This window comes from Trematomus bernacchii, unplaced genomic scaffold, assembly GCF_902827165.1.
Source record: "Trematomus bernacchii unplaced genomic scaffold, fTreBer1.1, whole genome shotgun sequence".
Taxonomy (NCBI): Eukaryota; Metazoa; Chordata; class Actinopteri; order Perciformes; family Nototheniidae; genus Trematomus; species Trematomus bernacchii.
Window position 1 is genome coordinate 1,804,087 of NW_022987905.1, and position 288,358 is coordinate 2,092,444.

The 288,358-nt window shown below is 40.9% G+C and overlaps 14 protein-coding genes across 24 annotated transcripts; 7 read left to right on the forward strand and 7 right to left on the reverse strand.

Annotated features, from left to right (window-relative positions):
• The first annotated feature begins 7,365 nt into the window (after positions 1-7,365).
• On the forward strand, positions 7,366-22,311 carry LOC117470205 (lebercilin-like protein). The gene is made up of 10 exons (XM_034114872.1): positions 7,366-7,431; positions 16,774-16,963; positions 17,449-17,714; positions 18,856-19,098; positions 19,795-19,932; positions 20,012-20,081; positions 20,171-20,262; positions 20,456-20,567; positions 21,412-21,477; positions 21,808-22,311. Exons 2-10 carry the CDS (start codon positions 16,795-16,797, stop codon positions 22,170-22,172), a joined length of 1,521 nt encoding a protein of 506 aa, XP_033970763.1. The 5' UTR covers positions 7,366-7,431; positions 16,774-16,794; the 3' UTR covers positions 22,173-22,311.
• A 120-nt stretch (positions 22,312-22,431) lies between these two features.
• get1 (guided entry of tail-anchored proteins factor 1) lies at positions 22,432-28,406 on the reverse strand. Its single transcript, XM_034114833.1, has 5 exons — positions 28,280-28,406; positions 26,157-26,322; positions 23,817-23,884; positions 23,565-23,679; positions 22,432-22,754 (listed from the first exon to the last, which is right to left on the reverse strand). Exons 1-5 carry the CDS (start codon positions 28,367-28,369, stop codon positions 22,681-22,683), a joined length of 513 nt encoding a protein of 170 aa, XP_033970724.1. The 5' UTR covers positions 28,370-28,406; the 3' UTR covers positions 22,432-22,680.
• A 517-nt stretch (positions 28,407-28,923) lies between these two features.
• Positions 28,924-32,360, forward strand: LOC117470181 (glutamic acid-rich protein-like). The gene is made up of 5 exons (XM_034114835.1): positions 28,924-29,102; positions 30,206-30,229; positions 31,057-31,140; positions 31,241-31,387; positions 31,474-32,360. The coding sequence occupies exons 1-5, from the start codon at positions 29,079-29,081 to the stop codon at positions 31,576-31,578; spliced, it is 384 nt and encodes a 127-aa protein (XP_033970726.1). The 5' UTR covers positions 28,924-29,078; the 3' UTR covers positions 31,579-32,360.
• A 2,631-nt stretch (positions 32,361-34,991) lies between these two features.
• brwd1 (bromodomain and WD repeat domain containing 1) lies at positions 34,992-67,409 on the forward strand. Of its 4 annotated transcripts, none has more exons than XM_034114767.1 (44): positions 34,992-35,438; positions 35,537-35,595; positions 35,704-35,733; positions 36,442-36,501; positions 37,665-37,815; positions 38,508-38,606; positions 38,773-38,933; positions 39,773-39,994; positions 40,564-40,664; positions 41,883-41,953; positions 42,294-42,394; positions 42,704-42,744; positions 42,849-42,950; positions 43,690-43,843; positions 43,936-44,070; positions 44,414-44,542; positions 44,676-44,824; positions 44,976-45,052; positions 45,178-45,417; positions 49,440-49,623; positions 49,944-50,034; positions 52,343-52,453; positions 52,719-52,789; positions 54,076-54,316; positions 54,541-54,657; positions 54,758-54,865; positions 54,957-55,081; positions 56,586-56,668; positions 56,781-56,892; positions 57,606-57,667; positions 57,767-57,922; positions 58,374-58,494; positions 58,633-58,758; positions 58,861-58,927; positions 59,139-59,189; positions 60,854-60,979; positions 61,058-61,210; positions 61,783-61,937; positions 62,055-62,206; positions 62,811-62,936; positions 63,093-63,272; positions 63,392-63,718; positions 64,704-64,871; positions 64,969-67,409. In XM_034114767.1, exons 1-44 carry the CDS (start codon positions 35,402-35,404, stop codon positions 66,321-66,323), a joined length of 6,687 nt encoding a protein of 2,228 aa, XP_033970658.1. In that variant the 5' UTR covers positions 34,992-35,401; the 3' UTR covers positions 66,324-67,409. The 4 variants fall into 4 exon arrangements, with proteins under 4 accessions (XP_033970658.1, XP_033970659.1, XP_033970660.1 ...); XM_034114768.1 differs by having other exon boundaries at positions 34,994-35,438; positions 45,178-45,411; XM_034114769.1 differs by having other exon boundaries at positions 34,995-35,438; positions 52,343-52,441.
• A 1,601-nt stretch (positions 67,410-69,010) lies between these two features.
• On the forward strand, positions 69,011-102,088 carry LOC117470208 (mitochondrial intermediate peptidase-like). Its single transcript, XM_034114877.1, has 19 exons — positions 69,011-69,563; positions 70,102-70,275; positions 71,293-71,381; positions 71,509-71,595; positions 71,732-71,795; positions 72,098-72,280; positions 73,494-73,650; positions 73,839-73,887; positions 75,133-75,193; positions 75,586-75,638; positions 77,965-78,118; positions 78,717-78,794; positions 79,968-80,175; positions 80,704-80,813; positions 81,679-81,753; positions 82,659-82,775; positions 87,174-87,295; positions 88,304-88,377; positions 101,202-102,088. The coding sequence occupies exons 1-19, from the start codon at positions 69,417-69,419 to the stop codon at positions 101,300-101,302; spliced, it is 2,103 nt and encodes a 700-aa protein (XP_033970768.1). The 5' UTR covers positions 69,011-69,416; the 3' UTR covers positions 101,303-102,088.
• Positions 102,089-103,568: 1,480 nt separating this feature from the next.
• Positions 103,569-129,885, reverse strand: tnfrsf19 (tumor necrosis factor receptor superfamily, member 19). Its single transcript, XM_034114694.1, has 10 exons — positions 129,575-129,885; positions 126,994-127,085; positions 125,001-125,114; positions 116,616-116,794; positions 115,912-115,997; positions 109,708-109,872; positions 106,771-106,899; positions 106,143-106,245; positions 104,638-104,855; positions 103,569-103,917 (listed from the first exon to the last, which is right to left on the reverse strand). Exons 2-10 carry the CDS (start codon positions 127,057-127,059, stop codon positions 103,913-103,915), a joined length of 1,065 nt encoding a protein of 354 aa, XP_033970585.1. The 5' UTR covers positions 127,060-127,085; positions 129,575-129,885; the 3' UTR covers positions 103,569-103,912.
• A 10,606-nt stretch (positions 129,886-140,491) lies between these two features.
• Positions 140,492-158,982, forward strand: sacs (sacsin molecular chaperone). The gene is made up of 7 exons (XM_034114848.1): positions 140,492-140,582; positions 140,659-140,744; positions 141,138-141,249; positions 142,961-143,107; positions 143,422-144,895; positions 145,185-145,276; positions 147,099-158,982. Exons 3-7 carry the CDS (start codon positions 141,234-141,236, stop codon positions 158,642-158,644), a joined length of 13,275 nt encoding a protein of 4,424 aa, XP_033970739.1. The 5' UTR covers positions 140,492-140,582; positions 140,659-140,744; positions 141,138-141,233; the 3' UTR covers positions 158,645-158,982.
• A 2,064-nt stretch (positions 158,983-161,046) lies between these two features.
• On the reverse strand, positions 161,047-180,790 carry sgcg (sarcoglycan, gamma). Of its 3 annotated transcripts, none has more exons than XM_034114852.1 (9): positions 180,581-180,790; positions 179,376-179,613; positions 173,547-173,748; positions 172,139-172,243; positions 169,252-169,339; positions 167,734-167,853; positions 165,184-165,256; positions 163,715-163,838; positions 161,047-162,684 (listed from the first exon to the last, which is right to left on the reverse strand). In XM_034114852.1, the coding sequence occupies exons 3-9, from the start codon at positions 173,739-173,741 to the stop codon at positions 162,517-162,519; spliced, it is 873 nt and encodes a 290-aa protein (XP_033970743.1). In that variant the 5' UTR covers positions 173,742-173,748; positions 179,376-179,613; positions 180,581-180,790; the 3' UTR covers positions 161,047-162,516. The 3 variants fall into 3 exon arrangements, with proteins under 3 accessions (XP_033970743.1, XP_033970742.1, XP_033970740.1); XM_034114851.1 differs by having other exon boundaries at positions 179,376-179,585; positions 180,469-180,790; XM_034114849.1 differs by having other exon boundaries at positions 180,469-180,790.
• A 1,932-nt stretch (positions 180,791-182,722) lies between these two features.
• rps25 (ribosomal protein S25) lies at positions 182,723-185,454 on the reverse strand. Of its 2 annotated transcripts, none has more exons than XM_034114874.1 (5): positions 185,381-185,454; positions 184,702-184,791; positions 184,179-184,362; positions 182,893-183,062; positions 182,723-182,785 (listed from the first exon to the last, which is right to left on the reverse strand). In XM_034114874.1, the coding sequence occupies exons 1-4, from the start codon at positions 185,381-185,383 to the stop codon at positions 182,893-182,895; spliced, it is 447 nt and encodes a 148-aa protein (XP_033970765.1). In that variant the 5' UTR covers positions 185,384-185,454; the 3' UTR covers positions 182,723-182,785. The 2 variants fall into 2 exon arrangements, with proteins under 2 accessions (XP_033970765.1, XP_033970767.1); XM_034114876.1 differs by having other exon boundaries at positions 182,889-183,062.
• Positions 185,455-185,675: 221 nt separating this feature from the next.
• trappc4 (trafficking protein particle complex 4) lies at positions 185,676-189,225 on the forward strand. Its single transcript, XM_034114846.1, has 5 exons — positions 185,676-185,867; positions 187,147-187,321; positions 188,015-188,118; positions 188,534-188,660; positions 188,751-189,225. The coding sequence occupies exons 1-5, from the start codon at positions 185,693-185,695 to the stop codon at positions 188,827-188,829; spliced, it is 660 nt and encodes a 219-aa protein (XP_033970737.1). The 5' UTR covers positions 185,676-185,692; the 3' UTR covers positions 188,830-189,225.
• slc37a4a (solute carrier family 37 member 4a) lies at positions 189,225-196,048 on the reverse strand. Of its 2 annotated transcripts, none has more exons than XM_034114845.1 (9): positions 195,720-196,048; positions 195,387-195,545; positions 193,434-193,666; positions 192,664-192,907; positions 190,860-191,018; positions 190,692-190,777; positions 190,370-190,483; positions 190,153-190,291; positions 189,225-189,861 (listed from the first exon to the last, which is right to left on the reverse strand). In XM_034114845.1, exons 2-9 carry the CDS (start codon positions 195,415-195,417, stop codon positions 189,692-189,694), a joined length of 1,176 nt encoding a protein of 391 aa, XP_033970736.1. In that variant the 5' UTR covers positions 195,418-195,545; positions 195,720-196,048; the 3' UTR covers positions 189,225-189,691. The 2 variants fall into 2 exon arrangements, with proteins under 2 accessions (XP_033970736.1, XP_033970735.1); XM_034114844.1 differs by having other exon boundaries at positions 194,926-195,545.
• A 268-nt stretch (positions 196,049-196,316) lies between these two features.
• On the forward strand, positions 196,317-205,308 carry cfap45 (cilia and flagella associated protein 45). Its single transcript, XM_034114728.1, has 12 exons — positions 196,317-196,484; positions 197,011-197,121; positions 197,463-197,572; positions 197,881-198,025; positions 198,111-198,281; positions 198,596-198,774; positions 199,544-199,673; positions 200,666-200,812; positions 200,957-201,070; positions 201,577-201,770; positions 202,728-202,952; positions 203,704-205,308. The coding sequence occupies exons 1-12, from the start codon at positions 196,482-196,484 to the stop codon at positions 203,768-203,770; spliced, it is 1,596 nt and encodes a 531-aa protein (XP_033970619.1). The 5' UTR covers positions 196,317-196,481; the 3' UTR covers positions 203,771-205,308.
• A 34-nt stretch (positions 205,309-205,342) lies between these two features.
• LOC117470149 (clathrin heavy chain 1) lies at positions 205,343-240,471 on the reverse strand. Of its 2 annotated transcripts, XM_034114729.1 has the most exons (33): positions 240,131-240,471; positions 236,281-236,488; positions 235,889-235,891; positions 233,075-233,343; positions 231,115-231,276; positions 230,851-230,964; positions 230,435-230,608; positions 228,220-228,417; positions 227,491-227,691; positions 226,870-227,022; positions 226,276-226,398; positions 222,373-222,510; positions 222,018-222,182; positions 221,751-221,931; positions 221,495-221,658; positions 220,738-220,863; positions 220,404-220,546; positions 219,928-220,162; positions 219,124-219,246; positions 218,861-219,006; positions 218,549-218,732; positions 218,144-218,336; positions 217,687-217,844; positions 217,433-217,597; positions 217,042-217,149; positions 216,182-216,349; positions 214,771-214,920; positions 214,513-214,644; positions 214,282-214,392; positions 213,956-214,126; positions 212,976-213,197; positions 206,481-206,556; positions 205,343-205,529 (listed from the first exon to the last, which is right to left on the reverse strand). In XM_034114729.1, the coding sequence occupies exons 1-33, from the start codon at positions 240,170-240,172 to the stop codon at positions 205,396-205,398; spliced, it is 5,040 nt and encodes a 1,679-aa protein (XP_033970620.1). In that variant the 5' UTR covers positions 240,173-240,471; the 3' UTR covers positions 205,343-205,395. The 2 variants fall into 2 exon arrangements, with proteins under 2 accessions (XP_033970620.1, XP_033970621.1); XM_034114730.1 differs by lacking the exon at positions 235,889-235,891.
• A 1,348-nt stretch (positions 240,472-241,819) lies between these two features.
• vaspb (vasodilator stimulated phosphoprotein b) lies at positions 241,820-274,766 on the reverse strand. 3 transcript variants are annotated; one of them, XM_034114719.1, is made up of 15 exons: positions 274,315-274,765; positions 257,315-257,486; positions 252,765-252,945; positions 251,848-251,880; positions 251,630-251,693; positions 248,327-248,424; positions 247,605-247,933; positions 246,500-246,636; positions 246,294-246,345; positions 246,111-246,138; positions 245,823-245,862; positions 245,595-245,651; positions 244,378-244,450; positions 243,428-243,485; positions 241,820-243,332 (listed from the first exon to the last, which is right to left on the reverse strand). In XM_034114719.1, exons 1-15 carry the CDS (start codon positions 274,317-274,319, stop codon positions 243,298-243,300), a joined length of 1,362 nt encoding a protein of 453 aa, XP_033970610.1. In that variant the 5' UTR covers positions 274,320-274,765; the 3' UTR covers positions 241,820-243,297. The 3 variants fall into 3 exon arrangements, with proteins under 3 accessions (XP_033970610.1, XP_033970612.1, XP_033970611.1); XM_034114721.1 differs by lacking the exon at positions 245,595-245,651 and having other exon boundaries at positions 274,315-274,766; XM_034114720.1 differs by lacking the exon at positions 251,848-251,880.
• Between the last annotated feature and the right edge of the window lie 13,592 nt (positions 274,767-288,358).

Genomic DNA, 288,358 nt, shown 5'->3' on the forward strand with positions numbered 1-288,358 from the left:
TAAATAGGAACCATTCAGATTCTTTACACATCCATGGCTTAAACATACCACAACACTAGAATGGGCCTTTAAAGTATGTTGTTACACATATAGACGTCCTCTTTTATAGAGCTGTAACTAAGCCCAGTATTATCTCTGTTCTTATTATCTGTGTTCTTAGAGTAGCTGAGGATGCAGACACTCGGTAGAAGCCTCCTATTCTCCTCCTTTTCAACGTGACACTCAAGCCCGTAGCAACAAGGTCAGCGATATCCATGACCTGTCAGCCACTTATTGACTGACATGTATCTCCTCCCTCTGAAAAGTTCTTCCTATGTTGATAATCTATTGAACTGCCAAGATGGATTGCCTTTGTCGACAGTGAGACAGTGTGTGACTTTATCTCTACTTCAAGGATGCACACAAAAGGTACGAAAAATACTGGCAAGTGGGTTAAAAGAGTGGAAATAATACTCTGAGTAAATGCACATGAACGCGCCATGGAGGATAATGCAATTACAGGCATCAGCTTGTTGAGGATTGGGCTGCAGACTGCTTGCTGAATTAAACACAGCATCCATATTAAGCAAGATCACATTTTTAAGGCCTGATCACTTTTCACCACTTTCTGTTTAACGCCTCTATGCCTTTTGTTCCACATGACTAGCCATGTGTGAAGACACTGTCATAAGCCCTGGCATGCCCACGCACACACACCTATCAATACAGGCTGTGTGTTGTGCTACTGCTTGGACCATCAGGAAACTCAAAACGGTTATTTTAATTGCCTCAGAAAATATATATTTTTTAAACATTGTCTGTTTTTTTGCCTATTTAGGTCACATCAGTGGTGTTGCAAATCATCTAAAAGCATGATGTGTCACAATCGTGGATTAACACGGACACTTACACATTAATTAGCCCCAATTCGAAAGTGATAAATATGTTATCACACAGATAGGACATGTTTTGCTCTAAGCGAGCTTTTTAGACTAATTAATAGCAAATCTCATTTTGCTCTTGGTCTTTCTCTGTAATCTGCTAAAGTAAATACTCGCAGATTGCCACACAAGGCCTTCAGAATTGAAGTCCGTGATATAATTGCACCCCCTGGTGTTGATTGTGGATAACTCTGGTGTTATCTGTGACGCGTAGGCTCTTAATGAGATGAGAGAAATCATAAATCACACATCATACACCATCAGCTGAGATTAGTTCTTTGGAAATCTCATATATAAATGAAAAGGGGAGCTTCTGGCAAATTTGGTAACATGACAGTCTAATTTCAGGAGCTGAGCCATGTTGGTAAATCCCTTTTTTAATCTAAATGTGTGAGGCCTGCACAACGTTTTCCTCTTTTGTTTTTATCTTATCACTAATCACCAGATCCCATTTCCACACAACTGTAACCCAATTTAACCAGGATTTATTTACGGTTCAAGATTCTAATTAGGAGATAAGTAATAAAGGAAGTTATCCCTTCATAGCCACTGCAAGTTTTCCTTCTTAACTCGAAGAAAGAACATAACTGTAGTAATTTTAGTGGGTACAGTGGCTTTGATTAAAGCTCCCTCTGGTGGACTCTTTAATGTGCACCACCATACACAGAGGAGTAGGAGTGCAGCATTAGAGTAGACTAATGTTACTGTTTTCATTTTAATAAAACACCTTAAATCCATGGGTTTTATTAATCCGAAAGCAAATACCCTACAGCCGTAAAAAGAGTGAAATATTTTAGCTCACCACCGATGGTATTAAATTGACTTCCTTTATTGTCGGTCTGTTTGAATAACACTGTCTCACCAGTGCTTTGTGTGTATTTGCTCTGATTATCTCTGGATTATGAAAATTGCACTGTGACCCACATCTACTGCACAGTTCACTCTCTGACAACTACACTAATTATAGGGCTGCCATCATTTCAGATAGAGAGGTTAATAGCATGCTATTTTTGACACTCATCACTGCTCCTGCTTTTCCACTTTAAATACTCAAGTTTACTTTGCATATAGATAGATTAAGGAGAAATTAACCATTAATGGAGACTACATTGTAAATCAACGCTTACTGTGTGACAGGCTTAATTATGATTAATTCAAATGTGACATCTCTGAAAAATGTGAGCATTAATTTACATTGCTATTGTCTGACCATTAAAGTTTAGCGAAACTATGTTAATGCAGAGCTTCTCATTTACGAAGAATCACATTTGTTGGTGCTGTGTCCAAAAATGTCTGCACGCTAGCTTCACAAGCTTACAATAGTCTCAATATTTAATCGTTAAAGAATTAGATTGTCCTTGTTAAAGCGAGGAAGCAAGATGCATGACTATCAATTCAGTAAACTAGAATCTTAATTCTCAAAGCTATTAGTCCATCTAATTGAAAAATTAGGCAATAAATGATAGATTATCTTTGAATAGAGCAAGCAAGTCAAATTAACTGCAGGCTAAATTAGACAAAGGAGATCCATAATGTTATGCTCTAAAGAGGAGAAGCACTCAGCTGTGGATTTCACCTTCAGACTCTCAGACTTCAGACATGTGTTATTTCTCCCAAACTTACAGTTAGAGCAGTAAGCGATTTAAGGGGCGATGCCTCAAAATGCATGCCCTTTGCTAACCCCCTCTTCATTATTCAGGAGCACCGAGAGAGTGCAGGGGCAGAGGATTTGTTGGAATATGTTAGTTTATTGCCTGACTCATTGATCCTCCATCTGGGATTTGTGCAAGTTAGAATCTATGGCCCCGACCTGAGCTGTGAAAGATCAGTCTAACTGTGCAGTGTATTGATAAATCCATGGCGTTGCCCGTGGTGCTGAACTAGCAGACATATTTGTAATTGTGAGTTTGTCTCTGAGGCCCGTCTTGGATCTATAATATTCTCTAAACCATGGAGATGAACCATCAATACAGAACCAGACAAGATCGTGGGGCTCCGAATGAAAAGAGCCAGGATGGTCCTCTCTGTTAAAAAATGAACAAATAGCATACTGATAAGGGGGACTTCAGTTTGCATGATATCAAGATCCATTTTCAACATCACAAATGGACTGTGGACACATCAGTGTTTATTGGAAGAATCTGAAGGGCTCACAGGCCATCAAAAGGTTGCTGCCTTAAATACAGAAAAACCTATAAGTACAGGCAGAGCTAAGGAACAGCTTTAATTATATTTATGTAAGCAACATTTTAGTTAAACTAATATTGTTGGTTTTATGTCATACACAATAAGACCTATATAATTTAACATGTACGCTACTGTAACTACACGCAAAATGCTACCCTATATTGCTTCGATAAAATTATACAAATTTAAACACAAATTCTCGAACACCTGCATAGGCTACAGATTTTCCGGTACCACTTTACAATAAGACTAGTAAAGAATAGTTTGTAATTCATTTATTAATTAGGTTGTGAACACTTTATAAATCATTAATAAGCTTTTATAAAACATGAGATAAACAGAGCAACTGTGACCGGTTGCTTGCCAAATAGTGAGCCCACATTTATCTGTACCGCTCATAGACTGTATATATAAAGGTACCGCTAAGGAAGCCTTATTATATTGGCTACTTAGCTTACTTCATCTTCTTCATCAGCCAGCATCCTTGGTATCCAACACAGTCTCACGGCATTTCGTGTTATAGTCACGAAATTAATCTATTGATTCGTGTTCACCAACACGATTTCGTCATTTTTTTCGTGTCACACAGAACGATTTTAAAAGCAATGTAAATAATAACAAATTAGAAGGAAAAAGACATTAAAAAAAATACAGATTTAAGTATTCTGACACAGAACGATTTTAGAAGCAATGTATTTATATTGGTAGTATGTTTCGTGCCTGCACCAAATAATAACAAATTAGAAGGAAAAAAAGATGACATAAAATACAGATTTCAGTATTCTGAGGCTCTGAGCCATTTCTTTTCCTCACTGACGGCAAAAAAACTCAGACATTATACAATTTAAAATAAAAGGGATAGGGTTAGGCTTAGGGTAAGATATTGAGTAAGAACATGTTTTTATGAACCACACAGCTTCTGGTCTTCCAAGACCCGACCGGACAAAAAGACGTGTTGCAGGCACGAAACATACTACCAATAGAAATACATTGCATTTAAAATCGTGTTGGTGAACACGAATCAATAGATTAAATTAATTTCTGTTGTTCACTGAGTTGATTCTCGCTAAGTAGCCAATATGAGGCTTAGTCATCTTGCCAAATAGTGAGCCTGTGTTGATGTATGAAAACTATGTTAGAACTGGTTTATAAATGGTTCTTAATGATTAATAAAGGGTAGTCTTATTGTAAAGTGGTACCGATTTTCCTAATAATTTATTTTCAAAGTGCATGTTCTTAAGGAAAACACAATTTTGACACATGAGGACTTATCATTGAATGAGCATTTAAATGTCTTGTCTGACATATGGGACATTTAAAACTGTGCTGCTGGTGCTTAAGAAGTTTAAGCAGAATAAGTATAACTATATTCAGGCAAAGAACACACCTTCTTAGACAGTCTTAATCTGTACTTTGCAATCTTGAATAGTCAAGTGTTTTATGTGCTTTAAATTGACCTTATAAATAAGTCAGTCAGTTTTTAAATAGGAGGTAAACTGTGTTCAAATGCTCTTTATTTTAAGGTATTGTATGTGTGCATCCCATTTTTCTGATAGACAAAGAGGACGACGTTCATAAACATTATTCGTGTAGCTCGTGAGGCACAAAGTCAGTGAAATAACATTAAAGCGCCCATGTCATGCTTTTCCGGTTATTACCCGTCCCCTTGTGTGTTATGAAGGTTTTTATGCATGTAAACGGTGTGCAGAGTCAAAACCCTCAAAGTACACCCTGTAGCGAGTAAAACTCTAACACAGAAAATACCTCCCCAAAACGCCTCGTTGGAGATACGTCACTGCCCATTTGAGTCTTCCATTTAGTTCCGGGTACGCCATGATGTCATGCGGTACCCGGAACGAAATGGACCAATCCCGAAGAGCTATGGCCACACCCAGCGGCGCTGGCCGCACCCTCTGCCAGCCTAACATTTACTGTTGGAAGCTCTGGTTCAGTTCACAATCGATCCAGTCATGCCACTGCCAAGGACCTGTTTCCTGAAATGTGAGGAGAAATCTGAGCTGTTTGTCCTACCGACGGAAGAACCACGACGAAGTCAGTGGTTGAAATGTCTTTTTAACACTGTTCCTTCAGAGGTTCGAAGAACCGGCATTTCACAGACGAAAGCTTCCAAAACATTGCCCAGTTTGAAGCCGGATATGCACAGCTTGTTTGGACCGTTTGGAGCAGGGGAAGATTCGGGTACACAACCTGTAAGTTTGCATTGTTATTTGTGTATTTATCAAACAAGACTGTTTAAATGTGTAAACTGTGTTGGACTGCTAAGCCATTGACACAGTGCTAACTGTGCTAACTAAGTTGCTAGCGTTTCCATATATCAACTCTAATATCAGCAGATGGCCTTGCATACATGTATCTCATAGCAGGAGAATGTCTGCATTCACACACAAAATACCTATTGACAGTATACTTGCCGTGCGGTCAGTCGCGAAACGTAATTACATTATAGCTGGCGTAGCGTATATGCTACCGATCTAACCGACGGAGCTAGACCTTAGTTTGGTCGGAAAAACATTTTTGTTATGCTACGTTGCTAGCGTTTAAATATATCAACTACAATGTCAGCAAATGGCCTTACATGTTTGTCATGGCAGGAGAATGTCTGCAGTCACACACACGGAATACTCATACAGTATACTCCGGGTGATTTACCGTACATTGTGACAGTACATGTACATACTGCATGTATAGCTAACGAGGCTAGCTGTATGCTAGCGCAAAACAATGTATTCATGCAAGTTACAATGTGTGACCGAACGTAGCAGAATACCCGTATACGATTGCAATTATAAACACGTTAGTGCTAGCCTAATATGAACCACTAGCTTTTGTTCATAGTAGTTTTATTACACTACATTATAGTTGCCGTTCCTCCGAGCTAGCGTTCATATCGTGTTAGCTACCAAAGTAAACAATAAAGCTAGGTTAGCATATTAGCTGGCAAGCTGTTCATTAGATAGATCCACACTCCTACCACAACTACTACTAACGAATCTAAAACAACTAAGTTTCTCTAATATTTTGTGATTTGCATTTGATTTCGTCCAGCCAGATCCTGGCGGACAATACATGACGGGGACGGGACTACTACTACTGAGGCGTCGTCCTAAAAGGCACCGGCTGCGCCCAGGCAAGATGCGGGGAGGAATGGATGATATACCGTGTGTATATATGTATATTTATGTTCATTTTGTACATTTCTAAAAATAAAGTTTAATGGAAATACTTAGTAGGCCTATCCTTTCTTCCCTGAATTATTTGCTCCTATAACATATCATTCATATATAGCAAACCATGATTTGATTTCTCATCAAACAGTAGTAGTTTATTACAGGTAAAAATAACTTACTCTTTGTTATGACCGGCTCGTAGGCCACAACGGAAAGACAAGGAGACATACACGAGTTTACAAAACCACGGCACATTTATTGTGGTAAATGCAGAGATAGGTGGTCGAGGGGAGAGAATCGCCGAGCCGCTGGGCCGCTGGGCTTAATAGCACCTCGGCTACGGAGGTGTCCGTGATCGCGCTGATTAGCCTCTTCAGCTCCACCCCACCGTAAGACCTGCAACACACCTGCACAAAGGCCCTGGGGCCGTCACACTCTTCTATAACAACAGTTGTAGGTATAGTTCGGTTAGTTAGCGTATAAAATATACGGCTGTACCGACGCCATTATAACACTGATGTTCCCCGAAAAAAGCGGGCGGAGCCTCTCTGGTGGTTGACTAATCATAACAGAGTGGCCGAGCTGACCAATCGGAGCACACTAGGCTCACAGGGAGGGGGGGGGCAAGAGCTCCAACGAGTCGTTTAGTGGAGAGAGTGAATACTGCTGAATACACATGCTTGACAGAGATGCTGTATGCGAAACCAATGTGAGTTTGGAAAATTGCATAGTATAAATCTATTTTAGTATACCTCAACAATGTAATTATGATCAGTGGAAATGGCCATGACATGGGCCCTTTAACACTCAGCTGGAAGCCTCGCGAGGACACCAGCAGGTCCCCAGACCTCACTTTGAACACCTAGCATTTCAAATAGCAGATACAAACACGCTCCTCTTGCAGTATATAACAGTTTGACCTCCAGTAAGTCGTGTCCCCGCTCAGAGAACTTCCAGATAGCAAGTTTTGACATTATTAAAAGTGCGCAAACCGGTACAGGCGACATGGCCTTTGGGGCTTTTTTCCCTCAGTTCAGGCTGGAGGTGCCACCGGACAACACCGGAGCAGCGTCGCCTTCCGGTATGGACACCTGTAATGTGGGAAGTTATTCCTGTAGTGACAGAAGACCACACAGGTAAGGTTTGTTTACACCCGTGGGGTTGATGTGACAAAGTGTGAATACGAAATGCGATTATTGTGGGTTAAAAGGATTAAAGGTTGGAGTCTAGGGGGACATTCATTTAAAAATAAACCACAATATTCCCCTTGGAGAGTATTTAAAAAATATGCTATGATATAAACCAACTAAACTACAAGACAGGTAAACAGAGAAAGTTAGCAGTTAGCTTGGAAATATGCAAGCATTAATACCAATATATGTTTTCTAAGGAATTGCTGTAAAAGCAAACAGAGCTAAAAAGATTAGATTGCACTCAAAGTAGTACTATTGCTGCTTTGTGTGTGTTAGTTGTGTCCTAGCTAGGGGAATCTTTGTGAAATTGGTTGTTTAGTTAAGTGTCAGCTAGTTTAGGCTAATTTTGCCTTTCAAACTTGCCTTGTTTGCTAGCTAAAGATGTCAAAGTACAAGCATTTTAACACAAATCCTTTGTTTTATCATCCATTACAGACTGTACAATGACTGTAAACAGTAATAGGCCTACTGTAAACTCAATGATGCATTTTTAGCATGAAGTCAGATTGTAGTCGTTTAATTATACAAAAACACATGAGAAAACAGTTACTGGTGCACTGCAGTGCAAACAATAATTAAATGAATGTAACACTTGTGTAGGCTGCACCAGTGCAAATTGTTAATTGTTTTTGGTAAAGTAGTCCCTTTCAGTGTGGATAACTGATACAGTATGTTTCTCGAAAGGCAGCTACAGCTTTTCTTTCTTACCAGCTGTTTCAAATTGTCTTGATTACAGTTTCACTGATTGCAATGTGGGAGTGTAACATAGCGTATAGAGCTTTTTCACAGCAGACATTTTTGGATGTCATAGCATGAAAAGTGCTTGTGTAATTGCTCTTGTAAACAACTGCTTTCAATTTAGTTAAGCTAGTTCCAGGCTCATTGGGACTTCTGGTGTTACTAAGACATCCGTAAGCAAATTTATTTCGCCTGTGTTTTTCTTCTGACGAGGCAAAAGGTTCTGTTGTAGAAAAAGGTCTCTAGTGAGTTCTTTAATTTGCCACATAGCAGAAACGGAAACTACAGAGGGTTTTATTTCAGACCACTAATGCCAGTTCATGTATGACATATCCTATATGTCATTATTGTCATATTGCTAATGTAAACTAAAGGCTAGAGATACAAACAGACTGCAGTAAATAGCTTTCATTTTCTAGGAGTGTGATGTAATACCCTGGTTTTACACTTCATATACTATAGTTGTACTAATTCTGTGTACAACACAAGTCAAATGCAAGCGTAGACATTCTCATTAATTCTTCATTAATCCTAGGGGGATTTATAAAGGTTCATCTTCATCTTCTTCAATGTGATTTTTGTTAGTGTCAATTATATTAATTGACGGTTAAGTGTAAAAGAAAGTTCTTGCAAATATTGTGCTCAGTATTCTAACTTTTCCATGTTAGTGTTTGTGTGTGTCTACTAAATAATAGCCTTTTATATACTAAGAATCAAACTAATTTGTTTCACAATATTATTATATATTGTCAGTGTGGTTGTGGGCCTGCAAGAGGCTGACAGATAGTTTTATGAAACTTTAGCTCACAGTAAGTTAAGGTTTATAGAACTATATTGCAAGATGCTAACATGACTGTGGTGTGAGAGATTGCTGTGAAACCGCAGACATCCCAGCCTTGTTGCTATGGGAGCCGTCACCTGGGACAGTTAGGATCTAATTGGGGCTGTGTCTAATATGAAACCTGGCTGTTAGGAGCCACAGCGGTGCGGTGATTAGGCATCTATCTTTTCTTCTGTTCAACAGTTTGCAGCTTTTCCGACGTCATGAATCTATCTTGTGATTCTCTGGGTAGAAATAATGCTGCATGCCAACTGTGTCAGAGCCCGATTACACAGCTCAGTGAGAGCGTTAGAGCGCTAAGGGGCAGCCGTCTAATGATGGGGCTTGTGAAGAGAGCTTCTGGGCTCTTAATAGTTTGTTCTGTAATGTGATCAGATTAAATCAAAAGTGTTGGAATATGCCAAATCTCTTACGACATACGCTCACTCTGGGCTGGATTTCTCTATGGTGCTTTCTGGCCTAAGGAGCTGCTTCAGTGTTGTTGCTATAATCACACAGGAATCATGTTAACAGGGAAATCAATTTAATATTGTTCTCTGCGTGTGTTTGAGTGTGTGTCCTATTCGACTGTTGCTTGAAAACAGAACATCATTTTTTGCTAAAAACAATCACTCATCATCATCCTTAGTGCTTTGTGTGTCTTCACACTGGCAAGAGTGTTTTTCATCTTTGATCTGTTTGAGCTTACAGAGACTGTTTGGCTCTATTGAGTACCAAGTATTTGTCAATGTTCAGGTGCACCAGCTTTTCAGGGGTGAATTTAAATTGAGGTTTTAAATAATTGAGGTGCCAGCCCCTCTAGATTTCTCTGTTGCAGTGAAACACTGCAGAAATGTCACTGATGTCCTGTCAGTTTGTTAGACTAAATTGTTTCTGTTTCTTGCTTTTGGCTATTTATAAATCTAGGACATTATTCACTGATTTTCTTTTTTTGCATTGCGCTCAAATATGCTTGCTGCCTTGACAAAATGATAGGATCAGAATGTCTACAAAAGAGGACAGTCATTGTGACGTCACCCATGTTTTGGAAAGACGTAGGAGCTATAGAGCAAGGTCGCAAAGTTAGCTTACGTAAGCATTAGCTTTCTAGCTACTTTAGGTTGAAAACGGTATTTGTAATTTACGTTAGTTCTTATAGTAATTGAGAAGCTGATTTTAGCAAAAATTATGCTTTAAACTTTACTAAGTGTGAAGAAATTAAAAGCTAACATCTTAGTGTCTTTTGTTACCAGGATGCTGAACAATGATGGGTTAATGACGCCCTACAGCATACTCCGCTTTATTCATCTATTTTAGTCTAATGGAATCATAATTTAGACTTGAAGAGACAAGCGATTAAAACGATAAATTAATTAAAACATGTTTACTGAGGTAATAACTCAGTGAGAAGTAGGGTCATTTTCTAATAGATTTCCACTCAATCTGACTTATTTTACTTAGAAAACGTGTGAAGTGGCCATTAGTAAGAATTGAAGTTTCCCATTGTATGGTGTTCACATGCTGAGCGATAATGATACAACTTACAAGACTCATGCTATGTACGTTTGTGTCAGCTCAACTTCATCCATGGATGTAATTCAGCAAACCCCTGACTCCTGCCCTGCTCTTTTGGTGCATACTGTAGAGGTTTGGTCAGCAGGAATTTAACTGCCAGTTGATTAAACTGCTCTTAGGGAAGCACTTATAAAGAATTCATCTGGTCCAGCACATAACACTTCCTCTGGGCTGGCATCACCCCAAATACAAGAGAATAGATGTTTCCTTTACTTCACCTATACTCACTACCAATCAGCAGAATTAACAGCCACTGCTGCAACCTATGATGTTACACAGTACCTGTTTGAGATGCTAAGGACAAGGATAGAAAGAGAGGATTCATTCAACAGCAACATATCATATGGTGTACGTTTCACTTATAAGGAAAATGATACATGTTTTAAGAGAGTTCTGTTAATCCCTTTTCAAATATATTGCCTTAATCAACTTTGAGAATGTTTTTTTGTCCAATTGTGTCAGAGTTGTATTCATGTATAATTAAGGGCATTAAGAGAAGTATGTTTTGGAATCACACCCCGACCTGTATTATATACAGTATTATTATAACCAGGGGTATCACTATCCAGGAAGCTTGTGTCACAATGTCCAGTGATGGTGACATGGTTAGAAATCTTCCTGTTGTCATTACTGTCAGCACCTCTTCCACTGAGCTTGTCACAGCTCATTAGGAGCACATACTTCTTTTGTTACCATGACATTAAGTGAGCTCTCAGGTAGCACATGGCTCATGCTGATGGCAGTGAACCTGTCTGAGGTGAGGGGACACAGTCAGAGGAGCCCCACACTGTCAGGGATTTACTGGCGCTTTTCTTTACACTGCAGTGAGAATATAAAATCTAGTGAGGCTGAAAAGGCTGGTGGAAGATCTGCTGAGACCTGAGCCAGAAATAGTTTCTTCATGAGTTTACAAACAGTTTTGTGGATGGTTAATTGGAGGAAGAGTGACAGTGGACACATTAGCACACATGCACAATGAATGGATGCAGAAAGTGTGAGGTTAACCAAGTGTGGAGGAAATTCTTAAGAGAAACTTTGTCTTTTGTTATATTTAATAAAGTAATAAAGAAAGTCAATATATAAGTAAAATTGATCCCAAATGTAGGAACAGAGCTACTTCATCCTCAGAGGATAGAGAAGTTCTACAGAACACAGCTTACAGTTACACTATATAGTAGAGAATAGCCAACTGGTCCCACCCTTAAATTCCCTGGCATCATCTAAACATCCCCACCATTAAACCATAACACCCCCTCGTCCTTAACCATTTGCATATCCCCCTTTTACACTTCCTTTTGCCCTCCAGAAATGTAAATCCTTAAAGGTCCCATGACATGCTTTTCTGGTTATTACCCGTCCCCTTGTGTGTTATGTAACTTTTTATGCATGTAAACGGTCTGCAAAGTCACAAACCCTCAAAGTACACCCTGTAGCGAGTAAAACTCTAACACAGAAAAGACCTGTCTATGCTGCCCCAGAACGCCACGTTGGAGATTTCTCTTTTTCAATTTTTTTCTTCCTGGTCATAGTGACGTAACGGTCATAGTGACGTCACGGCTCCGCGGATTGGTCCACACACACACACTCACTCAGCCTTATCTTTTCTCAGCCGCGGCTCCGGATTTCCAGCCTGGCTGTGAGTGTGTGTGTGCTCAGGCTGAGTTTTGCGGTGTCTCGCTGTCTCGCAGACCCCACGCAGCAACCAGGAAACGACACCAGTAATCCAGCTCACACTGTCCGCTCCTCGAGCCTCAAAGGGCGGAGCAGCGAGCCCCGCAACACGGCATCCAGACCCCACGCAGCATTCTCATCTGTTTGTCATTACTGGTGTCATTTTCTGGTTGCTAACAAACGCCATTGTAACACATAATCACTGATGTTCCGCTGTAATTGTGGTGGACTCATCAGAACAGAGTGGGCTCATAGGGAGGGGGGGGCAGGAGCTCCAACAAGGCGTGTAGGACAGAGAGTGAATACACATACTATACAGAGATGCTGTAGATAGATCGTACTTTATTGATCCCAAATTGGGAAATTGTTTTTGTTACAGCAGCATAAAAGGCATTTTACAATAAAACAAAATATACAAGAATAGAAATAAAATAAAATAAAATATAAAATATAAAATATACATGTCGAAATAGAAAATATACATGCAGATATTATATATATATATATATACAAATATATATATTCAAAATATATGGAATTATGGAGTATTAAATATGAAATGTATGAGTAAAATGTACAACGTGGTTTTATTTCTAGAGAAACTATGGAGCAGAGAGTTCTCTTCCAGCCAGAGGTGATTTATTGTACAGAGTTATTGCAGTGGGCAGGAATGTTTTCCAGTATCTGTCCTTGTGACAGGGGAGCTGCAGCAGTCTGTTGGAGAAGAAGCTCCGTTGACTGTCCAGCTGCAGGTGGAGAGGATGGGTGGGGTTATCCATGATGGACAACAGCCTGTTCAGTGTCCTCCTCTCCACCACAGCTTCAAAGGGGTCCAGCTTGATGCCGATGACTGACCCAGCTTTCCTGATCAGTTTATTGATCCTGCTGGTGTCACCGGCTCTGATGCTGCCCCCCCAGCAGACCGCAGCAAAGAAGAGTGCACTAGCCACAACAGACTGATAGAAGATCTCCAGCATCTTACTGCATACGTTGAAGGATCTCAGCTTCCTCAGAAAATAGAGTCGGCTCATCCCCTTCTTGTACACAGCGTCAGTGTTGATCCTCCAGTTCAGCCCATTGTCTAAGTGCACTCCCAGGTACTTGTAGACCTCCACAACTGCCACATCCTCTCCTAGAATGCACAGGGGCAGAGGAGGAGATGTCCTCTTCCTCCTGAAATCAATGACCATCTCTCTGGTCTTGGCCACATTCAAAAGCAGATGATTTCTTCCAGTCCACTCAACAAAATCAATATGAGAAACCAATGTGATTTTGGAACATTGAACAATGTAAATCTATTCTAGTAGACCTCAACAATGGAATTATGATCAGTAGAAATGGCCATGTCATGGGACCTTTAACATATGTCTCTGTTAAACACATACAAGACTAAAAATACAATTTAACAGTGTAAAAGGCAATCGGAGTATAAAGGCCCAGACACACCAGGCCGAAATCGGCCGTCTTCGTTAGTCGGATGACGAAGCGTGCCCTGTCGCCCAAACTCAATTTGATGTGTCCCGAACCGTCGGCCGTGACACGCCTTATTTGGCCTTTCACGGCCGACGCATGGCCGATTCAACATGTTGAATCGGCCGTGCGTCGGACACAAGCAGTCGGACCAAGAAATCACTCTGATTCAGCTAGCGAAGCAGTGCATGAGAAGCGAAACGGTTGCTTGAGAATGTCTTCCACAAGCAACACTCCAATGGCTGATAGCTCCACTACCGCACGAAACATGTTTTCGATGGACGAGAGTGAAAATGGAACGCACACGCTATTTGTTGTTTGTTTAGATCACGCAGTCTGTTCTTGTTCTCTGTCTTCCGGTTGTTGCCTCTTTTGAATGACGAATACACACTACCGCCGCCAGCTGGTAAGGAGAGTTATTGCCACTCACGCATGCGCAGTTCGTACGTGCTCGGCTGAAGTCTTTGCGGTGTGTTCCAGTGCGACACATGGCCAAGACGCAGGAGAACACGGCGACGCAACAGTCGGCGTCGGCGAGTTCTCTGGTGACTGCTTGGTGTGTCAGGGCCTTAAGACTATATGTTTTAAATGATTATATGATAATTTGACACGACACCAAGTACCAAGTTTGTAATACACTATTCATTTGTACATCTGTTTTATAATCTTTATATCCAAACATGTAGGCCTATATATTATTACATTATTACATATTATTATATATTATACAATATTTATTATAATGGGCAAGTCATCATTAAAACCCCTTTTAAACTCTACAATATATAATTTACGTTCTCTATTATCCTATTCTTTGTTCTATGTATATATATTTTTGATGTCCTTTCTTCACTTTTTTTTTTTAAATATATTGTGTACTGCACTGATTTGTAGTCAATAGGCGCTTTCAAACCGGAGTACTTTTCCCAGGAATAATTCCGATAGTTTCTGGGATTTTGCGTTCACACCAAAAAGATCTGGAACTAGAACTTTTTTTTGCAAACCTTTTCACCCCTTTTTAGTCCCTGCTAGAGAGCAGGGACTTTCCTGGGGAGAAAATGTCTGATTGGCTGGGCAAATTGCAAACCACGCCCCGTAACACTCACAAATGGAGAGAGACTAACTTATGGCCGGGGACTTCGGGTGGCAGTATACGCCGTGAAGTTGTTTGCGGCCTGCCAGTAAACCCAAAGCAGAAGAAGAAGTGACGTCAGCAGCTCCCTCAGGGATTTATTCCGGTGTGAACGCGATTTACTAGATAGTTCCAGGATTTAAAAGTTCCGGGGAAAAGTTCCGGGAACTATTCCTGGGAAAAGTACTTGGTGTGAAAGCGTACTTTTCCAAGGAATAGTTCCCCGGAAATCTTTAGTTCCGGAACTATATCTAGTAGATCGCGTTCACACCGGAATAAATCCCTGAGGGAGGATTACGCAAATGATGATCCCGCTGACGTCACTTCTTCTTCTTCTGCTTTGGGTTTACTGGCAGGATTCAATGACGTAGCATCCTTGAAATAGTGTCTCTGAAGGATCCTTCCTCGACATTGAGAAACGCCCTTGCTGTGAAAGCGCCTAATGGTTCACTTGGCATGGAAGCTATTGAAAACATTAAGACTTTTTGAATAGGAAAAATGCTCAATTTCAATAAATTATTCATATAACTAGAGAAAAAAAACACTAAAATCCCCAAAAGAATGTATGACAATAAATGAAAAATAACGTAGGCTACACACAGTCCTGGATGTGCATTCGGCTGCAGGTAGAAGCTGCAGCTCTGTGGACGGTGTGTATCGGCTTGTTTTGATATAAATTAGGTTGAACCTCCCTGTCTTCCTTATGGTTGTTAAGAGACTTTTTTGTGTTTTGATATCGTTTGTGTTGGAGTTATTGAGCCGTCAAATTCGAATCCTAATTTAAACAAACTAGGAAAGCCCTCACTCCACCGTCTTTTACACTGCGTTATCGGCTCTGAGAGGACATTTAAACCTGACTCTACGGCCTCTCGCTTGTATTTTCCGTCGATATCTTAAAACCTTTATCTATCAAGTGTCTTTTCGGATCGCTCAAAATATCCTTTGACCGTTTTATAATTGAAAAACCAAAAAAGCATTGCAGTCGTTTTTCTAGTTTACGAAACAAGATGTTTTGTTATTATTTAGTAGGCCTATTTGTCTTTGTTTACAATTTTACAGTATTTATTTTTAATTTTCACCGCGGGTTACCAAGACAACCGCTCTAGTAACGGCGCTAATATAATTCGGCGCTAATCTGCTATTAACTTAATCTAGCTCATTGTTTACAATTTGTTAGCTAGTAGCTATAGGTTAGTGTGCAGCAGGTGCTCGTGGTGGACCAGGACAGAAAATAAAAGGTATGGACCTGGTTTATTTTTAGGTTAAATCGGTACAAAGAAATTGTGAAAAACAGATACGTTTGTTAACCCCTGTTTTGTATATTGGTTGAATTAGTGGTGGAAGAAGTATTCAGATATTGTGGTATCTTGGCATGGAAGTAGAAGTAGAAATACCAAAGTGTAGGAATAATCTGTTACAAGAAAAGGTCCTTTATTCACAATGTAAAAGTTCAAAAGTATTGGCTTCAAATGAAACTTAAAGTAACAAAAGTAAAAATACTCATTATGTTGATAGGCTCATTCCAAAATAATATTGTATAGGCTATGTTTGGATTATATTATTGATTTATTATTGTAACTAAACTAATTTGAATAATTGTATTTACTGCTGGGTAGCTTGAAGTGAATGTATTCCAGGTGTAACTATTTACTTAAGTAGAGTAACCCAAAAGTCAAAATGACATGATGTACCTTCTGAAGTGTAATGGTGTACAAGTGTAAAGTGTTATAGAATGCAAAAACTAAACTCCAGTGCAAGTACGTCAACATTTATTATATTAACTTTGATACCTTCCTTGACTGCATGCTAAATGATCTCCTACTTAATTTTCCCTTTGTGAAAGACCCCTCTATCTTCCTCACTGTTCCTCTTCTCTCAGTGTGTATGAGCAGATGAGCAGATGATGTGTGTGCGGCAGCAGAGCCTGATGCAGCAGGTCCTCCTCGCTCTCAGGGAGGAGGGCGATGGAGACGCTCTGAGCTGCAGCACTGACTGTGAAGAGAAGGCTGACTCGCTTACGTACAAAAGCCAGGAAGTCAACACATCAAATGAACGCCGAAGACAAAAAGGTATTTCTTTTGACATTACGTTTTAAATCACATTTAAGCAAGGTAACCAAAACAGCTTTCTTCCATCTTAGAAATATGCTGCATAAATGCTAAAAGGTTGAAGTGACCTGAATTGAATTTCTTTTTTCTGTGTAACTTGTGTGTGCCATATTGTTAGGGCACATTTTGCTGCACAATGTGTAAGAAAAAGTGCCATAAAGCTTTATTATTATTATTATATATATATTTTTGTATTATTATTTTATTTTACTTTTAAAAATTAGATTATTATTTATGAAAAATTATGTTATTATTTATTAAAAATATATATATTTTATTGTTTGTATTATTATTATTATTATTATTATTATTATTATTATTATTATTATTATTATTATTATTATTATTATTATTATTATTATTATTATTATTATTATTATTATTATAACCTGTGTAGTAAGACTGTATTGAATTGAAATCTCACTATTATAAATGTTTCTCTTCAGGTAACAAAGAGCCCCAGAAGCAGAAGACCAATCAGAATGCAAACCGCCACGTCCTGAAGCTGCCCCCGATCAAGACCCCCCAGGTTTTGCAACCGAGGATCCAGTCTGCCAGCTCCACCTGCATCAGGGACCTGAAGAGCCGCGTGGTGGATCTGCAGCAGCAGCTGAGCGCAGCCCGGACGGAGACCCGGCTGCTGAAGAACCTCCAGCACCGCCACACGGTGGCGCTGCAGCACTTCCAGGAGTCTGAGAGCAGCGTCTCACAGGTGGGGTGGTTTTTGTCCATTTTGGCATTGAATTTGTTTTAACCAACTTCTTATTCAACTTTCCAGTCATCTCAACAAGATGTCACAAACATATAGATACATATTATATTAGTGTAAATACAGAAAGAGGACATTAGCGACACCCATCCTGCCTTTCCACACAAATTGTAGATGTTGTTTGTTTTCAATTAGGAGTTCATCTCTTCACACAAATGTAATATAACAATTAACTATCCAAACTTGTTTTGATATATCCTTTCATCTTTGTACACTTAATTAGGTGGAAGTAGATCTTATAATGAAGTAAAAGTAATAATATGTCTGTGTGAAAATACTCTGTTACAAGTAAAACTCCTGCATTCAAAATGTTACAAATCTCCAATTAATGTAATGTTCTCTAGGGTTTCTCCTTTAGCATTGTTTACAGAGGGGATACAAGGTTCTGATATAAGTTGGAAGATATCCATTTTTTATAAATATAGTATGTGAGTGTTCCCATCTTGTGATGAGGATTTATTTTTGGAAGCAGTTTAGCCAGCGAAAACATGGTATCTGAATTTAGAGAAGAATCAGCAACATGGTATCTGACTCCAAATACATTTTTTATTTAAGCAGGAGAAGTCTCATTGAGATCTCTTATGCAAGAGAGTCCTGGCCTAGATACAAGAACCTTAACAAGAACAAAGAACATATCATGATCAGAAACGCCGTCATACATCATCTACAGACAGTCATCTGCGGTCACTAAGAAGAGCTTTAAATCTGTTTAGAGGGACCAGCTCCCTGAGTTTCAGCTCATATTGCAGCTGGTTCAGAGCAAATGAAACAACGTAACTGAATGCCCTTTTTCCAGCTCAGTGTGGACTTCATGGACAGTTAGTAAAAACAAGTTCTCTGAGTGAAGCCGATGAATACCTGTACATTTCAGCAGCAAGAATAGCCTTTTCAATAACATGATATCAGATACTATGTCAATCACTTGTCTCCAGAACTGTTTAACTGCAGTATATATTACCAAAAAAAGCATGTCTACCTATGTACCAATAGTCTTTTGATTACACAGAAGGATTATTGATCAGATTTGAATAATGAAAAACATGTGACCAAAACGTCTTATCCGTCCTCTTGGTGACATCCCCAGATCCTCGCCAAGCACAGCAACGAGGCCCGGGTCCTGCAGCAGCTGCTCAGTGAGACCCGCGCCTGCCGGGACAGTCTGGCCCGGCAGCTCCAGAGCACAGAGATCAATCTGCACAGCACCAAGGCCAGTCTGCAGCACCTGCAGCTGCTCAGCCAGGACCACAGCCTGCTGCCCAGAGAGGAGCTCTCCCTCAGGCTGGACAGGGCCTCTGCTCAGCTGGAGAGCAAGGACCGGAGGATACAGGTACAGGGAGGGGCAGGGGGGGGGGAGACAGATCAGAGGTCAGAACTGTAGTCCAGGGTCACTGCAGAGCTCCTGACAGCACCCATGATCACAGCCTGCAACTGTGGATTATATTTGAATACCTGGGAATGTAAATGGGAATCTATATGATTATGCTGCAGCTGAAAGACACTCTTCTCGCAAGTTAAAACCGTTTTTAATCCTTGTACTTTTTATTTATTGACTTTGTAAGTACAACAAAGAGACAGGCCTTATCATATGACTTGAATCCAAGGGCAAAAGGAAAATAATGTATGCACATCATGCAAGTAAATCTTGTTCATTTTAACACTGTGAGTCCTGCACCATTCCCTGTATATTTTTGCACATGTTCTGTTTACCTCCACCTTGCTTTAAATCTGCAAAGCTCTCAACATTCATTCTAGTGTTTGTGTAAATATTTCAATTTTGTATTTGTTTTAATAGTTTTTATAATTTCTTTGCTCTTTCCTACAACATATTCCTCTCTTACTGTGTTAATGTATGCATTACTATACACCAGAACAAATCTCTCGTATGTTTAAACCTACTTTGCAATAAACCTGATTCTGAAATAAATAAATAATCGAAAATCCTTTAATACAATGGATATGTCATTGTGACATTTAAAAAAACAAACAATCATTCTTGTCATGCCCTGGTTTTTGTTGTTTTCAGGACTTGGAGAAGAATCTTGAGTTGAGCCAGGCCTCATTTAACCGCCAAATATTCGCCGAACAAAGAAAGATCAACGAGGCGAAGAAGATTACCGGCTACCTGCAAGAGCAAATATATCACCTGAACAAAGAGATCCAGGTAAGTGAAAAACAGCTGTTTCAGCATTTTAGACGTGTCCTACTGACTCCTACAGATATCATTTGTTCCCTCTTTGCAGGATAGAGAGAGAGAACTGGAAACACACAATATTTACTCCCAAAGATTCCTGAAAGGATCTCCCAAAAAAGGTAAACAAACCCAACAAGCTGCTCTGACTGGTATTTACTTTGTTTAAGTTTAGACGTTTTTTCTCTAAGAGTCTTTTCTTTTTTTACAGGCAGCAAAAGTAAGATGGTTCAGACGGATCCATTAGTCTGTCTCTCCTCTGAAGCTGGGACTCTTTTGGAGTTAAAATATACAGAGAAGCAGGTACGACTCAAATCATGTATTTTCTAGATTTCTTTCACAACATTTGACTCGTTTTCCTACATCTGCTAGAGTTCACTTGTTCATATAAGCTGAATGTAGTTGTGACCTTTCAAGATGTTTCCTTACTTCTGAGACTTATGTAATTTATTAATTTATTTTACTATCTTACATATAGATTCTGTATACCTTTCAGGGTCCTTACAATCCAGTAGAAGAGTCTTTGGCTGTAGACAATCCAGAGACAGGTCTTTCTGCAGATCTCACGTTAGAAGAGAATCACCCAGAGGAAACTGAGACCTGTGCACGTGAGCAATTCATTAATGTTGAATATGCATCACAACAAACAATGCAAACATGCACATTTGTCCATCCATCTTCTACCGCTTATCTGGGGTCGGGTCACTGAGGAAGTAGTTCCAGCAGAGGGCGCCAAACTTCCCTTTCCCTGCCCACATCAACCAGCTCTGGTTCCAGGGTGCTCCCAGGCCAGCGTGGAGATAAAATCCCTCCACCTGGTCCTGGGTCTGCCCCTCTGTCTCCTCCCTGTGCCTGGAAGATCTCTCTAGGGAGGCTGCCATGTGGCCTCCTTGCTAAATACCCAAACCACCTCAACTGGCTCCTTTCTACGAGAAGGAGCAGCCGCTCTGCTCCGAGCCCTCCCAAGTCTCACCTTCCCCCTAAGGGAAGATGCCAGCCGGCCTCCGTAGTTAACCCATTACAGCCGCTTTGATCCGCAGTCTTTTAGTCATGACCATAGGTCAGGGTAGGAACAAATATGGACCGGTAGATTGAGAGCTTTGCTTTTTGGGTCAGCTGTTGGCGGTAAAGCTCCAACTGCTGTGATTCTCCGGCCCATCTCAAGCTCCATTGTCCCCTCACTCAAGACACAAGACCCTGAGATACTTGAATTCCTTCACCTGGGGCAAGGACTCATTCCATACTCGGCGTGGACAGTCCATCGGTTTCCTGTTGATAACCCTTGACAGAAAAACATAGTGGTACTACCTCACAATCCACACTAAACAGCATTTTGTTATCTTTCATTATAGAACAGTATTTTACCATTTAGTTTTTCTACTTTTACTTAAGTAAAAAAGTACTTCTTCCATCTCTGGCCTAACAACACTTTTTTGTTATCTTTGATCATAGAAAATCAAAAGTCAAAGTGTTCTGCAAATCTCACATTAGAGGAGAATCAACCAGAAGAATGTGCAGGTGAGTACTTAATGTTAGCCAATAACCAATCAGAGCAGACTGAGCTCTGGTTTCAGACAGAGGGTCACAAGACGTGCTGCAGCACTCATTGAATCATGGGGGTTTTATTCAAATGTGCAGCATCTGTGGTCTTTTTCTAAATCTATTGAAAACTTGTGGTAAAAGTTGGGATTAGGTAGTCTTAAAAAGTGTTACAGATTTAGGTGATTTATATATTGTATGCTTTATAAATAGACAAACCCGGAGGACAACAGTTGCTTAGTTGACAAGACAACAGAAAGGTCATTCAGTATTAATGAAAAATAAGTATAAAACCTATTTGTTTTTCAGATGAGCAGAGTAGTGCAGATGAGGGCACAGCATATCTATCGGAGGGAGACTATGCTGAAGAAGAGGAGGCACCCGAGGCATCAGCAGAGGAGCGGAAAACAGAGGAGACATCCTACATTCTGGGAAAATCTCTGAATGCTAATGGAGCTGACAGACAAGGATACACGCTCCCCAAAATCAGAAGCAGCTACACTTTTAAACAAACTATTGAGAACATGCACATTGGAAAACCGGCCTACAGCATCTTCAGTGCCTATCAGAGCCCGATGAAGATGGAGACCCTCAGCGGCGAGGGGGGTCCTGAACTCTGTCTACCTGCTGGGAAATCCAGGAAGGGTGTAGCAGGCAGCCCTCAGGGCAAGTAGAGGGCAGTTTGAAACACAAAGATCAGGCTCATCAGGAGCACTTCAGTCCAGGCTAAGCCACTGATTCTGGGATTCAAAAATGTAAGAACCACTTAAACTGTACAGCTGAGAGTTTCCTCTATTGTGACAGCAGATTTTCTTAGACTGAAGTATTTCTCTGAATAAACGATTGTTTGACTCAAACAGTTCATTGTGATAGATCTGACCTGATTTGTTTTGCTTTGGTGTCTCTAATTACTAGAAATAACAGTACAATGAATACAAGCTTTTCGTGTTTTATTTTTCTTAAAAAGGCATTAACAAATAATTGTTTTTAAATAATACAGTCCAAACATCATCCAAAGGTCAAAATTCACCAAAATAATATTGAGCAATATAAACCAGCCAGAACTTAAATGCACTGCATTTTTAAATATTGACCTGGAGCAGCGGACAAAATAAAAGACGAAATACAGAGGCTCTCTTCATCTACATCTTGAACGATATGTTAGGATGCCAGTGTTGTCACTCAGCTGACGGCGTGCAGACCCAGAGACACCACCTTGTTGCAGACCACCAGCCAGCAGGTGATCCCCACTCCACCTGGGGAGAGAGAAGAGCTCTGTCAGTCTATGGATAGAGTGTTGGAATAAAGAAATGCATGATAAACTTGAAAGAGAAATCAGAGTTGTTTTTTTAACTTTATTAATACATGATTTCTGAATGATTGGCGTGATGTCTGACAGTTTTCCGACTCTTAACTTAAGCGTGGACAAAGCCTCTGTGATTGCCCTCTGTATAATGTGCGCTACACATGGCATATTATCTCTGCTGCTATCAGCCCTATCTGTTCCTACAGTGGAGACCCTGTCCACTATCTCACACTCCTGTGACACTTCAACAAACTGGAGCATGGTTCAGCTAAAAGCCTTTCCTCTGTTTTCACCACACCTAAAAAACTAATGCATTGTGGGAGATATGGTTGAGATAGTGATGGTTATACTGATGTCCAGTGGTCTCCAGTCAGTGTAACACACGTCTCTTAAGCGTATTCCTTCCCTTTTTTGTCTTGTCACTGCCATGTGATTCATGATCAAAATCAGCGCTTGTAGTACGGGAGCAACTTTGGGTCAAACTTGCTATTGTGATTAATTTGAGTCTTTTGTTTTGCTATTAACACGTTAAGGTCTCCAGATGTATTGCGAGCGCTAACACATACACATCAGCACTGTGTTTGCATAAATGCATAAAGAATCCATCTAAAAAAGAAGAATGGGGTTTTCTACCTATGGATTTCCACATTTCTGGTGTATTATTTGTGTATTTTATATAGTTAGAAATGTGTTGACCTGCATGTTTCTTTTTGAATAAATGATCTTTTATTAAATGAAGTATGGAAAATAGATTGATTACCTGCCACTCCTGTTGGAAAGGCCACCAGGCGCTCCACAGGGGCGATCCATTTACTGGGGACCACCGTCACTGGGTCAGCGTAATACTTCCATATCAAGGAGACCATCAGGGCAGCCTGGGAAATAAAGACGGTAAATACGTAATGCATTTTCTATTTGATTTATGATAGAAAAAAGATACCTTATATATCAAAGATTGACAGATTCGTCACAGTAAATACAAATGTTTTGGATTAAATATTTAATGTCCTACCTGCAGTATGTAGAAGACGATGTTCACAACCCATTTCATTTTGGCTTGCCCTGCCGTTCTTGATTTCACTGCAAAATAATAAAATACACAACTGTTAGACTCAATGTAATTTAATTTCAAAACATATCTAATACCATCATTTATATTTCATTTTTTTAAGGGTGGTTTTACAATAATCTGTCCAGAGACTACAGATAAAAAATTGCCTCTTGACAAACTGACGCATTTACGAAAATGTTGATGCATGTGCACAGTCTTTCTCTGTTCAATACATTAACACAATAAATTAAAAGTTTTTTGTGGCGGTCAGCTTAATATAGGTATACTACATGAGTAAATATGTTGTTCAAACAGTGGAGAGTTCTCTTGATGAACACAACTGCAATGACAATGAGCCAGCTGTTTTGTTTCTACAGTAAAACTAGTATAAATTAGTGATTGTTCTGGTATATATATATATATATATATATATATTAGTATCTCGTATTGGCTACAGCTTGATCAAGGGATATTTAAAACTGTCAGTCGAGAGAAAGAACATATAGAAACAGATACAATTTAAAACTGCCTTAGCGCTTCTGTACATGCGTTTCATACTGACGCTCTGATAAGGCACTTCCTGTCTGTGCACAAGATAATCCTGAGGGAGAACATCAGCCGGCTGCAGCTGTCGCCACTGATCTCTTCTGTCACTTATTTAAAACCTTTAACAATTTCCTGTGGCTGTGTGGATCTGATTTCCTAGGCTTAATAGGGAAGTCAAAATACGGTTTACTAATAAAATATGTGGATCATCAATATAAAAAGGGGGTATAAATTCAAATTTGTTCAAGGGTATTTTGCATTTTAGTCGCCCATTTCACGTAAATGTTTTTTAAAAACTGTATCTGTTGTCTTCGGGTCAAATCTGACCGATTTACTACTTTCATCAATCATAACTTTTTTGTTTGACATTCGATTGCATTAAGGCTTTATGATATCCTTCACAGCAGACATTTGAACATATACAATTGCTGATCACCACTTTCATTGAATTTTGGATGATTTAGTCAACTTTGTAACACCCATGGTGTTCTCGGACATAAAGAAAAGGAATTAGTAACCATCCGGCACACACACACACACACACACACACACACACACACACACACACACACACACACACACACACACACACACACACACACACACACACACACACACACACACACACACACACACACACACACACACACACACACACACACACACACCACACACACACACACACACACACACACACACACACACACACACACCACACACACACACACCACACACACACACACACACACACACACACACACACACACACACACACACACACACACACACACACACACACACACACACACACACACACACACACACTCCCCCCCATGTGAATCACACCTGGCGCACACACACACACAGAACAATTTGACGCATTTCCCGCTCTTATGAGCCACATGGATCACACCTGGCACACGCAATACATGTTCAGTGTCTGTTCTTTGTATATTTACTGCAGTTTTTCATGAATACCAGTAGTCTGATACAATATGTACAGTTTGAAAGGGTGTTAAATTAAATTTGGTGATGATTAATGGTTTTTGTGTTAATGTAATAGCAGTTAAAACAGGACCGGTTAAATTTGACCGCGAACACCAAAGTAAGGGCGGGAAACGAAGACAATTTAAGATAATTTTCTAAAAACATCCAAAAATATTTTAAATAAATTACAAATTTGTAAAACTGTTGGGGATTTTTAATTTTGTTACATTTAAATGAGTTTTGAAATAGTACCATGTAATTGAAACGCCTATAAATATGGGAGAAATGTGAGAAAACGACATTTGTGAATGAAACATTTTGCCAATATAATCAGATTTCCCAATTCTTTTTTCTCTGTTTGGTTATTATAAGTTGGCCAATACTGGAAAAAAGGTTTGAATTATGCTTTAAGAAAAGAAGAGATGTTCTAGTGTTTCAATATCTGCATGACAAAAGGTACATGTTTTTAAATCTCAATTAAATCCTTGGTGATTAATAATTAAAAGGGTACATCTCTAAAATGTATCCCTTTAAAATTGACTTCTTTGACTTTTGGAGAGGAGAGGTAACTGGTTCTAATCTTTATTGAATAGTTATTTGTATATTTCCCCTTTAGTGGCGGGGTTTCCACATTTTTTTAAGTCAGCGTTTTTAGTGTGTTTTTAATTGTAAAAAAAAATGAATACTACTTTATTATTTTTTATTTTGGGGCTCATGTCAAACTGTGTATTCTATGCATGTCACTCATAACTATGTATTTTCTCTCACCATGTGTTTTCAGCTTGTCGGTCATCTTGTTGATTTTGCGCTCCAATCTGGCATATCTGGCAAACTCATCCATCATGCTTATTGAGAGCTGCTCCTTCTTCATCTCCTGCACCTCAGACCTCATCTCACTCTCCTGCTCGGCATCTTTTTGCACCAGTCTCGAGAACTTTAAAGAAAGACACAGAAAGACAAGACTTTAAATGTAATGTTTATATGTGTAGGGGCTCAATACCACAGTTAATGCATGTCCCTGCTTGCATTGGTGTAAAGCAGGGCTATTCAATTGGCGGCCCGCGGGCCAAATCCGGCCCAGGGGTGATATTTACAGGCCCTTTGAGTATAATGTTAAAAAGTAATCAATTTTTTTTTTTTAAGATTTTTTTTTTTTTTTTTTTTTTTGTGCCATAGTGCCTTTATTCCAGAGAGGGTGTTACATTGAGAGATAGAGGGGTAGACAATGCCTGAAAACTTCGACGGGCTCGGGTTTCGAACCCACCTACTATACTGTAGTGACAACTCCTGTCATTGATTGCATCTCTGCGTGAATGATTAGATCATTTCACCTAAATGAAATCAAATTAAACATGTAGGCCTACTGAGTTCTGAACTTGCCATTTAGATCTATAAAGGCCTTGGGGCTATGTTGTTTGATTGAATTAAACACAATATATGCACTCCACTATGCTGTTGTAGTATTTACTGTATCTGAAGCTCTTAAATATGATTGCTCATATTTCAAGCCATCTTTTTCCCGGCCCCTTGCTTTGGATCATTTTCATCAACCGGCCCCCATTCCAAACTAATTGAATAGCCCTGGTGTAAAGCAACAAAGTAGATTTACTCAAGAACTGTTTCTTAAGTAGAATTTTGAGGTACTTGTACTTTACTTGAGTATTTCAATTTCAGGCTACTTTGTACTTCTACTCCACTACAATGCAGAGGTAAATATTGTACTTTAACTGCACTACATTTCTGTAGTAGTACCTTTAGTTACTTTGCAGATATGAATTAATGATACAAAAAATATGATCAACACTTAAATAAAACTTAAAAACCTGGAGTAAAATGCTCAAGCTACCCTGCAGCAGACAAAGTAATTAAAACTAGCTGCACATTTACCAGCTTGATAACACATTAATGTATCAACATTTATAATCAAAACATATAATATATATGATTCGGAAATCTGCATAATGAGTTCTTATTGTTTTTGTACTTTATCTATATTTTTCATGCTAATACATTTGTACTTTTACTTAAGCACAATTTTGCATGACGAACTTTTACTTGTGCTTTGACACTGTAGTATTGCTACTTTTACTAAAGTAAATCACCAGAATACTTATTCCACCTCTGCCTGCTTGACATTAAAGGCTGTATCACTGACCCAGTGCTTTTTTGTAAGCTATCTCTTTAGCAGTTACACATTGCCTAGCGTTACAATAGGCTATTTACATTTGAACAATGATGCAGAACAAAATGTTCTCCCCTATAGGCACTAAATAGCGGGATCTCAGAGAAGACCCCACCCTCTAACTGTAGCAGAGCATTTACGTTTTTTTTTTTAAAACTAGCTATACATCAAGCCTCCAGGAAGTGAGCCAGCCACTGAAGCAGATTTGTATGAATCGTCTTAGTGGCCAAATGGTGGTACTACAGCATCCGTTACGTATTCGTCCGAAAAACTATTTTCCCCCAGTGACTTACATTGGGAAAGAGACGTCTGTATAAATGAACTCCGCAACACTAACAATTGTATAAACCTTATTTAAATCATTCGAGTCGTAAAGTTGTCAGCTAAAAGCTGAATCGAGAGTTATGTTCTCCCTCCATTCATTTGACTAAACAATGATGGAGATGGAGATCTCCAGTGCGCATGCTCTGTGGGCAAAAGTACCCGGATGATCAGCCATATTTTGGGCTTCATGCGCCACTGAGCGACTTACATAAGAATGAATGGTTTCCACTTCTCTTTAAACAGCCATGTAGCAAAAAGCGTAGAGTAGGCTAAGCTAGTCAACAACAGTCTGCACATTTCACCCACATCATACATAACCTAGACATATTATGTAACTTCACAGCACGCACGCCATATTTTTTAACACAAAGACCCGTATACTTACGAAAGAGGATATGGACGGAAGGAGTGTTTTCATGAGGTTGACCAGAAAAACCGAGCCCAGCACAAGCAACCACGCATAGCTGGCCGCCATGTTTGTTTCTCCTCCTTGTTGCAGCTACAGAGGAGTTACATAACAGGCTAATTAGGTCATAATAATTAGCCCATACATGTTTTTCTTGTTTTGTTTTAGCCTAAACACTTTCAAAATCATTTGTGTTTATCATGAGAATTTCAGTATATTATTTCGTTTGTTATCTTTAGGCTGCAGCTGTTATACACTTCATTGTATAAGGGTTTGTCAGTATGCATGTGAATACTTGGCGTGATTGGGTGATAGCTTATTATGCATGATCCTTTCTATCTTGTAGCTCATAACATGTTCATGTTTGTCGTGCATTTTTCCAAGTAATAAACACACACACACACAGACAGACAATCTGGGAGCAGGCTGTGATTAAAAAGTGAGAGTTGGCTAGGGCAGAATGATTGGCACACGGTCCTGCCCACACAGGTAAGATGTTTTGGTTCAAATGTGTGTTTCCTCGACCTCAAAGCCAATCACTGGAAGCCAGGGGCGGGTGGTTACCCTCCCTGCTAGGTTGGTAGGATAAGGGATAAAATATACAAAGAGGAGGATCCAATCCGGTTCGAGCTAGTTCTAGTACTGGCCGGACGCATATGTTAAGTTACAGACTGATCCGGAGGTGTAAGCAGCAGAGGTGTACCCACATTCATTTAGTTTCCTCCACTGTGAAAGGCTGTGTTTTTCTTCTGTCTCTGCCGCACCACTTAAAGCAACAATGGGAAGAAGGAGCGCCACCAAAGTAAGTGAAAATGTGAAATAATGATAAAAACACTCGGACTTTTTTTTTTTTAAAGTAACATTTTTTTAAACGATTTATTTACATTTCGCTACAATATATGTGTGTTACCATGGCATATGCTTTATAAATGTTCGCTACAGTGTGACCATGTGGCTGCATGAGGTCCACCGTTGCTGTGCTCAAGTCTGTCGTGTCTCCGCTGTTGATACAGGGAAGTGGCGCCTTTTTACTTAGTGCAGTGAAGTGTAACACACTTTTCTCATCGAACACTGTTGCAAATATGCACGGCTTTCCTTAATACTGCTACTTTGTGGATGCTTTGTTAAAATGCACAGCTCATCCGACCGTGGTTTAATATTATTTAGTCCTACCGTGTGCTGGGATCAAACAAAGGGGTGTAACCACTGTCGATGAACAGGTTGCCTTTTGGAAGACATTTATTGCGCAATTGCCTCGGGATACTTGAACTGATCGGGGATTGCATGCATTACTATTTATGTAGGTATTTGCACCGAGTAAATATCGAGTTGTTATTTGCAACACACGGTGACCTCTGCCTGCGCCTTACTGTAACACTGATCATCCTGATCGTCATCATGTGGCCGGAGGTGTAAAAATCGTTTCTTTGGAGGTGTCATGGCAGCTGATATACGTTTGGAAAGACGGCGACACATGTTATGGTAGCCCGTAAACCCTGTCGACGGTTTTTTTTTTTACCGATTTGCCACAATAGAGGGGTATAAAGAGGATCATTGTGATTGATGAGCGTTTTTAGGAGCGCATCGTGAGGTGGGGGTCCCCTCTTCTTCCCCTTCCCGCTTTTCTCGGTTAAAAAGTAGCCACAGCACCATGCTTACTCAACAACAAACATGCCTGTCTCGTGAATGATAAACAACAGTGTTCGGCGGGAAGAAACTAGAACTGGATGAACCTCTTTAACTCAGAAACTTCCCCACTTCTACGTTGCATAATTTCTTTGTGACTTGAGGGGAGGGAGAGTTGCCCATCCCCCTCTTTGCGCTACACACCCACTTTAGCTCAGTCATGAATGGCTCTTGTTTCTTTTGCATTTTTTAATTTATTTCTCCCTCTTCCCTCCACAGAAATCCGCAGAAGCAGCCACAGAGGTTAGTATGCACGTGTTTACCCATTTATTGCACCATACTGTCCTCGACACCCCAACTTTAACTGAAATGAACATTTTGTTCTATTTTTGATCAAGACAAAGAAAATGTCTATTGGTTCAGACTGACTTTGAACATCATTTAGTGCATCCCAGTTATACTACTGCCAGTAAAAAACAAATCTTCTAGGGATGAAATATTGAATTAAATGGCTAAAATGTTGATATGATCCAATCCTGCTCTGCCCATTGCATTGATCAGCCACAAGGGGGTGCTGTTTAACATTCACCCCAAATCGTGTTTCTTCTTTGGTAATTTGAATTTCCCTGTTTAAAAAAAAAAAAGTTATATTTTATACTATAAGGGATGTCGTAGCATATTCTTTCTGGACTGAAATGTATGTTTGGGCCATTTCACAACTATATTTTGCTTCAAATTGCACTATGCCTCACATTTGGCCATTTAAATTAAGTAAAATTAGCGTTTGCGGTCTTCAACATCTGAATTTGGTAATCAATAGAGTTCCCCGTTGAGTGCCTATTATCAACGTTTATTTTAAAAATATTTAGCAAGTAATAGGGTGTTTGCAGAAGCAGTTCATTGTGAGTTTTATTGAAGCTTATTTGCATATAACAATATTTTGATTAGCTTAAAATGTGCATGTTTAATATATACTTTTTCACTCTCACAAAGAATGGAAAAGGCACTTATTACTCCGTTAGGGCTCATAGCATTTTTCTAATGGGTTACATTTATTTGTGGCATTATGTGTATCAATTACTTTCGAATTACCAAATAACATCTTGTTTTTTGCCTTTTTTATATTTTAGCAGCCACTGAGAAAGTCTCAACGGTTGTCGGTGAAGGATACACCAGAAGAGAAACCAGAGAAGGCAGAAAAGCCAGAAAAGAAGGTAATTACGAGACAAATCAAAAAGCACTGTCTCCATTAAAAATGCACCGATTCTCTATTGCATTCATTTCATGTTCCTTGATTGTTTTTTGTCATGGTAGGCACCTCCCAAGAACAAAAAGGCGGCCAAACCAGTAAAGGCCAAGCCAGAGGAGAAGAAGAAGAAGGAGGAAGAAGAAGAAGAGGAGGAGGAGGAGGAGGAGGAAGAGGCCACTCCTGCAGAAAACGGAGAGGCCAAAGCTGAGAAGGTATGACAGACTTGTGAAATTGGGAAATATAAGCAACATTCAAAGAAACTCGATAATAATGCATGTTTTTCTTCTCCATCCTCCAGCCCGCTGCAGCAGAAGACGCAGAGGAAGCGGACGAAGCAGATGAGGCAGAGGAGAAGGACGACAAAGCTGAGGAAGCCGAGGAGGAAGACAAAGACGCCGAGTAGCCGTGACACACCTAGACTAACTTGCCAGAGCCCCCCTGTACCTCGTTTCTTGTACAATGCAGAGACTATTTTTATCTACTATTTTCATAAGACAGTAATGTTTTTAGGCACGTGATTGCAGAAATGCATTTTTAAAGAAACAACTACAAATTTCATTCAGTTTCTTCTCAGTCGTTTTATTTTATTTTTCGTTCCATTGTTTGTACTCTCTGGCTTCTTACTTTGCCTTTTTGTTAGGTTTGTAGTTTTCCTGCATGACACGAATTCGTGCCTATATCAGGAATTTGATGTTCGGCTCCGGGAGAGTTTACCTGAGACATTCCCGAGGCGCTTTGAGGGATTTTTGTAACCTGTACTGTTTTTGGATTTAATACATCATCAAGTGTTGGTATGATTGAAGAGTTGTGCTAAGTCAGTCTTGTTCATAATATTCACTTTAATCATGTTCACTAGTACTGGATTTTTATTTTTTCAAATGCTGTCAGAGAAGGTACATGTGAGGATGGTTGGACACATCCATGCTCTCCGCTGTGCTCAATTCAAGAAGCATTACAAAGCTAATCGTGCGTGTTTTAGTTCATCCGGTTAGGATTACTGTATTCACACCTCAGTCAACAAGATATATTCACCACCTCTCAGTGGATATATTCTTTGTGTTTTTTTTGGGATTTATCTACCAATGTACAGTTTCCTCGTTTTTTAAAAAAAATTAAAAAAACAAAAATACATTTTCTTTGTTATGAATGGTATGAAATGCCAAATAAAGTGGGAATTCCTGTAAACTGTTTCAACTATTTTGTATGTTGGATTACATCATATGATCGGTGATTGTTGCCTGTTTCAGATGTTCACCATGTCTAACCTAAAATTACTTTTTGAATTCACCACCAGGGAGAAGTATATTTGAGACCAATACTCAATGATAAACTGACAGATTTGGTCATTACCAAAATTGTGAATATTCACATCTTATACATTCATATAGATTTTATTTAACTAATTTACTGTTGAAATTCATAAGTAAACTTAAGTAAAAGTCATACATTCTGACAACATGTACTTAAAGTGAAAGTACAAACTATTTAACCCATATGTCAATACAGCATCATGCAACTCTGAATATACTGCAGCTGCACTATCTACACTGCATTATTGTACTATGTTCAATGACAAATCTAAAATATAATATTCAGTCATTCTGCATATTGAGTACTTTATATTTATACTGTAAGTGTGTATATATAGCAGCTATGTACTTCTAAAGTAGCATTGTGCATTCAGGACTTTTCACTTGTAATTGAGTATTCAGACCCTCTAATTATACTCAAGAAAAGGATGAGTACTTTGTGCACCTCTGATGTGAAGACTACAAACTAAAGTTTATGTATCAATCAAGAGCTAATTTATTCTGGAGGGAACATTGGGATTTTAGCCTTTGTGGACCATTTACATGCATCAAAACCTATAGAACACACTACATGAAAAGGATAACCACAAAGAGCTTAATAGGGCCCCTTAAAAATGTACTTGACTTAACAGGAGTCAGTGACACAGGTCCCCTCTCTAAAAAGGATCATGAGTTAATGCAGTAAACCAGTCAGTATTTTCCTTAAGTTTATGGGGCAAATTCCCAAACAAATGTGCATGTAATCAAATTACCCAAGGGCAACATGACACGAGGTGAATCTAGAGCCTTCGGGCCATAAGGCTCTGCCATGTTGACCTAGCTTGGGAATGTATGTCATATCCTTCAGGATATCTCTAATACATGATATATGATTACAAAGATAAAACATACAGAGAACCATAGATGGAAGAAGTATTTTGACGTAAAAATAGCAATACCACAGTGTAAAAAGTAGAAGTCTTAATTAGAAAATGGTTTGTTGCCAAGTAAATTCACACATATGAGGAATTTGCCTTGTTGTACATGGTGCATACATAAACACAAAACTTTTTTTTTTTAATTCATAACATTAAAATGTAGAGAGATATCTACATAAAATATAGATACCAAAACAACTACGTACAGTATGATATATGACTACCTGTACTTGGCATTGTTTATTAATATTCCTTTTCAGAGTTTTGTGTAGCCTATTTCATTTTTATATCATGCGTTATTTAATACTTGTGGAGCTAAAAGATCCAAAATACACATTAAGGTGTTGGTTTTAATTGCTACTCTTTATACATTTGCGTCCACTAAATTCCCCAAAAGTCAGCACTATGGTGCCTCATTTACATATTTAAACATAACATTTCATACAACTTAAAAAAAGAAAAGTCTTAATGTAAGTAGCAGACTAAGTAGATAATTATATTGTATTCACTATTTATATATTTTTTAAATTATTCACTATTTATAAATTATATTCCTGATTTCTCAAGGTCTTTACAAAGGGGTTTTATTATACATCATTCATAGCCAGGTTTAGCATATACAACTTGTATTCCTAAGAACGTGGGGGGAAACTTGTTTTTGTTACGGCTTTTGATCATACGGTCTACAACTGTTGACATTAGTGCAGATTTATGGAGGGATACCAAGAGATATCAAATTAACCTAGGTAAAAAAAACAAAAACATTTGACTCTAACAAGTCAACAAAATAAAACAAAATGTAAGAATATTAACATTGTTATACCTGGCTTCTATCCCGGTAGTGTAAGCTACTTATAATTTCTTAAAGAAGATGCCTCATTTGTAATTGTATACATAATACAGTATTTCAGACTTGTACTACAATACATTTGTACTTATTCACGTGTAGTCTCTCCCCCAAACATGACGTTTTGAGATATATATTTTTTTACAATAAAAAAAGAGCTGGTTTGATCATTTATATGATGCAAATATATCGTCAAGAGCAAATTGGCAACCGTTACTATGACGTCATGTACAGAATTCACGAGCTCGGTGAGAAAAAACAAGTGGGCGGCCGTTTGTAATATATATTTGTTGTTATTTCTTTAATATGTTATTTTTTTTAACACGTGGATTTGGATTTCGAGACAATACGTGACTCACATAAAATAGTACCGATGTTGCTAACGGACGAGCTAACGCACACTTTAGTCTTTTGTAGAAAGTGTTCTTCGCTTCCCAACCCCCTTTTTCCTGTGCTACTCATGGATGTATAAAGAGAACTGGATACAGCGCCGGAAGCGGAGATCCGTTCATTCATACGATAGCCGCTCAGTGGCGCATGAAGCCCAGAATAGAGCGACTGTAGATTCAGAAAGTACCCGGATCATCCGCACTGAGCATGCGCACTTGAGTTCCCCTTAAGCCCCGCCTCCGATCTGCCGCTCTCGGCTCAGCCAAATGAATGGTGGGGAGATTGGTGGTGGATTCAGCTTTCAGCTCTTTTTACAACTTTTACAACCTAATGATTTAAATAAAGGCTATACAAGTGTACGTACTGGGTAGATTATATATCTAAAAAAAAATTATGCGCTGATTTACCGACGTCTCTTTTCCAATGTAAGTCAATGCGGAAAAGTCTTTATGGGCCTAAATTACGTCACTGGAGCTGTAGTGCCACCGTTTGACCACTACGAGCGTTCCAAAACTCGGCTTCAACGGCCGGCTCACTTCCTGGCGGCTTGGTGTTACTCCGCTGTGGCGGAAGTAAGTCGTATCGCGCTGGGGCCCTCATCCTTCCAATGGCGACTGCAAACAGGCTGAATAGAAAGCGGGAGCAACCGTGGAGGGGGGTCAGAGCTGTGTAACCGAAATTAAATAAATATATCCTCGTCTGTGTAGTCCTAAAGTTAGCCTTAACATTTGTTTCACCTCTCCAAATCACGGCCGAATCACAATGGCCAAACATCGGAACATTTCGCTCCTTGAGTCGGGTAAGCCGCAAAAAGTAAACCCAATGATAGCTTAATTTACAACGTGAACGCTCCTGCTAATTGATATCATTTATTTTCTCTAATCTGTTTCATTTCAGAGCTCTATTACCTGATTTCTCGTTTCCTAACAACGGGTCCATGTCGGAGAGCAGCTGAGGTGAGCTGCTGTGCTTTGACTAGAATAGTGTGTGTAGTATTTCCAAAATAGTTGCCTTAGCTAGTTTTGTAATAGAGGCAATCTAATGTGTGTTTTGATCCCTTGCAGGTCCTGGCGAGTGAACTGGAGGAACATCAGGTGTGTATGTCCCTGCTGCAGAGGCTGCTTGTTATCTGCTAGCTGCTGTCTGTCGGTGCTGAACAGTGGTGTAAATTAACTAAGTATATTTACTCAAGTACTGTGCTTAAATACAATTTTGAGGTACTTGTACATGAGTATTTACATTTTTTGCTGCTTTGTACTTCTACCCCATTACACTTCAGAGGTGAATGGTGTACATTTACTTAAACCTTTAGTTACTTTGCACATTTTGATTAATTATGTGAAATATAATCAACACTTAAATAAGACTTTAGTTACACCTACACAAGCTACCCTGCAGTATACAAAGTAATTCAAACTAGCTGCACCTTTAGCAGCTTTGATAGACCTTTAATGCATTAATAATTATAATCAACACACATGATCTATATTATTCTGAAAATGGGGCAATCTGCATAATTAGTACTTATATTTGAATGCCAATACCTTATACTTTACTTGAATACCATTTTGAATTCAGGACTTTTACTTGTATTGCTATACTGTGGTGCTGCTACTCTTACTTTAGTACAAGATCTCTGTACTTTTCCCACCTCTGCTTCTGACTGATTCTGGACCTCAAACTTGTCCCACTTTTTTTTTTGTAATACCTCTCCATCACTTTGATCACCGGCTCTTTTTGTACTATCATAATGTGTAGCTGCTGGTGTTCGTGGTCGCTTTAACAAACTCTGTTTTCGACAGCTATTACCCGGTAGATTGGACTGGCTTGGAAACGAGCACCCGAGAACATACGAAGACGTGGTGAGTTTTAACTTAATATCTGTTTTTATTTCTTTGTTATTGTGTTGTGACAGGGCTCTGTGTCCATGCGCTGTGCTTGTTTACGCTCTTTGTTCTATTTCCTGCTTAACTACTGTGGGATTTTCTCGAGTCGGAATGATTGACAAGGTCACAAGTCGTTCCCGCTGACTTAATTTGTTGGATTGAACGGCATTTTGGCTCCGAAAACTGTATTTTGATAGATGGTTTTATGATATTTAGCCCCGACTGTTGTACTGCAGAAAGGGTTGGTTGTTCGGCTTCTTTGCTACGCCGAGGCGGCTCAACTGGCCAATCAGAGGCCGAGATGCACTGTCTCTGCGTTGTTTTGCATGTGACCTGCGCTGTGATTGGTCTATAAAAGGAGAAGGTTCTGCATAATAAGCCCCGCCTCTCAGAATATGAGTGGAGAAGCACATGAAACCACCAACTACGGCTGTCAGTCAGACATTTCTACATTTCAAGTCGACAACGTTCTTAGAGCAGCCATATTATTTACAACACTTTATCACAAATGCATTCAAATTCACCTTTTATATATACTCTCAGACCAAGAATCCACCAACAAATGTGTTTTATGCTTGCTATTTGTATGAGGAAAACTTTCAATTACTTGACAATACCTCTGTTTTTCATTATATCCTTTAAAACCCGATTAAGGGGCAGTTTAAAACGAATTTCATGTCTTGATTAATTATTTAAAAAATATCAGAAAACATTTAAATATGTTTAATTTGACACTAAATACAACACAACTCTGAACTCTAAACCCTGACATACTGGACATGTAATATTCAGAGTAATTTGTCATATCTTTATTTCTTTAAAAAAAAATTAAATGTATATTTACTGTAAATATTTTCTCCTTATTTTAAATTATATAATAGTTCTATTTTTGCTCCTTCTTTACCGCTTAATTTTTCTTACTGTATTTATGTAAGCAACATTTTGCACTAACACAAATTCATTGTCTGTGTAAACCTACTTAACTTTTCTGATTTACAAGAGAGCAGCAAATCCTTAAATTGAAGAACGTTGTCTGGCGTTTACATTTCATACTCTATTATCTAAACTGAGGTTGATTTGACCAATTCTTTAAGCAGTGATTATTCACGTCACTATTCTGTCTTTGTTTGCCCTGACAGGTTGCAGCAAACAGACATATTGCACCAAACCATTTGCTACAAATATGCAAGCAGATCGGACCAATTCTTGACAAAGATGTGCCATCATGTGTCCCAGGAGTTCACTCCCTCCTGGGGTCCGGGAAGCAGTCAATGCTCAGGACGGCAAAAGGTAAACAGTCTTAATGGAAACTATAGTGTGGATGTTACTGAGCTTCTACATGCATCTTACCAGGGTTGGGAGGGTTACTTCAACAATGATTTCAGTTACAATTACTAGTTACCTCTACAAAAAGAAAATGTCATCAGTAACCTAATCTGAGTATCACAATACAAAAATATTATCTGATTACCTAAGTGTATTATGTTAGACAACAGAACCTTATAAAAGAAGAAACCAAGATATTTAGGATCAAAAATGATTTTATTTATAGGAAAATCTGCCTTTCATTAAGCATATTCAGGCAGTAGCCTATACACCAACAATGAACACATGAGCACATACTACAGTTTGAAAAAGCAGAAATAAGATCTGATCCTTTTACAACAAACGCAATATGCTCTTTTCAGGTTTTTACTAACATGTTGCTAATAATCCACCATTTTTAGAAATGTAACAGTAATCTGATTATTTTCATGTAACTGTACGGCATACGGTTACCCTTTTCCTGATTACGTAATCATGTGTAACATGTAATCCGTTTCTCCCCAAGCCTTCCTTTTACACTGATAATATTCACATTGACATTATATAAAGATATGAATAGTTTCTTGGCTTGTGCAGATGGCAGAAATGATCATATCCTCTCCCACACACAGCTGGTAGATCCACTGAATCATTCTGATCTGTTTTGTGTTTCTCAGACTGCGACAGTGTGCGGTTCAAAGCTTCATCATATGCAGCCCTTCACCGGGGCAGACCACCAGAGAGGCCTTTCAACTGCAAAAAACCTCCACACCTCGGTAAGTCCGACCTTCCTCAATATTTCTCTATTATTCTTAAATGAAATGGATCAATGGGAATTGGAACATTTACTTGGAACTGCTTGGCTTTTTTTAATGCCTCTCCTTGTCGCAGCCATTTAATTGTATTACTGTATTCTGATGGTTGGCATCTTGTCACCTGCAGTGGAGATCCATCGAGGCAGAGAGCTGACAGGAGTGCAGCGCTTCAGCTCCATCAACCCCGTCAGCAACTATGAGCGCATGCGGCTGCACCGGCGGATCCTGGGCCATCTGTCTGCAGTGTACTGTATCGCCTTCGATCGCACCGGTCTCAGGATCTTCACAGTAAGATTTCACCTGGGAGCACATCCCAATCTCTCTGACCATATACCTCAATATCAATATTGTAGTGTTGACTGTTAATGCTTTCACACAACATGTTAACAATACAAGTAAATCATAGGCAAATTATATATATTTGAAACAATCTGCTGGATTACGAAAATTACATCACTTATTGTACTGCAGCATTTACCACTGGATAAGACGGCACCTACTATATTATATTTAGATGTAAGAGGATTATCCTGCCCTTGCAGTGCGTATTCCTTGGCAAAGCTAGACAGCTAGCTAACCTGCACAAGTTTTCCAAAAAAGAGACAAGGCTTGTCTTTTCTTGAAATTTGGAACTTGAAAACTGTACTGTATAAAATAAACACAAGATTTGTACTACTACTGCAGATACAGTGACATTTCACAAACAGAGCTAGCTAACATACTGCTAGCTTAAATACCACATGTTTAGCTTAACACATGCTAACACATAAACACATAAAATACAGCAACACTCATCACTGTCTCCACTCCACAGTGACTCCGTACAACGATCTGCGGGATCTTTGTACGGAGTCACATCGTCACTCACTCTGTGCCAAGAAAAATGGCCCAACGAATGGACTACTGATCCACCTCAAAGGCAGCACAATGATATCTAGTCTCGTAAAACAATATCAATCTTAAATTGACATATTGCCATGCCTTATTTGGGACTGCACCTACATATGATGTTGTTATGATCTAAGTTGCTCCAGTCATAGGGGGATTTTAATCGGTAGGTCGCCACTATCTTTTAATGCATACTAGAATAGATTATTAACCAAGAAATTGGTATGTTTTTTCGTCAGGGCTCAGACGACTGTTTGGTGAAGATTTGGTCTTCGTTCGATGGAAGGCTTCATTCCACGCTGCGAGGACACTCCGCAGAGATCACAGACCTGGCGGTTAATTATGAGAACACGCTCATCGCCGCAGGAAGCTGTGACAAGACCATCCGTGTGTGGTGCCTTCGTACCTGTGCCCCCGTGGCTGTGCTGCAGGGGCACAGCGGATCCATTACCTCCCTACAGGTAAACACATCTCTGGCATGATGATGTACATTTTATTTTCCAATAACCAGTCTTTAAACCCTGCCAGAGCCCATACATTGTTCCCGTCATTATTTACTTCCTCTCTGTCTTCTGTTGTTCGCGTTAGTGTTTACTTCCTGTCCGTCGTCATCTGTTGATTTCTCTGACGTCCAGTTTAGCCATCATGAATCCAAAGTTTATTTCTATCCACAAATATATAAAAACAAATATTCACAGTAGTATTCCACACTAATACATTAATTCATACATTTCATACTTTAACAAAACATTGGGGGGCAGTATATGCTTTTGCTGCATTGACACTGCCTTAAAATAAATCAGGAGGAGGGGCGGTAGCAGCTCTGGCAAAGTCTTGTTTTCTACTAACAATATGTCCCCATCAGCCATCATTGCATCATCGCTTTATTGCAATGACATCTTGCCTCGGCTAAGTGTAAAAACACGTTTGCACAGGATTCTGTGAGGACGCTTCATGACGAATGCATGTCTTGATTTTAATATAAATTGAGTGATTGAGATGTCTGATCTGTGGATTTGTTGTTTTTCAGTTCTCACCGTTTGCTAAGGGCTCAAAGCGCTACATGCTCTCCACTGGAACTGATGCTACCGTCTGCTTCTGGCAGTGGGACGTCAACAACATCAACTTTAGGTGAGTGCTGCTTTTAAACAGAAAATGTTAATCAGGCTTTATTATGCTTGTTGCGGTTTTCCCTCTCCTGTAGTGTGTTTTATAGGTAGCGGCGGCTGGGGGGTGGGTGTGTGTGTGTGTGTGTGTCTACAGAAGGTCCAGTTGTGATAGACACGCTTCGCCACTGCTATATCGATATTTCGGGCATTGATTTTGAAACATGTATTGCAATTAAATCACTGCAAAATGTGTTTATTTTGGGTTCATACGGCTGTGATAAATAAGATCAATTCAGCTGACTTGTGACTTGCTGTCTGAATTAAGCTCCTGTCTTAGCTAAGCTCCTGTCTTAGCTATGTTTGTCCCTGGGTGATGTGATGAACCCAGAGACCACGGTGTTTGGCTTCTTTACGTATCTGTGACTACCACACAATATACAAGGCAGCAAAAGTGGTGATTTTGACCATGGCTGATTAATCGATGTTAGTATCTACATGGCGATAAGCCGGCACGTCTAGTTTGAGTGACACAAGTAAACACAAATAATGACGTGGCACAATTGATGCCCATTTTCCCGTTGTGTCTGGTGTGAACGTAAGCTTATAAAGAAGCAAGGATTGAGATCAGTGTGTTATTGATTGAAAGGAAAATTAACTGTTATTTTAACATTGTTTATCAGTTGAACTGACGAGGCTAAAAGCAAACATGCTAAACTATGGGCTGTTATGTAAACGTTTACTGCAGCAAACACCTCAAGGCTTCACAGTCTTGTTTCTGTACAAGCTACTATATTGGTTATAAATATAGCTGCATTCAAAGGGCCTGCTTTACTGTGACTCACAAGCATGTAGTTGTAAAGGCAAGCAAATACTTAAAAAGATAAAACGGTAAGATATCAGCAGAGCAATTCTTTACATTACAAAGATATGTATATCACCTGACTATAAAGCCTTTCTGTCATGCAGTTGAAATGCCGGTTGGATGAGGTTAAACTCTGATAGATTTGAAGGATAGACCATTAAATAAACACAGATGAAAAGGTCAGCACTGGTTCTGCATGTTGAACATCTGCTAATGGAAAGTCTCTTAAAGGATTCAGAGATCTTTTATTGTTTTTCTGCCAAATATTGTGTGTTTTTACTTTGTATTTTAGTTTTTGTGTTACATTCAATGCATTTTTGCAGTAAAAAATATCCTATTCTGTATAAAAACTGTAACATTTTCTCTCCTGTCCTACAGCGATCGGCCACACAAGTTTACAGAGCGTCCGAGGCCAGGAGTCCAGACGGTGTGCTCCTCATTCAGCCCGGGTAATTTTTCACATTCATTTTAGGTAGACTTGTTATTTGAAATGTTAGTATCTGTTGTATTGAAAAGGCCTGAATGTATTCTCTTCATGTGATAAGGCATTTAAAAAAAAAACTTGTATTAATTTACTTGATCTGTCCACAGATGCTTTCCGTTCAGAATAAAAATTCATGTTTTTAAAAATATAATAGAAACAGGCTATGTCGTATGCCTTTTATTCTAAGAGAAAAATAATAAGTACAATTATTATTATTATTATTATTATTATTATTATATATATTATTATGAGCATATCTTTATTACCGACATTAAAGTTAACTTGTTACCTTTTTATATTTTCAGGTGGGATGTTCTTAGTAACAGGAAGTACTGACGATGTCATCCGAATATACTACCTTGGAGGCGGGAGTCCAGAGAAGATATCCGAGCTGCACGAGCACACGGTGAGAAACGATGCAACACACAGATACCATTTAACATGGTGGCTGTGGTGTAGTGGGTTAGTACGTTGGTGTTCGGATCAAGGGAGCACAGGTTCAAACCCCACTGCAGTCAGCATGTCGTTGTGTCCCTGGGCAAGACACTTCACCCCAAATTGCTCCTGTGGGGATTGCCCACAGTATTGAGTATGTAAGTCGCTTTGGATAAAAGCGTCTAACAAGTGACGTGTCATGTAATGTAACATATTAAACATTCAGCAGTTACATTACAAATGACTCATGATCACTCTCCATGTCTCCGCTCTCTTTTAGGACAAAGTTGATAGCATCCAATTTTGCCACTCAGGGGAAAGGTATAGTACAATCACTTTACTTACTCATCATTGATTTTCTGTCATACTGAATTAAATACAGATGTGTACACAGTGGTGTGATGTGTGGTGTTGTCCTGTCTCAGGTTTGTGAGTGGGAGTCGAGATGGAACCGCCCGGATCTGGAAGCTCCACCTGCGGCAGCAGTGGAGGAGCCTCCTGCTCAACATGGCCGCCACTCTGCCGGGGTAAGGAGCTCTTTAATGTTCAGCAGTGAGGATTCCTTAGGGCGTGTGTCCACATAGCGTCTGTGTTCAGGCAGTAAGGCGCTGGGCAGAGCCTACTCTATGCATTTCATCAAAAAACACGATATCTCGACGTATCGTTGCTGTTCTATGAAAGACCAGCGTTTCCCCCTTGGATTTTATTATCTGTTTACGCTACTATATATGTGTGTGACATGTTTCTTCGCTATTACAATCAACCGGAAGATGCTTACTCTGAAACTCTGCATGGATGAGCTTCACTGCTCAGTCTAACAGCCGTATAGCGAGGGAGGAGGACGATAAAAGTCACACACTAACCGTCAGGGTCCGCCCAGCAGATCTGCTCTTTGTCATGACAGTTTCCATTCGGACACTGTCAGAAACAAGAGGCTGGCCTATTTTCTTTTTGGAGGCGGATGCATGTGACGGCATGTTCTCATTGGGATCAATTGAAAACAGACGCTCAGAAAACATGCTATGTGGAGACGGCCCTAGATGTGTCCTCTTTATTTGTGTTCATCTGAAGAAGACATAGAGAGAACTAGAGAAAGATGTTTTAGCAACAGGAAATTCAGGAAAATACATCATCAGATACAAGCTGACAATTTGTATTCTCGTTTGTGTTCAGATATAATGAAACTCTACCACTATAAGATCATATATAATGAGGTGTACCTTTACAGAGTGTTTTTTTTTCTGATTTGTTGTGTTTTTTTCTCAGCGTTGAACCAATGAGTGAAGAGGAGAGCCACTTCAAACCCAAAGTCACCATGGTAGCGTGGGACCGCCACGACAACACAGTCATTACGGCCGTTAACAACCATCTCCTCAAAGTGTGGAACTCCTACACAGGACAGCTGCTACATATCCTTAAAGTAATCATGATTCTGTTACTACAACACAGAGCTAACCCCCTCATTACCCCCCCCCCCCCCCACACATGGACTAACAGGAGCTGTGTTTTCAGGGCCACGAGGCCGAGGTGTTCGTCCTGGAGCCGCACCCGTTCGACCCTCGGATCATCCTGTCTGCCGGCCACGACGGGAACGTCTTCATATGGGATCTGCTGCGAGGAACCAACACACAGCACTACTTCAACATGGTACAGTGACACTATGAGAACATGACATTACATAATGGTAAACAAAACCATTCTGTGACACGATAAACAAACAATACTAGGGATGCACATTTTTAAATAAGCAGGCATTCGCCCTATTTACTGCCATAGGCAAAAAACGGTGACATTCGCCCATGGCAGTAGCCGAGGTTTACATATCTTGCTGGGCCAGGTGACCAGGGAGAAGAAGGTCATTTTAAAGGATTAAAACACTGACTGAGGAGATGTGCTGTAACTTTGAAGTCTTTTCACGGTGTAGTTCTCTGCTGCTTCACGATCTACATAATGACTTTTGTCCTGTTGTGATTTTGTGTTTCTCTCACAGATTGAGGGCCAGGGACATGGGGCCGTTTTTGACTGCAAGTTCACCCCAGATGGTCATCGCTTCGCCTGCACGGACTCTCATGGCCATCTGCTCATCTTTGGTTTCGGCAGCTCCAAGCCGTATGAAAAGGTAAGGAAACGTGTCACATGCACATTTTTACAAAAACTATTTAGCTATTTATGAAAGCTTATATTTGTATTCACTTGAGAGTGACCAAAGCTTCAGGGTGTCTTACACTTCCTCTCTCCTGGTCTCCTCACAGCTTCCAGACCAGGTGTTCTTCCACACAGACTACCGGCCGCTGATCCGGGACACCAACGGCTTCGTGCTGGACGAGCAGACGCAGCAGGCCCCCCATCTCATGCCCCCACCCTTCCTGGTGGACGTGGACGGAAACCCCCATCCACCAAAGTAGACATCCAATCTTTATTTATACCTGCGGCTCATGTTTTTGAATGTTAGGTCCATGCAATAAAATAATAAAAACTAAATATTGGTTCAAGCTGTGTTCAACATCAAATATGTCTTAATTTGTTCAGTAATGTCTTTACTTGATTTTCAGGTACCAGCGTCTCGTCCCAGGCCGGGAGAACATTGCTGCAGAACACCTGGTTCCTCAGCTGGGATACGTCGCCACCAGTAAGAATTGAACCAACCACACAATTGTATTTTTTTTATATCCATTTCACAGTTTTAGTCAGGACTTTTAAGTTCTGTGAACCTGTGCTTTCATCTCACTTCCCGTTTCATGACTTTGCCTCCAGGTGACGGCGAGGTGGTGGAGCAGGTGATCAGCCAGCAGACCTCAGAGCACGACGAGGCTGCGATCAGACGCAGCAACCTGTTGGACGAGGCCATCCGAAACCTGCAGCTCCAGCAGGACCAGCAGGGCCAGCCCGGGGAGGGGGAGGCCGCTCCGGGGGCCGCAGCAGCACCGGAGGGGCAAGCTGAGGCTCAGGGACTATTCTTGGTACCGGCACCAAGCACCCCACGCAGAGGTATAAGTGAGGACTATAAAAACCTATCTTTTAGTCACAGTAGTCACTTGAATCAAAAGGAAATCACAATCTGTTTTACAATCTAGTGTTGTTGATTAATTGACTTCATAAAAACATGCTATATGTCAGATTATAGCTGAAAGCTTATTTCCGTCTGCAGTCCCTAGGCAGGAAAACACATAATCAAAGTGGCCTAGATTGATGAATTTAACTTTAACATTTTCAAAATTGGGGTGAAACATCATTGTTTATACAGACAACAAAACAACATAACCTTGTTAGTTACATGCTACAACTTTTTTCACACTGTTACTCTCAATTACACACGTATATAAAATAATGAAACAAGCAAATGACTATATTAATCTTGGAGAAATATCCTTTATAATGAAATAACAACATTGTAAGGCTACACTTACAGCTTCCATTTACTGAAGGTTAATGTTTGTTTGTTTGTAGCCTTTATTTAACCAGGTTAAAAAATCCCATTGAGATCAACGATCTCTTTTTCAAGGGAGACCTGCGGTACATTAGTTACACATAAAAACAACAGAAAACAAAAGGACATCACAACATAATTACAGGGGTATACATTAGCAACCTATTTACAGTGACAGGTATCCAATAACATTTCATCCAGCCGTGCTTTAAAACGATGCAAGGGAATCAAAATGCTCAGTTTCAATGTTTTTTGCATAGTGTTCCAAGCTAGAGGAGCAGCGCACATAAAAGCTTTAGTACCTAAAACAGTCCTAGCACTTGGCACATGTAATAAGAACACATCCTGGGATCTCAGGCAATAGCTACTTGCCACTCTCCGTGAGATCAAAGAGCATATATAAGTCGGTAGTTTACCCAGCATGGCTTTATATATGAATATGTACCAATGACTGAGCCTCCGAACAGTAAGTGAAGGCAGACCTGCCTTGGCATACAGGTTACAGTGATGAGTAAGTACTTTACAGTTAGTAACAAATCTCAGTGCACTGTGATAGGCGGCATCTAACCTTTCCAGGCAATGGGCAGGTGCATTCATATAGATCAAATCACCATAGTCTAGCACAGGTAAAAAGGTCACAGTGACTAGCCTTTTCCTGGCTTCAAAAGAGAAACAGGACTTGTTTCTGAAAAAGAAACCTAGTCTAACCCTCAGCTTTTTAAGCAGATTAGTGACCTGAAGTTTAAAAGTAAGACAATCATCAAGCCAGATACCAAGGTATTTATAACAGCTAACCACTTGGAGTATTTGTCCTTGCATAGTAACAATATCCAAAGCAGTCTCTGGAGTCTTTTTAGCTTTAGAAAAGAGCATTACCTTGGTTTTCTCAACATTTAAAAGAAGCTTTAGTTCAGAGAGCTGAGTCTGAATAATGTTAAAAACAGCCTGTAATTTAACAACCGCCTCCTTAATGGAGGGACGTGCACAGTACATCACGGTATCATCCGCATAAAAATGTAAAGTAGCTTCATCCACATTTTCACCTAAACTATTGATGTAGATGGAGAATAAAAGTGGACCTAAAACAGAACCTTGAGGAACACCATTAGCAATGTTCAACCACTCAGAAGACAGCCCATCAAAGTGAACACATTGGGACCTTTCAGAGAGGTAGTTCACAAACCACCCCACTGCATGGCTGGATAAGCCAATACTGAGTAGCCTCTGCTTTAAGATGCGATGATCGACGGTGTCAAACGCTTTGGAAAGGTCAATAAATAGAGCTGCATAACTCTGCTTTTTATCTAAAATACTCGCCACATTATTCACCACTTTCATTGTGGCAGTGATGGTGCTATGTTGCTTTCTGAAGCCTGACTGATGTTTAGACAGGATATTATTTTTACATAAAAACTCCTTTACCTGTTCACTCACTAGGCGTTCAAGAACCTTAGCCAGAACTGATAATTTAGAGATTGGCCTATAGTTATTTAAAATAGTTGCCTCCCCTCCTTTTAGTAGTGGCAGGACATACGCTGACTTCCATACTTTTGGAATTGTGTTTGTGCTGAGGGAGAGGTTAAAAAGAGTAGTGAGAGGTGGAGCAATAAAATCTGCAGCTATCTTTAAAAAGAAAGGTTCCACGTTGTCCGGGCCGGCCGGTTTCTTAGGATCTAACTTGGTTAAAGCTTCATGAACAACATTTACAGTAAAAGCAGTACAACTGAAAAGGTTTTCCAGACCACATTGTTCAGAGTCACCGACTGTGGTGTTCACAGAAGCAGAGTTAGTCACAGAATCAAACATAGAACCGCAGGACACAAAATGCTCATTAAAACAATTTAACATAGTAGCCCTGTCCGATATAGAGCCAGATGCTGTGGTAATGCACGGAGGTAGCTCATTTCGGATCTCACCGGTGGATATCGATTTTATGGCTTTCCAAAATTTCCTAGGATTATTTAGGTTTTCTGTGGTAACTGACAAATAGTACTTCGACTTAGCACTTTTGACATGTGAAGTGAAGCTATTTCTTAGCTGCCTAAAACGCAGCCATTCTACCTCTGAGCCTGATTTCCTAGCCTTTGCCCAGGCCTTGTTTCTCTCATGTAGGAGACTGGACAGTTCAGCAGAAAACCAAGGATTGTCTCGTCCCTTCACTCTAAAAGTACGTAGGGGTGCATGTCTATCAATGATCTCCATAAAACCAAGATAAAAATAAGACCATGCAGTTTCTACATCAGCACACAGATCGATTTTTCCCCAATCAAACCCAAACAGATCATGAACAAAACCCTGCTCCACAAAATGTTTTATGTCCCTCTTAATGATAATACGAGATTTAACCTTTTGGACCTTAGTGTCCCTAATTGTGGCTACAACACAGTGGTCACTCGCATCATTTGCAAATACTCCCACAGATGGGTATTTATAGGGAACATTAGTTGGAATGAGGTCAATTAGGGAGGATTTATTAGGGGACTTAACGTTAGGGCGAGTAGGACTGTCAACAATCTGAGTAACATTCAGAGAGATACAAAGGTTTTTAAAATCCTCTGATACTGCAGTTAACCAGTCCCAGTTAAAATCTCCAAGTAGCACTATTTCCTTATAGTCTAGTTGCGATAAAAGTTTTGCTAGTGAAGACAAGGAGTCCTTGACAGCTGAGGGGGGTCTGTAACACCCCACCACCATGACTTGTTGCCCCTTTGCCACTTCTATATTTAAGGCTAAAAATTCGAATTGCTTACTGACAGATTTGGAAACCAATGTGGTTACACTGAACTTATTCTTAACATAAATGGCAACTCCACCACCTTTATTAGGCCGGTCGGTACGATACACATTATAACCATTTAAGGATATGTCAGAGGCAAAAATAGTTTTATTTAGCCATGTTTCTGATAACACAATGACGTCAGCGTCAGTCGAGCTTGCCCAAATGCGGACAAAATCTAGTTTACCTAACAGACTGCGCACATTCAAGTGGATGAAACCCAACCCAGACCTAGCTTTAAAATCAGCAGGAGTAGCGATCTGACTACTACTACTGGGCGGACCAGGGTTAGGTTGAACATTTCCTGACAGTAATAACAACAAAAAAAACAGGCATCTTTTCCTCTTAAACAACACACACACATTGTCATCTACTTTAGAATCACCGGAAACGTCTGCGAGAGTTTGATTAGAGTTTAAGAAGCAGTCCTGAAGTACCATCATCGCAGGCAAACAAAAAAGACAAACATATTTTGTCGAGCAGATTGTCTGCGACAAGGCAACCGGTAATTGTTTGTGTAACACATCCGACCCTTTGCAGGGGATGCCCACTGCGGGTGGCAGAACAGACCTGAATCCAGTAGGCTTCTCAGAATGACTAGAGATCTTCTCATAGTCCAGAACAGTTAATAGGCACAGCAGAATCACGATATGGGCCATTTTCCCAGACCAGCACACAGTATCCGCGATGTTCCTGGGGCAAAAATCCTCCTCCTCACAGCAGCAAAGGACAGGCGAAAGCAGCAGCGTGGAAGCGCTCCGGTCTCTCCGTGGTATCCCCGGGGTAAAAGGTAATGTTTGTCCTTCTTTACAGCGTCTGTGAATGAACGAGCGGACGTGCAGTCGCCCCCCAACGTGGGTCTGCGCCGCAGCGGGCAGGTGGAGGGGGTCCGGCAGATGCACCAGAACGCCCCTCGCAGCCAGATGGCCACAGAGAGGGACCTGCAGGCCTGGAGGCGCAGGGTGGTGGTGCCGGAGGTGGCGCCCAGCAGCTACAGGTACCTGAGAGGGACAAACTACATCTACCATTCACAGAGAAACCAACCACACACAGACTTTAGGTTGACCATAATTAGCTAGTTTACAGAGGAACATTTATCATTTTTAACATCCGTGTGAACCTCTGCTACCATCCCACTTCCTGTTTTGGTACTTTGTCTCCAGGTGATGGCGAGGTCAGTCTTGACCTTGCCATCACCTGGAAGGCTTGGACTGAAAAAGTCTGAGCTCTCTGTGGTGTTTTTAAAATGCATATGTCTAAATGCGCCCAGCAAGCAACAGCATTTTTTAAATGTTGTTACTATTCATTGTTTTTCAGGGAGCAGGAGAACTTTCGAACAGCCAGAGGAGATGAGGAGATGTCTCTGTACAACGCCAAGAAGAGACGCATTATCTACAGCAGCTGTCGAGTACGTTTCTGTTTACTTTGCTTCATTAGCCGCGTTCACACCAAGTACTTTGCCGTATTTAGTGCCGGCACTCAGTGCCCCGGCACTTATTACCCCAGGGCATTTAGTACAGATCACGTTCACACCGGAGTACTTTTCCCTGAGGGAAGATTACGCAAATGAGCCGCTGACTTCACTTCGTCTTCTTCTACTTTGGGTTTACTGGCAGGCCGCAAACAACTTCACGGTGTATACTGCCACCCGGAGTCCCCGGCCGGAAGTCCCCGGAGTTGGGGACTGGCTTCAGTAGAAGCTGCTGGGACTCCCAGCAGCTTCTACTGAAGCCTTCCGAGTAAATCGCCAGAACGCCGACACCTCCTCATCTCCACCGCTCCCATGTTTTATTTTGTGTTGCCATAAGTTAGTCTCTCTGCGTTTGTGCACTGGGCGAATGCTAATGCTAATAATGCTAATGCCAGGATAATAAAATGGCGGCTCTACAAAACATTTCAGAGTTGTACGGGGCGTGGTTTGCAATTCGCCCAGCCAATCAGAACTGGGGCCCTTTTTTCCCCCAGGAAAGTACCATCTCTCAGCAGGCACTAAAAATGGGGGTAAAAGTTCCCGAGATGAAGTGCTCTTTTTGGTGTGAACGCGACATAAGGGGTACTGACGGAACTAAACGCTAAAAGTACGGTGAAAAGTAATCCGGTGTGAACGCGGCTAATGTAGGAGGTCTAAAATAATAAGATAAGATAAGATGGTACTTATACTTATACTTAGTCCGGCAGTGGCTCAGTCAGTAGGGGCTTGGACTGGGAGCTGTAGGGTCGCCGGTTCAAGTCCCCGACCAGACCTAAAATATGGAGTATGGACTGCTACTTGGAGAGGTCCCAGTTCACCTCCTGCCCTGCCGTGGTGCCCTTGAGCAAGGCACCGGACACCCCCCTTCCCCCCTCACTCCCATTGCTCCCTGGGCGCTGTACAATAGCTGCCCACTGCTCCTAGTACTAGACTCCTGGCACTAGGATGGGTTAAAAGAACACATGTCACTGTGTGTGCTGTGTGCTCTGCATGTGTGACCATTACAGAGGGTTTCATCCCTCCCAATTCTCCTTCTTCTACTTTATTGATACCAATTTGGGACATTTTTGTGTTGCAGCAGCATAAAAAGACGAGGCATTTTACAATAAAACAATAAAAATTCAAAACTAGAAATAAAATAGAAAGTAGAAAATATACATGTTGAATTTAACAAGGTATTATATATATATACAAATATATATATATAAATATATACATACATATATGACATATGGAATATAAATATTGAACAGATTATATAAATGTACAATGTGGTTTTATTCCAAGAGAAACTATGGAAATATGGTAAATATGTACCCATATTCTGTAATTTATCAATAGAAAGTGTCTACCGTATTGTAAGAAACGGCAGGTTTGAAACCAGATGGAGGGGAAATGTATGATCTCTCACAGCCAAGGCTCTGTCACCTTTTTAGTTTTTGATATAATCTTACATAAAGACAACCTCTGTGATATAAGATGGGGCCTGACAGAATAACAAGCTATTGTTGTTTGGATATCAAATATTTCCAATATGATTTCTGTAGGATTGTTTATTTATGTATAAGCATAGATTCATATAATTGCTGATGGGAGTGGACATATGTGTGTTCTGGAGTCACACGCATTAATTTATATATATTTGTTCACACTGATGGGTGACAGATGGCGACAGCGCTAATGCAAATTTGGTTTGGTTCTTACTCGTGAAGTAAAGATATCTCCGATAATATTATGAGTTCAGATTAAGGCATTGTGACACGGCTGCTGCTGCGTTGTGTGCACAACAGCTTTACGTGCTCAAGTCATTTTTTGTCTATGTACACACATGCTTATAAGCACTACGGCTATGCCCAGATTGAAAAGTAACTTTTTGAAGTGGGAAAGAAGCTGATGCGCCCCTCCTTCATACTACTGTATAACACTGTTAGAATGACCCACATACAATCATAGTTCATTGCAGACGGGTGAACTGACTCTCCTGCTGCCCTGGACTCTGACTCGGCCCAGCCCACACAAGTGGTGCCATGCAGGGGTGGAGTGCTTTTAGTTTAAGAACCGGGTCGCACCTTTAACCTACAGTTGTGGCCGGTTTTCGAATGTTATGTAGCCCATGTCAATTAACTCTTTCCAGTCAGAAATGTTATTGTTTTTCAGTCCCAGTCCGTCCCTGTATGATTTTGTTTACAACTATTTCTGTACAAATATTCGCACTGGTGTTGAGTCCGCTCCATCTGTCCCTCAGGACGACTCGGACGAGGATGAAACTGCGAGGCGAGCACACGGAGTGCTGGAGTTCATGGACCTGTCCTGTGAGGAGGGGGAGGAGACGGCCAGTTCAGAGGTACACAGCGAGGTATCAAACCCTCCACTCCACTGGGACCAGGGCTGGGAGGGTTACTTTAAACATGTAATCTGTTAGAATGACTAGGTACCTGTAGGAAAATACAGTTTTGTTTTGTATCCTGTATACGTAATCCCGTACATGGCATCCGTTACTCCCCAAGCCTGTCTGTGACTCTGTTAAAGTGTTATTTATATGCATCTGCTGTCTTCTGGATCTGCTGGATCGTCAGCTGGATTTGAAACAATTCCCTTTTTTATTTCTTTTATTTCTTCAGGAGGGCGAGTTGGATGGCAGTGAAATGGATTCATCCAATGATGAGGAAGAGTGGAAAAGTGACAGCTCAAGGTAAAAAGTCGTTAAGTGTTCTTATCTGAACTTGTTAAGACTACCAGATAAAGATAAAAAAAGTTTCATCGTTGCACAAACATTGAATGACTACTTTTTAGAGGACATATTTTACTTACTTTCAGGTTCATGTTCTTATTTTGTGCTGTGTTAAGTGTCCATGCTTTAATTACATTTTCCGGGTCTGCTGTGATTGGTCGACCACTGAGAGATGTCCCGGCCGCCCATTAGCCTATCACGTACAATGTGTTGGAGCGCTAGACAATAGAGTGGTGCAGTGACGAGTCCTAAAACCCGGAAGTAAGTTAGCATTTTTACCACTTCCGGTTCCCTCGTCCCAGAGTCAATGGGATTTCTCCATAGGATGTTGGAAAATAGCTCGAAATAAAGTCTGTGGTTGACACAAATGTAAGAGACAGAGCACGTTTTGTTCTACGACATTAAATACATCAGCAGTGACCCCACTGGTGATTTCTGAAGAGTTTACGTGTCTGAAAAACGATGGTTGTTACCAAGTGGCTGAATAGGACTACAGAAGTTGTCGAGGACGTTGTACGTCATTACGCCGAACACGTAAACACTCCCGCTAAGTTTGTTTGCCCTGTTCTGCTTGAAAGCAAGTACCTGCCTCCTGCAAACCGTTCAAACAAACGCTTCAACTTGTACAATTTAGAATCTGTATATTTGAATATCGATCTTAAGTTAGCGTGACGTACTCGGCTGTAGTTCGTTTATAGCATAACGTTAGCATTTTGCTTCTGGCGATTAGATTTATGATTCGAAAATGATAAAAGTAGGGTAGACATGTGGATATTATCCGCCTGAACAAAACGTGCATTTATCAAACAGGTTCGTTTTCCACAGACCTTATTTCGAGCTATTTTCCAAAATCCTATGGAGAAATCCCATTTGCTTTTTTGTCGAGGGAACCCGAGCGCAGCTTACTTCCGGGTAAATATGTCATCCCTGCACCACTCTATAGGAGTGCAAGTGTTACATAGTGATGTCACACTGTTCTGGAAGTAAACAAAGGAGTAGGAGAGAAACTCCCTCTGGAGGGCACACATGATTTAGCCTTTGCAGACCATTTACATGCACACAAACCTATAGAACACACTACAGGAAAGGATACACTTCAGAAAGAGTAAAAGCGCCTCTTTGAGTGGCAATGCCCCCCCCCCCCATCTGGTACTCCACACAGGTTTAAACAAATGATCGATATTTGTTTTGTATTGCCTGTAATCATTTATGAGACTTGTAATCCCGACTGTTTCTTTCTTCGGCAGCCACACGTCCAGCGAGTACTCTGACTGGACGGCGGACGCTGGTATCAACCTGCAGCCCTCCACCCCGTTATCATCGCGGAAACGAGCGCGGCGCAGGATCAGCAGCTCTGAAGAGGAAGAGGAGGAGGAGAACGAGGAAGAGGAGGAGAAGGAGAAGCAACAGCAGCAGAGCGACGAGGAGGAAAGAGCTGGCAAGAAAAGCAAAGGGAAATCCAAGAAAGCAAAGAACAAGACGCCCAGAGTGAGTTTTGATTCAGTATCCAAACTAATGCTGATGTGTCACTGACTAAATCCCTACTGGCTCAAATGACTGTAAATAGGCAAACGGCATGAGCATCCCTAGCTAATAACCATTGTTCAGTCTTTGTTTCTGTCAGTGAGGAATTATTATGATACATTTTATAACAAATATTATAAAATGGGTTCATATTCACTTGCTTATCGTTCTCCATCTTCTCCTTTCAGCGTCCAAAGGTCAGACCATCCATCAACAGAGAAGTGTCCAACGAGTTCAGACCGTCACCGTGGATCACCGACGTCATTCCCAGGAAGTCTCCTTTTGTTCCCCAAATGGGCGATGAGGTACGAACATGAGATGTTATAAGAGGCCGTGAGAAAACATTTCTTTAGTTGGGATGTTTAAAAATGCTGTGAATCTGTGTGTGTGTGTGTGTGTTGTCAGGTGATCTACTTCCGGCAGGGACACGAGGCCTACGTTGAGACGGTGAGCCGCGGCGACCTGTACCCCATCAACTCAGACAAACAGCCCTGGAAGAAAATGGAGCTGCGGGTAAGAAGTATAAAGTCTCTCTCACACAAAAAAACACAAACAGATTGCACTGACGTCAAATTAAATGCACTTCCTGCTGTTTGTATTCCAGGACCAAGAGTTTGTGAAGATCACTGGGATCAAATATGAAGTGTCTCCTCCCACGCTCTGCTGTCTGAAGCTGACGCTCATCGACAACGGCACCGGAAAAATATCAGACAAGTCCTTTTCTGTCAAGTAAGCAGCTCAACTTCATTTACTGCCTCCTTTGTGTGAAAGTTTTGATACATGTTTTACTACCAGAAGCACCCCAACAAGAAGGGGGTATTTGCCTGAGCATTATTTGAACTGAATGTACATAAACAATTACTTGAATTCAACCCCCTTGAAAATGATAAAAATGTGTGTCGATTACAAATGATGCAAAGAGATTTTGGTCTGTTTAATATTTTAATTCAAAAGACTGACGCTCGAAATTATGATAATAATAAATTCCTTTTTTTAATTTATTTTTATTTAATCGTTTATTTGGCAGGGACAATGCACAGTAATGAACACTTAAAACATTAAAATGTATCAAGCGTAACAGTGCCAGATTTAGCTTTGAGCTAATTTCCAGCCGCAGTCCCTCACATAAAACATTTAAGATCATTATATTTTACAAACATAGCAAAAACAAAATACATGTTATGCAAAAAGTGCAAGAGAGCAAGAGCAGCATACACAAGTATTTACCACATGGCAGTACAATATAGCAGCAACGACATATAGAGTGCAAGAGAAGATACAAGAGCTACCTAAAGTGCAAGAGAGGATACCCCTGTGTTAAAGTGCATTTAGCGGTGATCGCACGTCTGTTTGTTTCTCAACCATTCTTTGAGTTGACCTTTGAAACTATTGAGTGGGACAATCCCGTATCTCAGTTGGGAGGCTATTCCACAAAGAGCTGCCTTTAACGGAGAGGACATTTTGTCCAAAAGTGGTCCGTCTACGGTGGACTTCACAGTCTCCTCTGGTTTCTGACCTAGTGCAGCGTCCTGTGTGTTTTTTGGGGATGAAACATCACCTTCACTTTGGACTATGTGACTGTTGCCAGCATCCATAGTATATAAAGAACAGTGATCTACTTATTTATGAGCGACTAAAAGGCCTTAGGCCTATTACAGCCGTATCCTATTGATTGATTGATTGAAGGGAGGGAGGGGGGGGCAGTCCATGTAAACATTTATAAATAAAACGCATACTTTTAAAAGACTTACAATTGTCAAAACTCAAGAAATGGTGTTTCTCAAGGATGGTACAGTGGTGGTATGAATAAGGCTTTCTGTCAAACACCTTGATAGCTCTCTAGTACAGCTGTTCTATGGGTTTCAGGTTTGTGGCACAAGCTAACGACCAGTTGGTAAAACAGTATTCAATGTGGGATAGAATCATACAGTGGAGGTATGGCTTTGCAGCACTGACAGTTAAGAAAGGTCTAATTAGTTTAAAATGTTGCAAGTTGAATTTAATGGTATTGGATACTTTCTTAATATGTTTCTTAAAAGCCAAGTTCGAGTCCAGTATGACTCCAAGACACTTGAACTGGGAAACTAGTTCTATTTCTGATCCGAACTAAAGGGCGGCCGTAGTTTTGGTACTGTAATATGTGTTATGAAATGGAAGCGAAGTCGTATGTTTGTAGTACTCCCCCATTAAAGTGACACTGACCCCCCCCCCCCCCCCCCCCCCCCCCCCACAGGTATCACGACATGCCGGACGTGATCGATTTCCTCGTGGTGAGGCAGACTTATGACGAGGCGCTCCGGAGAAACTGGCAACCGAGTAAGTGTGTGCATCCTGTTGGAGATGTTTGCTTCAAGGCCAAGAAGCATCCTCTGTATTTTCTGTATCAGGCAGTTTACGTCCTCTTGAACATCTTCTCTCTTTTGTGCAGACGACAGGTTCCGCTCAGTGATAGACGACGCCTGGTGGTTTGGGATGATCGTCTGTCAGGAGCCATACCAGTCCGAATACCCCGACAGCCTCTTCCAGTGCTTCAAAGTCAGGTGGGAAATCATGCTTCTTCTCATAAGAGGGTAGAAATAGTGGATGGTGCGGGACGTGCTGTTTTTCATGCTGTAAGAAGCAGAAGTAGTAGTACAGTGTATAGAAATGTGAAATTGCAAATTACACCAGAGTGAAGATCTGTATTTCCCTTCGGGGATGAATAAAATGCATCTTAATTTTAATATTTTGAAGCAAAGTTTGGCCACTGTTTGAGAGCCTCCTTGGATTGCCACAATGAGACCATATAATTGATTTCGTACCAACATGTTTTCAATAAACGTTAGTTGTTCAATTCTAATATGTTTTTGTGTTCAGTTGTATTTTTGCAGTCAACAGTATATCTAAATGGCATGTCTGCCCACTAGTGGTTATAAAGAGTCATGACAGGTGTGTTATCTGTATGTTATTTGTAACACGCATTACTATTCTGTAAATACACACACACTCACTCACTCACTCACTCACTCACTCACTCACTCACTCACTCACTCACTCACTGTTGGCCATCAGCAGCAATTTGGGGTTCAGTATCTTGCCCAAGGATATATGAACATGTTTCACTGCAGGGGCTAGGATCAAAACCACAACCTTCGGATTGGGAGATTAACACAATTATTGTGTGTCAAATGTAATCTGAACTGGGACAAAGAAGGAAGCAGTCAGTGTTGCTGCAAATAGTGAAAACTGACTTTGGTTTTTGTGTTTCCACCAGATGGGACAACGGGGAAACCGAGAAGCTGAGTCCTTGGGATGTGGAACCGATTCAAGATGATGGTAATTAACACTTTCTACTTTAACTGTCTCAACCACACGCACAGCACAGAGCAGGGTCATTGAGGTTGGATGCATATTGAACTAAGTGTGTCTCTGCAGCCCCGCAGCCGGAGCTGGAGGGAGGCGGGATCCCCGTGACGGAGGAGGAGATGAGGGAGCTGATGTACAAGCCTCTGCACGGGGAGTGGGGGGAGAGGAGCCGGGACGCCGAGTGTGAACGCATCATCGTCGCCATCGACCAGCTCATCACTGTTGGTGTGTATGCAACAACAAAAAAGACACACACATACCCTCTTTCACATGTCTGGCCACAACTAAAGGTACATCCTGTCACACAAGTCAGGATATTAATATCTCAAACACACAGAAGCATGTAGGATGTGTAAAGACACCGACTCACTGGAGTCAAGCACAATGAATTTAAGAGGCCGTATTCTGCTTTTTATGGGTTTTCTATCCCTGTAGTGTGTTTTTTATATACGTTTTTGTGCATCTAAATGGTCTGCAAAGACTAAAATCTCCGCCCCCAACTCCAGTACACGCCAACCACCAATAATAAGTGAAATAATATCACAATGAGACCTTACAAACAGCTCCTACAGATACAATTTAAGCTTATAATCTTAAAAAATATGATGTCCTTCTCCAAAACGCCCCCCCTTGCTTCCAGAGTTTATGAATCTGACTCCTGGTGTTTGTGTTACAGAGATCGCAGCTCCTTTCTCTGGCCCTGTGGACTTAATCCAGTACCCCACCTACTGCACTGTGATCGCCTATCCCACCGACCTGGGCACCATCCGGCTGCGTCTCCTCAACAGATTCTACAGGCGAGTCCTCCTTCATCCTGCCTGTCTACAGAAAGTCCAACAGTTGACGTTTTGTTTGTGAAGACTCTGTACTGACCCCCCCCCCCCCCCCCTCCTCCTCCTCCTCCTCCTCCTCCTCCTCCCTCTGCTGACCCACAGGCGTCTCTCAGCATTAGTTTGGGATGCCAGGTATATTGCACACAACGCCCGAACTTTCAATGAGCCAATGAGCAAGATCGCCCACTCTGCAAAGATCATTACTAACGTCCTCCAGAAATTTGTCAAGTAAGTTTGACCTCCTTATTTCTTAAAGTACTCTTAGTCCCGATTTACTGGCACTATATCGTTCATTTAAATGTAAACATGTTTCCCTTTTTACTTCCCCAGTAATCCGAGCTGCATAGATATCATGGAGATTTACAATGCTGTGGAGGAGATGGATGATGAGGATGAGGTAGGTCTGCTTTGTAATTAATTGTTTGATGTATAATGCTGTCAAATTACTATATTAGTTTGACTGACAAATAGAGTGGATACTGATGGAAGGAGACTGATCATGAAAACCTAATTTGCCTCTAGAGAATACAGTTGATATTTAGGTAGTTGTAGGTAATTGTCTTCTGGTTAATGATCAGATGTAACCTTGATTTGGTTGCTGCCTACAGGAAGAGGATGCAGAAGCTCCAGGAACCTCCTCCGGACACAGACTGCGACAGGTACACCCATGCATAAAACACATAAGGCTTGTCTCAATACCCCTCCTCGACTCCTCTCTTCCCCTCCTCTGGGACTTGACCCGGAAATCGATCAAGACACGCCATGTTGAAGGACATCCCAATAGCTGAAATGCACACGGAGGAGGGGTGAGGGAGGAGACGAAAGGGAGGATACACGAGAGCAGACTACGCGGAAGTGTTTTCACTACTCGCGTATAAAAGCCCCGCCCCCACCTTCACAGCTGGTCGATTTCAACACAGGAAAACTAGAAGAATGAGTGGAAAAGCGTCACATAAATGTCTAAGTGCTCACAGCTCCGTGCAATTCATTTCTTAAGGTTATACTAACAATTTAAGTCATGTTTAATGATCTTGAACGTCACTAAAACATAGCTATTAAGAAAGCTATTCATAAATGGCTAGATCTTGATAAATAACAATTATTTGTATTGTTTGGTGTTCAAATATTCAGGAGTTAAATTCTTTAAAATTCACAGTCCTGAATGTGGGGATCTACAGGACACACATGTTCAGAGTAAAGGCTTTCACATTATTATATTTATAATTTTATTGAAATGTACATTTTACACCACAACGGAACACAAAAGCAGGACCAACCACCATACATTGAATTCCTTGACTAACAAGAGAAATATTTACAATGTATGATGGTTGGTCCTGCTTTTGTGTTCCGTTGTGGTGTAAAATGTACATTTCAATAAAATTATAATTACAATAATGTGAAAGCCTTTACTCTGAAAATGTGTGTCCTGTAGATCCCCACATTCAGGACTGTGCATTTTAAAGAATTTAACTCCTGAATATTTGAACACCAAACAATACAAATAATTGTTATTTATCAAGATCTAGCCATTTATGAATAGCTTTCTTAATAGCTATGTTTTAGTGACGTTCAAGATCATTAAACATGACTTAAATTGTTAGTATAACCTTAAGAAATGAATTGCACGGAGCTGTGAGCACTTAGACATTTATGTGACGCTTTTCCACTCATTCTTCTAGTTCTCTGTTTTCCTGAGTTGAAATCGACCAGCTGTGAAGGTGGGGGCGGGGCTTTTATACGCGAGTAGTGAAAACACTTCCGCGTAGTCTGCTCTCGTGTATCCTCCCTTTCGTCTCCTCCCTCACCCCTCCTCCGTGTGCATTTCAGCTATTGGGATGTCCTCGTTCACTCAAACGTCACTCTTAAACGACGTCTGTTAATGATGACATGTGCACAGCTGTATCCCCTCTCATCGGGTTTAACTGAATAACCCTTTAGAACCGGCCCATTTGTTTGTAAATATTTCTCTTGTTAGTCAAGGAATTCAAACAAATGGGCCGGTTCTAAAGGGTTATTCAGTTAAGCCCGATGAGAGGGGATACAGCTGTGCACATGTCATCATTAACAGACGTCGTTTAAGAGTGACGTTTGAGTGAACGAGGACGTCCCAAATAATACCTGAGGACTCCTCTGTCCTCGCGTCTCCTCCTCGTGTCTCTCGCTCGCATCTTACGGAGGCGGAGCTAAGACGCAAGGAAGGGAAAGGAGGAGGTGAAATATTCAATTGAGACGAGCCTATAGACTGAGACCTGGACTGATCCAGCTGGGATGTGTTTCACGTCCTGATGTTTCTCTCTCTCTGTCCTCTTGCTGTTTGCAGCGCTCTGTAGAGGTGGTGCCGGACAGAGACGCCTGGAAGAAGAAGTGCAAGAATCTCCTCAACTACATATTTGAGTGTGAGGACTCGGAGCCCTTCAGACAGCCTGTGAATCCTCAGAACTACCCAGTACGTTTACGCAAAAAACAACAACATAATGACGTAAGCAGGTTATGTTTCAAGTGTCTTAACCATGTGCTTTTCCAGGACTACCTGAACATCATTGACACCCCCATGGACTTCAGCACCGTGAGGAGGACACTGGGGGAGGACCGCTATGAAAACCCTACAGAGCTGTGCAAAGACATAAGGCTGATCTTCGCCAACGCTAAAGCTTACACTCCCAACAAACGCTCCAAGGTGAGGACGTGATCACAAAAGTGAAATGGATGGAGTTCAGCGAATAAAATCTTCTTTTGGTACAGATTATGGCTTGTAATCTTAAAGAATCCCTATTATGTTTTTGGGGTTTTCCCTTTTCCTGTAGTGTGTTCTATACAGCCTCAAATCTCTAACTACAAAAAGACGATTATCTTAAAAAAACATATAAATAACTCCATTAACTTAACCCGAAGCACAATAGAGAACCGCAGTGACGCGTCCTAAAACCCGGAAGTAAACTTCTTCCGGTTCCAGAGATGGGTAGACATGTGGAGATTATCCGGCTAACGTGATCCGTCTCTTAAATGTGTGTCAACCACAGACCTTATTTCGAGCTATTTTCCAAAATCCTATGGAGAAATTGCATTGCATTTTTGTCGAAGGAACCGGAAGAAGTTTACTTCCAGGTTTTAGGGCCCGTCACTGCGGTTCTCTATATGTAACAAGCTGAATATGTAATGGAAAAACAAAGATACAATTCACAATCCTATTTTAAATAAGAACTGTATCCTGTAAACTTATCTGACTTGTCCTTTTTTGTCTTCTTCTAGATTTACAGTATGACCCTGCGGCTCTTGGCCTTCTTCGAGGAGCAGATCAGAGCGATCACATCCGAGTACAAAACGGCCATCAAGAGCAGCGACAGACTCCGCCGCAGTCAGCGCTGCCGCAAGAAAATGCAGCCGAACGATCAGTCCACGTCCAGGTCTGGTTGAGTTACGCGTTTATTCAGCTAATGTAAATGCTAAAACAATGGAAACGGTTCAGGTGTATGAAGTCAGTCCAGGCCTGTGCCTTGATGGTTATTCATATTGTTTTCCAGTCAAAAGAGAGCTGCAGCTAAAACTCAGGAAAAAGTGGAGTCCACGTCAGTGACCAAATCTACCTCAGCCAAAGTGGGTGTTCCAGATCGAGCCAGGAGGAGTCGCAGGAGAAGCTCCTCCGACGACTCCAAAGGTGCTTCATCAACACCAGGTACGACAACAACTCTGCAGCTTAGGGCCGGTGTCCACATTGTGCTTTCTTCTGGCAGAAACTTAAAGTGGACCTATCATGCTATATTTGAATAATATAGTGTAGGACCATACCTATATAAGGCATATTTATACTTTTTTTTTTTCAAAATACCAAACAGATCATGCATTTTAGTCATGCCTGATTTGCACTTTTTTAGCTCTGTTTTTAGCAAGGGCTGATTCTGTGAGAACAGCACCACCTACAGGCCTGGCATATGTACTACAGCGTCTCCAGCGCTTTCGAACGGCAATGTCCGTGGCTGTCTCCTTCTGATTGGTGGAGTTGGCCCAATAGCCGTAGCGCCACTGTCCTGACGTCAGGACAGTGTTCAAATCTGGATCAGTTTTTATCAGATCCGTTACAGCCCCTTTTTTAGAGATTTGGGTATGGAGGAAAATAGAGAGGGTTGTGTTTTCTGACACTTGGTGAGTTCCCTGGAACACCGGGGACACATATTCATGTATAAAAGCCGTACAAAAGTGCATTTTGCATGATAGGTCCCCTTTAAAGCAACAGTGGATTACCCTAATTCATTACGTGTCATTTTTTAAATTTGTTTCAGAGTCTGACAGTGAGAGCGAGCCGAGTGAGTCGGAGGAGGAGAAACGTCCTGGCTCCTCGAGGCACCATCGACTCAGACACAAAGCCAGAGTTACGAGAAGCAACCGCGCTAAGCAGAGGAAAAAAGGTCAGTTCAGTTTCAATTCGGTCTAAAATACTGATAGCTAGAGAGGGTTCTTCTTGTTCTTCATTTTCTCCGGCGTCTTCTTCCATTACTTCTTCCAATAATCAGAGAAAACAGGTGTGTTTCTGAGGTTGTGTTTGTGAATTTCTGCTGTTGCAGAGAGCGATAGTGAAGAGGAGGAGGAGGAAGAGGAGGAGGAGGAGGAGGAGGACAGTGGTGCTGGAGAGGATGGACATATGTCCTCTCAGTCTTCAGGTCGTCGCTACCCGAGCAGGAGTAAGAGCAGCAGGAGCACACGGCTGACCAGGAACAGCTCTGGAGCGGAGAGGAGGCGCACAGGTACGACAACAGACAACCTCACACTCTGTACACACACACACACACACACACACACACACACACACACACACACACACACACACACACGTTAAACACTCTTCTTCACGGCTGGTTTTCAGAGGGCAGAGCAGAGGTGAACGGTCACAGCAGCCGAGCGTCTCGCAGTGCAAGGCGCCACCACCGGGACTTTGACGGAGCCTCGTCCCCGGGCTCCGACGGGGGGGAGGGGGTCACGCTGCGCAGGTCGCTCAAGAGGAAGACGGCGAGGGCAGCGGTGAACAAGATGAAACTCCTCAAAGTGTCGGAGGAGGAGGAGGAAGAGGAAGAGGAAGAGGAGGAGACGCCGAGGAGGAGCAGCAGCCGCCTCCGCCTCACAATCCGGACCAGCAAGCGCGCCGCGGTGATCCAGAGCAGCTCCGACTCTGATGAAAAGCCTTCGAGACGGGGTAGGAAAACACTCTGCTCAGTGCCTTTATCAAACAATCCTGTTTATGAAACTGTCTGATTCAGAAACAGTTGGACAAAAACAGAGGAAAGGCATTCAGCTGAGTCATGCTCCAGTTAGTTGAAGTGTCACAGGAGTGAGAGATAGTGGACAGGGTCACCACTGTAGGAACAGATAGTGCTGCAGTATGATAGCAGCAGAGATAATATGCTCACATTATACAGAGGGGGATCACAGCTGCTTTGTCCATGCTTTAGCTAAGAGTCAGAAAACTGTCGGACTTCAGGCCGATCATTCAGGAACAATGTTATAATAAAGATACAAAAATACCATGCGTTGTCATGCATTTCTTTATTCAGGGTGTCCGCGGGGTCTTAAAAAGTATTAAAAGTTGATAAATCAATTTAGCGAAAATGAAGGCTATTAAAAACGGCATTTTCCAAGGTATTACATTTTGTAGCTTGTTTTCAATAAGTATATAAATTGTCCAAAGAGGTTGTATTCTACAGTCTGCCTGAATGTAATCATTGCGTAGGTGTGTAGTGTGATTCTGTGTAGTTTATTTATGGCATCCCGTTGGATTTGACGTCATCAGAACAGGACATTGCACGCTCACTGCTTGATAGTGCACGAAGGTCCGTTTACGCCGGTTGGTAAGCAACATCGTTATGGGGAAATGCAAGTTTGCGTCCAAATGGTTGGAAGATAAGGAGGAAGGACAATCAATACTGTATATAGTCAATGTGAGGTGAAGTGTGTCGCCAATGTAACCGGTTAGAACTCAAAGTGGCGATGAGGTCTTAAAATGTATGGAAAGGGTCTTAAAAGGGATTACATTTGACTTCAGGATTCCTGCGTATACCCTGATATTACAACACCATGTGTATTTGTTTTATCTCCCCCCAAAATATAAGCAAATGCTAGGATCTTAAACTTGGTATTATTCATGAATCACAGATTAACTCTGCCCTTGTTTCTCTTTCTAGCTTCTCAAAAGAAAAAGGAATCGGGTGACGAATCCGAGGAGGAGGAGGAGGAGGAGGAAGAAGACCAAGACAGCGATGCTTCATCCTTCTCCCCAAATGAGCAGAATGGAGACACGAGGTCCCGCAAACAGAGGACGTCAAGACAAGCTGCTAAGGCGAAGGGAAATGGTAAGGAGCATCCTCATCGCTTATCATTAGACTTCTTGTTGACACTTGGAAAGGCTTCTGTACTCAGTGGGATTTCTGTCCCTCTTTTCTCCTGCAGATGCTCTGACCCAAGTGAACGGACACGGTGCGAAACCTCACAGCAACTCTGAGCAAGAGGAGGCTGCAGAGGAGAGCTCTGGAGACGAGGAAGAGTCGGTGTCTCGGAAATCCTCTAGAAGCAAAGCAACCACTTCCGCCAAGACGAAGAAGAAGATTGAAAGCGAGGAGGAGGAGGAGGAGGAAGATGAAGAGGAGGACGATGATAAGGAGGACGATGAGGAGGAAGAGGTAGAGCACACTGAACACAGGACCACAAGACACAAACTTCCCATCAGCTCAGACGAAGAGTACAAAGACCACAGTTCTCAGAAACACCCACACCAAAACGGAAGAAACGTGGAGGAAGCCATCCACAAGGACTCTAAGAAGAAGTGCAAAGTTTCACCAGACAAACAAAAACCTGCCTCAACCAACAAACCGGACGGTGCTGAGTCAGAGGAGCTCAGCGATCCTCCAAAGAGAGCCAGCCTGCGCAAGAAGAGCCTGAAGAGAGACGAAGAGAGCCATCACTCCAGCGAGGAATCTGAATCCAATTCCAAGAGGTCGACGAGGAACAAGACGAAGTCCAAACGGCCTCGCAGCGAAACCTCGGCCTCGGAGAGCTCCCAGCAGGAATACAAACCCAAGAGGAAGTCGAGGAGGAAACGCTCCACCGGCTCCTCGGACGAAGAGTCGGACAACTCAGACAACGTGTCCAACAGACGGCGGAAGCTCCGAGCACTACCGAAGAAGAGTTACATCAGCGACAACTCGGAGGAAGACTCTGCTTCAGGCGCAAAACAGGGGAGCGGTAAAAAGACGGCGTCCAGGGAAGGCAAGCGAGAGTCGAACAGGAGCTCTCCCAACGGAGCCAGGAGTCGGACGTCTTCCAGCAAAAAACGCATTTACACCTCAGACTCTGAAGATGCTGAGGAGGACGGAGAAGACAAGCCGGTGTCAAAGAGCGATAAAAACAGCAGGTCCTCGAAACGTTCCAAAGGGGAGTCCAAAGGAGAGGGGGACACCTCGTCACATTCTGAATCCAGCAAGGAGGAGGAAGAGGAGGATGTTGGGAGCAGGAAGAAAAACGCCAGGCAGCCAAAACTAAAACTAAAAGATGGCACTCGCAGCTCCGACTCGTCTTCAGCCGCCGAAAACTCATCTGCCAGCTCAGGGTTTCGCAGCAGTCCAAAGAGGAGGAGTCACAGGCGGTCGGGCGTCGCTGAGAAGACGTCCGGCCGCCCGCTGAGGCCGCGCCGCCGTGCGTCCGCCTCAGAGGACAGCGACGAGACGCGCCGCAAAACACAGCAAAAAGCATGCGTGAACACCCGCAACCGAGGGAAGCGGACGGTGAGCTATCACGACAGCGAATGAAGGACGGGAAGAGAGCTGGAGACCTTTAAATAAAGACACGATACGGTAGTAGCACTGGAGTCCTCGAGAGAAAATGCTGTGAATCTGTTTCATTCAGGGATATTTATATTTTCTATGAAAAACATGTTTATAGATGTAATACGAATTCAAGCATTTGAACTGCTGGGTCTTTTTTTCTCAAAGCGAAAACTCCACCGCCCCATTCTGCTCGTTGCGATTCCGCCGGCAGGGAAAACCGTTCTGGGGGATTATTTTGTCCGCGTGGGTGCTACTCTTATATACCTCTCGTTTAATCAAGCATATTGCTGGCTTGCACTAAGATACACTGTAATGAGGTATTTCATACACTAGTTTTGCATTAGAAACTCAGGGGTCAAATACGTTTACTGTAGTCTCAGACATGCGGTTGTTTTCTGCGCAACAGAATACAACTCCAGATGTCCAAGCACACTCACTGGGACAAAAAAGAAAAGAGAATCCATGCTCAGACGTTTGACTACAGCACTCCTTTGTAAATCCACACACTCAATGCTCGTCTGTATTTTGAGTTATGAGCCAAAATGATCTAAATATTCTTTCCCCCATTGCATTAGTTTTTTTTTCTGTAAGTTAGTTTGTGTTCTAGTGAATAGATGTAAATATTTGATTGAGGAAGACGTCTGAGGTTCAGTCGGTAACAAAATGTTTATTTAATTTGTTTTTTTAATTTCTTCTCTTTATCTTTTTTTTACAATTAACTGCATTGTCTTGCCATATGTCACAAATTGGTACTTTTTTGCCAAGTACAAAAGTACTCTTTGCAAAATACTGTGATTTCTCATATTGGGAAGGCCCGTTATTGTTCTGTGTTACCTACTTTCAGTGTTAAATTCTTTTTTTCAGAGTTGACTTAAAAACATTTTGCCAGTCACATGGTTTAATTTTGTTAACGGGAAGGTTTCTAAATAAAGTCGCTTTATGACATTTTGCTTAATGTTTTTCGTACTACACCTTTATTAAATCACAGGAAAACTATTATCGCGATGTGGTTGTGGAGTGCAATGGATGAGTTATTCCTCACAATAATAAAGACATCATTTCAAGGTGTGTTATGTTTCTGACTTTGTTACATTTGTTGCAGGTACAGGAAGAAATGAACTAACAGATGTGCTTTGTATCCTGGCTTGTAGGGAGGTAATACATTTGACACCTTATATACAAAGATATTTCTGCCCCCAAGGATTTTGTTCTTAGATTCAAATGAATAGTTTGGAGATATATCCCTACACTAAGTGTCTAGTTCACAATATCAATCGATCAATGTTTATTTATATAGACCAATATCACAAATGTTACATTTGTCTCAGTGGACTTCACAGTTTGTACAGAATATCAGTATGACAATACGACACCCTCTGTCCTTGGACCCTCATATCGTACAAGGAAAAACTTCCAGAGAAACCCCACAGTTTAAAGGGGAACATGGGAGAAACCTCAGGGAGAGCAACAGAGGAGGGATCCCTCTCCCAGGACGGACAGACGTGCAATAGATGCTGTGTGTAAATTGAATAGATAATGCATTTACAACATAGGTAGACCAAATGTTTGGAAATGCATGTGTTTTATAATAAGAAGATGAATCCACAAGGATGTCAACAATCCTGTGGGAGCCATCAGGGAAGTAGTATGATGAGTCAGGCAGGACCGCAGAGACGGGTTCAGCCACGACTCGAAATCCAGGACTCAGGATGCAGGACTCAGGACCACAGCAACAGGATCAGCCACGACTCAGGATCCCGGCGTATATTGACACCAAAAAGAAATGTGGGGGAATATGTAGGCTACAATATTTACAATATTTTTGGGGGTTTCCTTCTCCTGTAGTGTGATAGGTTCTTGTGCATGTAAATGGTCTGCAAAGGCTAAAATCCCTTTGTTCCCTTCAGATGGAGTTTCTCTCCCACACACTTGCTCTGTTTTCTGGTATAGTTAAATATCATTTTCAACAGCATGTAAATACTCAGGTAAAGATGTGTTTTTGTTTTTTACTTTATTTTCCAAGTTTCACTCAAACTTTCCAGGGTCAAGACAAATACTTTAAATTGTTTTAATATATTACAGATACAGATTGTTTGATTGATTGATTGATTGAAAAGTTTATTAACAGCTTGTATATTGGGTACAGAACAGTACAGCTCAAAACATACAATTGTTAAGGGGATGCAGACCAGAGAAAGACTTTCGTCTTGTTTACATCAGGGTCCCCCATTTCCAATTCATCATGTTAACGGCTTGCATCAAATATAAACAAAACTACAAACAAATGATTTCATTAACTAAAGAGTGAGGGTCTTTTCAAGTAACACATACGTCAAATAATGAAAAGGGGTTTCAGGGCTTTTTTATTTTTCATGTAATAACGTGATTTTAAAAGTATTAAGATCTCACTATGTAGTAATTTTGGCTTACCCTTTAGTTGTTTGCATTTATGGAAAAATATCCAATTATTTATCGGAAATTCTAATTAAAAAGTCAACGTTATGGGCTTTAACGATTTTTATCTTATTGGTCGACATTAACAAGGTTTTAACGTGAAAGGGCTTCTTCTGACAACAGCGTGACGACATCACGTAATGTTTTTCTTAAACTGGTCGCACTTTCGACCCTTTTGATTAGCAATGTTCTTTTATTTAATTTGGTAACACTGGGATAATAAATCACTAGTGCGAAACATGTGTCACATTTACATGTTAATTTGTATTTGTTATTAAATGTTTATACATTTTAGTTTTTACGCGAAAGTAACACCTGTCACCGTCATTTAGATTTACGTTGATAGATAGCCAAGGAGCTAACATGTGAGTAGCTGCTTCTGTTGACTTGACAGCTACACCTCTTAACTCATGACAATAAAACAGCTAGCATTTAATGAAGAGAAAGGTTTAGAATAAACGGACGTTAATACGTTTTTTGTTTTCCTTTTTAACATATCCTGCTTCTGCAAAAAAAGCTAACATTGAAGCTAAAGTTAGCATGTCCTCTGTCAGCCACTGTCAACACTACAGGCTTCAGTAAAGCTTCAGAACATCAGAAGAGCTGCAGCTTCAGAACATCATGTCTTCCTGCACAAGGTTGCTTTACTTTGTGAAGCACAGAAGCTTGTGGACTCATGTTCGGAGAAATGTCACAACATGGTCTCCTGTTGGAGCTGCTTTCAATGCCAAACCTCAAAGAAGACAAAATCTGGTGGAGAAAAACGTGGTAAGTATTTGTTTTAATTGTCTTAAATGTGTCACTAAAACATGTTACAACACTGCTATGTTAAAGCACATAACCTGCATTTAAATGGGCTTAAATGTGTGTTAATAAGCCATATTGATTTTTATAAAGGACCACATTCTATATCTTTTATTTCTAAGAAGCTGCATTATTGATTTACTAAATTGTTGTTTATATTTGGGGGTATATTGGGGGGGAATGAGCCATTTTAAAGAATGTAATATTACATTTTAAACTGATTGTTTTGCATACTATCAAGTGAAAAATGCATGCATCTTAAGTAAAACAAATGTCATGACTCATGACATTCATGTAACTATTTATTATTGTTATTGGTGGCTGCTAGTTCACTTACTTTTATAATACTGCCACTTATTTATTTACCATGGTTGTGTACTCATTTTATTTGATTTCTTTATTAAACATGTTAGTCTAGTGATTTTGATGTTTCCCTTTGCTGCTGTAACACTGTAAATGTCTTGCTGTGGGACAGATAAAGGATTTCTGGTTCTGCTTTCAGGGTTTGTTTGGAGTGACTGAGCTCAGCTGTCCTGCAGGCTTTCAGGCGGCCACAGAGACGGCTCTGAGGAACACACAGCGGCTGGTGGACAAAGTTATTTCTGGTCCTTCGGGGGTTGGGACAGTCGAGTCTTTTGATCAGCTCTCAGATGAGTTGTGTAAAGTGGCTGATCTGGTGAGTGCTCCTTCTCTCTGATGACTACTGAAACTGTGCTGCTCTCCACAACTCGTGTACAGAGGGGTTGCAGTGATGACGTTTTTTTGTAGGTTGACCCGGAAGTCAGCATCTCCCTGGCTCACTTAAAAAAAAGCCAATGGGATTTCTTCGTATTATTGCAGAAAATAATCTCAAACGTTTATGATATTTACACGTTTTATTCAGCAGAATATATACACCACTTTATGATTTTTTAAGTAATAAGCTAACGTTAGACTATAAAGGAACTACAGCACCCTAACATGACTTCCCGTCACCACCGCTAAGCTAAAGGCGGCTAATGTTGGGCATGATGATGTTTAGTCCTCTGATTTAGACACTTGTTATTTACTGACGTATTTTATGTTGCATAAAAAAAAAGTAACATTTCTTCAGCTGGTTTTAACCACAGACCTTATGTCAGGCTAACAACCAAAAGCACATTCAGGAAACCATTGACTTCCAGACGAGGGAACAGGAAGTGCTAAAATGCTGACTCATATCTGGGTTTTAGGACTCATTCCTGGCCCGCTCTATGCCCCATGTTCCTTTCTTCCCTCCTCGTTGTTCCAAGGTCCAAATGTGTACTTAAAGGAGATAGGAGAGCCTTTGGAGTCAGGGCTCCTGGACTTTGGAAATACCTGCCAGATAAGATCAGCGCTGCAACCATATCTCCTCTTGGAATTGTCTTTGAAAACCCTGCTTTGTAAATATTACTTGTCAGTGTTTTTATTTATGGCATTTAAGTTAATTTCTCCCTCAAGAGGGAACAGAGGGATTTTAACCTTTACAGACCATTTCCATTTCCATGCACAAAAACCTATATTACACTACAGTAAAGGAAAACCCCCAAAAGCATAATAGGGCCCCTTTTAAAGGGTTGGTTTAGCCTCTACATGCTTTAAAAAAGCTTTTATGATTCCTTTATACTATCACTATGTGTCATGTGGTTCTTGGATTACCTGCAGACCAACTTGCTTTTCTCTTCTCTCACAGGCAGACTTTGTTAAAGTAGCTCATCCAGACCCAGCGTTTCGCGAGGCTGCAGAGAAGAGCTGCATAGAGATCGGCACGGTGGTGGAGAAGTAAGACGAACCTTTCAAAAAGCAATCATGATGCATTTGTACAAATAAATGGAAGTATAAAGTAGCATAAAATAGAAATACTCAAAAATAGCACACACATGTCATTTTGTAATTGTGTTTTTTTCAGACTGAACACTAATGTGGAGCTTTCTAATAGTCTTAAAAAATTGCTGGAGAACCCAGACACCGTGTCTCAGCTGGATCCTGATTCCAGGTAATTTCACTGCCATTTTGTTTAAAACATGGATTAAATAACAGTGTTTCTCTTTCTTTATTATCACATCAATATGTAATGTTTATATCATATCTAATCATGTAAATAATGATTCATTTCTGTTTGTTTTTTCCAGACGAGTGGCAGAGTTGTTCATGTTCGATTTTGAAATCAGTGGAATTCATCTGGATGAGAAGCTGGTGAGATGGTTATAATAGGTGGTTGTTATGTTTCCTAGGGGGAAAGGGAAGTAACAAAAGATTACATAACCAAAACCACTGTTTGTCCACAGTTACACCATACTAGACCATATAGCATTGGTGTAGTCATAGAAGGATATTTTCCATGGGACAGCGCATGTATTTTGATGTGGTAGCCAGCAGGTACATTTTGGTTGTTCATCTGGGAAAGAAACAGACAAGTTGTGAATAAAACATAAAGACAGCATGTTTAAAAATACCTCCACCCCCTGCTGTGTTTACTGAACTTGTTTTCTCCACAGAGGAAGGAGGCGGTGGCTCTTCATGTGAAGCTTCTGGATCTAAACAACGAGTTCCTGGTCAATTCTCACCAGCCCAACAGGATCGCCAGGTCTGCGATTCCCGAACATCTACACCTGCACTTTGCCAGTGAAGGAAGCTTCATCCAAGTGGGGGGATTACACGCTGACTCCCCCGATGACTTGGTAGGTGCCTGAAATGATTTGGGAACATTTATACTTTTTGTTCAGCAGGTGGCGCCACTGCCATGTGTCAGATTTTAGGACTGGATGTAAGGGCAGGTTGAAGATGTGTAATATAGACTCTGTCCTGACAACATATGATACGCCATAAGTTGTAAAATCCTGAATAAGCAGAGTAACTTACATGATCTGCATTTCTAATGACAAACGTCTGAATGTTGTGTCATGTTAGATGTTGCGGCTTCAGAATTGTGGGACAGCATTTTTCTCCTTTCCTTTCCTTTCCTTTCCTTGAGGATGGTCCAGTGTATCCTAAGCTAAAGAAGATTTCAAAGGAGGCATTGAAGCTCCTTTCCTATCATCAAGAGCACATAAGTCAAACTCAAGGCCCGGGGGCCCAATCAGGCCCTTTGTGGATTTAATTTCAGCCCGCAGGATCATTTTTAATTACTATTAGATCTGGCCCGCCGGTATATGGCACGCACACCTTCACTCAATCCTGAGGATTTCCTCAGCTCAGAGCCAGAGCCCAAACATTGATGAACTTGCACCCAAGATGAGATGCCAAGTATCTGGCTTGAACTAGCATCACAGAGCAGCAAACTGAGTTTCAATGTTTCCTTCTGCACTTTTTTTCTTGCGACAACAGGGCATGTTTGGCTTTTTCTTTGAGGGAAATAGTTTTTTTGAAGCTGTTGTTGGCCTGTGGGAAAATGTAATCATAAGAAATGACTCCGGAAAAGCTGCAGATAGAGCCATAAGAAATGAATGCAACTGATTATTTAATGTTGTTTTTATAGGCAATAATTTAAGCTTTGTTAGTTCCAGGTTTAATATGTGCAATAAGTTCATTTCAATAAGTTTTGCAATAAACATTGAACCAGTCCGGCCCTCGACTGGTACAGATTTTTTAATGTTGGCCCACTGTGTATTTGAGTTTGACACCCCTGATCTAGAGAATTCAAACAGCTCTTATCATGGCTGACACTTATAAACCTCTGGGTCATTTCACTTCGTTAGGAACCTTCTTGAGAGAAATTGAGAATTCGACCCCTTGTTCCTCACATGATGTGGAGCAGTATAATGTAAACGTGTGTTTTCTAGCACCACATAGTGGACACAGGAAGTGGTGCAAGATGTGGGTGGGATAACGAGGACCCATTCGTTAAATATTCTGTAATATCATGGATTTGTTCTGTCCTGGTTCCACTTGCAGGTTCGAGAAATCGCCTACAGGATTTACCTGTATCCTAACGCAGATCTGATGAAGTGTCTGGAGGAGCTGCTGAAGTGCAGATACAAAATGGCCAAACTGGTGGGCTACGAGTCGTACGCTCACCGAGCCCTGAAGGGAACCATGGCCAAAACACCAGGTTTATACCTCTCTCTGCTTCACCATCAATACAGTATCTTTCAGTCAGTGCCGTGACTGCAAATATTATTTCAGTATTGACATGAAACCATTTTTAAAAGACACAGAGATAAGATACAGACATTATATTGCTTTATTATTTTATGATTAATTTACAGGCTGTTTATTCCTTTTTGTTTCCCTTTGCAGAGACGGTGATGAGCTTCCTTCAGTTGTTAACAGACAAGCTGTCAGACAAGTACGGTCTCATTTTAATAAATCATAAAGAAATATTCCGATAAATTATTCAGTTTGATATTTTTTCTGAATAGTTGTGAAAACATTTCTCAAAATGTGTTATTTTTCTGGGCCAGTGATGGAAAATAACGTAAAAGCGTTTGTACAATTTTGAGGTAGTTGTACCATCACTACATTTATTTGACAAGATGAGCTACTGTGAAGGTTTATATTTCTGTTAGAAAAATGTGATGGATTCCTGGAAGTATAAAATATTATTTAAGTTAGCTTCACCTGTGACAGCTGCAGAATTGTAATTGTTTTTACATAAATGCATCATTAAAGAGGCCATGTTGTGCTTTGGGGGGTTTTCCCTTTCCTGTAGTGTGGTCAATTGTGCTTGTAAATGGTCTGCAAAGGCTCGCTCCTATTGGCTAGCGCTTTGAATTGATTGATTGAAAAGTTTATTAACAGCTTGTATATTGGGTACAGTACAGTACAGCTCAAAACATACAATTGTTAAGGGGATGCAGACCAGAGAAAGACTTTCGTCTTGTTTACATCAGGGTCCCCCATTTCCAATTCATCATATCATTTAAGACATATAAGACATATTTGACATACAGATGACTTATTTACAATTTACATACAGGTGGTTTTTTACATACAGATGGCTTATTTACACATTGTACGTGATAGGCTAAGGGGCGGGACATCTCAAAGCGTTTGACAAATCACAACAGAGCCAGCCAGCTAACCAATCAGAGCAGACTGGGCTCTGGTTTCAGACAGAGGGTGAAAAGAGGTGCTGCAGCACAGGCAGTATGAGAAAAATAAAGAGCTTTTTGAACATTAAAGCATGGAAACATGTCACAGGAGAGGCACAAAATACTAATATGAACCTAAAAATGACCCGAATGGGGCCCCTTAAATTGGAAACCAGTCGTATATTTAACTAAACCTGACACAAATTCAGTTAGTTTAATAAATATTATCAGTAAATCAGTTTTTTGTCACATTCCCTCATCTGGTTTCTAACATCTGGAGTCGTTAAACAGACCAAAGATATGTGAGTCAGGTGCACCTGAGCTTCTAAATTACCCACAGGTATGAATGTCCAGGGTGTTTCCCCGCCTTCAGCCAAATGCATGCTGGGATATGCTCTGCCCCCCCGTTGACCCTGAGTGGAGATAGGTGGATACTGGAATGAAGCCTCGAGTCAATTAGCTCACGACTTGTTATTGTTTTTTCCTTTAATCTCTCACAGGACAGCCAAAGACTTCACGATGATGAGTAACATGAAGAAGAAACTCAACCCACTTAATGCTGTGAGTCACATCTTCTTTTTGTTCACAACATATTATTTCACATGAGGATATTTTTAAGTTCTTTGGCTGGTTTTTAAAGTCTGTCTAAACTTGAAAGACTGCAGGACAACAGGGGATACATCACATAACTCATGTATTTTGTTCAATGATTTAATGGAATGTTTTATATTAATAAATACAGCAAAAGACAAAATAAACACATAAGCAGCAGCCCAGGCATCGTAAGCCCGGGTTTTTTTTTCTCTGTCTTCATATTTTCCTGCAAATATTACACATTTCATTTTAAAGCGGTAACATACATTTGTTACATTTACTTTTATAGTCACTTTAATGAAATGTAGTCTTATTTTATTGTGATTCTTTCATCACATGTTAAACATTTGTTGTTTTAGGAGCTCATGCCGTGGGATCATCCGTACCTCAGCGGTGTCCTGCGTGCTGAAAGGTGATGAAGTCAACATGATCTGTATCTCTTTTTGGATGTTTGTAATTTCATATTCCAGCAGGGTGTGAGCTGTTGTCGGGTTTCAGCTCATCCTCAGGTGTTACAAAAGGTTTCACAGGGAGGAGAATGAGAGTCATCTCCGTGTCTCAAACTCCTTTATAATCCAGGACAAATGAATCTGCTGCTCCACGGGGCTTTTACTCTACAACAGTTTTTAAAGGTCTCCTATTATGCTATTTTTAGGCATATAATATGGGTCTCGGATATATACAAATATATAAAAACATGTCTATAATGTGTTTTGCTCAAAATACCAAACAGATCATGCATTGTAGACATCCCTCATATCCCTCTATTCAGCCCTAAGAGAAATGCTGATTTTGGGTCCTGAGCTTGAAAAAAAGAAAATTACCCGGCAGATTCAAGTTATATTCTGCCTTGATTAAACGCCATATCATGTTCCAAACCACATCAAGGATTATTTCTGAAACAGTATGGAGCTCAAAGGCTTTTTCTCTTGTGGGTTTACCACAAGGTGAGTTCCTTTTTTTTAATTTCCTTTTTTACACATACTCTCTCCAGTACAGGTTAGCTCTGAGTGTTAGCGATGCTTGCTAATGTAAACAAAGACCATATAGAGAGGCGAAGTCCCGCCCATCTACCTCCGACCCATGGGACCTTATTTCGGAAAAATTATGTATTGAAGTCAATGGGGAGAGAAAGAATCTTTCGATCCCATTTGAATTGTGCCACGAATTACACATATGATGTTTGTCAATCTTAAAAAATGTAAAAAAAAGTCACAGTTTGTCGTAAAACTGTTGAAATATAAGACTATGAAAAATACGCAACTAGAAAGACTACAAATCCCAGAATCCCGGTCCCGCATGCTGGCTCTTACGGAACCGACTAACTCCCCTTTTGTGTATGTACAGCTCTCAACATGCCCAGACTTGTAAGGCAAGGCAAGGCAAGGCAAGGCAAGTTTATTTATATAGCACTTTTCTGTACGCGACAATTCAAAGTGCTTTACAAAACAAATTAAAAGACTTTTTATGAATAAATACAGTAAAAACACATTATAATATAATGGCATTTTACAACAGGCATGACAAAGCAAAGATAATAAAATAATAAAAATAAACACCACAGGTATACAATACATGTTTAAAAGGCATACTGTAGTTCGAATATGAGCAGCTCAATTAAAAGCAGCGGTAAAGAGATATGTTTTTGTCTCGATTTAAAAATGGTAAGCGTTTCTGCGGACGTGCATGATTTGGGTAGTTTGTTCCAGAGTGTCGGGGCATAATAGCTAAATGCTGCCTCTCCATGTCAAAAAGTGCATTTTGCATGATAGGTCCCCTTTAAAACATGCTGCCGCCCTGACCAGCATCTACTCTTGAAATAGTTTCGAGATGTTTTGATCGTAGAAACACTTAATTTTTTGCCTTTTTTATTAGACAGACGCAGCAGAGAGATAACAGGAAATGAGGGAAGGGAGAGACGGAGATTAACAGATGTTTCTCTTTTCTTAATGAGCTGCACTTCTCCCTCCCAGTGCTCACTAGAGACAAGACCTGGTCCAAACGTCCTGGAGGAGTTATATAAACAAATATTTATTGCAGAAATTATGGATACCTCAAGAGAAAATAAATATCAATAAGATGTTTTTACTGTGATGTTTTTTAAGGTTTTTTAATAACATTGTCATCCTAGTAATCCACAATCTTTGGAAATGTAACAGTAATCTAATTACATATTTTATTATGAAGCTGTAGGGGAATACTTAGTTGTATCCTGATTACCCCTTACGGTAATCGTTTACTCCCCCAAGCGTGGAAATGCAGTACAGATTGTGTGTGTGAGGTTAACGGAGCAGCAGTCTGTTTTTCATCACTGATAAAACATTACAAGCGTTTTGGTTTGGCGGGTTATCTAAAGTGCTTCATAGCGTCCATATTTAGACCCCCTCCCTTTTGCCCTGAGCTCTGTCTGGTAGCTTTGTCTAACAGTTGATTTCACAATAATCAGGGGAATTTTAGACATGTGTGTTTGTTGAGCAATTGGAGAAAAAGCAGTCACTAATCCAACCGTATACATGTGCATTTGTTCCCCTTCTTACAACATTTAAAAACATGAATTAACTCATTCTGGCTTCTGGCTGTTTGTAAAAGGCGTTCAACCAATTCATAAAAGTTGTGATCCTTAACGCTTCAAATAGATAAAACCATAACCACCGGAAGAGGTTTTTTTCAGAGAAATATCTATAATGTTAAATGTTCGTTTGGATTTCTGATTCTGATTGTGTTTTGGCTGGCGGCAGGTACAACATCGAGCCCAGTCTGTACAGCCCGTACTTCTCTCTGGGCGCCTGCATGGAGGGTCTGAACCATCTCTTCTCTCAGCTGTACGGCGTCTCCCTCATGTCTGAACAGCCGAGCGCCGGAGAGGTCTGGAACGAGGACGTCCGCAAACTGGTCTGTGCTTAAAAATTATATCAAGATATCTAGGATAAAATATGTGTCCTCTTAAATTATATGTATAGTTTACAAATGCTGCTTTAGTTTAACACATGAAGTAAAAGCAAACAGTATTTTGTCAGCCTGTATATTGTAACATTGTAAAACTGCTAGTAATCATTATAGTGTGTGTGTGTGTGTGTGTGTGTGTGTGTGTGTGTGTGTGTGTGTGTGTGTGTGTGTGTGTGTGTGGTGTGTGTGTGTGTGTGTGTGTGTGTGTGTGTGTGTGTGTGTGTGTGTGTGTGTGTGTGTGTGTGTGTGTGTGTGTGTGTGTGTGTGTGTGGTGTGTGTGTGTGTGTGTGTGTGTGTGTGTGTGTGTGTGTGTGTGTGTGTGGTGTGTGTGTGTGTGTGTGTGTGTGTGTGTGTGTGTGTGTGTGTGTGTGTGTGTGTGTGTGTGTGTGTGTGTGTGTGTGTGTGTGTGTGTGTGTGTGTGTGTGTGTGTGTGTGTGTGTGTGTGTGTGTGTGTGTGTGTGTGTGTGTGTGTGTGTGTGTGTGTGTGTGTGTGTGTGTGTGTGTGTGTGTGTGTGTGTGTGTGTGTGTGTGTGTGTGTTCCCAGGCTGTGGTACATGAGACGGAGGGGTTATTTGGATATATCTACTGTGACTTCTTCCAGCGGCAGAATAAACCTCATCAGGTGTGAAAACGTTATCATGTTTAAATCTTCTTGTTAGTTTCTCCTTTGAAATAAGGGCTCATAAAATGTACAGTACAATAAATACTCAAAACTGTAATAATGTATTTGTACATGGCAGTTATTTTAAAACAAAACATGTACACTTATACTGGTTGTTTTTTTTATAGCGCATGGTGGAAAGGAGCAGGGAGAAGAACATCTTATTTGACCTGCCCCTTCTTACAAAATAATAAAAAAATGAATAAAAATAAAATAAAAGCAATATTCTTTCAGTCACAGTTGCTTACAAATACTGAAACATAAAACCAGAACACAATCAAAAGTCAACTTCATACTGTCTAATTATATATAATCTAATAATATATACATATGTTGAATCAGAATACCTTGATTCGTCCCACATAGGGGACATTTACATTGTTACAGCAAAAGGGACGATGGAGGCTGCAGTCTAATAGTCCATTTTGCTTAGGAACCTTCCTAAGGGAGTGAAATGACCCGGAAGTACCTCAGTGGCAGCCATGATAAGAGCCGTTCCAATTCTCTAGATGAAAGGAAAGGAGGTTTCAAACTTCCTTTATAACCTCCTTTAGCTTAGGAGCCACTGGACCTCCCTTTACAAAAAGAGAGGAGAATATGCTGCCCCACAATGCCTTGCGGCCGCAGCATTTACGGCGAGGGGATATTCGGCCGTTCACGGAAACAACCGATTATGACCGAGAAATTATATCATGAAAGTTGCTTATTAAGCATTTTAAAACGTATGTGGTAAGTTGCCAAAGTGCTTTGTTTTGAACGTTCATCAGTATTATAATCAAAAAGAGAAATATGAACGTTAGTTTTTACTGAAATGATCAAATAAAGTCAACATTTCACAGTCTTTACTGAGCTGTGTGGGGTTTGTTCAACTTTTAAAAGATGTTTGAATGGTGATAGATGTTAAGGACTAACGTTTATAATAAATACATTTGTATTGATTTTAAGATCTTTTCATAGTTCCTACATTCATACGTATTGGGATCATTTGTATTAATGTGGACCGGAGGGGGAGGGTGAGGAGCATAAGTTTCACTCAGAGACTAGACTATTAGATAAAGGGCATGGAGGAGTCTTCCACGGCCCCATCTCACCTTCATCCTCCTCCTCCTCCTCCTCCTCCTCCTCTCTCTGCAGGACTGTCACTTCACTATCCGAGGGGGCCGCTGGCTCCAGGAGACGGGTCAGTACCAGCTGCCGGTGGTGGTTCTGATGCTGAGTCTGCCCCATCCCACCCAGAGGGCCCCCACCCTGCTGACCCCCGGCATGATGGAGAACCTCTTCCACGAGATGGGCCACGCCATGCACTCCATGCTGGGACGCACCCGCTACCAGCATGTGACAGGTGGGGAGGGGTCACTAAGACTTTATATTTAACAAGCAACTTCAACAAATTCCTACTGTATACATTTGTACTGTTCTAACATATTCATATTCATCCATTTAGTGTCTACTAGTTTTTATTTTTTATATATTTACTTTTGTGCCTTCTTTTTATTTAAACCTTTTAATGTGTTTATATGTTTATATGCGTCTATGTATGTGTATATAAGTGGGTGTACACGTGTGAATGTATGTATATATATAAATGTATTTATATATCTTATATATATTTGCATTCTCTGGGTTGGTGGGAAACAGAATTCCGTTCTCTCTGTCTGTATCACACACACACACACACACACACACACACACACACACACACACACACACACACACACAGAGGAATTAACAATAAAGTTGACTTATATTTACATCTACACAGGAATTAAGACAAATGATTATACAGTATTTTGTATTGTACACACGTTTCATTCATTGATGGATATACTGTGTGTGTTCTGATAACTGAGCCCTGACGTCTCTCCTCCAGGAACCAGATGTGCGACTGATTTTGCTGAAGTCCCGTCCATCCTCATGGAGTACTTCGCCTCCGACTACAGAGTCGTCAGCCAGTTTGCAAGACATTATCAAACTGGACAGGTAACCATAAACCCATAAACCCATAAACTAATGAGTTATGATTTTACCACCTTCCTGTGCCCTGGTCTGGAGGTCAATGTTTTTTTTAACGTGTTACTGGTTGTCGGACAAAAAAATCAGTATTGTTACCCTGAAATAAGTCAGTAAATACCCCACTGGTGAATTTAAAAACAGTGGTTGCTAACAAGTGTCTAAATGAGACGACTAAACGTCATCACGCCTAAGCCGCCTTTAGCTTAGCGCTGGTGACGTGATGTCATGTGACCGTGCTGTAATTCCTTTATAGCCTAACGACAGCTTTTCACTTCAGAAATCATAAAGTGGTGTTAGTATGTGGAGATTGTCCTGCTGAACAAAACGTGTAAGAATCTTAAACGTTTGTTTGCCACAGAGATTTGACTCTGCTATGAATCCAATGAAAGAAATCCCATTGAACCAGCGAGATGCTTCCTTAAAGATCGGCTTACAATAATACGTCATCATCACTGCACCACTCTATAAAGTTTAAAGGTTTTTAGAGTGATATCGTCCAATACATTATAATTATAATGATATCAACAGCTTCATTTGCCAGCTGATTTGTATTCCATATTTTATTCCTCTATTTCATTCCATTGCAATGTAAATACTTTTATATTTGACTATATCTTTTTAATTATTTTTTATATTTTCCTGTTCTTTACCTGTGTTTTTAATTCTTGTTTTTATGCACCACGACACCAAGTCAAATTCCTCGTACGTGTAAACCTACCTGGTAATAAACCTGTTTCTGATTCTGATTCTGATTTGTCGTTTTCTAAAAAGGCTGTCCTGTACAAGATGAGAATGATGTGTTACTGTGTTTTTTATTCTGTCTGTCTTTCAGCCTCTGCCTAAGAGTATGGTGGCTCGTCTGTGTGAGTCTAAGAAGGTGTGCGGCGCTGCAGACACTCAGCTCCAGGTACAATCACACAACCTCACACACCTTCACCTTCACAGATATCTAAAAGTATGTTTCACTTTTCAGAAAGAGTTTTGAACAATGTTTGTAGCTTAGGAATAGGGTATTTTATTCTGCTGTACAATACTTAATTACACATTCAGTTTTTTCTCATTCAATTCTCCGTTAACTTTTAACTGCATCTTGTTTGGCTTTTAAAAAAATCTTTTTCAGATATTTTTACGTAACATTTTTAAACATCATATTAAAGGTGGGGTAGGTAAGTTTGAGAAAACGGCTCGAGATACACTTTTTGTTATATTCCATGGAATGCTCTTAACATCCCGATAGCAATGAATATTTTAAGTGCTTTGACAAAAAATCCATACAAAAAATTCATCTGTGGAAGCCGTAATACTGTAAAAAGCACGACCAATCATCTGAGCCGGCCCGGCTAAAATAACTGGATGGCCTACCTGCCTGTCAGCCTTCCATCTGTGCACAAACTTATCTCGTGCCCTCATTGGTCATGTGCGCGTTCGTGTGTGTTGGAGGAGGGGCTCTGTAAGGAAGTGGCAGATTTTCTTCGGTTTCAATTCTAGCGCACTCAAGCTGGTTTCTCCAAAATTACCTACCCCACCTTTAACTGTTTTGTATGATTTTAACTGTTAATTATTATAAATATTATTATTATCAGCACTACTATTGTTTATTTTTTTTATATATAGGTTTTTTAATTATATTTATTTATTTCGACTTTTAAGCTGGTTATTTTGACAGGAATAGCACTTCTTCAAAATTGGTAAATATAGGAAGTTCAATGTCTAGTTTTCACCAATTTCTATGCAATTCTTTACCCCTAACTCTACCACTGCAGTTCACATTATTAATATATTTTTGATGTTGTTTTTTTTCTCTCTGGACAGATTTTCTATGCCGTCCTGGACCAGATCTACCACAGCCAGCCTCAGAACCGCTCCACCACAGAAATCCTGCAGGAGATGCAGAATAAATTCTACGGCCTTCCTTACACGCCCAATACGGTACAAACACGCCTTCTTCTTGCTATTTAACACTTTACTTCTTTTGAGTAGCTTGTTTCTTTTATACTGTGCCTTTTAGATCCATTACAGTCTTCAAGGTTTGATCATTTAGGGAACTTCTGCTCATGACTCTCCTTTCACTGCTCATTCAGATTACGTTATTGTCCATTAAATGTACTTTAAATGGAAAGATGTACGGTGGCCGACCGGTGCAAACGTGCTATAGCAGCGGCACAAAACCTTTCCATTTGCATGCTGGTACACTTGTACTTTCTTGAAGCTCCAGGGCATTTCTCCTAATTGAAGTGTTTGGGTCAGTTGTAGCACGTATAGTATGCATCTGTCGGCCACTGTACATTTGTCTTTGGCACCAGCAACTAAAACAGCACTCCCTATACACAGCGCCACATACAGTTCACACACAATGCACTAAAAAAGAGACTTAGTGGCAGTCATAGTGCTAAGTGGATTTTTCTTCAACTGGTGTGTAGTCCATTCAAATATCACAACAGAGCATGAAACACAGTAGTATAAACAATAGATACATTAGTATACATTAAAAATAGGGGTTTGTGTTAGTTGCAGTATGTCCTAAGAAGCATCCTTGAGGCTTGGTGAGGGTTAGGGTTGAAAGGAGTCACATCACAGACTGAGAAGTCCTTTTTCCCTTCTCTTCCCTTTCTCTCTGCTTTTATATCTCTTACCCAGGCGCAGCAGCGGTTCAGGGATTAAAGCCCTTTTCGTTTTCTTTTTTTTGCAGCCCTGCTAAAATAACAAAGTATTCTTTGAATGGGTTCTCCCCGGGGGAAATATTTGAAACTCTTCCTCCCGGTGCTTTTCCCCCCCACTTTTGCAGCTGTGGGCGACGGGCTGAGGCCTGGAGGGAGAATCAGACGCACACGGTCATACTTTAGCCAGGAATGGCCTTCATAGAGAGTTTACTCTGGGCTATAATTATGTGGGCATGCCATCAGGAATAGAGATTAAAGAGCTTCTGTATATCCTCCTTAAACCCAGTTTCTCCCACTCTTCTTCTTGTGTCCTGCTTTGTTGCTGCTTCTCTGGACATTTATGTCGTGTAGTTTCAAACCACACTGAAGCAGACTTTTCTCCTCAGCGTGCGCGGCAGGATCAGTTTCCTCATTTGAACTCCACAGAAACGTCAGATGATTGCGGCGCTTGGGTTTCTGTAATTGGGTCAGAGCAAGTGAAAACAGATTTGTTTAGATCCTCCAACGACCCAATCCACTTTAACTTTTTTTTTTATAAACTCACGGCTCTGTGTCTCCCTCTCCTCTTCTTCGGCAAAGTTTCCACAGCAAAGTGAACATTTGAGTGGCTAATAGGTTACGGAGAGCTGCAGATGATAAACATTGGGGTGATGCTGACATGTGTATAGTTTACAGAGCGGGGGCTATCGTTTCCCAGCAGAGAGAGGATCAGCTGTGAGTAACACAGACCACATGCTCGCTCTTGAGCCGAAGATAATATTTGGAAATAAACGGCAGAAAGCAAGATGTTCCTTTCGCTTTTGTTGACATTCCTTTAATCTGCGATTCTTGGCTCGGCTCATCGGGACCATCTCTCTCTCTTCTTTAATGAGCACATATAATCCCCACTCTGTTGTACAAATGTGGAAATGCATATTAACACCATGAATTCAGAATGAAAGGAACATTCTCACTTAACCAGAGGAACAGAGTCAAAAGCATGTGCTGACTGTGTCTCCTTTTTTAATGTATGGATCAAAAGACCCATCACCCTCTTCAAAAAGATGACATTAATCATTTGATGTGAGGCAAAGCAGTTGGAAACAAAGAGGATGTTGGAAGTATGTCAGAGCGTGCCACAAAAAGGATGTTCAAAGTGTTTAAACCAGAGGAAACGGACTCAAAACCTCTTCAAATGAAAGTCTGGTTCCCCCATTAGATGATAATCTAAGAAAGAGTGGAGGATGTGAAACTAAAAGTTCCTTTGCTTGAATTCATTTAGTTTTTATGCATCAGAAAAACTGTTTTATCAGTTTAAATGAACTCCTCTAAACTTCATGACACTGTGTTACTGCTGCGTTAAGCTGACAAAACAAACTGGGTCTGTTTTAGCTGGCTCGAGTTCTCTCCTCTCAGGAGAGCTGTTTACTTTTATTAAAGTCACCGCAGCCCGGAGGACACTCATCAAGTCGACACTCAGGAGCTTAAGCTTTTTGAACGCTGTTGGAAAGAGGGGATGAGCTCTCAAACAGCTGTCAGAAAGTTAGTACACTTTGAGATCCAGTCACATCATTTTGAAGGTATTTATCCATAATGGGAGTGTATGTGAAATAGAGCTTTTATGTTGACAGGTGGCTTTTAGTGATGCTGTTTTCAGATGAGTTGCAGTATTTTCATTTAATGTAGAAGGACTTCAAATGGATACATCATAGCTTTATCCATTTTAAATTGCTATAGAAACAGTTTTAATGCCTTCGAATGAACTGTTTTAATCACAATGACATGCACCAGAGTTTTCTTTCCCACAGGTAATGCGTACACAAAGACAGTACATACATCATTTTCATTTAAACAATTATTTCACTTGAGTATAAATCATTACAAGTTATTTCTGTTCTGTGAAGGTGGAGGGAGGCGTCTGCAGTCTGTTATGGTTTTGTTAACCGTGGCAGCTGCTGTCTTTTCAAACAGGCTGGATGTTTGAGTGTTTGCCAGCTGAATTCCCCCACAGTCTGCTGAGATCATAAAAGAGATTGGGGGGGGGGGGCCTCAGGCTGAAGAGAGGAGAAGGGGGCTTTTCAACCATTTTGGAATTTCCATGTTTGGTCCTTTTTGAAGGAGGAGCTGGCAGGTTGTGATTTAAATGTTGAGAAATTGTAGTTTATTTGTTCCACCGTTTAAATATCAAAGTTTTATGATTCATATTTCATTAATATCCACTTCAGTTTTATCGCTGGAACTAAAACTGACAGTTCCCACATTTACGGCTTTTACATGCTGTAATGTCCTAGCACTGATTTATTGTTAAAAAAGAGTACATAGTTTAAATAATCTGCTGTCATTTCTCCCTCGGTTTGCTCTGCCACTTCCTGTCGGCTGTAGAAACTGTTTATCCAGATTATCTTAAATGGGCCCTCTTGTGCTTTTTGGGGTTGTCCCTTTCCTGTAGTGTTCTATAGGTTTGTGTGCATGTAAATGGTCTGCAAAGGCTAAAATCCCTATGTTCCCTCAAAAGGGAATTTCTCTCCTACACCCACCCTTTGTTTACTTCAGTAACATAGTGACATCATGTTACACTCGCGCTTCTATTGGCTAGTACTCCAACACATTGCATGTGATAGGCTAAGGGACATCTCTAATGGCGCATTTCCACTACTCTGCCTCGCTCGGTATGGCTAGGCCTCGTTAGGCCTTGTTAGGACTGGCTCACTTTATGGCGCATTTCCATTTCAGTTTAGTAGCTGGGGTAGTATCTATAGTAACGCAGTGTAGGCGGAGCCGTGACGTCATCTTCAATGAGAACCACAGAAAAACAACATCAGCCGTTAGCTGTTAGCACTCAGAGCTCACAGCTCCTCATATCTGTTCAGAAACTAGACAAAAGTTAAACAAGTACAAACCACAGACTGCCTGTGTTATGGCGAATACAGTCGCTGCTTTATTTATGTCTGTATAGGCCGTTGTTGTGAGTGTGGACGGTCTGAGCATATACTGCGTTAGCTTAGCCAATCTCCATCTAGAAAAACACGAATTTTAAAAGGTTTTTCGCCTGCAGTCTGTCTGCAGACTTGACAAAGCATTAATTCATGGTTTTTACTAACCGGTATCAGTATGTTGTTACTTCGGCATCATTTTGAAACGTGTATTACAATTAAATCACGGTCAAATATGTTCATCTTGTTGTAGTTGTAGCCCCCTTGCCAGCGATTCTCTCTCTAGTTTAGCATACTCAGCCCGACTCAGCCCTGTTTGTTGGCCCGGAAAGAACCTCGATTTTATGGGGCCAGAAAAACTGTGAAATAGTACCCGCTAGCCGGTACTACGCTAAGTGGAAACGCAACCAAAAACGGGCCCCGCACGGCTCGGCACGCTTAAAGCAAGCTCCGCGCTGTAGTGGAAATGCGCCATAAGTGGTTGACCAATCACACCAGAGCCGGCCAGCTAACCAATCAGAGCAGACTCTGGTTTCAGACAGAGGGTGAAAAGAGGTGCTGCAGCACAGGCAGTATGAGAAAAGTAAAGAGCTTTTTGAACATTAAAGCATGGAAACATGTCCCAGTAGAGACACAAAATATGAATATGGACCTGAACCTCAGCTAAATATGTCCTCTTCAAGACATCCTGTATTTTCGCAAAGATGAAGGTGATAATGTTGTAGCTTTAATTTGATATATTATTCTCTCCATAGGCGTGGCAGCAGAGATTCGGCCACCTGATTGGCTACGGAGCCAAATACTACTCCTACCTCATGTCCCGCGCCGTGGCCTCCATGGTGTGGAAACAGTGCTTCGTCCAGGATCCTTTAAACAGGTGAGGCACGGTTAAAAAAAAGGAAGTGGGAGCACAAATGTTCAGCCTTACTTCATTCTCTTTGTGGTTACCTTACACATTGTGCTAATGCTAACAGTCACACAACAATGTATAAGTGCAATGTCAATCTGTTTTGCGTTTGGAGACTGGAGTCCGCCTCCCCTTCATTCTGTTTTAGCCGCTTGACATTGAACATGACGTTATTATGATACTCGTGTCTGGTGTCTGCTTTGATTCACACACACTCACTACTCCCCTATCACAAGTGTTCGCCCCTGGACATAACACAAAAGCTTTTTGTTTTGAATAACGATGCCTCAACGGTCTCTCTATCAGGGGCCGCCCTGCAGCGTTTTCCCTCTGTCTCTCTTAGCTGTCTCCCTATCTTCCTTTCCCTCTGAGATTGTTTTAGTTTCACCTGTTGTTGTCAGATCTCTGTTTCCTGTCACCTGTCTGTGGTGAAAAGGCAGCTTATGGGACTTGGTTTGAAGTCGACTTATACAATTCTCCTTACCTCTTCTCCTTAACCTCAGTAATCAACAGTTAAGGAAAGAAGTGAAGTAACATTCATCAGGACTTAGGAAAAGAGACTGCGGTGACACTGGGAGACGTAATTATGATGGAGGATGTTACTGAGTCTGCTGTTTCCGTACAGAGGACTACAATAAGACATCTAGATACTTTGTTAAGCCTTCTTATCAGGTAGTTTTATGCAGGCGGAAGAGAGAAAAATATATTCTTCATCACCATGGTTGGAATTGAAATTAAGAAAACGTAATGGTTGCTTCTGTATGATAGTATTAATCCACATGAAACCTGATGAGTACGATTGTATACAAATATCTCAAATAAATAAAGAAATACAACTTTATGCAATATATGGACAACTTGTGATGCCTGAACATCAATTACTGCGCATATAACCATTCAAATATGTTGAACAAAGTTTAAGAAACCCTGCACAGCTCCGAGTGAACACTGAAATGTTTTTTTTTTTTTTTTTTTCAGGGAGATGGGTGAGCGTTACCGTCGGGAGATGCTGGCTCATGGAGGAGCCAAGGAGCCGATGCAAATGGTGGAAGGTAACGAATCATTTCCAACACTTTTCCCCCCCCAATAGTTAGAGATATTAAAACTCTGTCCTACTGTATCTTATACATGTGTGACGATTAAATATTGCTTTGAATCCTATATTCCTTTAAATTACCACTGTTAAATAGTAATTCAGGATTCAAATCACCCCAAAAAGTTTGATGAAGCACTTTTTTTTTCTTACAAATTAATCTTGAAGTGGTTTGGGTTCCATCAGATTTAGTAATTGTTCTTCTAATTGTCAGTTTTGGGGGGCTCTCATGTGACCTTTTGGCCCCTCTGCCTTACTGCAAGTCTTCTACATTTGGCTGTTTGGTGATATAGCAGTTTTAGGATTACCAAGAGTTCCTCTGCAGGTTTTCTGTCAGGTCAGGTATTAAGGTGTCAGTCTGTGAGCATCCAGTAGCACCAGTAAAATGGGTTTAGTGTAATTACTGTAACGTGATGCTGGTGGATTTGTTTTGACAGCCTGGAGGCTCGTCTGCTCTTCAATTCATTGTCTTTCAGCAGCCTCCTCTCATGAGAGGCTGAAAACGTCCTCAGAAACATACTGGTTGCATTTTGTGGAAGAGAGTTAGAAAGTTGGATGAAGAAAGAAACCACATTTTAGATTTGAGTGTACTAGTTTTTGATTTGTATCCCTACGGTGACCAACAGGTGTAAACAGCTCTTAAAATGTCCATTAGGAGAAACGTGCTGCAGCTTCACAAACGATACAAATGTAAAAACACAAATGTGCCTTAGCGCATGCAAATGAAGAAACAACTTCACCAACGTGATGATGCATACACAGCATTTACTAAAAGTGCTGCAGAAACAAAACGCTGCAAAAAGTTTAAAACACGGGGGCTTGTTGACGTTCAGGAAATATAAAGTTGGCCAACTGTCACTGTTGGAGTTAGTCTGTTTCATTATTGTAAGTGTTTTTGTAGGTTTCCAACAACAGTGACAGTGAATGGCAAAACAAGCTTGCCTCTTTTTCCCAAGGCGTCCGCATGGCGCTGTGTTCTCACTGGAATCAATTGAACTCAGACCCTTAATGAGACTATATGATAGATTTCCATGATTAAAAGATCTCCTCGCAGTCTTCTACCCTCACTGCTGTAGGTTGTTCTCACCTGAGGGGAAGTTTAGTTTGTCATCAGACAGAAGCAGCTGTGAGTCCATTAGTCAGGTTGTAGTTTTTTCAGGTGCTGTTGTGGTTTGGCTCACTGTGTAGCAAATATTTACACATTCACACACCTCCCACAGTCTCCTATCTTTGTTTACAAGAGCAAACCAGAAACACTGCCAGTCCTGCAACTCTCTCTGCTCTGAAGTCAGTTATTTGATATGTTGAAAAAAACTCTTACCTCAACTACTTCTTTTAAGAAAAGACAAAATCCAGAAGGCAGACAGACGGATGATTATGGGTTTGAGCCCTAAAAACTGCTGCGTCTGCAGGGTGCTTTCCCCTTTGCGTTTAACCAACATTTTTCAGCCAGGCTAGAACAACTTTGATCCAAAATATCTCTACATTTACTGAATGGATTTTCATGAAAGGTAATATTCCTCTCTCAGGAATAGTTTTGTAAAATGTGATTATCTTAATCAAATACCTGCACAACTAATGACATTCCAATCAGCCTCATAGAGTGGTGCAGTTATGAGTCCTAAAACCCTGCAATGAGTTAGCATTTTATCACTTTTGGTTCCCTCATCTCGAAGACAATGTTTTTTGTTCTACGACATAAAACATGTCAGTAAATACTCCACTGGTGGATTTAAAGATGGCGGTTGCTAACAAGTGTCTAAACGAGACGACTAAACATCATCACGCCCAACATTAGCCACCTTTAGCTTAGCCTTTTCCTCCAGGGTTCACGACAGAAATACATCATCCCAGCACCACTCTATTGCGATCGCATGATAATAAATGATAGATAGATAGACCTTTATTAATCAAAATTCAGTTTCCACTCTGTCGTACACACATGCGTTTTTATACAGGTACATACAGTACACACTTTTTACAACATGCACATACATATACAAATACACACACAGTTATATGCACACATGCACATGCAGTTGAGAGGTAAGAGCGGAGGCAGCCAGTCTAGTCGGTGCCAGTGAGCAGTTGGGGGTTAGGTGCCTTGCTCAAGGGCACTTCGGCAGTGGCCCAGGAGGTGAACTGGCTCCTCTCCAGTACCAGTCCACACTCCGTATTGTTTGGTCTGATCGGGACGTGAACCGGCGACCCTTCGGTCCAAAGTCCAATCCCCTACAGACTGAACCACTGCCGGCCCCATAGATACTTTATTGATCCCAATTTGGGAAATGTTTGCAAGGCAATGTACATAAAAGAAATTAAGACACAGAAATAAACAGTCCAAAATATTCCAGAAATATTAATGAAATAGCATAAAGGTGATAAAAATGATGTTGAATTATTGAATATTACAAACAAAGGCTAATACCAAAATATAAAACCACCAGACTCAGGGACAGTTTTCATCCCACAGGCCATAAGGATATTAAACACATTAACGTTTTAAAGAACGTCCATAAACATTCATCTGTTTGCATTTTGCTAATTATTTATCTAATATATCATATTCCTTTTACTTGTATATAGACTCTTTTTGCACTATTTCTATTTTATTTGTATTTACTTGCACATCTCAAAACATTCTCTTGCACTAGTTTATCTGTTTTGTTTGTTCTATGTCCTATATGTTGCACTGTTGGAGGAGCCTGTGACCTACGTTTTTCATTGCCATGTCTACTCTGTAGCTAATGTGCAAATGACAATAAAGCCTTGAGCCTCAACAAGGATGTGGACTATATTCTGGTAGTTTTTAACAATTAAACTGGAGTTAATCATTTTAGCAGAAGCTGTAGTTTATCTTTATGTCACGACAGCAAAAATAAACAACTTCCTCCCGTTGCCCTCTGCCCTTCATCCTCACCTCCTCGAGCCAGCGTGTCTGCACAGGACAACAGAGGAGGAGGTGAGAGGAGAGGGAGGATCAGGTGACGTACAGTCAATCTCTCCCTCAGGGTCACCTCCTCCCCCATGCATGGGATTGTCCCTGTGACAGATCCAGCCTCTGAAATTACAACCAGCAGCAGATAGGATCCTTGTTATTAGATCTACTGTCCAATTAACTGTTGTTGAACTGACAATATTTGCTTTTATAGGCCCGCTTTGAAGTGAGTGCTACTCTAATTATAGGCCAAGGCCCTGAATAGTTATCAGGGTCATATTGATCCCTCTGGCTCTCTTTCTGAACCATAAGTCATTTTACAGGGCTGTTAAAATGTCTGCTTTGGGAATAATACTCTTCATTTTGTGACAGAAAACATGGATCAAATAAAAAAAAAAAAGCCTTGAAATGGAAAATATGTTAGTTCCAGTCTGAATAATTGGCAGTTTCCCGTAATTTCTGATAATGATCTTAACAAATTCCTCTCTTTTTATCATAATAAAATCTATTCCATGTCTGGAGAAATGTTCAAACTAAGATAAAAACGTATCTATCTTTTATCCAGCCGACTTGCTGGCTACACATGTCCTCATAATTTACCCTAACATCATGAAAGTTATAAAAGTACATCAGGGCATGTGTTGAAACATTTAGCTTTTATTCGCTCCGGGGTTGAGCGGTTCATAGAAACCATCTTGAATTCCTATCGAGGAATGGAAAAGGATTTGGAATAATAAGAAGGGCTCTTTTATATCTGAGGCAGTATTTGGGCCAAGAGGAAGGACACGGTATCCAATCCAGTACACATAACTCTCTCAAACAAAGACCCTTGTAAATGGAGGTGTGTAACATTTCCCCTTGATGAGGTGGTCGAGGGGGCAAGAGGTCACATGGGGAACCGGAGCAGACCCCGGCGAGGCTAACCAGAGGACGGTCTTTATCTGCGGGGCTGCTGCAGGTTTCCCAGGAAGCATGGTGTTGAAATGTAAACCCAGAGCAGCAGCAGGAGTGGCTGAGCAAGAAAAAGTGAGAATGAGGGGAAAGGGAAGGAGAGAGTGAAAGGGAAACCACAGAGAGGGCTTTCATGGCCCAGACGGTTCCCATAGCCCCGACGGCCGAGCACAGAAAATGGATCTACTACGGCTCGGTGGCCCGGCTCTTTGTCCGGGGGCAGCGTGGCTGAATGGTCCTTATGACCGCTCGCTAACCACTAATAAACCCCCAGTCAGAGCACGGTGGTCTGCACAGTCCCACAGCACTTTGTGACAGTGATGTACCGTCTGAACCAGAGGGGAGGAACCTCACAGAGAACATGTGGAGCTGCACAAATACATGATTTATAGCCTTTACTTAAAAACCAGACATGATTTGTGATGAAAATGATCGTTCAGTTCTCCATACAGCATGTTCAGAGCATGGATGCATAAAGAGAACTGGAAACAGCGGTGGAGGTCCTGGTCATTCCTATGAGAGTTTCTCAGTGGCGCATGATGCCCAAAATGACCTGACTCAAGTACTAAAGTATACGTAACTGGGCCCATAGAGCAGTGGTTCCCAAACGGTGTGCCGTGGGATTTTGTGACAACCATACGTTATTATTGCAATATACAACTACACAAAAATAATTATTTTTTTATTTACTATATCAGTACTTTGTATGCACTCATTTCATAATACAGAGGCAAACTCATATACCTAAAAACAATTCTTTAAAAAAAAATCCTCACAGAACCCCATATTTCGCTGTTAACGCAGTTGCACAGGTGGGAATTATAAGACCGTGACACATTGAAGGCTGAAGGACAACATTAAAACAGAGAAACACGCAAGAGGGGAAATGGAGCGCTTTCTTGTGCGGAGCAAACTACCAACCACCAGTGCAGAGACTGATGACAACCCACCACCGAAAGAAAAGAGGAAAAAAACTGTCAGCAGACAGTATCATGAAAGTTACCTGTCTTATGGCACTGCAGGCGAGCGGCAGATTTTCCCTACAAATAGACGAATCTACTGACATAAGTGGGGCTGCCCAACTTCTGGCAAACGTCAGATATGTTGATGCTGACTCTATCAAAGAGACGTTTTTCTTCTGCAAAGAAATGGAAAGCCATACTACGGGAGAAGATGGTGAATTACATCAAATCAAGGCCCCTGAAATCTCGCCAGCTTCTCCCAGCTGTGCGCCGAGATGGGAGCCGACCACCAAAGCCTGATCCTCCACACAGAGGTACGTTGGCTGTCACGGGGGAAAGTCCTATCCCGTCTTTATGAGCTTCGGGAAGAGCTTTTGGAGTTTTCACGTGAACACGCTGTCCCACATGAAGACAAGATCGCGGATGAGAGGTGGTGCGCCAGGCTGGCTTACCTCGCAGACATATTTGGGCATCTCAACGAGTTAAACGCCAAGCTTCAGGGCAGGAATGAAAACATTTTATCATCCACAGAGCACAGACAAGATTCGGTTCTCTACTCTGGTTTACATGAAGAACAACAGGAGGTCACAGCTCTCTGTTGAACAGGACTTGCGAGTGGCCCTCTCCTCAGTGCCACCAAGGATTACAAAAATCTGCGCGCTCCGACAGGCACATGTATCTCACTAATTTGTAAATCGGCAAAATATTTAAAATAGCACATGTTTCAATGCTGATTGCTGAAATGTTACATTTATAATTTGTAGTTCAGGCCCATGGACAGTGCAGCTTCCTTGCATTGACAGTTCTCTGTGCTGAATTTCTGCTGAGTCTTTGCCTCATTTTTAATGGTGTGACCTGTCTGGTTTAAATGAGTGTGTTGCTGCTTTGATGAAGCCTAATTTGATAAAGTTTCAAATTTAATTTCTGAAATATTTCGTTAATAAATATTTCATGAGTAATATAGTTGTCTTTGTCACATTTTATTTGGCATTAGTAAATAATTATGCACATTTACAGATATTTTACATGATATGAGTGATAACACGTGTTATAAGGGCTATTTTGCACAATAGGTGTGCCTTGAGATTTTTACTTGTCCTTTGGTGTGCCTTGGGCACAAAAAGTTTGGGAACCACTGAGAGCCTGCACACTAGCATTAAGCTTAAGCCCCGCCTCCTACCATTAACCACGGCCATTAAAATGCCCCGCCTCCAATCGCAGCGTCACAGGCATGGATGTATAATAAGAACTAGATACAGCGTGGGAGGCGGGACCTCGTTCAGAGAGTTGCTCATTGGGGCATGAAGACAAAATGGCCCAACTTTTGAGAGAGCGAAACGTCACGAAAGTATTCATATAATCATATAATCCGTTCTTATTGTGCATCCATGGGTAAAGGTAAAACTCATGTAGTACTGAACACGTCACATGAACGCGGATCTAACCCGCGGGACCGCGCCGCCCGGCGCGTTCATAATGCCGAGGAAAATAACTCTCAGAATAACGTTATTAGCACCTTTTACAACTTGAGGACCGAATGTTTTTAATAAGGGCTATACAAACGTTCATACTGGGTAGTTTATTTAGTTAAAAAAAAAAAAATGTTTCCGGGCCCAGCGACTGATACGGAAGTGTAGTACCGCCGTTTGGCCACAACTAATATTTTCCTCAGAGTCCGGCGCACTTCCTGGGGGCTTGGTCACAGGCGGTCTCGGCTCAGTCCAAAGAATGGAGGGAATAGATTTGAACACAGGGTCGATATTTGATTGTAAACCAAACAAACATTAAAGCTGCCTTCACATGATACTCTCTACAACGACTCGGCACTGACTGGATCACACTCTATAAGTAGCTAAAAATCATATATTTGTCAAAACGTTCAAATATATTAAACCCTTTTGGATCCAGAGTACAAGCTATTCATACACTCTGGACAAATTAACTTCCATACATCTGATTGTGCACTTTGATATAGATTGATTTTATGCAATGAGTGATTTTCTTCTTACATTGAGTGATTAGTTTATGTAGTTTTGAAGTGTCTATCCTCAATGATACTGCAGGTTTTTCTTCTTTTGTAGAAAGGGGCCTCCCTGTGCAGTTGTTTTTCATCGCCCTTGTCCTGCTTGCTTTCGGGGCCTGTCTTAAGTGTTGTTTGTAGAAAAAGCTTCCTGAACTTCAAAGCAGTAATTACAGAGGCAGTAAGCCAGAGTCTGCCTGGAGGTTTGACAGAAGGAACCGCTCTTCACACCTCGACATGTTTCGAATGGTTACGAGCCGCAGCTGAACGGCTTCTGAAGCAGCCACAAACGTGTTTTCGAAACGTCTGATCGGAAACTCTGCAGTGACTTAGCAAAATGTTTTATTCTCCTACAGGGATCGTGACACTACGATGGCTCAAGTTACTCCAGTTTGTTCCCGTTGTAAATGCATTAATGTGGCGCACTGCTGCTCCCTGCAAGTGGGTGGAATTGAATAATCCATAAAAACAACCAATTAAATCCTGAAAGAACAGAAAGCCAAGCCTGAGGGACTGTGGGATCAATGGCTCTTATAAAAAAGCTAGTCTCAGCTGAGCCTTCTGATTGGTTAGAGACACTTTCCAACTGTGCGCTTTATTGCTCTAAAAGCAGAATATAGTTTTGTTTGTTTCAGCTATTCTTGCTCTAAAAGTTTTTGTTAAACTTACTTCCAGTGAGCCACGAAATAAATATATGGGTTTTTGTAGAAAATCTGCACTAATCCAAAGGTTGTTTTGAAAAAGCAAACCCAATGTTTAAAATGTTAAGGAGGCCCTATCATGAATTAGGGGTTTTCCATTTCCTGCAGTGTGTTTATATAGGTTTGTGTGCATGTAAATGGTCTGCAAAGGCAAACATCTCAAAGTTCTCAGAGTTCTTCTCCCCTGGTTTCAGACAGAGGGTGAAAAGAGGTGCTGCAGTATAAAAAGAAATGACCTTTTGAACATTAAAGCATGGAAACAGTAGAGGCACAAAATACTAATATGAAAATGAGCAAAATCTGTCCTCTTTTAAAAATCCTGACCAAGACAGTCAGCATCACAGTTACGGACCGTCCACACAGCAGCGTTAAAAAAAATCTTGGAGGTGGGCGTATCTGAAGCTTGGGGATTTTTTGCGAGCAAGGCACCAACAACCAATCACATGAATCTCTCGCCCCCGACATACGAAGCAAAAAAGCCCGAAGTAAACTGGATATAAACTCCCCAAACAGGCGAAAACCTACCACTGTCTCTGCCTCCTCCCTCCATGCCTGGCTCCTCCGGTTTGTATCCCAGTAGGTAAATAGGGACTGGTCATAAAGCACCGGGTGATTCCCTACCGCTAATTTCTCCTCCATTTTTTGGAATATGAGGAAATGACCTGCGGTATGTCTCTCCCAGCATACACGCGGTTTGATTGGCTAGCGCTTGAACTGTCAGATTTGCATACACGGGATTTGATTGGCTGACGCTTCCACCTCAGCTTCAAAAGTTGAACATTGCTCAACTTTGAATCCTGAAAATCCTGAAAATCTCCGCTCTGCTGCCCACAATGCAGTTCGGCGAAAAGTGAGGCAAATGACGTCACCCCATTCAAAGTGAATGGGCAGAAGCGTTTCAAGATTTTTTTAACGCTGCTGTGTGGACGGTCCGTTACAGACAACAGATTGAAACCAAGAACATAAATATTAACATTTATTGCATTGTATTTGTTCTTAGCAGAATGAAGGTCAGAATCAGAACTCTTGTATTTGTCTGGTAGGGGTGAATTTGACTTCTCTCAGCAGTAAGTTTCGGATAAAAGGAAAAGAGTAGACTTGCATAAATAAATAAAGAGTCCAGCAAACATTAGTAAGAACATAAACAAATCATTACAAACAAATAAGCACAACAAGAAGTAGCATTATTTTAAAGAAATAATGCTACTTCAGAGAAAACTCTTTCCAGGCGGTAACTCCGAAACATTAACCAGCAGTAGCTGCAGGCTGCGCAGCAATTTGAAACATTTCTACTGAATCCATTCCCCCAGAGCTGTCATTACCCAGCCACATGGCTCTTTATTTCACTGATACCCATCACCCACCACCCTTTAAGTAAATACACGATTCTGTTTACTTGAGAGATGTTATCTCAAATTCTAGATGTACGTGCAGTTATAGAAACAGGACAGCTGAAGCTTGGGTTACAGAATAAGCCATTCACCAGGATTTACATGTTTAGGAATTTTGTTATTCAAGCAGCTGGCATTAGTGGAAAAGCAGAGAGGTTGTACACTGTTGACATTCAATTAGTTTCCATTTCTCACAGGAGAGAATCGCTTGTCTGATTTGAGTGAACTCTTTCAGACGAGAAGAAGTGGAGCTAAAGAAGAGTCTGTGATTTCCCACAGCAGCTTAGAAACATTGTGCAGGGAGACAGAAAGAGTACTGCACTTTGCCCCCCCCACCCACAAATACTCTTGAAGTACCCTCGAGCAAAGTACTTCACTGCCAACAGCTCCGGTGGGGAAAGCAGTTTGGCCTAAAATGTGCATTCTTATAATCAGCCATTTGTCTGAGGATACAGCGAAGAGAGATCCACTGTTATTTAAAATACTTTTATTTCACGGCTTAGTTGAACACTTGATTCTGATTGGTCAATTTAGACATTCCAGAGGTCTGTTATTTTACGCGAGCAGACCGTTGATAAGGAGGATCAAGGGAATATGTGCAGTGCATATCACTCCGCAGAAAGAAGTCCGGTCAATTCAACGTCAGCTGTGGACAACAAACATAAGTCTTCATCCGTCAGAAAACGCTGTGGAATACTTTTTGAATATTGTATTTATATCTTGTGGAGAGCAATAATCTTTGGATTCATGATGGCTAAACTTCAAAAGAGGTTCAAAAGACAGAGAGCTGGACATCAGAGAAATCAACAGAAGAAGACAGACGGGAAGTAAACACTGACGGGAACAGCAGAAGAAGACAGACAGGAAGTAAACACTAACAAGAACACAGTATGAGCCCGTTGGTACTTTAGTGGAAGCAATACGATCATTTGTAAATCAATGAAATCCGTTTTGTGACCGGATCGCTGCACATTATCCCTGACTTATCAACACCTGCCCAGACTCTGCTGCTCTGGTTGGCTCTCGCCCCAGGCGCTGAGATGACTGTAATGTAAGCCTTGTTCTTTAACGTCAGTGGCTTTATGAATGGAAATGGAAACTTTTAAATACGAGATGACTCACACGGTAAAGCCTCTGTCCTGAGGCTCTCCTCACAATGGACATAAAGCACACCCTCTGTTTGGTTTGGCTCTGCGTCTCCTTGTTCTTCCAATGAGTTCGTCCAGTGTGTAGAGACAGAGGTTCTGACAAAAAAAACATCTTGCTATTTATTTGAGTTGGTTTTTTTCAGCTATTAGCACAGCACATATCATCCTATTCACTTGCATAGTGTCTCATAACATGAAACAAATCAAACAAATTATATTCACTCATGGAATTTAGGAGAGCCAATACAACTCACGGTCTAGGTTTGAATTGCTGTTGCACTTAAAGGAGCTGAATGAAATGATGGCATTTATTACATTTCTGCAGTTATCAGATAAGCTGTTATTTTCCAATTCATTTCGGCCAAAAACATGCCGATATCATCATGCATCGCTAATAGAAATGCAATAACAAAACGTCATAAATATTCATAGTTTAATATGCCATAAAAATGTCAAATGGTATGTTATGTAAAAGTCATAAAACTCTTAGTATAGTAATACATTCATAGTGAAGTATGACATAAGTTTAATGATGCACGCTCTGCTGATATCTCCTTACTCATGATGGCCGACTGCCATGCTGATACTGATGTATCATCATCATAGTAAATGCCGGTATTTTATTTGAAAGTGACAGGACAGATATTAAAGTGTTTCTTTGACTTCTCACTGCCATGCGATTCATTGTAAACATCTTCACTGGAATTACTGGATCAACCCTGGGTCAAACTTGGCAATGTGATTCATTTGCATCAATTCTTTTTAACGTGTTAAGGTCTCCAGATGAATCGTTGACAGCCCTAAGAATGACACATTGTGCAGCCCTTTCTTTCTGTGGTTCACACTTACTCTCTTTACAGATAGCACAGCTCCACCATAAACATGTGCAGACCCCCCCTCCCTGTGTGTATCTATACCAGCAGCTTCTCACATCAGATCCTCCTCCACAGTGTTGTTATGACTTTGAGGTTATCTGTGCATTCCTCTCAGACTCTCCCAGGGATGAGGGCTGAGAACAGACTCACTCCTCGCCCCTCGTTGTGTCCCTCTCCCTCTCTCTCGGTGTGAGCGCCAGGTGCTGACACCCCGCGCTGAGGGTGATGAGAAGCCGGCGAGTTGTTTTGTTTACCCGACTCACCTCCTTCACGATCACGCCTCCCCAACTTTCTCCCTGTGCCTCCTTCATCACTCTTGTCATGTAAACAAAACACAGAATTTATTTTCTCCGCCGCCTTAGGTGGTTGCGGGTGAGTCGATAAATTCTTCTTTCCTTTTTTACAGCTGTGTCCTACAGTATCGCAGTACTATTCAATTCAAAGGTTTTATTGTCATATGCACAAAGTTACAGTGTAGAAATGGCAATGAAATTCTTCTGGCCTGAGCTCCTCCAACAATGCAACATATATAATAAAATACAAAGTAAAAAGTAGTGCAAAAGGTCTATATACATGTCAATAGAATATAGGATATGTACAAGAACAGAATATGAAATCAAATAATGTAAATACTACATGATACAAGTGTTTGTCCACCACTTTAAAGACTTTTAAACTGCTCCACCAAATGAAAATCTGCTCAAACATTGAGAGAGTCGTTTTGTATCACATTCTTTTCTGCAATAATTTTCTGCGATTTTCTGCAAAATCCAAAGGAGAAATCCCATTGGCTTTTTGAGGAGGGAACCAGTGAGATGCTGCCTTCAGGGTCGGCCTCCAAAAATACATCACGCAGCTTGAGCTCCACTTTAAAGACACCATCAGGTGACATTCAGTGGTCCGAACAAAAGAAATGTCCCGCAGCGCTTTAATTAGGGTTATCATTAATGGTTGGAAATCATCACTTTCATGTGGCTTCCTCGGCCCCTGGGATCCAGGGGCGTTGTGGTTGTGATGCGTTTAGGGACCCCTGCATGCTGGTATCATCTTATAGCTGAGGGGCAGGGAGCGCCCGGTGGGTAAGAGGAGATGATAATCCCCCTCTCTGCTCTCAGCGGGCCAAACCTGCGCTCACTTTATACCTGTTCCAGAATAAAAAAAGTGTGTGTGTGTGTGTGTGTGTGTGTGTGTGTGTGTGTGTGTGTGTGTGTGTGTGTGTGTGTGTGTGTGTGTGTGTGTGTGTGTGTGTGTGTGTGTGGTGTGTGTGTGTGTGTGTGTGTGTGTGTGTGTGTGTGTGTGTGTGTGGTGTGTGTGTGTGTGTGTGTGTGTGTGTGTGTGTGTGTGTGTGTGTGTGTGTGTGTGTGTGTGTGTGTGTGTGTGTGTGTGTGTGTGTGTGTGTCCATGCGTTCAGGATCCCTGTGTGAAACTCTTTGCGACTCCATTCATGCCTGTGCAGACATGCTTGTGTGTGCGTTGGAAGTGACCCATGCAGGAAAGAGAGGGGAGGGGAGGAGGGGGGGGGGGGGGGTGGTGGTGAGTGCCTATTTACATTGGCAGTTACACAAGGGGAAGTGAACTGACTTCAAAGCGGGCGTGCAGCTGAATTGTAAAGCGAGTGAGGGAGTCCTCCACGCATGAGCGGCCTCTGAAAACACAGACAGACATTCCCAGCGCAACACACTCATATCTGCTCTACGGCAACACACACACACACACACACACACACACACACACACACACACACACACACACACACACACTCTCTCTCTCTAAAACCTGCTGTGTGTTCTCTAACAGGGATGCTGCAGAGACAGCCCACCATGGAGGAGTTTGTGGACGCGCTGGTGTCCGAGCTCGACCTGAACTTTGAGACCTTCCTCATGGACTCTGAGAGCTGAAGGACGACGCTGTAACCATGGAAACAGACGAGCACTTTTCAAAAGAGACGATGCACTGACGCTGCACACAGGACGCACGCTCATTACTCAGCATCTCTCCTCTGTCTGTAAATGAACTTTTTATATGTTGCTGTCTCTGTTAAAGTCACATTGACTTATGATTATATAATGTGGGTAATTATGCTGATAATATGGTAAGAATAAACGACTTTATACCTGATAATCTCTGAATGTTGATTATTGCAGATTATGTGAAATTGTGTCCCATTGACAGATCTTCTGGGATCCATTTTGTCAGATATCGTTCATTTAATATAAAAAATGTAAAGTTTGTACATGTTTAACACCTTTGTATAGCACTGAGCATTAAATAATAAGCATGAATTTCACTAAAGTCCAATTTTTCATCATTTAATTTGCCTTTTATTTCCATTGACTCCACAACTAGTTCCTTCCCCTCATGCCATATTTTCCTCTCAGCTCACATACTGGCCGAACCTTGTTTTTTCCTGATCAAATCAGCGTGAGGAAGAATACTTAATCTGCTCTTCCTGTCATGTGATCATTGTTTAGACTTCAGATTAATACCGCTCCATCTGTTTGTCTGTCAGGAGGACAAGGTCTGAGCGGGACGTTCACTTTGTGTAAAAAAAAATTCTGTGAGAAACTAAAAAGTTGTGTTCAAGTCTTAAATGGAGTTGTTGCAACACAGTGTATAAAATACTGTTGACTTCACACAGCGTTGAAGCTGTTTACACACCACTTTAAAGTAGAGACTCCTATCCAGCTTGGTTAATAAAGAATTATCCCACATTTGAGCTCCACTGTCTTCCACAAAGCTGCCGGCATCATCAGACTCACTCATTATTATGGGCTGTGGCTGCAGCTGCTCCCTGTTACAGTGGCTTTGCCTGCAGAGATATGAGACCTGAGGCAGGTGAGGAGCAGCTTGGTTACCACGCACGCACATGCACACGCACACGCACGCACACACACACAGCAGCCTGATTGATGGTCTGGATAGAGAGAGGTGCAGGAATGAGTCCTAAAACACAGACATTTGTCAGGATTTTACCACTTCCTGTTCCCTGAAGTTAATGGTTTTTGAATATGTTATCCTGAAATAAGGTCTGTGGTTAACACACGCTGAAGAGACTTGAACGCTTTGTTCTTCGTCAGTAAATACCCCACTGGTGGTGAATTTAAAATCGGCAGTTGCAAACAAGTTCCTAAATGAGACGACTACTTTCCCCCGGGAGCATTTTCCCTTTGATCAGTTTTGATTTGAATAAAGACAAGAAAAGCTTGAAACAGAATATTAAAAACTCGTTGTACCTTTGAGCTACCTGGCCCTACAGTGTAAAGTAATAGTCATTTTAACCATATCTTTCTTTCATGTTGACCCTTGCAAGCCAGAGAAGCTTGAGTGATTCAACTGAAAAATAGTTTTAGCTAGTTTGTTTGCAAGAGATAAAAACACCCGGTCCTCCACGGTCTCGTGTTATTTTTGGAGATTGCCTTTACGCTTAAAAAAATCACAAATTGGGTTGTTTCATGAAGACTATCCTGCTGATCAAAATGATGTATTATTATAAGACTTGCAGATATGAGACCAAGTGAAAATTAACATGAAAAAGGAATGGGGTGTGGCAGAAAGGCTGAACGGCGGCAGCCTGAGGCATTCATTGAAATCGTACTTTCTAACCGCTTACAAGAGATAAATAAATCACTTCTAATGAATTCACTGGAGAACAACACATGAACTGCTCACTATTCAAACGTATTCAAGTGCTTTATTTACAAAAACAATATGTTTACAATAACACCATAACAGGGGGAAGAGAAACAGTCTATGTTACAAAAATATTGACCTATGTAATATTTTACAGTATCTACATCACATTCCTCATCTTAATTGTTCCATAAAAGATTGTCTTCAAGGTGCAACATTAATAAACCACTTTCTGACACTTTTTGCTTTTTTTCTTCACGCCTCACATCTTTTTTCTTACACACAAAAAGCTTCATAACACCAACTGCAGGATCAGCGGCCATGTTCTCCTACATGTGAATAATATGCAAAGCAGCGGCTCGCTTTGATTCACCGTCATAAATCAATACTCCAACTTCATTCAGTCCCACCTTCTGGGCCAGTGAGTTCACATTCTGTGTGTGTGTGTGTGTGTGTGTGTGTGTGTGTGTGTGTGTGTGTGTGTGTGTGTGTGTGTGTGTGTGTGTGTGTGTGTGTGTGTGTGTGTGTGTGTGTGTGTGTGTGTGTGTGTGTGTGTGTGTGTGTGTGTGTGTGTGTGTGTGTGTGTGTGTGTGTGTGTGTGTTTTTATCTCTGTGCCCCGGTGCTTTCCTCAGCAGTGCTTTTGTTTGCATGTATGTACATACTGTATTCTGACCCTGTGAGGAGGGGCTCCGAGGTCAGCACAGCAGGAGGCATTTCAAAGAGGCGGCTGCACTTGATAGTGTCTGTATGGTGGAGGTGGTGGGGGGGGGGGGGGGGGGAGGAAGTGGCTGCTGGGTAATCTGATCTGGGATCTGGCCGCGGCTGTTGTTGAGTCCGGGGTGGTTCAAGGGTGCAACACGAGCCAAAGACATCCATGTCATCCTGCAGAGAGAGAGAGAGAGCAGGAAGAGGAGTGCGGTGATTAGTAACAAATCTACCCAGAGAAAGGGGGGGGGGGGGGGGAACAGGATCGTCTTGTCTACATCAAAGAAACCCGTCTGGTATGTCTTGTTTTTTTAACCAGCTGCTCCTCATGGACACCAACAGCAGAGGACATCACACAGCAGGAAGTACAAGCAAGCAGTTAATGTCTAACGTAATTATAGAAAAACTGCAGATTTATTTGAGATATCCTCTTTGTTCTCCAGAGGTGGAGCACAGATTACTAATTTAAGTGTAAAACAAATATTGATATACGTCAGTAATTACCCCACTGGTGAATTTAAAAACGGCGGTTGCTAACAAGTGTCTATGAGACTACTAAACGTCTTGACGCCTAACGTTAGCCGCCTTTAGCTTAGCGGTGGTGACGTGAAGTCATGTGAGCGTGCTGTAGTTCCTTTATAGCCTAACATTAGCTTTTTATTTTAAAAATCATAAAGTGGTTTTAATATGTGAAGATTACCCAACTGAACAAAACGTGCAAGTTAAATAAACGTTTTTAGAGATTGTTTATAATCCAAAATCACATGGAGAAATCCCATTGGCTGTTTGTCGAGAAATGCTAACATCTGGGTCGGCATCCTCCCTGCACCACTGTATCAAATGGAAATCGTGCAACATCCTAATGGTCTCCTGCAGGACAGTCATGCGTCTCCTCACCGTCCTGACTTGATGCCTGCTGTTTGGGGAGAAGTGCATCTGTCACAGCTTCACTGTAGCTCCGTCTGCTCCTCTCAGGTGAGTTCTCCCTCGACCTACACCTTTCCTCCTCCTCTCCGTGCTCCACACTCTCTGCAGGCTCTGGAGCTCCTCTCATCCCAGCGGCCTCTCTGCAGCCTGACTCTGGATGTCCTGCCTCCTCATCCTGGTGTGTATTTCTGTGAATCATAGTTAAAAAAAAAAAGCTGTGGTTATTATCTCCAGGATCTCTGTTCACAGCCACACCCTGTGGTGCTTCACTTTAATGCAAGATTCCCCAGTTGTTTCCCAGCGTCTCCTAGATTCTAATTAAATGTAGAAAATTCCCCTCTGAGAAATGTTGACTGTGCGCCCGGTGCTAATATGCCAGCACTGAATAGGTATTGAAAGCAGTAGCTGTATTGTTGCTTTCTGGGGCTTTTATTTTGAAAGACATTCATCATCCAGCGCTTACTGTTCAGATACAGTTCCTTTCTTGGACTTTGATTTTTGAAAAAAATACTCATCCTGAGCTTCCTGTTAGGATTTAGATACTTTCTGGATCTTTTATTTTGAAAATAAACCTCACCTTGACCTACCTGTTAGTATTTAGATACTTTCTGAGTCTTTTATTTTGAAAGTAAACCTCACCTTGAGCTACCTGTTAGTATTTAGATACTTTCTGAGTCTTTTATTTTGAAAATAAACCTCACCTTGAGCTACCTGTTAGTATTTAGATACTTTCTGAGTCCTTTATTTTAAAAGTAAACCTCACCTTGAGCTACCTGTTAGTATTTAGATACTTTCTGGATCTTTTATTTTGAAAATAAACCTCACCTTGAGCTACCTGTTAGTATTTAGATACTTTCTGAGTCTTTTATTTTGAAAATAAACCTCACCTTGAGCTACCTGTTAGTATTTAGATACTTTCTGAGTCTTTTATTTTGAAAATAAACCTCACCTTGAGCTACCTGTTAGTATTTAGATACTTTCTGAGTCTTTTATTTTGAAAATAAACCTCACCTTGAGCTACCTGTTAGTATTTAGATACTTTCTGAGTCTTTTATTTTGAAAATAAACCTCACCTTGAGCTACCTGTTAGGATTTAGATACTTTCTGGATCTTTTATTTTGAAAATAAACCTCACCTTGAGCTACCTGTTAGTATTTAGATACTTTCTGAGTCTTTTATTTTGAAAATAAACCTCACATTGAGCTTCCTGTTAGGATTTAGATACTTTCTGGATCTTTTATTTTGAAAATAAACCTCACCTTGAGCTACCTGCTAGTATTTAGATACTTTCTGAGTCTTTTATTTTGAAAGATAAGCCTTGAGCTGAGTTTCCTGTTAGGATAGAGATACTCTATGGGGTTTTCATTTTGAGTTCTGTTCAGGGGCAAAAATGTGCAGTATTTATACTTTAAAAAGTGAAAGATTATCACCGTTATTCCAGTGACTTTTTGTTTCAGTATATTGTGTTTCCTCACCCGTCGCTGAGGCTGGTCTGGGATGGGAAGGCGCTGACGTCCAGGCTGCGGCCCAGACTGCAGCTCTCCTCACAGCACAGGGACGGGATCAGGTGCACCGGACCTGAACATCACACACACATCAATTCACCCACCTGCCATCACACTGTACAGAGTGGTGCAGGAATGAGTCCTACAACCTGTGAATGAGTCAGCATTCTACCACTTCCTGTTCCCTCTTCTCAAAACCAACAGTTTTTTTTATGTGTTTGTAGTTAGACGCTTGAAATAAGGTCTGTTGTTAAGACAAGCTGAAGAGATTTTAACGTTTGGTTCTACGACTAAAATATGTCAGTAAATACCCCACTGGTGAATTCAAAAAACGGCGGTTGCTAACAAGTGTCTGAATGAGACGACTCAACCTCATCACGCCCAACATTAGCCACCTATAGCTTAGCGGTGGTGATGTGAAGTCATGTGACCGTGCTGTGGTTCCTTTACAGCCTACCATTAGCTTTTTACTCCAAAAACCATAAAGTGACGTTTATATAACTGACGGGTGAGTGGCCTAAGAACTCTTTACTTTGGATAAAACGGCCACTGAAGTGAGGATACACTAATAGTTTGATGTTCTGCAGCTGAGACGTACCGCAGGTGTGTCCGGGTCCCAGGTGGCAGCGGCAGCAGGGTCTCTGGGGGAAGTCGTGCAGCCAGCGGGGGTCCAGGCAGGACAGCTCGGCCCCACTGTAGGGACAGTCCTGGGACCGCAGAGAGGCCGCTGAGGGACCACAGTCATTAGAAACAGCAACACACAGGACAGTATTGATAATATTATTTCCCTTTATAATGGTTTTTACATCACACCGAAAAAAACTAAATGAAATGTATCATGTCAACAGATTTCATATAACTGTATTAGGTTAGTTGAAAGCAATAATATTAAGTTGAACCTCATATTTTTATTTTTTTAAACTTAATATTATTGCTTTCAACTAACCTAATACAGTTGTATGAAATCTGTTGACATGATACATTTCATTCCTGTTGTGTTCGGGTCAAATCTGACCGATTTACTACTTTCATCAATCATAACTTTTTTGTTTTACATTCGATTGCATTAAGGCTTTATGATATCCTGACATTTGAACATATACAATTGCTGATCACCACTTTCTTGATTTGATTTACTCAACTTTGTAACACCCATGGTGCTCCCGGTAAACACACACACACACGCACGCACGCACGCACGCACGCACGCACGCACGCACGCACGCACGCACGCACGCACGCACGCACGCACGCACACACACACACACACACACACACACACACACACACACACACACACACACAGACACACATGCACTAGATGTGTTTCCCCCCCCACACAAACACACCCACAGAACAATTTGATACATTTCCCGGCACACGCAATACATGTTCAGTGTCTATTCTTTGTATATTTACTGCAGTTCTTCATGTATACCAGTAGTCTGATACAATATGTACAGTTTGAAAGGGTGTTAAATGAAATTTGGTGATGATTAATGGTTTTTGTCTTAATGTAATAGCAGTTAAAACAGGACCGGTCAAATTTGACCGCGAACACCAAAGTAAGGGCGGGAAAACGAACACAACACAAGGGTTAAGTCAACATTTTAGTTTTCAAAGTGCAGTTACCTGCGACAAAGACATGTTTTGGGTTGCCAGGTTGCATTACCTATCTTTTGGAAATGTTTACAACCTTTAAAAGTATTTAGTTCAGCTTGCTAATCTAAATGTGTTATAAACCATGTAATGAGATGTATGCAAATCTTCCCCTTTGCTAAAGTAAGGTAGTACTTTTATGACCTGTAAAGAATAGCCCGCCTTTTTACTCTCTTTTCCTAAATTAACTAGATACTCATCATTTTTTTATATATATATATATTTTTTCCTGTTGGTCGTTTTGTTCTGCATGTTTATTTATTGCATTTTATTTGTTTTATTTAATTTTATTACATTTTATTCTTGTTGTTCATGTTTTGCTTTTTCAGAAATGTGTACCCTTTTGCTTCAATAGAATAAAAACCTTATTAAAAATGGTAACAGAAACAGCCTGGAATTTTGATTTGTTGTCTAATTGCCGTCGTCAGGTGAAATCCTCTTGGCTTCAGATGTGCTTCAGATCTGACTAAGCTTCTTTCATGCTCTTTAAAGTGTTGAGGAATGCCTCACAACCCTCGGGTCCATGAGGACGATTAAAATTCTTGAGTATAATTTAAACTGTGAGTGTTTTGTAGCAGCTTGGGCAAAGGGTGGGGCGCATGTTTGGAGTAAAACAATAGTTCACTTGTGTTCACCCCTACACTAAAACATGGGTAAAAACAGGTAACTGGTCACGCCTTGGTAACTTCTATCTTTGTTTTCAGGTTCATCAGGAAAACGTGATGTCATTAACTCCTCGCCCCGGGACGTTTCACATACTCCAGCGCTTTTAGTCTGAAGAATGCGGCTCATTATACAAGTTCCCACAAATATGTAACATCGGGGTTTAATAAAGCTTAACACTGGAGATCACGGCTGACAGATGAACTGGCACCGTGTTTGTGAAGCTGACAAAAGAGCGATTATTAAGGGATTCATAAGTGCCACTCATATTTTAACATGCACTTTTTTTATTTCTTGCACAACTTTAATCGCTGTGGTGCACAAGGAAATAAAACACGGCAACAAAACATGTGCTTCTAGTTTCTACAGAACTCAGTAAATCTCAAAAACACATCATATATCCAGGGGTGGAGGAAGTACTCTAGTAGTCATTCTAAATTGTAAAAGTACTCTGTTAGGAAAAGTCCTCTATTCAAAATGTCACTATAGTAAAAGTACAATAGTATTGGCATTACATTAATCTAACGTACCAAATGTAAAAGTTAGGAACTTTTTCAAATGTATTGTTATCTGTACTTTGTTGTACATTAAACAGTTAGTAGAGATGGATTATGTTTATCACATGTTTTCTAATGCAACATCTGAAAAGTCACTAAAGCTGTTTAATACATTTAGTAGAGTAATACTCAAATATGAACTTAAGTGCAGTAAGTAAATGTACTTTCCACCACTGCTAGCTCATCACTATGTAAATCTTCATTGTTTAGTTGTTCTGAAAACTGAATATGTGTAAAAGTAGGAACTTAAGCAGAAGTGCATGAATAGTGTTTTCTAACTTCAGGCGTTTGCATTGATCTTTGAAGACATGTTTCAAAGCACCACTCATCAGAGGTTACACCTGTCCTGATTCAGCCAATTCTTTTTTTCAGAGATCAACTTTTTTTGGATAAAAGTACGTGAACAGACTTTGTTCAGCTCTGGGAGCCGTATGTGCACATCATGAGGGATGGGAATGTGGACTGCCTCTGAAAGGAAACTGTGAAATTATGTTGTTTTATGTATTTTATTTGTAGGCGCATGCTTTTAATACTGGTGCAAGTTGAGGGTGTGTGTATGCGTGTATGTGTCTGTCTATGGTTTTTGGTTGTTGTTCAATAAGAAAATACCAATAAACATATTGTGAACAAGCAGATGTGCAGAGGCTGAGACTCACCGCTGGGCTTCTTCTCCAGCAGCTGCCTCTTGCAGTAGATGACGCAGAGGACCAGCAGGGCGAGCAGCACGGTGGCCAGCGCGCTGCAGATCACCGCCGCCAGCGCCATGTCCCGCGGGCTGGTAACCACCGGGGGGAGGGGCACCAGGTTCACTCGCCCACTGCCTGCAGGGAGAGGGGGGGGGAGAGACATGAGAAACACGATAAGGGTTTATACATGAGAGCAAACCATCAGGGTACTTTCAATCTACGTGATGCACCTGAAACCCGGAAAAATATATGGATATACACAACCTACCAAAAGCTCATTTACCAATAGCTCATTTACTGTAAAAATCACATATACTGTATACATATATGGTTCTTTAAATATATTATGATGCTAATACTTGTTTACCTACTTAGTTTTAGTTGTAAACAAGTATTGTAACTGTAGTTTTGCTCCTTTTGCTTAATTAAAGAGGCCCTATTCTGCTTTTTGCAGTTTTCCCTTCCCTGTAGTCTTCTTTAGATTTGTGTGCACGTAAATGGTCTGCTAAGGCTAAAATCCCTGAGTTTCTCTCCCACAACCCCCACCCCCCCACCTGCCTGAACCCCCTCAATAGGACTCCTTTGTTTACGCCTGTAACATAATGACATCACTAAGTAACATTTGCGCTTTTAATGGCTAGCGCTTCAACACATTGTACGTGATAGGCTAAGGGACGGGACATCTCTTTGCGGTTGACCAATCACAACAGAGCCGGCCAGCTAACCAATCAGAGCAGACTGGGCTCTGGTTTCAGACAGAGGGCAGTATGAGAAAAATAAAGAGCTTTTTGAACATCAAGTCGTTTTTTTTAGAGGAGCAGCTACTTCATATTATCCGACAGCCAATCAGAGTCGGGTAACGTGAGACACATAATTTCGTTTGCGCCTTGAGCCAGTCATCTCCTGGCTGAAAATCTAATGAAATAGGTGTTCAAAGAGAAAACGCCTGTGGTGGATTCTCTCTGTCTGGTTCCCCACAGAAGATGATTTACAGACACCTTCCCCCCCACCGCCCACCGCCCCGGGGCTTCCTCACCGCTCGTCACACAGACATGAAATCAGGAGAAAGACATATTTCATATTTTGAAATAGGAAATATATGTGTGGGTGTGTTTTTTGTAACGCTTCTGTGTGTCACTGTGTCTGCGGTGGTGAGTTAGTGCAGTGATTTCACGATTAGGCCACTTTCAAACAGGTCTCATCGTCAAGACCCTTCAGACACTCTCATACAGAGTGGAGCAGGAGTGAGTCCTAAAAAGCAGAAGTTAGTCAGCACTTTTCCAGTTCCCTCGTCTGGAGGTCAATAGCTTTCTGAATGTGTTGTTGGTAAACCTGAAATAAGATCTGTGGTTAACACAAGCTGAAGAGATTTTAACGTTTTGGTTTACGTCACAAAATACGTCAGTAAATACCCCACTGGTGAATTTAAAAACGGCGGTTGCTAACAAGTGTCTAAATGAGACGACTAAACGTCATCACTCCAAACATTAGCTAACTTTAGCTTAACGGTGTTGACATGAAGTCATGTGACCGTGCCGTAGTTCCTTTATAACCTTATGATGCTAACTTCTAGGTCATCCTACACAAATACGTCATCACTGCACCACTCTATTAAGGACTTTTAAACCTCGACAATGCTGGTTATAGATCCCAAAGATACAGAACACCAAAGTGTAATACTTCTAAAGGTTAGATATCACAGTTGATCTGGCACTATTATAGCGTCTGCTACAGGTAATTATCCTTTCAAGACCTCTTCAAAGAGAGAAGCAAGTGATCCAAGTGTTAACAATAGAGTAGTCACTCTCAAATAAAGGCTAATCCTCCCCCACAACAAAAGAGAGTAGCAACATTTAAAACACAACAGAATGTCATGTTTATATACGTAGATCACAAAACAACCGAACAGTATGACATGTTTCAGGACTGTTTTGCTATGGGTATGTACATGCCTCAGTCATTATCAGTAATCAAATGCAATTCTCCTCATCAATGCATGTATATACGACAGGGAGGATGTGTGTTATTGCAGAGCAAATATTAGAAGTATGCAGGTCTGACGCTGTGAATTGTGAGAGATTGTTGATGAATACGACGATATAAAAAGATGAATGGCTTTTTGTTTGAGAAAATCTTTTTCAGTGAGCGCTGCTGTTTGCTTTTCAGAACATTAATCATAGAGGTCCAACCTTTCCACAACACATAGCTCTTTGTCATGCACTGTAAACTTTACTTTAGCTCTGAGCAGCTTTTTCATTCAGCCACATGGGGGATGAGGGTATTTTGACATGCCTTCCCAGGGGAAGACAAAAAAGAAAAAATCATAAAAACGAGTTTGACCCAGAGGGCACACTAACTAACTAAAATGGGGCGAAGCCTGCGAGCTAGTTCAGGCAGTCAACTCGAGCACTTATGCTGCATTCATACATAACGCCCCTTGCCACTCTACAACCAACCAAACAGAGTCTCCTTAATATGCCGCTCTATTCTGCCAGATCTCTCTCCATGCATTGCTTGCTGCTGCTGCTGCGTTCGTGCCCTGCTATTGCGTTCACATTGCTACCGCTGTGTTTCATGCTGCTGCTGCTTGCCTGCCCCACCACCACCCCAGCTTCCACCCCAGCTTCCACCTGTAGGCTCGGGGGGTTAGTTATTTAATCATCACTCATCGTGCTATGTATATCTGTGGAGTGATGATGCCCGAGCCTAGTCGTCAAACTCAACTATATGCTGCTTCTAATAAACATGTTAAAGAAACACGTGAGTTGTCTGACTGAAATACATATAACGCTCGATTCACACAGGTGACAGGTGCATATTCGTTTTTTTGTTTCTCTACTCTGACATGTCTCCATGCTTTAATGTTCAAAAAGCTCTTTATTTGTCTCATACTGCCTGTGCTGCAGCACCTCTTTTCACCCTCTGTCTGAAACCAGAGCCCAGTCTGCTCTGATTGGTTAGCTGGCTGGCTCTGTTGTGATTCCCACAGGTCTTTTCACACCATGTACATGTAAAAGTGAAATAGTTGAATCCAAAGTTCTTGGTATAACATCATGCATTTATATTTGCTCATGTATGGCCCTTCTACACACAGGCATTGATGCTGAAATACAATGCAATAAATACTTTAAAAATCACATCAAATAGAAAACTGGATACACCAAAAGAGAACAAACGTTTGAAACCCCTGTGAGGTGTAAAGAGGTGCCTCTTTTATTTGGAGTATGTGGCATCCCATAAAGTCAACATGCAGGGAGGAATGAAAGGCTGCGGTTTATTGGTGAGCAGATAATATCAGCAGGTGTGTGTGTGTGTGTGTGTGTGTGTGTGTGTGTGTGTGTGTGTGTGTGTGTGTGTGTGTGTGTGTGTGTGTGTGTGTGTGTGTGTGTGTGTGTGTGTGTGTGTGTGTGTGTGTGTGTGTGTGTGTGTGTGTGTGTGTGTGTGTGTGCTGCAGCTGCTGCGCCTCAGATAACAGGAGGCCTTTGTTTGGGGGGGGGGGGGGGGTTGCAGGTGATGCTCACCTTGGACGAGATAAAAGTGACCAGCAGAACAAATTCAAGCACAATGGAGAGATGTTACATGTTTAAAATACAATACCCTGTCTGTGTATATGAAGATTATCACGGTAATCTCTGCTTTGAGGGCTCAACAGACTGTAATATAACACGAGACGTTCAGGGAGTAATAAATTACATGTAACAGGGTTTAAGTAATTAGGATACAAAAACGTAACTGTATTCCCTTACAGATGAATAGAAAAATATGTGATCAGATTATATTTTTTTAAATGGTGGATTATTATTAGGATTACAATGTTAGTAGAAAACTAAAAAGCGCATAGTGATTGTTGTTTGTTGCTTAATGAAAGGCAGGTTTTCATATAAATAAAATCTCTGAACAAATGACCCCTAATTATCTTGGTTTCTTCTTTCAAAGGTCACATTGTTCTGTTCTCCTACATAATACACTTAAGTAAAAAAACATCTGGTTGATATTTATTTTATCTTGGATCTATCTGCATTGCATTTCCTATTGAGGTAACCCAAAAGAAAGTAATCAGGTTCCTTTTATATTGTGATACTCAGATGAGGTTAATGTAAGAGTAATGCTTTAATTAGAACATCTCTACTGTTTGTCTTTTTCATTCCTTTCAAACATGCTGTTTCAGTGTTTGTGTGATGAACGCCGGCCTTGACACAACTGTCTGCTCGTCCGTCCATCTGTGAGCTCTCGGGTTCAGACACTGGAGGAGGCCTGCATGCCAGACAAAATGTCCATTGTGTCTGAGAACATAGCTGGTAGTTAGCTCCTGACGGGACTCTCAGCGGAGCGTTTCCAAATGTTTGAAAGTCCTGCGCCTCCCTCCCAGTGTTATCTCCAGGAGGGTGGTGAAAACTTGAAGGGCAGATCTTTTTCTAAAAGGCCACGCTGGCCGGGGGCAGCGGTGCATCTGTGCAGGGGAGGACTGTAAATCTTAACTCCCCCTTCCTCCTCTCTTTCCCCCGGTGGCTTTTTGGAGCCGAGTAAAGAAACGAGACTGTGTTTTATGGATTCCTTCAGCCTCTGTAATGTGTTTCATCTGCTGGAGTTTTTCACTGTCACGGTAGATTCTTGCAGAGCTGACTAAACCTTGCTAACACACACTGAAATCATGCAGACAGACAAATGCATACTTGCTCTTTGTAGTTTATCCCTGTGTTGTTCTAATGACTATTTCCAACTGGATTACACAAAGCAGGTGTGCATTTCATCTTTCTTTGCTCAGTGTAAAGAGAAACAATGGTTTGAGTTTGAAGTAAAGCCACACAACATCAGTTATTAGGATTCCTCAAATTAGATGTTTGTGAGAAATGGGGAAAATAGAAAAAAGAAGTGCCTTAAAGGTCACCTATCATGCTATTTTTAGGCGATAGCATAGGTCTCAGATATATACAAATATATAAAAAACATGTCTATGAAGTGTTTTGCTCAAAATACCAAACAGATCACCCATTCTAGCCATGCCTCATATCCCTCTATTTCACTTCCTGTTTCAAAAGTGCTGATGACACCGGGGACACATATTTAAAAGACATCAAAAAGTGCATTTTGCATGATAGGTCCCCTTTAAATATCCGTGATGTAGTTTAGTTTAGTTTACCACATACAGTAGAGGGAGAAATGTCCCCCAAGTGAATTCATTCTCTGAACTACAGGCCATGATGATGAACTGAAGATTAGCTCAGGTTTGACTGAGACTTGTTTCTCAGTGAGACTCCTGAAGAGTCGTAATGTGTGCATTTGCTTTATTTATACATCGTTTTTTTTACGTTATCCCGTTACATGTAATCCATTACCCCGCAAACTGTTTCCATTTATCTAGCTAACCCTGGCTGGGGTCCTTCTGATGCTCACGCTGCCAAAAAGTGTTCCCAGAAACAGCTGCAGCCTCCTCTACCATCAGGAAGTCACACTCAATTACCAGAGGTATAAGTTCACTGGCTTGTTGGTTTTTATGTGGAAACCTGAAATCATGAGGTTGTACTTAACCGTTTCTAATGGCCGGAAGAAAAGACGTTAATTGGATCTGTAGCCTACTGGAATGTGAGTCCTGCTCTGTGAACACACTGTAACACACAAAAGGTAATACATTGTGCGGCCTTGAACGAGCACACTACCTGTTGTAGTTTTTTTTTTTTGATGCCGCTGAGACATGTTTTGTCTAGAAATATTAACAGAGGTTTTGTTAAGGAAGTTTGCTCATTTAATCCAAAGTGAGTGCTGCAAATGAGTGACATTCTGAGCTAATATAATCCAGCGTTGGCAAATCCAGCATTATGTTAGTGGTATCCATTTCAGCTTTTCAACTGCTTAGCTTTGTAAATCCAAGCATTTATTTACTGAATGAACTGCTCTAACGTCTGCAGTTCTGGTTACACCAAAGACCTTGAGCGTGTGTGAACAGGCTTTTTTTTTTTCATGTTTGTGGCACTGCAGCCTGAGTTTTGGTAGCATTTGGCTTAGAGTTCAATAGTGTGCTGTTTGCTTTTGGACTATTGTATCCTAGTTGTTTCATCTTAAAAACATATTGTGGGGCTGGGATGAATAGCCTTCATTCATGGAAACATTTAACAAAATGTCCCACTGATGTGAGGCCAAGCGTTAGAAGAGGAAAAAGAAAGGAGAGGTGCTTACAGTGCGGCTCATAAGGAGGCGGAGGGTCTCCACAGGGGATACACTCCATGTCCTGGAAACCACTTAGTTTGGTCTTCCTGTAATATCTGTTGAACACACAAAGGGAAATATTTTAAATCTGTCATGAACATTTGCACATTTTGTACTCACACTACCTCACTGCATTAACATCTTAATCAACAAAACAGCTACTTTGCACAATTTGTAATGTATGTATTACATAGCTTTTATTTAACACCTTGAATAGAGTATTTTAATTCTACTATCCTACCTACCTACCTTCCTAACATCCTTCTTACCAATATACCTTCCTCCCTAGTTACCTACAGACCTACCTACCTTACTACTACCTACCTACCTACCTTCCAAACATCCTTCCTACCAAGCTATATAACTACCTTCCTACACCTACCTACCTACCTACCTACCTACCTACCTACCTACCTACCTACCTACCTACCTACCTACCTACCTACCTACCTACCTACCTACCTACCTACTACCTACCTACCTACCTACCTACCTACCTACCTACCTACCTACCTACCCAATACTGTTGTAAAAAAACATTGTGCAATATTTACTTTACTAATTTATCTGGTAGCTACTTTATTATGTTTTAGATCTCACTGCTTCTTCCCCCTTTTCTCTATCGTCGTTGTGAAAAGTACACTTTTTCTGTGCTGTGTGTGTCGCCCCCTCACCCTGGCAGACAGTCTCCACACACGGCGTTGCTGGTGGTCGAGCAGTTGCCCTTCTGGAGGCGGTTGATGAGTCCGCAGTCCAGGCAGGGCTTGCACTTCTGCAGACTGCGGTCCTCCTTGAAGCGGCTGCTCCGGCAGGGCACGCACCGGGCATCCTCTCCATAACCAAAGCCACATTCCTGGGGGGATTAACGGGAGAAATACACCGCGTAAGAGGTGGGGTTGGTGATTTGGGGAGATGGGCAGCTGGTGAAAAGAGGGCTTGAATGTGGACTACCGGGGGTCTGAATTAAAGAATGATCTTGGCTCGCGGGATCAGAGGAGAACAAAGGCCGGCCTCTTTTGAGAGTCCATCTTACACTGGCAATAATCTCCCTGACTCTCCGTTTGAAAGAGCGGCCTTCCGCTGCAAGACCCAGAAAGGCCAGGCATTTGAATAATAAAGGCCCTGGGGGACACCCACTGTTGTATTATTGCAAGTTTATTGCTGCGTTTTTGTGCAACTCCCTCTCCAAGCAGACTCTGTGAGTGTCCCGTTGATTGAGTGGCCAGTGGGCAAAAGGAAACGCCTCAGGAAGGGGGTAAGGATTATGGAGAGGTATATGGAGAAAATAAGTTGAATACTCTTTTTGTCGTCTTCAACAATTGAAACAGCACTTTAAAAGCACAGCTTCCTCCTGCTATGTGACTGATCTAATGCTCAACCACCTTTTGAGGATTTGTTCACCTGAAACCAAGACGTTTTTGAAAGATAATCTTTTGGGAAAAATATGTTATTGCTAGCTCTGACTCAAATGTAGACAGAAAGAAGAACTATGTTTGGTTCGTTGAATTATTTCTTTTAGAATGAGTATAACTTTTTCACATTCCACATTGTTTTATACAACAACCGGCAATGTAGAAATGAGGACCTCTAGTCTGATATATAAACGACGCGATACGAAAAATACAATTTAATACGATACGACACGACACGACACGACATGATACCAAAACAACTTTATTGTGTTTGTCCATTGATCATAACACCCAAGTATTTATATGAATCAAATACCTGCTTGATTATTTCAGTATGGAGGACGATAGGGACTTTATTTCCTCTGTTTTCTTTGTGTTAATCTCAGAAGCAACAGTGGGCGACCAAGTCTTCTGTCTTCTGCCTTTCCCCTCTTTATCACTCATCAGCCACCCCCTCTCTGTTTCTCACTCTTTCTCTGTCTCTCTCTCCCCCCCCCCCTCCACCTCCACTTTTCCCTTCCCTTCCCGGCCTTATATGGAGAGTTCATAACAACAGCTGCAACGCTCCATATCGCCGGTCCACCTCGGGCCAGGCTGGCTCAAGGGTTCAACGTCATGTGTTTGGCTGGAAGGACTGAAATCCTCATCTTCTGACGGTGCCATCGGACGATCGCATCTTTACCCCCCCCTCCCTTCTTTATATCTTGCCAGTCTGCTTCCCCTAACCCAACCTCCCCCCCCCATATCAGACTTGTTGTGCCCACATTCCTGCAGGACTGCATGCCCGGGCAGTGAAACGGGACACGGGCGAAGAGAGAAGAGAAGCCCCGTTTGAAGCTGGCCCCCCCCCCTCCCCCATGTCTATCCTCCTGGCCCATGATTGCTCCGCTGGACAACAGGAGGGCAGCTGCTTTGGAGCTGATAATGAAGGATCAATGCATGATGTCATCCCTGCAGAAGCTTTTCACTCAGCGCGGTGTACAGTAATATCAGCTGTCATGTAAATGTCAGTTTGTCATTGAGGTCTTTCAACACAACGTTTGAGGGATTTGAAAGAGAACGAATTACAAAACAAGAGATGGAAATGAACAGCTGGAGTAAAGAAATACAATTAATATATTTGGTGTTAGTTCAGTGTTGAGTTGTAGTTCTTCTCACCATGACCTTTGCTTCTAAACTACACCAATGTGGATTGTTAACACCTATGATGTTAGGCCAAAGCATTAACACATGTAGAGTTTAATCCCAGGTCAAATGTATGGTAACGGGTTTTGAACATATTGTGTCGTATTGTAACGTATCGAGTCATATCGTATCGTTAGGTGTCGCAACGTATCTAATCGTATCCCAAAGTAACGCATCATACCGTACCTTTCGTATCGTAAGGTGTCGTGTCGCATCGTTACGTATTGTGGTGTATCCGATTGTATAGTATTGTAACGTGTAGTGTCGTAACCACATCGTAACATATCGTAACCATATCACAGAGTACTCTTATCATATCGAATCGTATCGTATCATCGTGCCCCCGTGCCCCCGTGCCTGTGGGAAGCTCAGACTGAGTGAAGGGAGGCTGGAAAACTACCAAAGCACTCAACCCTAATACTACTCCTCAAGAAAGTGCTGTTGGTGACCCACTTCCACATGAAGGATGGTTTCCCCCCCCCCCCCCCCCATGCTCAGCACTGGCACTAGCTCTGCCTGCGGGGCCCCACATGGCAGGACGGGGGCCGATGCCACGTCGTCAGGAGCGGGTCAGAGCACTGAAACAAAAGGAAAAACAGGCCAACTTCTGGCCCTCTGATCCAGGCGGCACAGATCATCAAGGAGTGATCTCTTTCTTCTTTTATCCCCGCTAACAATGCTGCACAGAGCCAACATCCTGCACTGACTGAGCAGCTCAAAGAAACTCCTTACTCTGTGGTAAACTGTGACGTTGTTATTATATGAAAGGATGAGAACAAAATGTGTAAGCCTTTCTCAACACACCATTAAAAATCCACCAATAACTGCAAATGAATACACATTAAGCAGTTCTGGACAGTAACAAAAGTACATTTACTTAAGCACCATAATTGAGTACCGTTTTGACATCAATGCACTTAACTTAAAGGGGACCTATCATGCAAAATGCACTTTTGTACGTCTTTTATACATGAATATGTGTCCCCGGTGTGTCAGGGAACTCACCAAGTGTCAGAAAACACAACCCTCTCTCTTTTCCTCCATACCCAAATCTCTAAAAACGGGGCTGCAACGGATCTGATACAGACTGATACAGATTTGAAATTGTTCTGACGTCAGAAACGGGGTGCTCCGCCTATATGGGCAACTCTCCACCTATCAGGGGAATGAGAGGTTGCCGTGGCATGGTAACAGCATGGTAACATGACGCTCGTGCCTCGCCCCCCTCCTTTGCAGGGGGGCGTGGTCAGCTGCAGCTCATTTGCCACAGAATCAGCCCTTGTGAAGACAGGGCTGGAATAGAGCAAATAGAGCGAAATGAGGCATGGCTAAAATGCATGATCTGTTTGGTATTTTGAAAAAGAAACTTCACAGACATGTTTTATATAGGTATGGCCCTACAATATATTATTCAAATATAGCATGATAGGTCCACTTTAAGTAGTCGACTTCTATTGGCTAGCTCTACAACACATTGTATGAGATGAGGATAAGAGGCGGGATATCTCTATGCGGTTGACCAATCACAACAGAGCCGACCAGCTAACCAATCAGAGCAGACTGGGCTCTGGTTTCAGACAGAGGGTGAAAAGTGGTGCTGCAGCACAGGCAGTATGAGAAAAATAAAGAGCTTTTTGAACATTAAAGCATGGAGACATGTCAGAGTAGAGGCACATAATAGTAATATGAACCTGGAAATGAGCTGAATAGGGCCCCTTTAAGCAAATGGACATTCATGTGTGAATCCTTAAAAACAGATGCTAAACATCCCATTGCCATGCCCTATCTCCTGATCTAGTTTAGTGGGACTGCCAAGCATAACAGCAGAGGAGTGTAGAGGAGAGAGAGAGCTGAAGCATGTTCAGACGCAGAGATATTTCTGAGATTAGTAGGGAATCACAAGGGGGGCAGCAAGTCATCTGATCTGGTAATGAACCAACACTGAAAACAAAGTATGAGAGCTAGAGCAGTGCTCTGTCTGGGATACAACACACTCCTCTCTGTTACACTCTTTCCCCCACTCAAACTTGATTTGTTCAGACAATTAAAAAGCAACATCCACACAGTAACCAGACAGCCCGTGTTCTAGAGTCTTCAGAAAGTTCATTCTTGTGTATTATGGACACAAGATGGTGATTTATCAATGCATGTTTCCCCGCAAATAATCAAGGTCAGTATAAATCCCAACAGTAGATGAGTAGGGTATATCTCCAATCATACTAATTCAAGATATATGTTAACTATTGAGACCATTTTACAGTGTGGTTTACATGTTTAAAACACTCTTTTATTAGTGTTATAAACATGTCAGTCTCTCCATCTCATGAATGATTTTCATCCAATGCTGTAGAAGATTCTGCCTTTACGAGTAATTGCTTTTTTCACGGCTACTTTGAATATTTGTCTGTCCGTAGCAATTCCTTTGTTAAGTTTTAAAATGATAGCTATGATTGGGCTGTCAGAGTATGTCTTCACTCTATTACAGCTGGTTTATGTTTTTTTTATACACATAACAGTGAAGATAATGCTTGTTCTCTGAATTTGACAATTTTATATGTTGCTTTTACACCCTTTTGTCTCTCATTCAGAAGTCCTTTGCCCTGGAAGTGTGGCTGCAGGAAATGTTTCACTCTTGCTACAAACTACAAGACACATCAAAGTTGTGTTTTTAGGCTGCTGGCAGTCTTCCAGCATTTCCCCTTGCATGCTTGATACAGCACATGTCCAACTTACTATGAATGAAAAATGTCTGAGACAAAATAAGTGGTTTTAATTTAATGGCCGTTCCCTCTGTGTGTGGTTCTTTTAGCTACAGTTAGTGTAAAGGGGCTAATTGATGTGTGTCAGCCCGCCTAAGAGCAGCTTCCAGAGGCAAACTTCCAGAGCAAACTGGGGCACATTCCTCTGGGATCTCCATGGCAGCTGCACAGAGCGACTCCAAAAGTCTGCTTCCCTCTGAGCCCTGCCTTTCAGAACATGCATGGATTGTCTTCAGATCAGAAGTTGTTTCTCTGGGAAACTTTCTCTGAGTTGCAGGGCCGGGTCGCCTCTGTGAGCGGGACTCCCGCTACCTTCAGAGAAAGAGCGAGGCGGCCAATTATTAACCAGGACCCCGGGGTGGCTAGCAGCATTCATGCCTGTGGAGCTGAGGGAACACGAGGACTACTGAAGCGTATGACCGACCACAGAGTGCATGTCTGCGTGCACAGAGATTAAAGGCAACCAGGCTTAAATGCATGTGTGCAACAGATGTCAAGGGTGATGCAGAGTTTTTCCACCAGTAGGGGAAAGCTGGGATGAGAGTAGAAGTTTCAGTCATTTTGAAAGAAGACTTTACAGACAGAAGACATTTTTCATTGTGACTCCTGACAGTTAAACCTGACTTGCCTCTCTACTTAAAAACTCTGACATGGCAAACCTCCGGATGTATTAAAGTACTAATTAACCTATTAAATGTTTATGAATGATGACATATAAAACCAAAAATGTATCACGACAGTAACACAATGTACCACTACAGTAACACAATGTTCTGTTTGCCTTACTTTCACTCTTGGTCTTGGAAAACTTTACAAAGGATGCACTCAAGAAAAAAACTGCAAGAAAAACTATTATCATTAAGTTTACATTAAACTCTTTTCTTTCATAATGCATATACAACTATACATATCATTAAAGGGGACACATTTTTAATCCTAAATATCTTGGTTTCTTTTTTTTGTTTCTTTTTTTAGAGTCACTGATTTTAAGCGTTTTTACAGGTAACTAGTAATTGTAGCAGAGTACATTTTTTCAGTAACCCTCCCAACGCTGGCTGCAAGAGAGGAAAAAGCTGACTCTATTGAAGCCTGTTTGTACAAAGCACACATAAACCTGTGGCTAAGGTAGGTGGAGGAGAGGAGAAGTGTAGTCACAGTTGAAAGAGCAGCAAGCTTAGGCATGGCTGGCTTCAAACGGTGAAGACAATGAGTTGGACAGGGAGCAACGGGGAGAAACAATGGAAGCCATTCAGCCGCAGGAGGTCAGGAGTATGGGTGTGACTGATTAAAGAGGGGTCGGTGTTCAACTAAAGCTAATAACGGCCCGGCTGCTCTCTGCATGAAAGAGAGGAAGTAATAAATAATGTTGGATACACTTTTCTAAACATTGTCCTTGCTTTTCATTTGCAGAGATGTTTTTTTTCACCATCCCACTTCCTTTAGGTACAGGAAGTTGATTCAACTGACCGATAATAGATCCCTCATTGGACTACCAGTGGTGGAAAGTACATTTACTCAAGTATATTTGTACTTTACTTGAGTATTTCCATTTTATGCTGCTTTATACTTCTACTCAACTTCATTTCCAAGGCAAATGTTGTAAGTTTTCCCCTTTTGTTGATTGTTTTTGACACATAAAACCAGAAAAACAGCAACAAAAACCTTTGAGAATCAGCCGTATAACGTGAAGGCATATTTTAAGGATTCACAGAACTTGATAGAATTATGTCAGGTTTGTTTATGGCTGCAAAAACAAATGACATTCAGGCACAGTAATCATTTTAGCACCATTTAGCAAATGTTAGCATGCTAGCTAGCTCTTTTAAGATGGTGAGCATGGTCAAAATAGTTCTTAAATATGGTGCTTTAGTACATTTCCTGAGTTACTTTCAAGCACTGGTACTAGGCACAGTGGGTGTTAAGCTGGCTACACACCAACCCGATTTTGGGAGTCAGAGGCCGTCAGAGGCAGTCGGGCATTCGCGGCGCCCTACTCAGGTTGGTGTGTCCCGCACCGTCGTCTCTTTACGGCACCTTGTCACACCTCCCGCGGGAGGTCAGAGAAAGTCGGCCCAAGCAATCACTCTGATTGGCTGTTCACACTACCGCTGCCTGCTGGTAAGGACAGTTATTGCCACTCGTCGACTGAAGTATTTGCGGTGTGTTCGTAGGCGGGCGGCGTAGCGGGCGGCGTAGCCGACGCAGGCGACGTAGCTGACGTAAAAGTCGGGACGCCTTCGGTACGCGTTCTTTGGTCTCAGGTGGGTGTGTAGTGGCCTTTAGAGCTATAGTCAAACAGAGCATGTCCCTTGTGAACATGTTAGCATGCTGATGTTCAACCCAGTCTCACGTGTTATTAGTCACGAAATTAATTTAATCTATTGATTCGTGTTCACCAACACGATTTTCACCTTTTTTTCGTGTCACACAGAACGATTTTAAATGCAATGTATTTCTATTGGTAGTATGTTTCGTGCCTGCAACACGTCTTTTTCTCCGGTCGGGTCTTGGAAGACCAGAAGCTGTGTGGTTCATAAAAACATGTTCTTACTCAATATCTTACCCTAAGCCTAACCCTATCCCTTTTATTTTAAATTGTATAATGTCTGAGTTTTTTTTGCCGTCAGTGAGGAAAAGAAATGGCTCAGAGCCTCAGAATACTGAAATCTGTATTTTATGTCATCTTTTTTTCCTTCTAATTTGTTATTATTTGGTGCAGGCACGAAACATACTACCAATATAAATACATTGCTTCTAAAATCGTTCTGTGTCAGAATACTTAAATCTGTATTTTTTTTAAATGTGGTTTTCCTTCTAATTTGTTATTATTTACATTGCTTTTAAAATCGTTCTGTGTGACACGAAAAGAATGGCGAAATCGTGTTGGTGAACACGAATCAATAGATTAATTTCGTGACTATAACACGAAATGCCGTGAGACTGTGTTGTGATGTTAGCACTTAGCTCCAACAGCTGCTGCCTAATACCAGCAGTGGAAAGTAACTAAGTACATTTACTCAAGGACTTAAGCACAATTTTGACATAATACAACTTTATTTGAGTTAATCCACTCATATTTGAGGTAATTAATCAGGTTACTTTTTATATTGTGATACTCAGATTACATTACTTTTTTTTGTACAGGTAACTAGTTATTGTAATGCAAAATATGTTTTAAAGGTCCCCTCTTATACTGTTTTTCATCAATATATTATAGGTCTCAGATATATACAAAACATGTCTCTGAAGTGTTTAACAGATCATGGCAGCATCCCATAATCCCCTCTGTTTCAGCCCCGTTTCAAAAGTGCTGATTCTCTGTCTGTTACTTTAGATGAAAAATAAGGAGCCACTCCCCACGCCCCTCTGAGAGATATTTGGTTAAAAAGAACACAATGGTGCTCTAGGAGGAGATTCAGGTGATAAGGTGGGGGGGTGTTACCTTGGTTGGTTATTGGCTAATGGTTACACAAGCCAAAAAATCGTTATGACATCATAAAGTGGCCAAAATCTGATCAGCTCATTTTCACACAGGCTTTATATAAATGGATCAGGACAAAAAGTGAGAGAATCTTTTTTCCTGAAACTTTCAGAATCTCTTTACACAGAGGGGGACACATGTTTATGTATAAAAGACATGAAAAAGTGGATTTTGCATAATAGGTGACCTTTAAATAACCCTGTTTATTGAAGGAGTACCCACCTTTGAGAGCTCCTGTCCTGCATCACACTGCCTGCAGGGTCTACAGCTCCCGAAGCGGTCCTTGTACTCCTGCTCTCGGCACTCCCTCGTCTCCTCCTCGGCCCCCACAGGAATCTGAGGGGACAGACGTTTGGTGAAAATTAGAGATTCCTGTGTGTCATCACTACTTTCATCCACAACAGACTGAATCCACAGCTAATCTCTCTCATAATAGTTTAAAGGGATTTCTTCAAAAACAAGTCTGATACTGTTGGGATGAGATAACATATAATGAGCCCTGTGGGAAAAGCAGCAGATTCTTAATCAAAAGCAACAATACAAGGATCGCAAGAGAGAAGATAGCAAATACAATACAAATACAAAAAAAGTAAAATGACTCTCAGACTTGTCAGTGTTACCAGCCGTTGCCTGTTAAGCAGTTCATGTGCATGTGTGCAGAGGTGGAGGAAGTAATCAGAATCCTTTAACACTAGAACCGCCAGGGGTCGCTGTATACCTAAAACCGCCAACGGGTAAAATGTACCCGCTATTAGAATGCATTGATTTTCAAGGTACAATGTTCTTTTATTTATCATACTAGAACACAGGGTTAAGAGTGAGTTTTGATCGCACAGTGATGAAACTTATACCAATAGAATCTGTGGACTCTCAGCTTCCATATGATATCTAGTGTGCAGATAGCATGAATTATAAAACATAGCTAAAAATGTCTATCTATCTATCTATCTATCTCTCTCTCTCTCTCTCTCTCTCTCTCTCTCTATCTATCTATCTATATATCTATCCATCTCTCTATCCATCTCTCTATCTATCTATCTATCTATCTATCTATCTATCTATCTATCTATCTATCTATCTATCTATCTATCTATCTATCTATCTATCTATCTATCTATCTATCTATCTATCTATCTATCTATCTATCTCTCTCTCTATCTATCTCTCTCTCTCTATCTATAAGGAACCGCAGTAAACAAAAGGCGTTGCTATAGCAACACGTCATGTTTATGTTTACGCGCAAGATCAATAGCGCGAGAGTCACTGCATTTTCTACAAGGTAAATATTACCCGCTGGCGCTGATGGGTATAAATGGCAATTATTTTGGCAATTTTTTCAATCTGACTTCATATTGACCATTTTTAACAACAGAGGGTGCTACATAACACACTTTCAGGAAAAGTCACAGACTGGGAGACTTGAATATTTTGTTGAAAAAAAGTTACATACAATCAAGAAACAGCTGCGGGTAAAATGTACCCGTTGGCGGTTCTAGAGTTAATTAGGTAAAAGTAGAAATACTTCAACAGTCACCAAATGTTCCAGTCCAAGCTGTGTGCATCACTTTTAAGTGTCCCCTGGTTTCTGTTGTGTTTGAGCTTCTTGCAGTGTTTTGTTTATACAGCGCTTTTAAGGATGAGAGTAAAACTTTTAAGTCATTTTGAAAGAAAACTTTACAGACAGAAGACATCTTTGATTGGGAGTCCTGACAGTTAAACCTGATTTGCCTCGATACTGAAAAACTCTGACATGGCAAACCTCTGGATGTATTAAAGTACTAATTAATCTGTCAAATGATTATGAATTTTGACGTAAAAAAACTCAAATGTACCACTACGGTAACACCATTCTTTGTTTGCCTTTATTGTACTTTCACTCTTGGTCTTGGCCAACTTCCATCTTGAATTGTTTTGTTTATACAGCGCTTTTAGTAAATGCTGTATTTGTTTCGCCAAGTTGGTGAATGTTTTCTAAATCCATGTGTTGTCAAGTTGGTGAAGATGTTTCGTCATTTCGTCATTTCTATGTGTTTTGGCACATTTGTGTTTTTATATTTACATCGGTTTTGAAACTGCAAAGCGTTTATCCTAATGGAAATGTTTTGCACGGGTCGGACACTGTAAATTGTGGTAATTATAGGTTGTAAGCAAATCAAAAGAACAAAATGATCTTGTTTTCTTTCTTGTGTTGAAAATAAAATGATGAAATGCTTACCAGAGCTGAATATATGACATGCATGGTGAGCAGAAGTGAGAAGGTGTGTTGAAGGATGCTGAACATGTTGATGAAGCACTTGTTGCCTGCAGCTGTAAACAGGACACAACAGAAGACCACTCAGTACTAGTATGCAAATTGATTGTCACTCTCAAAAGTACAAGTAATAACTTTTTTGAGGCAAAACTCAAAACTAACATTTTGTTCTGAGTTGTACCACCAATACAGGCAGGTTTAGGCAGTGGTGGAATAAGTAGTCAATTTGTAAAAGTACTCAAGTTACAGGTGAAAGTCCTCCATTCAAAATCTTACTTAATAAAAGTAAAACGTGTTGGCATCAAATTATACTTAAAGTACCAAAAGTAAAAGTAATGGTAATGCCTAAAGGCCCATTTCAGGATCATATATTTAAATGTACTGGATTATGATCAGTGGAAGAAGTACTCAGATCCTGTATTGAAATAAAGGTAGCCATTCATTTTGTCAAAAAACTCAATAAAAAGTCAAATTCGCACCTTCTGATGTAAAAGTACAGGTCGGCAAAATGTACTTAAAGTATACAAAGTTAAAGTACTAACTATGCAGAAATATGTGATATATTATTTTATATATGACATTTTGAGATTGTTAATATTGTTGCATCAAGCAGCATTTTACTGTTGTTGAAACACAGTTTTGATGCACACATTATTAATGCGAATACCTTTTTGTAATATATTGTTTAATTGTACTTTGTTGTACCTTAAACATGTTTGTCCACTAGTTAAATGTTTAGAGATGCATTATGTTGAAAGTTTATCACATGTTTTTAATTCAACATCTGAAAAGTCCCTAAAGCTAAGTGAAGTAGAGTAAACGTATATAAATACTAAAGTAAGGTACAAGTATGTACATAGTTTCCATCTTATTTATTTTTTTGTAATGTTCCTATGAGTCTTCTTAATGTAAATCTGTGGAGGTTGTAATAAAAAAGCATAAACTAACTTTGCTATACTTTAAGTTCATTAAACTGATCTGTACTTCATAATGTGGGAATTGTACTTGTAATGGAGTATTTTGACATTAAGGTATGGCTACTTTTACTTCAGTAAAGGATCTGAGCACTTTCTTTCACCTCCGATCATAATCCAGTCATTTCATATACACCTTATGTTTCTGAAATGGGTCTTTAGGCATAACCAGTACTTTTACTTTTGGTGCTTTAAGTCTAATTTTATGCTAATACTTTTTTACTTTTACTTAAGTAACATTTTAAATACAGGAATGTAACTATTATGTACTGCTACTTGAACTTGAGTAAAACATCTGAGTACTTTTTCCAGTGGTGGAATGTAACTAAGTACATATAGACAAGTACTGAACTTAAGTACACAATTTAGATACTTCTTCTTTACTTGAGCATTTTCACATTATGCTACTTTATAGTTTTACTAACCTATTTTATTTAACACATTTAGTTACCACTATTATTAAAAGATATAAATTAACTCGTACAATATCACATTATATTATAGGTAAAGCTACCCAGCAGTGTATAATGTAATTCAAATAAACCCCACCTTTATCAAGTGCCACAGTGAAGTGATGAACACATTAATGCAATAATAATTATAATTTTAAAAAGTACCAATATATAGGTGCTTAAATGGACCATTCTGCACAATGACTACTTCGGTACATAAGGTTACATAATTCATAATAAGTTAATGTTGCTAATACTTTTTTTTCTACAATTTTGAATGCAGGATTATTAATTGTAACTGAGTATTTTGACTCTGTAGTATCGGTACTTTTACTTAAGTAAAACATCTGAGTAACTTTTCAACCACTGCAAATTTGAAAGCCACATTGCAGTCAGTTTATCTTACAGTGTAGCTACAATAACAGTATCGTTATTGTAATAGTCAGAGATGGGAGAAGTACTCATATCTTGGACTTAAGTCAAAGTAGAAGTACCAGAGTATAAGAACCTACTTAGTTACAAGTGAAAGTTCTGCAATCAAATTGTTACTCAAGTAAAAGTACAAAAGTATCAGCATCAAAATATACTTAAAGTACCAAAAGTACAAGTACTCATTATGCAGATTGGCACATTTCAGAATAATATATATTATATGTTTTGATTATAATTATTGATGCATTAAAGTGTTATCAACGCTGGTAAAGGTGCAGCTAGTTTTAATGACTTTGTATACTGCAGGGTAGCTTGAGAATTTTACTCCAGGTGTAACTAAAGTCTTATTTAAGTGTTGATTCTATTTCACATCATCAATCCAAATTTGCTAAGTAATTAAAGGTATTAAATAAATGTAGTGGAGTAAAAGTACACAATTTACCTCTGACTTGTATAGGAGTAGAAGTACTAAGTAGCAACACATGGAAATACTGAAGTCAAGTACAAGTCCCTCAAAATTGTTCTAAAGTACAGTACTTTAAAGTACTTAGTTACTTTACACCAGTGGCTATAGTGCACATGTAAAGCTTGAAAACCAACCGAAACGAACCAAAGGCTTGTTCTGTGTTCGTTGTCGTAAGAGCCCAAACATCGAAAGTCTAGAAACGAATGAAAGTCTCTTCTTACCTGAGAGAAAAAGAGTATTTAAGTGAAGTTGTTGGTGGTTTTAAGTCGACAGCAGACCGGTGAGAGGTGAGCTGTGTGTCCCGCACCGGTCCGCTCACCATGTCAGCTGCAGAAACACAGCGAGCAGGACTACACTCTGCCGCAGATCAAAGACGGGGAGAGGGGGTGGCTGCATGGATCTGACGCGCGTGTATCTGATCCCTGATCAGCCTGCCTCACATCAAAGAGCCGTCCCACAGCGCGAGGCAAACACACACACAGGCTGAGAAATGTGATCAATAACAGCGTTTCCTCTGCCGCTTTGTTATCAGAGTCTACTCTCTCCCTCTCCACTGTGTGTGTGTGAGAGTGTGTGTGGTTTATTGAATGGCTGTTTCATGGAAGTCGGTCTCTTGGATTTTGAGCTCCAGCCAAGTGGCTTCCAAACTGTGGTCCGTCGACCTATATAATGGTCCTTCACAGGGTCCCTGTCGGTCCCAATTTACTTTTGTTGTCATTGTGCAGAGTGCAAGCCAATGAAATGCATATAGCATCTAACAAGAAGTGGATATATATAGGTTTGTATTCTTATTAAACTCTGAGGAAGAGCAGATTCAATGACAACTTACTGATTTTGTCTGAATGCTGGAAAATATACTGTATTCATGGGGGATCATTGCTTGTTATATGTTGGAACTTTTGCATCATGGCTGGACAACTTATTTAATAAAGTTTAATACAAAAGATATATATCCATGTGTATTTTCTTTTTTTTACAAAACATGTGCCATTGAAAGTAAAATCAGTCCCACTGAGTAAAATAAACCTTTAAATAAAGATCCTGACTCAAGTAAAGATGTTGTTAAACTACCTAAAATGCTTTTCCATTTTCTGATTATTATTTTCTTCATATTCCCAAATGTGAAATTTCATTTTTTGCGACCGAGTTGATTTGTGAGGATTGTGACTATAAGACTCTGACAGTGACTGTGTGTGTGTGTGTGTGTGTGTGTGTGTGTGTGTGTGTGTGTGTGTGTGTGTGTGTGTGTGTGTGTGTGTGTGTTTGCGTGCGTGTGTGTGTGCGTGCGTCTGTGTGTGTGTGTGTGTGTGTGTGTGTGTGTGTGTGTGTGTGTGTGTGTGTTTGCGTGCGTCTGTGTGTGTGTGTGTGTGTGTATGTGTGTGTGTGTGTGTGTGGTGTGTGTGTGTGTGTGTGTGTGTGTGTGTGTGTGTGTGTGTGTGTGTGTGTGTGTGTGTGTGTGTGTGTGTGTGTGTGTGTGTGAATGTCTGCACCGAGGCAAAGACACAGAGGACAAAAGTTCAACACTGCAGCTAAAGTGGACAATTACTGTACATGTCTGGGCATGTTTTGCATCCATCAAGCAGTCTACTTTGCAAATGTAATTACTTTGCTAATGTAATTAGCTGTTGCTTAGTTTATTTTATGCACATGTCTCTTATGAAATATGCCACAAATAAAGTATTATTAACACTTCATGTCTCGAGTTGAAGGGGCACTATTATGCTCATATTCAGGTTCATATTAGTCCAAAAAGCTCTTTATTTTGCTCATACTGCCTGTGCCGGTGCAAATGTTCACCCTCTGTCTGAAACCAGAGCCCAGTCTGCTCTGATTGGTTTGCTGGACGGCTCTGTTGTGATAGGTCATGTCCCGGAGGACCCGGACCTTAGCCTATCACGTACAATGTGTTGGAGCTCTAGTCAATATAAGCGCAAGTGTTACATATTGATGTCACCTTATTACGGAAGTAAACAAAGGAGTCCAATAATTCAGGCAGGGAGAGAAACTCCCTCTGGAGGGAACACCGTGATTTTAGCCTTTGCAGACCATTTACATGCACAAAAAACAATATAACACTCTACAGGAAAGGGAAAATCACAAAGAGCAGAATAGGGCCGATTGAAGACTCTAACCTTTTCATCAGCTTTATTTGTTTTTCATGAATAGTTTTACACTGTGGCAGTCGCATTAACATATTTGTATGTCTGTTTTGAACTGTTATTGTTCAAATGCATGTATATATTTTATGTTGAGGTTAGATTTGTGCACTGGTGATCTGCATGTCACTCTGACATGAGTCTGTATCATGGTCTGTATACTGCAGTCAAAGGTTCTACCTCTCTGAGTTAGACACTTCAGCTTTGCAGCTGTCTCCATCTACTGGAACGTTGGTGTCATTATTTATTTGTTGGTCTTCTTGAACAAACTACCAAAAAACGGCAGGTCCACTGCAACTCTTTATTCATTTAAATAAAGACTGAAGACCTTCTTTTTTTTGTGAGTGTGGGCGACAGGAACTCTCTCTACAGGGAACACAGGGATTTTAGCCTGCACAAAAACCTATAACTTAAAGGGGACCTATCATGCAAAATGCACTTTTGTACGTCTTTTATACATGAATATGTGTCCCCGGTGTTCCAGGGAACTCACCAAGTGTCAGAAAACACAACCCTCTCTATTTTCCTCCATACCCAAATCTCTAAAAAAAGGGGCTGCAACGGACCTTAAACAGTTAGTCCACTAGTTTATTTTTTTAGAGATGCACTATGTTCAATATTATCACACGTTTTTAATTCAAAACCTGAAAAGTCACTAAAGCTGTTTAATAAAAGGAGCAAACGTATAAAGACGCGTTAAATGGAAATACTAAAGTAAAGTACTTCAAAATTGTACTTAAGTACAGTCAGTACTTGAGTAAATGTACGTGGTAACAAATTAATCCACCACTGGGTTCTTGTCAGTGTATTCTAATCTTCTCGCCCAGCCCGTATTGGTGTGTCCCAGCAGCTGTCCCTTTAAGAGTCCTGTGCTCTAAAATCCTGCAGTATATGAAACTGTTCGCGATTGTTAGACATCTCAACTGAAGACATATTCCAAACAAACCAAAATCTCTGAAGTGTTCACGTTGGGTACCTTTTCTTTTCATGCTGTTTATGGTTTAAAGGAAGTTGTGTGCGGTGCAGAGGACAGAGATGCTGCAGTGATGCTGCTGCCAGCCTGCTGCTAATGTAAGTATCTCTGTCTCCCTCTCTCCAATGCGGCATTAAGATGTACCCGGGTGATAGTGCACCAGCTAAATGTGTTTTAGCAGAAGGGTATTTTAAGCCAAACATTTGGATGTAAATGATTGAGGGAATGTAGCTATAGCCTGGGATTGCTGACATTGAAGTACTCTGGTGAGTGACGTATTCTTGCATATTTATTGTTGGAGGTTTGACTTCTAAGAGTTTTTTTATATTACATATGATGTTCAAGAGGATGTATATTAGGGAAACCCATCATGGTGTTTTATGGTGCCGGGAGTCCTTGACTTTGAGGAGATGATGTCACTTTTCTACGTAATACTGCTGTTTTTTTCCCCACATTGCACCACTTTGAACGATATTTACAAAACATAAAATAATTGTTGTATGCATCAGATAACCTATCAATGTCTGAACATGCTATATAGACAGTCACCATCAAATTGACATATACATATGGATATTGGCATTTTAATATGTTGCTCTAATGTAGTGTAAAATGTTTTAATCTAATACATCCAGAGCATTAACCAAATGTGGCTGCTCAGCTTCATGGAGATGTTAAAGCAAAGTTGATGTGCGCATCACTGCAGTGTGCATGCTGGCCTCTCATTCCTTTCGACTACAAGTCCCAGAATTCCGCGAAATAAGCTGCTTAGGCTAATCAAAGTAATGCACCTGCAAGCACTGGTGGGGAAATGTGTGTCACCCTTGCAACCTGCAGTGCCATCTACACAGAGAAAAACATACTATATAAATAAATGTTGACATGCAGGCTGTTATTTTTGATTTATTACATTTTTGCATGACTTTTTTCATGCTAAATTAATCTAAAGTTATTGTTTTCTGTTTACAGTAAATGTTTGTTTTTATTAATTTTCCTGTTTATTCATCTCCTTATGTATTCCAATGTATTAAAGCTTTACAATCTCCATGCTCTTCTGCCCTCAAATAGACGTTTCTGCACTGTTTGTATTTATTTCAATATACAATAAAACAAAAATCAATAAATTAATCAATATATCAATCAAGAAATATGTATGTAGAAACAATAAATAGGCTACAGGTTATTATCAGAATAAATACATTTGCACAGTAAAAGAACAATAAATAAATAGAAAAATAATTACCAATTATTTTTCTTTTTTTTCATTCTTAATACATCCAAATGTATTATTTCCTGTTTAGATATTTTTTTGTTTTTATTCACTTCCCCAGTTTATTTATCTCCTTATTTTTTATTTTTTTATTTATTCATGTATTTATAAAAATGGAAGCATATCCTTCTACCCTCAAATTGACATCCCCTCGAAAATTAAAATCAATTGCTGCAGCACTAACGTCTATAAATCACCCTTCAGCACAGATGCCCATTGTTTGAACAGATGGTTTAAGCCCACCCAGAACTTGGCAGTGCTCCAGCTGCAGTTATCAATAGATTTACTTCCGGAACACTGCACCAGTTTAATAGGACGGAGTGAGACCTCTTTATTTTTTCATATTGTCTCTGCAGAAGTGTGACTTTAAATGACATTACATTACATTACATTCAGTGCTGTGGGCAATCCCCACAGGAGCAATTTGGGGTGAAGTGTCTTGCCCAGGGACACAACGACATGCTGACTGCGGTGGGACTCGAACTTGCTACCCCCTGATTCCACTGAGCCACAGCCTCCCACTCAATAAATGAATTGAAGATTAACTCGCACCCTGTCTACAATAGTGCAGAGATTAACAGCATCAACAAATAGTTCAAATGCCTATGCTGGCCCATAGCAAAGAGTTAGCTGAAGTATGCAACTTTTAAAACGTAAATTAATGAATAAAGACTCTTGTTCTATAGGTCAATGTCTGGACTAAATGTCAATGCCCATATCAACAGAATTACATATTTAATAATAAATATAGCTTGTCTTAAAGGACTCCTATCTTTTACATTTGTTTGTAACTGTGTCTTTACTGGCTGATGTAAAAATCAAAAAGGACAACTGCAGCTTATCAAAAATGCTCACAAAAAAAGAAAGTGTAACACATTACCAGTTCAAAGCTTTGTAGTTGCTCCCTGTGAATCAAATACACGATTTCAAAAATACTATTCATATTACAGTATCTTTGAACACTGAATAGTTTGAGGCCAAAATAAATGTCTCATATGCTGCTTTTTCACAAACCATGCAGAGCTCTTATATCCTCGGGAACAGAACAAAACATCTAGAATCAGCTTTCAGTTTTTATTCTCTGCAGATCTGGAATAAACATTTGTTCTTTTCAAAACAAGGCTAAACATATATCTTTGTTGAAATATTTGTAATTCTTATATCTTTGCAACTATTTAAATCTACTGTATTCCCAGTGTTTATTTGTTATCTTTTAAGAGTTGTCCTATTTTATTAGTTTTGTATATGTATACTTATGTTAAGCACTGGAACGTGTTGGACGAAATAAACTCGCTTTGCCTTACTACGCATGCGCAAAAGTATCACCAGTCAATATTAGTGTAAGCGTCGTAGAAGATGCCTCTTAAATACAAAATAAACCTCTCAAAGGAAGTATATATTTATATTAGTTTACCTAATAGACATTTGTTGACTCCTAGCTCAAAGGCAATCGATATTTACTGCCAGACTCTAGCTGACGGGCTTTAAGACAACCCGGAAGTAACCGGGAGGGAACCCTCTCGCTTCGCCTCCAGCGCTTTTGCTCCCTCTCGCTGAGGGTAATTCATTATTATTAGAACATCGCCTTTGAAGGAGTTAGTATGGTGTTGAGGGGGAATTAAACCATGTCCCTTCCTATTGTTGTTGTTGTTATTGTTTCCAGGAACACAGCCTGTCGTGAGATGTATCCGCTTTTTGAGAGGACCGTTAACCGGACAAATCCAAGTGAGTATTAGGGATAACTCTCCCGAAAGAGGCTAAACAAAATCACCGGAGGTTAAAAGAAAGCCTCTTATCCATAATCACCACAACTCTTTGATTTTAAATGTCTTCTTGTTTTGTATAAATTACTAAACCAGGGTTGCATCACTGTTTTATAGACTGTATAACACAGGCAGGTGTTTTGGGGAAAATAACGGGTTTCTTCTTGTTTTCACGACAGCCGTTTTCCGGGTGGTGTATTCCTGCGCTCAGTGCAGAAGATAGTCCCATGAGTGTGTGTGTGTTGGGACACATTGCAGCAACGAGATGGCCAACTGTCCAGACCCGTGGTAAGTTTTTACTGTGGGAAAGGCCCTCCTCCACACTGTTCAAATAGAAAATAAGAATAACAACATTTCCCAGGCACACACCTGCATACTGTCAGCCTTTAGGGTCTGTATATATATTACATTAAGGCACTACTGGTCCAGTAGTGTTTATTATGGGCTGCATTTCAAGCATCCTGTGCAGTCAGCCACACCCACCCCAGTGAATTATTATGCAGCACTGTGGCTGCTTGGGTCCAGTGTCCTGCTGCTGAATAAGCAAGAATATGTTTGATTATGGCTGTGTGGAAAGGCGAGGGTCACATAAATACGATTTTCCTAATCCAAAAGACTGATTTTGAGAGTGATCTGCTTCTATTGTAAAAATACATGCTCTTATTTCTTAATGTAAACATATAGAAAAGGGAAAGAAATCCGGTTTACTCTTCTGATTATATCACTGGGGTCTTAGGAGTTGAAATGTAATTTTTTTGCCACTTTTATTTACACACAATATTAATGTGGACTCCATAGAGCATTTTAAACAAAGGCTTCAACCTAGTTTCCTAGTGGACACAAACGATATAACTGCACCAGCCCCTGTTCCCCATATTCTTTCTCCCTATGTTTCCTGTCTTTACTGTACCAACAAATGAATACAAATCAGAGAAGAAAGTCTTTAGATAGTAAAGTTCATTCTTATGATGTTGTTAGTAATTCCAAAGGTCTACCAACACCCAACACAATTCATAATTTCCTCCAAACTAAATGTGTACCTCTGTTCTTCAGGTTGCCTCGGCTGACAGTTCGTCATGAGTACATGGGTCTGAGGTGCTACCAGGTGTCTCCCTGCACATGTGTGGAGGAAGTCAAACAGCTGCTGTACGAGGAGACAGACCTGCCCGTCACAGAGCAGCAGCTGACTCACAATGGGAGAGTGGTACGTTTCCCCCTCAGCCATAACGGCATAATACATATACCACTTATACTTACCAAATTGCATTTTATCACTTCCTCCAGTCAATGGTTTTCCTAAAGTGTTTTTGGTTGTTATCCTCAAATAAGGTCTGTGGTTAAAACAAGCTGAAAAGATTGTAACGTTTTGTTCTACGACATAAAATACGTCAGTAAATACCCCACTGGTGAATTTGCTAAAAAGTGTCTAAATGAGACGACTATTTGTTTGACACAGAGATTATTTTCTGTTTTATTCTGAATTCCAATGGAGAAATCCCATTTGCTCTCTCTCTCTTTGCTATACTAACTTTCAGGTCGGCCTTCAAACTTACACATATAGATAAGAAAAGAGAGAATGTGTGATTTCTGTGATTGTCGATCATTTTCAGCAGCAGCGTGCTAATACTGCAGGACAGATAATGTGACCTAAAACATTCACAGAGCTTTCATTCATTGAGACTGTGAACCAAGTTTTCCTCACATGTTTAATTGTGAACTCACAATTTAACTCTTTTAATGTTGTTATTGAGCATATGACTGATTTTAACTTTGTGATGGTCGTCTGTTTATTTGATCTTATTTTATCTTGACTGCGTACTTGGATTCCTTGCGTAATGCAGTGGTGATAAACAAAGTATCAGCTCGGATGACTGCAATGATCTGACTCATACTGCAACATAACCTCATAACAGTATGAGTATTACATAAAAGGCAGTAGTATACTTACTACATTATTAGCATATGAAACAAGACCTACAAACCAAAGCTAATAATAATAAACAAACGTAGTGATAAACAAATGATTTTCTATTTATTGGCTTATATTTTTTGGATACAATTATGTGTAGTTATTTTTCCCACAGCTTTTTATATGTCAGATTTTGTATCAGTAATGTTAATCTGATTTATGAGTTATTATTGAGGCAGATAGATGTTGTGAGGCTCTTGTTTTGGGTGTGTCAGTGTGTGTCCCAACATAACTGCAGTTGTCCCGGGGTTCAGCTGATGGAGAGCAGCAGGTGGTGGTAAGTTCTCTGAAGCCCTCACTGATCCCATGCGCAGAAATAGAGTGGTGCAGTGATGACGTATTTTTGTAGGCCGACCCTGAAGGCAGCATCTTCCCAGTTCAGTTGGATATTTCCACTGGATTTTGGACTATAAATATATTTCAATCAGGAGAGACTTCATTTTGTTTAAAGAACATGTATTGACACATGCCATATGATAAATGTTAAGTCTTTGGCGATTAGACCCCGATCCTGAAATCGTATATCTAAAGGGGGGATGCAGCCGTGAGCATAGGGAACCCACCCGGGGTCTAGACACTGGTTATGATGCTGAAGATCTGGATTTGATGAAGAGGGGATGTGATGAGGTCTTTGGATTAGCTCTCCTGGCACTGGATATGATGAAAGCAGGTGGATGGGGAGGAGGTGGTCAGCAGCACGAACACCTGGAATCACAGCTGACTGCAGGAGAGAGGAGAACCATTTTAAAGTTTGGCTGCAGCACGATGATTGGCTGCTGAGATTGAGGTGAATGTAATAGGTTAGCAGGAAGCCCGTGATGAGCTGATTATAAGCAGCTGCGGAGTGAATGTATACCAGTCTTCCTGAAAGAACTTGCGCTGAGCTTCATATATATCTATATATCATATAATCTCTTACATGTTATGTTCAGCAGGATAATCTCCACATATTAACACCACGTTAACACTTTTGAAGTAAAAAGCTAACATTAGGCTATAAAGGAACTACAGCACGATCACATGACTTCACGTCACCACCGCTAAGCTAAAGGCGGCTAATGTGAGTGTGATCACGTTTAGTCACTCATTTAGACACTTCGGCATTTTTAAATTCTCCAGCTGGGTATTTACTAACTTATTTTATGTCGTAGAATAAAACGTTAAAATCTCTTCAGCTTGTGTTAACCACAGACCTTATATCAGGCTAACAACCAAAAACATATTCAATAAACCATTGATTTCAAGACCAAGGGAAAGGAAGTGGAAAAATGCTGACTCATTTCCGGGTTTTAGGACTCATTCCTGCAGCTTTCTATTAGCTGCAAGCTAACCACGAGGTCAGAATACTTTTTAATCAAACAATATTTCAAGTTGTTCATTATCTTCTGGCTATTAGAACTATATTATGTGAACTGCTTGTCAGAGAAAAAAACAATATAAAAAAGGAATCCCATGGCTCCCTCTAGATAAGGGGTTCAAGTTGCCTTCTTGCTCTGTCTAATGCAATTAAAATGTGCTGCAGTCGGATGTGGGAGGCACTCTGCCAGACACAGTATTAGCCGAAGTGTATTTTCCTTTTAGAAGGCAAGTTAGGCTTGTTCTCTTTGAGTTTTAAAAGCATTAGTCAACATAAAGGCTTGTGTGTGTGAGTGCTCTCAAATGAAATAAAACATTCAGAATGAGGTGAATCGCTACAGGCCATACATTACACTAGTTTATATTGATACAGAGAGAGACAACCAAAGACAGGGGGAGTTTAAGGGGTGGACATCTCTAAGCAGTTGACCAATCACAACAGAGCCGGCCAGCTAACCAATCAGAGCAGACTGGGCTCTGGTTTCAGACAGAGGGTGAAAAGAGGTGCAGGCAGTATGAGAAAAATAAAGACCTTTTTGAACATTAAAGCATTGAAACATGTCACAGTATAAGCACAACATACACATATGAACCTGAAAATGAGCAGAATATGTCCTCTTTAACAATTGTAATGCTGATTAAATGTGTTTTCTGTGTGAGTTTCCACCACTATCAATGTCTTTCTCACACGTTGAGACAAGAACACAGCTTAATATGCATCAACCTGAATGGTACAAAGTGATGATTGCACGTTGCACTGGCCATGATGAGGATGATGACGGAGAGGTTTTCAGTTTGCCAGACAGCATGATGTGCAGAAACTGCTGAGTGCAGCGGGTCACACGGTCACCTTGAGAAGCCCCACCTGGCAGCAGCATCCGTTCTGAAAGATGCACCAGGGAAAGATTTTCCTTCACATTAATGTGTGCAATAATGCAGGACAAAAGATGTTACAGATGCTGTTGACACATTAATGTTGATGGACAATCAGTTCCAGTGTTATGAGTGCATTAAGTAATATAGTAAAGAGTTTATGATAGACATTATGACTGTCCGGACATACCAGATTTCATTTGCTACTGAAAGCTTCATAATTATGTTAAAGAGGTCATATTACATTTTTTTTTTACATGTCACTTGTTAGACACTTTTATCCAAAGCGACTTACATACACAATACTGTGGGCAATCCCCACAGGAGCAATTTGGGGTGAAGTGTCTTGCCCAGGGACACAACGACATGCTGATGCTCATCTTCAGGTTAATATCTGTATTTTGTGTCTCTACTGTGACATGTCTCCATGCTTTAAAGTTCAAAAATGTCTTTATTCTTCTCATACTGCCTGCACCTCTTTTCACCCTCTGTCTGAAACCAGAGCCCAGTCTGCTCTGATTGGTTAGCTGGCCGGCTCTGTTGTGATTGGTCAACGGCTTAGAGATGTCCCACCCCTTAGCATATCAAGTGTGTTAGAGCTTAATTAAAATATATCTGTCACCATACAGGGCAGTTGGTTACAGTCTCCTAAAACAAATACTTCACTTTCATTGTGTTATTGAGTCAATACATCATTTGTTGTCACCTTACAGACCAATTAGTTTTCCTAAATAAAGCACATTTTTTCTTGTTAAATGATGCTTACTCCACATCCCAGCTGGAGGACAGCGTGCGGATCGGGGAATTGGTGCCGGCTGGAAGCCCAGAGATATCCGTTACTCTGGAGGGAAGAGGCCTCAAAGGAGGAGGTAGGAATAAAGCACAAAATGTCTGCAAAAAAAAAAAAAGTTCTACATTGAGGCTAACTCAGTTTGGGTTTTACAGGCAGGTTTGGACAGACTACACCGCCACTTGTCGAATTTCTGAAAGATATTCTGAGGAGGTACCCTGAAGGCGGACAGATTCTCAAAGTAAGTATTACGCTACGTTATTATTAACAGACATTTTGCATCATTTCTTTCGATGTCAATTTCCTAAGTATTTAACTTATATATGCCTAAACCCTGAACCTTATTTGTAAATATGTATTCTATATTTAATAAACCTTGTCTGTACTTTGCATTATACACCAAAAAAACAAAAAAACACCAATGTCATGAGATCTGGAGGGAGGAAAAATGTTAAGCTTGCAGAAAAACAAAGTGCGCGTAACAAGGTAGCAGAAGAAGTATTCAGATCCTTTACTTAAGTAGAAGTACACTAAATAATCCAACTGTAAGGAAACACAGTTACAGTTCTTTGTGTCCTGATTACCCATTACATGTAACAGTCCCCTTAAACCTGGTATTTGTTGTACTCTGTAGGAGTTGATTCAAAATGCGGAGGATGCTGGAGCCACCGAGGTGAAGTTCCTGTACGATGAGACGGAGTACGGCGTGGAGTCGCTGTGGTCACCTGACATGGCTCAGCATCAAGGTCGGTAATTACAGAGAACACAGACCTCGTTAGGAGGAATCTGATTAAGGATAATTAAGCAGGCGTCTGATCCTCTGAACTGACCTCCCTGTATACCGTGGAAACATCTGTCACAGGGATTATTTCAATACTACATTTTACACTGTAACTGTATATGTGTTTCACTTCTTTGTAATGGAGGAAGAAAGCTGTCGTTATAATAAATAAATGACTAAATAAATAATTACATAATAGAAAGAAATGTGGAAAAAAAGTCTTAATCATCAAATAAATCTGCAGGTTAAAGGTAGGGTAGGTAAGTTTGAGAAACCGGCTCGAGATACACTTTTTGTTCTATTCCATGGAATGCTCTTAACATCCCGATAGCAATGAATATCTTAAGTGCTTTGACAAAAAATCCATAAAAAAATGTCATCTGTGGAAGCTGTAGTACTGTAAAAAGTACGACCAATCATTTTAGCCGGCCCGGCTAAAATAACTGGATGGCCTACCTGCCTGTCAGCCTTCCATCTGTGCACAAACTTATCTCGTGCCCTCATTGGTCATGTGCGTGTTCGTGTGTGTTGGAGGAGGGGCTCTGTAATGCTGCGTTCACACCGGACGCGATGCGATGTTTGGGGGCGGCGCGATTACATGTAAAGTCAATGCAGAGACGCGGACAGACGCGAATTCGCTCCGACGGCGCGCATGAAGCGATGGACGCGGCGCGAATCACGCGATTGAGGCGATTGAACGGTGCCGCGTTAAACGCGAGAGTTCAATTTTTTCAACTCGAGCGTCAAATTCACGTGACGCGTTCTCAAGGAAGCCAATCAGCGGTGAGGATCTCAGCCTGCCGTCACTGACGTTCAACCACACAACATCAGCTGTTAGCTGTTAGCATTTAGCACACAGAGCTCACAGCTCCTCATATCTGTTCAGAAACTGGACAAAAGTTAAACAAGTACAAACCACAGACTGTCTGTGCCATGGCGAATACAGTCGCTGGTTTATTTATGTCTGTAGGCCGTTGTTGTGAGTGTGGAATGAGCATAGACAACGTTAGCTTAGCCTGGTCGACCCGATCTTCATTCAGAAAACAAGCATTTTAAAAGGTGTTTTGCCTGCCGTCTTGTCTGCAGACTTGTCAAAGCATTAATTCATGGTTTTTACTAACCGGTATCAGTATGTTGTTACTTCGGCATCATTTAGAAACGTGTATTACAATTTAATCACGGTAAAATATGTTCATTTTGTTGTAGTTGTAGCTCCCGAGCCAGCGCGTCTTGTTTGAATGATGCGAGTAAACACAGCTGGCAGCCGCAGTGAAACTCCAGCGTTTAGAGCGATGCGATAGGAGCGATTAGAGCGAAGCGAATATTCACATCGCGTCCGGTGTGAACGCAGCATAAGGAAGTGGCAGATTCTCCGGTTGTGTATTTTCAAATTCTAGCGATCTCGAGCAGGTTTCTCCAAAATTACCTACCCCACCTTTAATTTGAGAGTAAATACATATCCACAGAAATAGAAAATAAATAAAACAAATGTATTTATTGAATCAATAAGGAAATGAATGAATTAAAACGTGGATTATTTTAGATTTTTAGTTTTTTTCGGGTTTTTAGGTTTTTAGGTTTTTAGTTTTAGATTTTAAGGTTTTTAGATTATAAGGTTTTTAGATTTTTAAGGCGTCATAGTTGATGCTGCTGATGCCAACTGTGAACTGTTGCAGGTACGGCGCTATATGTCTACAATGATGCTGTGTTCACGGACGAGGACTGGAACGGCATTCAGGAGATTGCGAGGAGCCGGAAGAGAGAGGACCCTTTGAAAGTCGGTCGATTTGGGATCGGCTTCAACTCTGTTTACCACATCACAGGTGAGGACTGTCCGGAAACGCTTATATTTTCTGTTATCACATTGTTACTTACAGAACATCCTATTTCTTCATGTGATCATTGTTTAGAAACCAGGATAGTTTTATATCCCTCAAAACTCACCTTTTCACTCTTGCCTTCAAATCCTAATCCACTAACTCCTCGCCCATATTCCACCTAGTTTAGCACTTTTTACTTTTTTATTTGTTAGTCTTTACTTGCTTGTAAAGCGCTTTGAGCGCCAGGAAAAGCGCGATATAAATGTAATGTATTATTATTATTATATATTTTTGCCTTTTTTCCTCTTTCTGTTTAGATGCTCCCAGTATATTCAGCGGAGACCAGATCGCCATGCTGGACCCTCACCAGACCCTGTTTGGAGTGCGCGAGTCGGGGCAGTGTTGGAACCTGAAGACGGACATTAAGGAGATCACAGAGCTGGCCGACCAGTTCACTCCCTACGTCGGGATTTTCGGGAACACCGAGACAACTTTTAAAGATGGCAGCTTCCCCGGGACGTTGTTCCGCTTCCCGCTCCGTCTGAAACCCTCCCAGCTCAGCGGCAACATTTACAACAAGGAAAAAGTTCTGGAGCTATTTGAGTCGTTCAAAGCCGACGCGGACACGGTGCTCCTCTTCCTCAAGAGTGTGCAGAAGATCTCCTTGCATGTGCGTGAGTCTGATGGTACAGAGCGCATGTTGTTTCAGGTCACGGCAATGGAGAATACTGAGGATAAGGAAGAAAGGCCGAACGCTCTGAATACGCTGGGAGAGGCTGTGGACAGCTACGGCAACGGGGTTCACAGCTCCACCATCACCTGCGTCACTTACCAGGTGAGCATAGAGACTCTGGATGAGACGGCTAAAGAGACTCAGAGGACGACGTGGCTGGTGTGTAACGGAATTGGCGGCAGAGGGATGTGTGCTGACATGGACTCTCTGGCGGACGATTTGAAGTTCACGCCCACCATTGGAATTGCTCTGCCTCTCACTCTGATCAATGAAGAAGACAAAGGTGCCACATCAGGGTTCTCAGGACGAGCTTTCTGCTTCCTCCCTCTTCCACCCGGGGAGGAGAGCGAGACAGGGCTTCCAGTGCACGTCAGCGGCTTCTTCGGCCTCACGGACAACCGTAGGAGCATAAAATGGCGGGAGGTGGACCAGTGGAGGGACCCGGCGGCTTTGTGGAACGAGCTGCTTATAATCACAGTCATCCCCAGGGCTTACTACGTGCTCATCACAGAGGCTATCAAAAGGGTACAGACGAAAAAGGACCAAGACTTTCCATTATCTCCTGCAGGGACCTATGGAGCCTGGCCAGATCCCAAACAGGTGAAGTCCCGCTGGAAACCCATCATCCAGCCGCTGTTTCAGGACTTGCTTCAGGAGCAGGTCATCTATTCCCTCAGTGACAGCTGGATCCGGCCGGACCAGGCTGTGTTCTCAGAGCTGGACGCAGACAAGGACATTTCAGAGTCCGTCATTAACTACCTCCAAAGCTCAGGGACGCAGGTGGCCAAGGTGCCCGCCGCCGTAGACTTTGTCTTGACTGAGTCCATCGAAGTGATGAAAGTGACGCCATCTTTGCTGCGGCTGGTGATCAGGAAGTGCAAACACAAAGGGCCGTCGCAGGAGAAGCTGCTGTTGTTGGAGTTTGCACTAAGTGACGAGAACTACAGCGAACTCATTGGACTGGAGCTGCTGCCGCTGCAAGATGAGACGTTTACGGCGTTTTCATCTTCTGTCAGTGAGAAGGACTCTGTTTACATTGCATCTGAAGAATACCCCAGGTAGAGATAATGTGAAAACGTTGTTTACTGCCAAGTTGTTTACACTAGCCTAGAGGATCAGTTTGCAATATAAATCCAAGTCAACATGTACATTTTGCCTTTATTTATATACCAGAGCTGATAGAAGTGTGAATCCTGTATTACTTGTGTTATTTAAGTCAGCGATCATTGTAAATCAAATTACTTAATCCATTAAATCAATCGAGCATCTGTACATTATTCAAAATTAAAACACAAACATACACAGGTTTGTAAAAAGATTCGTACTTATCTTTTCCTTTATCCTCAGCTCTCTGTATCCCGGACTAGAGGGTCGCTTCCTCCTGGAGAGCATCAAACCTTCAGTAATGGACATTTTGAAAAAAGCTGCCAAAAGCAGAGGTTAGTAATTCACATGTAATCTGTCCCACATAAAAACATGTATGCATGAATAACCTTTATCCCAAACAGTGACCAGGAGACTTTTTAACTGTAAATTATTTGACTAATTTATTTGTAATCTTAATACAAGGATCTGGCAGTAGAGCGTATGTATATTCAAAGATTACTGAGAGCAGCTTAAAGCACTGTGCACAGTATGACAAGTATAACATGTCCCTGTGATGACACTGTGGGTGCAGCCATGTTGTAGAAACACAAGGTCACCTTACTCTCCTGCAGTGCCAGCAGTGCATTAAAGCACTACTAATGCACCATGAAAGGGAGAGAGAGAGGGAAGATGCTGATTCATGGAAGAGCTGTTTTTTTTGCTGCACAAGATCAGATCCTGTTTGCTCTCAATGCCGCACATGATTATTACAAAAGGGCAACGAGATAATAACCATAGATTCTCTAACATCCCCCTTCTCATGCCATAGCTGCATCCCATGTTGCTTAACTTGCATCAACGTTTCCCTCACTCAAGAAAAGAGAGAAAAAAATGAAATGTGTTTTAAGTGCAATGAAACGCCCTTTCCTCGGAGCGCCACGTTAAGCGACTTTTTGTGATGACAGCAGCAGCTGATCGGCTGTCAGTCGCTTTAACAGCTATTTGGGATGAAGCCAATGTCAGTCTCTCTTCCTCACCGTCCACAACAGCTTTTTTTCTAACCCTAACCCTAACTTTTCAAAACCCTAAATTCATTTATTCCGGACATGCTGAAAAGTCCTACTGTGTTTTACCAACTATGCTGTCTCATCATTAAAATACCTATTTAGTGTATGAGATCCTAAAAAGGTTTTTTTTACACAAGAAGGAGAAAATAAATCTCATCCCCTAAGTCTGAAAATGTGTCCCTTTTTTTATTTCAGTGCAACAATATCTTTGGGGGTGCTCAGGTAGGTACAGTCTGTGAAAGTGTGCCAAATATTGAACCTTTTTTCTTAAGAGCTAATACATGACTGCTAATGAGCAGCATGGTAACTGCAGTCAGAAAAAACTCACGACTCACTTGTTTATTGAATGACTTGCTGTGTATTTCTAGTTATGTATGTCTTTGAGGAATGCTACGGAGAAGGATTAGGGAACATTTGTTTTTTAGATCTGACCAAATGTGAATTTTTTTTTTGAGACCTGAGATTGAAGCCCGAATTCTGAAAAAGTCGAGTTCTGCAAAAAGTCTGAAAACTGAGAAAAAAGTAAGAATTCCGGAAAAATAAGTCAGAAAACGGACAAAAAAATGTATGTTCTGATAAAGTCAGAAAACAGCAAAATGGCATAATTTTGAAAACAAATCGTATTCTGATAAAAAATCTCAGAAGAGATTTTCATAACTATTTTCAGAATTATGACCTTTTTCTCAGAATTCTGACTTCATTCTCAGATCTCAGAACAGGAGAAAATAATGTCGCTCTAATCCTCTTCCGACAAATGGGTCCCCCTATACTGAAAAAGTGATTCATGGGTTTCCAGATTGACAGGATCTTTGACTGAATTCAACAAATGATTGATGATTTCTGCAAGTGTGTTTTATCTTCAGCAATATGGGCTTCAACATTGAATGTTTCAATATCTTGAATGTTGAGTATTAATACAGTAATTCATATTTACACATTTAACAAAATTACCTTTCAGTTGAATCTGTCTGATTAAGTGAATTGTCCTTAGACTGCAGCATCGTGCAATAACAACAACAAACTTATATTGTGTCTGCTTTCATAGTTAAAATTAACTTCTTCTATATTAACTGAGGCTAATTTCATTTTCCCCTTGTTATTTGAATAGGAAGACCCTGCACTCAACTACAAGTGCTGAACACTGAACGATCGTCTCGACTCATCAAGGAGATCCTATCAACAGCCTGGCCAGGTCGAGACTTTATCGTCCAATGGGAACCTGGAAACAGAGAGCTTAAACATCCAACAGTTTCCTGGCTGAAGATGATTTGGAAGCATCTATACATCAATTTTGCTGATGACTTAAGTACTTTTGAGGACATGCCTTTGATCCCACTTGTGCCACTTGAGGAAAGCGTTGAAACATTGAAGCTCCTACGTCTCAAAACTCCTTCCCCTATAATCCTTGTGGATGAGGAAGAATCGCTGCTCTCTGAAAACCTTCTTGACATCATGGAAAAGCTTGGAGGAGTAGTGATGAAAAAGCTGGATTCATCTTTGCAGCACCCCCTACTAAAGAATTACATCCACCCTTCCTCTCCTGGTGTGCTTCTGCAAATTATGGGTCGATTGCCAACACAACGATTATCCAGCCAAGTTGCTTCTTACTCCGTCGAAGGAAAGATTGCACTCAGGAACTTCCTTGCAGGACTGTCTGATATTACAGAAAGGGAAAAGCATACTCTGCTTGAGCTTTCAATTTTTGAGAAAGTGGGGACCTGCTCTGGAGGTAACTCTTCATTTACATCACTGAGGGGAGCTAGAGCTTTACATCACAGAGCCAAGTATCCACCAGATGTGAAATTATCCATGAATCTTGTGGGTTGCTGCGACGAGGAATCAATCCGCCTCATCAAGCTGCTGAATGTAGAACAAGTGAAGACGACAGAATGTCTGAAGATGATTATTAGGGATATTGAGAAGGGGTTCTACACACAAGATGAGATAACCCACATCATGCTGTGGGCACTTAAACATCTGGCGTTTCTAAAAAATGAAAACGCAGCTGTGATTGGATGGCTTTCTGCTCTGAAATGTATTCAGTCGTCTTCTGGAAAGCCTGTCAAAGCCTCAGAGCTTTTCGATCCTGAGCTGGAGATTCTACAGAATCTGTTCTACATGGAAGAGAAAACCAGGTTTCCCACAAGTACATTCACGTCCTCTTCTGATATTCTTCATTCACTCAGACAACTGGGACTAAGAAATGAGGTACAGCTTACTGAAAAAGATGTACTCAAAGTAGCAAAGAAGATAGAGGAGCTACAAAGCACCAAGGAGCCTGAGTGGGACTCCATAATCAAAAAGGCGAAAACACTCCTGCAAATACTTAACAGACAAACAAAGCTGGTGAAATCAGCTGATGCTCAGGCATCTTTGCTCAAACTGAAATGGGTACCTGTCTGCAAAGAAAGACCTCTTACTTACCCTAAGTCCCTTGCTTGGGTTGGAGATACTCTGAATATCAGCTCTTTGTCAGAGATGTGTGACTTGTCCCAAGCAGTGCTTGTGGGCTCTTCAGTAGCAGTGGTTGAACACACATCTGCAGGTATGAAAAAGGCCCTGAAACTAACTGTAGAGCCACAAGTTGATCAAGTACTACAGCACCTACAAGCAGTGAACGACTGGCATAAATCCCAAGCATTCACCACAGAGGATTGGTATCAATTCCAGCAGATCTTGTTTGAGATATACGGTTTCATGCAGGCTCACCTTGAAGACGCTAGAGAGGCGATGAAGTCACTGACTTTTGATTGGGTGTGGACCGGGAAGACATTCTCATCACCGGGCCAGACAGTCCTAAAGCCTCTCCTTGACCTTGACTTGCAGCCCTACCTGTACTCCCTGCCAAAGACAATCAGAAAGTTTCACAAGCTTTTCAAGTTCTGTGGTTCAGTTGAGGAGGTTAAGTCAAGCCATGTGTTTGAAGTCATCAGCACCATCCGACAAAGGTGTGAAGGAGAGATTACCAAGGAGGAAAGCCAACATGATATCCTACTTTTAGTCAACATCCTGAGATGGCTGAACAACAATCAGATACCTGTAGATACTAACATGCATGTGCCGATTCTTTGTTACAAGGACCCAAGCAAATTAGCGATGAGGCCCATTCACGAATGCACCTACTGTGATATCAAGGTTGACGATTTGAATGACTTACTTGAAGATGCATCGGAACCTATTGTACTAGTGCATGACGACATCCCCATGAAAACTGCAGAGTGGCTGAAGGTGCCATGTTTGAGCACAAGGTTGATAAACCCGGAGAACCTTGGCTTTGAACAATCAGGCCAACGAGAACCTCTAACAGTGAGGATAAAGAACATCTTGGAGGAATATCCATCTGTAGCAGACATTTTTAAAGAGCTCCTCCAGAATGCTGATGATGCAAGTGCAACAGAGTGCAGTTTCCTCATTGATATGAGAAAAAACATTGACATTCGAGAGAATCTCCTTGACCCTGGCATGGTTGTTTGCCACGGGCCCTCGTTGTGGTCCTTCAACAGCTCTGTGTTCTCTGACACTGACTTTCTGAACATCACACGGTTAGGTGGATCAGTAAAGAGATGTGAGGCGGACAAAGTGGGCAAGTTTGGCCTGGGCTTCAACTCAGTTTATCACATCACTGATATCCCCATCATAATGAGCAGGGAGTTCATGATCATGTTTGATCCAAACATCAATCACATCAGCAAGCACATCAGAGACAAGTCTAATCCAGGTATCAAAATCAACTGGAGCAAGCAGCAGAAAAGGCTGAGAAAATTCCCCAACCAGTTCAAACCTTTCATTAATGTCTTCAATTGCCAGCTTCCTCTAGCTCAGGACTCCCCATACAAGTACAACGGCACACTGTTCAGACTACCGTTCAGAACAGAGCAGGAAGCCTCAGTAAGTGAAATCAGTAGTCTGTACTACAACACCACTGACATCTATTCCCTGGTTGATGAGTTCAGCATATGTGGCCATCGATTCATTCTGTTTACTCAGCATGTTGGAAGTATGGTCTTAAAATATCTGAAATATGAGGAGCCAAGTCCAGCAGGAGCACAAGATGTTGTTTCCATCAACAAAAGTGTGTGGTCCTCCAAATCCTCATACGGACCTCTGAGCATCCTAAAATCTGCAGCAAAGCTTATGAAGAAGGTAGCAAGCACCAACAGGGTACCGGCTGATGTTCCAAAGTCTGGGTGCATCATACGCGTTTTGGTGGAGGAGTTTCACAACGTGTTCAAACGCATTGTCGATCTCCATTCGCCACTGTTCAGAGGTCCAGAGGAAGATCCAAATCAGTACTTTGAAATGGCTGCTAAAGGTGTTCAGTCAAGAAGACTTACAGATGAAATGCCCCCAAAGGTAGTTGAAGTCACCAACTGGCTCATTTGCTCATGCATGGATGTAACTGAGGCTCTCAAGTTTGCCCTAAGTGATAGCGGAAAAAGACTTGGACTAGTGCCTTGTGGAGGAGTAGCTGTTCTGCTCGCAGAGGAAGAAAACCGCAGATGGACAGTGAAGACAACTAACGCACCAATCGGAGAGGTGTTTTGTTACTTACCCCTCAGAATCAAAACAGGCTTACCAGTCCACATTAACGGCTGCTTTGCTGTGACTTCCAACCGCAAAGAGATCTGGAAGACAGACACCAAGGGACAGTGGAATTCTGTGTTCATGAGACACGTTATTGTCCAGGCGTATTTAGCAGCACTCACAATGCTACGTGCAATGACTGAAAGTGGAGAACTGCTCAACTACAACTATTACGCAGCATGGCCAGATCCAAGTCAGGTGCACGATGACTTCACACTGGTCAGCCAAGGTGTCTACCAAGAAATAGCCAAAGGGGGTGACAGTGAGCATGCAAAGGTTTTCTCAGATGGCAATACCTGGGTGTCTATCAAATATGTCAGGTTCCTTGATGACGCCTTACTCTGTAGGCCAGACATTGGTCCTGCTGCTTTCAAGATATTCTTGAAATACCTCAAGAAGAGTGGCTCCCAAGACCTCTGTGCAGTTGAGCTGCCTGACTGGGTGAAGGAGGGATTTGATGATGCTGGATGTAAAGGAAGGTTGATGGAAAACACCCTGACAGAGAAGCAGTTCTTTTCAGACGTATTTTTTCCTCACATCCAGGAAATTGACGAAGAGCTTAGAGATCCCCTGATGCATCATGTCCTAAATGAAAAACTTGAAGACTTTGCATCAATCCTCAGGGTAACTCCGTGTATCCCATGCTCTGGCCCCAATAAGGAACTGGTTTTACCTTCAAGGCTCATTCACCCCGAGGGAAGAGTTGCTAAACTGTACAACAGTGAGGATGGAAGATTTCCTGAAGGGACTTCTAAAGACTACCTTAACCCTGTGTGTTTGGTGAAGCTAGTTCAGTTGGGCATGGTCAAAGATGATCTGTCATGGGAGGACCTGATTGAACGCGCTCAATCCGTTATTGATCTTAATGAAAATGATCATACAGCTGCATGCTTACGTAGCAGTATAATACTAAGTCTCATCGATGAGAAACTGAAGATGAGCGATCCAGGAGCTGCTGAGCTCTTTGAGAAGCTACATGACACCAAGTTCCTTCCATTCCTGTCAAGACCTGCGGGCTTCTCACTGCCATGGCATGGGAACGACTATTCCCCAATAACAATGTTCTCTGCTAAAGAACTCTTCACAACTGAACATCAGGAAACAGTGTGTCTGATGAAGCCAATCTTGAATGAGAATTCTCCATCTTTCAAAGGTTGCGGTGCAATGTCATTGGCTGTGAAAGACTGCCTTGGTCTGATAAGAAAGCCCTCAGTTAGCCTGGTAATCAGTCAACTAAAGAAACTGTCACAATCATTTGATGGTGTCACACTGTACCAAGAAAACATAACAAATGCATGTTACAAGTATCTTCATGAGGAAATGCTACAGGATGAGGAATCAAAAGGAAAAATAACCGAGGAACTGAAAGAGTTCAATTCCATCCTTGTGGAGAACACATATGTCAATCCCTCCAAAGTTGCATTCCACCTGAATTTTGATGCAGCTCCACATCTTTACCAGCTCCCTAACAAATACAGAAACAGCTGTCGTGAGCTCTTTGAAAATGTTGGCGTACAGCCTAGCTTCACAGTCATGGATTTCTCAACAGTTCTTGAAACTGTGAAGCAAGAATGTGGAAGAAGGGTGCTCACAGAGGAGAACTTCCAGTTATGTCGCAGAATAATTAGTGAAGGAATATGGAGCTTGATAAGAGACAAGAACCAAGAATACTGCCAAGCCAACCATGGTGGAATTCTGTTACCTGACTTAAATCTGACATTGCAGCCATCAGAATCGCTATGCTACAATGACTGCCCTTGGATCAAAGTCAGAGACACTTCAGTGAAATACTGTCATGGGGATATTCCAAGAGAGGTCGCTGTGAAATTAGGAGCAGTCCCAAAACGTCACAAAGCCTTGGAGAGGTATGCTTCAAATGTGTGCTTCACCCAACTGGGGAGTGAGTTTGGACAGAAAGAAAAACTCACAAGCAGAATAAAAAGCATTCTCAATGCATATCCATCAGAGAAAGAAATGCTTAAAGAGTTGCTTCAAAATGCAGATGATGCCAAAGCCACTGAAATCTACTTTGTTTTTGATCCAAGGACACACCCCTCCGACAGAATATTTGATGATAAATGGATCCCAATGCAAGGCCCCGCTCTCTGTGTATATAACAACCAGCCTTTCACAGAGGATGATGTAAGAGGTATCCAGAACCTTGGAAGAGGGACAAAAGAGGCAAATCCAGGCAAAACTGGTCAATATGGAATAGGATTCAACTCTGTCTATCACATCACTGACTGCCCGTCCTTTATCTCAAACAATGACATTCTGTGCATCTTTGATCCACATGCACAGTATGCACCTGGGGCTACATCTGTGAGTCCTGGAAGAATGTTTAGAGACCTGGATTCTGACTTCAAATCTCAGTTTTCAGATGTTCTTAGTCTTTACTTGGGAGTCCATTTTAAGTTAGAACGCAGCACAATGTTCAGATTCCCCATCCGCTCTAAGAACATGACAAAAACATCAGAGATCAGTTCTGTTCCAGCTTCAGACAGAATGGTGCAAAACCTTCTGGATAAGCTCAAAACCGATGGTGCAGAGCTTCTGATGTTCCTCAACCACATGGAGAAAATATCTATCTGTGAAGTTGATGATGCATCTGGAAAACTAAAAGTGCTCTATTCTGTGACAGCCAAAATATCAGATGGAGATCGGCTAAAACGCAAACAATTTCATGCATCAGTCATTGACAGTGTGACCAAAAAGAAGCAGCTCACTGCTATCCCAGTCCAACAGATAACCTATACAATGGACATAGAGGATAATGATGGAAATGTGACCACATGGATGATTTGCAACCGCTCTGGCTTCCCTAACATTGAAAATGTCTCAAAAAGTGTTATCTCAGCACACAAAAATGAAGACATAACTCTGTTTCCCCGTGGAGGTGTAGCTGCATGTCTAAGCCACAACTACAAAAAACCTCACAGAGCCTTCTGCTTTCTGCCCCTCTCACTGGAGACCGGCTTACCTTTTCATGTCAATGGCCATTTTGCCCTAGACTCCGCTAGAAGAAACCTATGGAGAGATGACAACGGAGTGGGTGTAAGAAGTGACTGGAATAACAATTTGATGACATCACTTATAGCCCCTGCCTGTGTGGAACTGCTGATTCAGCTTAAGCGTCAATACTTCCCAGGTCCTGATTCCACCATGACTGTACTACAAGGCACACCGCTTCATGCTGTTAAAGATACTTTGCGGAAATATCTGTTCTTCTTCCCAGTCAACAGAGTTGATATACAGCCAGACTGGTATTGCCTGGTTAAAGCAGTGTACAACTGTATCCATGCTGACATGAGGCGTTTGCTTCCTGTTGTCAGAGCAGCGCACATGGAGAACTCTGACATTCACTCTGTCATTTACATTTCATGGGTGAATACATCCAATGCAAACAAAGGCAGAGCCTTTTTTGATAATCTGCTTCAAGATGAGCTTCAGTACTTAAAAAACACAGAGTACAACATGACCTCAAGGAAGTCTGTGGCTGAAATTGTCTACAGGCTCAAAACCTTGCTCCTGGATATTGGTTTCAACCTGGTACACAGCTGCGACGAAACAGCAAACCTCTACTTATGTCTGGAAGATGCAGGGATACCAGTCAGTTATGTAACACCAGAGGATGTTCGCAGCTTTCTCCACACTTTCTCACTACCAGACACATCTTGCCACGTGGGAAAGCTCCCCTGCCGTCTCCAACAGTCCAACTACAAGCTAGTTCATAACGTAAAGCTTCTAGTTGACTACTGCTTCAAGGACATAGAAGTGGACAAAGTCACCATTGAGGGTTTGCCTCTGCTGTTAACAATGGACACTATGCTTCAGGTCTTTGATTCCAAGAGACCAAAGTTCCTGACGACACATCATGAGCTAATCACATCAAGGAAAGAAATGTTCATGAATACACTGTACATCAAGTACAGCAACATCCTTTTGAAGGCAGGAGCTGCAAAGATCTTTGACATCAGCTGCTTTGCGGAACTACTTGGGTCGGTTCTTCCAAGAGAGTATCGAACAAGGATCCCTGTTAAGTGGAGAGACAACTTTACAAGTGAGTCTTGGCTGAAGAATGTGTGGAACTTCATCAGTGAGAATATTGCTGTTAAGGAAGATCAGATGGACATCAAACCCAGTTTTGACATGGTGCTGGACATACTGAAAGAATGGGCTCTTCTGCCTGGGATCAAATTCTTGGCAAGAGAAAAAATTGTCGTCCCTGAGCATGATGTGCTTCTACCTCTGGGTTTGATTAACATAGCCATATTTCCACATGGCCAAAATGACAAAGTCTTTCACACCCTAATGAAAGCAGGGTGCATTCAGCTTGCAGTGAACAAAATCTGCGTCAAAGAGAACCCCATCATGCCTTTTCTGGCACAGCACACAGCAAGCATTGAAAATCCTACAAGTGTTTTAAAGGCTGTTGAGTACATGATCCAGACGTCTGCATTCAAAACAGCAAATCTGACTGACAAGGACTTTGAGGCTCTTCTGTTGTATTTCAACTGCAACCTAGCTAACCTCACACAACAAGATGTACAAAGCCTGAAACTCCTCCCATGTTTTAAATCAGTTAGTGGGAGATACATCAGCATTGCAAACAATGGGACAAACTATGTCCTTGAAAAAAGCATTCCCACTGAGGACATCGACAAATGGGCTCACACACCCTCCTTTGACTTTCTTTTTGACAATCCACAGCTTAAAGAATTGTACACTTTCCTTGGCTGCAAACCAATTGATGACTTAGAAATCTACCTTCAACATCTCCTGCCAAAGTTTGAAACGTTCTCTCATAATGCCAAAGTCGAACACATTGTGTACTTGAAGGAGAGACTTCTGTCAATTGAAGAATCATGTGAGATGAAGGATCAGCTCTATGAGAAATTGGGGGGACTGTTGTTCATCTACGACTACTCAAACAGACTCAGGCCAACCAAGTTTTTCTATGATGAGACGGTGAAGGTGTTTGAAGTCATGCTACCTGCAAAGTCATTCATACCAAGTGACTTTTTCAAGAAAGTTGAGCAAGTTTCAAAACCCAAGAACGGGACACTGTTGCTCACCTCATGGATAACCTTTCTGAGAAATATTGGTCTCAAGCATGAGGTATCACAGCAGCAAGTGCTTCAATTTGCAAAAGAGGTCAGCATCAAATCCCAAACAGAGAGCTGGACCAATGAAAAAGTCCAAAACATTGTCGATGTTCTCTTGAACCACATTTTCACAGAGAGGACGGATCTGTTCCAGAGTAACTTTCTCAAAGAGCTCTCAATGATACCATTCCTGTGTCCAGAGAGAGCCCCCAAAGAACTCATCAAGCTTCATTCGCAGTACCAAGAGATGAGCGGCTCACTTCCTCTGATTCGCTTCAGTGGGTCTCAGGTAAATCCAAAATTCAAGCAAACAGATATCATTCACTTGCTTTGGACATCATGCCCAATTTTACCAGAGAAAGCTACACCCTCCAGCATAAAGGACCAGGAGGAGAACCCTCTCACTGGACAGGAACAACTTGACCAAGTTCTAAACATGTTAGGCGTCAACTTGGACCCACCCTTGGACAAAGTCATAAGCAACTGTAAGAACATCTGCAATATATCCAATCCGGATGATGAAATGGTGAAAACAAGGAACAAAGTTTTAAAGTCCACCTACGAGTTTCTCAATGCAGATAAAAGAGACTTCCGTTACCAGCTCCGTGGGGTGGCTTTTGTCATGGTTGAAGATGGCTGGAAACTGCTGAAACCTGAAGAAGTCGTGATTAATTTGGACCATGAATCTGACTACAAACCCTACTTGTACAAGTTGCCTCTGGAACTTGGTAACTTTCATCAACTGTTCAAACTTCTTGACACAGAAGACGTTGTGTCAACCAAACAGTATGTTGAAGTGCTGTCACGAATTTTCAGGATTTCAGAAGGCAAGCAGCTTGACCCAAATGAAATGAGAACTGTGAAAAGGGTTGTCTCAGGATTGTTCAAGTCGCTCCATAATGATCCTGTGGAAATTCGCAAAGATCTTGATAGTCTCAGAGAGTTGATGTTTTATATGCCAAGTCATGATGGTAAATTAGCTAAATCCAATAGCTTGGTGTTTGATGATGCCCCACACTACAAAAGCAGAATTCAGGGTAACGTTGGAGTTCAGATGCTTGTGGACATGAGCCAGTGCTATCTCGGCAAAGATCACACCTTCCACACAAAGCTGATCATGCTACTGCCACAGAAACTAAGGCCTAGACTATTGAGTAGCATTCTTGAGGAACAACTTGATGAGGATTCTCCAAGAATGTGCCAGTTTGGAGCTCTTTGCTCACTTCAAGGCCGCCTACAGCTCTTGCTGTCTTCAGAGCAATTCATCACAGGACTAATCAGAATAATGAAACATGAGAATGACAACGCATACCTTGTGAATGAGGAAAAAGCCATACGTCTCTGCAAAGCACTGTGTGAAGGGTTGAAAGTTTCTTGTTTTGAGAAACTCCAGACAACACTAAGAGTGAAAGGATGTAGCCCCATTCAACACAGCCGCAGCGAAACACTTGCCTTCCTCAAGAGGTATGGCACAGCTGTGATTCACCTCTACATCCAACATTCAGACAGCAAAGACATTAATTTTCTCTTGGCACTGGCAATGACATTGAAGTCTGCTACAGACAATTTGATATCTGACACATCCTACCTAATTGCCATGCTGGGCTGTAATGATATATACAGGATCACAGAAAAGCTGGACAGCCTTGGGGTCAAGTATGACTCAACAGAGCCTTCAAAACTTGAGCTTCCCCTTCCTGGAACCCCAATACCAGCTGAGATACACCACACACTCCTCATGGATCCCATGAATGTATTTTACCCAGGAGAGTATGTAGGTTACCTTGTAGACTCTGAGGGTGGAGACATGTACGGGTCCTACCAGCCTACCTATACGTATGCCATCATTGTTCAAGAAGTGGAAAAGGAGGAAGAAAACACAAATTTCCTTGGGAAATACTTCCAGATTGACATTGGTTACACTGAGTACAAAGTTGTCAGTTCCCTTGACTTGTACAAATTCTCAAGGCAAGAAGAGAGTACCAATGCACGAGAAACTAGTGCCCCGTCAACTCCTACAAGCCCAAACAGTCGTTCCTCTGGTTCACGAACAATCCCTCCTGTTTTTGCTGGTAAGGATAACCTCAGACCACCTTCTCAAAAACAGTCTCCAAAAAAGATCAAGCTTCACACAATTCCTGAGATTCTGAAAGAAGTGACCTTAGTAGTTGAACAAGCTTGGACGCTTCCTGAGACAGAGAGAAAGAAGATAATCCGCCGATTGTATCTCAAGTGGCATCCAGACAAAAATGCAGAGAATTTGGACGTTGCCACCGAAGTCTTCAAGCATTTACAGAATGAGATAAACAGGATGGAGAAACAAACTTTGACCGATCAGCAAAATACAGAGAGAGCTTCTAGGAGGTCCTACTCCACAACATCATCCCGCTTCCAGTCGGAGAAGTCCTCATATCAAAGGTTTTATTCATCCTGGAACCAAGAAGCCACAAGTCACAAGTCAGAAAGGCACTTCAGGGAACATTATACCAGCCATGCAGGTTCATCACAATCCCACCGTTTCTTTGTTCCCCCTACCTTTAAGACAGTTGGAAACCCAGTGGAAGCCCGTAGATGGCTGAGGCAAGCAAGAGCAAACTACTCTGCTGCTCGTAATGATCTCCATAAAAATGCCAACGAGTGGGTCTGTTTCAAATGCTACCTCGCCACAAAGCTTGCACTGATAGCTGCCGACTACGCAGTCAGAGGAAAGTCAGACAAAGATGTGAAACCAACTGCACTGGCTCAAAAGGTGGAGGAGTACAACCCTCAGTTAACCGGCCTTTTGAATGATGTTCAGATCCTGGAAGGCTATGGTGTGGACAGCCTGAGAACTCGCTATCCCGATCTTCTGCCGTTTCCTCAGATTCCCAACGACAGATTCACTTCTGAAGTGGCAATGAGAGTCATGGAATGTACCGCACGAATTATCATAAAGCTTGAAACCTTTGTTCAGCAAAAAATATAAACCTGTCGTTAAAGATGAGAATAAAACAACAGTATGCATAGATCCTCTCTGGAATGGAGGACACCCATGGCTGTGTGCAATGCAGATCATGTGTTTCACTTTGAATAAAATTGGAAGTGTCCAGCTGGCAGCATATGGTACAGTTTCTACCTGTGATGGTGGTGCTGTGGTCTATGCACCGTAAATACATGTATGGCTCCCATAACATTTTAGGCTGTCTCAATTTAGATGTGCTGTAATATGTGAACAAAATCTGCATATGCTGTACATACATTTGCCTAAGCAATACGTTTTGTTTACTGTAGTCCCCACATTGACTATGTTTGCTCTGAGTTAGATACAAATATGCTGCTTTTTTTACTTTATATTTTATAAAAATAATATATATATATATATATATATTTTCTTGCTACAGGAAATCAGTTGAGTGTATTGAAAGAAATACATAACCTCTAAATGTCAAATACTGTCATGCAACGTGTGCTCAATGCTCATGCAAGAACTCAGCATGTCAAGGAAATAACAGTTACGTTTGTAAATTATCTTTTTTGTATCTTCACGGTTCATTTAACATTTTTTCGGTAACAGCCAGTCACAAAGCACTTTTTTGAAACGCCTCATGTACTTGCCGAGCGCTTGTGTCACCCCAAACACTTGTGGGAGTCCAACTGTGAATGGAAAACGTTTGACTTTAAATGAAATTGTTTTTATTTGGGATAGGTTTGTTTTTTTATAGCTATGTTAAATGTTAAGGGACTGTTTTGAATTATTACCTGTTCTTATGAACCACTTGTACTTTTGGGCCCTATAGTATGACGGCAAACAGGTGTAAAAGCGTTACAACGGGCCAAAAATCCATTTGTAGAAATGCGCTGCAGTTTCCAAACGATACAAATGAAGAAACATCTTCACCAACTTAACAAAACATGCAAAGCGTTTACTAAAAGTGCTGCATATACGAAACGCTGCAAGAAGCTCAAAACATAACGGACACCAGGGGACACTAGAAGAGTGATGCACACAGCTGGGACCAGAGCACTTGATGATGTTCGGGGATTATAAAGTTGGACAACTGTCACTGTTGTTGGAAACACCTAAAATGTGTGTTTTATTGGCTTTATTTTAACAATGTGATCACGTGATTCCTTTCAATATTATTGCAGATCTGCTGTAAGCTAGCTAGCTCATATAGCTAACCTAGCCATTTCAAATATACTGAAAAAACACTTACAATTATGAAACAGAATAACTCCGCTAACAGTGAAAAGGAAGTGCAGAACGTTTCTCCTACACTGAGTGTTTTGGGCCGTTGTAGCATGTTTGCACCCGTCAGCCACCGTACTTATGCAAGTCTGCATTGATATCTTCAGCTTTGGACAGAGCGGTAATGATCGAACCTCAGCTTAAACAAGTCGTAAACCTGTGGGAAAGATGCTAAAATAAAGAGCCCATGTGATTCTTTTGGCACAACCCATAACAAGGTAACTTTTAGTCCTTGGCCTTTCCAAGGAACATGGAGCTGCACCAAACTGGTGGTGCTAATGGGTTTTTACTGCAGCATTGGCTTTATTTTACCTTTAGGACTATACACACACTGACCATGAATTGTAAATGTCATTTTCAAACCGTTTAAAATGTGTATTTGTTATTTTATTAAACCTCAGGCTTGAGGTTACTCAGCCGATATCTCCTTGAGCAAACAGTGGAGAACATTTGGTACCATACATGTTGATGTACACTGTGCCATAAGGCCTAATAAATCCCCCTTAATAAATAAAATGTCTCTGTTTTTGCACCTATGTTTAAAAACATTACATGTTTATGTTGCATTTTTTAAATGTATATTTTGTATTACTATTTAATTGTATATGTTGTTTAGAGTTTGTTAGCAAAACACCCTATTGGTTTACAGGATAACTATGAATTCAGTTACTGATTATTATTATTATTAGTATTAACATGGGAATGTTGCAGCTCGTTTCTGAAACCGCAGCATGTTTCTCCAATTGGAAGTGTTTTGGGCCATTTTCCGCCTCCGTAATGACGACATGTTTTAACTTAAGCAAATACTGGATTTGATGCCACACATTCTTGCCAAATATAGATGGGAACCAATGACAGAAAGATGGCTCACTTGCTGGTCCATGGTGTGTGTGTACCTTCTTTTTTTAAATGCATCCTGGTGGTACTGCAGTGCTTTTCCACAAGAGTGCACCAGAGAGCCAATACACTTTGATCAAAACTCTATTCATTTCCACATTATGTCTTCAGCAGAAGACAAGAGTCCAGATTAAGAAAGGACACAGCCGGTCCTCTGGTGCATTTATGTTTATAAGATTTGATCAAACAAGAAGTGACCAGTCTTGAGAAAAAAAAAGTAAATGAGAATGAGAGACACAAAGTAGAAGAATAGCACAAAGTTTATTCAACATACAAAAATAATAAATACACATTACACACTTATAAAATATGTCAGAACACCTGGGGAAACTGCAAATGATCTACTACATAATACTGACAATGATAACACGACACAATGAGATAATATTTTAAAAACAGTGATGCAGATACATTGATGTATGTTTGCATCATTTAAAAATATTGCCCTTTTTATTCCTGATCTTACAGATGCGAATGTCACCTGACATGGATATTATGCAAAAAATAATCCCGTTATTTTTCCATTCAGAATCATATAATCTACAGATTTTATTAGCATTACATTGGCTGTATTGAAGTTGCTGAACAAACTCAGACCATCTTATTGCAATAAAAACCTGTTATATTGCTAAAAGCATAACTGCATGCTTATGTGTACGGTCGGTGGCCAACTGGTGCAAACGTGCTACAAAAGGCCCAAAACACTTCTAACGGGGACATTAAAAAGTGAGGCATGGGACCGGAGCGCTTGCTGGCGTTCAGGGATTAGAAAGTTGATCAACTGTCAACTTCATAATGTCCCCTGGTTTGTTTTGAGCTTCTTGCAGCGTTTTGTATTTGTTTTGTTTATGCAGCACTTTTAGTAACCGCTGTGTATGTTCGTCATCGTTTCTGAAGCTGCTAATGGACATGTGTTGGGTCGTTACGTTGCGTAAAGCATTTGCACCCGTCGGCCACCGTACTTAAGGGTTGGGCTTAAAAACAAAATACAGGCCAAACACACATACTTTAACTAAAGAACAAAAAACAATTACACACGTGATACATACCGAGTAACACTTTATTAATCTAAGCACATGGTTTTAATCTAAACCATATGAATAACTCGTGTTGTTTCCAGATTAAAAAAACAAACAAAAAAAGATAAAATCCATCTCTGAAGTGACAAAATATTTACTCTAATTAAACAAAAACATGCTAAACACCAAGTCAAACACACTACATACCAAGGGCTTGGAGCCAAAAGGACACATAAACCAAAATAAATATTCTGCTTTTGAGATTTATTTTGTGATTAATCCAAGCCTTTGATATGTGTCTGTGTATTTATTGCACCACAAGATAATATTGCATAGGATGTAAGCTGTTTCCAGCTCCTCATTGCCCAGCCATGATACTGTGCGTGTTAAAGATCCTCCTCAAAGCTCTGATGCAGATACATTTGGAACAGAGTGCCAATTTGTTTCAGCTGAATGGTTAGAAGGTCATAAAAGCAACTAAAAGGATGCGTTTCATGACATCTCCAACATGTACGCCAGCAGGCATTTGTATTTTTACAGGCCTGGATGCACCAGTGGGAGATCAGAACAGACCCAGTGTGGTACAAAGATAATACAAAAGATATCAGGCCAGATATAAACAGTTGTGCTTTTTGCCTCCCAGAAGATGCATCTACAGAGAGATGGAGAATCGATTACCTTGTCAGAGTCTTTTTAGCACTCCTGATTCTCGCTGCAAGTGGAGGTGACCCCGGCCTTGGACAGGAAGAGCTTTCCGCTGGGACACACGCAGACCTCTAATAGACCCTGAGCGTTTCCAGAGACCCCTTCTTCGCTCAGGGGCAGGCGCGGCATGCGCACCATCTCCGCATCGAGCACCAGCTGCACGAGCAAGGACGAAACAAGGAGAGAGGGATTTGAATCCACAAGGAAACAACACTTTCCACTTAAGGCGAGTGCTCAAACACATAATGGCACACAGCCAGAGGTGGAAGAAGTCGATGTTTTACTTAAGAAGCAATACGTAACTGTAGAAATACTCTGTGACAAGTAAAAGTCCTGTATTCAAAAGTAAAAGTACAACGTATCGGCATCAAATTAAACTTTTGCCTAAAGGCCCATTTCAGAGTTATATGAAATTACTGGATTATGAATCATTTGGGAAGAAGTACTCCTATCCTTGACTTAAAGGGGTCCTACTATGCTCATGTTCAGGTTCATATACTGTAAGTATTTTGTGTCGTTGTGTGATGTCACTATGTTGCTAAACAAAGGAGTCCAATGGAGGCGTTTCAGGCACGGGGAGGGATTGTGTGGGAGAGAAACTCCCTCTGGAGGGAACACAAGGATTTTAGCCTTTGCAGACCATGTACATGCACACAAACTGTTGGGGAAATATTTTCCAAGGCCCATAACTTTGACCAGTTTATCAGTTCATACTGTCCTGACTGAGCGCACGCACCTGTAACCTTGGCTGCTGTGCTCTCAGTGTTTTGTCTCCCTGTTCCTGCCTGTTGGCGTCAGCTGATAGAGGTGTTATGATTCTATCTTGTTATGCACAATGTTCATTATTCTCCCTGAACTAGCTAAATAAATGTGTCTGGGGTAGAGTTCTTCAGAATTGACTTGACTTGTTACTTTTTACAACAATTTAAAGTAGAAGAAATATAGCACTAAAGTAGAAGTTGTGTAATGAGCTCCCTCAGGGCGATCTGTCAGGTGCTAAATCTGTCCAAGAAATGGAAAAAGCTGAGCTACTGTCCAACTGAGTGAGGCTCACCTCGAAGTGAGCCTGAGAGAGAATCTAGAAGCGTGAAGCAGCATGTCGCTGGAAAAGCATTATTCCCTTGGTAATACAAAAAAAACAGTTGGTGTTCTGAAGACGTCAGGAAGTTTAGGATGTTTCTCTTACCAGTCCTATACTAGACTGCAGAAGGATGTCCATGTTGGAAGCGGCTTCGATGTTTCCGGCCAGCGCTTTGAGATGAACTCCTTTTGGGGCGTCCAAACTGAGAGAGCGGGTGGGACACTCCAACCTGAAGAGGAAATAGAGCGTGGCTGTATAAAGAGAACTGGATACAACATTGGAGGCAGGGCCCTGTTCACTCCTATGAGAGATGCTCAGTGGCGCATGAAGCCAAAATGGTTGAGAGTGGTGCAGTAATGAGTCCTAAAACCTGGAGAAATCTTAAATTGTACGACTTCCTGTCCCCTGGCCTGGAGGTCAATGGTTTTCTGAATGTGTTTTTGGTTGTTAGCCTGAAGTATGTGGGTATCACAAGCTGAAGAGATTTTAACATTTTGTTCTACGAAAACAACAAGTCAGTAAATACCCCACTGGTGAATTTAGAAATGGCTGTTGCTAACAAGTGTCTAAATGGTCGACTAAACGTCATCACGCCCAACATTAGACGCCTTTAGCTTAGCGGTGTTGACGTGAAGTCATGTGACCGTGCTGTAGTTCCTTTATAGGCCAACGTTAGCTTCTTACTTCAAAAATCATAAAGTGGTGTTAATATGTGGAAGTTATACTGCTAAACACTACTTATATAACAGTAAAATATGATCCTTTTAAGTTCAATTCCACATTGTTTATGAGACGATATCACAGGATTTTGTCAAACCTTAAAGGTCACCTATCATGCTATTTTTAGGCAATAGATATATAAAAATATATAAAAAACATGTCTATGAAGTGTTTTGCTCAAAATACCAAACAGATCACCCATTCTAGTCATGCCTCATATCCCTCTATTTCACTTCCTGTTTCAAAACGGCAGATTTTATGTATAAAGCTTGAAAAAAAAAAAGATTGATTAAAAAAAAGGGGACGGGACTGAGCTCATGCGGGAGATTCTACCAGTATTGAAAAGCCATATCATGGATTATCAAGGATTATTTCTGAAACAGTATGGAGCTCAAAGGCTTTCTCTCTTGCCGGTTATACCACAAGGTGAGTTCCTTTTTATTTCCTGCTTCTTCACACACATGCTCTCTCCAGTACCGGTTAGCTCTGAGTGTTAGCGATGCTAATGTAAACATGCACCGACCATATTACGTCCAAAACAGTCGGGCATTGTTTCTGATAGCAACGTTTCTGATAGGGCCGTGGGTGTAAAGCCAGCCTACATTTCCGATATTGCATCATATCGGACGCAAATCTGGATCAGCTCCGTTGTTGACACATATTTATGTATAAAAGACATCAAAACGTGCATTTTGCATGATAGGTCCCCTTTAACATTTTGCTTCAGTGGTTGTCGTGCATAGTTTGTTTTCTGCAGGGACTCGACTCAATCAACCTACTGTTCCGAATAATGACTTGTAGTTTTCATGCATTATCTATTATTATGAACACTACAAGACGGCGGAAACGCTCACCTCAGGTCTTTCAAAAGTTCAGATCTCAGCAGGGGAGTCTCCACCGAGTGCTGGAACAGCGCTCCTTCAGGGCCTGATGGGGAAAGAGACACATAGTTGAGAGGAGGTTAAATCAAGGTTCGAAACTACTACTGAACAACTTAGGTTTGTATAAATAAATGTATTCTATTTAATTTGATCTATGTTGCACATTTTTACTTATTTAAATGTCTTCATTCAATTTTTTTATATGATTTTTTCTTTGGACATTTTTACTTTAACCACTTTATTGTACTTCTTTTTTTCTTTTATTGAACATCTTGAGTTTAAATTCCCATAAAGAAATTAACTAAATAATGCATTTTTTTTTTTTATCGCACATTCTTACTTTAAAGGTGGGGTAGGTAAGTTTGAGAAACCGGCTCGAGATACACTTTTTGTTATATTCCATGAAATGCTCTTAACATCCCGATAGCAATGAATATTTTAAGTGCTTTGACAAAAAATCCATAAAAAAATGTCATCTGTGGAAGCTGTAGTAGGCCTACTGTAAAAAGCACGACCAATCATTTTAGCCGGCCCGGCTAAAATAACTGGATGGCCTACCTGCCTGTCAGCCTTCCATCTGTGCACAAACTTATCTCGTGCCCTCATTGGTCATGTGCGCGTTCGTGTGTGTTGGAGGAGGGGCTCTGTAAGGAAGTCTGAAGGAAGTGGCAGATTTTTTTCCGCCATTCTAGCGCACTCGAGCTGGTTTCTCCAAAATTACCTACCCCACCTTTAACTTGTGTTTGTATAAATATTTTTGAATAATTATTTAATTACATTTTTATATTTAATTACATTTCTTTGCCCCGTAAAAATAAAAATATTTGTTAAAGAATATTCCTTAAAATATTCATTTATATACAAAACATATATTTATTTGAGTACTGACTTTTTTTGGATCAGCTGGTATTACATGAGGCGTCACCAGCGAGCCCCAATTTGTATCTTTGAGTGAAATATCAACAATCGAACAGCCATGGTCTTTTACATTTTGAGCTAAATAGCACATGTTAGCATGCTAAACTACAGCAGACTTGAATCTTCATTGTGAGCATGCTTACAAAGCTCAAAGCACGCGCTGTGCCGTCTCACTGAACTGCCAGCGACGCTGTCAACTCTTTGTCTTATTTTTTATTGTTTACTGCTTTAATTTGTGAAGCTTGTTCTAAAAAAGCAAGAGTGTGCTCAGTCTGTAAATCAAAATGACCTTGGGCAGGGAAGCTAGCAGCGGACACGTCCCGGCAACAGAAAGCAGCCACACACACACACACACACACACACACACACACACACATACACACACACACACACACACACACACACACAACACACGCACACACACCACACACACACCAACAGCACACAATCACACAGCACACACACACACACCACACACACACACACACACACACAACACACCACACAGACACACACACACACACACACACACACCACACACACACACACATCACACACATCACACACACACACAACACACACACACATCACACACACACTACACACACACCACACACACAAACACCACACACACACACACACACACACACACACACACACACACACACACACACACACACACACACACACACCACACCACACACCACACAGCTACCAAAAAAAAAAGCCTGATAATAGCCTGTGATACTTGTACCCTTTGTTGTTTAATATGACATATAATGTGGTACCGAGGTGTGATATTTCTTTTGTTGGCTGAAAACTAAAGATGAAAATACTTGATTAGAATTTTAATGTGGTGGATTTCACCTACTCTGGTATAGATACCTTAGCTCCTGACTTTATATGCAGAGATATCCATGCAATAAACTTTGGTTGCGAACGCTTTATAGGAACTCAACCTTGCAATAATAAGATGTTCTTATTAATGATTTCCTTTCATTTATCGACAATAACTTAAGGCATAATTCAAACCTATGTAGCATATGGCCCTAAAATAAATACTGCTGTGAAATGTAGTTGTAAAAGTATTACGTTGCATAAGTTCACATTTTACAATGGAAATGGATATGTACGATTATGTCCTAATAGTACTTAAGTATGGTACTTGAGTAAATGTGCAAAGTTATTTTCACCACTAGTCACTTGGCACAGTGGCTGTTTGAGCTAAATGCTGACGTTAGCATGCTAAGCTGATGTTTAACAGATTCCCATGCTCGCTGTCTTAGAAGAGCCTGCTAGCATGCTAACAATTGCTAAATGGCACTAAAATAAACACTGTTGTGTCTGAATGTCATTAGTTTTGCAGCAATCAACAAACCTGACATCATTTCCATCAAGTTCTGTGAATCTTTAAAATAGTCTTTTACATTATACAGCTGATTTATATTTAAAAATGTCTATGTTGCAAATGTATAGATAGACAAACACATTATGGTAAAACGTCTCTTTCTTGTCTTTTCTGTTTAGGACACTTCACTTCTCACTTCAGAACATTGTTTGGATGTGAGAGTATTATTTCCCAGCAGGCTGCAGCTGTCGGTGTACCTGTGACTCGCAGTCTGTCTGGTCCAATCACAGCCTGGTCGCCATCTGCAGTGAACAGCATGCTCTCCGTTTGGGAGTTAATGAGCACTTTTCGAGCTCGTCCCTGAGCCTCTCTTGGACCTGCAACAACAAAAACATCACGAATTACCTGAAGGGGGTTTGGCAAAAGTACATGGAAATAAATCAATATCAAATCTCTATTTGTTTTCCTGTTTGGATTTTAAAATCTGCCATGAATATAATGAAGCAGATGTGGCATGTGTGGAAATACCTTATAAAAGAAAATGTGTAGCTAGAGAATTTGTAAGAAATTATCAGTAATATAAAAATAAAGTGACAAATATCTGAGGTGCCTCTCACGACAGCCCTGTGTGTCGCAAATGTATGTGTTTTTTTTATAAATGTTTACATGGACTGGCCCCCCCTCCCTTAGGGGAATTCATCCAGAAAAAACACACTGGACGCTGCACTAGGTCAGAAACCAGAGGAGACTGTGAAGTCCACCGTAGACGGACCACTTTTGGACAAAATGTCCTCTCCGTTAAAGGCAGCTCATTGTGGAATAGCCTCCCAACTGAGATACGGGATTGTCCCACTCTCAATAGTTTCAAAGGTCAACTCAAAGAATGGTTGAGAAACAAACAGACGTGCGATCACCGCTAAATGCACTTTAACACAGGGGTATCCTCTCTTGCACTTTATGTAGCACTTGTATCTTCTCTTGCACTTTACATGTCGTTGCTGCTATATTGTATTACCATGTCATAAATACTTGTGTATGCTGCTCTTGCTCTTTTGCACTTTTTACATAACATGTATTTTGTTTTTGCTATGTTTGTAAAATATAATGTTCTTAAATGTTTTATGTGAGGGACTGCGGATGGAAATTAGCTCAAAGCTAAATATGGCACTGTTACGCTTGATACATTTTAATGTCTTAAGTGTTCATTACTGTGCATTGTCCCTGCCAAATAAACGATTAAATAAAAAAAATAAAAAAATCTAAAGCAGGTGGATTAACCAGAGAGATATTAACTCGCTGAAGCACCTACAACTGTGAACCTGCATGTAATCTTCTCTAACAAGCATTTCGTTTTCATCCACAGAGGGCTGCGGGGATGCTTTTTACGGCTTAATGATCAAGGACACATAACGGCGCGGTGGAACAAGGCAATTAGTCGGGTCATTTGTTGGCCTTTTAATTATGACAAAACACCCCAACGTAACAGTAAAAAGACGTGCAAATATGATCCTCCGCAGGCCTCTGGTCCCTCTGTGTAATGCAGAACGACCCAGAAGCAGTGGCACAGAGAGGAACGTTGCATTTAATGGATTTTAAATGGAAATCAAAGAGATTATAAATGGAAAGACGGCTTCTTGTCACTGTTAATGTTGGATAAGGAATTGCCGCAGGACAAGTGCATGAATGGCTTTACTATTGCCCTCATACATCAATGAGATACTTTGTTATGCATGCTCTGTGTGCCTCTCTGTGTGTACATGTGTCCTCTCTCTTACCCACTGATATCCTCCCCGTGACATTACCATCTTCATTTCGGGCATTAAGGGAAACACTTTCCGACGAGTGCACTAGAAGTGAAGTGTCCTAAAAAAGACAAGAAAAGACAAGAAAAAGCCATTTTACCATGCTGTGTCTATGCAACTGATTTGAAAAACAGCTGCATAATGTGAAAGAAAATGTTTAAGATTCACAGAACTTGATGGGAATTGTTTATGAACAAACGGCTGCAAAATGAATGACATTCAGACACAGCAGTATTTATTTCAGTGCCATTTCAGTAAATGTTAGCAATCCACAGTAGCAAGCGCTCCATGTATGGTGAGCATGGGGGATCACAAAATCTGCAAAACATTCGTTAGCTTTCACTTCAAAATGCCACTGTACAGCCACTAAGTACCATAATTAAGTACTATTATGACATAGTTGTACTTTACTTCATCTACTTTATCCATGTTATGCTCCTCTACTTTTACTCCAGTACATTTTGGAGATAAAATATTGTAATTTTTACTTTTGCTACATTCATTTAACACTCAGAGTTACGTTTGACATATTATACAACACAAAAATACAACCCAGTATTTTCTAAGTATCTACAATTGGCTCCACATTGACAAACTACAACAATAAAATGCTCTGACATGTATTTATTTGTGGTAAAAACAGAAACATATATAAGAATATCATTTTGTGAAAGGAGTCTTTCTGCTTATTGAGTACTTTTACTTTTGATACTGTATGTACATCTAGCTGATATGTACTTCTACTAAAGTAACATTTTGCATTCAGAACTTTTACTTGTGATGAAATATTTTCAGACGAACGCATTTCTACTTTTAACTCAAGTAAACGATCTGAGTACTTCCTCCACCTCTTTGTAAACTATGCCTTTTTAGAAAGTGATGTACACAAATCTGATTCAAAGTGATTGAGTGAAACAAAGTAATTGATGTTGAAATGAGGCCGCCTCAGCAGTAAACCACCACTGTTTCCCTGCAGCTGTATGGCGGAGAAGTTTACAGAAATGATGTAAGAATGTAACTTTCATTTGAAAAGCCAATACGGTGGCTCACCAAATCTCATTACCCATCCATAGAATACATTAGAGAAAGTGTCCGTCCATGAATGAGGAATACATTACCTTTTTAATGAGGCGCACAAAGAAAAACAATGCTTAAAGAAAATGCTGCTATGAGCAAGAAAAGCCATAACTTGTAAACAACTGCAGCAAAGTGTTCCCATCTGCTGCGTGCAGGCGAGCCATAAACTGCTTTCCACTGCAAATATCTGAGGTTAATGGAGAGCTCGCTGCTCCACAACGCGGCCAAACCCAGTTTGTTCCTCTGACACATCTCACAGAAAAAGTCTGAAATATGCAATTCACTCACTGCAGCTGCATAAAAGTGCTTGAGTGTCAGCAAGAAATTAGATTGAGATGCTGACAGGCAGTGGTGGAAGAAGCACTAAGATCATTTCCTTAAAGTGGACCTATCATGCTATTTTTAGGCAATAGCATAGGTCTCAGATTTTAAAAATATATAAAAAAACATGTCTATGAAGTGTTTTGCTCAAAATACCAAACAGATCACCCATTCTAGCCATGCCTCATATCCCTCTATTTCACTTCCTGTTTCAAAAGTGCTGATTTTGGGTATAAAGCTTAAAAATAAAAAGAATTGATAACAAATAAAAAAGGAGGGGGCGGAGCTCATGCGGGACCCGGCAGCTACTGTCTAAACGAAATACTGCGGTGATGAAACGCCATATCATGGATTATCAAGGATTATTTCTGAAACAGTATGGAGCTCAACGGCTTTCTCTCTTGCCACAAGGTGAGTTCCTTTTTATTTCCTGCTTCTTCACACACATGCTCTCCAGTACAGGTTAGCTCTGAGTGTTAGCGATGCTAATGTAAACACCGACCATATTACGTCCAAAACAGTCGGGCATTGTTTCTGATAGCAACGTTTCTGATAGGGCCGTGGGTGTAAATCCAGCCTACATTTCCGATATTACGTCATATCGGACTCAAATCTGGATCAGCTCCGTTGTAGCCCCGTTTTTAGAGATTTGGGTACGGAGGAAAAGAGAGAGGGTTTTATTTTCTGACGCTGCGTGAGGTCCCCGACACACCGGGGACACATATTTATGTATAAAAGACATAAAAAAGTGCATTTTGCATGATAGGTCCCCTTTAAGTAAAAGTTATGTAGAAATACTCTTTTAAAGTAAAAGTTTCACATTAAAAGTGTTACTATTAAAAGTACAAAAGTATAAGCATCAATATATACTTAATTGACATTATTCGTTCACAGGGTGCAGCTTAATGTGCTTTCACAATATGGCACATAAAAACAAATAAACAGTTAAGAAGAAATTCATTTCTGGTCACATGTTAAAACCATTTTGCACATGGAATAAAAGGAGGTTAAATAAGATAATTAAATAAATATATATAATAAATAAATTCAAAAAAATTATAATAATAATACTATAGAACATAAATATGAACCAGCAAGGTAACTCATTTGGTAAAATAAATGTAGTGTAGTAAAAAGTACAATATTTTTCTTCCAAATTGTAGTGGATTAGGATTAAGAAGTAGCAATAAATGGAAAGAACAAGTACCTCAAAAATATACATTACTTAAGTAAATGAACTTAGAAACTCTCCATCACGGCTTTCAATCTAAAGTTTGGTAAACAGTGAGATGATTAATGGCCGGTCTGTCAGACCACTTAACTGAGCAAGCAGGAGTGTGAGTGAGCTTAGAGGAAGAGGGAGGAAAGCAGAAGGTAGACGGAGGAGGGAGGAATGATAGATAGCAGAGTGAAGAGGAATGTGGGAAGAAGAGCAAGAACAGTGTGTTCCTGATTATCTTACTTCTCTGGAGTGGATCTCCTGAGCGTAGACGGGGAAGAGAAACTCTGACTCGCCCTCCTCCAGCTTGACCCCCTCTGAGTTCACTTGCAGGAGTCCCATCCCATCCTACAGGTGGAATAAAAACACACACACGTTTTCAAGATGGAGTAAGGCAGGTTTAACGGAGGAGTCTTAACTGTACATCAACTGAATCTGCAAGGTAAGAATCCAAAGTATGACACGTTAGAAATTAAGATTTGTGAAACACACTCAGCAAAGTTTTACTGTATAATTAAACCAGCCAGTAGATTTTGTTCCGTGTGTGTGTGTGTGTGTGTGTGTGTGTGTGTGTGTGTGTGTGTGTGTGTGTGTGTGTGTGTGTGTGTGTGTGTGTGTGTGTGTGTGTGTGTGTCCTAGCATTACTATACTTGTGGGGACCTAAATCTGTTTACACAGTCACGTGTGGGGACTCGCCTCCCTTATGGGGACAAAATGGAAGTCCCCATGAGGGGAATCATTCATTTTAGGGTGAAGACTTGGTTAGGGTTAGGTTAAAGGTGGGGTAGGTAAGTTTGAGAAACCGGCTCGAGATCGCTAGAATTCGAAAATACACAACCGGAGAAAATCTGCCACTTCCTTATAGAGCCCCTCCTCCAACACACACGAGACCAATGAGGGCACGAGATAAGTTTGTGCACAGATGGAAGGCTGACAGGCAGGTAGGCCATCAAGTTATTTTAGCTGGGCCGGCTAAAATGATTGGTCGTGCTTTTTACAGTACTACGGCTTCCACAGATGAAATTTTTTTATGGATTTTTTGTCAAAGCACTTAAGATATTCATTGCTATCGGGATGTTAAGAGCATTCCATGGAATATAACAAAAAGTGTATCTCGAGCCGGTTTCTCAAACTTACCTACCCCACCTTTAAGAAAGCTAGCAAGACTCATAAACACAAAACCATCCTGTTCAGCTCTTCTACTGCTGATAATAATACAAAATAAAATAAAATAAATATATACATTCATAATATATATATATATATATATTATATATATATATATATATATATATATATATATATATATATATACATACATAAATAAATAATAGCATTAAACAATTATAATTTAAAGTATAGGTTTTATTGCTGATAATAACAAAATAAAAATAATGAAATAAAAAAATGAATAATTCAAATAATAATATTAGGCAGTGTTATTGGGCCAATGAAATGAACATTTAAAAAAAATAATAATATCAAGCAGTGTCAATGGGTCAATAATATGTATGCACATCAACACTATAAAGGGACAGTGATTACTGACATAACACTGAAGATATAAAGAGAAGCATGACGACAGGTGGGAAAGACAGGAGTAAAGCTTTTCCCATCTGAAAACACAAAGTGGCGAGGGAAGCCAGCTTACCGTGTTGAACCACATCACCCTGAGGACCCAGATGGTGAGGGCGAAGTTCACCACCAGGATGATGATGAGCAGCAGGACGAACAGGTAGAGGCAGCGCTTCCTCCAGCCGTAGATCCCGATGTTGTAGACATTGTTGGGCACCGACCTGGGCGGGCTGCTGCCCTGGGTGGTGCTGACGTACTGCTCCCGCACCATCTGCTGGCTGATCATCACACAGAGGCACAAACATGGGCAACACATGTTAAAAAAATTCATAAACACAAAGTCCTTTAAAGGTCACCTATTATGCAAAATCCTCTTCTTCATGTCTTTTCTACATAAACATGTGTCCCCTCTGTGTAAAGAGATTCTGAAAGTTTCAGGAGAAAAGATTAACTCACTTTTTGTCCTGATCCATTTATATAAAAACCTGTCTGAAAATGAGCTGATCAGATTTTGGCTACTTTATGATGTCATAACGATTTTTTGGCTTGTGTAACCATTAGCCAATCACCAACCAAGGTAACCCCCCCCACCCCACCCCACCATATCCCCCGAATCTCCTCCTAGAGCACCATTGTGTTCTTTTTAACCAAATATCTCTCGGAGGAGCGTGGGGAGTGGCTCCTTATTTTCATCTAAAGGCCCTGACACACCAGGCAGTCACCAGAGAACTCGCCGACACCCGACACCGACAGTTCCATCGACGAGTTCTCCTGCGTCTTGGCCGTGTGTCGCACTGGAAATCACCGCAAAGACTTCAGCCGAGCACGTACGAACTGCGCATGCGTGAGTGGCAATAACTCTCCTTACCAGCAGGCGGCGGTAGTGTGTATTCGTCATTCAAAATAGGCAACAACCGGAAGACAGAGAAGAAGAACAGACTGATATAAACAAACAAATAGCGTGTGCGTTCCATTTTCACTCTTGTCCATCGAAAACATGTTTTAGAATATAAAAATACATGAATGATGAAATTAGCACATAAAGTGCAGACATACTATAAAATCACAGTTAATAGACCTGCATCTGATGATCGCAGTGTTCTGGCGGGTGTGTAGTTTATTGAGTCAGCAATGTAATAATGGCCACTGCTATGTGTGGGAGGTAAGAGAGGACATTTAAGGGCTATGTTTGATGTCTTTTAAGTATCACCTGCTGGGGTTTAGCTGCTGTCCTGTGCCTTCTTAAATCGTTTGTTTACATCCCTCACTTCCGTTTCGCTTCTCATTTGCTAGCTGAACAGCTGATCAGAGTGGTTTCTTGGCCCGATAGCTTGTGTCCGACAAATGGCCGATTCAACATGTTGAATCGGCCGGGTGTCGACCGTGAAAGGCCAAATAAGGCGTGTCACGGCCGAGGGTTCGGGACACACCAAATTGACTTTGGGCGACAAGGAACCCGTTGTCGCCAGACAACGCAAGACGGCCGATTTCGGCCTGGTGTGTCAGGGGCTTAAAGTAACAGACAGAGAATCAGCACTTTTGAAACAGGGCTGAAACAGAGGGGATTATGGGATGCTGCAATGATCTGTTTGGTATTTCGAGCCAAACACTTCAGAGACATGTTTTGTATATATCTGAGACCTATAATATATTGATGAAAAACAGTATAATAGGGGACCTTTAATGCTGTTCAGAGGTCTGACATTATGTAGTTTGGTTACAGTAATACAATACTTCATGGTACAAGTGTTTGTCCACCAAGTCAAAACTGCTCCACCAATGATATTGAAACTCATCCTTGAAACTCATACCATAATCACATATTAACATTGTGTCTGACCTCAACCATGTCTTGACCAGTGAATATAAACTGTTTCCATGGTTTAATAACCTAAAATGTACAATGACATTCAGAGCTTTCTTGCCAAATACAGCGATCTGCTACGTTGAGATTTAAAAAAGTGTAACATTACAGGCTGGAAAACAAAAACATTAGCTAACAGTTGCTATACATCTCCCTCAAGCTGGGGAGAACTGCTATAACATTTTCTCTGTTTACTAACTTCAAGTGACCTCTCTCACCCTGGTGAATATGTAAAGTTTGATAAGAGCAGCCTAACGTTGGATTGTAAAATCTTGCACAGTGACCAGCGAACAAACAAATTCATACTTATTACCCCTTTTATTGCCAGTTCAAGAGGAGCATACTGACAATATTTCACTACATAATAATTTAGTTTGAGCCATCTTCATTTTGAGCATGAATACACATTTTCAGATGGTTTTGAGAATTAATTCAGACGTCAATGTGAATCAACATCTGAAATCAATAACCTAAAAGATGGTTGTCAACAAATCTTTTTATGGAGATGGATTTCCGCCATCTATCAAGCACACTGAATTCACTGTCTTAAGGTCAAGCCTTTACATATTGCTGCACAAGTACACACTGCCTATATGCAACTCTATACAATAGCTTGTTCAGTCACTGCACAGTATTTCATTCACTAGCCTCGAGCACGTGCACAGAGCCAGTGGATATCTGGCTCAATGCACCAATGGAAAACCTGATGTCATTTCCAGCAGTTTTTCAAGAAGGCAAAAAGGAAAATGCCACTTATTACAGCGGGGGCGGTTCTGTCTGACTACACAGCAGCAGGACATCACTGACAGAAACCAAGGAGCTGAATGTCAGCACATTTCAAACCGCAGCAAGATTTACAAGCTATGACAACAAAAGTAGTTTTCATTTTCATTGTTTTTATTCTATAAATTGACCAATCAGAATTGAGTATTCAACTAATCCATGTATTGATCAACATAATAACCAGAAGAACTGCAGAGAGAGCTGCATGGGCCAAGGCCTGAAGAAAATGCTGCAGATTGTAGGTTATACTATAAAATACCCGGAAACAGGCAGACTTTAGCTCTCCTTAAGCAACATCCTGCTTCGAATCTTCATCAATACTTTAGAGCGGCCACATCTAAACTTTATGGGAGAAGTTATCTGAACAACAGAGACATTTAGGATGTCTCAGCAGTGTTTTCTGAACCTGACAGCAGCCTGGCTGATTTACATACGGGACAGATGTTGCATCTTAATGCCACAGTTAAAGGGGTTTTCCATCATGTTAAAAGAGACACTTTTCAAACAAAAAAAAGTAATTATTTGACATTAACAGATGTTCAGCCAGGCACATCATCCTGCTGCTGCTGCCGTAACTCCCTGGTGATACAAGCAGAAAAGGGCAGACAGACTCTGCATAGTCACACGCTGCAATGTTTCTGTAAATAATAAAGTAAAAATGCCGCCCTCACAGCGAGAGGTAATGACAAAAACCAAAATATGCTCGCTGCTGGAGCTCACTGAGGTCCGGGAGATAATACAGGCCCAGAGTCTGCACAGCTCGTTTCTTGGCGTTTTGCATTAAACAGCGAAGGAGACGTGTTGGCTTTAAAGGCTCAGAGTTTGTCTTTGACTGAACCCGCCTCTCCACAGGACCTGTCACATGGCCACAGCCACGCTGTGATGAATAGCCCTTATTTCATAAACAAAACAAATGAATATCGCCTGTAAACGAAAGAGGGAAAAAATGACTTTTCCGCAGGGAAGAGGAGATTGAAGGTTGATAAGTATGTGAGATGCTCACACTTCCCCCGCGTCTCTCCTCATTTATATTTATTAATCGTACTAGTGTGAGTTATGACGACAAATTGAATCTCAGAAAAGACACTGCAAATTATAACGAGGGTGTCTGGCATTGCACGGCAAGTTATATCCACATGGATTAAGTGAGGTTTTATTTTGTATTTCTCCAATGATGCTCAAAAATATTTTTAGATTCACCTAGTCTGTTAAAGAGGACGTATTCTGCAAATGTACAGGTTCATATTTGTATTTTGTTCCTCTCCTGTAACATGTTTACATCCTTTAATGTTCAAAAAGCTCTTTATTTTTCTCATACTGCCGCAGCACCTACTTTCACCCCAGTCTGCTCTGACTGGTTAGCTGGCCGGCTCTGTTGTGATTGGTCCACCGCTTAGATGTAGCCTATCACATATACTGTGTTGGTGCTCTAGCCAATAGAAGTGCGAGTGTGATGTCACTATGTTACTGAAGTAAACAAAGGAGTCCAATTGAAGTGTTTCAGGCAGGGGGGGAGTGTGGGAGAGAAACTCCCACTCGAGGAAACACAGGGATTTTAGCCTTTGCAGACCATTGACATGCACACAAACCTGTAGTATACACTATAGGAAAGGGAAAACCCCCAAAAGCCTTTAAATTGATTCCAATATCCTCCCTCTCTACCCAACCACAACTACAGATTAATTTATGATGCAGATCAGCCAACTGTGTCCTTTGGGCAAACGAGCAAAGAGCTGTTCATTATGCCGTTAATGAATTTGATCTAACCCAGTCTAATGACTTTAAATATAGGCATTAAGAGGCTTCTGTACTTCAGGGGGAAGCAGCTCTGAGGGTGGATCTTTTAAAAGGCGTCTTCCAGCTCCGGTTTCAGTGTTACCACAGACTGCTCCTTCCATAGCAACCCAAATAAACAGGGCCTGCACAGTGGCTGTGAAGGAGCCAGGAATGCTCAGTTTATGATCGGAAATACAGTCTGTCCTTTAGAGAGGCAATAGTTTTCATGATATTGCTTTTTTAAAGTGGATTATAAGACACTTGGTCAAGAATATGTAATCAGGATACAAAAAAAGTTACTGTATTACCTTACAGTTACATGAACAGAGACAGATTACTGTTAAATGTACAATGTTAGTAAAAAACCGCCTACTGCCTGAATTTGCTTTATAGTTTTCACTTTCCTAGGATCGCTTGTCCTTTTTTTTATTCAGTAGGAGAACCTATATGTTCATAAAATAGTGTGTGTGAGCTTAAATGTGTATTAAACTAAAACGGAGCATTTTGTGTTAGTCAGATTTTATTCCTGCTTTTCTTTTTATCGCCTCCTTTGTTTACTTCCGGAACATAAATCACCACGTAACTCAGTACGTGATAGGCTAAGGTGCGGGACATTTCTAAGCGGTTGACCAACCACAACAGAGCGGGCAGCTAACCAATCAGAGCAGACTGGGCTCTAGTTTCAGACAGAGGGTGAAAAGAGGTGATGCAGCACAAGCAGTATGAGGGGAAAAAATACCTTTTTGAACATTAAAGCATGGAAACATGTCACAGTAGACTAGAGGCACAAAATACAAATATTAACCTGAAAATGAGCAGAATATTTCCTCTTTAAAGTGACGCTCCTATCTGGCTCTGACCTCTGGGTTACAGCAAGGGGTCGGTCAGCTAACTACTTGCCAAAAACTATCATGGTATAGCTGTTATTGAGAAACAAGTGGCCCCTAAACCAAATACTGTACGTTTCAGTGAGTTAGAAAGGATAAAATACATCTCTGGAGGGACTTTACAGAGAAACACTCAACATGAAGAGTGAGGAGCGATCATAAACTGAGCACAAGTTTCTGTCTGTGTCTGGAGAGTAGCCGGCGTCATGACTCCACTCCGCTGTGATGCCTTAACTTCTAAAAATAGGGCACAGCATTGCGAACTAAATTTAAAACAGCAGCACAGGACACACACACTCACACACACACAACATAAGGTACAACTAATGAAAGATAAGGCACTGAATTTGCTTATAACACACAAAACAGTAAGGTGCTCTTCAGCTAAAGTTATTTTTGTATTTCAATATTTCTAACCATGTATGGTAAAACAAACGACAGCTGGCAACACTTTTTCCTAACTTCTTCTGTAAAGACTACAACACAAGGTGAGGTACAGAGAAAGAAAAATCATTTAGCAGTAGGTCAAAGGTTGGCATTGTAAAACATTATCTTATAAAAAGGGGAAACCCCCACAGAGTGTGAAAAGGCTCACCGTTTGTGTGTTCAGGCGCAGCAGTCCTCGTCTTTTCTTCGCGGCAGTGAGCAGCAGAGCTGGTAGGAGCAGCAGTGTTTGAGTCGCTCACACGTCTGTCAGCCGCTCAACAGCTGCGAGCCATAAATCCAGATCAGGGAGAGCCTCGTCTGATCACCACGAGGCGGCGCTCCCACTCCCTCACACACACACACAGACTGCTCTCTGCCTCTTAAATGTGCACACATTGATTATTAGACTATCATCAGTGTGTATGAGAGAGAAACAGAGGCGAGGGGGAGGAGAATTAACCATCAGTACACATTATATCCCGGCTATATACAGATTACATGTATTGTATTTCCTTACAGTTCCATAAAGAAAGATGCAATCAGATTCCTAAAATATGTGGATTACTTTCAGGGTAACAATGTTAGTAAAAAAAAAACTAAAAAGAGCATATAGTGTTTGTTGTAAAAGGATCAGATTGTATTTCTTCTTTGTAAACTGTAGGCCTACCAGTTAGCTAATACTTTAAGTGTGAATCTATACGCCTACTGCCTGAATCTGCTTTATGGTTTCACTTTCTTTGGTTCATGAGAAAAATAAAGAGCTTTTTGAACGATAAAGCATGGAGACATGTCACAGTAGAGGCTCAAAATACAAATATGATCCTGAAAATGAGAAGAATATGCTAATATATTACATTATAAAGAATACAATCTCTGAGCAGAGGACACATTTTTTATCGTAAATATCTTGGTTCCTTCTTTTCTAAGGTCACAATGTTCTGTTGTTTTACAGAATACAAAACACATATTGACATTTCTTTCCTCTTGGATTTCTCTGCATTCCATTTGTTATTGAGGTAATTCAAAAGTAATGGAAATAAATCAGATTACATTTATTTTTATATTACTCAGATTAGATGACTGACATTGTTTTACATGTAACTAGCAATTGTAAAATTGTAATTTTAAGTATTTCGTTTCATTTTTATTTGTTCCGTTGATAGTATGCACAACTTGATGTATAACACTTATTTACAAAACATGTCTCTATAAACACACCATACCCGGAAAGGAGCAGGGAGAAGAAAATAATCTTATATTACCTGCCCCTTTCTAAAAAAAAAAATAGATGGTCCTTCATATTTTCTTATTCACAGCCAATCATAACAGTATTGTAGGAAAATAAAAACGTACAAAAAATATTATTATAAATACTTAGTGCCCAGTGTAACCCTCCCAACCCTGCTTATGTCCGTAATGAACAGAGGCAGTTGTTTGTAATGCAGCCCAGTGAGTCACTCTCTCTGCAGCCCGAGGCTCCGTGCAGTCCGGTCTAATTTGGGGCTTCAGTCATGGCTCTCAACACGGAGTTAAGCTGGTGTTTCAGAGTGTTTCAGAGCTGAGCTGGGTGACAGGCAGCAGGAAGGGCGGAGAGTAGTCACAGTGGCAGCAAACACAGCGTGGTAAACACACAGGAGAGGGGGGAGGGGGGGGGGGGGGGGGGGGGGGGTGAAGGTTATTGAAATAGAAAGTGTTCCCGATTCATTGTCCTGAATTATTTAGCTTATTTTCACAACTCACAACTCTGTGTTTTGGGTAATAACTCATCCTTCAGTATCACTTAATACGATTCATTTGTCTTCAGGGGGCGTCACACCCCCTCTCTGAAGAAGAGGGTTTGACATCTGAACCGGCTTGGGGAGTTTACTCCGCCATGAAGAGAAAAACATGTGTGCAGCGGTTTTGACAATGTGATGTATTTATTACGAATTAAAATATAGGGATTCAGAGATGGGACTATTAATATCTTATGCAGCAGTGATAACAGGATAACAGGGGTGGGAGGGTTCCTCTAAAAAGTAGTCCATTGCAATTAGTTACCTGTAAAAGAAAGTTATCTGAATATCACAATATAAAGTAATGTAACCCGATTCCTTTATTTTGGATTACCTCAATATCAAATGCATTGCAAATACATTTAAAATAAAATATATTTCAATAAGTGTATTATGTAAACGTGACCCAAGAAAAGACGAAAACCAAGATATTTGATACAATATGTGTAGTTTACCAATTCTGTTTTAGTTTAAAACCCAGTCTGCTCAGAAGAAAAATGCAGATATATTCACTTCAAATAAGAACAAACATTATAAGAGCTGGTGCAATAGTGTCAAGCTGAACTCTTAGTGTTTATTTTCATTGAATGGCCAAGGCTGAAGCAAAACAGGTGTTTTTTTTTTTAAAGTTGGCAAAGGATGCAACTAAACCTCTGAAATAATTCAGCAAGTTGAATAGTCAGTAAAAAAGCAACTCTTATATTGTGAGAGAAATCCACCTCCATTAAAAGATAGGCATGTTAGTGTTCACAGATAGATGCTGCAATGTCAGTGTGTTGTGCAGCTGGGAGTATTGCCGAGCTTTGTCAAAGGGACGTCTGAAAGCATCCATCAGCTCCTCTGTCACGCCCTGAGGTAGCTTCATCTTTATACAGTCTCTTATCAATATCTCATAACCTTTCAATGCCTGTGGCTTTTAACAGACAAATGGAAGGCATTAATGATGAATCCCTGGCACCACGTTGGAAATGATCCGTCGAGCACCGAAAACAAGATCAGCCGAGTAGACGTCCCTTTGAATTTGTTGGATGTGAACGTTAGGTACACTGTGTGGACGCAGCTGAACTGAGAACTCATTGATAGTAATTGAATGCAACACACGCCTCAATTTGAGATGAGAACACACCCAGCAGCACAGGTTAGCAACAATCATCTAATGTGCTGCTAGGAGAGAATGCCTGGAAAGGTTACAATGAAACGCAGCATGTTCATTTTTAGAATATCCAAAATGAAGTGCCAACAAGGATTCTCTCCAATAATTAAAAAGCACATTGCCTTGTGGAAGTAGAGGGGTTAAACAAAAAGCTTTTATCATTGGATTAGGATTCAAAACACATTTAGCCAAAACAATGAAGCCGTTTTAATGTTTATGAACCAATGTGCTTTCGTTTTTGGAGGAACCATATCCCTTACAATGCACCTCAGAAACCCGTAGTGTGTTTTATTGCATGTTTTACCCAAATTATTGTATTCATTTAACAGGGAAAGTGGCCATTAATAGACATTTCTGTAAATGCGCCAGTGAGGCTATTTTTCACATGTAGTCCCTGGACAGATTTGCCCAGCAGCAGATATTTAAGGTTTTGTTCTACCACATAAGAGACAGACTTAAATACCACACTGGTGAAATTAAAAACAACCAGGATGGCCTACAAAACAATTTCTTCACAGTACCACTAATACAAGATGACCAGGTTTGACCCATCAGTTCTCACATGAACAGTAATGAAAGAACACTGTATGATTTTGTCTTTACATTTTTATTCACCTTGTACTACAAACAGCTCAGAGGAAACCGGAGAACCTGCAAGACAAAAGGGAATTGAAGTCAGTGAATGCAGCTTATTAATAAATATATACAACTCTCATACAAATGTACATTTCATCTTGTTTCCATGTTGTTGTACCTACTTATGCCTTTTCTGCCTTCTCCGCCTTCTCTGCCTTTTCTGCCTTCTCCGCCTTCTTGTCCTTCTTCTCCTCCTTCTCCTTCTCCTCTGGTGCTGCCTCCTCCTCTGGACCCTTGGTGTTACGGGTGTAGATTAGCTGTGCTCTGTGTTTGGACACGAGTTTGATCATGCCTGGAAGACAAAACAGGATAATGTTCTCCATCAGTTTTATCCACACATTAACAATTCACGTGCCCTTATTTTAGTTACTCTGCAGATCAGTTAAGGTGTGCTTAGATCATTTTTAAATGTCAGTGAAAGTCTAAACGTCTCAGTTTAAAGTTGACAGATTAATCTGAGCTTTTGGAATATTATTATGAGAGGACAGAGAGTAGACACAGTATATGCACGTCAGCAATGCAGTTCATGTTGTGATTCAGGCTCTAAAATCACTACTATAGTATTTTAAAAGAGAACAAACTCATGAGGTTGAACAGTTTATGGACCAGAAGGGCATGTTTCAAATATGATATAGATATGCAATAGAAACAAGACAAAGCTCAGTCTTAAAAATGGGTTTGCTTTACAAAAGGCTAATGCCGTTCAATTCAGGTAAGCTTAAACAAAGCGAGCGATGGTTACGATGCACTTTACTTCCACTTCATTTTGAATAACAAACATGTCTTTTGAAACTGGCGGCAGGTTGTATAAAGACACAAGCCATCACCACTGTGTATGTTATTTTTTTTTTATAAATTGGGTGGGATGCAAGAACAGATATTTGTGCTTTCATCTAGCAATTCATCCTTTCAGTATTTTGAAGAGGATTTCAAAATGTAATGACAGCAATGTTGCAGCTATGATTACTGATGAAAGCAGGAGCCAAACTAAATGTCAACCATACAAATCACTGCCACCTGAGAACAGCTGAAAAACACTTAGTGTGGATACGCAGAGTGAGCATTTATAGAAGTCAGACACAGCCAATGAGCTGTACTGATGGGGATTACTAATGATGCATGTAGATTTTTTTTGTTAAAACACGGCCCCGTTGCAGTTAGTTCAGCCTGTTTTCTGCCACCAATGTAAAATATTATAGCAGATTACATTAAGAGTAAAACAGCCCAGCTCCAACTTGACTTTTTGAGATATGATTAAGTAGGATAAAATTAAACTTCACCACAAATAGCCTTGCAGGACAAACAATGGAGCAAATTCTGTCAGGACTCGCTGAGATTAGAGCAGCAAAAGGTGCTTAACCATTTCAGTGGTTGATCCGAATGTAGGCATGTTGTCAGTGATATTCACCTTTGAAGAGCAGCTCCTGGAGGGCATTCCTGGCCAGGGAGCCACGGATCTTCAGCCTCTCAGACACAACAGCGGGGGTGATGAGCTTGTAGTTGGGCACCTCTTTGTACAACTTTTCATAGGTAGCCTTGTCGAAGAGAACCAGGTTGTTGAGCTTGTCCCTCACCTTTCCCTTGGACCACTTCTGCTCGGAGACAAAATATTTTACGGATTAAGAAACGCTCCGTCTTGCTAACATTAATTTCAAAACATAACATCTGAGGTTGGTTTAAATTAATTGTTAAGTTGTAGTTACATTGGCAAATGTGCTAGTGTTTATATTTTATACATCTTTACATTTGGTCTGTTTTAATTGAAAGTTGATAGAAACTAGAATAGGTTTCGAGTTGATTGTTATGAGTGTCCCTGCCGAGGGAATGCAATAATTAATTTAGCTATAATCTGGAATTTAACAACTCTTATCTTTTTGAGATTAATGTATTTTTATGCATGGTCCTTGTTCAATAAAGACATAAAATCGTACCTTCTTCTTGGCCTTGCCCCCGGACTTGTTAACTGGGTCCTTGTCCTTCTTGGACTTCCCAGCGTCCTTCTTCTTATCCTGCTTGGGAGGCTATAAAGACAAGATAGAAAAAACGTCATTCATTTACAATATACGTGTGCTGCTCGCATGGTTCCAAAACAAATCACACAAGTATAAACTGCTTTTACAGTAAAGTATTGAAGACAGAAATTGCACTGCTGGTGTGAGGAGCTAGCAGAGTGACGTTAACTTCGCTGGACGGCATGGGATGGCCTTGTCAGCGTCCTCAGAAAACGTTGCAAGCCTCACAATTTGTTTTACATTGGACATACTTAAAGTTACAATACAGTAGCATTGTACTAGTTTCACTGACAGCGTCATGTATACATTCATGTAGGTCTCAAGTTGGCAACATAACGTATTGGGCTCATATTTCTTTACCAGTGTAGCATGAAAGCATGGTGGAATTAGCAAGCTAGCTAACGTTAGCTAGCTAAATAGCCGACCGCTAAATGTGTAAAATGTAACAATTTAACGCTTCATCCACACACTTTTGTCACAGCATAGGGAAGTACAACACTATCGACAAATGCTCCGAAAAACAAGAACTCGAAAAATGTTTCAGAAATGTGTTACATTTGTGATTTGTTTCGACAAAACGTGTAATAACTGTCCTCACCATGTTTCCTCGTCAAGATGTCGGAGTGAAAGGAAGTTCAACCCGTGGAAGAGCCCCTTAGACACCCCGTATATGCGGAAATGGAGTAGGGATTTGTGGGTAATTGAGTCCTTCTGTTTTTTTCGAAGGAATGGTTTTTAATCTGTATTGGCTCAACATATTGCTGCACAACAGTTATATATGTTTGTTTGAAATAAATAAAAACATACAAATGATAAACAAATAAAAAATTGGCAAAGCTAATTTACATTTTTTCTGACACTTTGTGGTCACCTGACCTAAGTGTAGTCAGCTGGGCAGGACGTCGCAAAGATGGTGATCTTCAGTGTGTATGTGGTGAACAAGGCTGGAGGTTTAATCTACCAATATGACAATTATGTGCCGAGAGCAGAGGCCGAGAAGACTTTCAGCTACCCTTTAGATTTAGTGCTGAAGCATCACGATGAGAAGGTGGTCGTGTCGTATGGACAGAGGGACGGAATCAAAGGTAACGTTAGCACAGTGTTAGCTCGATGCTAGCTGGGGGTGTTGACTAAAGACCTAAACATCTGAAGTAAATATACTTCTAATAAATGCACCGATTGTCTTATTATCCTTTTAAGGACACGCCTTTCTCTGTAGCTCATTACATTTACATTTCATTTAGAGACAAATGTACATACTTAATAATGTTTATAGTACCCTATCTTTATATGTTACTATTTGTAGTTTGGTATATTCCTCTATATGTCATAGTGTGTATGCAGAGGTGGAAGAAGTACACAGATCTTGAACTTAAGTAAAAGTAGAAGTACCAGAGTGTAGGAAAACTCTGTTACAGTAAAAGTCCTGCATTCAAAATGTTATTCAAGTAAAAATACAACAATATTAGCATCAAAATATACTTAAAGTACCAAAAGTAGAAGTACTCATGCAGATTGGTCCATTTCAGAATAATATATATTATATGTTTTGATTATAATTATTGATGCATTAAAGTGTTATCAAAGCTGGTAAAGGTGCAGCTACTTTGAAAGACTTTGTATACTGCACTGCAGGGTAGCTTGTGAATGTTACTCCAGATGTAACTGAGTCTAATTAAATGTTGATTATATTGCACATCATTAATATAAATATGCAAAACAAATAAAGGTATTGAATAAATGTAGCAAAAAATGGAAATACTCAAGTAAAATCCCTGAAATGTGTACTTAAGTACAGAACTTGAGTAAATCTACGTTGTTACTTATTTACACCACTGCATATACATTTATCTCTCTACTGTTGATATGTCCATTTGTTTTTGTTTTACATTTTATTTCCAACTTCTTTGTGCAGTGCTTTGACTACCTTCAACACAATTATTTAATCTATTTGTCTCTATATTAATTTGAAAGGGATTAATATTCCCAGCAATGTTTGTTTTCCTGGATCAATGCTAAAATCACCCACCTACCGATATTATACTTTATGAGAGCTATGCATTCACATTTGTGCTATCCAGTTTTGTGTTTCTTTTTCCTTTAGAGGTTGGTTGCTGCACGGTAGCATTTGAAACATCCTTCTCCGTGAATTAATTATCAATTTGAATTGTGGCCTTAACAAAGGACACTGAGAACATTGGGATTACCCTTACAATGTTCCTACTCTGCAGTCTCTCTGTCTGCATAATTAATTTGACATGAAAGTGTACTCCTTATTATTCTGGGATACTCAACTGCATGCCTTGTCAAAGTCTAACTTTTAAACTGTATTAGCTGAAACTTGTGTGTGTGGTTATTCTCCAGTGGGCCATGCTGTGCTGTCCATCAACGGCGCTGATGTGCTCGGCAAAAACACGGCAGAGGGAAAGGACATCCTTGAATATTTGAAGGATTCCTTAAATTATCCCGTGTCTATTCGCTTTGGACGGGCGCGCCTGAGCTCCAACGAGAAGCTGATGCTGGCCTCCATGTTCCACTCGTGAGTTAAATTAATGTTTCATAAAACAGTTCCGAGTCTGTGTTTCTAACCTTTACATGCTTCACTGATCCCCAAAGTCAGTTATAGTACAGGTATAAGGACTGGAGAGGCTGTTCACATCTATTTGTAACTGAATCTCAGACGTGGAAGACTATTTGCTTAAAGGTGGGGTAGGTAAGTTTGAGAAACCGGCTCGAGATACACTTTTTGTTATATTCCATGGAATGCTCTTAACATCCCGATAGCAATGAATATCTTAAGTGCTTTGACAAAAAATTCATTAAAAAATGTCATCTGTGGAAGCCGTAGTACTGTAAAAAGCACGACCAATCATTTTAGCCGGCCCGGCTAAAATAACTGGATGGCCTACCTGCCTGTCAGCCTTCCATCTGTGCACAAACTTATCTCGTGCCCTCATTGGTCATGTGCGCGTTCGTGTGTGTTGGAGGAGGGGCTCTGTAAGGAAGTAGCAGATTTCTTCCGGCTGTGTATTTTCAAATTCTAGCGCACTCGAGCTGGTTTCTCCGAAATTACCTACCCCACCTTTAAGTAAAAATATTCAGTTATCCTTTTTTTTTATCCATTTGTACCTGATCCTCATGTGGATCAGTTGTATGGCATACTAAAGTATTTTGTTGTTGTATGTGTAGATCACCATGTAAAGCATTGTATTTCTCCTGTGTGCTTTCACAGGTTGTTTGCTATTGGTTCACAGCTGTCCCCAGAGGTTGGCAGTTCAGGGATTGAGATGCTGGAAACCGACGTGTTCAAACTCCACTGCTACCAGACTCTCACCGGTCAGTAGATAAACAAGCTTCATGAGCCATTGTTTTTAAAGAAAAGTGTGATTTTTAGTCCAATTAAAAAGGCTAGATGGAGTTTCAAAGTAACTCAGTAACTTATTTGTAATACTTCCCCTTTAACCCGACATAATTACTTTTTTTGTTGATTTTTAAACTGATGTCTTTCTCATTGGGTTAGGCCTATCATAGTATATACTGACTTCCATTCTGTATATTTATATTGTATACACAATACTTTATAGACATATATATATTTCACTGTCAGTATGTATATTTATTTTTACCGTTTTCTTTTCTATTGCTTTTCATTTGTAATTCATGTGCATTGCCTTGTTTACAATCCCAATTTCCCCCAAATTGGGTTCAATAAGGAGTATCCAATCTAATATAAATCCTATTGTTCCTTCAGGGATAAAGTTTATCGTGCTGGCGGACCCCCGACAATCTGGAATAGATGCTCTGTTGAGGAAGATTTATGAGATATATTCAGATTTCGCCCTCAAGAACCCGTTTTATTCCCTGGAAATGCCAATCAGGTGAGAGAGCCTTCCAATCTGCTGTACTAAAATTAGAATCTGGTCATTTCAGATTACATATCAGATTTCTAACGATCATATTTCCAACAGGTGTGAACTCTTCGACCAGAATCTGAAGGGTTCGCTGGAGATCGCAGAGAAAGCTGGCAACTTTGGAGCGGGATCTTAAAACCAATCCAGACTTAGTTAGTTTTCCAACAACAGATTTACAGACTTCAAATGAAAGTGGATTTTCTTTGTTTCTTTTTCCAAGTTGATATCGGACCGGAAATAGAGCGGTGCAGTGATGATGTGTTTTTGTTGTCGGCTCTGAAGGACAGCGTTTTTCAATTGACCCGTGTGGACGGACATATTTGATGTCCGAGAACAAAATGTTAAAATCTCTTCAGCTTGTGTTAACCACAGATGTTATTTCAGGATAACAACCAAAAACACATTAAAAAGCAAACAAACAGCATGTGCTACTCATTTAGGACTCATTCCTGCATCACTCTATAAACACATTGTAAATACGTTTTGTTTTGTAAATACTTGAAGATTAAATAAAATACTGTGTTTAAAAGCATCGTCATATTTTTTTATTTAGGCGTTTTAGTAATTTAGTACATTTTTTGACAATATATATCCCATTTACTTTTGGTACTTTGAGTATACTTTGAAGCCAATCATGTTGTTCTTTTACTTAAGTAACATTTTGAATTCAGGACTTTTACTTGTAAAAGGTGAGTAGTTTTACAATTTTAGTATTGCTACTTTGACTGAAGTAAAATGTCTGAGTACTTCTTCCACCTCTGCTTTAAATACATGAAATACAATATATGCAGTTGTTTTAATATTCCCTTTATTTATACAGTTAGTGAAGCCATTTTCAAAGTGAAAATACTGTACGTAGAAAATCACCTTTCAAAAATAGAAAAGTGCTCAACTTCTCAGAGCGTGATGTCCTGTGGAACAGAAAATACTGCAGTATACGATATGAGGGTAGAAAAATATGAGGATGGTTCAGAGTATTTTAGAGGTTTGATGAGGTTTCAGTCAGAAGCCTTCTTGGACACATGGCCCATTTTGGTCCTGATGTTGCGCAGCAGGACGAATCCAACCGTGGTGATGCCGCAGGTGACCTCCGCTACCCAGAATGCAGTTTCCCAGCCGTGGTGCTTAGCGACGGTGCTGAACGGGAGTCCAGACAGGAAGCCACCGACTGAGGAGAGCAAACACAGAGAGAAGTTTACTCCGAGATTAGAGGATATATCTTACAATGAGGCTTGGCGAGTAACATTACATTTAAAAGGATCATCTCATCAGGATACAAATAATGGTAACTATTCACTTACAGCTAAATTACAAGAAGACTTACTCAGATTACTGTTACAAGATAACAGTGTTAGAATACATTTTAAATAAAGCTCGGTTTATTAGAAGGAACATGCATAAAGGTCTGGCTCAGTATGTGTAGATCATGAATGATGTAATAATGTTTGAATCAACTTACTGTTGGCCATGAGGGCAACGATGGCGTGTGATGTCCCGCAGTAGTTGGACGGTGCGCTCTCATTGGCTATAACTCCAAATAATGCTATTGGTCCATAAGAGGAGAAACCGAAGGCAGCACCCAGGCAGAGTATCCACACCTGAGGGAGCAAACGAGAGGTTCAGCCATGCATGTCTCATTATTAATGAATCGCTTTCTAATGAGTCAGAGATGTTACCTTCGGGCTGTCTGCAGTAACGGTGACTCTGAACAGGAACATGGACACAGACATCCCCACCATCATGCAGATCAGGATGAAATGGCGAGGGTTGCCGTAGATTTTCTTGCCTTGCTATACAAATAAGGACATGTCAAATAATACCACTGGCAAGAACTGGAGAGAAAATTCAAATTCATATGTAAGGCTGTGATTGGCTGTGATACATCTGAGACTTGTGCAAATCAATATTAATAATAAACACACTACAGGAAAGGGAAAACTCCAAAAAAGCATAATAGGGCCTCTTTAAAATGCGAAAAATGACTAAAACAAAACTCACTTTGGCCACGGCCTTGTCAGAGATGTACCCTGCTGCCAGACTTCCCAGCAGGCCTCCGACCTCCAGGGCGCTCATGTATGAGCTGCCTATGAAGAAGAAAAGAGTGACTCACAAGAAATAATAAAATAAAAACCTCTCAACATACAGAAATTCTAATCTCTTCCATACCCATGAGTGTCGACTGGCCCTTGTCCTGGATGAGGAACAGCTGTCCCCAGTCGGTGCAGGCAGTCTTCACCCCGAACACCACCAGGTAGGACACGGACAGCAGCCACAGGTAGGGCGACAGCAGGAACTCAGACAGCGTGCTCTCATCACTGGAGGATCCTGAACAAGAGGAGTGTTATTATAGCGAGGTGGGCTCTTTCAGTGGAGTGGCTCAACAAAAATAAATAAAACAAAAAAGTTAAATAAAAAAATCGAACTCATTGAGACTTAAAAGTAGAACCACCTTGTTCCAGGTTCTGTAACAACAATTAATGGTCGATAACATAAAAATCAAGAAAAACTGCACCCACTAACTTTGTATTATCCATTTCATTTTCCCATTTCAGTCAGACAACTCACGTGTTTCTTTAACATGTTTATTAGAAGCAGCATATAGTTGAGTTTGGCGTCTAGGCTCGGGCCTCATCACTCCACAGATATACATAGCACAATGAGTGATGATTAAATAACTAACCCCCCGAGCCTACAGGTGGAAGCTGGGGTGGAAGCTGGGGTGGTGGTGGGGCAGGCAAGCAGCAGCGACGTAGAGGTAGCTGCAGCAATAGCAGCAGCAAGTAATGCATGGAGAGAGATCTGGCAGGTTAAATAGAGCGGCATATTAAGGAGACTCTGTTTGGTTGGTTGTAGAGTGGCAAGGGGCGTTATGTATGAATGCAGCATAAGTGCTCGAGTTGACTGCCTGAACTAGCTCGCAGGCTTCGCCCCATTTCTGTGAAAACTAAATAATAATAATAATAATAATAATAATAATAATAAATTTAATTTTTATAGCACTTTTCCTGGTGCTCAAAGACGCTTTCTAGTCGCCCCGTAAGATCTAAGTCAAAGAAGACATATCATTCATTCAGATGTATTAAATGTGGTCTTTGCAGGATGGCATAATGACATCCAAGTATTTATATAAAAGCATGTGCACGAGAGACACAGCCAGTGGTGGAAGAATAGTTTAACCTTTTTCAAAAAACTAAAATAAACTGGCTCTAAAGTCACTTGCCCTTCAAAATGTAGTAGAGGAAAATTACAGTAGCATTAAATGAAATTAAAAGTACTTGAAAAATGTTCTTAAGTACAGTACTTAAGTAAATGTACTTTCGGTAACACTCAACACAGCTCACACAGATGACATCTGAGGGGCACAGTGGGTACAGAGTCCAGAGAGACACCGACCTTTAGTCACAACACAAGAGGCAACACACACTCACACCTGCATGTTAACCTAGTGTGTTTAAAAAGGCTAGCCTGGTCACAGTGACAGACAATTACTGAGAGAAAATGTGTAAATTAGGCCCTATACTTCCTTTTGCTTTCCTTTAGTGTGTTGTATAGGTTTTTGTGCATGAACATGGTTTCCCGCGGGAGTTTCTGTCCCACACCCTCCCCCTCTGCCTGAAACGCCTCTATTGAACTCCTTTGTGTACTTCCAGAACATAGTGACATTACTAGGTAACACTCAAGCTCCTATTGGCTAGCGCTTCAACGCCATTGTACGTGATGGGCTAGGGGGCTAAGCAGAAGATTAATCACATCTTCATAGCCGACCAGCTAACCAATCAGAGCAGACTGGGCTCTGGTTTCAGACAGAGGGTGAAAAGAGGTTGCAGCACAGGCAGTATGAGAAAAATAAACACCTTTTTGAACATTAAAGCATGGAGACATGTCACAGTAGAGGCACTTAATATAAATATGCCCCTGAAAATGAGCATACTATGTCCTCTTTAAAGCGTTCATTAAAACTCAGTCTCACCTGCTTTGCTCTTCTTGGCTGCTGTCTCTATGTTGGGCAGCCCCACCTCGCTGGGCTCGTTCTTGATGAACAGCAGACAGAAAACAGAGGCCACCACACAAATCATCCCGGAGACAGACAGGATGGTCCTCCAGCTGTAGCTCTGCGTCAGCACGGTGGCGATGATGGGGCCCAGGCTGCCGGCCAGATTCATGCTGCAGGAGAGGATCGCCCACCATGTCCCGAACTGAGAGGGCTCGAACCACTGACAAGAGAAGGGAAAAACTTTAAATAACGACCGGAAATCATGACAGAGGTGACAGGAAGTGTCATTATCTTTGCCTGTGATATACAGGAAGGATCAAATAACTGAACCAGTGCAGTGTTGTGACCTGACAGCAGTTATATCTGAGTGACAGCTGATGTGAGAGGACACATGAAGAACACCATTTGTGGAGAAAACAAATGGTGGAAAAAGTCTGTAAAATGTATGATGTTCATATATTTTCTTGAATAAATAAGATTGAATCATATAACATATTTTGTAATAAATAAAATATTAAAAGAAAAATTATAATATAAAGATAAATAGGTTTTAAAATACACTATTTATTTATTGAATCACGAAAAAATATGCTATATTGTTATATTTATCCTTAATCGGGATAGAAGATTATTGCCTCATATTGCTCATTTTGACCCCTATTCGTTCTTCAGGAGAGAAAATCACATCTATAATAATATTATAATGTCAGTGTGTTGCTAGCAGTGATGTTTTGTGGCTCAGGTACCTTGCGCAGCACCCTGCCGCAAGGGGGCCACCCGAGGCCCTGGCCCAGCCCGTTGAGGAACCACAGGGCGGAGAAGGCGGCGACGGTGGAGGACCAGGAGAAGACCACGTTGATGCATCCCACCGTGCACAGGCCGATGGAGAAGAGCCAGCGGGCGCTGATCTGGTCAGAAAGCACACCGCTGATGAACTTACTGATAGCATAGGCCAAAGACTGGCTGCTGGTGATCATGCCTGGAGGAAAAGAAGGTGGGAAAGGGGAGTTAAAACAGCCAGATACAACTGCAAGAAATGATGGTGCTACATTAGGGTGGTCCTTCGTGAGAGGTACATCTTTTTGAATTAATTTATTTTAAACTCCAACCACCGGAATTCGTTATACTAGTCAAGAAAACTCTCCTGGTGAATTTTATTCAAATTCCAACAACATTTTTTCCTCAATCTGACAACATTTACCCCTCCCTCATCAACCAGGTTGCCACACCAGCAGCCACGGTGCTGCAACTGAGGCTAAACTTCAAGGTTGATGAGGGAGGGGTAAATGTTGTCAGATTGAGGAAAAAATTCACCAGGAGAGTTTTCTTGACTATTAGAATGAATTCGGGGGGTTGGAGCTTAGACTTTCCGACTTTCAATTTTAAGGACCACCCTATGCTACATATATATTTTATTTTACAGGGATGACGCACATTAATAGCCACTTTTGTAAAGATTATCCAAGAGGCTATTTTTCATCTGTAGTCATTGGACATACAGTATGTTGTTTAGTCTGATACACCATTCTTCCTGTAAAGCTAATGTTTCATGTATGAATGAATGAATGTTACAAATGCATGAAGCATAGATGTCGTAATACAAATATAGTGTGTGAGGATAAGTCAATGTAACAGCATGTATTGAAGCAATAATACTTAAGATGATGACATTGTGTGGATTAATAGTTCATCCAGCTTTGGATTTCGAAAACATTCTAGTTTAGAAAAAGCTACCTATGTTCAAATTGGCATTTATCTAATCAGATCAAAATATTGTATTAATCCCAGGGAAAGTTGCACCATATTATACGCTTACACGCTATATACACTTAAGTAAAATTAAAGTTGAAATGCTTTGCAATTTACTTACAATTTGTTAAAGTTACTGGCTCCTTTGACACTTTTTGATATTTGCTTACATCTTTAAATACTGTTAATACTTTTTTTGTGTGTACTTATTAGTTTTTTATAGTTTGTTTCTTTTTTTTAATGACATATGCTTACCTTTTCATTTAACATTTAAGTCTTCTCTTTTTCATTTTGCCTTTTTATCTGCAATGTACCTTTACTGCTGGACGAATAAAGGAATTCTGATTATGATTCAAATAAAATAAATAAATATTTATATAAAATATAAGAAGGTGAAGTAAAAATGTGCAATAAAAGTCCTGGATTAACGTGTGTTCTTGGAGCTTGCAGCATACATAAGGTGAATATATAGTTTTAAGAGTCTCATACCCAGGTCATCCTTGTCCAGCTCAATTTCCTGCATGACAGAAGGCATCACAAAGGAGAAAGTCTTTCTATTGAAGTAGTACAGCGTGTATCCCACAAACATGGCCAGGAATATAGTGCCTCGGTAGTATCCATAACCTGCTGAAGCCATGGCTGCAGATTTAGTCCTGTAAAAATGTGAAAAACTGGAGAGAGGAGCAAGCTCCTGCCTGTGACAGTGAACTTTGCTTCTGGATCCGCTGGATCAAATCAGCTGCTCACAAGAAAAGTGCTCACTATCAGTCAGGGAGGTTAATGGTCAACTTCTCTGCCCCAAAAAATGATTTCATCTGAGCTGTTACCATGTACTGCAGGCCATTGGGGGATGGCAAAGAAAATCAATCAGTGTGTTACATCAACGCTGTGCATGATGTGTTGTTTTCTGTATTTATAAAAAGGGTCCCTCCGCTTGAACAGTAACCTACGTGTTCTTTTCCTCTTTGGTTGTTTGTCCATCTGAGGCGGTTGTGGTAGGAGTCCTCACATTGAAGTGGTTAATGATTTATTGTGGAGTCCAATAGTTACAGTAGGCCAGAGGGAGGCTCCTCTCCCAGTGAGGGTGTGCGTGTTTAACAGCAGCAGACCTATCAGACACAAACAGTGTGCACAAAAAGAGAGATTCATTGTGGGTTGTGGGAAAGTGCATGCGAGTAAGACATGAATACAACGCCTGTATATCTCAATTAAAGCTTAAACTGCATGTATAATCGACCATCTACAAACACGTCTTTTTTTTTGTAGGAAGCTACTCTTAATACCTCTGTTTGTCCACCTCCTCCTTTCTGTGCAGGAAGCCTAATCTTCCAAACTTCTGCTGTTGGACGTGTCCACTCAATTCAGCCATGGTAAAATCAACTGCTGGAAAATGAAAACTTATGGAATGTTGCAATGATGACGTATTTTTGTAGGCCAACGCTAATGCAGACTCGTCTCGGCGTGATGACGTTTAGTCGTTTATTCAGTAAACTGTTAGCAACCGCCGGTTTTATGACATTCAAGAAGTTTTCGTACATTCAAGCATGGGGTATTTAATGACGTATATTATGTCGAAGAACAACAAATCTCGGAAGAAAATAACGTCACTACTACCATGGATGTATAATAAGAACCGGTCACTCCGGTTGACGAGGGAACCGGAAGTAGTAAAATGTTAAATTACATCCGGGTTTAATTTTTTGCCTAGAATAAATGGCAACTATTTTATTCTTGTAAATTACAAAAAGTAAACGAATATTCAATATCATGTTTAAATATTTGCAGTGTCTTTTTACATCCGGGTTTTAGGACTCTACTGACTGTTACGGACGATGACGTCACATGGTCCCGCCTACGTTTAGCTCTCACGTTTGTTCCCATGGCAACGGACAACAAACATTTCTAAATGTCGCCTCGTTGTAAAATGTATGAGTAATCTAGCAAAAATATAAATCGTATTGTCAGTTTTGTACCGATTAGCTTCACTTTTTTCAGATTTGCTAACTTGATAACTCATTGTACGTTGCCACCAATAACCGAACACCATGGTAAGTTCCATTTATTTTACATTAGGTGCTAAATCTCTTCTTTATTTTATTTTCCTTCGTGTTTATTTATGGTTTTCGCACTTGTATGTCGCCTTGTATAAAAGCGTCAGCTAAATGTACTGTAATTTACTGTAATGCAATCTCTTTATCTAATAATTTAGATAATAATAATTGTCCTATATAATGTGTCTGTTTTTTTTATCTTACGTATTTTAAACCTTTGTTTAAACTGATGAAATAAGTATTGTAGACCATTTAGTAGTTTGGGTTAGCGTAGTTTAGTTTTTAGGTTTTTTGTTTAGTGTGGTCTGTCTTTGGGGGGTAATGTTTCTGAATAATACATGAACCCTCTCAGTCTCAGTTTCAATGCTATGTTTATTGTCTGGGCCCCTATTCTCAAACTTACTATAGTTTATTGGGGTGTCCCATTCCACATGTCTCCATTATTTCTTATGATTGTTCTTGTATTTTTATTTAAACTTGTGAATAAATAAAATTATGATTAAGATGAGGTTACTCCCTGTAGAGACTGGGATCCAGCTCCACAAACTCCAGGAACAGCACCGACACCCGGCGGTATCGCACCCGGGCCCCCACCTCTCAGGTGGATGAATCCCTCTTTGCGAGCCCCAACACGGTGAGTGAGTGTAGTCAATATTGCAAACACTCTACAAAATATATCATATCAGCATATCACAAGTTGTATATGTCAAAGGAATTATTAGTGTTAAATTAGTAAAACTTACAATATTAGCCTATGAAATGTGTATAAATATTAAGTAGCATAAAATCAAAATATCAAAAAAAGTAAAGTACAATAAAAAAAGTATGGATTAAATGTACTTAGTTACTTTTCAACACTGGCTATAACAGTACAATGTAGGTCTACCTAGATGTAATCTTTAGTTTTTGAGTGTAGTGTGTTATGAATGTGTTTGTGAGATGTTGCTTACACCCTCTCTCCATATGTCATCACAGGTAGACGTGAGGCGTGGAAACTCCTCCAAGTCTACAAAGAGTCCGCCTCAGAAACACCAGGAAGGAGCGACGGTTCAAATTGTCACCAAAGACCTCATCCGCAACATCAGGTACACACACACAAACACACACACACACACACACACACACACACACACACACACACACACACACACACACACACACACACACACACACACACACACACACACACACACACACACACACTCTACAAAGAATGGAGTCGGTGGAATGTTTAAATTTTACTTGAAGTACCAACAGTAAAAGTACTGGTTGGTTACACAACCACAGTTTAAATACACAAATGATTGATGTTAAGTATCCTGATAAATAAGAGGTATAGAAGAGACAAAAAGCATAATTATTAAATGTATTCTTATAATGCCAAATGTTCCAGGATCCCATTCAAGGACCCTTCAGGAGAATCCGTCATTTTACCATCGGCTGACTTTAAGCGGATCACCTCAGAGTCCCGGGTTCTGACCAAGGAGGAGCGGGCGGCCCTGAAGGAGGCGCACCAGAAGAAAAAAGATGAGGAAATTGTAGGAAAACATAAAAAACGTACATTTAAATATCCCTTAATAAGATTTAATAAGTATTTTCTCTAAAACATACCTTTTGATCCAGAAAAATGCGGAGGACAGGAAGCGTCAGATCTTTGAGGCGGACCTGTCCCGGCAGGAGAACCAGGCGCTGACGGAGCTGGAGCTGGAGGCCCGCGACCGAGCGCAGCACCTGGTGAAGAGAGCCAACAACCTGAGGTTGGAGCAGGAGGACGAGATCCGGAAACTCAACAAGGTGGGGAACAGCTGCTCACATCTGGACCGCACATGTTTAACAATGTTGCCTATCTACTGTATAAGAGAAAGGTCAACTATTATTTCTCTAAATAAGAAACCCTCTTACACTCATGACCGTACACGTGATTTTATAATAAGGTCCAAAATCAGCCTGCTGGGGGGGGGGGTTGGGGCTCGCAGATCTTTGAAGAATAATACATGAGTACCAGGTTAAAAGTTCCAATGAAATGTGTGTGTGTGTGTGTGTGTGTGTGTGTGTGTGTGTGTGTGTGTGTGTGTGTGTGTGTGTGTGTGTGTGTGTGTGGCCCTCAGCTGATCCTGGGTGCTCAGTGTCAGGCCACACGTGACGTGCAGATGGAGGAGAAAAAGCAGATCCAGAGCGAGCTGACGGAGGAGGAGCAGCGCCTGGACGCGATGATGGAGGTAGACCGCCGCCGGGCGCTGGACACCGTGGATCAGATCGACAAGCTGCGCAAACAGAAGAGGATCGAGTGAGGAGACGCTACTGCAAAACACACACACACACACACACACACACACACACACACACACACACACATCATAATTCATGCAGGTGGACAAAGTATTCACACTTTTTACTTCAGTAAAAGTGAAAACTGTTAAAGTACTCTAATACCACTAAAAGTCCTGATTTAAAAACCATACTGAAGTAAAACAAGTTTTGGCATCAAAATACTTATACTTATACTTATATATAGTATAAAGTAAAAGTACTGGTTATGCGTATTAGCCCATTTTAGAAAAGCTTTATTCTCCAGTCTCCAAATCACCACGTTTGCATTTTTCACTGCACAGGACGGGTATTAAATTGTGTTCTCTATAAAGTAACTAAACCTGTAATTTTGTGGAGTAAAAAGTACAAGTTTGTCTAACCCTGACTTTTGTTGTGTGAAATACCTGCTAGCTGGTACTACGCCTAGTGGAAACGCAACCAAAAACGGGCCGGTCATGGCACGCTTAAACCGCGTTCCGCGCTATAGTGGAAATGCGCCACTTGAGACCCAACTCAATGAACCTGTCACTGTGCTGTTTAGCCAGCGAACAATAGCTATCTATCTAACGTGTGTGTGTGTGTGTGTGTGTGTGTGTGTGTGTGTGTGTGTGTGTGTGTGTGTGTGTGTGTGTGTGTGTGTGTGTGTGTGTGTGTGTGTGTGTGTGTGTGTGTGTGTGTGTGTGTGTGTGTGTGTGTGTGTGTGTGTGTGTGTGTGTGTGTGTGTGTTGTGTGTCCTGTGTGTCCAGGGGGATGCAGAAGATCACCGAGCAGATCCAAAGACAACATGAGGAGAAGCAGCTGCAGGACGAGGTGAAGGAGCTGGAGAAGCAGCAGGCCCGGGAGAAGCAGGAGAAAAACAACCTGGAAGACCTGGAGGTGACCAGTGACCTCACTCAGACCCTGCAGAGACATGTATACCAGTACTAATACTAGTACTATACCAGTACTAGTACTTTGGAGTCTGTAGGTTCATCCAGAAACCTGAAAAGGCCTCCTTCACTCTCTTCCTAACGTCTTAGCTCCGTCCTCATACAACCGTTATGTAATTCCAGATATGAAATTGGCATAACTTAAATCTAATCTTTTGAAAAAAATAAAATGAAAAATAAATCAATGTTAAAAGTAGGGTAGGTAAGAATGGAGAAACCAGCTCGAGTGCGCTCGAATTTGAAAGTACGCAGCCGAAAAAAATCTGCCCCTTCCTTCAGACTTCCTTACAGAGCCCCTCCTCCAACACACACGAACGTGCACATGACCAATGAGGGCACGAGATAAGTTTGTGCACGAGATGGAAGGCTGACAGGCAGGTAGGCCATCCAGTTATTTTAGCCGGGCCGGCTCAGATGATTGGTCGTGCTTTTTACAGCGCCACGGCTTCCACAGATGAAATATTTTATGTATTTATTGTCAAAGCATTGTCAGAGCATTCCATGGAATATAACAAGTGTTTCTGAAGGGAATTACCTACCCCACCTTTAATAGCCATACATATAATAATAATAACAACAATAATTATAATAGTTATAATACTATAATAATAGTAAAATATTAATAATAATCTGTATGGATCTTATATTATGTTATCAGAGTTTTTGTTTTTGTTTCAGATGAACTTTTGTTTTGGTTGTAGAAAAGCACATGTGATTGTATGACAGTGTGACTGTTTATGTTTGACTGAAATTCAAGCACATTAATAAACATTTTATAACTTTGATCAGCCGCAGTATACGCCACGGCTCTCCTCTCTCCTCCGGGTGCATTTGAGCAATCGGGACGTCCTTCAACATGGCGTGGTCGAGGAGTTGAGGTGGGACATTAGGATGAACCCTGTTTCCTCTCTCTTTCTGGTTTTCCTCTTCCTCCTCCAGGCTCTGGAGAAGAAGAGGAAGACGCAGGAGTGCCTGCAGGAGGAGATCATGCGCATCAACGCAGAGACCATGCAGGCCAAGGAGAGGAGGCTGGAGGAGGAGAGACAGGCCGACATGAGGGACATGGAGTACTTGAAAAACAAAATGGTCAGAAAACAAGCAGCTCTAAAAAACTCAGAATCACTTTGTAACAGTGGTACAAAGAATAACTCTATACATATCTGTGATTTATTATCTTTGAGATATAGTTTTGTGTTTCCATATTTGATCCATATGTCATGACCTCTGCAGGAGCGGGCTTCAGAGTATGAAGCAGAGCAGAAACGCTTGAAGAAGGAGAAGGAGCTGGAGATTGCTCGGCTGAGGACCCGACAGGAAAAGGCAAAAGACTACAAAGCAGAGCAGGTCAGAAACAAATACCAGCTGAGCTATTTAGTATAACAATGGTGTCCTCTGCTCAGATATTATATTATAAAAAACCTGCCCTTCATTAAGCATATTCAGCCGACAGAAAATGCTCCGTTTTAGTGTCACATATTTTATGAACAAAGAGGTTATATGAACCTACTGAATTAAAACAGAACAAATGAAGCAAAGAAAGTGAGAACCATAAAGCAGATTCAGGCAGTAGGCGTATAGATTCACACTTGAAGTATTATCCTACAGAACAGTACAGTTTACAGAGAAGAAATACAATCTGATCCTTTTACAACAAACACTATATGCTCTTTTTTGTTTTTTACTAACATTGCAATCCTGCTAGTAAAACTAAAATGTTTGAAATGTAATCTGATTATTTTATGTAACTGAAAGGGAATACATTTACCTTTTTTTTCTGTATCCATTTTACGGTTACATCATGTAATCCATTACTCCCCCGGGCTGACCGTTGATAATGTGTTGTGTGACAGGATGAGCTGCGCGCTCGGAGGAACCAGGAGTTTAAAGACAGAGACTGGAGGAGTAAGCAGAAGGAGCTCGCTGTGAAGAAGGCGCAGGAGGAGGAGATGCTGATGGCGGCGCGCACCGAGCAGGTTCGCTGCAAAGAGCACTTCCTGTCCATCGAGGCCGGCCGCGAGAAGGCAGAGTTTGAGAGGGTGCTGAGGTTAGAAACTGCACTTAAACGTTTTTTCACATCGTCATCCCTTTGAGTTGTGGTGGAATAAGTGGAAAGGAAAACAAAATACTTGAGTATACAAGTCGCTCACATTTGTTCTTAACTGCAGAACTCAGTTAGATTCCACCACTGCATTTATCCACACATTCAGCTCCATCTTAACCCATCTTAACCCGGACCCATTTCTACTTTTGGGGAAATTAAGGGGAACACCATTTAGACTAAATAGACCACCTAGAACACATTTCTGACAAGTAACCCCCCCTAGTGTCAAATATCTGAAAAGTGACATATATGTCACATTGGGCTTTAATGGTAAAATAACTCTTATTTTTAACTTAATTAACGAGGATGATTTTTTCGTTTAAATTAGTTTGAACATTCTTTGAATTGAAGAATAAAGAATATATCAACTCAATATAATTGAATCAGCTAAATTAACTGAGCAGATCATAATAATATTTCTAATTGTGCATACATGTCACTTTGGGTTTACTGTGAAAGTTTAGGGTTAAAGTCCCGATGTGACACCAGTGTCACAGCGATTTTTATCTAATTTGTTTCATATCAATTTGATCAATACATGTTTTCACAACAGGTCCAATGTAATAAAGGACATGTTATGTAAGCATTTTAATTCTTAAATGGCTTGAATTTTACCTTTAGCAACAAACAAAAAAGCTTTTGAAATGTAGCTCGTTATGTCACATGTGTTAGCCTGGCACATGGACATCTTGGACATGTTGTCATGGGAACACAACATCAAATGTCCTGGACCAGGACCCCCCAGAGTGTTCAGGGTGTGTCACTTAGGGACTTCATGAGATAAAATAAAGGCTAAAGCTGAATAAGGAACTTTCCAGAACATTTAAAGTTCATGTGACACCCGTGTCAAGGTGGGTCCTTATGGGTCAATTACAAATCACTGCCACTCTCTCCACACAGCGCGCAACTGCAAGCCATCGTCAAACTGAAGGAGGAAGAGGAGAAGCGGCGTCAGAAATCAAGCCGCCACGCAGAGGCCATCAGGACCCAGGTGAAGGAGCAAGAGCTGTCGGCCGTGGCCAAGCGCAGAGAGCTCTTCAAGGAGAGCGAGCGGCTGATGGAGGAAGACCGGCAGAGACGCGTCCGCCTCGAGGAGATCAAGGAGAAGAAGCTGCAGGAGCTCAAGTCAGTACAGAGGCCCTAGTCTGCTTTTTGGGGGGTTTTCCCTTTGCTGTGGTGTGTTCTATAGGTTTCTGTGCATGTTAATGGTCTGCAAAGGCTAAAATCCCTGTTCCCTCCAGAGGGAGTTTCTCTCCTCTCTACGTTTAGACCCCAATGATTAAAATAAGGGCTATATTTAGCTGATTTACAGACATCTCTTTCCCAATGTAATTCAATAGGAAAAAGTATTTTTGGGACAAATTTACGTCACAGACTAGAGCGTAAGTGTAGTGGCCCGGCACTCTTCCATTGGACCCTTGTTTACTTACAGAACATAGTGACATCACTATGTAACACTTGCGCTTCTTTTGGCTAACACATTGTACGTGATAAGCTAAGGGGCGGGACATCTCTCAGCAGTTGACCAATCACAACAGTGCCGGCCAGCTAACCAATCAGAGCAGACTGGGCTCTGGTTTCAGACAGAGGGTGAAAAGAGGTGCTGCAGCACAGGCAGTATGAGAAAAATAAAGAGCTTTCTGAACATTAAAGCATGGAGACATGAAGTAGAGACACAAGATACTGATATGGACCTGAAAATTAGAATATGTCCTCTTTAAACTAACTTGTGCCTTCTCTTTGCTGCTGCTACTTTTATCTATTTGAGGGAAGCCTACATTACCTGACAATATATTCTGATTCTTAAGGCTGATATTTTGACTGTCTTTAACTGAATGAACCGTGTGTGTGTGTGTGTGTGTGTGTTGCTCTGCAGGGCTACAGGGCTGTCTGAGAAGTACTGCAGCGATGTGGAGAGGAAGGCCCGGGCCTGCGCACTCTGATTCGAAGACATCTTACAGGGTCTCATTTAACCAACATAAACACTCACTAATGTAACTTGAACATCAATAAGAATAAAAATGTTTGCACTTTAGAAGCTTCTGACCAGTGGTTTGTAGACATTTCTATTTCCTGTCAGACAGACAGACTCCGCGGGACACCGGGTACAATTTTTTGTTTTTATTTCGGCTAGTATTTCCCTTTCAGTCGAGTCATATTCTTCCACTTATCAATGACAGATCCCCTTTTTTATTAATATGCATGACAACAGAAAGGAATTCAACTTATGTCAGGGTTAGGATGACACTTTACACACACACATACACACAGCTTAAAGCATGTAAGGAAGTTAAAGTACATCAAGGTAAATACAGGCTCTTATTTCACAGCGTTCCTGATGGAGAACAGGAAGTAGTGAGACCTAATCTCTTTTCTTCTGAACCATCTAAACACACGACCTACAGGAGTGTTCATGGATGTAGCTGTCAGCGGGACACACTGCCGCCTGCTGCCTCCTGGTGGTCTTGCATTAACGGAGGAGGAGGGCAGGACAGGAGTGCGGGTGGAGGACAGATGGGTGGGGGTGTCCATCGAAAAGTTTTCACATCTGTACACGCAGAAAAAAGGGGGAGTGGTGACCGAAGGGGGGAAACACTACAACACCTGGCGTACACGGACCTCAGCAGGAGGAGGCTCCGGGTAAATACACACACACACACACACACACGGTACGGTTGGGGGGTTCGGTCGCCGTGGTCCCGTCACATACACAGATACAGTCTCACACAAGCACTGTACACGGCACAAGAGGTCACCTAAATACAGGGAACCAACGAAGGAATGCTAACATCTAGGGGGGGGGGGGGGGGGGGGGTTACCCATACAGGCTGAGAGGGGTTAAAATTCTTATTTAGACCAATCAGGTCACACTCTTGCTCACATACACACACACATCCACACGGTGACATACGTCTGTATGCATTTAAAACTCCATAAAGCTACACGCCTGTGCAGAATATACTATCATTACTTAGTGTTGCTAGCTATAGCCGACGAAACGGCAATATATGTTCAAATATTATATGTAACCTTCTTTCCTCAGAATATACAATGATGATGCATTATACAGACAGACGAGACGATGGAAGCCGTTCACATGTTCGGTACGTCAGAGTAAGAGCTTCTCTACATTAATTTCTTCACGAGTGCAAAATCCAATGCTCCTCCACCTACTTCAAAAGGATGGTCGCTGAGCTTTAGCAAGTCCACGTCTGCACAAACCATAAAACAATACAAAAAACAACAACATGACAATAACATAACACACAAAAAATATTCTAAATAAGTAGTCATAAATATGGAATGTGAAAAAAACAAACATGTGGTCCAATTTCTTTTCAAACAATACAAATAAAAGTCCTTCAGTCAAATGTTTTCTCGCGACGACAGAATAATAAAAAAAGAGTCAGAATCAGAGTGGGCTGCTTGCTGTGGCCCCTGCTGTGAGTAGAGGACCATGGGAAGCTGGTGAGGAACACAGAGAGGGGGGGGGGGGGGGGGGGGGGGGGGGGGGGGGGGACAGATGGGAGGGGGGGGGGGTGTTGGTGGTGGGGGGGTTGTTGGGTGTTCACATGCCGTAGCCGAAGCCGGGCTGCTGTGGTGGCTGGCCGTATCCGGGTGCTGCTGGGTAACCGTAACCGTACGGCTGCTGGGGGGGAACGGCCACGTTGGGCCCCGCCGTGAGCATGAGCTGAGGGGAGCCTGCAACACAGAACAGAGGGGTTAGAGCTGCAGGCAAACTGTCAAATAATAATAATAATAATAATAATAATTCATTACATTTTTATTAGAGCGCTTTTCCAGGAGCTCAAAGCGCTCTACATCACATATTATACATATTAGACATGTAACAGCTTTTAATGTGGACAACACCCACAGGAGAAAATGAGGGTGAAGTGTCTTGCCAGAGGCGGGTTTCGACCTGGTGTTCCCCAACTCCCCTTGATCTGATGATCAACGCTCTAGCCCACTGTGCTAAAACCGCCCAAATAAGGGGTCTTGATCAGCTTCAAGTCGGGTGTTCCTTTTTCATTAATGACAATTTTATTAATGACATTTTTATTTTATTTTATTTAATCTTTAAGTTTGATTTTTTTTGCTTGTTTATATAAATATCTTGATTTTATTCCATCTTTTTATGCACAATCTTAATTACTCTTTATTCATTAAAACAATTGAGCAACGAAACCCAATTAACCCCAGGCTAAATAAAGTATTAAAAATAAATATGTAGTATTTTTATTTTGTTTTATCTTTATCTGACCTTTTACAGATGTCTATATAAATATCTTTATATTCCAACGTTAACTTCTTATGTTCATACAATTATTTTATACTATTTGTGACATTTCTTTTTTTAAATGGAGCAGCTATCACAAAAAACCCCAGGATAAATAAAAGTATTCTGATATATAAATAGTTAAATCTTCTATTTTTATTATTTGTCATTACATTTTTACGATAACTTGTTATGCTTGTAAACCTATTTTTCTTCATTTTTTCTTCTGAAATGGAGCAACCCTATTTCCCCCGGGATAATTAAAGTATTCTGATTAAAAACCTGCATATTCCTGCTAATTTAAGATAAAATAGGTGCACGTTTCTTCTAGAACAACAACAACAACAACAAAGATCTGTGAGGATGATATTTACCGTAAACGATGGGTTGGGACTCGGTGTTCTGCTCCTCCTGTTTCCTCAGGGACTCGGAGGCTTCCAGTTTGTCGACCTGTTGAAACACAACGAGCCGGCGTCAGACTGCAGCGTCACCGCGGTAACGGCGCTGAGGCGACGGCTTGTAAAGAAACTGACCTCTGTGTTATTTCACTGGCTGACGGATGGGACCAGGCGCAGACGAATACAGTCCAGATTTAAATAAAAAGAGAGAGCTGCAGGAGGCACGCCCCGTAACGTGTTGCAACTACAGCTAGAGAGCTACGCTATAAATCACATCCACCTCTTTGTGTTAGGGGTAAAGGAGACGGACACTAACAGCTACTACTGGGTTATTATGGTCCCACCATCCAGCCACCCATCTACTCCGTATGTAGAGAACAGACCCCCAACCAGCACAAACACTGACAAGAGAAATAGATGTTTTCACCTGTTTATTGCAGTTTATCTGAATAGAGCGCCACAGTGACGCGTCCTAAAACCCGGAAGTAAACTCCTTCCGGTTCCTTCGACAAAAACACAATGCAATTTCTCCATAGGATTTTGGAAAATAGCTGGAAATAAGGTCTGTGGTTGACACACATTTAAGAGATGGATCACGTTTTGTTCAGCCGGATAATCTCCACATGTCTACCCTACTTTTATAATTTTCTAATCATAAATCTAGTCGCCAGAAGCTAAATGCTAACGTTATGCTATAAACGAACTACAGCAGGGTCGCTGCTTCAACGTCACGCCAACTTAAGATCCATGTTCAAAACTACAGATTCTAAATTGTACAAGTTGAAGCGTTTGTTTGAACAGTTTGCAGGAGGCAGGTACTTGCTTTCAAGCAGAACACGGGGAAAACAAACTTAGAGGAGTGTTTATGTGTTCGGCGTAATGACGGCCTCGACAACTTCTGTAGTCCTATTCAGCCACTTGGTAACAACCATCGTTTTTCAGACACGTAAACTCTTCAGAAATCACCAGTGGGGTCACTGCTGATGTATTTAATGTCGTAGAACAAAACGTGACCCGTCTCTTAAATTTGTGTCGACCACAGACCTTATTTCGAGCTATTTTCCAACATCCTATGGAGAAATTGCATTGCTGTTTGTCGAAGGAACCGGAAGTGGTAAAATGCTAACTTACTTCCGGGTTTTAGGACGCGTCACTGCGGCACTGTATATTGTTGCATTTAAGTGAGGTTCTTCTGTCAGTAATACATCTAAAACAATTTCAGCTTTACATATAAACAGATTCTCTAAGACTGAGCTCTAAAGACGTTAAGTAAAACTGAGATATGCTTAATGCAGGCTTAGGGAGTAATGGATTACATGTAACGGGTAATAAGGATACAATAAAAGTGTTTCCTTACAGTTACATAAAAAGGAGATTACTAGCAGGATTAAAAATGTTACAATACATTCAATATAAAGATGAATTGATATCACAGGTAGACGTACTGCCTGAATGTTGTTTTTGTTTATTTACTTTCAGTCTTTTTATTAAAATGCAGTAGGTGGACTCCTGACTTATTAAACAATACTGTTTGCTAAGCTTTTGTAAACTATCAAACGGTATATTTAATTAAGGACACATTTTGATCCTAACTCCTAAAAAACTAACCTTATTTTGCTTTGTTGATTGATCTTACAAATATTCGTATGCGCTTCTGAAATTTGAAAAGTCATTGTCAAATAAATCCTACAGAGGAAGGTGATTTTACTCGTCCGTAACTTTACTAATTTTTTTTATTTTTTTTTTTAAATGGGTCGTTTATTTATTTAACCTTGTTTTGCATTTAGGGGAAATTATCAAATATTGCAAGAAAGTGTTTTATTTTTGCAGGCTTTCTGTGTGTTTGTGACTTTTAACATTTAGGGAGGCATGCTTCAGCCCACTTAAATAAATAAAAAATATAAAAAACCCCACAAGAAGCATGCAGAGAACTAATTTAATGTTTTTCTGCTTTAGTAGAAGCAAAGCAGCTCAGAGGCAGACGATGCTGGGAAGAGATAGAGCTAAAAAAAACAAGACGGCTCAGACCTGACCCTGAGCTGAGACAGAGCGCAGGTTAAACTCTGATAAAAGGTGGTTCTGGGATCAGTTCTCTACACACGCTCTGGGTTCTACTCTACAGTCAGTCACTCTGGTACTGCAGGCTCTTCTGAGAGAACACGGGCTCTGCTTTGGTTTCAGAGGAGGGTTGAGACACATGCTGAAGCGGCAGTTGAGTTACTTTCATCTTGAAGAGTGCATGAGAGAGAAAGACAGAGAAGGACAGTGGGGGGGGGGGGGGGGGTGAGAGAGGAGTGGGGGGTTGATGCTTTTTGTACAGCCAGTTTTCAAGGTTTCCAGAAGCAGGCACAGCCGCAGCCACCTATTAGCCTGGCCCGAGTGCTGCTGATGCTACAGCCACGGGGGAGTGCATGCTAGCGTTACATGTCCCCCCCCCCCCCCCCCCCCCCCCACCTTCAAAGATATCACTCAAACTGAATATTTAATATATTTAATACTTAAGCTGTTTGTTGCCTAAAGGCCTGTGTCCACAAAGTGCCTTTTCCTGAGTCTTTTTTCAACCAATGCTAATATGAGAACATGACGTTGCTAGCGGCCGACAGGAAAAGTGCAGCTGACATCAATGTAGAAAGTTAGAGGAGATGTTTGTTTTTGACCATGTCTGCCAGATGGAAACTATCGTAACAAGAACAGAAAAGCCCGTTTGGCCGACAAACACTGGATGTTGCTGCCGGTGAGTGTAGAACTTTAATATGTACAACATGTACTTTAATATGTACTACATGTATGAGTGTTGTACTTTTATCTCTGTATGCGGATCGTCCTCCTTGATCTACGGCTGTCAGACTGTGTGGTGAAGCTCATTCAGACAAAACCTGAGAGTAAGAATCTACCAGTGGGTGTTCGTGGTGTAAAAACATGCCAAACTAATATATAGAAGCACAAACGGATAATAAAATCCTAGCAGGCGATGCTAGTCTGTCAGCAATGATACGTTGCTGGCAGCATGTTCTGTTTGAGCCGCTGAGAGGAGGCCTTTCTGACAGAAGGAGACGCTCTGTGGACACAGGCACTACAGAGACCACACTTTACTGTAGCAAAGAGACATTTAAAAAGAAATACCCCTCTCTGAAAAAGCCTGTACTGGCGTTTATGCTTTCATAAAAGGTCTGAGATAAATTCAGTAATTTAGACAAACAAGGAGAAAGATAATAGAGGGATTACTTCATTAAAACTACCGCACTTCTATCACTAAATCAGGGTTTGGATGGAGCTGCAGACTTCCCTCTCAGGGTGTAGTTATTAGTAAGGTCTGCCTGCAGCTGAGGGGAGTTACAGGAGAGTTAAACATCAGGATTAATCTACACATGTGGTGAGAGAAGGACCTGACCACAGCAGGGAGGTTATCTGCAGAGCGACGCTCCTCACTGAGGAAGGCTGCTGGGGGTGCTGCTGCAGTGTGTTCGAGGAGGAACATCTGCAGACTGTAGGGCGAACCCTGCAGCTCATTCTTCGGCACTGTGACAGTGTTTTATTCCATAGACTCACTGCATCGTACGGCGAGGCTCTACGCTCTTATTTTGAGGTTTTGCAGTTGTAAATTGAACCTGGAACTTTGTTGCATTTCCAAGCAAGTAGTGACAATACCAGAAGACCAGAGGTGGAAGGAGTACTCATATATCCTTGACTTAAGTAAAAGTAATAATACCACTGTGTAGAAATACTCTGTTACAAGTCAAACTCCTGCATCCATTGTTTTACTCAAGTGAGCGAGAGGACATCACTATTTTGGGGGGGGATCAAATATATCCAAATGGAGTTGTAATTAAGAAATGCATGACAGAGTGGTAAGAGAGTTTTTTTATTTTATTATAACATGATTTCTGAACTTGTCCTCTGTATAATGTGAGCTACACAGCGCATATTATCTCTGCTGCTATCATACTGCAGCCCTGTCCACTATCTCACTCCTGTGACACTTCAACAAACTGGAGCATGGTTCATCTAAAAAGCCTTTACTCTGTTTTCACCTAAAGAACCAGTGCATTGTGGGAGTTATGGTGGATAGTGATGGTTCCAACTGATGTCCAGTGGTCTCCAGTCAGTGTCTCTTGTCCTGATTCCTCTGCTATCTTTGCCTTTTCACCGGCATGTGATTCATGCTAAAAGTCGTGGTAGTACAAGAGCAACTTTAGGTCAAACTTGTTGATGAGATTCATTTGCTATCATTTTTTTTTAAAGCGTTAAGGTTTGCAGATTACTCGCCAGCATTGACAGCCCTAGTTAACACAACTTCTCTCAGAGTTTTTGCCAGTTTGAATCAATAACTCTGTTCAGAGCCTCACTGACAGCAGCAGCCCTGAGAGCTCGGTGTGAGCAGCGCCGCTCTGCAGGCGGAGGGTCAGAAGTGGTCTAGAGGAGATGTGGAGTTTACAATCAGAAGCAGCAGAGTGACACAGGAGAGGGGGGGGGGGCATGCAGTTTCTGCTAAGTTCACTCCTCCAAACTACAGACTACAGGCTACAGGACGGGGGGAGCGGGGTCAAAAAGAACGATTAGAAAATGGATTCGACTTTCACCTTTTCCTTTATCGCATCAACCTGGAAAGGAAATTCAGAGAGGCAACTTAAGGAGGAAAAAAAAACAAATGGAAGTCTGACAGAGAGAGCAGAGCAGACACACGGCTCGTCACTTAAAGAAAACACTAACAACGCCACTTTTTATACAAATGCAGACGTGAGATCCTTCTGGTACTGGGAGTTTCACCTTGTTGATTACAACAGTGTAGAAAATAAAATACAGGGCGTGCAGTTTAAACACTTGAGAGATGTTCTACACAATGTACACTGTATAATGCAAAGGTCTAAGAACATTATTTACTGTGACTTTGCAAAGGATTCCTTGTTTTAAGGAACCAACTTGTGGGGTTTTCAACAAAACGCCACAAGATGTTTGTCTAACTGTCCGCTGATATTACACACATGTGACCCGCTCTATCGAAATCAGTCGGAAGTCGCAACGGCTCATTTCAAAATAAACATGGATTTGCGGGTGTTTTGTTTGATTTTAACTAAACAAAGTCTTGGCTTTCAGAATATGAAACGTTTAGGGTTCATGTTTGAAGCTTGTAAAGGGAAGATGACAGCTCTCACTCGCACCCTGCTCTTTCTCAGCGCCGCTCCCCCTCCCTCCGCTGAAATGATGAATGTAAGGCGTATAGTAATCATAGATAACACGGCAGGGTCCGTGACGGTTTGTTTTCATCTGATTTCAATTAAACAAAGTCTTGGCTTTCAGAATATTAAACTTGTTTCGGCAAATTTAGATGATAAATACAACTTTGAAGCTTGTGACGGCATCATTACAAGCGGAGAACGGAGTCACACACACACACACACACACACACACACACACACACACACACACACACACACACACACACACACACACACACACACACACACACATCACACACACACACACACACACACACACACACACACACACACACACACACACACACACACACACACACACACACACACACACACACACACACCACACACACACACACACACACACACACACACACACACACACACACCACACACACACACACACACACACACACACACACACACACACACACACACACACACACACACACACACACACACACACACACACACACACACACACACACACACACACACACACACACACACACACACACACACTTCTCCGTACTACTTTGATAATTTATTAGCCGCTAATAATCAATCAACAATCCTGATATCATTAGAAAGCTAGGAATCTCCTCTTTCCAACAGTGTATATAACTCAAAATGTGTCTTCGGGTCAATGCGACTGATTTCGATAGAGCGGGTCACATATGTTGATCTGTTAAAATCCAACAACTTGGCACTTTAAGTTTGGCAAATAAATGCAACACTTTTTAATTTTCTCTCAGGTCTGTGGTCTGTTATGAAAGCAGTAGGTGCCATGTAGCAGAGAAAGATGTCAGCAGAAGCAGGTATGAATCTTCTCTGGAACACATTTGTATGGAAAAGCAGCTCGAATGGAAGAAAACCAAATGATGAAGGAGGACGACAGACAGAGTGACAGAAGCACAGAGCATGAATGGAGGAAAAAACAGGCAGTACTGGAGGGGGGGCTTTATCCTTTAAACTGTCTGTGAGACACTGCCTTTAGATGAATAGTATTCGCAAACATATAATGGCTACTGCTGTTGGATGGGCAAAGAAGCATATAAAGGAATTTAACTGAATATTCCATTTATGAACAGGTGGGGTATTCGGTGGCTCTCCATAGATATGTACAGGTTTGCAAACACAACACCTGACAGCAGGAACAAACCCATCATCTACCCTTTACTTCCACCTCAGGTATCTATAACACTTCCCTCTCTGGTAAACCTTCCTACAGATGCGTTACCTCTGGTGAACCCACCTTAGAGAGATACTCCCTCATGACCTGGATGAAGTATGGCATGGAGAAGTCCATGAGGTTGTGCCTCCAGGCCGTCTCCAGCACCACGTCGGGCCGCAGCAGGTCGTAGCAGGTGAACAAGCAGGCGGCGAAACACTCCTTCTTGTCCTCGTTCAGGAACCAGGCCAGCAGCTCCTCGGCCAGCTCGATATCTTTGGACTCCGACGCGTACTGCATGGCGTCCTGTGTGGGGGGGGGGGGGGGGGGGGGGGAGCACAACAACAGCTCAATGAAACCACTTAAAAGGTAGGGTAGGTAAGAATGGAGAAACCAGCTCGAGTGCGCTAGAATTTGAAAGTACGCAGCCGACAAAAATCTGCCTCTTCCTTCAGACTTCCTTACAGAGCCCCTCCTCCAACACACACGAACGCGCACATGACCAATGAGGGCACGAGATAAGTTTGTGCACAGATGGAAGGCTGACAGGCAGGTAGGCCATCCAGTTATTTTAGCCGGGCCGGTGAAAATAATTGGTCTAGCTTTTTACAGCGCTACGGCTTCCACAGATGAACTTTTTTATGTATTTTTTGTCAAAGCATTTAATATATTCATTGCTATCGGGATGTTAAGAGCATTCCATGGAATATAACAAAAAGTGTTTCTGAAGTGAATTACCTACCCTACCTTTAAGGAGAGGTCAAACATCTGCCGTTAGGGTATCATTGAAATGTGACGATGTGGTTTATATAGGGTTGGGTAACGTTTGGATTTGAACAACTCTGGTTCCAATTTTTGCTCTTAAAATTTAAATAAGTTCACATGCCTATTGCACAGAAATTGTACTTGATATTCACATTCAAACTTCAATTTTTGTCTTTGGTTACCCGGGATGGGGATATAGGATTTGGTTATTTCTCAGAAACCGAGTTTTTGTTCCCAACCCTAGGTTTATATAACTTTGATGCGTTTATACTGAAAGTTATCATTTGTTTTGAATGTACCTTGTAGAGCTTGTCCTTCTTGCAGAGCTCGACGCTCTGTTTCCAGCGGTTGTTGCCCTTGAACAGGTAAGCTGCGATCCTCCTGAACTCGATCAGATCGTGCTTCTCCAGGCCCTGAGCCAGCGAGATGTTGTCGAAGTTGTCGTAGGCATCGATGGAAGTGCGCACGGCCTGGTGAGAGGGAGAGGGGATAATAGATTTAAAAACTGATCTGAACTTATCGAGTACACTGTGCTAGAAGTTACAAATCCCAACCTTTTCCTCACCTCAACCAAAATAAAACAATGTCCCAAACAGATTATCATACAATCAGTATTATTTCATACCGCATAGTCTTCCTCGATGATGAAGAGGTTGTTGAGTGCCTCATTGACTGACTTGTTGTTGTGAGTCTGGACTGACCTCAGGTAAGGTTTAACCAGAGGCAGCTGTTTCACCTGAAGAATCAGAAAGACAAATCATTAATAAAGTATCCTATTAAATGCTTCTCTTGTATCACATATCATTTTGTAAAAACACGGCTCTTTGAGTTTAAAGAAAGCAGTGATGTTCGAGACCTTGCTGAAGTTGTTGACGGCGCGCGAGTGGTCCAGCCGAGGAGAGAGGACGATGAGCAGGTCGTTCAGCAACAACGGTTTGAACTCCAGATAAAACTGCACGGCCTTGTAGTACAGCTCCACGTTGGCCACCTACAATCAAAAACACACATACAATTCCTATTCGACATCTATTAAGGAAGATAGAAGGATGGTAGAGTGTCACTGCTGTTAATAAAAAGACTGGGACTGCCCCTGATAGCATTTGTTTTATTTTACCTTGGTGACAATGTCTTTGAACTGGCCCTCTTTCCAGGCATCAGCTGGGTGGCTCATCATGGTGATGATGGCATTGTCGTATTCCTCGTACTTGTCGTAGAGGAACACCAGCTCCCCCCAGAGGTGGGCCTGCTCTGCTGCCCTGAGGACCTGAAACACACACACGCACAGGTTAGCTTGTTAGATAGATAGCTATTGTTCGCTGGCTAAACAGCACAGTGACAGGTTCATTGAGTTGGGTCTCTAGGTCAACTTGTTTTTATAAATGTGAACTAGGGGTGCAACAACTAATCGACTTAATCGATTAAAATCGATGACCAAATTAGTTGCCAACTAAATCAGTCGTCGATTCGTTGTGTTTCACGCGCCGTTAAACTCCAACGTTATCGTTCTTTTTATCGGTACTGGAGACATTTAAAACATTATGTCATATGTATTATTGCTACATAAACATTATATCGCAGTCTTAGTGTCGCTAACTCGTTTCTAATATGCAATAAGACTGCAAAATGCGTCTATGATGTATTTTCGATCTTTCCAATCCAGACGAGAGATCTCTCTCCCGCCTGTCTGTGTGCGAGGGGGGGGGGCAGTTTACACACACGCAGCTGCTACATGCATGCAACACACACACACACGCAGCTGCTACATGCATGCAACACACACGGCGGAGATGGCGGAGAGAACGCGCCCGAGGTGTGGTTACACTTTACCCGTCTCGATGTGGACAATGCTCGTTACCAAAAGTGCAATAAGAGTTTAGCATGTAAGGGCGGTAACACGAGCAATTTGTCTAAACATTTAGCAAAAGTGCACCACATTCAGACGGAGGAATGCACCGGGTTCGACTGTCTTTCTAGTAGCTCTGTAGCCACATCCACGAGTAACGTTTCCACGTCACGTATGTAATGTATGCTAGCAGCAACACAGGGAGTTAACTCAATTATACAAACATGGGCTAATGATTAGAGGTAACTGAGTTATTTATTTTGTTAAAGTTTCAGCTATTCTGTTTACAGTTCAGTCATCAGATTATTTAATACGATTTGTTAAAACACTGTTGTTTCTTTTGATGTGAAATATTATTTATTTAATTTAAATAAAAAGCAATGTTAGTTTTGTTCACAATTTGTTTAGTTAGCTTACCTTATTTTTTTTCAAAAGAACCGATAAGACTATCGTTAAAGGACCGGATCGATAAGCGGTATCGATAAAAGTAGTAGTAACGTTAAAACCTTAACGATCCGAATAATCGATTAATCGTTTCATTAATCGATTATCAAATGAGTCGTTTGTTGCAGCCCTAATGTGAACACTGTGGACCTTTGTCTACCCTTTGGCAGTGAGGGTTATTATAAACAAGCGACACAAGCTTTAGTTTACAGATGTGTCTCTGGTTCCTCTTGCCTACCTTTGGGATGTTGACACGGGACCAGAAGAGCTCCAGGTGCTCCCTCATCTTCTGCGGTTTGAATTTGGAGTAGAGGATGGCGAGCTCGGTGAACATCCCCATGTGAGCGCGCTCCAGCCCCAGGGCGGCCTCCAGCATGGTGATCAGCTCCTCGAAGTACCCGCGGTCCTGCAGGGAACACACGCACTCAATGACACTAATCATGACCCATTTAGAGACAAAATAAACAACGTAAAAGCCTTAAGTCCCTCAGAGATTGGCTGGTCTAAATATCAGAATCTGAATTTCTTTATTCGTGCCTCAGAGGGGAAATCTAAATAGTTACAGCAGAGAGACAGCACAGTAGGGCTGTGCGATTATGGCAAAAATCATAATCACGATTATTTTGGTCAATAATTGATATCACGATTATTATTAACGATTATCCATTTACTTTGAAAACATCCATTTATTGCAACAAAAAAAATGTGAACAGTATGTTTTTAACAGTTGATTACCCTGAACTTTAAGTATAATTCAACTGAAAAACCAATACAAATAAATAATTAAATAAATAAAACAATTACATTTTTTTTTTTTTTTTATAAAAATAATAATCGTTTTATTTTGATTACGTTGTTTTTGTAATCGTTGCAAGCCAAAATCGTAATCGAGATTAAAATAAGATGAATTGCACAGCCCTACAGTACAGTATAAAACGGTATTAAGGAAGCACACAATAATAAAATAAGCAGCAGCAGCAGCTTCTCACACAGAGGAGACACGGTCCAAGTTACATTACTTAATATACCGATGGCAGTTAATCGGGCGAACGTCTCCCGATGCATTGGGGCTTCTCTAAGCAGGGTTACCCCGGTTACCTGGTAGTAGTTGATGAGTTCCTCCAGTTCGTCAGCATGGACGACAATATGCAGGCCGCACATCTGAGCGAGACGGAACTCCTTTCCTTCTACACACGCAAAACACACCTGCAGGAGAAGAGGATCAAATGTGTTTATGATAGACCAGTGGACAGTACACAGCTCACAGTACTTTGCCGACACTATAGGAAGGCTTCATGTCTCGTTTAAACAAATACATCATCTTTTATATTGTGATATGAGCTAGGCCTATATTTATTTGTCTTTACTGTGATATATACCTTCCTGGAGATATAAAAAAAACCTATATCGCAATAGAAAGTCTTGTTCACAGCCCAACATTTGACACTTTTATTTCCACCTTGAAGACTTAAAAATAAAGCTCCCTCACCTCCTTCCAGGTGCGGGTGCTGTTGGCCTTGCGGGCTCCGTCCACGGCCGCCTGGTACTCCCCGAGGTGCACCAGGGTGGAGGCCAGACGGCCGAAGTTAGAGACGTTGTTGTAGAGCAGTTTGGCTGCGTCATACATCTTATCATCATAGCAACGGTCACCCACCTGTAGAGAAGAGTACAAAAAAAAGCACAATCAGCAAAGTAGCAAACTGTAGAAAGAAATTGTGAGATTGAGAGTGTGTGGAGACGTACTTGCTGAATGTGAGCGTTATTCGGTCCGTTGATGAACTCCTCGAGCTCAGCCAGGCGGTTTGTTTTGGCCAGAGCGAAGATCAGCTCCGTCTCAACGTACGACTCGCGGGCCTTCTTACGGGCCATCTGCAGGAACTTCACCAGGTCCTCCCAGTTTCCTGAAGACAGGATCAACATCAGCTTCAGGACAACATCAATCTAATGCATATTTACAAGGGCTGTACCCAAAGTTCAAAGCTTCGTTGAAAACTTTGATATTCTTTTGAGGGTGCGTATAAAGATTAGAATAGAATTTCAGGGGGTGACATAACAAAATATAACATTTGTAGCTTCATTTCAATAGAAGCTTTAGACGTACACAAATGACCGTCAGTGCAGCCCGCCCCTTATACTTAATAATGTAGCGTCTCCTTTAAATAAAATGGATAGTCCTAAAGATAGCCAAAGTTCCTCTTACCGCTTTGTGCAGCAGCTTGTCCCACCTCCATGTACGCAGAGGGGTCGTCAGCCTTGATGTACGAGTCGATGGCTTCCTTCACCAGACCCTTCTGAAGCTGGGCCTTCGCCAGCTGACTCCACACCGGCGGCTCGTTGCAGCGCTCCGCAAACTCATAGGCTCGGTCCAGGTTACCAATGTGCTCAATGAGAACCTGGACAACAGCAAAACATATTTAGGGTACGGTCAAATTGTCACCGCAAAGAAAACGCACAGCTACCTTGCACATCAGTAATTTATAATAAGAGCTGTTAGAATTCACTAGATGAAATGAAATGAGCTTCTGCTTTCCTTTATTATCTCCTTAAGGATACACTGGTCCACACACTGTATAAAAGTATTTGTGTTCATTAGTAATCCACTGACCTGCACAGCAGAGGTGTTGACATCAAACTTTTTGAAAATAGCGAAGGCCTCCTCAAACAGCTCGTTGCTGATGGCGATGTTGGCGATGTCCGGGGCGTCGTAGTTGTCCAGGCGGTTGATGTACTCCATCACACGAGTGCGGTCGGCTTTAATGGCTGTCAGGATCAGCAGGTTCTGCAGGTTTCTGATAAACAAAACAGGACGTTTTCAGTGAGGGTCTTATTTTCTACTTTACTTAATAATCTTTTATTTGTGTCTTTGCTTTGTAGATGTCCCTCTGTGGGATGAATAAAGGATTCCTGCTCGTCTCACCTGTGCTCACTGAAGACAGAGTTATCCAGGACGATCTTCTCCAGCAGCTCGATGAGCTCGTTGGGGAGGTCTGCGGTCATGAAGGCTTTGACTGTGACGGACACCTCCTCTGGGTCCTGGGTCTCAGACAAGGCCGTCTGCACCACCTGCAGCAGAGAGGGACATTTGGTGTTTTAAGTACATATGAATAAGTCTATAACGTGCATGAAAAGACAAAGGGATGCAAATTGTGTAATGGTTACAATATGAATGCTAACTCTGACCTGGTCGATGAGCGGTCTTCGGTAGTTGTTGGTCTCCAGCAGGACGCTCGCCCACAGCTCAGCATCTTTACGACGCACCAGGTAGCGGGACAGACTCTTGAACAGCGAGTTCTCATTGCACACCTGAAGAAATACAAGACACACACAAACTGTTAATATCACAGGCCACAGTTCAGACATGTCTTAGAACTAATAAAGCAACGACAAAAGTAACCATTCATTAACAAAAAGTGAAACACAAGATGCAACCTATTGCATTTGTCATGTAGCTTGCTTGAACACAGAGGATAGGAATTAGTGCCCGTGTCCACATAGCGCCTTTTCCATTGATTCAGGACACATGCCGTCAAATGCGACCATCTCAAGAAAAAACATTTGGATTTTCTGAGACATGAACTATCATAACAAAGTCAAGAAGCCAGTTTGTGGGAAGATGGGCCAGGCTGGGTGTTGCTGCGGGTGAGTGAAGTACTTTAATATGTACAACATGTACTTTAATATGTACAACATGTACTTTAATATGCACACCATGTAGGAGTGTGGTACTTTTATCTCCGTACACGGATCTTACTCAGTCTACGGCGGTCAGACTGAGCGGTAAAACTCAGTCAGACAAAGTGTGAGAGAAGCATCTTCCAGTGTTCATGGTGGAAAAACAACATCGAACTAATATATAGTTGGACTAACAGATAATAAAATGCATGGGGGCGAAACTAGTCTTTCATCCACATCAGTGATACTTTGTCAAGATATTGTTGACATAGAAACAAGTTTAATAGAAGTATGATTTGGCGTTAGACTCACATGAATCAGCTCCTGGTCACACTGTCCTCTCTCGTAGGCCACGCAGGCCAGGTGGGGGTCTCTCTTCTCGCAGTACTTGCCCACCACGCGGCTGTCGTAGAAGGGGTTCTCCCTCAGGAAGCGCTCGGGGTTGTTGTTGCTGTCGATGTAGATCTTGGCCAGGGCGTTGTGGGTGGCGGGCTCCTCGCAGCCTTCATGAATGCGAGCTTCTAACCACGGCAGCAGCAGCTTCAGTCTGGAGGAAGATGCACAGTCGGTAACAGAAATACATGTGCTGACTCATGACTCTATTCACCTCATGCCTCACCTGCTCTAGGGCGCTACCGCATCGTCTTATTTTAACTTGGTACTCCCGGTTAGCTGCTAGTGCTAACCAGGAAGAACTGACACATGCAAGTAAACCAAAAGTGGGAAAAGGGGCGGGGCTACTTAAGGTGAATAGAGCAAAGTTTTAAATGATTTCCCTCTTTTCTTACCGATTTCTCTTCTCTACTTCAGCCACCAGCTCATCGGTGGAGAACTGCCCTCTGACCACCAAGATCAGGTTCTTAATCACATCCTCAGCACAGTCCACATCCAGCAAACCCCCGATGACGACTGGCAGACGGCTCGGGTTAACCTTGAATAAATGATCATAAAATTACAAACATATTCAAAGACAAATGCACAACAAAAGTCTATTTCAGCGGCTGTCCAATGTCTGAAGCATTCCTCGAATCAGTGACTATAAAACGTATAAAAGCATTGAAGGAAGGGAAGAGAGGAAACAAGAAATACACATTTCCACTAGGCTATGAAGCCGTAATGTACCTTCTGCACGTAGATCTCGATGTATTTCTGCAGGCTGTTGCGGTACAGGTACAGAACCAGGTCGTGGACAAAGTCAAAGCGGTCGCACACGATGATCAGAGGCAGCTGGTCAGTCAGTTTGGCTTCCTGCAGAGAAACATAACAGATGAGAGGTGGCAAATACATGCTCTGTCTGGATTCATTAGTGGGAGAAAGGTTAGATGTTATAAATAGGGCTGCCCCCAAAAGTCAACTTAACATTAGCTGCAAGTAATGCAAGAAGGCTTTTTTGCCAACGCATATATTTTTGAGTGTTTCTATTTGCTGCTTATTATTTGTTTGTTGTTTTCACTTAAGTTTTACAAAATTGCTCATGTTATTTTGTTGATATTACAATTTAGTTACGCATCCACAAGTTGTGTGTGTCCTTGCTGCTTATTCTGACACACATTACGAATCATTCCCGGCGCTTCTGACGTTAACATTGTCGCATGTGTACATTTTAATTTATATTTCAAAGTCTCATTATTACAGTTTTATATTCCAACGTCCTCAGAATCATTACCAGCGCTTCTGACGTTAGCATTGTCGATAACGGGCGTTTTTTGTCCGTCTGTGCCGTGCGCTGTAACTCAGATGTGCTTTGCATGTGTACAATCTCATTTATACTTCAAAGGCTCATTATTACGGTTTTATATTCCAACGTCCCATGATGTTACTCATAACTTTCTTTCTCAGCCATGGAAATAAAAACATTCTGCACTGGTTCGATTCTGACCTTGAGGAAGTTCTTCACGCGTTCGGGGTCGTAGCAGTTGCTCTCTCGGCAGATTCTCTCCACCTCTTTGATCTGGCCCGTCTTGCAGGCGGCCTGGATGTATTTGAAGTGGACCTCTGGATCCTGGCTGAAGTTCACAATGGACCCCAAGAAGTAAAACAAACCTGAAAGACAAAAAAAGGAATACAAACTGAGTGCAACCATCTTTTAAAACATAGTGTTTTCTCTAAATGGACATGGTATATTGCTTGTTTACCTTCAAAGCTCTTGAACGACTCAAACAGCTCAGTGAGGGACTGGGTGGAGAGCTGCTCGTGGTACTTGGAGGCGACCTGGACACAGATCTGCAGGTTCTGGCGGATGTTTGCAGACAGCATGGCCCTCAAACACTCCAGAGAGTCCTCCACTGACAGGGAGCCAAAGAAATTCACCAACCACTGCAGAGACAAAGAGGAAACATTGAGGAATACAGGGAACAAAATCACAGTCCCATTTGAGTATTTTCCCTTGGTCTGCGTTGTACCTCTGGGTTGAGAAGGTGTGTGTGCACCACAGCGCGCTTAATGTCATACAGGTCGGTGTAATGCTCCAGCGCCCTCTGCAGGAGACCGGCCTTCTCACACAGCTGAGCCACATGAGCGCGGTCGTAGTGGGTGAACATCTGATTGCCCAGGATGGCGTCTGCAACCTGCAAGACCGGACACAGGGACAAAAACATTTCAACACTGTCTGAAGGTATGCCTGAGACAGCACACTTTGCAAAAAGGAAATGCAACGAGAATAGATCTGGATAAATGGCAGTCATCAATTTGTAACTCAGCAATATGGTAATGTGGGCATGTATGATCAGCTGAACTAAATTCAGTTAGTTTCTGTACCTGTGGAGCGTGCACCAGATTCATTTCCAGCAGGCGTGTCTGCAGGGGTCCCTCCATGGGTCTGTTGTTCTTCAGGGCATCGAGTAGGAAGGATGTGCACTGCTGGATCAGGTTGTACTCCATGAACACATCAACGATCTGGAACAGAGAGAAATAAACAATAATCATTAATGTCTCAAAAAGACTACATATTTTCAGCCCTATTCTGCTTTATTCATGTAGTGTGTTATATAGGTTTTTGTGCATGTAAATCAGTGTTAATTTTGGCAGCTGTTTTTGATTTAGTCTAATGGCACATTTCCACTACACGGTCGGCCTCGGCCACGCTCGGTACGGCTCGGTACGGCTTGGCCTTAACAGGGCCGACTCACTTCATGCTGCGCTTCCATTACAGTTTAGGAACTGGGGTAGTTACTATAGTAACGCAGTGTAGGCGGAGCCGTGACGTCATCTTCAATGAGAACTCCAGAAACACAACACAGCCGTTAGCTGTTAGCACTCAGAGCTCACAGCTCCTTATATATGTTCAGAAACTAGACAAAAGTTAAACAAGTACAAACCACAGACTGCCTGTGTCATGGTGAATACAGTCGCTGCTTTATTTATGTCTGTATAGGCCGTTGTTGTGAGTGTGGACGGTCGGAGCATATACTGCGTTAGCTTAGCCAATCTCCATCTAGAAAAATACGCATTTTAAAAGGTTTTTCGCCTGCCGTCTGTCTGCAGACTTGACAAAGCATTAATTCATGGTTTTTACTAACCGGTATCAGTATGTTGTTACTTCGGCATCATTTTGAAACGTGTATTACAATTAAATCACGGTCAAATATGTCCATCTTGTTGTAGTTGTAGCCCCCTTGCCAGCGCTCCTCTCTCTAGTGTAGCATACTCAGCCCGACTCAGCCCTGTTTGTTGGCCTCGATAGAACCACAATTTTCTTGGGCCAGAAAAGACGTGAAAAAGTGGCCCCGGGCCGGGCCGGGCCGGAACTAGGCCTAGTGGAAGCACAACCAAAAACGGGCACAGCACGACACGGCACGCTTAAAGCGAGCTCTGCGCTGTAGTGGAACTGCGCCATTAGTCTTAGTCTTTAGACGAAAATGGTTATTAGTTTTAGTCACATTTTAGTCATTTCTATCCTTCATAGTTTTAGTCTAGTTTTAGTCGATGAAAAATTACATTTTAGTCAACTTTTAGTCAAAATGTTTTCTCTCTTTAAACCAATTCAGTTAGGCAAATACAGGTTTCTGACATTGGAATCAAGGTGACAGCATCAAGTGTTGAAATTCGTAAAGCAACATTTCACTCTCTTAACACTTTACTTGTGTAATATCTAGGGATGGGTATCGTTAAGGTTTTCTACGGAACTACTAGTCTTATCAATACTGCTTATCGATCCGGTACTTTAACGGCATTCTTGTATTTACTTTTTGTTATTTTTTTAAAGGAAAAAACTAACAAATTGTTAACCGAATTAATTGCTTTATTTAAATGTGAAATAAATGAAATAAATGAAATATATATAATTATTTTTAAATATTGTACTGTACTTGAGTAAAATGTTGAGGTACTTGTACTTTACTGGAGTATTTAAATGTTATGCTACTGTGTACTTCTACTCCACTACATGTATTTAATACCTTTAGTTACTTTACAGATGTGGATGAATGATGTGAAATATAATCAAGTGTTAAATCAGACTTTAGTTCCACCTGGAGTAAATTCACAAGCTACCCTGCAGTATACAAAGTCATTCAAACTAGCTGCACCTTTACCAGCTTTGAGAACACTTTCATGATCAATCATTATAAAACATATCATATATATTATTCTGAAATGGACCAATCTGCACAATGACTACTTTTACTGTCGCTACTTTAAATATATTTTGATGATCATACTTTGACTTGAGGAACTCGTTCTACACTATGGTATTTTTTTACTTAGCTACAAGATCTGAGTAGGCTACTTCTCCCACCTCTGCACAGCTGATGTGATAACGTTACTCGTAATTGGGGCAACAGAGCTACGAGTTAAGGAAGTCGAAAATTGTGCATTTCTCCGACTGAATATGACGCCTTTTGGCCGGCTGTTTGGACAGACTACTCTACTCGTGTCAACGCGAAAACATGGCAAACGAGCTTTGTCCACATCGAGACTTGTAGTGTCTCTATACTTCTGAACGCTCCGTCCCCGGCAGATCTCTGTGTGCCGCTGCAGCGTGTCTGTTAGGCCCCGCCCCCCGCACACAGAGAGGAGATCGCTCTTCTGGAGTGAAGAGAGCGGAAATAATGATATTGCAAGTTAGAAATGTAAGATGCATTTTGACAGACAAGACGGGCAATTGGGGGGAAATACCCTGCATTTTGAATGTCCGATAGTCCACCATTAACACCTTAGTCCCGTCTCGTCTCGTCAACGAAAACTAAATATACATTTCGTCAAATTTTCGTTATCAAGAATCTATTTTTAGCTCGTCATCGTCTCGTCTTAGTCATGTAAAAAAGGTCGTTGACGAACATTTTTCGTCATAGTTTTCGTTGACGAAATTAACACCGATGTAAATGCATGTAAAATCTCCAGTTTCTCTCCCACATATTCCCATGTTTGCCAATATGATGAGATGTAGGTGCTTGTGTTATGAATTCATGGTGAAAACGCAGGGACGCGGGAAGTCAGTCAGAGGGTGCGGGGGGCGGGGGGATTTCACACACGAAATGCAGCAGGTTTTTTTCTAATCAGAAGACGATTTATTGTTGATTGAGACGCAGCCGGGTAGCAATAACAACGCACTTGAACTTTATAGCGCGCACTGCGAACCGGATTGTATAACAATAACAGATGCAGAGTTAACAGAGATTAAACAGATTAAAACGCAATAGGCCTACATGAATAATCATAGGTTTCTAACAGTGACCATTTACACATTTTACACAATTGCACATTTTTGTGAATTCGGCTGTGCGATATTCTAGAAAAGCGCTAAATGAACGTATTTATTTATTTTATTTAAGTGAACACAGAGCAAAAACCCGAAAATATTAATAACGAGTAACTCTGAACTTCTCTCTCACTCTCTCTGACTCTCTCTTCGCGCGCACACAGCATAGGCTACAGAACACCGAAGGTGGTCTTGCGCTCAGGGGTGGTGGAAATAAGTCACAGTCTGTGCAGTCATTTGTTCCTTAGCAACAGCTTGTGAGAGCAGCGCATTAATTGGTGTTCGTTTTAATGTTTGTTGACGGCCTCCGTTGATGGGACTTCTCAAGCTCCCTAAATCTTTCCCCTGCCTTTCGCCAGTTGTTAAACCCTCCTTTAACAAAACTCCCATCCCTGTTCTTGTCTGCACTGACGAGCTTATTCTCTATTGCAGGGCAACAGAAGAAGCACACCGCATTATCATTTTCTTTTATATAGTGAAGCCATGTCCACTGTTTAAACCAGCCTGAATTGAAGGATCGGGTGAATGTTTCCTTTCCAAACCGCCTGGCAGGGAATGTAAAGTCCTTGGGCTGGCAAGGCACTTCACCGAGGGCAACTGAGTTGTTGTTAGCTGCTGGACGGGGGCAACGTCGTTAACAAGAGCTGCGGCCGCGGGTGTTCTCTCCTCCGGGTTGCTGGAGTGACAGTTGTCTGTGTCCACCTGCAGGGACTCCGAGTCGATAGGGTTTTTTGGTTGTTTGGCTTTGGGGCCATTAAAGAAATCTAATATACGTTTATGAGACATAGTAGTAGCAATACTAGTAGCAGACTATTACTTGTCAATTCAACCGTTTTTATTGATTTGTTTAGTGAACCTTTTGGCGTTGCAGTTACAACTCTCCGCCAACAGATGGGGGTGCTGCAGCCCCCTCAGCACCCCTCCCTTCCCACGTCCCTGTGAAAACGTGTTTTTTTTTTTACCTGTGTAATGTCAGCAAGCGGCTCCTCGTCCTGGACCAGCATCTGGGAGAACTGCAGGCCCTGCTCCGGACTGATGCGCATGACGTTCCTCAGCAAGAAGATCCAGTCTGGAGTGTAGCCAACCTACAGGAACAACAACAGCTTTAAACTACATATCCATACCACTGAGGTTCGCCATTTTACGGAGACATTTGAACCTGCTCTATCAAAATCAGTCAGACGTCCCAACGGCTAGATAATCATGAATTTCTGTCATTTATGTTTTGGTTATTTTGTGGTTTTGGTTGATTTTAAACTAATTCTTGGCTTTAAAAATATTCAAATATTGTTGGCACATCCAGAAGATACATTCGGCGTTGAAGCATGTAAAGGAATATTTGCAGGACAAACACATAAGGATATTATTGGAAAGCTAAGAATATACTGTTTCCAACGGTGTGTGTAACTCTAGATGTGTTTCGATGTGGCTGATTTTGATAGAGCAGGTCACAAAGGTAAAGACAACAGCAAATCACGACGCAGCAAAAGAGTTTCGTCTCCACAGCAGCCTAGTCGGATATTAAATATAAAATAAAGTCAGGCAGCGTCACAAACCTTCTTGGCGTAGAGGACAATCTTCTGGAACTGTCCGGTCTCTGCAAAGCACTGGATGACCTTGTTGGGGACGTTGGCCCTGAGGTAGACGCTGAGGGCCAGAGTGGGATCTACAGACTTCACCAAGTCTCCGAGCTCCTCAGAGCACTCCAGCTACACACACACACAAACACACGTGTTTCTTCCCAACAAAAAATGTATCTCTTGCTTTGGGACACATTGTTTAGGGTTAGGGTTACACCAGATTCAGAGACAGTTTCATATCACAGGCAATAAGACTGCTAAACAACTGAACTGCTGAAACAACATCTGTTAAACACCTGAACTTTTGAATGAACATCCATAACATTCATCTGTTTGCAACTTATTTATCTAATATATCATATTCCAATTACTTGTATATAGACTCTTATTGCACTATTTCTATTCTATTTGTAGTTACTTGCACTATTTTATCTGTTTTATTGTGTTGCTCTGTTGGAGGAGCCTGTGACCTAAGATTTTCATTGTCATATCTACACTGTAGCGATGCACACATGACAATAAAAGCCTTGAATCTATAGAATTTCCAAAAAGCAGGTGTGTTTCAATACATTGAGAAATCAAACACTGGACACACACCTTGTCCTCTTTCAGCCACTTCTCCAGGAGCTGCTTGCGGCCCTGCTGCAGGACAGGCCTGCACAGCTCCAGAGACTCAAACTTGTTCAGTTGGCCTTGGTCCAGCAAGATGCCAAAGTACTGGAGCAGCGGAGACGTCTGGCCCGGCTGGGCGGGAACACTCTGGAAACGACGGATGGTGTCTGGGGTCCGCAGGATACCCTGGGGAGAAAACAGGAATGGAGGTAATTTAGTAACAGTAGCATTAGGTTTGGGAAGTAACTGATTACATGTAACAGGATTACGTTATCAGGATCCAAAGGTAACTGTATTCCCCTATAGTTACATTCAAAAAGACGTAATCAGATTGCTGTTACATATCTAAATGTTCATAAAATAGTGTGTGTGAGCTTAACTGTGTGTATGAAACTAAAAAGGAGCATTTTCTCAGGTCAGATTTTATTTCTGCTTTTCAAACTGTAGTATGTGCTTATGTGTTTCATTGTGGGTGTATAGGCTACTGCCTGAATATGCTGAATGAAAGGCAGCTTTTCCTGTCAATTAAAACATTTTTGATCCTAAATATCTTGGTTTCTGCTTTTCTAAGGTCACATTGTTCTGTTGTCTTACATAATACACTTCAGTAAAAAAACATCTTATTGATATTTATTTTCTCTTGGATTTCTTGCACTTGACATTAACGGGTAACTAGTAATATGGTACCCCTCACAACCCTGACGGTGGCAGTACCTTGGGTGCGTTGGCCGCCACCTTGGCAGCTTCGGAGTAATTCCCCGCTGCAAACAGAGTGTTGAATTTGCGGGCGAACAGCTCCTCAGCACCGGCGAGGTTGTTGCGGACGGCCATGCGCAGCGCCAGGTCCGGGTTCTGGAGCACGTTGGTGATGTAAGGGATGATGTTTTCCTCCTCCACGCACACAGACAACACCTAGAGAAACACATTATGCACTCTTTATTATCTGTACACAACAGAAGATAACTGGTGTTATATTTGATCAGGATTTATCTTTTAACGCCCACATAAAATCAATCTCAAGGACCGCCTTCTTTAGACACGTTAGTTTAGCTGCTATAGGCTTAGACTGTCGGGGGACACCTTGCTTCTTCCTTCTGTCTGTCTGTACCTGTGTACTCTCATGTTCCGAATAACCCAGCTTCCCCCAAATTTCTTTTTGGTGTCTATCTACACCGGAATCCTGAGTCGTGGCTGATCCTGTTGCTGTGGTCCTGTGTCCTGGATCCTGAGTCCTGTGTCCTGGATCCTCTATCCTGAGTTCTGGATTTGAGTCCTGGACTTCGAGTCGTGGCTGAACCTGTCACTGTGGTCCTGTCTGACTCATCATACTACTTCCCTGATGGCTCCCACAGGATTGTTGACATCCTCGTGGATTCATCTTCTTATTATAGACACATGCATTTCCAAACATTTGGTCTACCTATGCTGTAAAATGTATTATCTCTTCAATTTACACACGGCATCTTTTGCACGTCTGTCCGTCCTGGGAGAGGGATCCCTCCTCTGTTGCTCTCCCATGTTCCCCTTTAAACTGTGGGGTTTTTCCTTCTTTGGAAGTTTTTCCTTGTACGATGTGAGGGTCTAAGGACAGAGGGTGTCGTATTGTCATACTGATATTCTGTACAAACTGTGAAGTCCACTGAGACAAATGTAACATTTGTGATATTGGGCTATATAAATGAACATTGATTGATTGATAACTCATTTGACACCTGCCTGGTATAAACAGTGCACTCTATTGACGCTCAAATCTCTGGACGCAAAAATAGATTTAAGTGAATTAGATCCTAAGACCTGTACTTGTCACCTTCCTAAATTACAGGGAGGGATTGCCTGGTGTAGTGTTACGTGTTACGTGTGTGTGTGTGTGTGTGTGTGTGTGTGTGTGTGTGTGTGTGTGTGTGTATGTGTGTGTGTGTGTGTGTGTGTGTGTGTGTTACAGAGAGCTGTACAGGCTAGAGCTGCAGATAAGAGCACAGAGCAGTAACAGGATTAGATTGTGTCTGCTTGGCAAGGCTTAGCCATCCTGCTGTGACTGTCACGAGATGCCCGACAGCGAATATGCCGCTGCACTCGGTTATTTTCAGAGAATTCTCTGTCAAGGTCACACGACAACACCCAAGGACACATGCTGAGAGACAGAGGGCTCAGGGAAAATAAATAACCAACAAATATCAGAAATAACGTCAAAGAGCTCCTATTCTGCTTTTTAGGTTTTTTTCCTTTCCTGTATTGTGTTCTAAAGGTTTGTGTGCATGTAAATGGTCTGCAAAGGCTAAAATCCCTGCGTTTCCTCCAGATGGAGTTTTCTCGCCCACCCCCCCCCCCCCCCCACCCCCTTTCCTGAAACGCCTCCATTCGACTCCTTTGTTTACTTCTGTAACATAGTGACATCACTATGTAACACTCGCGCGTCTATTTGCTAGCGCTCCAACATATTGTACGTGATAGGCTAAGGGGCAGGACATCTCTAAGAGGTTGACCAATCACAACAGTGTCGGCCAGCTAACCAATCAGAGCAGTAGGGGCACAAATGATGGCCTTATTATGCTCATAATAGCAATATTAGATGCTTATCTGTGCTTTATTGTGTGCTGGAATCGTGCTTCGATACTGCTCATGTGTTTGTGCGGATGTGTTCTTGGATGTTTTTCTTGACATGTCATCAACCTGCCAGGGACTGCAGATAAAGATCACCCTCCATAGCTACATCTGCCACTTTTACATGATGGACTACATGATGAGTGCTCATGTTGAATCATGTGCATTGTCCCTTCTTAAATAATTATACATTTGAATTATTTGACTTAATCCTACAAACATTTGTTAACCGATACCTGATGCCATTTCATCCAATCAATCCAAATAAGAAGCAGCCTGCAGGAAGAAATTGCTTTTGATAGTTAGTTTAACATCTATGTCAGCGTACCTGTCCTTTCCTGTTGACTCCGATGATGCCGGCAGTTGGCTCATGGGGGGCAGTGACGAAAATGGTCTCCCCGCTGATCCGGTTCATGTAGATACACGTTCCAGTCTCCAGGTCATACAGGTGGATGTAGCCGTATTTGGTGATGAGGAAGACGACGTCTTGCTTGGAGCTGATCTACATGTGCAGAAAGAGAAATCTGGTTAGGAAGTGTAAAGGAGAAATTAAACCAAGGCTAAGTAATGCCAGGTCAGAGAGCGAGGTCACACCCTGAGGGGAGTTTTGTACTGGCCTTTTGGAAAATCTTTTTTGTTTGAAGAAATAACGATAATAAACGGAGAGTTTTGACCCATGTGGCAAATAGTAGTTTGAAAAAAGCTAACAGGCTCTACGTGTCTTCTTGTAAGTGGTTTTGTTACCTGCATGGCCACAGGGAAGTCGTTCTGTGCTTCTGGAGGAAAGAACACATCGACAGCTTTCTTTGGAAACGGCTGGTTCCCAGTGGGCGGGGTCCCTACTTCAATGATATGCAGCTACAAGTAAAAAGAGATGGAGGCAAAAGGAGAAGCAGTCAGGATACAAGAGCCTCTGAAAAGTTCCTTATACACATTTAAAATGAGCGTTATCCTGAGCTCTTTATCTCCGCAGGTGCCAGCGTTTAGTCTCTGCAGTGCTGTCATTACCTTTCCTCCGGCCTGTCCTCGCACAGCGAAGCAGAACAGGGTGGATTCTTCAGTGTTGCCCTCCATTTTAAACTGTGCAAAGCCGGCGGCATGCCCCTCGATGGGCTGAGACACCTTCCTGTCCACAGAGTACAGCTGCATGGCTCCAACCACACGGTTTTGCTAGGAAAAGAAAAAATCCACATTAAGGCGTCTGATTTATTGTTGCATTAAGATAATTTTCAGTTGTATTGATTCTTTAACACCTCTGCTTGCAGCACAAATATTGGTTCTGAATTATAAAGGCATTTTTTTCCTGGTAAAAAACATTCAAATTAAGGATGCACGGTTATCAAGTTTCTAAGCCGGTATTAATGCCGATGTTTATTTTATTTGAATTCTTTCCCTTTTTATGAGCCAGGAAAACAAATATCCGTTTTCATTATCCATTATTACGATAAATTTTTTATGGTAATGAGATATATTTTATACCATTTAAAAAGGTAGGGTAGGTAAGAATGGAGAAACCAGCTTGAGTGCGCTAGAATTTGAAAGTACGCAGCCGAAAAAGATCTGCTCCTTCCTTCAGACTTCCTTACAGAGCCCCTCCTCCAACACACACGAACGCGCACATGACCAATGAGGGCACGAGATAAGTTTGTGCACGAGATGGAAGGCTGACAGGCAGGTAGGCCATCCAGTTATTTTAGCCGGGCCGGCTCAGATGATTGGTCGTGCTTTTTACAGTACCACGGCTTCCACAGATGACATTTTTTTATGGATTTATTGTCAAAGCATTTAATATATTCATTGCTATCGGGATGTTAAGAGCATTCCATGGAATATAACAAAAAGTGTTTCTGAAGTGAATTACCTACCCCACCTTTAATGGATATTCATACAATTAAATGGTTTAATAATAATATAAATCACAAGCTTTTAGTTCATGCATGTACAGATAATGCAGATTAAGGAAGAACAGAGATTGCCCGCTCACTTTTCAAGCTAACAAACAGAGCAGTTGAGAGGTTTTTATCCTACAGTGACAGCGGAGGATACTAAAAACACCAAGTTCAGCGTGAATAAAGACGTATATATGAACAATGCAGTTTTACTAAATTAAGTTTTAATTATAAATATTAATAAACTGTTGCACTGCTATTCTGCTGCAATAAATGTTTGCTGAGGATGAGTATTAAAGGTCCCATGTCATGCTTTTCTGGTTATTACCCGTCCCCTTGTGTGTTATGTAGCTTTTTCTGCATGTAAATGGTCTGCAGTCACAAACCCTCAAAGTACACCCTGTAGCGAGTAAAACTCTATCACAGAAAAGACCTGTCTATGCTGCCCCAGAACGCTTCGTTGGAGATTTCTCTTTTTCCATTGTTTACTTCTTGGGTATAGTGACGTATTTCAGGTATAGTGGTATAGTGACGTTACATAACGGCTCCGCAGATTGGTCCAAATGGACCAATCCGCGGAGCCGCTACTTTACGTCCGCGGAGCCGTTACGTTTGGACCAATCCGCGGACTTCCTCACACACACACACACACACACTCGGCGGGACGTTGCGAGGCTCGCTGCTGCGAGGAGCGGGACACTGTGAGCTGGCTCACTTGTGTGGGGTCGGCGAGACAGCGAGACACCGCAGAACTCAGCCTGGGCACACACACAAACTCCCAGCCAGGCTGCGGGTGTGTGTGTGTGACCAGGCTGAGTTCCGCGGTGTCTCGCTGTCTCGCAGACGGCCACTGGGCTCATAGGGAGGGGGGGGCAGGAGCTCCAACAAGCCGTTTAGGACAGAGAGTGAATACACATACTATACAGAGATGCTGTATGCGAAACCAATGTGAGTTTGGAAAATTGCACAATATAGATTTATTTTAGTATACCTCAACAATGGAATTATGATCAGTAGAAATGGCCATGACATGGGACCTTTAAGTACGTCGATTAACGATATTCAGTCAGAGTGATCACCTGTGCTGAGATGCCGATGAGCAGCAGCCACTTCTGCTTGGCGTCTGTCCGATAGTTGATGATCTGACATCCTGCCAGGCTGGAGTGACGGTCGAACACTTTGATTGGCTGAGAGTCGCCCTCCATGCTCCAATGGTAGACCGCGTTGTCTGTGACCAGGGCGACGGTGTTGAGGGAGATCCACTTCCAGAAGGTCACGTCGTCTGTCATGGTGTGAGCCTTCATCTTGCTCTTCATCTCGATGTTGAAGATCTGCAGGGTCTTTGCCGCTGTGGATATCAGGAGATAAGGTTAACGCAGTGACCCCCACCATAAAAAAAAATGATGATAAAAATAAAATAGAAGCACCACGATCATTAAGTGACTACCACAGAAAAACACACATTACAGCAGACTCTTGGAGTACACACAGGATTCGGGCATACCAACGTCCAATCACTGGATCCATGTGTTAGTCAGGGTTTAGTGACACCGAAGGACCAAACAAGAAGCCAGAACCAGAGTGAAAACAAGAGGCAAGAGCACCAAAAGGGCAGCCACTGTGGGATCTGCATTCAGTTAGGTCTGATGCATTTTACTATGAAAGAACAATAACAAATCTGCATTAAAGAAAATGCAGTTTCCCCTCATATATTTCAATGAGGCCACTGTATTTGCAAAGCAAGCGAGATTTGTGAGCTGCAATGTGAACGGGCCTCTCTACTCTTGACCTGGTAGTCAATGTAATGGACATAAAGAAATGAATGTCAAATTTGGGGTGGGTCTGAATTAGGGCTGAACGATTTTGAATCGAAATCGCGATTTGAAATGATGCGATTATCAAATCGGGCTCAGCTGTGCTCCACATGTACCAGCCATTGTTAACCAATCAGAAGTGGCCCATGATAGAAGGTGATTGACAGATTGATCCAATCACCTGCCAAGTATTTTTGAAAGTGCCTGCCCTTTTCCAAATGGCTTCCAATGGAGCTTTCCTAGATGGTTTGGTGAAACAAACCATCTGAGTCAGGTTAGTAATGCTCCATCACATGTGTTACATCTATTACAGGGTGAATCTTAAACTGAAGCTTGACTTTAAAGCAACCCAACGGAAGTTTCATGTAAGTTTAGTTATTTCACTCGTAGCTCGGGCTGCGGGGGTGCTAGAGACAGGAGCACGTTGATACGACCTTCCTAGCCGGAGATATGGCCGCATTTTACAATAAACTTCCGTTGGGTCGCTTAAAAACAAATATCGCAAATCGAATCGCAATATCTGTCAGAAAAATCGCAATTAGATTATTTCCCCAAATCGTGCAGCCCTAATCTGAATGCAGATTGGCAAAAGACGACCACAAAGCACACAAACAGATGGGATGGGGAAGGACGCATCACACCCATACTACTTGGTAACACTCGAAGAAACACACACCAACTCTTTGTGCCCAAGACATATATTTTAGATGGAATCTAACTAAAACCCATAAGGGCAGTACAGCACATGAGTGACAATGCATACAGTGATATTTTTAAACAAATGCTTTGGTCAAACTGTGTGTGGCTACAGGAAATACAGACAAAAAGTGAAGTGACGATTATTCTCGAGCACAAACACTGTAACTGCACTTATAAATAGAGGTTATTCAACACACACTGAAGAGGTTTTATAAGCCACTGGAGATTACTCCTTTGACATAATGTGAAGAGGAAGGAGGTGAAGATCTTCCAACAGGCCAAAAATGGGGAAAATGACCCCGAAACACACAGAACACATTTGGATTCATCTCTGCAGATTCTCTTTACATGTGGTTGTTATGAGTAACTGTGCATCTCCCTGTCATCTCTGATCGTACCACAAGGGGCACCAAAGCAAGACATGTTCTAATACTCCATACAGTAGATTAACTTCATGTAAAATCTGAATTATATCACAACAAGAGCCAAATTCGGATAAGCATCAATTTGAAGGAGGTAGAGAACCAAACCAACGATGTGCCGGTCAATTTACAAATCTGCAGGACTGTCTGCTAACCAACATAAAACTACTAAGAGTATATTTCATTCTAACAACTCAGGCCAATGGCACTACATTTTAATAATAACAACTAGTGTTTCATTTTTGCTCCACACATAAGGCACATTAAATATCTTTATAGAAACACATCCAAAAGACAGCCAATCCAGTACCTACAGTTAATCAATACATGTCACTGCTTGCTTGATTTTCCCATTGTTTAAATTATCATTTTAAACCATTTTACTGCATACTGTACATTACTACCAACCATTTTCCAGGGCACATAATATTTAAAATGTTTTAATCTAAGAGGTATTTTTGCTTGGTTGAGGGTTTGTCGTCTTTCGATGTTAAATTAAAGATTATTTAAAGACAATTTTCTGGCAGATGATGTAACGGAAGTGCTTTCGTATTGTGACAGGCAGTTTTAAAGTGACGTAGGAACTGTACTATTGAATGCTGACATCCTTTTTCAAATGTATTTATAAAAAGGGCAGCCATTATTTGTTCGGTACAGGCTTTTCTGTTGCCTACGTTTGCCTTCATCTTTTACCTCAAAATAAGTGTTTTCATTCAACTATGTTTTAGAAAATGGTCAGCTGTAATATAAAATATATGTACAGCAAATGGGACAAACACACACACACACAACAAAGAAGTCCTTTAAGCTGCCCTCTTGATTTTGCTATGCTTGCTTTGCACTGTTATTGTAAATCCAAGCATTCATTACAAAATTACCAACTATGCAAAACATCTCAAGAAGACAGTGCAAACAGGAGTACACTTTGACAACTCATGATATGTAAAATTCAACTTACCGTCTGCAAACATAAGAAAGCAGTAGGAAATGAAAAAAGAGCAAAAAACAAGCAAAATAGACAAAGCATTCATGACAGCATGACAGTTTACTCTCTAGTGCTACGGCTACCTTTCCTCAAATATTATTACATTTTAAATTCTTACACTGCATTTCAGTTACCTGACAGACAGTTATGAGGTGGTCTACATATGAACATCAAAATGAAAAGCAGACTGTGACAGCTACGTAACTGACTGACAACACAAACCAAATTTACACAAATGACCCGATGTATTAAAAAAGCACCGTGTGAACGGCCAAAGAAATTACTTCTGAGTTTCCACAAACTTTCCTCTCTAGGTGTCACGTTAAGCTAACAGCGCTAACACGTGCTTTGTAGCATTAGCTTACCTTTAAGGGCAATAACTTTGCTGGCAGGGTTCATGATGGCGCTGTCTGCGGAGATGGGCCGGCGGATGGGGTTGTTGGGGTCGGCCATGTCGATGATGACCACCTGGGCCTGCTCACCCACCTTCTCTCTGATGCAGATGAACTTATCAGACTCCATGGTCAGAGTGCTGAACCCAATGTTGGCCGGGTTGATTCCCAGGTTCTGGAGCTGAGATATGAACACACGACTTGTTTAAAGAAGCAGTCCATGGAAAACACAGTCCTACGCAACAAAATCGTGACAATACTTATTAAAAGGTGTGGTCTTTTAGGTAAATATATTACATATCTTAAAAGGCATCATCCATAGAATGATTTGAAAGCACTTTTTTTTTACAGAAATACATCATACAAATAGATTGGTGCAGTGATGGCGTGCTTTTGAAGGCCGACCTGAAAGATAATATTGCAAGAGTTCCCTCGAAAAAAAGCCAATGGAGAAAATAATCAAACGTTTATGATACTATTAATTAATTTTTGAGGTACAAAGCTAACATTGGGCTTTAAAATAAACGATACATCCTTTGTTTCTGTATTAAAGTGTCTTTGGGTTGCTTAAAATATAATTAATTATTATTATTATAACTCTGGTTTGTTTAAGTTATTCCAACTCTGCAATGGATGTCCACATTGGGGCTCTGGTTTAATAACCATTATGAACTGCAGGTATAGATGTGCAATGCCCTCCTTAAAAACCCTTCTTGTGGTCCCCGTAACAGTTGCAATACATTGATGTGTGTTTCTATTATTTTGTCCATCCCATCTCTATCATTAAGGCTTGGATAAATAACAGAAAAAAACTCTCTCTGTATAAAAATACAAATGTAATAAACTGGAGAATATCGACTTATAGTTAGAGGTCATCCAAGGTGCTGCTTCCTGAATGGTTCATTTCTTACATTTTAGGGAGAACAATAATCACAAATACATCAAGCAGCTGAGATCTTTGATTAAACAGACTATTCCCCATGCCTTGGGACAATTACGGATAACGCTAATTGTGAAGCCGTGTGCAAACGGGGGAACCGGTTTTCGTTTTGATTGAGGAAACTATGAAGATCTTATTTTATTTGTTGAATCTATTTGTATCTTTATCTCCCACAAGGAGCGATTCTCTGAATGAAATTGTTAAATGGTCTAGCAGGCTGCTGGTTGAGTCACAGCTTAACCCAGGGTCCCTCCCTGAACACCACACAGTAATGACCGGCTCTATTTAGATGACTGTTCCCACCCTGTGCACACTGAATTCACTGCTTAGCCCTTCTGATGGAGGTTTAGATTCAGAAAAACTCCCAAATAGTACGTTTTCACTTACACGGAATTTACTTTGGGGTTTGGCACATATAATAAACACATTGTAGAGGATATTTAAATACAGGGAAAGTACACAGTAAAGAACATAAATATTAAGAATACAAATATCCTTTAGAAATATAACAACCATATAACAGTCCCCCAACAAAGAACATATTATTCCAGCAGCCATCACTCGTTGCTGAACATTGCAGATGCTATAAATGAATTTATTTCATGTATTAGAGTTCATGTTTGTTTATTGTCTGCATAAGTTATTTGTTAAATATGTGACGAGATTGATGCCACGTCTACTTCAAACACATCTACCAACTGTTACGAATGCAGTTAGATGCACCTGATCCGGATACAGGTGTTATATGAAATTAGGGGGAGGCTGTAGCTCAGTGGACACAGTGTGCTGGACTTCGAATCAGGGGATAGCAAGTTCGAGTCCCACTGCAGTCAGCATGTCGTTGTGTCCATGGGCAAGACACTTCAACCCAAATTGCTCCTGTGGGGATTGTCCACAGTACTGAATGTATGCAAGTCCCTTTGGATAAAAGCGTCTAACAAATGTAATGTAATCTAATATAATATAAAACATATGCATCAGAGGCGACATGATGTCTTAACTTAACGTCCGACAGCTGGGAAATAAGATAATATATGTTCCAGGTAAAATCCACTACAGGACCCAGTTCAAACGGCCTGTCGTGACACCACATTACTGAATAATGGCATACGCTTAGTTTGCAGCCGACCACAGTTTCACAGCTACTAGTTAGCTTAATATCACATTAGAGATCCCATGTGATATAATGACTTTATAGCGACATGATAATAAAGGTTGAAGAGGTTTCAATCACACATTTACATAAATGTTTCATACTGTGAAAAAGACCCTAGAGAGATTTAAAATTGATATTGACTTTGGGAAAAACGATACAACTTCAGCAGGAGGACACTTTTATAAACTTTAAGGGTGATGGATTTGATACAAATATTGTAACTAATTTTTGACATTCACAAGAAGAAATAGACTGTCTCTAAATCAAATTTTGCAGATTTTTTACTAAGAATTACAAGAATATGGAACCACTATTAAAAAGATAAGAACCACATGTGTATTTGATACATATTTTTACTTGAAATGTGCCCTTTTGTATTTAATCACAATTGTATTTATATGTTCCTATTTTATTTTTTAAGATAGGATAAAAGATAAGTTGTAAAGACTGATACTTTATTGATCACAATTTGGGAAAAGAAAATCACCACAGCAGCATAGATAATACATTGCATAAATTACAGGTAAATAACATAAAATCAACAATAAAGCTAAATATATCCGCAGTAGAAGATAAACAATATACGCCAAACAGTGTATTGTGTACAATATATACATGACAATAATGAAAGATATGCATGTATAGGGTGTATATATATATATATATATATATATATATATATTGAATACACAATATAAATATACACAATATAATGTATCTCTGTACATGTACCCCTGATGTCAATCTGTTATGTGTATATAATGTTTGATGTACATATTTTATATATAAGAAAAGAATAAGAGAGAAAGAGGGAAAATATGACAGCTACATCAGAGCAGATTAGCATTTAGCAGACTGAATACATCTCTAGTGACGTGAATGCAACATCACGACCCATCTACTGTAACGATAGCTAATATACCTAATGTTTGCTAACCTAAATGTAGCCATGTAGATATCAATACCACAAGAACTACACACTGAAGGTCATGGAAGCGTGTTTAATGTAAGTATTATCCCCCTGTCCGTCGATGACAGCTAACCTCGGCTAGCGTAGCAACAGCATCAGTGCAATGAATGAGAGATGCTAGCCGTTAGCTGCTGACTAAACGGGGGAGGGGAGGTCATTCATTTGCTGCGGGTTTTGAACTGAAGATAACTGAATACACCGTTCATCCCTATGAGAGTCGCTCAGTGGCGCATGAAGCCCAAAATAAAACGACTGTAGATTCAGAAGGTACCCGTATGCGGGCCCACAGAGCATGCGCAGTTGAGTTTCCCTCAAGCCCCGCCTCCGATCTCCCTCCCTCTGCCCAGTCAAATGAATGGGGAGAGAAAATAACATTGCATTCAGCTTTAAGCGCATTTTACAACTTTTAGACCCAGGTCATTCAAATGAGAGCTATACAAAAGTTCGTGCTTGGTAGTTTATTTAGCTAAAATAAAATTACACGCTGATTTACAGACGACTCTTTCCCAATATAATTCAATGAGAAAAAGTATTTTTGGGCCGACGTGACGTCAGGGAAGCTGTAGTACCACCGTTTGTCCACTACGACCATTCTAAAAATGGTCTTCAACAGCCGGCGCACTTCCTTCCTGGGGGTTTGGTATTGACGTTAGCTTAGCTAGCTAGCTGTCAAACGGCAGCTAAGCGGGTACAATTAAGATATAACGATAACGTTTGTTATGTGTTCACACATTGCTATAAAGGTTTGCTAACATACCTGCAGGTGCTCCTGGAAGCGGATAGGTAGGATTTGAGCCATGGTGAGGGTTTCCTTTTAGCTTCTCCTCCTCCTGAAATCCTAGCCGTACAGCTAGCTATGCACCGCGCTAGCTTCGACCTCCTCACTGTGTAGGTCGGAGCCAGTCAGTGAAAACAAAAAGACACGATAAAAGGTAAAATACGGTGTTGGTGATCGTGTTTCCGGAATCTGCTACTGGTAAAAAATGTTAGATATGTCCCCCTTCTGTAAGTGCTTCCTGCCCTGCATCGATGGATAGCAGTGGCTGATCTTCTGTCCGAAATCCGCAATGGCGGCGGAAAGAGCCTGCTTCAGTCCGGAAGCATCCAGGGAGCTCTGGTAGGACACTGGTCCCTGAACGCCCCTGGGTTAAGGATGGAGGGGTTTCATAATTTATTATTTTTAACATAAGAATAATAAATACACTATCTGTGTTGTTTCTTATCTTTGTAAGAATGTAACAGTAGTTTATCCTCCTTAAACGAACCACATACATCGCCCATGTGCGTCAGTTCCGTTACAATATAGTACATTACATTAAAAATAAATAAATAAATGGCATCTAGTTATATTACATTACATTAAAATAAATAAATATCATCCAGGAACCTCTGGAAGGACACTGGTCCCTGAACGCCCCTGGATTAAGGATGGAGGGGTTTCATAATTTATTATTTAAAAAAATAAGAATAATAAATACAATTTCTTTGTAGTTTCTTATATTTGTATCTTAACAATTTAGTTTAGCTTCCTTAAAACACACCGCATAAATCGCCTTTGTGTGTCAATTCAGTTACAATTGAATTGAAATAAATAAATAAAAACATGACAGTGTGATGTTTTAAAGCATCAGTCCAACTAATGTTATTAGAAAAAACATTAATTTCATAAAGAAATACATGCATATGATCAAAATCAGTAAAACCACGCCATTCAATTTTAGTCACTTTGATTAGTTTTTACTACTTGTATTTATATTTACACTATTTCTATTTCTATAGTTTTGGTTTACACGTTTGTTCTTCCTAGAGCTGCAACGATAGGTCGATCATAAGTAAAATATGTAACTATTTTGATAATTAATCATTACTAAAAATAAATTATGCAAAGATTACAGAAAATGCTGTTTTTAGGAAACTTCTTACTTAATTTTGAGTTGGTAAAACAAGAAACTTAATGCAGTGGACATTTCATTGACCAAACGAGTTGACCAGATGAATCAATACTGAAAATAATCAGCCCTAATTATTGCACTTTGTTTGCACATAGCTCTGCACCTGAATTGATATATGGATGTTTGCACAATATTGTTCCTCTGCACTGCACTTTATACAGATGTTAATAAAGTCAGTTCAAATTAGTAGTCTTTTAAATCCATGACAGCATGTTGTTAAAGCTACAGGCAACCCTTCTGAGGAAATATTAGTTTGAAAAACACAAACAAGCAAACAGCCAAAGTTAGTGAAACCAGGCAATTAAACGCAAATCACTTTTTTGTCAAGTTATGGGTATTTTTGGGACAATAATACTTTAACATTTCCAATTTAAGGATGTTAAGTCAGTCAGCACATTTTTATTGTCTAGAATTAAGTCATGTGAAACACAGCTGAAATTGTTACAGAAGTTAAAATAAATTTGTTTTGAATCTAACAAAAAAAAACGTGCATATCATTTTTAATCAGTCTTTAATTTAAATGCCTCGCCTTAACAGGAGTTTTCATTTAAGTGCAAGTTTGTGCAGTACAGCCCTCAAATTCATAGAAAATGTATTATAATTCAAAGAAATCTCAAAGCAGGAAGCAAAAGATGACTCAAGACAAAGAAATGCATTTCAAGAAGCAGCTGTATTCGACTATAAAGGTATTTCTAATCCAGTGTCTCTAAGCTGTTTTCTTAATATTTCAGTGTAAAAAGCCTAGACTCTATTAGAAAAAAGAAAACCCAAAATAACATTTCATAAGAAAAACAATCATTGAAAAAAAAGGAAAGAAAAAAATCCCCATTCACCAGTCATTTCAATTAAAATAGAAACACCATTTTATTTTTGCTAACATTTTCCCTCAAAACAAATATATATTTTTCCTTATATATATATATTTATATATTTATTCTCAAGGCAGTTGGTCATGGCCAAATTAATTGACCTCATCATGGCCGTTTGTCATGTTTTTTAAAGTTAGAAAACATAGCTAGAATGGAAGAAAAAGAAACTAGCGGGAGCACAGTGAGGGAAGCACTGCACCGGCCAACATGTATCTCATGTTGAGTGAGAGGGAATAGTCTGTCAAGGCAGCGTGGCACACAGACACACTTCCTCTGGAACAAGTGCAATACATTTCTCACACATCACAAAACTACAACACACTCCTCTTTCACAGCACTCCGTAAGATTCCCTTTGCTTGTCTTCTCCTCGTCCTCTCATTTCTCGCAGCAGTGAAGGCTTGTTGTGCTGTTTTTTTAGTCCACTTTGACGGAGACACACTGCAGCAGTCAGGGAGTCTCTGATCCGTCCTCCATTGTCGTTTTTCACCCTCCAACTACCATTACAGACTAACCACAGACGTCTGATGTGAGCTATCTGCAGCAGTGTTTGAGGTTAGACAATTGTTTGCCAACTGAGAAAAAAAAGGATCCCAGCATCTTGTTATTACAGTAAAAACGTGACTAATACATCGTCCCTGAATACTGAAGACTGCTCTATCAGTAAATGGTGATAGCAGAAGGGAGAAGACACAAGTAGCAGGGTTTCTGCAGAAAAAGAGGGTTATGATGAGTGTACATGATGGCAAAATGTGGCTGTAGCTATGTGCTCTGAATGGGATGAACAGAAAATCACGAGAGGGGACAGGATGAATGAACAGGGGGAGGGGATGGGATGCATGGGACCACCGTCGCAATTTTGTTTAGAGAGGGATGATGAAAAGTGCCGGATGGCGACGTGAGGAAGTTCCCTGGGTTACATGAAGTGAATATGCACGATGCACTTGTAAGCAGGTATGCTCACATGTTTTTGTGTGAGGGAAAAGAGAAGATGTGTAGGAGGAAAGAGAGAAATCCCTGGGCTACATGGGAGGGCGCATTAGAGGAGAGGTCCCCAACTACCTCCATCCATCACACCCTCCCTCACACCTGAACCCCAGCAGGACTATGTGCTTCTCTTCTGCAACTCCTGAACGAAGGCTGGCAGAGAAGAGGAGGAAACAAGTATTTAGTACCCAAAATACTGTATTTTGAAGATAAATAAAAAAAGACTTTTTAATGCAAAGAATTCTTACCTCCGATAATTTCTTCCTTGACTTTTTGTAGTTCTTTCCGCACCTCCTCCAGGATTTCCTGCAAACAAATGGATTGTCAGTCATGGCACAGTTACTAGTGATCTGAGGCCTGTACTACAAAGCCAGTTTAACATACCCTGGATCTCTTTGTGTTATCTGGTTTTAAGGGGCCCTATTAAGATCATGTATATGTTCATATTTGTATTTTGAGCATTTACTGTGACCTGTTTACAGAACATGCTCTTTATTTTTCTCATACTGCCTGTGCTGCAGCACCTCTTTTCACCCTCTGTCTGAAACCAGAGCCCAGTCTGCTCTGATTGGTTAGCTGGCTGGCTCTGTTGTGATTGATCAACCATTAAGAGATGTCCCGCCCCTTAGCCTATCACGTATGTGTTGGAGCGCTAACCAATAGAAGCGTAAGTGTTCTGTGGTGATGACACTATGGGTGTTTCTCAATGTCGAGGAAGGATGCTCCAGAGCCACTATTTCAAGCATACTACGTCATCGAGTGCCGCCGAAGGACTGTTCCAATGTCCAGCATACTTGGAATTCTACCGAGGCCGGCATACTTTGTAGCGGGACATTTTGAGGCTGCACATGTGTAGACTCCGCGGTCTTAAAATCCCCACAATACTTTGCGCACGGACCAATTTCCAAATCTTTGGCGGAAATCGCGCTCCATTTAAGGCGGGGCATATGACTCACACCGGCACACCTGTTAGCCTGTTCCACAATTCTTCGTTTTCCGAGGCTAGGAAGGATTCTTGCCTCGCTTCTGAAGCAAGTGACTCGGAAGACATGTGCTACCAAGCAAGCGTCCTCGACATTGAGAAACACCCTATGTTCCAGAATCAAACAAAGGAGTCCAATGGAGGAGTTTCAGGCAGGGGGGGGGGGGGAGGGAGTGTGTGGGAGAGAAACTGTTGCTAGGCGGATGAGAAACTCACCTGTTTCATTTTCTCTAAATCCGAGTCTTCCATTCCTCCAGCATCGTTACCGTTGTTGCCAGCAGGCTTTGGCCTATTAGAAGACAAGAAACACAGAAAAAGACAAATATTTATTATTATATATATTAAGTTTGTGTTTCAGAAAAACAAGAAGAAGCCAAGACGGTCCATGGCACTGCATTGACAACGAGCACCTCACCAGTAGTAGTAACAGAGGGATGACGGAAAAGTGAGTAGAAAGTTGTCCACAAACCCAGAGATGCCAAGCCTTTCTGAACTGATAGCAATTCAGAAATGAACACCCACGGAAAAAACAGGAGCACAGCATCGACCCCAGCGCTCAGAAGTGACATTAACCATTAATCACACCATCAGGCCGATTTTCCTTTTTCAGCGATGACACGCCCGGCTGGAAAACCTACGAGTCCCCTGGGTGCATGCTACTCTCTGATCCATTAGATGGTGCCATCCTCTCTGGAAAATGCTTATGTCTACTTACCAGCAATGAGAACCCAGAAATGTTGAGTAGTTTTATGTTAGATATGAATAGAAAGAGTCCCCAATACTTAAAAACTGCGAGATGTTAACTTGCATATGTTGGGCAATTTGCACAATTAGCATAGGTTGCGTTACTTAGCATTCATTTAAATAGTGAACAGGATACCTACTGGACTCTGAACAAACTGATGGGCCATGGCATGAGTCGTGTGGCGACCACTGGGTGTAGAGACCTCAAGATCAACATTATTACCTCAACTGTGAACCATTTTTTCAAATAGATAAGCAATATGTCCAATACAAACAGTCCAGCATCCTTTAAAACCTCAAGATGAATCAGAATCAGCCCCTCTGGACTACAAATATGGCAATTTACTGGTTCAATCTGCCATTTTTTTATGCTGAAAATACCAGAAAAGGATTCAGCTTGCTCAATAACCCCCATAACCTCCAATATCGTCCAAATTGGCCAATCCATTTTTGATTGTCCATATAAGCTATAATGCTAATTAACATCCAACATATGCAAAGTAGCAAGCAGCAGTTCCTAAATTCTGTTCACCCGTACTGGACATTTCTAACATGAAACTCATGTAACTCAACATGTCCAGTTTCACAATAGGACTCTTTGAGCGGTCACATAGACAAGATGCTGCGCTAACCTGAAAATAAAAGCACGGGGAGCTAAAGCCATGAGTGAAAAGGGGCAGCATGTATACCTGGAACCTTGGGACAATGAGGGGGTGGAGTCCATGCTCTTGGTGACGGAGTTATTCCTGTTAGTGAGACACACACACTCCTCTTAGAATGAAAATGGAAGACACACAAAAGCTTGACAAAGACGCATGTTCACACACTCGCACAGATGGACTCTCAGGGTGAGAATAAACACCTGACACCTGTGGGGAAAGGATTTACTGCATGGATATATGTAAAGGCTGAATTACCTGATCATAGACGACTTTTCCCAAGGTCTTCTCAGGGTGTCTGGGAAGGATATGCAAAGAAAAGCATGAGTTTTCATGCAAACAAAGGTCAGATTCATTTCCGAAGGAGTGTATGTGGTCTACAATTCATTCCCATTTGTCATTTTGTTTTCTTTGCTTGCATGGACTATGTAGATACAGCTGAATGGAAATGGAAAGCCGTAGGTGTGAATATGTCTGTATAATGAAGCAGCAACTAAAATAAAAATAAAGTGAAAAATAAAATAAATAAAAGGGTTCAGTTCTCACCGCTTTGACCTTGAGGCTCTGAATCATCCTGTAAAAAGAAAAGAAAAAAAACCCTCAGTGTTCAGACTGAGTCATCCTCATCATGCCGCTTCTATTTTATAAATATCAGCTACAGTGTCAGGCTATATCAAAAAACACATTTGTTTAATATTTGCAGGTACAAAAATGAATGCCATCTCTTACATTTTCTTGTGGCTTCGCTGCCGGCTTGTCCAAAGTATCTGTAGCTTTTCTCCTAATGAACAGAGGAATCAATTGAGTTAAAACACCACACAGACTTGGACTATTTTAGAAAAAAATACAATATATACAGCATTTCAGTAGGATTTGTATGCAACAAATAAACAAGTCTTATTTAATCAGTGTGGGCATTGTGTATTTTATCTAACCTTCGTGCTAGGATGGCACTCATTTCTCCCATCAGACCTCCTCCTCCTCCTCCTCCTCCTCCCCCCCCTCCCCCGGAGTTGCTGCCGCGGCTGGAGTCAGCTCGGCCAATCGGAGCTGCAGGAGCTCCGTCCTCCTGCTGAGGGCAGCAAACAGCAGAGAAGAGTTCAGCAGGAGTTGTGTGTGTGTGTGTGTGTGTGTGTGTGTGTGTGTGTGTGTGTGTGTGTGTGTGTGTGTGTGTGTGTGTGTGTGTGTGTGTGTGTGTGTGTGTGTGTGTGTGTGTGTGTGTGTGTGTGTGTGTGTGTGTGTGTGTGTGTGTGTGTGTGTGTGTGTGTGTGTGTGTGTGTGTGTGTGTGTGTGTGTGTGTGTGTGTGTGTGTGTGTGTGGGCATGATGACTCAGTGACTGACTACTGATGGCTGCAGGAATCCTAGCAAAGCAAGTAGGAACAACTCTAGGATTGGATCAATGCAGCAGCAGAAGGCTGTTTGTATTATAGATGAGAGCAGCGCTACTTCACTGCCCGGCTAGATGACGCCACGCCCCCTTTGTTGTGGTAGCAAAGAGTCGACGCCAAGCTGAAAATATGGTTTATCGTGTTGAAAAGCTGCTTTGCTCTGTATTGCACGTCCATTTTTTAAAATATTTTATTATTATTTAAAAAAAGACGATATAAGAAGATATCCGTGGCATCAGGGCTCCATAAAGAGGACGGAGATCGTACACATTGGTTCCCGGTCAGTCAACACACGGGAAACGCTTAATCACAGCTATATTATGATGCTAATGAGGTTAACGTCAATCATCAAAGTAAACATGTGTAATGTTATAAGTCAAAGTAGTGACTGTCGGTGATGCATTCAAATCTGGCTGTGGGCGGCAATTCAGGCGAATAGTCGACTAGTCGTCGCATGTATGGAATATATTATGATACGTTGGCAAACATGACAGCAGATATTTTCACCCTAAAAGGGGCGGGACCATGACGTAGATGGAAATGTCCCGTATAAGTTGCTCTCGTGATTTAGAGAAGCACAAAATAAATGTAATCTTTGTTGCTTCAAGAGAAGCTTAAAGAGTGTCAGGACCGTAAAACCAGCGTACTCACCTTGGAAACTTTGCGCAGTTTAGCTCCTGCTAAGGCAGCCGCTAAACCCCCGGGTCCTCCGAGACCACCACCTCCTCCGCCTCCATCACTGCTGCCACCTCCTCCACCTCCACCTCCTCCTCCTCCACCTCCTCCTCCTCCTCCTCCTCCCCCTCCCATAGTGGGTAGGGGTGGTGCTGGCGGAGGACCTGTGGGAGGTGGTCCCGGTGGAGGAGGGATGCCAGAACTAGGTGGAGGTCCAGGAGCCGGAGGAGGGCCGGGGGGTGGAGGAGGAGCCGGTGGAGGGGGGGGGCCTCCAGTGGCTGGCGGGGGAGCAGGAGGTATAGGGACTAAAAAACAGAAAGGCACCATCAGTATCATTTACCACAATATTATAATATATTTGAATCTTCAGACGGTGAGAAACGACATTTCAGTCTCCCTGTTTGTACCACACACTCGGAGATATTGACAAAGACTTTTGACTAAACATACAGAACATCTGGTAGTTTATGCATTTATAAAAAGGTGCTCATCAATCACCCTCATGTTGATCAGTCATTTTTAACTGATCTGTTGGGCGTCGTAGCTTTAGCATGTTGCCCACCCGTGCTCTGCGCCTGTACATTTGCTAACAAACCCTGGTTACTCCTATCGTAGTGAGGTGCAGTTGTTTAGGTGTGTGTTGATCAGTTATTTGTAATCGATTAGGTGTGTGCTGATCAGTCTGTGTGTTTCCTGACCTGCAGCAGCTTGTCGTTCTCTCTCCAGTCTCTCGTTCTCCAGTCTCTCGTTCTCCAGTCTCTCTCTCTCCTGCTGCTCCAGCCTCTGCTGCTCCAACCTGCACATCAACAAACATCTGTCACCAACACACATCTGTAAACATGCTAAATAAATAAATAAATGTCATCAACGGGACGGATAAATGAAGCAGAAACGTATTATCTCACACATGCATTTGCACGTGTACAATTTATTTGAAGGTTTGTATTCCTACAGTTTTATATTATATACATATTTTATTTATTTGTGTTATTATATCGGGCCGTTGTAGAGCATTTGTACATGAAGGCCACCATAGAAACCAGTTTGTGAAGCCTAATCTCCTGAACTGAGGACTACTGTTCAACAAGAACACACTTCAGTGGAGGGCAGCCAGCCATACCTACTAACCCTATCCAACATCTATTGCTTTCAAACAACTCCAAATCTCTAAATGTAGTACTTGGCACAGTGTTGAGCTATAATCAGCTTTTATTTTCAATATTTTTGAAAGAAAGTGGATTTTACTGCTTCTGATTAGCCTACCGCTAAAAAAAGTCCACAGCTGGACAGGGTGGCCTAATTCCAGCCGCCTCAGTCACTACAGCCCTCCCCCCTCCGCCCTCCTCCTCACATCTGCCACTCACAACAGCTGTATACACAACAACACACACACCAACAAGTTCAGAGGTCCATACACACACACAAGTGAGAGTCGCTGAGATTTACAGCTGATCCACTTAGGCGGAGTGCACAGGAGGGGGGGGAGAAGGAGCGTTTATTTATTTCTACTGGTGAATATTGTGAATGTATCAGAGCTGAAAGCATTCATGTGATGTAGCACCACTTGCAGCCATGCTAGATTTATAACGTGTTAAAGGCTCGCTAACCAGCCAACAGGGAAGGGAGGGTTACTTTTAAATGTAATCTGTTATGTATACGAGTTGCCTGTAGAAAAATGTGAACTAATCCAAGTATCACAATTAGGGTTGCAAAATTCCGGGAATTTTCTAAATTGAGGGTTGGCTCTTCGTAGGGAACTTAAATATAGTTGGGGAAAGTATATTCGAGCATAATCTTGACTAAAACAAACAGATGCCATTCAAGTACACTTGAATATCCATGCCATTCCTCAATCACATGCACATAGCACACTGCTTACTGCATGGCTATTGAGACCACACCCCCTACAGGCACTGTGCATTCCTCCATCACATGCACAGAGGATTTATTGTGGGGATTTTTGGATGGGGGGGGGCATTTTTGTTCATTTTTGAATGAGTGGTGTTGGGGGGGATGAGTAATATTTAACTCAACATTCATGTTTTTGTTCTTCAATTAAACAAATGATTGTTCAATAAAAATCATTAAAACTTGTTCTGTTCTACTTACAAATCAATCTGTTGAAATGTCATGTTTTTTAATGAATAATTTTGCATGGATGTTTTCTTATGACAAAACAAAATGTTTATATTTATGCTTGGATATGATACAATCTGATTACATTACCTTGAATTCCCAGTTAGTTCCCATTAATTCCCATGGAAAGTTGCCAATATGGAATATTTCCAAAATTCCCCAGCTTAACTTCCCATGGTAATTTACCGGAAATGTACCGGAAATGTTCCGCCCCTTTGCAAACCTAATCACAATATAAAAGTAATGTTCCCGGATTACTTTATTTTAAATTACCTCAATATCAAATGTAATGCAGATACATCAAAGAGAAAATAAATATCAATAAGATGCCTTTAACTTTGTGTATTATGTAAGACAACAGAACAATGTGACCTTAGAAAAGAAGAAGCCAAGATATTTAGGATAAAAAATGTGTCCTCTGCTCATGGTTAACCTGCAAGGAAAACCTGCCTTTCATTAATCATATTCAGGCAGTAGCCTATACACTTATAATGAAACGCATGAGCACATACTACAGTTTAAAAAAAATCTGAAATAAGATCTGAGCTGAAAATGCACTGTTTTAGTTTAATACACACAGTTAAGATCAAACACACTATTTTATGAACATAGAAGTTCACCTACCTAATTAAAAACAGAACAAATGAACCAAAGAAAGTGAAACCATGAAGCCGAGTCAGGCAGTAGGCGAATAGATTCACACTTGAAGTATTACCCTACAGAACAGTACAGCTTACAGAGAAGAAATAGAGTCTGATCCTTTTACAACAAACACTATCTGCTCTTTTTAGGTTTTTACTACATTTTAATCCTTCTAGTAATCCACAATCTTTAGAAATGTAATCTGATTACATTTTGTTTTATGTAACTGTAAGGGAATACTTTTTGTTGTATCCTGATTACATATTCCTTTTACATGTAATCCATTGCTCCTGAAGCCTGGTCATCAGCCGCTGGGTTTAATAGAAACTTGACAAGACAGTCCTCGTAGCCAATCACAAAGCCTCCCCTGCTGTGCAACATATTACCTTTTGGTCTAAATGAGATTAAAACGTTAATCCTGCGGCGTGCATGGCATCGCTGCGAGTCTCTATCCCACAGATAGATGGCGGCGGGACTGATGGGAGGTGTGCGCCTTGCTGTCTTTCTAACCTTTAACCCTAAGGGGGCTGAGGGAGGGTTTAGCACTGTCACACACTAATGCCATCAAATCCTCTACATATGTGTGTGCGTGTGTGTGTGTGTGTGTGTGTGTGTGTGTGTGTGTGTGTGTGTGTGTGCAAAACAGGACTACCGCAAAGCCAAGACAGCTTGACTTGCTATTGATTGTTATGCAACTAAAACCCAGAGGGTAGTTTGCTTAGAAACATGAACTTCACATGGCCGCACAGAACAGCAAACAGTGAGTCTGCACGGTGAAACAACTTGCTTCTGCTTTTTTAACAAATACTGACACTGCTTCTTTTTTTGTGCTGAACACAGCCTGCAGACACAGAAGAAACCGGGCAGTATTGTGAAGGTGCATACACTAGGGGGGCACAGTGTGGATAAAAGCAACTATAGAGTGGTGCAGTGATTAAGTATTTGTGTAGGCTGTGCACGGGTTAGCATCATAAGGGCTCCCCAAGAGTTTGGATTATTGCAAAAAATAATCTGTGGCAAATCGTTGTTCAGTAGGAACACCTCCACATATTACCACGACTCTATGATATACTTTATTTGTCTCATACTGCCTGTGCTGCAGCACCTCTTTTCACCCTCTGTCTGAAACCAGAGCCCAGTCTGCTCTGATTGGATTCCCGAATAAAAAGTGGCTCGTGGTTTATTGAAATTAGAAAAAAATAAGTAAAGTTTGGTAAAATTACCTTCGCTGTTCCAGCTCTTCTGGAGTGGGTCCATTTGACACTGGACGGGGGAGAGTTGCGTAGCCTGGCAAAGTACAGAAAACATTACTAATTTAAAAGGAAAAAGTGGAACATTGTTGTGAATGATTTGAAACATTCTTGAACAGTTTATGATTTGTATTTTATGACACTCTTTGAATTGTATCCAGCTGTTTATGTGCTTTTTTCGAGGTACACACCTTCTTCTACCCATTCAGATGAGTGTGCAACCTCTGTAGACAGCCGTCATATAACAGAAGGGGCAGAAGAGGGTTTTATGGTGTTTAATTGCACTAGGTTTGCCACACTGTTCAATTGTTTCAACAGTAACACTTTTGCAACGGTTCAAATTTGATCTAATGACCCAGAATAAAACAGATATAACAAAACAGTGCAGTTCAAATCACATTTTTGCACAAAGAGATCTGCAGAAAACCTTGGAAAATGTTTCCAACAGCTGGATTATGGCAGGATAATGTTACGGTGTTATGTAGGGAAACAAGTCTATTATTCGAGACAATAATTGTGAGTCCAGTCGTTGGTTTGATTTAAAGGTCCCCTATTATACTGTTTTTCATCAATATATTATAGGTCTCAGATATATACAGAACATGTCTCTGAAGTGTTTGTCTCCAAATACCAAACAGATCATTGCAGCGTCCGATACTTTAGATGAAAATAAGGAGCCCCTCCCCACGCCCCTCTGAGAGATATTTGGTTAAAAAGAACACAATGGTGCTCTAGGAGGAGATTCAGGTGATAAGGTGTGGGGGGGGGGGGGTTACCTTGGTTGGTGATTGGCTAATGGTTGCACAAGCCCAAAAATCGTTATGACATCATAAAGTGGCCAAAATCTGATCAGCTCATTTTCAGACAGGTTTTTATATAAATGGATCAGGATAAAAAGTGAGAGAATCTTTTTTCCTGAAACTTTCAGAATCTCTTTACACAGAGGGGACACATGTTTATGTATAAAAGACATGACAAAGTGGATTTTGCATAATAGGTGACCTTTAATATGTAAGCGTGTTATAAGGGGGATAATGTGCAGCGAGGCAGTTCTTATTGTGTTTTGTGCCCAACGGTTGCTGGTGAATCTTGCGACGTGTTTATTTACCTGCATCTGCCATGGAGGTGATCACCTCCAGAGCGTGAGACATGCCGCTGGCGAACAGAGTGGCGTCCTCTTTGCTGCCGAAGTTCAGCCCCCACACCTGCCGGGCATCTCTCCACTGGTGGAAGTTGGGCGTGGCCTGGTTATACTTGAGCCCTTTCACTATTGGACAGTTAATAACCACCTGGGGAGCGAACAGACAATAAATGCAAGGGTAAGAGCTGCACATGTTTATCATTTTATTGAGATTAAATTCTGCATTTCCAAAGACAACAATACAATACAAGGACAATGGTGTTGCACATAAAAGGACAATTGAATAAGGGGTGGGGAGGAATTACAGCGTCAATTTATCTTATGCATCTGTATCCATTTAATACGTAGTGTAATCGTAGGTAGACATGCATGCACATTCATGCACATTTATTCCACTAACGTTGATTATTTGTGAACGATATGCATTCGTATATCAGCATCTTTCTCCACAGAGGAATTTACTTTCTGAAAACTCTATAACCTGCTGTCTGGGAACAGTGTTGATGTACGGCTGATGTTTCTTGTGTTGTATATTGTGTGAAGAAACTCAATAAAGTCTAAGTGGGAAAAATGATATCTTCTGCTTTATTTGTGTTGGCCTGTGTTGGTTTGTTTTGCACCCAGCAGGTGGCGTGAAGCCGTGAGCCAGCAGGGGGAAATGCTCTGGGTTTGAGTGAATGTGCTGACTCGCCATTTCACTATTTGTTTAACAGCCGCTGGATTCCACAGAGCAGACGGGAGGAGAGGAGACCCAACACAAATGACCAACAATCGTTTAATAAAGATCAGAACCTCTCCTCTCCAGATCTAAGGGAACTTTTTTATTTGATTAACAAGATTTACCCTTGTAATCATCACCAAAGATTTCATTTAGATTGAAATATATTTACCTTCAGTCATTCAAAAACGTATTTTCTTGTCGTAAATTAAACATGCTTGTGATTTCCAAACATATAATATGCACAAATGAATTGCACCTGCACATATGCATGTACAGTTGAGGCCTAAATGATTAGCCCCCCAGGAGTTATGGAACATTTTCCTAAAATTCTTCCCAATGTTTCCAGCATTGATAAAACTTAATATAATCAAACATTCACCAGTGCTTTTGGTACATTTTGGAAAATAAAATAAGTTTTTAGGCTTGCTTTATATCAAATATAGTGAAAAATGGGTTGGTCAAAAATATTAGCCCCCCCCCATGTGAATTTTTGCTTTCAAAACACACCTAATCAACCAATCAGCTTTCAAACCACACCTAATCAACCAATCGGCTTTCAAGCCACACCTGAGCATTCGATCAGCATAAAAGGACTCTAAGAAACAGGCACTCTGATACCTTATTGAGAGGGACTATACTACTACTCCCACTCACCATGCCAAAGACAAAGGAAATCAGTCTTGAGCTCAGAAAGAAGATAGTGGAGGCTCATGATAAGGGGGAAGGCTATACTGCTATTTCCAAGCGCTTCACAGTGTCTAGAACTGCTGTATGTTGCATCATTGCGAAGTACAAGGAGACACATTCTGTAAGAAACAAACCTAGGCGTGGTCGAAAGCGCAAGATTTCAAGAACTCTGGAGAGGAAAATAGTCAGAGATGTCAGCAAGAATCCCCGGACATCTGCCAAGATGATTGTTGCTGACCTGGCCTCTTCTGGAGTTGATGTTTCAAGGAACACAGTTGTGAGGGCTCTTCATCGTGGTGGGCTTCAGGGCCATCGTCCCAGAAGAACCCCTTTACTCAAAGAGTGACACATCAGAGCCAGACTGAGGTTTGCCCGTGAACATTCGAAAGGTAAAGATGAGTTTTGTAAGTCTGTGCTTTGGTCTGATGAGATTAAACTGGAACTGTTTGGGCACATGGATGTTGCTTATGTTTGGCGAAGAAAGGGAGAGGCCTTCAACCCTAAGAACACATCATGCTGTGGGGCTGTTTTGCAGCCTCAGGCACAGGGAGCCTTGTTCGGGTGCAAGGCATCATGAACAATTAAAATTATGTTGACATTTTGAGGGATAATATGAAAAAATCTGCTCTTTGCTTAGGTCGTCGCTGGGTCTTCCAACAAGACCCAAAGCACACATCAAAATTGGTCCAACAGTTCCTAAAGGACACCAAAACCAAGGTGCTGGAGTGGCCCGCACATAGCCCAGATCTTAATCCTATTGAGAATCTGTGGCGGGTGCTCAAAGTGAATGTCCATGCTCGGAAACCACGCAATTTGGACCAGCTGGAACAATTTGCAATGGAAGAATGGGCCAAAATCCCTCAAGAGACCTGTGCCAACCTAGTCAAGAACTACTCTAAGAGGTTGTTGTCAGTTGTGGCTCAGAAAGGGTACACTATTGACTATTAATGGCCTGGGGGCTAATATTTTTTGACCAACCCATTTTTCACTATATTTGATATAAAGCAAGCCTAAAAACTTATTTTATTTTCCAAAATGTACCAAAAGCTACTAAATAGCACTGGTGAATGTTTGATTATATCAAGTTTTATCAATGCTGGAAACATTGGGAAGAATTTTAGGAAAATGTTCCATAACTCCTGGGGGGCTAATCATTTAGGCCTCAACTGTATATATATTTAACTATCTTCCCCTCATATCTGTATACTGTATATGAAGATACAGCTCTTTCTCTAATAAGAGATTCTTATTCTCTTTATTTATTTTTCTTTCTAGCTTCTCGTTTCTGCTTATAATTGCCTCAGTTTGATTTGACTATATGAGCATGGATGGGATGGGCCTTTTTCTGAGGTTGTTGTTGTTGAAACTGTTGTTCAATCAAGTTTGGGGGGAAAAACATGCACTGAAAAGAGAGGGTAGCAAGTGACCAGAAACACATCACAATTAGGATTAAAGGGGGCATATTATGTTATTTCTTAAGTTAAAGAAGGCAGTGTGTTCAAAAAGCCGTAATGCCGGTAGAAAAACATTTACACACCGGTCCTAGTGATCATAAAAATGGGCTGGGACTCAAATCAACAAAAATGTACTCTTCATAACGACAATCAAAGGCAGTAGGAGACATGGTAGTACATAGAAAATACAGCCCCTTATATTCTCTCCACTGTGCTCTCATCCTAAACCAGATTGCATGTCTCCATTAGACACATATAGAGTCCTTATTGGGTGTCATGCTACTTCCTAAATTGTTGCAGGAAACGGAAGAACAAGCTAACTATCTGAGGAAACATAATCCACTTTAAGGCCCGTCTCTGGGGAACACGCTCGCTCCTGAATGTTTAAAGGAGGAGAAACAGCAGTCGGGAATAGACCCACCCGGCGATATCTGGTGAGTCATAGCGTGTTGATAAGGAAACTTTTGTTCCCCTTTGACATGACAGGTTCACCGGACGGTCTCTCTTCTTATTATGCCAACGTCACGCCCAAAGATAACACTAGATGCTCCACAAAATCACCTTAGTGTGTTTTATAGGTTTGTGTGCATGTAAATGGTCTGTAAAGGCTAGAACTCTCCCCCCGCCCCCAACTGAAACTCCTCCATTGGACTCCTTTGTTTACTTCTGGTATATAATGACGCGTGAATCCACGTTTTGACTGATAAGAAATGTACCATGTTAAACCATAACGGGAAGTTTTACTCAATAAAAACATGAAACTCATCTGTAAGCTTGGTATTGTGTTCTCGCTTCCTCTCGAGCATTTGCAGAAGTGTTCACATAAAAACACACACCGTTACTACGGCTACTGGCAAGATTAAACTAGTAAACAAGAGTGTGCAGAGATTTGGCAATAAATCCAAATAAGATGAATTGTATCAGTAGAGGTGATACCAGTGCAGTTGTTCACCTGTTATCAGTTGTACTGTAGCGGGTACACAGTCCAGGCTGTCATTATGCAAAGTACATTATCGCCAAATAATGCACTTAAAATAAGCAATAAAATGGGAGTGATTGACAATAATGTGTTCTTAGGTATTGTTAAATGATCATAAAGGATATCTATGAAGTCACCTAGGTCTTGGTGCAGGAATGAGTCTTAAATCCCGGGAATGAGTCAGCATTTTAGCCTTAATGGTTTTTTGAATGTGTTTTTGGTTGTTCGCCTGAAATAGGGTCAAACTGAAGACCTTTTTGTTCTACGACGTCAGTTAATACCCCACTGGTGAATTCAAAAAACAGCGGTCGCTAAGAAGTGTATAAATGAGAGGAATAAACGCCATCACGCCCAACATTAGCCGCCTTAAGCTTAGCGGTGATGATGTGAAGTCATGTGACCGTGATGTAGTTCCTTTATAGCCTAATGTCAGTTTTTTACTTCAGAAATCACAAAGTGGTGTTAACATGTGGAGATTATCCTGCTGAACGAAACGTGTGGGTATCATAAACGTTTGTTTGCCAAAGAGATCGTTTTCTACAGTCATTTTTTGTGCAGGGAAACAGGGAGATGCTGCCTTCAGGGTCCAACATAGAAATATGACATCACTGCACCACAGTGTGTACCAGATGTAAGGTTATAAAACGAATGCTGGCCTAGAAGCTGCTACACACACCTGCTGGTCCGTCTGCATCTTGCGCCCCACTATCCTGAAGGCGTTGGTGGTGGGGTTGTGATAGATCTGGACTCGGCTGAAGGCCTGAGGCCCCGCGCCCGCCGGCAGCCACTTCTTGTTGCCATCGTCATAGATCATCACAGTGGCCCGAGCCTGGCAAATACTCGACTCACTGCAACACAGAGGGAAAGACAGAAAGAAACGTTAATTTGATGCAGTGTACAGATTTGAGATTTGATTTGTTGCCTGGCAGTGAAAAGGCAAAGATAGCAGAGGAATCAGCACAAGAGACATGTGTTACACTGACTGGAGACCACTGGAGATCAGTAAGAACCATCACTACCTCCATCATAACTACCACCATGCACTGGTTCATCATTTGAAAACAGAGGAAAAGCCTTTAGCTGAACCATGCTCCAGTTTATTGAAGTGTCACAGCAGTGTGAGATAGTGGACAGGGTCACCACTGTAGGAACAGATAGTGCTGCAGTATGATAGCAGCAGAGATAATATGCCCTGTGTAGCTCACATTATACAGAGGGGGATCACTGAGGCTCTCCCTCACAAAGGCTTGGTTCATGCTTTAGCTAAAAACTAAAAAGTCGGACTTCACATCAATAATTCAGAAATCAGGTTATAATAATAAAATAAAAAACCCTCTGATTTCTCTCACCAGTTTGTCATGACTTTCTTTATCATAAAACCACACATGTTTAGACATACTGTATATACAAAAGGGAGAGAATGAAGGACTCAGCGATAGATTGCAGAAAAAGTGTTGATCTGAGAGGAGAGAGAAAGAGTGTGATGCCAAGCGAGATGGGAGGCGAGACAACAATGGAAGCTGACAAAGACGGGAAGTTGAAAATCTTCCACCTGCAACACATCAACCTCCACCTCCACACACTCCTCCACCAGCAAACATGTGCTGTGAGATCAGCGACAAAACATTTATTTATAGTCTCACACACGAGTTACAACACATCCAGGAATGCATGCACATTTTGCAAGTTTAGCAAGCAGTATTAGTGGGTGCAGAGTGTGATGAGGAAATGCATTGTACTGTCGAGAGGAATACCACAGAAAATAAGTATGAGGCCTAAACAAATGTAGTACAGGAAGTAGAACACAGGAAGAAATGGTGGCTGACTGTAATTTCCCCCTTTTCTCCTCATTTTGCCCCCCTTTGCTCTCCCAACATCCCCTAATCCAAGTCCTCTCCCCCTCTACCTCCATCTGTCCGTGATACAATCTGCTACTTCCTGTGACACAGCAGCAAAGCCACAACCCACTTCCTGCTGCCAACACTGCCTAAAAAGGACTGTCTCAGAATGAACAATCCATACACACACACACACACAAGGTAGTTGACATTTGAAAAACACATAACATATCTCTGGGGTTGCTGTCAATCATAGGAAAGTGTGTTATATAAAATTGCCTTCCTGTGATTGTGTTATTCAGCACACGTCATAGTAATTGTGCCCACAGTGAATGTCAGGCCAATCTTTCATAGGAGCTTCCTGTCCTCTACGCTATGTGGCCACCTGTAGCTGTAGAGATTGTTGCTGAATTGACTTTCATCTCCTTTTAAAGTCATTTGTAAGTCTACATTTCACATTTTAAATGACAAACACTGTATCATTTGTTGGGGGCACCTGGAAGATTGTTGAAAGAGGATGATGATGCTAATGTTTAGGTTCATGTTTCTATGAACCTCTACTGTGACATGTCTCCATGCTTTAATGTTAGAAAAAGGTCTTAATTGTGTTGTGATTGGTCAACAGCTTAGAGACGTCCCGCCCCATAGCCTATCACGTACAATGTGTTGGAGCACTAGCCAATAGAAGCATAAGTGTTACATACAGGGTATATGCAGGAATCCTGAAGTCAAATGTAAGACCTTTTAAGACCCTTTCCATACATTTTAAGACCTCATTCAATTCAATTCAACAACTTTATTAATCCCGCAAGGGGCAATTGGTTATGAGCAGCAGCTTATGTCATGTACACAGGCAGGAACATACAAGAAGAAAACACACACAGATACACCCGGGAGCACAGATGTGGATAATTCCAATTTACACTATAAATAGTTCATAGCATCACAATAATAAATAAATAAATAATCAAGTTAAAAGCCTTTCAAGAATTTAAAAGGTTGAGTGCAGAAGGATTCTAACCGGTTAGATTGGCGACACACTTTACTATATACAGTATTGATTGTCCTTCCTCCTTATCTTCCAACCATTTGGACGCAGACTTGCATTTCCCCATAACGATGTTGTTTAACAACCGGCGTAAACGGACCTTCGCGCGCTATCAAGCAGTGAGCGCGCGATGTCCTGTTCAGATGACGTCAAATCCAACGGGAAGCCATAAATAAACTACACAGAATCACACTACACACCTACGCAATGATTACATTCAGGCAGACTTTAGAATACAACCTCTTTGGACAATTCATATACTTATTGAAAACAAGCTACAACATGTAATACCTTGGAAAATGCCGTTTAATACTTTTTAATACTTTTTAATAGCCTTAATTTTCGCTAAATTGATTTATCAACTTTTAATACTTTTTAAGACCCCGCGGTAGTGATGTCACTATGTTGCAGAATTAAACAAAGGAGTCCAATGGAGGCGTTTCAGGTAGGGGGAGAAATACAGGGATTTTTGCACTTGAAAAACAATGACATGCTCAAAAACCTTTAGAACACACCAAAGGAAAGGGGAACACCCCCAAAAGCCTGTTTAATTTAAAAGTGCAACATCTATTGCACATCTGTCCTGGGAGAGGGATCCTCCTCTGTTGCTCTCCCTGAGGTTACAAATATTTCTCTCTGCTAACTGTGGAGTTCCTTTGGGAGTTTTTCCTGCGAGGGTCTAAAGACAGAGGGCTTTCCAGCAGAAAACATTCCTAAAGAAAACGTCAGAACTATAAGGAAAGCGCTATCTAATCTTGAACAGTATTTGGACAGTTTAGAAGTGTTGCTGAGTGAGAAAGCGCTCCTAATATAAACATGTAAAAATACAGATAGTGATGCAATGTGAGTCTGGATGAAGAAGGAACCTAAACATCAGAGAGGTTCATTTAAAGGCAATGCTAAATACAAAGAAATTGGTCATGAATATTTATTGGATCCACACATTTTAGGACAGTCCTAAAATGCTATCATACTGTAAGGAGCCCTTACTTTAAATGTATATCTATACGATGCATTTATGTCGACATATCGTTATAGGATGGATGTTTGTAACTCATATATCTTTAAATTGACGAGCTCAAATCCAACATAGTTTAAACTCTTATGCTCATACAATAGTTTAAAAACATTCTCATGGACTTGGATTGAATTTGTATTCTCAGTTTGACAAATAAAGTGGATGTACATGTAATATCCTGGTTTTGTGATGTTAATCTTGGATCATAAAGGGGACCTATCATGCAAAATGCACTTTCTGATGTCTTTTATACATAAATATGTGTCCCCGGTGTGTCAGGGAACTCACCAAGTGTCAGAAAACAAAACCCTCTCTCTTTTCCTCCGTACCCACATCTCAAAAAAAAGAAAAAGGGGGGTGCTAACAAGCAGATCCAGAATTTTCGCTCCTATAACGTCATTGGCGACATCCGGCCGACGTGACACGTCCCAACCTATATTCTCCGGCACACGTGACACGTCCCAACCAGTGTTTCCGCCAGACCAGGGCTGAGAGGGCGTCCACCCCGCGAGGAGGGGGGGTGGGGGGTTGAATTTTGACTTGAGCCGTCCCTTATAGATACTGTCTTTTTACGATAGTGAGCCGGATCATTTGGCTCGGCTCTCTTAAAAGCGCCGGCTGTTTCGGCTCCCAAACGGCTCTTCATGTTACCACAGTTTACCACGGAGCCTCAGTTTCGCCGCTGCGAGGCTCTGGTGCTCGGAACGTGCACAATTTGGACGCGATGAGTGGTGCTAGTGGAGCACGCACGTGAGCTGCGAGCACCACTAGCACCGCTCATCGTGTCCAAATCGTGCACGTTCCGTGTTGTCCTGTAGCAGGCACCGCCGATGTCGGGGAAATGATCTTCAATACTCCGAAAAGAATCCCACCAGACTCCTTTGCCCCTCCAACAGAGGGATGTCCTTGTCCTTTTTCCTTTTCGTTATTTCAAGCGATACAAACTCTCGATCTTCTCTCGAATTATTAATATCTTTGGACGCCCTCGGCTGGAGTTCAGGGCGTCCCGAGCTGAATAAGGGCGTCAAATGACGGCAAGACGCCCCCCTGGCGGAAACGCTGGTCCCAACCTATCGTCTCCATATACAGTCGCAGCTGTGTGTCTGTGTATTCAGCAGGATGTCTGCTGGAGGCTTAGAGTAAAGTCGTTATATTGTATAATACATATAATGGCGGTAAACACTTAAGAAAGAACATGTCAAGCTATGTGCTGTATCAGAAACAATGCGCGGCGTCTTTTGGGAGTAATATGCTGTGTGTTTACATTAGCAAGCATGCTAACAATCAGAGCTAGCCATGGAGCTAACGCTGTAGGCTACTGGAGAGAATATGTGTAACGTAATGTCCTTGTGGTAAACCCAGCGAGAGAGAAAGGTTTGAGCTCCATACTGTTTCAGAAATAAAGCTTGGAGTGGTTAGGAGCATACTATGGCATTTAATCACCGCAGCGTTTAGCTGAGCTTCTCCCGGTAGAAATCTCTAGCAGGGGAAAGCTGCGTGACGCTACAAAGGCTAGCTGAATCAGCCTGTTTGCAACAGGGCTGCAAAAGAGCGATATGAGCAGTATGAGGCATAGCTACAATGGGTGATCTGTTTGGTATTTTAAGCAAAAAACTTCACAGACATGTTTTGTATAGGTATGGCCCTACAATATATTTTTCCAATATAGCATAATGGGTCCACTTTAAATGAAAGGCAATCAATAGGATGCTAAATCATTATTTTTACAACAGTGGGAGAAAGGATTTTTACAAGGAAGAGAAGTGGGCTAAAACCAATAGGCTCAATGCCCGTCTGTCACTTAGGCAGGTGAACTCGGGATGTATAAATACTGCAGCGCTCTCTGATCTGCATCAAGCCTTCTGCTGCTGATGGGAACTGGGAGGGGACGGAGACTTCGGACTGGGAAACAGATGCATATTTAATGTGAGAGAAAGCGAAGGGCTCAGGAGTGCGACTGAGAGTGAGCACATTAATTATTGATAGAACTACGGACACAGATGCTAAAAGCACGAGTGGCAGAAACACACCGAGACGGAGCCTCACACCTGTCATCTGACAACACAGGAACTCACAGCTGGGATGACTGGACAGATATTAAAGAGGCATATTATGATTTGGGGGGGGTTCCCCTTTCCTGTGGTGTGTTATATAGGTTTGTGTGTATGTAAATGGTCTGCAAACGCTAAAATCCCTGAGTTTCTCTCCCACACACCCCCCCCCTGCATGAAACGCCTCAATTGGACTCTCATTGGACACATTTGTTTGTTACAGATCCTCTAAAACCACACCATGATCATTTTAATATACTATCCAATGATGCCAAAATAATCAATCCTCCCACATTTCTGAAAATAATTGCAACAAGTTACTTTTTCCAAATCGCGCAGCCCCAATAGACGCAGACTCTGGTTGTGTTGCTCACTTAGTTAGGGTAAGTGTTTTTCTCTTAAGCACAAAGAGGTCACGGCCTGATGCTGTGTGGAGGGATCTGAGCCCCCAAATACCTCGAGCAAATGGCCTGACAACAGGAAGTGATCACCATGATGATATTCAAATTGTGCTTTGGCTAAAAACACTTAAAAAAAACGGAACGAGGTCTTCATCACAGGCAGTGAGTTCCTCCTCTCTTTGTGGTTTCTTGGTCAGCGAGGGGTTAACAGGAAACCGCAGGGGCTCATGCTCTCTTGGAAATGTCTGTATAAGGCTTTGCTCTGGGAACTTTCCCCCAAATGTGTTGGCAAGTACAGTCAGGCCCAGTGGCTCTGTCTCCTCCTCTCTTCACCTGACCCTCCCACAGCGCTGCTCCTCCCCCCATCCCTCACTAGTTCCTCAAACATATAACCAAGATCTGTCGAGAGATGTCTCTTCTGTGGCATTCACGAGAGTCGGGACAAAATAAACACTTTTCAGTCGTTTAAGAAGATAAAAACGTTACAGACAGAAACAGTTTTTCATTGTCATCGTCCACTCTTATGTCTTTTCTGTGAAAACCAAGAGCTGTTTTGTCAAATCCAGAACACATTTGGTACAGTTTAAGTTGTGCATTGTTATTTTAAACCTGTTAGTCGGGACGATTGTAACACAATGTTATGAGCTGTCCTGTCCTTGTTTATATTGTCTATGCAAGCACATTACATCATTTATCTTAGCCAGACATTAGGATATTAATGGCATCTCTGCCTGTGCTGCACCTCTCACATACATGTGTCTTTGAGAAAAACCTATGCTCTACTGCAGGTCAACCTGACTTCTCTCAGTCTTTGTTAACCTCTTTCTCCAATTCCATTTGTTCAATATGAAACATGTGTTTGTTAAGTTCTGTTACATCGACAATGTGACCGCATTAGCAGCAGAGCCAGCGTTTCTGCCAGGGGGGCGTCTTGCCATCATTTGACGCCCTTATTCAGCTCAGAACGCTCTGAACTCGAGCCGAGGGCGTCCAAAAAAATTAATAATTCTAGAGAAGATCGAGAGTTTTTATAGCTTGAAATGACGAAAAGGAAAAAGGACAAGGACATCGCTCTGTTGGAGGGGCAAAGGAGTCTGGTGGGATTCTTTTCGCCGCCAGCAAAGCGTGTTCCTGTGACGGAAAGTGTACTGCCGGCGAGCCTTGACGGGGGGTGCTAGTGGAGCACGCGCATGAACTGCGAGCGCCGGAGCCTCGCAGCGGCGAAACTGAGGCTCCGTGGTAAACTGTGGTAAAATGAAGAGCCGTTTAGGAGCCGAAAGAGCCGGCTCTTCTTAGTGAGCCGAGTCAAATGATCCGGCTCACTAAGAAGAGCCGGAATTCCCATCACTAATACGTAAAGAGATAGTATCTATAAGGGACGTCTCAATTCAAAATTCAAGTCACGAAGAAACACTGACTCCTGACAGTTAAACCTGACCTGCTCCTAAACTGAAAAACTCCAACATGGCGAACCTTGGGATGTAATAAAGTACTAATCAAATTATCATAATTATGACATATGAAACAACAAACTAAACCAACATCTTAATTCAACAAGATGTACTGCTTGTGTGAATTGAATTCCTGCAATCAAAAACAGCTTCTCTGGTGTATCGAAAACAATGTTGTATATCTTGCAGTCAGTTCTGCGTGATGAACATGCGGACGATAGGCATGATAAAGTTGGATGGGCTCGGAGAGAACTATCCCACGTCACTTTTGTCTTTCGTCCCGCATTCGTCCTTCATCTGCGTTACTTTCCTCCCGAGTTAGGTCTGCCTTTCGTCCCACAATATTTGCACATTTTGTCTCACATTACTTTCGGCCAACAATACTTTTATCACGTGTTACTTTGGTAATTTGTCCGGCAAAATATTTAGCTTTCATCCCACATTATTTTAGTCTTTTGTGCCGCATAACTTTTGACCTGCGTTACTATCGTCCCGTGTTACTTTCATCTAGCTTTACTTTTGTCTTTCGCCTGCGTAACTTTCATCCTGCTTAACCTTTGTCCCAAGTTACCTTCGACCCGCGTTCAAGTTTACTTTTGTCTTTTGTCCAGTGTTACTTTTTGTCCTGGGTTACTTATGTATATATTACTTTCATCCCATTTGACTTGTGTCTCTCGTCCCACCTCCCCCTTACTGCATTCCATATTTATATTTGGTGCAGGGATAAGAAGTCCTCACATACAGTGAAATGGATAGGAGTACATTCATCCTGAGTATCATCATGAGACTGTTTTACTGAGCACACATGACATCATCCGTGAGACACTGGAGGTTCTCAGTAATGTCTAAACACTGAGAGAAGTAATACCATTTGTCTCCGCGTCCATTTCTGGTTCACTGTCCCTCCTAATCCGTCAGACTTATCTTTCTCCTCCAGGAATTCATATAATACCACTTTATGAAAGCCTTTTCTGCCCCCTATACTACAGACAAATATCATTTTTTTATGATGCTCAGGCTTTTTGAGTCAGTCTTGCCTCAAGGAATAAGTGTCTTTCTCTGTTTTTAGGATAAAAGAAAGACAGCAGGTAAGACTAAAACCTGCGTTGTGCAAAATCTAGTGCAATGCATGCATGCAGCTTTATGCCTCATCAATAGGAGTGTTGGTTTGATACTTGATTCACACACATTCAGAGCCAAATGTGAACATAGGTGAGAAACAGATGTTATTTTCTGTTATAAACCACAGGTCGCCGCGCTGCACCTTAGATGAACAAACAATGATTCATTTCAAATTTCTACGCTTCCCCTTCAGTTATACTTCACGTTTAAAACCAGACAGAGAACAATAAGTCACTAAATAGTGTCTGAGTCTAACCAAACCACTTCCTCCTTCTGCTTCACAGCATGATAAAAATACAGACCACAGCTGTCTTTTTTCGTGATGAAGATTATCATGAGAAACACACCACCTTTATGCCTCTTTATAGTTGGTAGAACATTGTTATATACTATTTTAACCATTCAAAATATATTTACTGCAGCTCAAAAACATGTAGTTACTCCATCAGATTCATTTAGAAAATATCACAAAATAAAGAACCTTGAATTTTTTTTATTTCAGCTTTTGTAAGGTTTAAATATGTTATGCGGGATATTTACAGTAAAAGTCAATAGCTACAACTCATTCATAAGTAAAGAAGGAAACATTCCCTTTCAACCACATAGCGAAGTTAAAACTGGCACACATCGGAAAGTCACGTTCGAGACAGACAAGCAATGTGTGAGAAAAGGGAAGTGAAAGAGGCTACGTGTGAAATCAAATGTGCCATCAGGTGATTAACTAGTTGCAAGAGAGAGACTGAACTTCCGTTTGAATAAAATGTGGGTGCATCATAGTTCAGTGAGGACGTATTTTTGCAGGCCGACCCTGAAGACAGCATCTCCCCGTTTCCCTGGACAACAATCCTATGGAATATCTCCATGTGAACACACCTTTATGATACTTACACCACTTTATGATGTTTGAAGTAAAAAGCTAACGTTAGGCTGTAAAGGAACTACAGCAGGGTCACATGACTTCCCCTTACCACCGCTAAGCTAAATGCGGCTAATGTTGGGCCTGATGATGTTTAGTCGTCTCATTTAGACACTTGTTAGCAACCGCCGTTTTTTAAATTCACCATTGGGGTATTTACTGACTTGTGTTTTGCTCTAGAACAAAACTTTTAAATATCTTCAGCTTGTGTTAACCACAGACCTTATTTCAGGCCAACAGCCAAAAACACATTCAGAAAAACCACTGACCTCCAGACCAGGGGACAGGAAGGGTTTTAGGACTCATACTCTATTGCACAATCTGCAATGAGGTCATGGTGAAGTACTTGACCTCTGATTCAGACTTAGGACGTCCACACAATAGCTTGTTGACGCTGGCCCGCTCATCTGACACTACGCTATCCTCGATCCTCCCTCAGGCAACGTAAACGGCTGTTAGTGAAGTTCAGCCGGGCCCACATGACTCAGAGTCCACAACACACATCTTATGAAACTTTGTTTGTATCTATCAGAGCTGTAAAGTACGTGCGAGAAAAGCTTTCCAACTGCAAGGTGTACTTCCTGTTTAGATGTTAGAGCCAGCTGTCCCATAGATGTTAATGTAGGCAGACGCACAAAATCCAGAAGAAAATCCCCTTCAGTATAAAGTGTGTGAATTGGCCGAAAACCTTCAAATTCAATGCATATGATTTATTACATTGCATCTTTTGGATACTGTAACAAGGTTATATATTGCAATTCCATAAAGAAAAACTGTCATAATGTACAATCTAGCCCAAACTTTTGTGTAATCATTGCCACTGTCTGCAACAAACCTTTGCATATTAACCATCAAATAAAATCAATAGTGTTTTTTATAATCCCAAAACATAGTAATGAAAATCTAATATATTTTCTTACAACCCGTGGTAACATTTTAGCGTATTTTCTTCAAATAGGAAACACAGACAAAAGTATTGATTACTCTAAGTTAGAAAACTGCAGTGTTTTCATGACTACATAAAAAATCATGAGGTTATTATGGCAAAAAATGAAATCTCTATCAGCTGTTATTCGTCTGCTATCTTCACTCCCCGTGTCTCAATCATTCCCTTCATGCCTGTTTCTCTTCACACAGGTCTTAGCATGACACACACACACACACACACACACACACACACACACACACACACACACACACTTCTGCCTGTTACTCGAGTCAAATCACACAGAAACAGCCCTGCTATGTCAGCTATACACTTCTAAATATCTTTGTTTGACTCGTCTACTCCGAGAACCTCTCAGCATTCTTTAAACGCTGACTCATCGCTTGCCCGGCATAGTTTATCCCGCATTGTGGAAAAAAGGTTTGGCCAAGAACTTTTTTTTCTTTCTGTTGTGTGACCACTTCAAGAGTGGAGATGAATTCCTTCCTGCTTCAGAGGCTGTGTGTGTGGCTGTGTGTGGCTGTGTGTGTGGCTGTGTGTGTGGGGGGGGGGGGGGACTACTGGCAAGCTTAATGCCCATATTTGGAACCATCTCACCTCTGTCCTCCTCACCGAGCTCAATTCCTTTTACAGGTTGGAGCACATCCTCCTCGGCTCGGCTCAAGGAGACGGGTCTACTTTTCTGAGGAAGAACAATTCACTAAACAAAAACTCCCCCCCCTTTTACCTCCCCTGACTTCACACTCTTTCTTTAACAAGACTTGTTTCCACAAAGGTGAGAAAAGACCAAGCAGAAAATAACACAAGGCAACACCTAATCATATTTCCTGCTTTCCGTTGAGTGTGCAGACTTTGACCCTACGTTAGTCTCCTTTGCCGATACTGGCCGTTTTGATAATAACTGTATAATGTTGTACGCCTTCAAAGCAGAACACCAAGTTTGCGATGGTATACAAACTTAAAGAAAAGAGTTTCAGTGCTCTTGAAGATCTTGACTACTAGTTTTTCTTCTAACGCAGGTCTTCAGGGACTGGTCAGCTTTCTGTCCCCAGAGTCAGAACTAAACATGGAGAAGCAGCGTTCAGTTATTATGCTCCAAATATCTGGAACAAACTCCCAGAAACCTGCTGGTCCGCTGCAACTCTAACTACTTTTAAATCCAGGCTGAGGACTTTTCTTTTTGCCGCTGCTTTTAATTGAACTATTCACATCTTAAACTGCACTGTAACTTTTATCCATGTATTTTTTCTTTTAATGTTTATTTTATTATCTTTTCTTTTTAATGACTGATTTTAAATGCCATTTTATTAATGTCTTTCATTTTTTGTAAAGCACTTTGAATTGCCTTGTGTTGAAAGGTGCTATATAAATAAACTTGCCTTGCCTAACATGAAAAATTGCAGTCAATGAGAAATGGTGGCTTGAACACTCAGCTGATTATTTGCACTACACAAGCATAAGGACAGTATCAATTTGCGGCACAGCTATGTAAACCCTGTTACTGACTGAACAAAACAAAACCGCACAGGTAACATTCAGGCCAATGTTCACCCATGACTGAGCATCGAGGATTAACTATTTTAGCAAACACATCTTTAACAAGAGAACAATCCCCTCAAATGACGACAACATAAAGTCCCCAAAAGAACTTCTTATAGACTAGACGCTTGGAGAGAATGGTCAGAAAGAGACGGGTTACAATTATGAAGTATTAAGGAAGTTAGCATCACAAAGTAGGGCTGCTCGATTATGGCAAAAATCATAATCTCGATTATTTGGGTCAATAATTGATATCACGATTATTAAAAACGATTATCCATTTACTTTGAAACATCAATTTATTGGAGACATTTTTTTTGAACAGTATGTTTTTAACAGTTGATTACCCTGAACTTTAAGTATAATTCAATTACAAAAAGTAATTAAAAAAGAAAAAAAAGAAAAGTAATAATAATAATAAAGAAATTATCGTTTTATTTCGATTACGTTGTTTTCGTAATCGTTGCAAGCCATAAACGTAATTGCGATTAAAATACGATTAATTGAGCAGCCCTATCACAAAGGGGTTTTTCGATTGGATTACTGAAGAAAATAACTTCTGTGGCAAACAAACGTTTTGTTCAGCAGGATAATCTCCACATATTAACACCACTTTATGATTTTTGAAGTAAAAAGCCAACGCTAGGCTATAAAGGAACTAGATTTCAGGTAACCTAATGTTGGGCGTGATGATGTTTAGTCGTCTCATTTAGACACATGAGAAGAACAAAACGTTCAAATATCTTGTGTTAACCACAGACCTCATTTCAGTTTGACAACCAAAAACAAATTCAGAAAGCCATTGCTTCCTGCAGCTTCAAGGGCGGCAACAACTGTCTCTGTAAACAAGTTGAAATGATCGGCTGATCAAGAAAAAACACTTAAGTGTCATCCATGCAGAAAATTATGATTTGACTGAACTTATTCAAAACAGGTTCTCATTTTTCTAAACAACAGCGCCGAGTGTAAGTGTTGCCAAACAGAAAAATGAAAGCTGTCATCTGCAACCTATACAGTTTTATCTGATGCAACCTTTGTGTATCAGCAATCACCATCATCCCAGATAAGTGAGGTTGGACCTAAACGATAGAAATGTTTAGGATGGCTGACAGCAGGAATCTGTTTTATACTAACTGGCATCCATTAAGCAGCGGGCCTCAGATGAACCTGATGTCTCTTTGTGTCCATTAGCTGTGCTGACCATACAATACATCACTACAGCGTTTCTGCCCACAACAATCTTAGGTTTCACTACAGAGTTATACTCAGACTCCCCATCAGCTAGATGATGTCACTCGGTCTGTCTAATGCAGAGACACCACAGGGTTTGTAGATGTGTCTTTAACTTCATTTGGCCACTTTAGCCATTTCTTCTGCTCCACTTTACATTTGCAATGGCCTGCCCTAGTGCTCTTTCACATTGCCTTCGTTTTGTGTTGGTACTCCCTTAGAGGGTGATTGCCATTACATTGCAAGCTTTGTCAACCTTTAGAAAACTGATTTTAAGCTTTTGAACAAACTCTTATTTAGTAATAACGTATTTTAAAGCCAAAAACCAAAAAAATATAGATTACCACTATGTGATTGGTTTATCCAAATAGGGCATATTTTGGAATTTAAAGTTGATGCTTGGAGCCAATGTAGCCACACAAAACACACCAAACGGAGAGCATTACAGCACAATAAAAGAACAAAAACACCAGCCACAAATAAGAAAACTGCATTTGTCGCCAAGTAGACAACAGAAGGTTTTGTATGTTGAGCAACCTCTGTGGCTAATCCAAGCGGCATAATGGCCTATTTATGAGTATGAGGGGTGGGAGGGGTAAATTGGTTCAGGGGAGGGGGCTGCAGTGTTTGGGTGTGATGCAGGAGACAAACTCACAAGACTGGTTTAATAACGGAGTGTGTGGAGGGATCATTTAGACACACTGTCACACCGACTCTACCGTCTTTAGGAGGGCATATCAACATGCAACTCTTTATGATGCATGAGATAAACCCATTATTCGAAATGTATTATAGAAAATAACTCCCACAAGCTCTTTCCAATTATCTCAAATTGTTATTGCTTCTAGGGCGCAGGGTTAGTGTGGGTCTTAGGGGGTGTTTGGTTGAACAACGAAATTAAAAGTGCAGACATTTCAAGTATGCAGGATGTCTCTAATGTATGTTTGCAAGATAAGGTGAATCCTTAACAAATAGCTCTACCAACACACTTAAGTGTCCTTTGATAGAATTGTATTATTTAGTTTCATTGAATGCATGCAGGCGTAAATTCTGATAATGCTTTGCCACTGACATCAAACTTCAAAAGAAAACGGAAGAAACACTTTTCAGAGGAATTAGAAGAACAAGTAGAGACATGAAACACGCAGCATCCAACACATCACACAAATGTGAACATTACACAACACTAAGGCATGAACACGCAACTACCGCAACCCCAGTGAGTTTCATCTTGTTATCCTTACATGGACATGAACACAGCAATACTGCGAAGTGTCTTAAATTACAGTTACTAGCAGCCTGTTGGGACACGAGGTCAAGAGCATTTTGATAGAGGAAGAGGATGCGACAGCAAAACGGCTGCAAAGATCACCGTAAGAGCTGCATTCCTTTCCAGTTACTGCCAACGCAGAAAGAAAAAAGAAGCTACAGGCGAGACACAAAGGAGTCGGAGGGGGAGGCCACCTCCCTGCTTTTAATGCTGATCAATAAAAAGCTACAGCGAGGAGTGGAGCGGCGTAGCCCAGTTTGGCATCGCTTCCAGGCATGTCCAGTGAGGTTGTGAAAGCAGATGCACTACACCTGTCTACTCACGTCACACAGGTTAAATCTCGAGCCTGAGGCAGCAGCATACTGGTCTTTTAGTCACAGAGACCCAGTCAGTGAGTCATGGTGGGAGACTGGAGTCACCTCTGACAACAACAATGAATCATTATGCAGATGGTGCACTTCCTGTGCCACCTAACCAGAGCATAAAGAAAGTTTGAATATGATGATACAGTGCTGCTAGCATTCATTTCCATTTGGGAGCATTTGCTGGATGTCTCTAGAGTGATGGTGTATTTTTGTTGGCCGGCGTGTTAGCATCGCAAAGTGCTCCCTTGTCAAAAAGTCAACAGGATTTCCCCATTGGATTTTGGATTATCTTTATATTATTTACCGACCTATTTTATCTTGTAGAACAAAAGGTTGCTTTTCTTTAACTTGAACCGGAAGTGGTATAATGTTACGTTATTTCCGGGTTTTAGGATTCCTTTCTGCACCACTCCACTGACTGTAAAATATTTTTAAAAGCCAGCTTAAACTTTGGGAAGAATTTTCTCAACTGGGTCAAATTGTTGAACTTCTGAATGCACGTCTGTGTCAACATGCACATACCACAGGGACAAGTAACAAAGAACATGAGCAGAGCTGCATTCCAGTCTTTACCTATTATACGAGGTCACATCAACGGGTCAGACCACAGAACCGAGATAAAGTGTGACCTGTGATTATCAAGACGGACGTCACTTATCAACAGCTGGGAGAAACCACTAAAAAAGGGCATAATGATAACTGAATTTAAACAAAAAAGCATTGAACTTACTCTGCGTGTCTATTTCCTGCAGGGGTTTATGGTTGGGAAGCATTTTGTGCAGCCATAAAACGGTTTGCTTATTTTATTATATCATAACAATAAAATGGTGAATCATTGATGTCAGTGTGTTGTCATGGGGTTGGCAATAACACGCAGGCATATCTACAACCAAAAAAACCCAGTTCTCCTACTTCCTCCATATTTGGGTTGCTTTGCTAGCTAACAGTCACATTACACTGCCAGTGTGTTCTGCTAAGTATGGTAGCAGTAATCTTTGCTGAGCGTTGCATTAACTTAATTAATGGCCTCATCAGCAGGGCATTTTAAATGCATTACTGTGATTGTGGCAGGATTTCAGGGGGAGCTCAAGTGCCTCCTGTTCCTGCTCTAATCAAAGTTGCCGTGCAGAACTATGTGCAAAACAAATACAAACCCTGGACCAACCCATGTGCAGAGCGGAGGTATATTGTTACACAGCTCTGGAGGTTTGAGATAAAGAACTAGTTTCACAGGTTATCAGCCCTTCGCCGAATTTAACCCGCATCTGTCAGGGTTTCAGGTGACAAAAGCTGCTCCTTGACAGAAGTGGCGTGTTTTAAATGTGAAGAAGTGAGGAAAAAGGCAAAGAGGGCCCAGGCTTCAAAGCATGTAATTGCCCACTGCACAGGCTGTAACAGGATGTGGAATTTGTGGAGCTTTTTCCACTGAGCAGCTTGGTGTCTGTGTTCCCAGAGGGAGCTAAATAGTGTGTTTAATGTCCGGCTGGGGAATGCATGACATGATATAAACAGAAAGTGTATTTGGGGCATTGTGCTGCTGAAGGAGCCCCTTTTATAGAGGGGACCCACCATGCACACTGAACCCCTTTCACATGTTCCTATAAACTGTTGTGAATACACTTATATCCTCCTTGTGTACTGCATGCAGAGTTGGGAGAAGTACTCAAACCTTGTAATTAAGTAAAAGTAGAAATACTCTGCTACAAGTAAAAGCACTGCAACCAAAATGTTACTCAAGTAAAAGTACAAAAGTATTGGCATCTAAATATACTTAAAGTACCAAAAGTTAAAGTAATGATGTGTTTATCAAACTGGTAAAGGTGGAACTTATTTCAACTGTGAATTGAATCAAGGTGTATCAGAAGTCTTTTTTAAGTGTTGAGCTTATTGTTTATCATTATCTGCAAAGTAACTAAAGGTACCACATAAAAGAAGGGGAATAATAGTACAACATGTACATCTGAATTGTAGTAGAGTAGAAGTACAAAGTAGTATCAAATGGAAATAATCAAGTACAAGTACCTCCAAAAAGTAAATGTACTTAGTTACTTAATACCACTGTTTGCATGATAGAGGTTTAGTTATGCACTAAAGCTGCCAACGTGTTTGAAACCGATACAAACTTTGTTTTCGTTATCTGACCAGCTTAACAACCCCAGCCTGGGAATAGTGTTCCCAGAAGAAAGCACACATGAACAGTAGGAGCCTGCTGAGATACTTTCTGATACACTAAAGTAAAGTTCTCCGCCAGCAAAGGTCACACAAACCTGCTACACAGCGTCCCTGTAGTTGAACCACACCACCCACTTATTATCTGTTTAATGTGGAAACTACTTGCTCTTCCCTGGTGTTTAAACCCGCACAAAGAGGTGGCATGGGGTCAGAAACGATCAGCGGTGGCCTTTGTGGAACCCGGTGGCCGAAAAACACAAAATGTAGCAACACAATGCAGATGAAGGGGATCTGAACCGCTTTACCCACCTCATTGTTCGGCCAGAGTGGAGCTCTTCTCCTCAAGTTTGTCCGACTTCAGAGCAGAAGCCCGGCTCGTCAGTAAAAAAAAAGTCCCAAATAAAAAAGAAATCGAGGGGAAAAGGGCGCATCTACCCCCGCAGACGGGGCAGCAGGAGCGGCGTTAGAGAAAGCACACCTCGACGATTTCCTGGTTGTGTGGAGAGGAGGGGTGGGGGGGATACAGTAGCTTGTCAACTCAAATCACTCTCCCACATTGGGTTAGTGCGAGATAAAGAGTGGCACGCCGAGAGGAAGCGGGATGTATCCGAATAAATCAAAAAGAGGAAGTTCTCTTATTACACTTTGCGCAGCTTTGCGGTTCTGTTTGCGCAGATTAACGCCGAGTGTTTGCGCCCGGACTTTTCTCCCCGCTTTCTTTCTTTCTGTCGGTCGGTCGGTCAGTCGGTCTGTAGATTCACCCAGTCTGGCCCAACCCGCCAGCTTCAAAGCAGCCTACAATCCCGTGCTGCGTTCACGTGTGCCTCCGAAAAATCAGAAGGATAAGAATTCCCAAGGGGTGTATTTGGATAACATAAAATAACATAAATTATAACATAAAATGATGCTAAATTAAACAAATAATAATAACATAAAATGAAAAAATAATAAAATACAAATAATAACATATAATCAAATACATGATAAATAAAATCAATAAATAATGAAATAACATAAAAATAAAATAATAGTAAAATAAAATAATATTAAAAGATAGAATACAATAAAAGTTTGAAGACCTCTAAATTGCTCTCTATACAAAAAAAAAGTATATAAAAAGTATTTATACAACAATCAGAATTTAAGGCTACAATCCCGTGTTGTGTTCAGGTGTGCCTTGGAAAAATCAGAAGAATAAATATATTGGATTACATTAAATAAATAATAACATTAAATAAAAGATACAATTAAATAAAAGTTTGAGGACCTCTAAAAAGTGCTTTAAAACATTAATAATAATAATTGTTGTTATTAGTATTATTATTATTATTATTATTAATATAAGTAGTTTGAAGTCTACAATCCCATGATGCGTTCAAGTGTGCCTCGTAAAAATTAGAAGCATCAGGATAAGAATTTCCTAGGGGTATAATGGATCAAATAAAATGTAAATGTTTTTATAATTTATTTCAGAATGTTTACATGAAGTTATAAAGTGTCTTTAAGTACCTTTTAAAATCGATTTATAAATAAAATATTTTATTATAATTATTTATAACAAAATTGAATGAAATAATATTATATTATAATAATAGTATATCTATACAACAATAATTATTTAAAGTTTACGTGCACATTGTATACAACATATATAACATATAACAACACAAATTATGTAAAATATGTTTATTACAACAGCATGAGTGAAGATGCACAAATTATTGCTCAAAAACAACCTTCAGGAGTGTGAGCGGTTCTCCTGTTTCATCGGCTGTTAGAGTGAACTAAAACAATCTCTGTATGTTTACTATGGAAACTGGGCCAACAACTAAATTATAGGAACTTAACACTTTGTTGTATGTATTGAAGGTGATGGGTTGACAAAATATTGTTTTTTGAACTAAATAATTGTGTATATTTTATTTTCATTTCATTTTAAAATCCCCTTTTAATAGTATTTGTATTCTTTCATAGATTAAATGTTACTTGTAATAAGTGTGTTAAAAATACTAACAGTACCAAAAGTAAAACTACTTCAGAATCATGTATATTACATTACTGGATTATTATGATTATTGATGCATTAATGTTTGTTTTTCCTTTGGTAGTTTTAATTTCCTACATCAATTGAAGGCAGCACCACCTCCACGCCAGGGGCCTCCGCCCTGCTGGATGTCTGGGTTACTTCAGGTTCCTTCTCTGGCTTTGCTCCAGACAGACTTTCTGGAGCATGTAGGAGACATAATAAAATACTTACTCAGATTACTGTTACATTTCTAGACATTGTGTATCACCAGCAGGATCACAGTGTTAGTAAAACACTAAAAATAGCATATATTGTTTGTTGTAAAAGGATCAGATGTTATTTTCTTTTTGCAAGATGTACTGTCCTGTAGGATAATACTTTAAGTGTGAATCTATACGCCTACAGCCTGAATCTGCTTCATGGTTTTCACTTTCTTTGGTTCATTTGTTCTGTTTTTAATTCAGTAGGTGAACTTATATGTTCATAAAATAGTGTGTGTGAGCTTAACCGTGTATGAAACTAAAATGGAGTATTTTCTGTCAGCTCAGATTTTATTTCTGCTTCTTTAAACTGTAGTAGGCCTATGTGCTCATGTGTTTTATTGTTGGTGTATAGGCTACCGCCTGAATATACTTAATGAAAGGCAGATTTTCCTATGAATAAAAGACACATTTTTGATCCTAAATATCTTGCTTTCTTATATTGTGATACTCAGATAAGGATTACATTTTTGAAGTAACCGTCCCATCTTTCGGCGCTCTGTAAGAGCTCCTCCTGACGGGGACAGAAGTGGAAGAGAGGAATGCATTACGTCGGCCTGGCATGTGTAAACATCCAGAAAGCCAATATGCCTTCAGTCTCACAACACACACACACTTACACACACAAGCTGACATCTCTGAGCAACTGTTAGTTAGTCTGCTATTTCTTTTTTAACCATGTGTCCCCTGTTAACAGTGGTACTCTTGTTAGACTTTTGAATGCAACACTTTTACTTGTAACAGAATATTTTTACACTTTGGTTTAGCTACTTTTACATAAGTTAAAGAAACAGTGCATCAGAAGTTGTGTTTTTTGGAAACTGTGTTTATTAAAGGGGCCATATTCTGCTCATGTTCCATATTTGTATTTAGTGCCTCTTGTTTAAAGCAGCAATCATAACATCTTTGTCCCCATTTACCAAAATGATTGTAACTGTTATTTCATTTCTTTTTTGTTGCAAAACATTTTATAATGCAATATTTATAAGTTTTATATAAACTTAATGTTTCTAAAAAGTAATGTATTTAATTCTTATTTTTTATCACTTTAGTTTTAGTAAAACCATTTTCTTTCATATTAAATATCTTTATATATATATTTTTAAGTCACTTTTGATGTTTTATATTATTATTTTATTTAATCTATTTCATAAATAATAGGAATTATCAGATTCACGTCCCTCTGAATCACGCACAGAAATGAATAAATATTTAAATGTTTCTTCTTGTGTTTATTTTTTTCACATTTATACATTTTTTTATTCCTGTATTTATTCTGTATTTATTCATTTATTTATGTTTTACTTATGTCGTGTTCTGTCCTCCATACCTGTGTGCTCGTTGTGTGCACAAAGGTACAAATTCACTCAAAATCAAATCACAGCAACACGTATAGTTGGGCGTTCATTGTTTTAAAAACACATCGGTGGTCCAGAGGTATATGCATTTGTTTTTCATGAAGGTGCTTGAGGTTCAACACCCAGGGGGGGGGGGATATCTTTTCTCTTCTGCTATGCTGATGTTAAATCTGGAGAAATTGCCCCCACCACTTTTTCTAACAAAGTGACGCCCATGCATCCTGGAGTATCTCTGATTATTGTGTCTCCAAGTGTCCTCCATGTTTTCTCTCTGCGGCTGGCGCTGACCGACTGACGTCAAGCTGTGGAAATAAAGCTGTGTTTCAGTGTGCAACCTACAATTACTGCATGACTGCTGCTGAATCTTTACGAGCTACTTTCTGGGAAAACTTTTTGAGACTGAGCCTCCACACGTGTTTGACGTTCATCCAATATCTGGAGTTAATATCTGCAGTAAGTGCACACTCAGCAGTTGAGGGTAAAAAAAATCGGTTTACTGGAGCTTCAGTTCAGCAGAGTCAACAGGAAGTGAGTACTCAGATCCTTTACTTCAGTGAAAGTAGCAGTAATACATTGGACAAGTACTCAATCACAAGTCAAAGTGCTGCATTCAAAATCTTACTGCAAAAGTACATTTCCCGCTGAGCGATGGATAAAGGCTTTCTGATTCTGAAATACTCAGATAAAGAATCTTCAATTGCACAGTACTTCAGTTTTGAACCTCACCACTGGTTTGTAGGGAGGCTGTTATGTAAACAGACTGCACTCATGTCAGAGACTTGTTGAAGCATGCAGTCCTGAGGCAGCGTCAGAAAGCCTCCGCTGAATAAAGAGAGTATAGAATAAAGAGAATTACACAACTGAGGCTCAGTCGAGGAAAAAAAGGCTGGATCTGAAGTATGCAGTATTTATAACCAGCAGGGATAAGAGCTGACTCTGTAAACGATTCCAGATGTTATTTAAGTAGAATAAAAAAGGAACACAAAAATATATATAAATAAGAATGAAAATGGAGTAAAATAAGGAAAATAAATGTGAATAAACTAAATAAAGCAGGAATACATTGTGAATAAAATGAAATAAGATATAATAATAATATTACAAAATAAAAGTATAATTAAATAAGAACAAAATAAATATAAAAAAGAATACATTTAAAATAAAATCGTGGGTTTTGTGTTTTAAAGTACAAACACTGTCAAAGCTACGCTCTGATTCAAATACGACCCCAAAGTTCTTAAGTTCAATTTTGAGTCTTTGAGCTTTTTGTGGTCTTCCCTCTCCTGTAGTGTGTTATATAGGTTTGTGTGCATGTAAATGGTCTGCAAAGGCTAAAATCCCTGGGTGTTTCTCAATGTCGAGTAAAGCTGCTCCAGAGCCACTATTACAAGCATACTACGTCATCGAGTGCCGCCGAAGTACTGTTCCAATGTCCAGCATACTTGGAATTCTACCGAGACCGGGGTACTTCGTAGCGAGAAATTTCGAGGCTGCACATGTGTAGACTCCGCGGTCTTAAAATCCCCACAATGCTTTGCGCACGGACCAATTTCCCCAAATCTGTGGCGGAAAATGTAAGGCAGGGCCTCTCATATGACGCACACCTGCACACTTGCTCGCCTGTTCCACTCTTTCTTGCCTCGCTTCTGAAGCAAGTGACTCGGAAGACATGTGCTACCAAGCAAGCGTACTCGACATTGAGAAGCACCCCCTGTGTTCCCTCCAGAGGGAGTTTCTCTCCCACAGACACATTGCACGTGATAGGCTAAGGGGCGGGACATCTCTAAGTGGTTGACCAATCACAACAGAGCCGGCCAGCTAACCAATCAGAGCAGACTGGGCTCTGGTTTCAGACAGAGGGTGAAAAGAGGTGCTGCAGCACAGGCAGTATGAGAAAAATAAAGAGCTTTTTGAACATCAAAGCATGGAAACATGTCACAGTAGAGGCACAAAATACTAATATGAACCTGAAAATGTGCAGAATATGTCTATAAAAAGGGCATCGAACTGAAATATTTCTCTCTCCATTTCTGTTTGACGGGAGGGAGTGTGACTGGAGTCTGTAGAGGAGCGAGACTCAGCTTAGAGGTCTGGGCTGGAGGCCAGTTTACGGCCACAGAAGGATTTTAGAGGGAGTCCAAGTGACGTGACCTGAAATGTAGGCCCTGAACTCATCATGGGGTCAAATCCAGTCGTTACACTCTGAGGAAGTACTTGGCCTATTTGTGGCTACAGTACAGTAGTAGTATTTTAATTAAGTAAAACTGTTAAGTACTCTGTTACAAGTACAAGTCCTGCATTTCAAAATGTTACTGAAGTCAAATTAAAAAAAAGTATCATCGCAATATACTTAAAGTACCAAAAGTAAAAGTACTTTTTATGCAGAATCATATATGTTAAATGACAGGATTATGATTATTGATGCATTAATGTGTTCATCACAGCTGGTAAAGATGGAGCTAATTTTAATTACTTTATATACTGCTGCTGTATATCTGAACCTATGTTGCTTTTATTTATTAGCTGATTTATATGTTGTATTAGCTGAATCTAGAAAAAAGCTATCAGATGAATAGTGGAGTAAAAAGTATGAAGTAGCATAAAATGAAAAATAACTTTGTGTGCATCTGAAAACAGGATGCTTCAAAGGTCAATTAAATGTGTTCCAGTTTTTAGGACATGCTATAATTAAATCAAAAAAGGCTTTGTCACTCAAGCTAAGTGATGGTCTTTTTTAAAACTAGGTGCACTGTATTTACAATCCACTAGAGGGCAACATCATCTTAGATACAGTACTTCCCTTTGGAAAAGTTCCTGTTGTGTTTCTGTATTTTCTAATGTTGTGTAATGTCTTCTTTTATGGTTAGCCAATGTTTCTGTGTTAGTCAACTCTTCTTGAAAGTGCATCTTCACATCAGTCCAACTGCAGTCAGCGTGTCATTGTGTCCCTGGGCGAGACACTTCACCCCAAATGTCTCCTGTGCCCACAGTACCGAACTTATGGAAGTCGCTTTGGATAAAAGCGTCTAACAAGTGACATGTAATGTAATTTTTTAAGCTGCATCTGGATCAATTGCAAATATGTCATCAGGTAATCTGAGAAACATGTAAATACATTACATTATCCTAAATGCATTTTAGATATATTAGACAGTTTCTATACTTCATAAACATAACAAAACGATTTGTGTTGTTTTTATAACATTACATTATTCTATTACTGTTAATCCCTCCTGGACTAGGGGTACAAAGGGAAGTAACAAAATATAAAAATAACCGGGAGAGAGAAAAAAGAGAGAGGAAACTGATTTCTGAAGCCACAAGGTGATGTTTTAATTAACCAAAAAGTAAAGAGAGCTCACCAGCCAATTTGCAAAGTAAACTAATGATAAACAAAAAACAACTTTCTTATTAAAGAAAGTGACTCAAGTACACAAGATACTAAGGTACACTGGAGCACATCTCCTAACAATTAACAAAACACAGGTTAAACTCCAAGGTCTCACACAGAGACACCACACATGCTGCCCAGAGGAGAAGGGGGGAGACTGCAGCCTTCCTCAGGTCCTTTATGGAGGCCCTGATTGGGGATTGGGAGCACCTGAGGGAGACACTGGCACCTGGAGGGAGACAATCAGGGGGAGAGGGGGAGAGAGACACACACAAACACAACACGGCACGTAACAATTACGTTCATTTATTTTAAACACTTTGCCTGCTTTTGATGTTCTGATAAGTCCAAAATAAAATGAAAATGTTACTGTTTTTTAGTCAAAACACTGAAACATGTAAGAATTAAAGGGATTTAGTAAAAAAACACAAGACATTCAGGAGGAAATGTCCTAGAAGTGTTCAGTATGTAAAGCTGTATATCTATATTGCAAAGCTGCTGAACAAAGCACCTCTGTAGGAATATATATGTTTTTAAATGTAGCAGGTCAAATCAAGGTCAACTTTATTGTCAATCTTTCAGTTTGTGTGTACAGACAGAGATCGAAATGCCGTTTCCCACAATCCCAAAAACCAAAATACAAATATGTATAAAAATATGTATATCCTATATATACACAATCAACAGAAACATTTATACATATGCACACATTAAGACATGAATAAAAGGTGAACACCGTAGCCGGTGAACACCAGCTTTCCTAAACAAACATGCTGTGCTTGCTTTTAATTCATGTGTTAAACTAAAATAGCATTTGTAAAATAATATATATACTTTAAGAGGACACATTTTTTATCCTAAATGTCTTCTTTTCTAAGGTCACATTGTTCTGTTGTTTTACATACTGTAATACACCAATTACTGAGGTAATTAAGTAAAACACATTTTATTGATATTTATTTTCTCTTAGATTTATTCGGAATGCATTTGATATTGAGGTAATCCAAAAGACAGTAATCGGGTTACATTTCTTTTTTATTGTGATACTCAGAATAATTACATTTATTCAAGTAACAAGTAGATTACAGATTACATTTTTTAAATAGCCCTCAACACTGCTGAAGATACTAAAGGGTTATTGTGCAGACTCATAATAGATCATCTCCAGTAAAACTGTTATTTAAGCTGTCATTTCTAAAGGTCCTGGTGTGAGTTTAGCCAGTGGCGGCTGGCCCATAGGGCGCGATAGGGCGCCGCCCCCCCCCCCTAAACCACACACAAAAACATTATTATTAATAATAATAATAATAATACTAATTAATTATATATATTGTCAATATTTGTGTGTTTAAAATATGGAATGCACCCAGAAATATGTGTAAAATATGATTTTAAAATAATTTGCATATAATATATGCTTTTCCTGTACACTGTATGACTGAAGTTCAGTGCTGGGGCGATGGAGAAATCGCCCCATGGAGGCGGGTCTGTAGCAGGTTAGCCAAATGCTGATTCAAGATATGAACGTGTGTCATAAAATGTAGCCAATCAGGGTCCTCAAAACTACTGGAGGAGCACCTAGCCACCGTTTTTAAAGGCACGTCAAAGACGTACACCACATTGATTTTAAGAATAAGAATAATTATTATTCGTTTGTTACATCTTCTGCTTTTTGTATTACTGTTGATTATACCGTTGTATATTTCCATACATATATATATATTATATACATCATATATATATATACATACATACATACATACATACATACATACATACATACATACATACATACATACATACATACATACATACATGTATGCAAGTATTGCTAATGCCATTGTTTTTACATTTTTGTACATAGTCTTCAGTCTCAAATGCTTAAATCGTTTCTGGAGGCATTGCAATTTAAGACTGGTAAATTAACACTGAAAACTCCTGTTTTTTTTGCATAAGTCATACTGGGATGTTTGCTGAAATTGATTGCATGTGGCACAGCCCTACCTAGAAAATATTCCACCAGCAGCCACTGAGTTTAGCCCACTTCCTGTTTCAGTCCAGTGCTTATTAGTTGTTTGTAAAGAGTCCCGGTGTTGTGTCAAATTATGCACCCCCATCATGAAATGCCCAAGAGGGGCATTCACACCAAGTACTTTTCCCACAGTAGTTCATAAGAACTTTAGTTCATGAGAGCTCTTTTAGTTCTGATGAACTAAAGCAGATCGCGTTCACACCAAAATGAGTTCCTGGGGGTGGATTAGGCAAATGAGCCGCTGACGTCACTTCTTCTTCTGCTTTGGGTTTACTGGCAGGCCGCAAACAACTTCACGGCGAGTACAGTAGGTGGCGGTATGCACCTTAAAGTTGCAATTCGCCAAAAAACCAAGAGAAGAAGAAGAAAAAAAACTTCCGCTTCCGCTGTATGCTTCTGTTTACCTTCCGACCTCAGACACGGTATGGAGTTGACGTTTTGGTGGTCGTGTTCAGAGATGGGGTCGTTACTAAAAAAAAGTAATATATTACATATTACATATTACTTTAAAAAAAAGTAATATATTACACTACTTCGTTACTCTCTACATAAAGTAACTCGTTACTTTACTCGTTACTTTACTCGTTACTTTACTCGCAGGGCCGGCCCGCCCCTCCCTACAGGCAGATCACGCAGACTGCTAAAGTTTCAAATGTTCTCTTTAGTTCAGTTTCCATTGTCGCATAAGACTGATTCAGATAGCTCTGACCATGGCTGTCCTCTGTCTCCTGCTATCTGTATTTTGCGCAGTATATCTCTGAACGATGCGATGGTGATTCCACTGTGCAAATGGGCAACATTACCTCTACTATGAAGGATGCTACAAGCCTGTCCATCTCTGCTTTGGTTACCGGTCCTCCAAATTCTTGCGGCGGCGCACTCACAACATCCTCACTCTGGGTTCGGGGGTCCTTAGCTATTAGCTTCACCTTAGCATGTGTTCTTTGCAGGTGTTTGTTGAGGTTTGACGTGGTGTTTACAGCAGTGGATAACAGCTTCTGGCCTGGACACAGTTTGCACCTCACCGTCACATTCCTGTCTATTCTTCGGACGAACTCAAAATAATGGGCATACCTCCACCCCTCGAAAGTTATCGCTGACTCTGCCATGTTTATGCAGCACTGCATGCGGAGATGTGGACGTGCAAGTCGCGCAGATTACGTACATATAAACCTGCGGCGGAAACCCCTCTTGTCTGTCAGTGTGATTATGACTGATTTTATAAAAGTAACGAAGTAACGCGTGTCGGGGCAATGTTAGTAACTGTAGTGTGATTACTGAATTATAAAAGTAACGCGTTACACTACTCCGTTACCGACAAAAGTAATATTATTACAGTAACGCGTTACTTTGTAACGCGTTACACCCAACTCTGGTCGTGTTATACAGCTTCGTAACTGAGTTATTTAAGCCAATAACTCAGCCACAAATACAAATCGACCATTCAAATGCAATAGAAATGCTGAGTCGGAGGCGAAGGCGGTTAAGAAGCCTTAACAAAAAGATTGGACCACGAAAAGCACACGCTATGGACATGTTTCGCCGTAGGACAGCTGAGCATGATGACCGTTATCACGCCCAAAGAACAGCAATGGTACGTTCATTAAATCACATTAATACTATCTAATGTAGGATTTATGGAGTTATGTAGGGCTAATTTGTGTCTTTGTATGTGTTCCAGATATGCGAATACTACGAAACGCGTCGTGTCCCGTGCTCTCTCTGGGTGAACAATAGAACATCGGCCTGGTGGGAGAAGGTGGTGCCAACGTACACCAATGTGCAGTGGATCAAAGATTTCCGAATGTCCAAGGGCTCTTTTCAACTCCTCTGTATTCGCCTGGAAGCAACGTTGGGGAGACGCAACCTAAAAAAATCGCCGCGGGGCAAGACACGCGCACAGCCCTTATGAGGCATCTGAACAGCATGGAAATTGTAAATTGACAATAAAGCTCATCTTTTGTACAGTACATTTGGTTCTCTCTTTTATTTACCACAGTCAACAGACACAATTACAATAGTGCAGACACACCTTAGTGCAAAGATTAAATGTCAGTACAGTATCAAAACAGTACTCATACTGTATATTTGTATATTAATATGAGTATATTATTATGTTAAATGTGTGTTAAAGACAATGGGATGAGGTTGAAAGCTCTTTAAAAAGCTTTTGTATACCATCTTTACTGTGATAAATGCATACATGTTAAGCATACACACCTGAAGAACTACGTTACACACACACAGGTTAGTCTGTGTACCGCTGCACTGCTGCTGGTTTAAACAAAGACAGTCATGATGCTAGTGCCGTGCATGTAGGTTCTCTTTTATTTATCAGCAGCAGATCAATAAGTGTCAGTAGTATCAAAACAATATAATAACAGTGGCAATATATATATATATATATATATATAATAACAATAGGTAGGCTCAGCAGCAGACACACCTTAGTGCAAAGTTAGGTGTCAGTATTAATAACAGTGGCATATATATATAATCACAATAATACAAAATTAACTGTCCCAGGTGTAGGCAATTTGGGGTGAAGTGTCTTGCCCAGGGACACAACGACATGCTGACTGCAGTGGGGTTTGAACCTGTGCTCCCCTGATCCGAACACCAACGCACCAGACCACTGCACCACACGCCTCCCAACAAGTCATTGTACAGTTTATCAACGACGACAAGTTTTTCTTAATTTTTGTATTGAAGGCCTGTTGGATTTAATCAGCTCGCTTAGCACTGCCAGAAGCCCAGCCTGAAAGGTATTTTGTTGCTCCACCTGGCACCATGAGCAGCTAGTCGTCCGATTCCTGGGCCTTGTGTGAATGCAGCAGCCGTTCGTCGTGCATCTCCTTGGCACGCAGGTCCTCATTCTCCTTGCTGACCATGGCACGGCGGTCCATCGCCATGATGGTGTCAAGGAAGCTGTCATCGCGTGCCCACTTTCCTAAGGTGAAATATGCAAGATACAAGATCAGTTTAATCGCAACAACGAGACAACATTGTCCAACATTGGACATGGTGCAGGCAGGGACAGTGTACAACATTTATTGTTTTGTGCTTAATGTATGCTTGAACTTTGTTTTATAGGGATTAGTGGACATCAGTTAGATGTGTAACCTTCTTTCAAGGCCAGAGTAGTTACAGTGTAAGTGGATTGACATCTAACATAACATGGCTGAGTACAATTATAACAATCAATAAAAAAAAGGAAAAATAAATAGAATTTCAATTACATTTCGACTTAAATGTGCTTCAATATTAGAACATCAGTCTTTGTGGCATGCAGGTAATCAACTGTTTAAGCTTTTACCATTAACATGTAGAATGAATGTTGCAAATTACTTGAAATTATAGCAACTACAATGTATTGTTAGAGGTAGCATTATGTCCAGCTAGCATGCTAATTGCTAACGTTATATTATCGTTTTATCCCGGAGGGGAAAACTAGTTTCTAATCCTGAGAGAAACACCTCGCCTGAAACACACGATTAGTGCCATGAGTTAGTGAAGCAAATTACAGAACATTGCACACTTATTCACAAGTCAAAACGTGTTCATAGCGGGGACGGCTGAGAATAGCTAGCTAGCTAGATGTTGTTAGCCAGCTTGGACCTATAATAGCAAGTTCTAGCATGGCTAGCTCGATCTACTGAGCAAATAAAAGTACATCTAAGACCAGTATTGTGCAGATTAAAACAGTGCAGTGCATGTATTTTATTTTACCTTCGTAGTCGTCCCGACATGACTTTGCCAGGTCTGCTAACTTTGCTGAGCCACGGAAACTGCATTCAGTAGAAGCTTCTGAATGCGGCGCTTCGCGTCTTCCGAGTAAATCGCCAGAAGCGCCGAAACATCCTCATCACTCCACCGCTCCGATGATTTATTTAGTGTTGCTATAATAACTGCTTTCACAAAAGTAATCTCTTCGGGTGCGCTGCCCGAAGCGAGCAAATACAATGGCCGCTTACAAAAAAAAAAAATTCAGAGTCAAACGGGCGTGGTTTGCATTCCGCACAGCCAATCAGACGTACGAACTATTTTCTACCACGACAGTCCCTGCTCTCTAGCAGGGACTGAAAAGCGGGTCAGACGAACTAATTTGAACTACTTTAGTTCCTGGGGCTTTTTGGTGTGAACGCAAATATATCGTAGTTCTGATGAACTATTGTGGGAAAAGTACTCCAAAGTACTCCGGTGTGAACGCGCCTCTTGTCACGGGAACGCGCATTTCTAAATGACACGTTTACACCTTAAAACGATGTTTAAAACGAAAAGTAAACTTTCAGGGTTTTTATTAATGGTAATTTTCAGACTGTGAGTTGTTTAGTGGTAGCTCATATAGTCTTGATTCTTGTGGTTAAACTTTTCGCTCCGTATTTGATGGTAGTGGTGTCGAAATTCATTCGTCACTTCCTTTTCAGTTTTTTTTTTTTTTTATCTTTTTTTTTTTCTTATTATTGTTACGTCCTGTCTGTATACACGTGCTTTAAAATGTATTGTTTAATTTTATATATTTGTCATATAATAATCAAAATATATGTTTACAAATGTTACATAGTCTTTGTCAGCATATTTTTGCCACGTTATGCACCCCTTGCTATCTTACATAATAAAAGTGTCACATTCATGAAACTTGCTCCATTCATTGGTACTAGTCCTACAACTATACCCTGAAAAATGCTTGAGGGTGGGAATAATACAAACATCTTTTTGGGTGGGGTGCATTTTATGACAGGCCTGGTTATCACAATATGCCCCCCCTTGATATCTTACAAAATAAAAGTGTCACATTCATGAAATTTGCTCCATTCATTGGTACTAGTCCTACAACTATACCCTGAAAAATGCTTGAGGGTGAGAATAATACAAACATCTTTTTGGGTGGGGTGCCTGTCATAAAATGCACCCCCCCCAAAAAGATGTTTATATTAATCCCACCCTCAAGCATTTTTCAGGGTATAGTTGTAGGACTAGTACCAATGAATGGAGCAAGTTTCATGAATGTGACACTTTTATTATGCAAGATAGCAAGGGGTGCATAACGTGGCAAAAATATGCTGACAAAGACTATGTAACATTTGTAAACATATATTTTGATTATTATATGACAAATATGTCAAATTAAACAATACATTTTAAAGCACGTGTATACAGACAGGACGTAACAATAATAAGAAAAGAAAAAAAGATAAAAAAAAAAAAAAACTGAAAAGGAAGTGACGAATGAATTTCGACACCACTACCATCAAATACGGAGCGAAAAGTTTAACCACAAGAATC

Bases quoted from the DNA above. Each gene is read 5' to 3' on its own strand.
- brwd1 (XM_034114767.1), top strand. From the start codon at position 35,402: ATGGCCAAACATCGGAACATTTCGCTCCTTGAGTCGG. The intron at 52,790-54,075 runs GTAAAAAGTCGT...TTTCTTCGGCAG, and splicing joins TGGAAAAGTGACAGCTCAAG to CCACACGTCCAGCGAGTACT. The intron at 63,273-63,391 runs GTACGACAACAG...GCTGGTTTTCAG, and splicing joins AGCGGAGAGGAGGCGCACAG to AGGGCAGAGCAGAGGTGAAC.
- slc37a4a (XM_034114844.1), bottom strand. From the start codon at position 195,073: ATGGCTTCAGCAGGTTATGGATACTACCGAGGCACTATATTCCTGGCC. The intron at 193,667-194,925 runs GTATGAGACTCT...CTTTTCCTCCAG, and splicing joins GCTGGACAAGGATGACCTGG to GCATGATCACCAGCAGCCAG. The intron at 190,484-190,691 runs GTGAGTTTTGTT...TTATTTGTATAG, and splicing joins CTGACAAGGCCGTGGCCAAA to CAAGGCAAGAAAATCTACGG.
- LOC117470208 (XM_034114877.1), top strand. From the start codon at position 69,417: ATGTCTTCCTGCACAAGGTTGCTTTACTTTGTGAAGCACAGAAGCTTG. The intron at 70,276-71,292 runs GTGAGTGCTCCT...CTTCTCTCACAG, and splicing joins TGTGTAAAGTGGCTGATCTG to GCAGACTTTGTTAAAGTAGC. The intron at 88,378-101,201 runs GTAACGAATCAT...GTTCTCTAACAG, and splicing joins GCCGATGCAAATGGTGGAAG to GGATGCTGCAGAGACAGCCC.
- sacs (XM_034114848.1), top strand. The intron at 144,896-145,184 runs GTAGAGATAATG...CTTTATCCTCAG, and splicing joins GCATCTGAAGAATACCCCAG to CTCTCTGTATCCCGGACTAG. The intron at 145,277-147,098 runs GTTAGTAATTCA...TTATTTGAATAG, and splicing joins AAAAGCTGCCAAAAGCAGAG to GAAGACCCTGCACTCAACTA.
- LOC117470181 (XM_034114835.1), top strand. From the start codon at position 29,079: ATGGGAAGAAGGAGCGCCACCAAA. The intron at 30,230-31,056 runs GTTAGTATGCAC...TTTATATTTTAG, and splicing joins CCGCAGAAGCAGCCACAGAG to CAGCCACTGAGAAAGTCTCA. The intron at 31,141-31,240 runs GTAATTACGAGA...TTGTCATGGTAG, and splicing joins CAGAAAAGCCAGAAAAGAAG to GCACCTCCCAAGAACAAAAA.
- get1 (XM_034114833.1), bottom strand. From the start codon at position 28,369: ATGGCGGCCAGCTATGCGTGGTTGCTTGTGCTGGGCTCGGTTTTTCTG. The intron at 26,323-28,279 runs GTAAGTATACGG...CTTTCTTTAAAG, and splicing joins TTCCGTCCATATCCTCTTTC to TTCTCGAGACTGGTGCAAAA. The intron at 22,755-23,564 runs GTAATCAATCTA...CTCTCTCCCCAG, and splicing joins CTTTCCAACAGGAGTGGCAG to GTGGAGTGGGGATCACCTGC.
- trappc4 (XM_034114846.1), top strand. From the start codon at position 185,693: ATGGTGATCTTCAGTGTGTATGTGGTGAACAAGGCTGGAGGTTTAATC. The intron at 187,322-188,014 runs GTGAGTTAAATT...GTGCTTTCACAG, and splicing joins CTGGCCTCCATGTTCCACTC to GTTGTTTGCTATTGGTTCAC. The intron at 188,119-188,533 runs GTCAGTAGATAA...TTGTTCCTTCAG, and splicing joins CTGCTACCAGACTCTCACCG to GGATAAAGTTTATCGTGCTG.
- vaspb (XM_034114719.1), bottom strand. The intron at 244,451-245,594 runs GTATACATGCTG...GTCTTCTAATAG, and splicing joins TCATTGTCCCAAGGTTCCAG to GCCAAAGCCTGCTGGCAACA. The intron at 243,333-243,427 runs GTAAGAATTCTT...CTTCTCTGCCAG, and splicing joins CAAGGAAGAAATTATCGGAG to CCTTCGTTCAGGAGTTGCAG.
- tnfrsf19 (XM_034114694.1), bottom strand. From the start codon at position 127,059: ATGTTCAGCATCCTTCAACACACCTTCTCACTTCTGCTCACCATGCAT. The intron at 116,795-125,000 runs GTGGGTACTCCT...TAATCCCCCCAG, and splicing joins CAGGACAGGAGCTCTCAAAG to GAATGTGGCTTTGGTTATGG. The intron at 106,246-106,770 runs GTACGTCTCAGC...TGTGATGTTCAG, and splicing joins GGGACCCGGACACACCTGCG to GTCCGGTGCACCTGATCCCG.
- sgcg (XM_034114852.1), bottom strand. From the start codon at position 173,741: ATGGTGCGGGAGCAGTACGTCAGCACCACCCAGGGCAGCAGCCCGCCC. The intron at 167,854-169,251 runs GTAAGAGAGAGG...TTGTTGTTGCAG, and splicing joins CACGGGGAGGATATCAGTGG to GTCCAAGAGAGGCTCAGGGA. The intron at 163,839-165,183 runs GTGAGCGTTTCC...TTTCCTCTTCAG, and splicing joins GAACTTTTGAAAGACCTGAG to GTTGGAGTGTCCCACCCGCT.
- rps25 (XM_034114874.1), bottom strand. The intron at 184,363-184,701 runs GTACGATTTTAT...GTCTCCGAGCAG, and splicing joins GGGGCAAGGCCAAGAAGAAG to AAGTGGTCCAAGGGAAAGGT. The intron at 183,063-184,178 runs GTGAATATCACT...TTTGTCTTCCAG, and splicing joins CCAGGAGCTGCTCTTCAAAG to GCATGATCAAACTCGTGTCC.
- LOC117470205 (XM_034114872.1), top strand. From the start codon at position 16,795: ATGATGTGTGTGCGGCAGCAGAGCCTGATGCAGCAGGTCCTCCTCGCT. The intron at 16,964-17,448 runs GTATTTCTTTTG...GTTTCTCTTCAG, and splicing joins TGAACGCCGAAGACAAAAAG to GTAACAAAGAGCCCCAGAAG. The intron at 19,933-20,011 runs GTAAGTGAAAAA...CCCTCTTTGCAG, and splicing joins ACCTGAACAAAGAGATCCAG to GATAGAGAGAGAGAACTGGA.
- cfap45 (XM_034114728.1), top strand. The intron at 198,026-198,110 runs GTAGGAAAACAT...CTTTTGATCCAG, and splicing joins AGAAAAAAGATGAGGAAATT to AAAAATGCGGAGGACAGGAA. The intron at 201,771-202,727 runs GTTAGAAACTGC...CTCTCCACACAG, and splicing joins GAGTTTGAGAGGGTGCTGAG to CGCGCAACTGCAAGCCATCG.
- LOC117470149 (XM_034114729.1), bottom strand. From the start codon at position 240,172: ATGGCTCAAATCCTACCTATCCGCTTCCAGGAGCACCTGCAG. The intron at 236,489-240,130 runs GTATGTTAGCAA...TTCATATCTCAG, and splicing joins GCTTCCAGGAGCACCTGCAG to CTCCAGAACCTGGGAATCAA. The intron at 222,183-222,372 runs GTACAGAAACTA...CCGGTCTTGCAG, and splicing joins ATCTGGTGCACGCTCCACAG to GTTGCAGACGCCATCCTGGG.